General features: G+C 43.8%; 3 protein-coding genes across 7 annotated transcripts in view; all 3 read left to right on the top strand.

The window, feature by feature from the left end:
• Positions 1 to 12,131, top strand: part of sinhcaf (SIN3-HDAC complex associated factor) — a 26,074-nt gene extending 13,943 nt beyond the window's left edge. For both annotated transcript variants that reach the window (XM_078220230.1, XM_078220229.1), the window contains exons 2-6: positions 1 to 127; positions 224 to 323; positions 1,519 to 1,645; positions 3,213 to 3,363; positions 9,169 to 12,131. The exon at positions 1 to 127 is cut by the window's left edge and continues 12 nt beyond it. In XM_078220230.1, the coding sequence (XP_078076356.1) occupies positions 1 to 127; positions 224 to 323; positions 1,519 to 1,645; positions 3,213 to 3,363; positions 9,169 to 9,331 (668 nt within the window). In that variant the 3' untranslated portion in view covers positions 9,332 to 12,131. The remainder of the gene's footprint in view (positions 128 to 223; positions 324 to 1,518; positions 1,646 to 3,212; positions 3,364 to 9,168) is intronic.
• A 32,978-nt stretch (positions 12,132 to 45,109) lies between these two features.
• caprin2 (caprin family member 2) lies at positions 45,110 to 120,057 on the top strand. 2 transcript variants are annotated; one of them, XM_078221210.1, is made up of 20 exons: positions 45,110 to 45,668; positions 46,978 to 47,037; positions 48,737 to 48,823; positions 49,407 to 49,645; positions 52,216 to 52,298; positions 52,453 to 52,605; positions 57,242 to 57,288; positions 58,565 to 58,936; positions 59,008 to 59,049; positions 60,303 to 60,434; positions 61,394 to 61,472; positions 63,913 to 63,956; positions 67,583 to 67,690; positions 70,103 to 70,216; positions 82,975 to 83,055; positions 85,288 to 85,450; positions 85,748 to 85,933; positions 98,528 to 98,622; positions 102,149 to 102,212; positions 119,348 to 120,057. In XM_078221210.1, the coding sequence occupies exons 1-20, from the start codon at positions 45,423 to 45,425 to the stop codon at positions 119,386 to 119,388; spliced, it is 2,436 nt and encodes an 811-aa protein (XP_078077336.1). In that variant the 5' UTR covers positions 45,110 to 45,422; the 3' UTR covers positions 119,389 to 120,057. The 2 variants fall into 2 exon arrangements, with proteins under 2 accessions (XP_078077336.1, XP_078077335.1); XM_078221209.1 differs by lacking the exon at positions 119,348 to 120,057 and adding an exon at positions 106,023 to 106,923 and having other exon boundaries at positions 45,156 to 45,668; positions 85,745 to 85,933.
• Positions 120,058 to 125,622: 5,565 nt separating this feature from the next.
• ipo8 (importin 8) lies at positions 125,623 to 250,850 on the top strand. 3 transcript variants are annotated; one of them, XM_078220226.1, is made up of 25 exons: positions 125,623 to 125,827; positions 179,860 to 179,941; positions 181,407 to 181,563; positions 183,372 to 183,530; positions 185,660 to 185,816; positions 189,352 to 189,441; positions 190,713 to 190,807; positions 193,794 to 193,878; positions 195,614 to 195,748; positions 205,193 to 205,292; positions 205,549 to 205,625; positions 206,734 to 206,850; positions 209,009 to 209,098; positions 216,639 to 216,804; positions 218,409 to 218,569; positions 222,538 to 222,663; positions 224,216 to 224,282; positions 225,742 to 225,867; positions 234,111 to 234,208; positions 235,382 to 235,477; positions 239,388 to 239,608; positions 240,744 to 240,949; positions 245,479 to 245,694; positions 246,422 to 246,538; positions 249,831 to 250,850. In XM_078220226.1, the coding sequence occupies exons 1-25, from the start codon at positions 125,744 to 125,746 to the stop codon at positions 249,926 to 249,928; spliced, it is 3,126 nt and encodes a 1,041-aa protein (XP_078076352.1). In that variant the 5' UTR covers positions 125,623 to 125,743; the 3' UTR covers positions 249,929 to 250,850. The 3 variants fall into 3 exon arrangements, with proteins under 3 accessions (XP_078076352.1, XP_078076353.1, XP_078076354.1); XM_078220228.1 differs by having other exon boundaries at positions 125,684 to 125,827; positions 182,567 to 183,530; XM_078220227.1 differs by lacking the exon at positions 183,372 to 183,530 and having other exon boundaries at positions 125,679 to 125,827.
• The last annotated feature ends 37,508 nt before the right edge of the window (positions 250,851 to 288,358 follow it).

The raw sequence follows: 288,358 nt of genomic DNA, 5'->3' as shown, positions 1-288,358 counted from the left end.
TGTTCGGCTTCCACAAGCCCAAGATGTACCGGAGTCTGGACGGCTGCTGCATCTGCCGGGCCAAATCCTCGAGTTCGCGATTTACCGACAGCAAACGCTATGAGAAAGACTTTCAGAGCTGCTTTGGGTAAGGAGGGGAGGGGCCAACCTCTTTGTGGACAAACCCCGTTTGGGTTAGATTTTCCCGTTATTCAGTTACGTTTTTTCTTTGTACTTCTCAAAGGTTGAACGAAGCTCGGGCAGGTGAGATCTGCAATGCTTGTGTCCTATTGGTGAAACGGTGGAAAAAGCTCCCTGTTGGCTCCAAGAAGAACTGGAATCATGTAAGTACATTGTGTGAGGATGTTTGATTGCAAAAGTAGAGAGGTTACGCTTCACTTGTACAGTCCACCAGTGAGTATTGTATACAGTATTGGACCCCTTATTTAAGGAAGGATATAAATACATTGGAAGCAGTTCAGAGAAGGTTCGCCAGACTAATACCTGGAATGGGCAGGTTGTCTTATGAAGAAAGGTTAGACAGGCTAGACTTGTACCTGCTGGAGTTTAGAATAATTAAGAGGCAACTTGATTGGAACATATAAGATCCTGAGGGGTCTTGACAAGGTGGATGTGGAGGTGATATTTCCTCTTGTGGGAGAATCTAGAACTAGGGTTCGCTGTTTAAAAATAAGGGGTCACTCATTTAAAACGGAGATGAGGTGAAATTTATTCTGAGGATTGAGTCTTTGGAACTTCCTCCCAGAGAAGGTGGTAGAAGCAAAGTCTTTGAATATTTTTAAGGTAGAGTGAGAAAGCTTTTTGATCAACAAGGGAGTTGAAGAGGAGGGGGTGTGATAGACAGGAAAGATGAGTTGAGCCACAGTCAGATCAACCATGATCTTATCTAATGGAGCAAGCTTGAGGAGCCAAATGGATGACAACTTCTCATTTAGATGTTCATATGTATTTTTGTATTCAGTAATGGGGCTGAGGAGGGAATATATGCTGCAACATGTAGCTTTCACAGAAGATGCATTGCAAAGTTATATTCTGGCTGTCCAACAACAGCTGAACAGATTGTAGGTGTACGCCATAGAATGGATATCTGCATGTACATACACACACATGCACGCACACACACGAATGCGCATTCAAAAAGAATGTAATAATCTTATTCAAGCAACCTAAATAATACTGCACAGTGGAGGAGGAGGTTAAGTGCTTAAAAATTGTCAGATCATTTTAAATAAGAAACTTTGAACTAAGTGTAGGCCATAAATAAAATTTCCTTTAAAACATTTCCACCAGGAATTTACTCGGGAAGCATGTGAAGATATGAAACAACAAGAATGTCAATCATTAATCAGCTAATGAACCCTTTTCAATTCTTCAGAGTAATTTCTCCAAGGGAAGAGTGTAAAGATACAACAACCAATTTGCTCGATTGTCAGTTGAAATGGCTTTGCTCTATTGAATGGGGTTGATGTCTGGACAGTGTAAGCAGCAGTAATATGGGTGGGCTGTTGTGTCTCGCAGGTGGTTGATGTTCGAGCAGGACCAAGTTTGAAGACGGCATTGAAGCCCAAAAAGGCAAAATCTCTCACTGGGAACAGAATGAAAGCCAGTCAGATCAGCAAGATCCAGAAAGAGCTCAAACGACAGAGTAAGTATCTTTGGGTGCCTTGCGATATTGTTTCATTCTGCAGTTCATTCAGTAACGTTTTCTCCTGAAAATGCGCTTTACACACAATCTGGTCCAGATCGTGTGTAAATAATTCAGTACCTTCACATGCATCGCTCTGATGGGGGGAAAAAATATCTCCAGCCCAGCACACTGCTAGTATTCCTCCAGCCATGTCCTTCACCCAGCCATCCTCAGCTGCTGCACTGATGGTCTTCTCCACCATCTAAAGACAGAGATGGACAGTTCTGCAGTGTTTATTCTCAACTTCAGGATCTGGTAATCATCCAGATTTGGGCTGAGAACTGGCAGCTAGCATGCATGGCACATCAGCACCAGGTAATAATCATCTCCAACAAGACCAGTCCAAGCCACTTCCCCCTGACTTCCAACAGCTTCTCTCAGTCCTCTGCCGTCACTGTCCTCCAGAGGGGTGCTTGTCACCATTGGCCAAAGGCTGAACTAAATTGTTTTAACACTGACTGTACGATCAGACTGGTATTCTGCGATGAATAATTAACCTCCTGACCCCTTAAAGCAGGGTAGGGGGGAGTGGTTACGAGAGCTGTTGTGAATGGGTGGGGGAAGCTTTAATTCTTGGCCATGGGTATGGGAGAGTTGATTAAAAGGTAGTGTTTCTCCAAAGAAAAATCTCCAGCCTATTGCTGCGATGGCAAGTCAGTCATATGAGGAGAGACTAAGTCAGTTAGGATTATATTCATTGGAGTTTAGAAGAGTGAGTGGGCATCTCGTAGAAACTTATAAAATTCTAGCAATCCAGAGACTCAACATAATGGATTCCAAACCCACCCCGGCAGATGGCAACATTTGAATTAAATTAAAAACTCTGGAATTATAAGTCTAATAATGACCATGAAGCCATGGTTGGTTGTTGTAAAAACAATCTGGTTCACTAATGTCCTTTAGGGAAGGAAATCTGCCGTCCTGATGAAGGGTCATCCAGACTCGAACGCTGCCTGTATTCTCTCCCCACAGATGCTGTCAGACCTGCTGAGATTTCCAGAATTTTCTGTTTTTGTTTCTGTTTCCAGCATCTGCAGTATTTTGCTTTTATCTGCCGTCCTTTCCTGGTCTGGCCTACATGTGACTCCAGACCCACAGCAATGCAGTTGACTCTTAAATGCCCTCAGGGTTGGACAATAAATGCTGGCCCAGCCAGTGACACCCACATCCCATGAACGAATAAAAAACATATTTGGAGAGAAGCTTTTAAATTGAGGGGAGGGGATAGGTTTCTTAAAAGTACCAATGGCGGTGGGTGTGAAAGATAATAGATTTTTCTTTGTTGAGGGTCTAAAGAGAGGTTGAACCAATGGAATTAGGACTGAGACCAGCTCTGATCTAACTGAACAGTGGAACAGGCTCGATGATCTGAATGGTCAATTCTAGTCCCTATCTTTCTGTAGGTTTATACGTTAAGAAAGTAGAACAGATTGGAACTTGATGCATTGGCAGTGTTAAAATATGTTCATGATGATTTTAGCGCTGTCAGTCTACGAATGATAATGGTTTTCTTGACTATCTACAGACTCTGATGCCCACAGTACCACCTCCAGTATGTCTCCCGCACAGTCCCCTTGCTACAGCAATCACTCGGATGAGGGCTCTGATGCAGAGATGGCTTCTGGATCAAACAGGGTCCCTGTCTTCTCCTTCTTAGACCTCACTTACTGGAAAAGGTAGAGTAAGCACGTACTAGTTTCCAATCTCTGTTTTCTACACTGCTTCCATCAAACAGATGATCCGAATTTTATTGAACAAGGTGTGTTTAAGCTGGAAATTGGGGTTTTTTGACATGAAGGTAGCCTCACCTACCCTCTCAGGTGGAAAGCAGTGGAGTTCTCTGCAGTGTCCTCCCATTATTGATCTCTTAACCAACTCCCAAAACAGCTTATCCAGTCATAATACTGCAAGTTAGTGGGAGCTTGCTGTGTGCAAATTGGTTGCCATGTTTTATACATTACAACAGTGACAATGCTTCACAAAATATTTGATTGACTGTAAGTTACTTTGGGGACGTACTGAGATTATGAAATGTCACCATTATTGCAGCGTGGGAATAATGATCAGATATCAGAATTAGATATAGCTCCTGAGGCGAAAGGAATCGGGATAAGGCGGGAACAGGCTATCGAGTCGGATGATCAACCATAATGAATGGCAGAGCAGGCTTGAAGGGCCGAATAGCTTCCTCCTGCTCCTATTTTCTATGTTTCTATAATCTGTGTTTTAATAATATTGGTTGAGGGTTAAACAGTGGTCAGAACACTGAGGAGAATTTAAAATATTTATATCCACCTGAGGTAGCAGACTGGGCCTCAATTTAACATCCCATCTGAAAGCTGGCACTTCCAACCTTGTGGCACTCGGTCAGTATTGCACTGCCAGCCCAGGTTGTGTACTCAAGTCTCAGGACTGGGGATTGAACCCATAACCTACTGACATTGGAGGTGAGAGTGCTATCCACTGAGCCAGGCTAGGTTACTTTGGAACTGGTGCAGAATATTTCAAAGTTGAAAGCTGACCTCGTGTTTGAGCGAACCAGCATGCTAAGTAATGTTACTGTTACTGTTATTTGGTTAAGAAGTTCTAAACTTCCTGTAACATTTCATCCAGGATTGGTGATAAGCTAACACAAGAAACATGATATTTGACCAAAGCTTTGAATCCAGAATCCACTGACAAAGCTGTCGTTTGGCTCAATTGGAAATAGCTTTTTTTTTCATTCATTCTTATGATATGGGCATTATTAGCAAACTTTCAGTAGCCATCATAAGGGGATTGAGTACAGGAGTAAAGATGCCTTGCTGCAATTGTATAGAGCCTCTGTAAGACTGCACCTAGAGTATTGTCTCCTTGGTTTTGGTCTCCTTGCCTGAGCAAGATATACTTGCCATAGAGGGAGTGTCACGAAGATTCACTTGACTACTTTTGAGGAAGGTGGGATTGTCCTGTGACGAGAGATTGAGGGGCCTTGATTCTCTAGAGTTTAGAAGAATCAGAGGTGACCTCATTGAAACACACAAAATTCTTCCAGAGCTCAAAAGGGTAGATGCATGTCGGATGCTTTCTCCTGGCTGCTGGTGGTTAGGGGTGGGGTGTGGTTTGTTGGTGGTGGAGGGTATGGGGTTAGCCTAGAACTTGGAATCGCAGCCTTAGAATAAGGAGCAGGTATTTGAGATTGAGTTGAGGATGAATTTCTTCACTGAGAGGGGGTGAATCATTGGAATTCTCTATCCCAGATAGTTGTGGAGGTTCAATCATTGAGTATATTTAAGACACATCGATAAATTTCTAGATATTAACGATATCAAGAGAGTGTGTGGGAAAACGGCATTGAGATAGAAGCACAGCCATGATATAGTTGCTGGTGGATCAGGCTGTAGGGCTGTTCCTATTTCCAATGTTCCTTTCAGAACTTAAGCAATAGGAATAAGATTACAGCTCTTTGCCATTCGATAAGATAATGATTTTTACCTCAGACCCACTTTTCCACCCTAACCTCATTTCCTTCCAGTCCAAATATCCATCAATCCCAGTCTTGAATATATTCAATGAACAACCACAGCCATTTGGTAAAGAATTCCAAAGATTCACAACCTCGAGCTGAAGAAAGCTCTTTATCTCCGTTTGAAATTATCATCATTTTATCCTGAGACAGTGGTCCTCATTCTAGACTCTCCAACCAGAGGAAGCAGCGTCTCAGTGTCTACCCTGAGAAGCCCTCCCAGAACTTTAGATATTTTAATGAGATCAGCTCTCAATCCTCTAAACTCTAGAGTGTAGACCAATTGTACTCGGTTTGCCCCCATCAGATAGCTCTTTAATTCCAAGAATTAATCTAGTGAGTCCACCTCCTTGAGATAAGTATATCTTTCCTTACATTCATAGGCCAAAACTATATAGAAACATAGAAAATGGAAACAGGAGGAGGCCATTCGGCCTTTAGAGTCTGCTCCATCATTTATTATTCACTTTGGAGGAAATAATAGCAAATTGGAGTATTATCTAAATGGAAAAAAATTACAACATGCTACTGTGCAAAGGGACCTGGGGGTCCTTGTGCATGCAACGCCAAAACCCAGTCTGCAGGTGCAACAGGGGATCAAGAAGGCAAATGGGATGTTGGCCTATATCGCAAGGGGGATAGAATATAAAAGCAGAGATGTCTTGCTGCATCTGTACAGGGCATTGGTGAGGCCGCAGCTGGAATACTGTGTGCAGTATTGGGCCCCTTATTTGCGGAAGGATATGTTGGCCTTGGAGGGAGTGCAGAGAAGGTTCACCAGGTTGATACCAGAGATGAGGGGTGTTGATTATGAGGAGAGACTGAGCAGATTGGGTTTGTACTCGTTGGAATTTAGAAGGCTGAGGGGGGATCTTATAGAGACCTATAAGATAATGAAGGGGCTGGATAGGGTAGAGGTGGAGAGATTCTTTCCACTTAGAAAAGAAGCTAGAACTAGAGGGCACAGCCTCAAAATAAAGGGGGGTCAGTTTAGGACAGAGTTGAGGAGGAACTTCTTCTCTCAGAGGGTGGTGAATCTCTGGAATTCTCTGCCCACTGAAGTGGTGGAGGCTACCTCGTTGAATATGTTTAAATCACGGATAGATGGATTCCTGATCGGTAAGGGAATTAGGGGTTATAGGGATCAGGCGGGTAAGTGGAACTGATCCACTTCAGATCGGCCATGATCTTATTGAATGGCGGGGCAGGCTTGAGGGGCTAGATGGCCTACTCCTGCTCCTATTTCTTATGTTCTTATTATGATCAAGGCTGATCATTCAAACCAAAAGCCTGATCCTGCCTTCCCCTCATGTACTTTGATCCCTTTGCCTCAAGTGTTATATCTGACTGCTTCTTGAAAACATTCAATGTTTTGGCCTCAGTTGCTTTCTGTTAGATTGGCACAAGCACAGTGGCCCGCTCAGCGCTATGCTGCCAGCCTCCTGAGCAGGAATAGGCCCTGCCCACTGATTTCTGAAGTGAATCACGCTGGCGCTCTCTGCAGTGCAGTGTATGCAAGATTTATTTTGAAATTCCCGCTGAAAAAATCCATGCGATTTTCTCCAGCTTTCACAGGAATTCGACACTTAGAATTTGTTTGGGCAAATTCCTGCCCATTTCTTTAAATATTCGCCATCGCTTATCCGCTATCATACCTTTTTTAATCTACTTTAGCCAATTCTGCACTCATTTCTACGTAATTGGGCTTTGTTTAAATTTAAGATCCAGTTTCAGACTTCACTATATTACCCACAAACTCCATGTGACAAAACATTTTGTGATCACTCTTCCTCGGAGGCTCCCTTGCTATGAGATGAGATCCCCAAGTTACCCTAGAGACGGTGAAGTTCTGCTGAAGGGCTGCTTTCTTGAATTGCTGTAATCCTGGTTGAGCTGAAATTTCTTCCAGTTACCTATTGGAAGGATTGAAGCCATTGTCTATGGCCCTTGCCACAAACTCTATTCACTCATCACCAATTCCATCTCCCTCGCTGGCCACTGAAACAGATTGTTTGCATCTTTGGTATCCAATTTAATGTGGAGCTCCTGACACTACTTCGCTATCACCAAACCCTCTGACTTGTGCATCTGTAATTTTATCTCCATCTGCTACTGAAGCTTTCATCTGTGCTTTTGTTGATTCTTGTCTTCATAGGCTTGATTTTAACCCATTCAAACCCCCTCCACTTGCACAGTGTTAAAAGCGGGCTCATCTACACTGACACGCTCCTTGCTGCCTCCCATCCTCCATCCACTTGAGCTTGTCCAAAATTCTTTTGTATCTTCAATCACGCAAAGTTTCAACCACTGTACTCACTAGCCCACGTTGACTTTTGGTCCACCAACATCTCAATCTAACATTCTCATCCTTGTGTTCAAATTCTTCTATGACCTCGTCCCCTCCTGGTACCATAACCTACAACTCTGAAAACTCTGCATTTCTCTGGATCTGGCCCCTTGGATATCCCCATTTCTTTTGCCACACCACCGGTGACAACACTGCTGGCTAGGCTCTGAATTGTGGAATTCCCGCCTTAAAACTCCGTGTCTCCTCCTTTCAGGATGCCCCATAAAACTTCCTACTGACCAAACGTTTGGTCATTTATCCTAATATCTCCCAATGATGCATTGCGTCTTACATAGAATCTCTACAGTACAGAAGGAGGCCATTTGGTCCATCGCGTCTGTACCGACCACAATCCCACCCAGGCCCTACTCCTGTAACCCCACGCATTTACCCTGTGAATTCCCCCTTACACCAAGGGTCAATTTAACATGGCCAATCAACCTAACCCACACATCTTTGGAGTGTGGGAGGAAACTGGAGCACCCGGAGGAAACCCACACAGACACAGGGTGAACGTGCAAACTCCACACAGACAGTGACCCGAGGCCGGAATTGAACCTGGGACCCTGGCACTGTGAGGCAGCAGTGCTAACCACTGTGCTATTTTGTCTGACTACATTTGTGAAATGACTTTGGGCATATAACGTGGTAAAATGTGAACTTGTCCAGTTGGCAGGGAGAATGCAACAGGCCTAATATTATTTTAAGTGGAAAGAGATTGTGGACTGTGGGTTACAGAGGGCTCTAGGTGTTCTGTTATGTAAATCACAAAGTTAGTCTGCAGGTACAACAAGTGATTAGGAAAGTAAATGGAATGTTGGTCTTTATTGAAGAAGATTGAAGTATGAAAGTAGGGATTGAAAGTATGAAAGTACAGAGCCTGGGTGAGATCACATCTGGAGTACTTTGTAGAATTTTGGTCTCTTTAGGATAGAATTGTATTAGAAGCAGCTCAGAAGGTTCACTCGACTGATTGCTGGAATGAAGGGGTTTACCTTATGAGGAAAGGTTGAGTAGGTAGGACCTCTAGCCATTGGAATTTAGAAGAAAGAGATGATCATAGGCGATCCTAAGGGAACTTGATAGGGTGGATTCTGAGAGGGCATTTCCCCTTTGTGGGGAATCCGGAACGAGTGGGGCACAGTTTAAAATTAGGAGTTGCTTTTCTCTGCGGGTCACTGGTCTGTGACATTCTCTTCCCCAGAGAGTGATGGAGGTTGGGTCATTAAATTTATTCAAGGCTGGCTTAAATAGACAAGGGAATCAAAGGTTATGGGGAGGGAGATAGGAAAGTAGAGTTAAGACCACAGTCAGATCAGTCATGATTTTGTCGAATGGCAGAGCAGGCTCGAGGGGCCAAATGTCTACTTCCCTTAATTCTTGTCGTCTTGTTTCCAGTATTAAATATGTTTGAAGGAATTTTGCAGCTTCGTTCTGTTTTTCCTTATAGGTCCTGGATTTCTCTGCGGACTTTTGGTTTCCCTTCCCTTGGGAGTTTTAGTGTGTTTGGGGGCAAGGTTGGAAGGGTTTAGCTGCAATTGTCCAGACTTCATGAGCTTGAGGCAGGCTTGATGGCCCAGCTAGTCTTTTCTTGCCCTTCTAAACCTTTCTCCCGTTATAATTCCACAGGCAAAAGGTGTGCTGCGGAATCATCTACAAAGGACGGTTCGGAGAGGTGTTAATTGACCCTCAACTCTTCAAGCCCTGCTGTGCCAATAAGAAGAGAACGGTAGAAACCCCAGAGCAACAGGCAGTTCAGTCCCCATCCGCTTCGAAAGATGACGAATGGTGAACTGTCTCATTCAAAGAGAGAGGTAGAGAGAGAGAGAGAGACTGAGTGGGGCAAAGTACATTGAAAATATGTGTTGCCTGAAGGATGAACTGAACAGAAAAGCTGCCCATAAAGGGCAAGCTGCGATTGCTTTGCGAATGAACTGACACTCCCAAAAGACTGACGATTTTCCTTCTTTTTATCATTCCGGGGGGGGGCGGGGGGGAGTCAGTTGATTCGACATGTGTAAAATAAAAAGCTGTAAATGTTGTAATATTTCACGAGCTGCACGCATATTAAGTGAAAGTGGAGCGCACCTGTAAAGTGCTTATTTAGGGTTTATTTCATTCGTTTATCGATGGACTTTTCTTTCGTGGGGGGGGTGAGCGAAATTGGGAAAGTGAGTGAAGGTTGTGACATAAAGTGCGGCCAGCTCCCGTGTGCTTGGAACGTGTTGGCTGTCGGTGAGCTGGCAGGTTGTCCCTTTTGTGGCCTACCCGAATGCGAGATTTTCCCAGCGAGTCATTGAGTCACAAGAACGAGGTAGGGGCCCGAGTTTTGATTCTCTCTGTCCCTGTTCGAGTTGAAAGATCATGGATAAGTATCTTCTATTCCTTCCATAGATCTGGAAGGGGATGGTGGGAGTGGGGTGGGGGAGGAGGTGGATGTATCTGAGCTCCCTGCGTTTGATCGCCAACCCCACTGGAAAATGTTAGAAGAGGAAAATTTGGGGAGGGATGGTTGGATTGTGGGTTGTGTGCCCTCTATGGGGCAATATCTTGCCTGAGCCTCGTGCATGAGGTTGCGCAGTTGATGGGGTATGGAGGGCACCTGTTGAGTCCAGTCAACAGGGCAGGAGCTGAGAATATTGGGGAAAAGATAAACAGTGGCTTAAACAAACTTAGCCTGGCACTTTCTAGAGTAACAGAATGTAGCAAAACAGAACCAGGAAAGACTTGCAGCTTTTTGGCACAGTGTAGAATCGCTGAGCCCCATTTTATTTCTAATAGGCCTGTCAGCCAGAGAGGAAAAGGCTCTCTGTTTAATGCTCATTTCAGTGGCATAAGCATTGAGGCATTTCCACCTTTACTGCGATCTGATGAGCAAGTAACCTGCCGATTTCAAAGGAGATGTGAATGATAGCCACCCTACCACAGCCATGCAATCCCATACCCCTAAATCACCACCTGGTATTGAAGGCAACACCTCGCCAACACGGACCAAGAAAGGGTTTCCTCAACTGAGCTCTACCTGTTAATAAAGTGGGTATTGAGATAATTCCCGAATGTACAACAGCAGAACAGTATCTGCGGTCAACATTTTAAATGTCATCATTTTGCTCTAAAGATGCCTCTTTGCGGATTGTTTGATTTGGCCACTGGATTTGCTGTCATTCTGGCATACTGGGCAAATTTTGAAATCCATTCCCCTTCCCTCACTGCCTTCCTGCCCTCTCCTGAAGGTGCTGTGTAATTGCTGCCAGCTCTTTAACCATGTAGCTATTCCTCAAGTGTGGGGGCGGGCTGAATGGAGGAGGAAGCTCTGTCCTTTTTTCCACCTCGGGCCTCCACCGTACATACCCTGTCTAGCAGAGTTCTCCAAATGGCTTTGAGGGAGGTTGTGGAAAGGCCAGTTTCCATAGGCACTCGTCTGAACCTTGGTGAAAGAACCACAGATGTTGGGGTCTGGCGAGCGGGAGAACCCCTCGCCTGCAATTCGCCCCATTGCTTCCCCTGCCTTGCCAATTCCCCTCAGTGACACTGCGCCCAGCTGCAGATTTCCAGCCTGAGCCCAGCAAAATCATGTCTTCCTCTCGGAGATGTGTCCTGCAGCTAGACCAATGGAGTAGCCTGTTTGGTTCTATTTACTGCAGCAAATGAGTACTGATACTAGGAAAGCCAGCTGACTATGTGCTGATGAGGGGGATCCTTCTTGCAAAGGTATCACGTAAAATGTGAATGAAAGCGTGTGACTATTTTCAGGATTGGAGAAAGAGCAGGGACCAAATGGGTAGCTCTTTCAAATAAATCAGAACAGGCTGACGGGCTGAATAACCTCCTTTTGTGCTGCATGACTTTATAAAAATGCAGGGAATGCTAGTAGAGTTGATTGCCTCAGTGAAGCACAAGTCCCTAAATGGCCAACCTACTCAAGAGGCCACTTGGCCACCAGTCGCCAAGGCAACAGGTGGTAACTCATCACATTGGACAGGTTCAAGGAAGTCAAATAGTTTGAGAATTTATCTTCTGCCATTCAAATCATGCCATTCTGGAATTGGAGGAGGAGCACTAAGCTTCAGTCTCTGTGTTGATCTCCCCCCCCCCCCCCCCCCCCCCCCCAGCCCCCTGGTTACCTGTTCAGCATGCTTGCTGTAGAGTTGCCAGTGTTCATTATCAAATTCTGGATGCTACGGGGTTTTCTCTTTGTTGGATTGCGCTGCATGCATGCATTAAGCGTGTTGGGAAAGGGTGCATGAAATTGTGCCAGCCATTTCACCCGCATGCCTTGTGTCCAGGCACCATTCAGTCCCTGGTTGAATGTGATCTTGAGGTTGGGTTTGTAATTCATTCCCTGGGCTTTATGACTGAGCTTCCTCCCTGTCGTTCTATTTATTATTATTTATTTTTTTCCTCTGCAAACACAAAAGAAACATACCACTGTCTCCTTTCACTTCTTGAGCTAGTTTAGTGCAGCAAGATGTATTTTAGTGATGCACTTTGTAATGTATTAGAGATCTATGGAGCCAGTTTTGTACTTTTTTTATACTGTTGATATTCTTCTACTCCAAAATTTTTTATTAGTCTTGAAATAAAGTAGACGGCTTTATAAAGAAGTTGCCTGCATTTGTGGTTTTTCTTTCATTGGTAGGTACAGGCTGCCTGATAGAGGGTGACCTGCAGCAAGCTGGCCTAGCCAGCGATACCCCACCCTCTAAACGATTATTAAAATAAAATCTGAAGCAAGTCCAGCCTGGGTGATAGTATGCCCACTTCTGTCAGAAGGCTTGAGCTCCTGTCCAAAGACTTTGAGCACGAAATCTTGACCGACGCTCCAGTGCAGTTATGAGAGTGTGCTGCACTGTCAGAGGTGCTGTCGTTCAGATAGGGCCCTGTGTGCCATAGGTTCCAAAGTCCACTACCATCATCCTCGCTGGGGAACCTATGCGATGAGTACAAAAGTGTCAATCAAAATGGATTGAAGTATGGTGGGACCCCTTATACCTTGGGCTGCTTTTGTTACTGTGAAGGCCTGTTTAGGAATCTTAGAAACACTGGGCAGGCGGAGCCCTGGCAAAACAAGTCCTCACTGGCAGAAAAGGTGGAGGACGGTGTGCCATCTGGAATATCTCAATGGCTTTTTTTATGGGTGAAGGCTGCAACAGTATCATCTTGGTTTCCTTGCCATTGGATCAAGGATTTGTTCTGTCAAGACATGGGTGGACGCCAGTGGGCAACGATTTCTCCGTACTAGAAGATTTCACGCACCAAAGTCTTTCCGAGCACAATGACCAGCAAATTGCAACAGGAGCAGGATTGTGTCATCGACAGATTCATGGGAGGTGATTAACCTCGCTAGCGAGGGATAGCCATTTGAGATACAGGGAAATACAAAAGGATCCATGGCATTATTCAACATAGAGCAGGGAATTTCATCCTAGTTTCCTCACCAAAATCTATCCCCCAACCAACATCGATAAAACAATTTTTCTCACAGCCGCTTGTGGGACCTCTTGTGTGGCAAATTGCTGCTGTATTTCCCTGCCATATAACAGGGACGACAACACTTGAAAGTGCTTTACAGCTCATGAAGTATAGCTGAACACCTTTCATGAGTTCAGAACATCTAACAGAAAGACAAGTCTGTTCATTTCCCTGTCTGCAGCAGATGAAGTCACTGCAGTTCTGAAATTTGCTCCTTCTCATGCCACAAGGGACATCAGCCAATCAACACTCTAATTCGATATCCGACTGATGGCCACTGCATCGCAGTCAAAACCTCCGGGCTGGTCCAAGCAGCAAGCTTCTCCGCTGGGGTGACAACTGAGTCTGCTAGGTTCTGTGTGCTGACACAGCGTAGGCAAAATGGGTGCTGGGGACAGAGCTATTGTCATTCCAATAGATGCAGCATAATTTATCCTGATTGAACGCTATCGACTGCCTCACAAAGGTCCAGTGTCTGGCAGGTCACCACGCCCTGAGACAGCTGTTTTAGTGGTTCTTGGTTGAAGGATAAATATTGGCTGGGAATTCTGGATGAACACCTCTGCTCTCCTTCAAGTGGTGTCATGGGAATGTTCATGATTGTCTGAGAAGATGGGTTTAATCCAGTGGTGGGCAACCTATGGTTCTGATTGTGGCCCACGACACATTTGGACCGTTGTCCACGCACAGAGCTGCCACATTCTGCTGCTTTCCGTCCACATTTTTTTTCTTATCGGTACAACTGAAGTGATGCACACATAAAGCAAGGGCAATTGAAGTGAGATGCATGCGGATTGCTCCAAACATTGACTGTGAGAGCCATGTACTCCCTCCGTCAAAAGTGTAAATATTTCCTTTTTTTTTACTATTTGATGTTGATGAGAGTTCTATTATGCATTTTCTCATTATGAAACATTCGGTGTGTATTAAATGTATTTAATTTTATTCATGGAGTCATGGTTAGTGAACAAGCCTGATTTCAATCATGTGGCCCACTGAGGTGAAGGAGGGCCATCTTGTGGCCTACTCACTAGCCTAGCTTACATCACCGGTTTAACATCTCATCTGAAAGATAGTCTCTTAGCACTCCAACACTTAGTGATTGCTTGCAACTTCATTGCTGCTATGTTTTGAAGAGAGTGTTGCTACCTTGGGGAGAGAACTAAGAGGCAGCTATGACAGTGCAGCACTCCTTCAATTCTGCTCACTGCAGTAACAGTGCTACCAATTGAGTTAGGAGATGGTTCACTAAAATTGATAATCCAAGTGAGCTATACATTTGATGGTTATGTGTCTAAGATCCTGCTAATTTCTGTCTGGTGTACAATATTTGGAATAACCTGTGTTTTCTCCAGTAGCAGGTGGTTAAACCAGCATCTGTTAAACCACACGCTGACTACACAGACAGTTGATGCAGTGAAGTTGCTATACACCGCTGACATTAAATCATGACACTGTCTACTGTCTTGCTCCCCTGCTGAAGATGATGAAGAGCGGAAGACGGCTAATGGCTCAGAACAGTTTGTTATCGCCATGCCAACAGCATCCACTTGGCAACTTAGAGCTGCAAGTCATCACAATGTTTTTTGAAAAAGATTGTTGCTACCTTGGGGAGGGGACATAAAAATGTCATTGACACGCAACACAGCACCTCTGAAAGACCTTTAAAATCAAGGTTTCTCCAACCTCTCTTGCTAATGTCCTCTATACCAGGCAACATCCTGGTAAATCTTTTCTGTATCCTCTCCAAAGCTTCCACATCCTTCTGGTTATGTGGCGACCAGAATTGAACACAACATTCCAAGTGTGGCCTAACTAAGCTTCTATAAAACTGCAACATGACTTGCCAATTTTTAAACTCAATGCCCCGGCCGATGAAGGCAAGCATGCAGGCTGCCTTCTTGACTACCTTCTCCACCTACATTGCCACTTTCAGTGACCTGCTTCTCCACTGGGGTGGTAACTGAGTCCATTAGTTCTGTGTGCTGACTGACACACAACATAGGCAAAATGGGTGCTGGGGACAGAGCTATTGTCATTCCGATAGATGCAGCATAATTTATCCTGATTGTGAGGCAATGGATAGCATTCAAAGGCCCAACATCTGTTAGGTCACCATGCCCTGAGACAGCTGTTTTAGTGGTTGTTGGTTGAAGGATAAATATTGGCTGGGAATTCTGGATGAACACCTCTGCTCTCCTTCAAGTGATGTCATGGGAACGTTCATGATTGTCTGAGAAGATGGATTTAATCCCGTGGTGGGCAATCACTGATTGTGGCCCTTGAAACATTTTATTGGTCATGCCCACGTACAGGGCTGTCACATTCTGCTGATTTCCATCCACATAGCTTTTCTTATCGGTACGACTGAAGTAATGCACACATAAAACAAGGGCAAGTGAAGTGAGGTGCATGCTGATTGTACACAATATTGACTGTGACAGCCATGCACTCCCTGTGTCCAAAGTGTAAATATTTCTTTTGTTTTTACTATTTGAAGTTGACAACAGTTCTATTAAGCATTTTCTATAACTCATTATGAAATATTCAGCGTGCCTTCTTGACTACCTTCTCCACCTGCGTTGCTACTTTCAGTGACCTGTGTACCTGTACACCCAGATCCCTCTGCCTATCAATGCCCTTAAGGGTTCTGCCATTTACTGTATATTTCCCATCTGTATTAGACCTTACAAAATGCATTACCTCACATTTGTCCAGATTAAACTCCATCTGCCATTTCTCCGCCCAAGTCTCCAACCAATCTATATCCTGCTGTATCCTCTGATGGACCTCATCGCTATCTGCAAATCCACCAACCTTTGTGTCGTGGAATAGCTGAGCCAGTCCCACTGCCAGCGAGTGCAAACTCAGGATCCACTTATTACCCTGGCTTTGGAACCCTGAAAGCCACAGTATAATTTGGCATTTTAAGGTTAGGATCAACAGTAGGTAACACAAAAGTACAAAATTCACAAGCCTGGAATAAGGTTAGATATTTGGACAATAATGACATTCCCAAAGGATAAAGTATACATGGAACAGACACAAAGAAAACCATTGATTCTTGGTCAGTTGATCCTTTAAAAGGAATTGGATCAATACTGTGAGAAGCATGACAGAGGTTTACAGTTATTTTAACCATGCTGGGTTTTTTTCTCCACATGGAGGTAAAGATAGGAATTTATCATTCTTTACAATGAACAAATGATAAGGGAGGGAAGTTCCTAATAAAATAATCATAAGGGGCTCTGGGGTGGAGAGGGTTTGATGCCATTGGCCTTTCCATGCTGTGCTTTTTATATTTCAAATGACACGACAACCTATGGAGACACAGGCTTCACTTCCATGGCATGATGCAGTCATTCTGTTCTGGCCTATAATGTTACACCTCACTCTTGTTTCAGAACCAAGGCTGACAGCTTCATTTCAGAAGGCCTTCTGCATAAAAGATTATCCTTTGTTTGATCTATTGGGCTTCCATTCCCTTTTCAAAACTGCACTATCTACAATTCTTCAAATCACCAATCACCCTGGCAGGCCTGAATATTTAACTGGAGCGATGTCAGATAGTGCTTACAAATGCCATGACCCCCAAGCTGTCAATAATGGGATTGGTGGCAGGATGTTACAAGGCAGAAATGATTTGTATCACTGACTCGCTTGTTGGCGGGAGGCCAGTGTGGGCTGCAGATGGGAAATGACGACAGGAACCTTGGGTTCACTGGCTAAAACTGATTTGGTGAGCTGGGACAGGGGTCAGGGAGTGAGCAGGGTGTTGGGTGGGTAAGTACCTAAGGAAGCACAAAGCCGTTTGTGGAATCTTGCTTCATGCTGCATTTCCCATGTTGACTACAACTCCAGAAGTACTTCATTGGTTGTCAAGTACTTTGGGATATCATTAACTGGCTAAATAAATGTATGTTCTTTCTTTCAATACAGCATGCCTGGTTGGCACTGAGGTAGCTAGTAGATGAATTAACCCAGAGAAATTGAGGGTATCTCTGAATATTGTCAGGAAACAAAGATAGTTTCTATATTTGCATCTATGGATGTTCGAATTAAATATGTTTTCAGTAACTTTGTGTTTTTGTATAAGAAAGGGGAGTTTCATATTAGATAAAGGTGCCTGCATGTCTATATGGTTGAGATCACTTTAAACTGTGCCTACATTGTACTTAAAGGGTCCACAACATGAAAGTAAACAGCCTCCATCCCCCGCCACGCGCCTCCCTTTAGGTTAGAAAGAATTTTGTGTTTAATTTAAAGCTGCAGGGAGTAGACTTCCCAAAAGAACAAAAGAAAGTCCAGAACCAGGGAGTTGGGGCAAAAGAGTGGGTGGGATTTTACGGCCTTGCTCAAACGAGACAGGAAATTCCAACCCGAGGTTAATGGACATTTCCATTGTCCGTCCCTCACGCACTGTGATCCGTGATGGGCGAAGCGGTAAAATTCCGGCGAGTATGTCTCAGGAAGACAGTTCATAGAAATCATAGAAACCCCAGGGCCGAAGGAGACCATTCGGCCCATCAAGTCTATACCGACAACAATCCCGCCCCAGGCCCTATCCCCACAAATCTACCCCACTGATCTCTCTAATTTACACATCTTGGAACACTAAGGAACAATTTAGCATGACAAGGAAATCGGAGCAATTTAGCATGGGAGGAAATCGGAGCACACAGAGGAAACCCATGCAGACATGGGGAAAATGTACAAACTCCACACAGACGGTAACCTAATCCAGGAATCGAACCCAGGTCCCTGGCGCTGTGAGGCAGCAGTGCTAACCACTGTGCCACCCGATAAGTTAAAAGAACAAAGAACAAGAAGTTGAACAAGGTCCTGTTGGATGAAATCATCATAGAAATCATAGAAACCCTACAGTGCAGAAGGAGGCCATTTGGCCCATCGAGTCTGCACTGACCACAATCCCACCCAGGCCCTATCCCCACATATTTACCTGCTAATACCTCTAACCTACGCTTCTTAGGACTCTAAGGGGCAATTTTAGCATGGCCAATCAACCTAACCTGTACATCTTTGGACTGTGGGAGGAAACCGGAGCACCCAGAGGAAACCCACGCAGACACGAGGAGAATGTGCAAACTCCACACAGAATGAAGTTAAGTAAAAGTAGAGAAGGTGCTCTGAGTTAAAGAGACAGCTGCAGTAACCAGTTTTAATTTGAGAAGCCAGGTGCCTGCGTAAAATTAAAAGAATGGTGACCTCTTAATACAGCCTGTGAAGGAGTGGTGTTCTGTTGGCTTGGCTGGGTACCTACAGGATAGGGTGGAAGCTTCAGTGCAGGTGGCAATCCCACGCAGAGGAATGCTGAGAGGTTGAAATTCTGGATGTGGATCCTTGGTGAAGGTGTGGCATCATAGTCAATCTTTTCAGATTTTATAAAGGTTTTATTCTTTTGTTAAAAGTTGATTGGTAGTCTTGTGACTCTGCGGATCCACTTCTGTAAACAAAAAAATAAAAGTTATGACCTATTGAGCCAGGGTCCCATTCTGAGACTTGACTGTCCAGTGATTGCATCAGCTTGGGTTGTAACAATATTCTATATTTAATCAGTGCATAGTTGCTTAGTGTTTGATTTTGTGAAGTGTTCAATTTAATGCCCTCACAGTAATTAATCTTTAGGTTAGGTTCTCACAGATCAAGAAACCCCAGATAAAAAAAGAATACCTGAGGGCCAAGAGTCACCCAAGGTATGAGGAGACCACCGTGCAGATTGGGAAACATCAAACTCAGTATTTATGGCTGTTAAAAAGCATTGCCATTTTGGTAAAATTACTTGCCAGTTTTTTAACCAGAGTTTTTAAAGTGAAAGAACCAGTTATTTGATAACTTTGTTAATGTGACGCAATCAAGCATTTTGCTCCAAAGTGAAAAGTCTCACAACACCAGGTTAAAGTCCAACAGGGATCTTTGGAATCACGAGCTGCTCCTTCATCAGGTGAGTGCTCCAAAATACAACTATTTACTTTCCCCTCCTTCTGGATAAAAACATTTTTGGGGGTACACCTTCATAGTTACTGTAAGAAGTCTCACAACACCAGGTTGAAGTCCAATAGCGCTCCGAAAGTTCGTGATTCCAAATAAACCTGGTGTTGTGAGACCTGTTACTGTGCCCACCCCAGTACAACGTCGGTATCTCCACATCATGGCTCCATGGTTACTGACAGCCCACTGATACTGCCCAACAAGAGGGGTGTTACTGTGTACAGGGCCCATGTGGGTGTTGCTGTGTACAGGGCCCATGTGGGTGTTACTGTAAGTATACCAGGCAGGTGTTGCTGTGTACAGGGCCGAGGCGAGTGTTGCTGAGTGTATATCCAGGAGGGTGTTGTTGTTTAGTGGCCTGGACAGTGTTGCTGAATAAGTGACAAAGGTTCATCAATTTTAACTGGTAACTCTGGGAGTGAGAATTGAGGCGAGGCGAGATTTCTTTTTGTATAGAGTTGTTGAACCCTGAATGGATTGAATCATTAATACAGAGATGATTGCATTGTTTGACAGATAATTGAACAAAGAGTTGCAACAGAGGTCTAGGGGGAAATGATAATGTAGTAGGATTGATTTAAATTTGCTTTAGCAAAGGTCTTTGTTTGTTTGGTAAATTAGCGGCAGCGATGTAAAGTTTCTTGGATTGTTGGTTTGTTTTGGATAACACTCACAATTAGCCCTGTCACCATCAGGCCTGTTGCTGCCTCCCATCACAATGTTACTCGGAACTAGTGGAGAAGTTCCAAGGTAATATTATTCATGTGCTGGCTTGTAACCAAGAAATAAATGCATCATCTCTGTATCTGGCAGCACATTGAGGCAGTCTATGGAGGAGGAGACTTGGTGCACATATCAGATTTTGTATTTATTGCCAATGATCGTGACACAATCAGCACCCTTCGTGATCTAAAGATGTCCCAAAACACTTTACTTTAGCTTTACTTTTGACATATAGTGACTGCTACGATGTAGGAAATACCTACACAGCAAGATTCCAGTAACACAAAAAAATAATAGAAGAAAAGCACAGCACAGGAACAGGCCCTTCGGTCCTCCAAGCCCGTGACGATCATGATGCCCTAACTAAAAACACTTTCTGCCCTTACTCGGTCCATATCCCTCTATTTCCCACCCTATTCATGTACCCATCCAGATGCCTCTTAAATGTTGCTAATGTGCCTATTTCCACCATCTCCTCTGGCAGCGCGTTGAAGGCACCCACCACTCTGCGTGAAAAATTTCCCTGCAGATCTCCATTAATTTTTCCCCTCTCACCTTGGACCTGTGCCCCTTTGACACTTCCACCCTGGGAAAAAGCCTCTGACTATCCACCCTGTCTATGCCTGTCATGACCTCGTTGTGGAGAACTCCCAAAAATGGCTGCAGCTATCCACTTTCCCCTCATCCTATACTGGTTTCTGATTGGTCGGCTGCAGGTGGTGGAAGTAGACTCCTCTTACTTCCCGCACCATCCCACCCGCCTGACACCACACCATAGTCTTCCCATTCAGATATCTAACCAAGTATACCCTGGTCAGACAGTGGAGGAACACCAAGTATAGAGTGACGTTGAGGATGCACATAATTATTTTGATTTTGCATTCTTAGGCACTAGCTGAGACACTGACACCGCATATATTTTAGAGGATAGGTTATAAGGTGCACATTGTGAGACCACAACGGGTGCAGGTGTGCTGCAGCCAGGGAGCAAAGACAGCACAAGGTGACAGCTTGCCAGAGATCTCACGCTATTTCTGCTACTGACACCTCAGATGAAGACTGCAATGGGGTAGTCTAATTATCACTGATAGGAATGCAGAACAAAATGTTTGGTGCATAGGCAGATCATATCATGAAGCAGGGAGGATCCCAGCACCAACTTGGCAGGGGACTTTGTACAGAGCCTGGAGGCCTCCTTCAAGGAGCAGTCAAATGGGGAAGGGAACACACTTCGAAACTGATGAAATTCTGAAATAAACACAGAGGACAAATCACCTTGGAGGACAGGAAAGCAGAGTAGGGGGAGTGGAGCAATGGCATGGAGGCAACACGGAGAGCTCTGCAGATGGAGAAGAATGTGATCCAGGGCAAGGTTTACCGTGCAACCCACTTTGAGGTAGCCCGCCATTGGCCAGCGATGGGGATCTCCTACTCCCACCGTTGTCAAAGGGGTTTCCCATTAAATGCATCCCTCGCCACTGTGAACCCTGCAGCAGAGGTGCACCATTGGCGAGACTGGTAGATCCCGCCGGCATGAATGGCCAGAAAGTTCCGGCCCCAGAGTCCGTGAGATCTGCACAAACTGTCCACTGAAAGGACAGACCCCCATCTTTGTGACCTCCTAGAGACTCGCTACCTGGATGAACAATGGCATTTGGATCCGATCATAACCAATGTGGCAGTTTCAAGAGCAGCACAAGCAGCAGCTATCAGGTCTGAGTGCTGACAGTGTAAACTCACACTGCTGCCACCATGCCTGTGATTAGAGTCCTCAAAGGAGTGGACACAGGGTGACTGAATAGATTATTAGGATTGCTAGGGCACAGCCCTGTGGAAGTGGCAGTGACTCCATGGGACACGAAGTCACTGTCCTCTCTCAGGCTGGCACCATTCATCATCAAACCTCTGCCACTCTGCCATTGCCCGTCAACCAGCCAGCCCAGACCACTGCCATCCAAGCCAAGATGGCTGTCATGCCCAGAGCTGCTTGAGGTCATTCTCCAAGGCCATCTGCAGTTTGCCCCAGTAAAATCCAGCAGCCTCTTGCCCGCTCACCCATCATTTTACAGCGAGTGGGCTAGCACTGTATTAGGAGCAGCAGGTGAGGCAAAGGCATTAAGGAATGCACAAGGGCCATCATAGACTTTTGTCTGCAATGTGACATGATACATTTGGTTTGAAATGTTTATTTTTGTCTGGTAATGCAGCAAACACTGTGACAGGTCAGTGGCAGAGAGATGGTAGGGAACGGGACTGTTGGTGAACAGGCGATTGGGTTTGTGGTCACTGGTATTGCTCTGGGATCAGTTCTTGATGGACAACCGAGCCATTCTCAGTTGCCTACTTCTTTCCACTTCCTCCGCCCCATTTTCCTACTCCTCAGCTTTAGTTCACATACTCGGTGGTGAGGGCTGCCCCCTCATAATGGCAAGACTGTGCAACTTGCCATGCATATCTTGACATCCCCATGTGCAGAGCTCCTCCAGAATGGTCCAGACAGCAGAGGTCAGCATGCCAAAGATCCGTCCTGTCATATTTTGGGTGGTAGTATGGTTTCTACTGAATGCAAGCTATGCTTGTGTACCTCACCAGAGCCATTAACCATGTTGGCTGCCCTTGTTGCCCATAAGCCACCCTTTGGTTTGCCCTCGTCTGCCGCAAAAGAAGTTTCATGACTGCTGTCAAGATACATGGAATTGACCTGCATGATTCTCTGCGATGGTCACACACCAGCTGGACATTGAGAACCTGGAGTCTCTTTTGGATCAGTACAGGGCAGAGTTGACAAAGATATGTAGAGGGACCGGGAATATTGAGGAAGCGGGGGGGCTGCAGAAAGATGTGGACAGGCTAGGAGAGTGGGCAAAGAAGTGGCAGATGGAATACAATGTGGAAAAGTGTGAGGTTCTGCACTTTGGAAGGAGGAATGGAGGCAGGGACTATTTTCCAAATGGGAAAATGCTTAGGAAATCAGAAACACAAAGGGACTTGGGAGTCATTGTTCAAAATTCTCTTAAGGTTAATGTGCATGTTCAGTCGGCAGTTAGGAAGGCAAATGCAATGTTAACATTCATGTCGAGAGGGCTAGAATACAAGAGCAGGATGTACTTCTGAGGGTATATAAGGCTCTGGTCAGACCCCATTTGGAGTTTAATGAGCAGTTTTGGGCCCCATATCTAAGGAAGGATGTGCTGGCCTTGGAAAGGGTCCAGAGGAGGTTCACAAGAATGATCCCTGAAATGAAGAGCTTGTTGTATGAGGAACGGTTGAGGACTCTGGGTCTGTACTCATTGGAGTTTAAGAGAATGAGGGGGGATCTTATTGAAACTTATGGGATACTGTGAGGCCTGAATAGAGTGGACGTGGAGAGGATGTTTCCACTAGTAGGAAAAACTCGAACCAGAGGGCACAACCTCAGGCTAAAGGGACGATCCTTTAAAACAGAGATGAGGAGGAATTTCTTCAGCCAGAGAGAGTGGTGAATCTGTGGAACTCTTTGCCGCAGAAGGCTGTGGAGGCCAGATCATTGAGTGTCTTTAAGACAGAGATAGATAGGTTCTTGATTAATAAGGGGATCAGGGGTTTTGGGGAAAAGGCAGGAGAATGGGGATGAGAAAAATATCAGCCATGATTGAATGGTGGAGCGGACCCGATGGGCCGAGTGGCCTAATTCTGCTCCTATGTCTTACATGTAGTTTCTGCAAAGCAATGTGCATGCAGTTAATGACATCCTTCACCCTCGGAGAAGCCTGCAATTATGGTTATGTGACATACTTCTCTGCCGGCTTGTGTGTGGCAAGAGAGAATGTAATTCAGGCCGTCCTCAGTAAAACAGAGAGCAGCAGTAATATGCAATGGTGGATGGAATACTGGAAGATATTGCAAATATCTTCAGCTCCAGCCTATTCCTCACCATGCACCTTTACACTGGTACCATGCTGCTTGCCCAGCTTTGAGGCTGCAGATGTGACTGCAGCAGCTGGCAGATTTCAGTGAGGATGTCCTTACTAAAGCACAGATGTCTAACACATCGTTCCTTGCTGAGTTTAGACAGAAGGATTATTCTGTCAATACTTTGAATATGACCTCCTGCTGAGTACCCTGCATCCTGTCTCCTCCTCCCTCTTCCAGCAGCTTGGTCTGTTCTGCACAGACTCTATTCATACAGTCCTGCTGTATTTGTTAGGGGTGGGCTACAAATGCACTGATGTTGGGGAGCAACTGGTTTGTGCGGAAGACTTGAAGTCAACAAGTAGTCCTTCAGTATCTGCAACGCCAATTCCTGTAGACTGTTTTCTATTTGAGGCAATTTTAAGAGCACCAAACTCTTGTCGGAACAGCTGGAAGGAATCAACCAGCAACTAACCTGACACCAGAAACCACCATGACTACCATCCCTGGGTATACTCTGCCCCACCAGAGGGGGCACTCACTCGAAGTGGCAGCATAGTGGTGTACTGTTGAGAGGAGTAGCGCTAGGATTCCAGATCCAAAGAAGTTTATGACATCAGGTCAAGTTTGGTGTAGACACTATCTACACTTCCCGCTGTCTCGGAAAAGCAGCCAGTATAATTAAGGACCCCACGCACCCTGGACATTCTCTCTTCCACCTTCTTCCGTCGGGACACGTACCAACAGACTTAAGAACAGCTTCTTCCCTGCTGCCATCGGACTTTTGAATGGACCTACCCTGCATTAAGTTGATCTTTCTCTACACCCTAGCTATGACTGTAACACTGCATTCTGCACTCTCTCCTTTCCTTTTCTATGAACGGTATGGTTTGTCTGTATAGCGCGCAAGAAACAATACTTTTCTCTGTATGTTAATACATGTGACAATAATAAATCAAATCAAAACATGTTGAGCGTCAACCTGAAAATCCTTCCAAACACACCAATGGCTGGTGGTAACAGGGAGAGAGACTCCTGGTCAGCCACACTTGATGTGCAATGACACCCCTCAAGCCACAAGCCTCTGACAACAGACTTGCAACCTGTTCCGGGAATTACTATCTATGGAACCAGACAAGTCTGCCTTAGTACACTGGGCAGTGACATATTGATGCCTCTTTCTGACAAATATCATTCTTTATAGAGTCAACCGGATATGCACTTGAAGGAACAAAGATTTCAGGGCTATGGGGACAAAAGCAGCAGAGTATGACTCATTGGATAACTCTAGCTTTCAAATGAGTCAAATAACCCTCTGTGTTGGACCATTTCTCGATTGTTAACAAGATATCCATCTGTAGTGCAAAAAGAAGCTGTATTTATACCACCGTTATGAAGGCAGTAGCAAGGCTAAGGTACAAGGTCAGATAAACTTATGTTAGTTAAAGGATAAAGGTCATTCACGAAAAGCTGACTCTCTATTCTTCGAGAGATCTTTTACATCAACCAGAGAGGGCAGACAGGCACCTTTGACAGTACAGCTCTCCCTCAGTACTACAGGGGAATATGAGCCTAGGTTTCTGCAGTGGGACTTGAACCTATAACCTTCTAACTTAGAGGATAGTCATCAACTGAGCCAAGGCTGATAAGGGCGAACATTAATGGGCCATAGGACAAGGCTAAATAGAATCATCAAATTTTCCCTTTTTTGCGACTCCTTCTCCCTTTTTAAAAAAAAAATTGCCCTTTACTCTTCGCAAGCTGCCTGGGATTTGTAAATTTTCCTATCCCTTGATGGGTTTTGCAGTCTGCAGATTTATCAAGAAGAAACCCGTGTTTAGAGTTAATTTACATGAGGACTGCTTTGTAAATGTAAGTTTTTTGCCTCCATCATGTGTGCGCAAACAAAAATAAAACCTTTTCATTTTTTGTTCAAAACTTTTCTTTGATTTTTCAAGCAGAACTTCCTTTTCAAATGTCCTGCTGGGGATTTGCAGGAGGAATAACGGACGCTGTGCAAATGATATCCATTAGTGTGTCAGGAATTGTAAAACATAATTGAACTACATTTCTAAATTCTCAGGTTATAGCAAGTTCACATTCTTCACTGAGCAGCGTCAAGGGATCTTTTACATTCACCTACGAGGGCTGATGGGGCCTTGGTTCAATGTCTCATCACCAGTCAGGGTTTCCACAATCCTGCCGGGAACCTGCGATTTGTATTCGATAAAGTACTTTCTTGAAGTGGAGTGACGGGGGGTGGTGGGCATCTCTGGGAGTGGAATTACAAAACTCAAGCCCCATACAGGGGCATTTTGTCCCTCAGTACCGCACTGAAGTGTCTGCCTAGAGTTTTGCATTTGGCTCACTGGGACGGGACTTATAGTTTACTTGTCCCTCACTTTAGTACGGGATCAGTAAGAAGTCTCAAAACACCAGGTTAAAGTCCAACAGGTTTATTTGGTAGCACGAGTTTTTGGAGCGCTGTTCACCTGATGAAGGAGCGGTGCTCCGAAAGCTCGTGCTACCAAATAAACCTGTTGGACTTTAACCTGGTGTTGTGAGACTTCTTACTGTGCCCGCCCCACTCCAATGCCGGCATTTCCACATCATTAGTGCGGAATGGTCCGCTTCGAAACCCATGCCCAAGAATCAAGACGGCACCTCTGGCAGTACAGCATTTCCTCACTACTGCACTGGAGTGTCAGCCTAGAATGTGTCCTCGAGCCTCTAGGGCAGGATTTGAATCTTCACCTTATGACTCAGGCTGAAAGCACTACCGACTTAGCCATTTGCATTACGTTTGTGACTGATTTTCAGTCTCTGTTCTGCTGTTACTAGCCTAGTCGTCAAGGTCTTCCCAAGTGCATTTTATTAGTATACCCAGAAGACCAGAAACTCTGAGTGAACTTGTGGTGTATCCCTGAAGCTAAGCTCAGTTACAAGGGTTTATATCCAATCTCTGGGAGTGCAAGATATTGCAAATATAAAAAGGATGCTCCAGTTTTCAGGGACTAAAGGTCCAATTAACAAACAAGTCTTTGGAGCAGAGTGTGAGGCATCTATCTGCAGGTATTCCAAAAGCCTAGTTTCCCCAGTCTTGGTTTCCTATTCTATTTCCTCATAGCTCTCCCCTACACAGACCCAATATTTCCCTTATACAGGTCAGAGCTAGATAGGACTCCACAGAGAGAACTGAAAGAAAGATGTTCATTTCTATAGCACCTTTCACTACCCCAGGGCATTCCATGAGCACTTTACAGCCAATTATTTATTTTTGAAGTTTAGTCACGGCTGTAATTTAGGAAACATGGCCGCCAATTCACAAACAGCAAGGTCACAAACAACAAAAATAAAAGGAAAATATTGCGGATGCTGGAGATCTGAAATCAAAACAAAAAATGCCGAGAAACGCAACAAGTCTAGCAGCATCTGTGGAGAAAGAAACATTTCAAGTCCGTATGATTCTTCTTCAGTTCTCTAAAGAAATCATACAGACTCGAAACGTTAACTCTGTTTCTCTCTCCACAGACCTGCTGAGTTTATCCAGCATTTTCTGTTTTGATCCGAGTTCAATAATGACCAGGTAACCTGTTCTAGTGACGCAAAGTGAACTAAATCAGGGCAGCTCCCTTACTCTTCTTCAAAGTAGTGTTATGGGATCTTTTACATCCACTTCAGGCAGTGGAGAGGCCTCAGTTTATCAACTCATCCGATAAACAGTGCCTGCAACAGTGCAGCATTCCCTCAGTACTGCACTGAAGTGTCAGTCTAGTTTTTTCTGTTTAAGTCTCTGTACCCACAATCTCTGATCCAGAGACAACAGTGTGAACAACTGAGCCACAGCAGGAAGTGTCGGGGAGTTTATAAAGATCAGTGGAACACCAGGAAAGACTGAAAGTCACATTCCAACTCATTCTTTGTATTCTACACCAGAACGGTAGCACAGTGGCTAGCACTGCTGCTTCACAGCTCCAGGAACCTGGGTTCGATTCCCAGCTTGGGTCACTGTCTGTGTGGAGTTTGCACAGTAAGAAGTCTCACAACACCAGGTTAAAGTCCAACAGGTTTATTTGGTAGCAAAATCCACTAGCTTTCGGAGCGCTGCTCCTTCGTCAGGTAAGTGGGAGTTCTGTTCACAAACAAGGCATATAAAGACACAAACTCAATTTACAAAATAATGGTTGGAATGCGAATCCTTAAAGGTACAGACAATGTGAGTGAAGAGAGCGTTAAGCACAGGTTAAAGAGATGTGTATTGTCTCCAGACAGGACGGTTAGTGAGATTTTGCAAGCCTAGGCAAGTCGTGGGGGTTACAGATAATGTGACATGAACCCAAGATCCCGGTTGAGGCCGTCCTCATGTGTGCGGAACTTGGCTATCAGTCTCTGCTCAGCGACTCTGCATTATCGTGTGTTGTGATGGCCGCCTTGGAGAACGCTAACCCGAAGATCAGAGGCCGAATGCCCGTGACTGCTGAAGTGTTCCCCAACAGGAAGAGAACACTCTTGTCTGCTGATTGTCGAGTGGTGTTCATTCATCCGTTGTCGTAGCGTCTGCATGGTCTCCCCAATGTACCATGCCTCGGGACATCCTTTCCTGCAGCGTATCAGGTAGACAATGTTGGCCGAGTTGCAAGAGTATGTACCGTGCACCTGGTGGATGGTGTTCTCACGTGAGATGATGGCATCCGTGTCGATGATTCGGCACGTCTTGCAGAGGTTGCTATGGCAAGGTTGTGTGGTGTCGTGGTCAGTGTTCTCCTGAAGGCTGGGTAGTTTGCTGCGGACAATGGTCTGTTTGAGGTTGTGCGGTTGTTTGAAGACAAGAAGTGGGGGTGTGGGGATGGCCTTGGCGAGATGTTCGTCTTCATCAATGACATGTTGAAGGCTCCGGAGAAGATGTTGTAGCTTCTCCGCTCCAGGAGTTTCTCCGCTGTGGAGTTTGCACATTCTCCTCGTGTCTGCATGGGTCTCCTCCGGGTGCTCCGGTTTCCTCCCACAGTCCAAAGATATGCGGGTTAGGTTGATTGGCCATGCTAAAAATTGCCCTTAGTGTCCTGAGATGCATAGGTTAGAGGGATTAGTGGGTAAATATGTAGGGATATGGGATTGTGGTCGGTGCAGACTCGATGGGCCGAATGGCTCTTTCTGTACTGTAGGGTTTCTATGATTCTAATTGGATCTGGATTTTTACCTTCTGTTCTTTCCTACTCTCAGCTGAAATTTTGATTATGATGCACACATGTTGTTGAATATGTTCTGGTCGGTAACCTGAAATCATGTGTGTAGGTTTCAAGGCGGAATACCCCACATGAAAGTGAGGACCAGCAGAAAGTGCCACTGTTTTAGAGATTTAGGGCAGAATTTTACGAGAATGATTCTGAGTGTCCAGCTAGCATGAAAATAGGAGTTGCAGATCTGTTTATTGGGCAAGTTATTACACCCAATCTTGAGAATATAGTGCATGAAAAATGGACTAGATCATTTCTAGCTGTGACAGGCAGTGGGCAGGGCTTAATTCACCAGCCAGCAGCAGAGGGAGCTATTGCGCATGCACAGACCTCTGTGTCTGCACATGTGCAATAGCAACAGAAGGATCTGTTGTGCATGTGCTGACCTGTAATGCTGCAAATGTGCAGTAACAACAGCAGACGTCTGACAGAGAGAGAGAGCTGCCAGGCCTCGGCTTTTGGAGCCAGCCTCAACCAACTCCCACCCCCTGCAATCGTGGGGGTGCCACAGCCAAATTGTGAGCCCCACGCTGCCCGCAAATGTAGCCCCCTCCACCCATCCCACCAGCCAGACTGATTGCACCACTCCAGAGTGGCAAAGGGCCCCATCTCCCTCACCCCACTGATCACAGGCAGAGCAGCAGTGGATCCCCCTTCCCTCACCCCACTGATCACAGGCAGAGCAGCAGTGGATCCCCCTTCCCTCACCCTACCGATCACAGGCAGAGCAGCAGTGGATCCCCCTTCCTTCTCCAATAGTGCTGCTCTGGTCTGGCCCCAGCCTCCAGGCCTTGTCCCATATAGGCCCCACACTTCAGTTCCCACACTGATAGACCACACCCCATGGCATTGCCCAGTGGGCAGTGCTGAGGTGCTAGGCTGGCAGTACCAAGGTGCCAAATTGGCACTGACCAAAGGTCACCCCTCTTGTCCTCAGCTTACCTGGGGGGCCTCAGTGGCCTCCGGTTCTACCGGCGAGGCCAACACAACTGTTCCCCATTCATGGGGAGCAGGTGTTTTCCTTGCAGGAGAGAACCTCTCCTGGCGAGGCCATAAAGGCAAGTGAGCCCGGACGATTGAGCGCCAGGCTCGCTAGTCACATGCTAAAGACTTTTGATATATAATTAAATAATTTATTCAGCCCCTTGCCGGAATTCCGGCAAGATCCGAGAAGTCAGGTGCGGCAAACTGGTAAAATTCCACCCATAATTTTTTTCTTCCCCATCACCAGGTAAGTAGATGGTCCCAGGAATGACACTTCAAGAACTATAGAATCCCTACAGTGGAGAAGGAGGCCATTCAGCCTATCAAGTCTGCACCGACTGTCTAAAAGAGCATCTTACCCAGGCCCTATCCCCATAACACCCCCTATTTACCATGGCTAATCCGCCTAACTGACACACCTTGGGATATTAATGTGCAATTTAACATGGCCAATCTACCTAACCTGCATATTTTTGGACCGTGGGAGGAAGCCAGAACATCTGGAGGAAACCCATGCAGACACGGGGAGAACGTGCAAACTCCACACACCCAGGTCCCTGGCACTGTGAGGCAGCAGCTCTAACCATTGTGCCACCGAGCCACTGAATGGCTGTGAAGACCTTTGTGCTGAGGTTGTAGAGAACGCTTTACAAATGCGAAGTTTGCTATTGCTGTTCAGCGCACCCTGAGCTTTCAGGCATTGCCCAACTGGGCATTCTTCACACGGCTTCTGGCTGTTTGACTTTAGGTGCGGCATGGCCAAACCCAATCTTGTTAACTACCCAAGGTGCCGTTAACTTTTCACCTGGGATCAGCCAGCTGCCCAAGGAACCCAAATGGATTTCTCCTCTCCCTGGTCCGAGGGTGGTGTGGCCGGTTGGAACATCCCAGCAAACGCTCTGGCTGGGATCAGTTCAGTAAGGACTCACCGAAATTCTTCGCCTGACCTCAATGAGGCTGTCCTGCTGTGCCACATTCAGTTGCCAACACACGAGCATACCATTCCACTCCCCCCACCCCCCGCCCACACCCTCTGCACCCCATCCCCCAACTCTGTTAACACCTGCCGGCTAATTGGAATATTTTCCTGAATCCCTGAGTGTGTTGTGTCAGGAATATTGGGGTGGGATAATTTCCAGCACCAAACAATGTCAGAACGCTGGCCGCCCACTGAGGAAAGCAAAGTCCTGGAGAGGAAGGGAAGGGGATAGTAAGAGAGGGAAGATCAGCCAGAGAAATGTTTATTAGAGCATCTCCTCATTGTGTGACCAGAATGTAGCTTAGGTGATCCAGTTACATTGTGAAGTCCCCTCTTAATATCCTCCTATATTCCTATAATCCTCCTCCAATATCTTATGGTCTTATCAGGGAGAAGGCAGGAGAATGGGTATGAGAATCATATCAGCCATGATTGAATGGCGGAGCAAACTCAATGGGCCGAATGGTCTAATTCTGCTCCAAACCTTATGGTCTTAATGCTGTCTGCAGGCCCGTTTGATTCTTGTTCATGGGCATCCAGCACCCTTAATGTTGTTTGGCCATGTGACCCATAGGAGGCCTGGGTTCATGTCTAACACCAGAGCCTCGTGGCCATGGAAGTAGTGTGCATAATGCCATTCAGCTGCTAATCAGTTCAGGAATCCTTCCACCATTTTCCCCCTATTTCCCGAAAGATAACAGTGCGGGTGGGAAGATACATTGGAAAACTTTGACCCATAGGTTGTCTTCAAGGTCTCCCCCTTTCAGGGATTAGAAGGGTTAAACTATGAGGTCATGTTGCATAGGTTAAGATTATTCCTTGAGAATAAAGTAGAAAGGTGATTTAAGTGTATAGGTAATTAAAGAATTTGATAGGGTAGATGGAGGGAAATGTTTTTTTCTTTAGTGGGAAAGTCCAGAACTAGGGAGCATAAATTTAAAATCAGAGCAAGGCCATTCAGGGGTAATATCAGGAGAAAATGTTTTCTCATAAAGAGATACTGGAAATGTGGAACTTCTCAAAAAGCTGTTGAAACATCAAACTGAGATTGTTAGATTTTTTTGTTAAGTAAGGGAAGTTAGGGAACCAGGTGGAGTTGAGATAACTGAATGGTGGTTGGGTTTGAGAGTCTGAATAACTCTGCCTGTGGAGCAAACACAGTAAGAAGTTTAACAACACCAGGTTAAAGTCCAACAGGTTTATTTGGTAGCAAAAGCCACACAAGCTTTCGGAGCTCTTAGCCCCTTCTTCAGGTGAGTGGGAATTCTGTTCACAAACACCCAATGCCACACTATCAGGCAATAGTTTCTGCAAGAGTTGCTTTCTCTTCTTTAATTCCCTTTTGAACAACAAAACGTACTGTGTGCAATTTTGGTTTTGTAGATAGCCATTAATTGATTAACAAATATATCATTTCTATTAATCCCTGGCTTCGGCCTGGGAGCATTGTTTTTTGGGGGGTAATATATCACCACCTAGTGGCCTCAATGGATATCACCTTTGTAACTGATCCGGGGAAACTCCTGCAAATATTTTCTTCTGCAAGTCTGAGACTCCTGCTGATTGCTGCTTCTCACTGCAATATATTTTCAATATCTACACTGCAACGTAACTTTATCATGATAAACACCTTGAAAAACTCATAAAAGCACCAAGATAGAATGGGGAGATGGGGAAGCCAATGGAAAAGACTTGAACAATCATGTGCAGTGTAAAACAGGTTACTGATTCACTATGAGTCCATTATGCTCTCCTGTCCTGGCAATTTCACCCCACCATGCCTGCCTTCAGTAAATTTCCATGAGCAACAAAATAAACAGAACTACAGCCATGATTCCACCCTCTGTTCTCAAGATAATTAGAGAATAGATTTGAGATAATTAATTTAGATAATTTAGATAATAATTAATTAGAGATAATTAGATGATAGAGGCCATCTAGCTTAGCTAATCTCATCCATCCAGAATGACATACACGCACACAGAGGCATGAAAAGGCTACTTGGCCTCTCAAGCCTGTTCTGCCATTTCATAACTTTGCCTACATTATATTAACGACTGCAACTTAAAAGTACTTAATTGGTTGTAAAGTGACTTGGGACATTGTGAAAAGTGCTGTATAAATGTATCTTTAGATCTGCATACAGTACACAGCGTGACGAGCAATGGTGAAATTGGAGGCCCAATGCTGATTCTCCCAGGATAATTAATCACAGGACAATCAACTAATGTTAGGAAAGTGACTACAAATGAATCACTACATTTACAAAACAATTCAACTCTGTAGCTAGTACAATCTTACCATTCTGACTTCTCTGGTGCCTACCAAATTTGAGCATAAAGTGCATCTATCCCCTTTACTTTGATCCTGTGGATAACATAATTAATCAATCAGACATCTAGCGTTAGCTCAAGAAAAGTGTTGAATGAATTGTTGATCCGAATTTTTCACAGGATGATACATAGTACAAAAATTCACTACAGCCTTATCTCAAGAACTGTTTATTTCCTCATTTCCCCAGAAGCTTTCATGCAAATTGTGTTGCACACTGTGAGTGTACAGCCTATCCCCACAGGTTCAATATGATCTGATATTATATTTGTTCTAAGTAAACGTGCAAATTGTTTTTTTCTTAAATTCTACTGGTTGTCTGATGTGAGAGAAACAGACAAATTAAGAGAAAAAATGTAACTAATAAGTAAGAAACTCTAACAGTAAAATAGAGTGTGACAGCAATATGCTAAGAAAAATCATTTTTAGAAGCATAGGATTTTGGAAAAAATCCTTTATGCTGCTTCTCTGGGATTTCAATAATTTTTTTTGCCAAAATTGCAATGGATAATCGTGAATCCTCATCCCCAGAGAAATTTTAGTCCCACATTGTGACCACCTCTGCTGAATTTTAAATGGGGTGGTGAACCTAGAATGGAGTAGAGATTTGTAAAACCTTTCTTTGAGCAATCTCTCCATGACAAATAGGGACTTCCATCACAGACTTTGCAAGAATAATAAATTGGGCGACAGTGAATTAACGCCGTATTTTGCATCACTCCCGGTTTTTAGTTTTTTGTACTTATTCTGATGAGGCTGAGATTCTCATGCGTCTGGTACATCAATTTGTCTGGAACGGCACGGTGGCACAGTGCTCAGCACTGTTGCCTCACAGCGCCAGGGACCCAGGTTCAATTCCGGCCTCGGGTCACTGTCTGTGTGGAGTTTGCACGTTCTCCCCGTGTCTGTGCTGGTTTCCTCCGGGTGCTCTGGTTTCCTCCCACAGTCCATATATGTGTAAGTTAGGTTGATGGCTAATGCTAGATTACCCCTTAGTGTCAGGGGGGATTAGCAGGGTAAATACATAGGGTTATGGGGATAGGGCCTGGGTGGGATCGTTGTTGGTGCTGGCTTGATGGGCCGAATGGCTTCCTTCTGTAGGGATTCTATGATGATCAACACAGCATGCCATCAGAATTGTGTCTATTTAAGGGCATAATGAAAATTTAGACTGCTAAATACATGCGGATTTAAAGCCAGAAGAATTTTGAGAAGCGTAACGGTACTTAATTTTGAGGCATTAAAGTTCCACCAGCCAACCCTACCCCCCCACCCGGCCCACATCTCACATCCAATTGGTTCTAAACTGATTACAGGGATTTAATTAACCATTTGTCGACCAAACTTTCAGCTGTGAGCACTCTGTGGTGACAGTTGCTGCGATTACAAACTGCTGCTACTGGCCTTCTGGCAGTTTCATGGTTTTCTGGCAAAATTTAAAAAGAAATTGGAACCACAAAGTTGCCCGAAGGTCGAAAGCAGTAGCACAGCAACTGTCAGTAAAACTGACCTGAAAGACCAGCCACTCTTGCAGGTCTGGCTGCTCAGTCTGGATGACAAAAACTCAATTTCAAACACCGAGAGCCTGGACCCCTCTAATCCCTGAGCCCCAGCATTTTGTATCTGGCGCACCCCGTTCCCCCACGCTCTGCCTATATCTATGGACAGAGCTCCTGATGTCCAATGAGAGCACTATCTTGCTTTAAGTAATTGACACTATCAATTTGTTGCAGGGCACTAGGGAGAATTCCCTTGCTGTTCTTCAAACTAGTGGGATCCTTTACAACCACCGAGAAACAGCACCTCTGACACTGCAGAACTTCCTCAGTACCGTACTGGTCATCCAAGGCTGCTTAAGATTATAGATTGGAATCTAACTCCAGGTCCTGGCATAGTTGAAATTGGAAGGGACCAGGATAGGGTGGATCATGAATAAGACTGGGAGTTCTGATAAAAGATCGAGTCCTCCAGCTGCTCTTTGTATTCCCGGTGATCCCAAGGGATAACAACACCAAAAGCTAAGTGTTCCTGCTTACCCTGCCTCAATGGGAGCCAGTGTATTTTTGGAGGCCACACTGATCTGCAGCAGGGTTTCATGGGGGTATCTAACGTAAAGAAAATGGTATAGACTCTGTGAGATGAGCAATTCAAAAAGATTTATCTACCTCATGAGTGCAGGAACCATGTGACAGCATGCAAATGAGGTGCCCATTCTAGTCCAATGATACTATGTAGGTTTGTACTGTCAGGCACTGGTAGTCATGATTGCCTGTCTTATTTGTGGGACTGTGGGCTTAGGATATTCAGGACTAAAGTACAAATGGCATGTGTTGAGGCCAGTTCCAGACCCCCGTGTAGACACATCCGTTGGAATTCTGCCGCCTCACCCACCACAGAATCGGAGCAGGCAAGGGGTAGACAAAGGAAATGTCTGTTGATCTCTGGCGGGAATTTCCGGTCTCATTTGAGCAAGACATAAAATCCCACCCATTGACCCATTTTGAAAAGCCAATGCCTTGGATTATCAAAGACACTTGCTATCTAACCTGAAGTGGGGAAACAGACACCATAAGGCCAAAATTAGCTTTTTAAAAAAATGATTGACCCAATTTGCACAAAGTGCAAGAATTGTGTGATGGTCCATGTGCTTTTGGGGGAAAACTTACATTTTCTGTTGGCATGATGGTCCCTTTAAGAACTAGGTTCTCTGAAAAATGATGACTTGTAAACAGCCACTTGCTTCCAGTAACTGGTCATGTGACCAATGTGCCTAGGAGATAAACAACAGAAAAAGGGTCAATCAGAAATTAATTATAGGTGCGAGTAGCTTCCTGGGTGTGGTTTTGTATTCAAATAGCTCCGTTTTAATTTAGAACAAGCTGGATGCAGGGAACATCTCCTTCAAGCAGGTTTCAGTTAAAATTTTGTTGTGCTTGTCAAGAGTTCTGAAAACCTTGATAACTGAAAGATTCTGCTGATAGTGAATTGGACTTCTGGGATACAGAAGCTGAGAAGAAAGAGAGAGTCCTTGATACAAGATTAGAGTTAAAGAACATTGAAACCAGAAGATTTTTGACCTGAGATGGCTACACTTAAGCTGCTAGCAAGTCTTGTGAACTGGGAGTCTATACCTTGGGGCTGTTGTAGGAGACTTGAAGGGAAACCTTGCCAGAAGTAAACCGAAGACACAAGAACCTCAACACTTATACAAATCTTCAAAGTAGTCCTCATCCCAATTTTTTGATATGTCTCTAATTTGGGTTTTTGGGGTGAAAGTCAAATGTGTATGGAAGGAAATTTGAGTTAAGAATTTTGTACTTTTAATATCTTTACCGTAATGACTATTTAAGATAGAGTGTAGTTATTAATATTCAATTTATCTGATTTTGTGGAGCAAGCTTTTGTTTAAAACAGTGAATCTTGTGGCTTCAGTAAATACCCAGGTTTTTAGATTCTAAAAAAACTTTACATGTCTCCACCAAGATTAATCCACTTGATTAATACATGCACGTTATCCTGAAGAGTGGATAGTTTAGCATTAACCAAATAATAACAGATTATTAATCTGGCAGAATTGATTGATTATTTGGCAGAGATAGTTGCAGAACTGCAAGATTCCACATCTGTGTTCTCTCCACAAGGAAGCTTTAGAAGGAGGTATGGTAGGGTTAGGCACAATAGGGTGGGAAGAAGTTTGTGTGGAGCATAAACTATTTTGATGTTGGGAATGTTTTTAGAAATGATTATCCAACAACACCAACATATATTGTGCCTTTAACGTAGTATAATATTCCAAGAGACTTCACAGGAGTGGGAAACATTAAGGCCGTGATTCTCCCATCTTGCTGCGGCCGATTCACAGGGTTTGTGCGTGCGTTTGCACCCCGCTAGCATCTGCACCCCGCTAGCATCTCCCAGTGCTTGATTTCTGGTGAAGTCTGCTCCGCGCCAGAAATCGACGGGAAACGCACAGACCATTTAAATGGTCATTTTAATATTATTTGAATATCATTAGCAGGCCCGGGACTGAAGTCTCTGAGTCCGCTAGTGTCTCCCACCCTGCCAGAGTGTTTCACTCCAGCAGGGATTACACTAGCTCCTCACTTTTGGGGAGCTAACAGCCCGACCCCACTGGAGTGAAGAGCAGCAATCAGGGCCCCCAGGGGGTTGGGCGGTGGGGGGTGGTACCCCCTAGGCATTGGCACCCTGGCAGTGCCAGCCTGGGCCCCCGGCTCAAGGGGCAAAGTGCCAATGCCCATGGGGCACCTTGGCACTGCCCGTCAGGAATGGGGCAGTGCCAAGGGGGCAGGGTTATGGGGCAATTGGTGGGAGTGAGGGGGTCCACTGCCACTCTGCAGTTGGGATTGGTGGGGGAAGGAGGGAGGTCAGCAATCAGGGCAGGCTTGGGGGGGTCAGCTTGGTGGGGGGGGGGGAGGTGCTTGGGGTTCGGCACTGCGGATGGGAGGCGTTGGGGACTGTGGGGGTGGTGTTACTGTCAGGGGTTGGGGGTAGGGGGTCGGGGCTGGGCCCAGGAATGGTCTGGGGGGGCCAATGATTGGGCCTTGTAGGGGAGGGGCGGAGAGCCATCATTGCGGGGGTCGCGGGGCTGGCCAGCAATTGAGCTGACCAGCAATCGGGAGGCCGGCAGTGCGGGGCCACTATGTATGCACCGATCTTGGCACTGACAGATCGGCGCATGTGCAGTCACCGGCTCAGATCACTGATTTCAGCCTCTCCAGCAGGAAGAGGCTGAAATTTAATGATATTCACGCTGGTGGCCTCTGCAGTGCGCAGAGTTTGGGAGATTCTTCTCTGAACTCCCACTGAAAAAAAAGTGTGAATTACTCCAGTTTCCATGTGAATTCGACACTTAGAATCTTATTGTGAGAATTCCGCCCAAACCGTCACTTGGACTCGTGTGGATTAAGAACATAAGAACATAAGAAATAGGAGCAGGAGTAGGCCATCTGGCCCTTCGAGCCTGCCCTGCCATTCAACAAGATCATGGCTGATCTGAAGCGAATCAGTTCCACTTACCCGCCTGCTCCCCATAACCCCTAATTCCCTTATCAATCAGAAAACTATCTACCTGTGATTTAAACATATTCAACGAGGTAGCCTCCACCACTTCAATGGGCAGAGAATTCCAGAGATTTACTACCCTCTGAGAGAAGAAGTTCCCCCTCAACTCTGTTCTGAACCGGCCTCCCCTTATTTTGAGGCTGTGCCCTCTAGTTCTGGTTTCCCTTCTAAGTGGAAAGAATCTCTCCACCTCTACCCTATCCAGCCCCTTCATTATCTTATATGTCTCTATAAGATCACCCCTCATCCTTCTAAACTCCAACGAGTACAGACCCAATCTGTTTAATCTCTCCTCATAAGCTACACCCCTCATCTCTGGTATCAACCTGGTGAACCTTCTCTGCACTCCCTCCAAGGCCAATATATCCTTTCGCAAATAAGGGGACCAAAACTGCACACAGTACTCCAGTTGCGGCCTCACCAGTGCCTTGTACAGTTGCAGCAAGACCTCCCTGCTTTTATCCCCCTCGCGATAAAGGCCAACATTCCATTCGCCTTCTTGATCACCTGCTGCACCTGCAGACTGAGTTTTTGCGATTTGTGCACAAGGACCCCCAGGTCCCTCTGCACAGTCGCACGATGTAATTTTTCTCCATTTAAATAATATTCCAATTTACTATTATTTCTTCCAAAGTGGATAACCTCACATTTGCTAACGTTATATTCCATCTGCCAGATCCTCGCCCACTCGCTTAGCCTATCCAAATCTCTCTGCAGACTTTCCGCGTCCTCCACGCAATTCGCTTTCCCACTCACCTTTGTGTCATCAGCAAACTTGAATACCCTACATTCAGTCCCCTCCTCCAGATCATCTATGTAAATGGTAAACAATTGAGGCCCCAGCACCGATCCCTGCGGCACGGATTAATGAAAGAAAACTTGCACCGATCAATTAAAGGCAAATTGTGTTTAACTAACCATCTGAGATTTTTGATGAGGTAACTGAGAGTTGATGAGGGTAATGTGGTTGATGTGTATATGGACTTCCAAGTGGTGTTTGGTAATCGGACTGCTAGCAAAGTTCAAGCTCATGGAATAAAAGGGACAGCGACAGCTTGGGTATAAAATTGGCTAAGTGACAATGAACAGAGAGTAGTGATGGAACAGTTGTTTTTTGAGCTGGAGGCAGGTATACAGTGGTCTTAACTGGGGTTGACACCAGGGCCACAACTTTTCTTGCTATCTATTCATTGCTTTGACTTGGGGGTACAAGGCAAAATTTGAAAATTTGCAGATGACACAAAATTTGAAATAATTGTGAACAATGAGGAGGGTAGTGATAGACTTCAAGAGTATATAGACAGACTGGTGGAATATGCAAATGAAAACCAATGCCAAAAATAGTAAAGTGTTCATTTTGGTAGGAAGAACAAAGAGGGACAATATAAAATAAAGGATACAATTCCAAATGGGGTGAAGGAGCAGAAAGAAATAGGGAGTGTCTTGAGGAAAGGTTGAGCAGGTTGGGTCTACACTCAATGGAGATTAGAAGGATCTTATTGAAAGATATAAGATTCTGAACGGGCTTGACATGGTGGGTGACAAGAAGATGTTTCCCCTCATGGGAAAATCTAGGACTAGGAGATGCAGTTTCAAAATAAGGGATCTCCCATCTAAGTCAGAGATGAGGAGGAATTTCTTCACACAGATTATTTTGAATTCTTTACCCTCCACCCCAAGAGTGATGGAAAAATAGATGAATTTGACAGATTTCTGATCTACAAGGGAGTTGAATGTTATAGGGGACAGGCAGGAAAGTGGAAATAAAGCCACAATCAGATCAGCCACGATCTTATTGAATGGCGGAGCAGGCTAAATGGGCCAAATGGGCTTACCCTGCTCCTTTATCTTCTCATATTATGAGGTTTACAGAGAGCAGAATGTGAGAGAACAGCCAGGAATGAATTGTGCATGCTTCTGTGTGTTCAGAAGCCCATTCATTTGCCAAAATCTTTCACAACCGATGAATGCCATTGTTATTTAGAAGACAAACAATCCTGGTGAACCTTTGCTCACAAGAGAATCCCTTCAATCCAGAAATCAGCCAAATGAACTTCTCTGAATTACCTCTGATGCAAATATATTTCTCATGAAATAAGGAAACCATAACTGTACGCAGTACTCTAGGTGCAGTCTCATCAATGCCCTCCACAATTGTAGCAAGACTTTTCTACTTTTATATTCCATCCTCCATGCAATAAAGACGAATAACTCGCTACTTTCCTAATTACTTGCTGTGCCTGCATGCTGATGTTTTGTGATTCACGTCGGTGGATACCTTTGTAAAGCAGCATTCAGTTTTCTCTCCCTATTTAAGTAATATTTTACTTTTCTATTCTTCCTGCCAAAATGGGCAACCTCATATTATACTCCATCTGCTAAATTTTAACCCATTCAGTTAACCTATCAATATTGCTATGTGGATTCTTTGGGTCAGATTTTCAATTGTTAGCAGGGTCAGGATGGGGTGCGGGTGCGATTTAAAAATCAGATTCCCCAACGGCAAATTTGGATCCCGACACTTCTGTGGCAGTTCCCAGTTTTCAAAATGAGGATGCCAGGAAGGTAACAGAGAACCCGCTCGCTTACAATTAACAGCCCATTAAGCTCCTTGAAAAGCATGTTAGTGGGGTGGTGAGGTCAAAACTGCAATTTTTCAAAGTGGACTTGGTGAATCTAAACAGTCTGGTGCACTTAAAGCACAGCTGTTGGGTTTAATGTGGGGCAAAGGGAAATGATTTCTTTGATTAATTGGAATTTATTGGACCATGGGAGATCTTACATGAATCAGGCATATTATCTCTGATTTGGCCAGAAACTTTCTTAAGGTTCTATGTTGTTAGCCTTTTGGTATCCAGTCTGCCCTCCTCAGCAAGACAGTGGCAAGCCCTCACCATGGCTGCCTTCTGCCTTTGTTGTTTGCATGCTTTAGGCCGTTCCTGCCTCCTAGAGGCATTTGTGCCACTCATTGGAACCAAGTTCACCTATGGCCCAATTAAGGCACTGACATTTCAAAATAGCAACATGTGACTGACGCAGTTGATGTTTGGAGATGGCACCCTGAATTTATCCTGGCATTAGAGTTATGACACTGCTTTGCCCCTAATGTCCTTCTCACAGCTTACAATCTTATCTACCTTTGTATCATCAGCAAGTTTGGCTGCAATCTGTCCTTTCATCCAAGTCATTAATACAAATTGCAAAATGTTGAGGCCCCAGCACTGATCACTGTAGCACTCCACTAGTTACAAATTGCCATATTGAAAATTACCCATTAATCCTCAGTTGCTGCTTTCTGTTACTTAGTCAGTTCCCACCAATGCTAATTAGTTCACACACAATGAGCTCTTGTGAACTAACTAATGTGGCATCTTATTGAATGCCCTTTAGAAACCCAAATATACCACATCTTCTGGTTCCCCTTTAATCACCCTGTTTGTTACATCCTCAAATAACTCTAATACATTTGTCAAGCGCAATGCCCTTTCATAAAACCATGTTAACTCTGCTTGATTACATTATGATTCTCTAAATGCCCTGCAACCACTTTCTTGATAATGGATTCCAGTAATTTCCCAATGGCAGATGTTAGGCTAACTGGCCAACAGTTTTTTTGCTGTCTGTCTTGAATAGGAGAGTTACATGTGCAGTTTTCCAATTCACTGGGACCTTCCCAGAATGTAGGGAATTTTGGAAGATTACAACCAATACATCGACTATATCTGCAGTTACTTCATTAAAGATTCCAGGAAGCAAACCATCAGGTCCAAGGGAATTGACAATCTTTGGTCTCATTAGTTTGCCTAGTTTTTCCTAATAATAACGATTGTTTTAAGTTCCTCTTTCCGTTTCTTCTTGATTTGCTACTTCTGCCATGAATACATGTATAAAATATTTGTTCAAAAGATGTCATTTATTTGTTTCCCATTATTAACTCCCCAGTCTCATCCTCCAAGGGATCAACATTTTACTTTAGCTATTCTCTTCCTTTTTATATATTTGTGGCAGCTCTGAGTGTCTGATTTTATATTTCTCACTGGTTTACTCTCATAATTTATTTATTTTTCCTTTTGTTTAGAAATCTTATGTTTGCTTCTAAAATTTCTCAATCTTTGATACCATCTTTGACTTTTAAGTAGCTAGTTCATCCTTCTGGTAGAGTCTTTCTCAAATGGAATATAAAGAAAAAATACATGAATTTATATAACACAATCACTAGACATCTCAAAGCACTTTACAGTCAATTAATTATTTTTGAAGTTCAGTCATACCTTTTTGAGAAATTTGAAATATCTCCACAAATTTCTGCAATTACTTATTTACTCTCTTACCTTTTAATCAATTTTCAAGTCCACATTTAACCACTTTGTCATTACTTTGTAATTGCCTTCAAGTTAAAATTTAAGACCCAAGTTGATCACCCTCAATCTGAATTTGAAATTCCACCATGTTATGCTCACTCTTCACTAGAGGATGTTTTACTGTGAGATCATTAATTAATCCCGTCTCGTTACACGTTTCCAGATTGAAAATAGCCTATACTGTGGTTGGTTCTACAATGTATCGCTCTGAGAAACTGTTCCAAATACATTCTAGCAAGTCGTCTTCAAGGTTTCCTTTGCCAATTTGATCTGTCAAATCAATATGAAAATTAAATCTCTCACAATTATTGCAGTATTTCTTGCTTTATACTCTGTTTGATCAGTAGCTACTTTGAGTGCCTATAGACGATTCCCATCAGTGACCCTTGCTATTTCTTATGTTCACCCAAACTGATTCTGTATCTTGATCTTCCGAGCCATGATAATTTCTCACTACTATACTGATCTCGTCCTTTATTAGCAGAGGCATCCTACCCTCTTTTCCTTGCTGTCTATCAATCTGAAATATCAAGCGCTCTTGAATATTTGGTTTCAAACATTGATGCCCTTGCAATATGTCTTGGTAATGGCTTTCAGACTTGCTTCTATTTGTGCCTTTAATTCATGTAACTGTTATTGAATGATGGAGTTGGCTTGAATAGCCATACAGCCTGCTACTGCTCCTATTTCTTAAGCTCTACTGCTGCAGGGAAGTAACATTGCATTAGGAAAGAAGATTAGAAGAATAATTTCCCCTGCAATTATAGAATCATACAGTGCAGAAAGAGGCCCATCGAGTCTGCACCAACCACAATCCCACCCAGGCCCTATCCCCACATCCCTACATATTTACCCACTAATCCCTCTAACCTATGCATCCCGGGACACTAAGGGGCAATTTAGAATGGCCAATCAACATAGCCCTCACATCTTTGGACTGTGGGGGGAAACCGGAGCACCCAGAGGAAACCCACGCAGACACAGGGAGAATGTGCAAACTCCACACAGTGACCCAAGCCGGGATTCGAACCCAGGTCCCTGGAGCTGTGAAGCAGCAGTGCTAACCACTGTGCTACCATGCCGCCCAGTAGGGTTTGTTCTCACAATGGAGTTTGACTGGAGGGAGAGGGGTTGGAGGGGCTGGGATGAGACTTAAGTCGCATTCAGAGAGTTGTTGACATGGTGGCACAGCAGTTAGCACTGCTGCCTCACAGTGCCAGGGACCTGAGTTCAATTCCAGCCTTGGGTGACTGTCTGTGCAAAGTTTGCACATTCTCCCCGTGTCTGCGTGGGTATCCTGCGGGTGCTCCGGTTTCTTCCCACAGTCCAAAGATGTGTACGTTAGATGGATTAGCCATGGTAAATGTGCAGGGTTACAGGAATAGGGCGGGGGAGAGAGCCTGGATAAGACACTCTGTCAGAGCGTTGGTGCAGATCCGCCGAATGCCTCCTTCTGCACTGTAGGGTTTCTATGGTATTGTCTAGGGAAAAACGAGTGGGGAAAGATACCTCAGGGAGCCATTTACAGCCTAATAATTCAGAACTAGATTTCCATTAATCCTGGTTTCCACATTGTTTGGTATAGATGAAGGGATAAATCATTTTTTGGGGTGCAAATAGACTTCTGAATAAACACTGCTCTGGGAAACTCACCACCAATGATTGACAAACACCTCCCCTACGTCATCGCGTGTCAGTCAGTGACGCAATGAGCTATTTTGATATAATTGATGTCATCACGTGGTGCTTGTTTACAAATGGAAACATTTTTCTTTGCATTTTAAACTGTGTCCCTTTAAATAACAGCAGAATAGTACAGTTCCTGTATTGCTGATTGCTCAACCTCGGAAATCTGCTCCATAACCTTCAACAAAAAGGCAGTGAACTGAATATGCAACAGATTGGGCAAAATATATTTTTTAGAATAATATAATTATTTCATCTAATTTGGCACTTTGCACGGAAGGTTCGTTTAGAATCTATCATTTGTGGTTAACGACCATGCCTACCATGACCGAGTGGGGCAAACATCCACATCATGATAGAGTGGGGCAAACATAAAAATTCCAACACTAAGGAAGAGTACAAACTTCAAGACAATATATCACACTATGATGGGGCAATGCAACTTTACAAATAGAAATACAAAAATAAATAAAATCAAGGTTCATTGCAAATATTTTTTGGGGGGGGGGTGGTAAAACAAGACAGATTCCACCAGCATCCGCTTTGATATAAAGCAAGAGGGCTTCAAATACAAATGTTGCATTTTAATTTTGTACATGTTGCACTGATTTGTCTTTTGATGTTACAGATTGATGTTGCAAAGGGTTCCACATGGCGAGTTGGTTGTAATCGATCTGCCCGTTGCATTTAATTGCAAAAAGAATAAGGATGTGAAGTGCATCTTTATTTTTTAAAAAAAATGGTATTTTGCAATGCTGGGGGAGGGGGGGATTGGACGGCGGGTGCGGGGTGCGCGTGCTGTTTGATTGGAACGTTGGGGGGACGCAATGGAACGTGGTGTCGGCAGGGAGAGAAAAAAACCCCACAGGATTCGGTGACATAAAAGCGGCGGCGCGAGCCGGAGGCCGGGCTAGAGTCCGGCGGGAGGATGTAGCAGCAGCACCCCCCAACCCCCCAATATCCACTTCACAACCCAGTGGTGTAGCGGCAGCTGGACAGCCTCCCTCAGCACACTCCCCCCCTCCATTCTCCCATGGTTCAGCTTCTATGCTGCCTGTCTTCCCCTCCCTCCGGAGCAGCTTCATAGACAACAACAGCAGCAGCAGCAGCGGTAGCAACAGCCGGTGAAAGATGAAGATGAAAGCCGAGAAGAGGTCGCCTTCCAGCGGCGGCGGTGGAGGAGGCGGCGGTAGTAGCAGCAGCAACGGTGGCGTTGGTGGAGGAGGAGGAGGCAGCAGTAGCGCCGTGGTCCAGGGGCCGGCCCCCTTCATCCAGGCTCTGGCGGCGGCTAGCAGCCAATATCAGGCATACGAGACGTACTTGGAGAATGGCATGATCTGCCTCAAGCATAAAATCCGAAACATTGAGAAAAGGAAGGTAACATGAGCATCTCCGCCTCTCCTCATAACCCCCTCCTCCCTCTCTCCTCCCTCTCTCCTATGGCTCTGAATCCATTTAATGTTACCTGGATAATTTCTGCAGTGTCAGTTGCTGCAGTCCAGCTGCATTGCATTGGGTTACACACTTCTCTCCCATCCGCGAAACAAAAATCATTCAACTCCGAAACTTTGTAATTTTAAAATATATATTTTTCCAATGCATTGTTTTGCTACTCGTTACGCAAAAATGTTTTTGGTTTTTTTTTAAACAGTACAGGTAACCTTACTTTTCTACATTGAGGACACAGGTTTTGCATTTGAAGTGTTAAAAGGGGCAGCGCCCAGATTGCGCAGCTAGATTTCCACCCTTTCTCAACCCCCCAAAAAACGTGGAATGCTTAAACACTAATTTGCGGAAGATTAAAATAGCAGCATAGTGAATGCCGTATTGGCATTCTAAATAATGCCAATAGGTTTCTAAATAAAACTGGACACTAGTTCACCCTGGGCAACATTCAATAATATTGCAGTCACAAACACACAGAACATGTTTGTCTAAATTGCATTCGCTGCCCCAGTTGTCTTCAGTGATAAATCACTGCACATAACATAAACAGCCCAAATGTGTAATCCCTTTGCACACTCACCAGGGAGCTTGGTCCCTTTTGCATTGCTTACATTTTCAAATATACATTTGCTTCAGACGGACCTGTGTCCCCAGGCTGGAGTTGTTTGCATAAATCTCTCTATCGACCTTCCAAAAAAAGGTTGTAATGTGAATAAGGCAAAATATCGCGGATGCTGCAGATCTGAAATAAAAACCAAAAGGTGCTGGGAAAACTCAGCAGGTCTGGCAGTATCTGTGCAGAATCCAATATGGGAACTGCCGAGTTTCATTTTCCAGCACGTTTTTACCTTGTGTTAGTAAGCCGGTTGTGTTTTTTTTATTGCTGAAACGTGCCAGTCTAAGTAACTTGCTCGAAAGCTGCTTCATACTTCACAGAAAGGAATTGGTTCACCATGTGTCCTGTTGGAATGCATGCGGCAATTGACCTACCATTGCCCTCTTTGTGGTGAAGCTTGTAATGTTGCTTGTTTTATGCAGCATTTTGTGCACTTTACATCTTTCAGTGGATGACAGGAATGTTGCAGCTTGACATTGAGGTTACATTGTGAAACAGAAGTATTTCTGCTATTGAATATAGTTTAATGAATTTAACAATGGAAATGCAGTTGAACACTTTTTGTTTTAAAAAAGTGAGCGAATACTCAAGATGCATGACCATGTGGTCTCATTCTTTTTCCAGGCAAAACTGGATGACTATAAAGAACGCCTAAAACGAGAAGAACTTAATCAGGATCAGTTGGTATGTATGTTTGAATTGATTCATACTGGGGGCTGGTAATCTTCTAAACTGATTATTTTCCGGTTGCACAACACTTGCCATTGTTCTTATCAAATTGACAGTGTTCTCTTCCATTAAGCTTGAACAATTTTGGCATTCCCTGGGCTACCTGTACAGGCACAATTACTTTGTGCATCATCTTACCACTTAAACTAGATTTTGTATGAAGTCTTGCTTTGGAGATATTAAATTGCCAACTTAAAGGGTGAAGTGAGGCTTTCACAGCTATTGGCAGTTTTTTGCTGGATTCTGGATGCAAAATACACTCCAATGAAACTACAATGAAATACTGCAATGAAACTACATTGAGCATGCAAATGACAATACCCAAAGTCTGGAATCGTTTTGTACGCTGCTCACCAACCCTTGATTTTAGCTGATCCAAACTTCATCTGCCTGTCACTGTTTCAGTTTGTATTTTGCCTTTTATGGTGAGATGTCCTGCAAATGTTGCACTAAGAGCTTGATCAGGCAGAATCTGACACTCAGCCATTTGAGACTTGATCGGTGAACAGGCTGGTAGGTTTGGTGATCAAGAGGCCATACAGGAATTTTGAAAGTGAGGGTGATATCTGTGATCAAACAACTCTGAGCATAGGTGGCAAGTTAGTATCCAGGCAGCAGAAGTTGAATGACTTCCTCTTTTTAAAGGTGCTAACTAGGAGAGCGATGGAACAGTTAAATCTTGGTGTAACATGATCATGGGTGAGGGTTTCCCAAAAGGCAGTGTTGTATGACAGTGGAAGCAAACTATCTCTATGATGGACTTGATGTAGGGTTGTGCTTCTCTTGGGATCAATTAAGGTTACGAAGCCTGACAGTGGCTAGGGAATGGAGTTTGAGGAGGGGGCTAAAGATAATGGTTTCCAGCTTCCCAAAGTTTAATTGGAGAAAATTTTTGATCATGAATCCCGATAATCAATTGAGACATGGCATTTGGATGAGAAATGGGATGGGGTCCTTGTTGGGAACTCCAGAAGTTGGAGTAAGATGAGTAGGAGCCACAGCAGGTTCTGTGTAACATTATCCTGTGGTGCCTATGCACATTGGCACCTTGTTTGTGACATCTGGCATTTAAATCACCACCTTTGTAATTGTTGCATTTGTTACCCCTCCTCTTCTGGCCTATGCTGACCAGAGCAGCTGGTTGTGTAAAGCTAGAGAATCAGTAAACTTGACATGATCAAGAATGGGGACATCCATCACCAGAAATGGATCTTTCCTCTCCCTATAAGCACCATCATTTTGTCTGTCTCTCTCTATTGTGCAATATGTAGGGAGAGGTAAGAGGAAAAATCAAATGAGCTCCTCCCAGATGAATTGCATTGCTGCGGTATTTTTTTGGTTGTTTTGTGACCTAATGAGAAGTTACTTGTTGAGGGGGGGAAAAAGGCAGTTACAAACAAGTAAGGGACAAAAGCACTCACTTAATTATTGAAGGCTTGATTCCCTATTTTGCAGGAGAAAACAACTTTGATTAGAATTATGCTTTTTAAAAAACTGGTGCAAATATTTTAAACAGTTCCCAACTACTCAGTAAACTGGCCCCTCTTGCTAAGATGCCATAAGCAAAGCTTGACAATCCCTGAGTGACATTAGAGTCATTGAGGTCTTGGGTTTGTTAATGTCTGAAACAAAACCATAATGCCGTCTTTCACAGGATGCCGTAGACAAATATGAAGAAGTAATTCATAATCTGGAATTTGCCAAGGAGCTGCAGAAAACCTTTGTTGCACTCAACCAAGAGGTAAGATCTTTCATTTGCTGTTAAGGGTTTGAGGGTTGGATAATGAGTACTGCAGTTGAAGTTGTATCGTGCTATCTGCTGTCCCTGATTGTTGTAAATGTCAAGATATGGAATTACCGTTGCTGCAACAGCTAAGCTTTCAATTTGCTAAGCCAACATTGAATAATTGGTTACCAATCATGCTTGGATGTGATATCTTACTTTAATTGTCATGTTTTAACGATGTCAATTCCAGTTGGCAGATTGGAATTGTGCAATCTTTTAGTATTTGGGTTTAAAATTGCCTCTGGTTTAGGCAGCTTTGTGTGCGGTCTGCTGGAAATGCAAATTTACACTAACATCTTAAGGTTGATAAAGGACAGTGATCTAAAGAGCGTGAACTAATTTCTCCTTTCCTTCCCAAATCCCTGAATGAAAGCATGTGAAGGCCATTTGCTGTGCCACTTCAAACTGAGATTAGTGAATTGAACCTAGGCCTGTGTCTTAATCTGGTCTAGTTGGTTGACTAATCAGTTAATTGGACTAATTATCAAAGGGAGCATTAGATTTTGGTGTAAACTCCATTATATTTTATTTTGAACAGCTGCTAAAAGCACAAAAGAAAACGCTACGACGTGAGCAACTTATGAGGACAGAAATGGAGAAGCGCCGTCTTCGTACAGTATTGCATATTAAATATGTACTAGAGAACTTCAAACAGGAGCATGTTCAGAATGACTTCAGAGATGGCATTAATGGTGCATTTATTATTTCACGGAAGGAAATCAACTTCCTCAAGGACTTCTGCAAACTTGCTTGCCCTGAAAGGGATGAAAGAATGTCGTAAGTAATGGCTTGACATGAGGTGGTTTGCTTCATCTGTTTGGCATTTACAAAACCTCTCCTTGGCTTAATGGTTGCCACTGACTTTCGTTGGTTGCCCCTTGAGAGAGTGCAGTCCTTGTGGTGAAAATGCTGTTGGGTAGGGAGTTCCAGGCTCTAAAATGGATATTAGTCATATTTACTTGCAATTCAAACACTCTGCTTTTGAAATGTAGATAGGTGATCAGCAAATTTAGCCATCCATCTAAAGTGATGCTTCTATAGACTTGTGAAACAAGATTAACAGTTGGGAGTGCCTGGAAGAGATGTTTGAGAATCTCCATATCTTTGTTCCATTTTAGTATCAATCTCGAAGGAGCACCTTGATATAGGAAGGCAACTGTGTGTGGAGCACAGCAAGGGGTTAGAATAGATTAAAGTGGAGTATCTGTTATCACTGGTGAACAACTGTTTTTGTGGGAGTGAGTCTTTGGAAGAGATTTTTCTTTTCCACTCTGATTTGGATGGTGGCAGTGTTGCCGTGGTATCAAGTGATGTCTTGGTTGCTGCAGAGGTTGAAATTGCCATCAATTAGCATCATGGGGGCAACTATGCACTCAGCACTACTTCCTGTCTCACTTAATATTGCTAATGAGCTATATATGTTTGCTTATAGCCTTGTTTTCCTGCAGTGTTCCTTGAGAAAGTGAATGCAAGAAGAATTTTTGATAGCAGGTTTTACAGTAATGTCTTGAGTGTATTAATCCAGTATCTAAACCTATTTCTTGGGATGAAACTGCACCTCTGCCTCTGATTTTTGGTTTGGAACAGATTTAATACATTTCCATGTCATTGGGGGTGCAAGGGGATTTTCCTGGGGCTTCCCAGTGGGTGGGAGAGGGGGGGGGGGGGTGGGGAGCGGTCTTGCATTCAGCTGATCTTAGCTTAACAGACTTGTGAAGACTGTATGCTGTTAAGATGTTTTTATTTGACCAACACTTACAAAGAACAAAAAAATTACAGCACAAGAACAGGCTTTTCAGCCCTCCAAACCTGCACTGACCATGCTGCCTGACTGAACAAAATCTCTTACCCTTCTGGGGGCCTCTGCCCTTTAAAAGTCACTCTCATATCTGCTTACATGACCACCTCCAGCAGTGAGTTCCAGGCACGCACCACCCTCTGTTTTTTTTTTAAAAAACCAACTTGCCTCTCCTTTTAAACCTTGCCCCTCGCACCTTAAACTTATGCCCCCAAAATAATTGACTCTTCTGCCCTGGGAAAATGCTTCTGACTATCCACTCTGTCCATGCCCCTCATAATCTTGTAGACTTCTATCAGGTTGCCCCTCAACCTCCGTCATTCCAGTGAGACCAAACCAAGTTTCTCCAACCTCTCTCCATAGCTAATGCCCTCCATACCAGGCAACATCCTGGTAAATCTTTTCTGTACCCTCTCCAAAGCCTCCATCTTTCTGGTAGATGGCAAGCAGAATTGAACACTATATTCCAAGTACAGCCTAACTAAGGTTCTATAAAGGTGCAACATGACTTGCCAATTTTTAAACTCAATGCCATGGCTGATGAAGGCAAGCATGCTGTATGCCTTCTTGACTACCTTCTCCACTTGTGTTGTCACTTTCAGTAACCTGTGTACCTGTACACCCAGATCATTCTGTCTATCGATACTCTTAAGGGTTCTGGCATTTACTGTATATTTCCTATCTGTATTAGACCTTCCAAAATGCATTACCTCATATTTGTCCGGATTAAACTCCATCTGCCATCTCTCCGCCTAAGCCTCCAACCACTTATTGGGAGAGAGGTGGTCAGAAGATTCTAACCTCTGACGTTACATCACATGAGCACAACAGATATACATGTCTGAAGATTTGATCCTCCTGCCCAACTGTCACCCAAGCTGGACGGTCCAATTACATTAGTACACTTTATTTACTTTGGCCAATAGCATTCTACCTGTCAGCAGAATTAGGAATTCATCGGTCAACTGAACCCAGAAGTTCTTTTCCCTGTTGCCTAGTAACCTTACCTACGCAAATCTGGTAGGTTCAAGGGTGCCTCCTAACACCTGCAGTCCTGAGAACTAGAAGGGAGCTATCTTCTCTGGTCTGTTTTCTGTCCCTTTATCAGCGGAGGTTGAATTGCAGCTATTCATTACAGCTAGGAGCTGAATCCTTCCATTCATTTCGATAACCTTGGATGCCAGTAGCTGCCTGGCCTGCCCCTGATAATAGGGTATATGCTTTATGCTTCATTAGATCTGTCTAATTAAACTTATTTCCCATTATGCTAAGGGGTAAATTGTCTGTTGGCCAAAACTCTCAAGAAAATACAAAAATACAGTTTAACTCTAATGCTTGTTCAAAAGATACTTGTACAGACAATACATATATAATATATAAGGGAGGCACACTGTGGTCCCTATTTTAAACTAAACTTGTTTTAATAGTCTGAAAAGCAGGGATTTCTGTATACCCTGCTACGGGGAGGCAAGCCATTTACTGAGGTGCTGGTGTTTACATCCCCAGTGATGGGAGTGAAAAGGAATGACCTTGAGTTTTGTCTTTTCAGCCTTGAAGATCAAATAGAATTGGTGTCAAATCAAATGTGGGAGCTGTTAGAAGGAGCTGATAAAATGGTGGCTGGTAGCACCTGTAAGTTCAAATCTTTTCCTTGGTGAATTTGGACTTTTATCTTGTGTACTAATATCTGTCAGATTTGTGACAGTTATACATGCTCAAATTTCTGGACTGAATATTCTTGTTGATGCGGAATAGTGACTATCCTCTAAATTTTTTCTTCTCCTAGATAAGCACCTGAAGGAGGCAATAAGCAAATTATTGAACTGTGCCTACTTTGATAGAATTCCAGTTCCTCACAATGGGTTGCTGGATGATGACACTGAAGATAAAATCAAAGAGGTGCAAGTAACTTCCAAGGCCTTGTCTGGAAAGGAATCTGGTATGTGAAATGGCAAGATCCCACTAGCCTATATTTTTCAGTTTTTCTATGACTGATGAGGTAGCCCGGCTTTCTGTCACTCTCCTTGTTCTCATCTGATGGAGCATCCAGAATCTGGACAATTTTGAGAAAATTAAAATCAATGGGTGGAATTTTACAGCCACTTTTGTTGGTGGGATCTTCCAGTCCTGCTGAAATGGATGGACCTTTGAACAGCTTATTGCCTTTCTGACCCTGCTCGTACCATAATGTAGCTGTAACATTTCACCCAATGCATCTACTATCTGCAGCTGTATCTTTCAAGATCCTAGGCTGAAGTCCCATTAGGCCCTGGGGACTTGTCAGCTTTTGATTTCTGATTTTCTCTCCCTTTTCCCTGCTGATCACTTTACCTTCCTTGCTTTCACCTCATTCCCCAGGTTTCTTCTGGGATATTATTTGTGTCTACCGTGAAGACTGATGCAAAATATCTATTCAAATCTCCTGCAATTTCCTTATTTTCCAATATTAATTCCCCATTCTTGCGGACCAATGCTCATACCTCAGACTCTTGGTATCAGTTTTGATGTTTCTAATTTCTCTTGTATTTCAATTTCTTAATCTTTTAGTAATTATTTGCTTTATTTTACACTCTGTTCTGACCTGCAGAATTGTACATTTAACTTTAGCCATTGATGGGGCATTGACTATCTTTACTGATTATTCTGAAATATCTCCTCCGCGTCTGCCACTGCATGATCTATTGATCTCTCCTTGACCTAATTTTGCAGTTCATTTTGGCCAGATGCCCTCAAAATTGCCCTTTTTTTTAAAAAAAAATGTCTTAAATGCACTCCCATCTCAGACTGAAATTCATGGACACCTTCACTAGGCCATTCACATCCTATTTTATTGCATGTTGCCAGATCGGCATGCTGTCTGCTATGTCCATCGAAAGTGTTGCTCTAAGAAACTTGTGACAACACTGAACTCATGATCCAGGCTAACTCTTGTCGATCTGATTTGTTCAATCCATATACAGATTAAAATCGCCTATGATTAATCGCTGTACCTTTCTTACACGCTCACTGTATAGCTGGTCTGTTATGACCGTGAGGAGGGGATTGAATTAGCGCGCTCCTATTTGGTCGTCATGATTGATCACCGCAAAGGAAGTTTTTTTCTTTAGTCAAGGATGTACCCGTTCCAAATCAGAATGTCTTTAATTGTGTGCAATAAGGAACCAATCAAATAAGGGTTTCTTGCATCAAAGAGCACATTTATTAACTACTAAAACGTGCACATGCCCAAACTAAGGCCACCTCTATTGGACTGTCATTCTTCATTAACAGAGCTACCTACTCGCCTTTTCCTTGCTTTCTGTCCTTCCTAAATGTCATGCATCCTTGAACATTCATGCCTCAGTCTTTGTCGCTATGCATCCATGTCTCCAATGACTATCAGATTATTTATTTCAATTTGTGCTGTTAATTCATCTTTATGAATGCTACTTACATTTGGCTACAGAGCCTTTTAGTTCTGTCTGCTATCTTTGTAACCTCTAGTCTTGGTGCACTCTTTGGTTTGTACATTCTGATCATTAACATTCTTACCTTGCTCTTTTGCCATCTCTATATTTCTCATTTACTCCAACTTAATCCTTTGCCCCTAATTTCATTTTAAAGTCCTCTCTATTGCTCTGGTTATGACTAGACACTGTTCAGGTAAAGGCTGTATTAATGGTGCAGCTCCTACTTTCCCCAGTACTGGGGTCTATGCTCCATGAATTGAAACCCATTCCTCATACACCAGTCTTTAAGCAGTGCAGTCCTTTATCACATCTGATTTATCCTATGCCAAGTTTTTTTGTGGCTCAGATCATGATGTTGAAATCATTCCCTTTGAGTTTCTACTTGGCCTCTAGCTGGTCATACTCCATAAGCAGAATCTATTTCCTAGTTTTAACCTTTGTCATTGGTACATATGTGGACCATGACCACTGGATCCTCCCCTCCCACTGCAAATTCTTCTCCAATCCAGAGCAGATATCCTGAACCTTGACCAGATAGACAACGCAGCTGTCTGGATTCCTGCTCTTGGCTTTACTGTCCCCAATTATTTAACTCCCCTCACTTGAATGGCTTCCTGTGCTGTGGTCAGTTTGCCCAGCCACCCTGCTGCTGCTGCTTTCATCCATACAGGCTGCAAGAACATCGGACCTATTGGACAATGGCAAAGACTGAGGCTGTACCTTCTGGGTACACCTTCCTGTCCCTGCCCACTGACCAAATCAGAAGACCTTGTCCTAAGAGGTATGACTATGACTGCTGCCTGGTACATAGGCTGGGATTTTACAACCTTGTTTGGGCGAGGCTCATAAAATCCTGCCCAAGGCCAACAGAGCATTCTGTTCTCTGGCCAGAATTTTACTGGCTCAGCATTTAATGGCTCAAAGTGTCCAGTTAACTGTCCCCAGCTCTGCTGCACCAGTGTCTGCAACTTGGCCACTAGCTCGCTGGCTGCATCAAAGTTTCTCGAGCTGCAGGCACTGACTGCACAGAGACTAGGATCCGAGGGCACAGCCTCAAGAGTAAAGGGATGACCCCTTAGAACAGAGGTGAGGAGGAATCTGTGGAATCCATTGCCACAGAAGGCTGTTGAAGTCAGTTCATTGAGTGTATTAGATAGGTTCTTGATTGGTAAGGGGATCAAAGGTTACAGGGAAACGGTGGGAGAATGGGGTTGACAAAAGTCAACCATGATCAAATGGCAGAGCAAACTCAATGGGCCGAATGGCCTAATTCTGCTCCTATCTCTTATGGCCCTGGATTACACTGGCATCCAGGAGCTCCCACATTCTGCAGTTACAATTCTTTGCCAACCTGGCCATCTTTATTACATGCTAAACTTTTTTGATTCAGGTCCTGAATGCATTCTTACAAGTGTGGAGGCAGATTCTATCGAGGCACTAGTGGGGGAAAAGGCAGGAAATAGTACTAAGACATGATGGGGCTAAATGGCCTCCTGCAATGTGACGATTCTGTGCTTTATTTTATAATTAAGCACTGCTACTCCCAACCTTGCAGTAAGGTGTGTTTTGAAGATAAAATATCCACCAACCAATCACTTGTGTGTTTTCATGTGATGTCAACTTGGATTTCTCTCTGAACATGGTCGCTCAGCTCTGGAGCCACAGTGGATAATTGGAAAGCTATGGTGGTGGTTACTGCTTCAGGGCCCTGTTTTCCACCATTGACGTGACTTCCCCTCCCCTTGTTCTGTAAATATCTAAGTTATATTATTGGATTTTTACCATAATGATCTGAATGATTTGGCAGCCCATTTAGCTCAGTTGGCTGAACAGCTGGTTAGCGATGCAGAGCAACGCTGACAGTGTGGGTTGAATTTCTGTACTGGTTGAAGTTATTCATGAAGCCCCTGCCTTCTGAGCCTTGCCCGAGATGTGGTGGGTTTTAAACTGTTTTGCTGTATTATCATATAGTTTCATAATTTAAAATCCAAATTTATTTAATAATTGGCTTTAAATTCCTAGACTGCTGTGTAGTTTGACCATTAGTTCAGCTGTCTAGATTACTAGTTTAGTAACCCAATCACTGCTTCTGTACCTTGCATGGCTTCATTAAATATTAAGACCTGAATCTGCATTTAACTTAATCTTTCAGCTTGCCTCCTAATATCCACTATTGATGAACGAGGACTGATGTAATCCTTTCCTTTAGGTTGGATGTGGAGAAGTCTTGGTATTGTCACACTGCACAAACTATTCTGTAGTGCATGTTGGTAGAATTGGCTCTAATGAGGGCTTTCCCTTTAATTCTGCAAGTGTAAACATACATTTTCCCATAAGTGTTTAATTTTTTTTGTGGTTTTGGTTCTTTAGTGATTGGGTGAAGAAGCTCTATTCCTTTTTCATAGGATTGAATGCTTTGTGATGGGGCTTAGCCCTATGAGTTCACTGGCCTTGGTTTTCAATAGCATAGCCACATTTTTGGGAGCCTTGCCCAGTTTAACAGTATTGAGTTTTTTTGACTTTGGAATCCTTTTTTTTGCTTCAAACGCATAAAGGAAGGCACAACTCAAGAAACCTCTTGGGCAGAAGATGTGGTGCTTCAGTTTTGATAAAGAAACTGCCCTGAAAAGATGATCTGTCCTTTTCACATGCTTGGGAAAGATGAAATTATTCTGCAAGTGTGAAGAGGTGACTTTAACAGCAAGGAACATTGAGTACTGATGTATTCTTTCATTGTTTTGACCATTTGACTTTTAAATATATATAATTCTGAACAGGGTTTCCATATTTGTGCAGTCTTCTGTCAAGCTTTCAATCTTATTGAATGATTTAATCCCTACATGATTTGATATCTTATAAACTGTAATAGCAGTGGCAGTAATCATGCATTTGAACCCAATGCCATCATATTTGTGGATCTTGCAGCTCTTGCGAAAGGTTTTTGTGTGTAGCTGTAAGTAGGGGGCCCCATGTTTTCAAAACTGGCTTCAGGGTAAACTTGGTAGAAAACCTTAAAGAAATGACTGGATACCTCTTGGAGATTAGCAAAATGTTGAACTGTTAGACTTGGTGCAGTTGCTTACTTGTAACCTTTGAGTTTTAAACTTGCTGCTTTTTTTATTGCAGAATCTGACCGGCATTTTTTGTGCTCGAGTGAAATGCAGCCAAGAGAGGTACATCATTTTAGTTTTGCTCATAGCTATCCTCCCCAGATTTGGGTTTTGGAGGCTTTTACACTGTTGAGAGGAAATTTTGAAATGAGTACCAGTTACATGGTAACTTTGTGCTGCATTTAGTTGGGTTCTGTTTTCCTATATGCACTTCAAATCGATAATAGGCTGGGGAAGCAAAACTTGTTTAGATCATGCTTTCCACATGCTCTGACTCACAATCACTGTTTCGATGTAGGAAATGCAGCAACACGATTCCACAAAGAACCGTTGAATAACCAGGTTTATTTTTGGTGTTTTGCTAAGTATTGGACAAACCTTATGAGAGCCCCCTCCCCTATCAATAATGCCAAACTCCCTCAGTACTGCAGTGGTCTGCCTAGATTATGCAATCTTCTGAGGCATCCAAACTGAAGTTTGGATGCCTCAGAAGGTCGTATGGGTTTGAGATTACTACCACTGAACCATAAACTAATATTCACCGTGGATGGGATTTTCCAATCGCACCCAGCCAGAGACTGGAAATTCCAGCCCAAGGTCAACAGATCTTTAATGGTTTGCCAAACTCCGTCCCACCTGTGATGATTCCTTCAGTGGGCAGGACTGGAAAATTTGTCCCAAGTGTGCTGCTTTTTTACACTCAAATGCGTTTTGTTCATGCTAAAAAATTTTAGCTGGTTTGTGATGCAGAACTATGCCAACAGCACGGGTTTAATTTCCATATCTGCTGAGGCTATTCGTGAAGGATTGCCTTCTCAACCTTGCCCCTTGCCTGAGTGGTTCTCTGGTTAATCACAATGTCAGCTCTCTCCCTCAAAGAGGGGAGAGTCTATGGTCAAGTGGGACTGTGGCAACTTTACTTTTATATTAATATTTCAAAGCCAGATTTATTTTAAGAGAATTTATCTTTTGCAAGATTCACTTATAAGTAGCTGAACAGAAACTGATTTGAAGCTGACGATGAAGAAATTGGTAACCGCATTGTGAAAGCACTAATTTCTCATTGTCAACCTGACCCATTGAGGCTTTTTCAGTGAGGTGAATTTGTACTGCTGGACTGATCATCTTCGCTTTTGATCAGAGGTTGCCTCAACAATCATCTCTTGAGCAGTGATAACTTTTGTGCTGGACTTGTGCTCATCATTGGAGGATAGTGAGCAATTAGCCTTTTCCACTTCAGTAGAATGAGCAGAAATTGGGAGTTTGTCTAAGTGTTTGTTCTGATGCTTTGCTCATAGTGGTGAGTGGAGTTAAATGTAATCAAACTTGTTTCTTTTAGTTTTTGAATAGGCAATACCTGAACAAAAATGACTATGCTGTAAAACAGCCAGAGAAACCAAGGAACTGGGAAGCAGAGTATGTTAGCAGGAAGCAAGAGGATGTTCCCAAAAAATGGGACACTGGTTACGTCAGTAGAAAGCAGCATGAGGAAACGCCCCCTAAAAAGTGGGACGACGAGTACATTGATACAAAACAGGACAAGGAACCCCTCAAAAAATGGGGTACAGAGTACGTCAATCAGAAGCTGGAGGAACAGCCCAAAAAGTGGGATGTACAATATGCTGACGTGCCGGAGACACCGAGGTGGGAATCGGGATCCGTCCCGAAAGAATCAGCTGAACCAAAGAGAAATCTGCCTGAGCCCAAAGAGGTGAGAAGGTAGCAGGCTTTGGCCAGGAAATGCTTGTATTTCATGACTAATGGTCCTCTTTTTCTCTTTAGAAACGGGATCGTATATCAAAACACGAAACTGAAGCAAAGCAAGTGGGTAAAACCTAATTTGCTTTGAAGCACCTACTGGTGGTGATGAATGGCTTGTTTGTGAAAATGGCGCACACATTTTTAACTTTGCTGTTGGCAACTATGGTGGGGTGAAGCTTTGGAACACAAATAACAAAAGGAATTTCTTTTCTTCTAATGGACCTAATTTTTGGAATGAGCCTACAGCCAATCAAGTAGATCTCGAACCCCACATTTGCTCTCTAACAAACTCAATTTCAGCAAATTCTACTCTATACCTACCTTTTGGTTGTGGATAAGGAAGGAAATGTGCCATAGTGTTAAATTGGCTAGCATGCTCTGACCCAACGCATGATTTAAAATGGCTTTTCACCTGACTGGTAGTGTAGGTTATGTATTGGAGGACAGGTATCTAAAGCTTGAGGTTGGCTAAAGTGATGAAACAGTCTCCCACGCCCCTTTCAGCTGGGTCTTGTTTTCAGATTGGGCTCTTGTTGATGTCTATTGGTTTCTAGTTTCATATGTATTGTAGCAAAAGATTTTGTCTCCTTGTTTTGGGGCCCTGGGGAGGGGGGATTATTTTCATGAGTCCCAGGAACCATGGTGACAATGTACAGGATTACTTGCGTGCTGGACTCGCCTTGGGTAAGTTCACCTTGCTACCAGAAACGCACTTCTCGATTGAAAAGCAAAATTCTTCTTTGGTTTTCTAGCCTCTTTTTGCCATCTGACTTGAGCAGAATATTTTGCAGTTAGTTGTGGATCCAGGTTATATTTCTTGGATGTGCATGATGGAAATTAGTAACTGACACCAAGGAAAAGCTTGCAACCATCACCTAGCTGGGAATTTATTTTTTTGTTCACTTTTGGTAAATCTACAATAACTTCCAATTGTTTCAGTATGAGGGAAAAAATGCCACAGCCAACAATCTGGTTGACCAACTGGGACTTGAGGGGTGATCTAAAGCACTAGCATTTCTTCTAACCCTGATTAGCTAATAGGTTCCCCTTTTTTCTGCTCGGTACCACAAATCAGTGCAATATAGCACTGCTCATTCAAAGGTAGTGCAAGACTTTGCATGCACCTGCATTTTCAAAGGGTTTAAAATATCATATGGTTGTCATTGTCGAGCAAATACTGGAAAGATAGTTGCTACATAAAGTTAATTGTAGCATTTGCTGAAATAATTGGATGATCCTGTTTTAAGCAGCTGTTTCCTTGGTTTGAATTTTAATGAGGAACTCCTCTTGTGAACTGGTTTAAATCCTTTTGTTAGGTGTCAAAGGTGGTGCAGCAGGTTACTGGAGAGTTCTGCTCAAACTCGTCACTGCCAAAGGATCCAGAACTCAGGAGGCAGAAGCTTCAAGACCTGATGTCCCAAATACAAGGGACATGTCATTTCATTCAGGCATGTATTTTTTTTGCACATTGTAGGTTCCTGTCCCAGTGTTCTAATAAAATGTTTTTGTATTTTTCCTTTCACCAGTTACTCTTGATCATAAGCTTCAATTGGCATTTTTTATATAGATTTTTCAGAAGGAACTTGAAATGGCAAATAGACTTGTTAGCATTTGAAGGACAGTGGCAGTGTGGAAAGAATTAAAGGGACAATGTAGAATGGCAGTGTTTGCAGCTTGCTCCCCAGGCCTCTTGGGGATCCTAGATTTGGTACATGTATGCAGATGACTTGAATTTAAAAATAGTCGACTTCAGGAGAACATAGATGAGCTATGCAAGTACATGTTGGCAAGAAGACGCAGCCTTTTTTAAGCTAAATAAAATTTGAAATGGGGAACAAATCGTGTATACACAGATATTTGAATTTGACAAGACCAGTTGGGAAGGTTGTTAAATAAAATAAATGAATGACTTTTTGACTAATGTACCTACTCCACATGACATTCAGTGGTTCAAGGTGGCTCCAATCACTTTGGGCTGTTGGGGGTGGGCAATAAATCCCTTAGCCTGGAATGTTTTTTCCTTCAACAAATTAGAATATCTTTACAAAAGGTGGTTAGATCTTAGCTGGAATGTAATTGAAATCAGGATGCAACTAGGAAGGATGTTGATGGGGAATGAGACTGGTTGGTGTTCCATCACCTACCAAAGCTCAATGCAGAAATGTTGTGCTGAATGTTATTGGTTATTAACGGAATGGAACACTGTTTGGCTAAAGGCCAAGTGACCAGGATGACCTGTTCAAGTCACTTCACCAGTTATCAGTGTTTTCTGTTTAGTTCTGTAGTCTTATCTATGAATTAATAATTGCTTTTTTGTTATGTTGCATTAAACAATTTGAATGTTACGCTGCTCCATTTATTTGAACTACTAGTCAACTTGAACATTTTTTTGTTATTACAATCCTAGGATTCTATGTTGGATTCTGACACCCCTTCACAAAGTGCTATTGGATCACAAAAGGCTGCAATCTCTCTCAACACTGCAGGTATGGTGCTTTTCTGACTAAGATTTATTATTGGACCTCAGTTAAACTACTTCCACCTGCAGTGCAAGGTAACCAACATGCAGCCATTCTAATTTAAAGCTATACTTGTGCTTGGATATCTGAAGTTGGGTTTTGATGAGTTGTAAGAGCTTTAAAGCAAGGCACTTTGTTTAAAACTTTTAATGGGTGTTAACACTTGCTAGTAGACATCTGGCATCAAGAAATTGTTCACTTGAAGTATGTACGTGAGAAAAGCAGAAGGGCTTGTGTTTGAGCATTGGCAAGATCTGCGATTTAGTAATGGCACAATTTTTGGAGAATTAAATGTTGCTACAGTTTTCAGGTTAGTGAATGGATTTAATAAAGGCAAAATGCTGGAGACCTGAAATTACAATGCTGAAAAAACTCAGCAATCTGTCGGGAGAGAAACTGAGAGTCCATATAAGATGCTGGACCAGATGGATTTAATTGTTGAAAAATCAAATGTGGCTCGCTCTCGTCCTTTTAACTGATGAGACAGACCAAGCCTGAAACTAATCATGTATTTTTAGTGAATTGCTGCTTTCTGGGAAGTGCACAACCAGCAAGGAGAGAGATTTGCTCTGACCTTTAGCTGCTGATTCCCATGTGACTGAAGTGGAACTGTTGGATGTGGTCTTGTATTGCATTTCCTGAGCCCAAGTGCAACTGCCAGGCCCTTCACAGATCATGATGTGGAGATGCCGGCGTTGGACTGGGATAAACACAGTAAGAAGTGTCTCAGATCAGACGGATGTAATTTTGTTTAAAAAGTAGCTCTCAGTATGTTAGGTTTTTGTGGACTTTTTAAAAAAAAAAAATACTTGTGCTCCCAGTACCTCAATTAAGGTTCTTTTGTTTAAATTTCCAAAGCTTAATCCCTCCGGTCACAAACTTGCTCCACCCTTGCCAGATCTCTGTTCCCTTGACGTGACCTCGTATGTAATCCTCCAGCTGTTTTACAGCTTGGCCTCGTGCTTTAGCATTCCCTCCCCTCAGGATGTCATTTTATAAATTAACCTTTTGATTTAAGCTCTTGGTCAAGTGTTAACATTTGAGAATTCTAGTCCTTGGACAATTCTCAATGCTTTAGTGATTAAAGTGTTATGATTAAGTCTTTCAAAGAGAAACTCTGTGGGCTTATACTAAAACAGCAAATGCTGTATATTAAAAAGCAAAATCCCAGCTGGTCTGGCAGCATCTGTGGGGGAGGGGTGTTTGTAACGTTCTGTTGTGGGGAGGGGGGAGAGACGGTTGACGTTTCAAGCAGAGCTGCTGAGTTTTTCCAATATTCTGTTATAAGATTTCCAGCATCTGCAGTATTTTGCTTTTATTCTGCACAGTAGGCACTAGTTAGTGATCATCTTAGTCCCATAATACTATTATGGGACTAAGGTTAACTGAGCTATTTTTTCCTCCGATTTTTAAAATATGCATTTTGTATTGCCCGTTGAAGTTTGACAATTTGTTCTTGATTGTTAGCCCTCAGAAGGAAAAGGTACACTATTTAATTATAATGCTATTTTTGTAGTGAGTGCATGTAGAGTTCATTTCCTAATGGTCTCCATGCTTAAAACTTCAAACATGACCTACTGATGCACCTTGGACCTATTCACTGACTTGCATGAGGTTAAATTCTTCAAACAAAGTGATTGTGAATCTCTCGGATGCTCAAAATATTTGAAGCATGCTTAACTATTCCCTTGATCAGCTATGGTAATTATGTAACAATGCAGTGGATGCATTGAGAGCACTGGACACAACTGAACCACATTATGTTTTGCCTAATGTATTGTGTCTTCAGTGCTGGAGGAAGAAAATAATTGCCTCAACATGACCTTTGCATTCCCTCTGTTCCAAAGTACTTTACAACAAAAGAATTACTTTTTGAAGAACTGAAATAACAATTGTAGGAAATTTTGAGAAATGGAAAATGCTGAAAATACTGCCAGACCTGGAGAGTATGTCTCTAGAGTGAGTTAAAATGTATTACTCCACAGATGCTACCAGACCTGTTTATTTGCAGCATTTTGTTTTAAAGTGTAGACTCTAGAAAATAGCCAGTTTTTGCACAGCAAGGTCCAATATATGTGACACTTAATGTTGGCTGTGATGCCAGGCAAACTTGCCTGCTAGTGTCATGGTTTCTTTCTATAGGGACCATGAAGACAAACATTATACATGTTGTCAGATAGTACAGCAGAGATCAGCATAGATTGTGTTCCAGTCTCTGGAGTGTGCGAATTAAATCTGGCATTGCTTCTTCATTCACTTTCATCCCCACACCCCTCAATTGTCTTAAGCCTCTAGAGAAGCTGAAGTTCATGACTCATTAATAACTATAAATTGGACTTTTCATTTAAACTGGGCAGTTTTCTCCTTGTCTGCTGTGCCAGCCAGTCTAATGTGTTTTTCTTGGTAGTTCCAAAACAAAGCAAGACTGAAGCCATTCCATCCCCACCCAAGGTAAGAACTAACTTTTTACATTTGGCTGACTTTGACTGATGGAACTGTGTGGAAGCTGATGGTTGTAGTGCTCCTCTTCCCTGCATTGGGAATTAGAATGCCAGTTTCCAAATGCTGTCTGGCGACAGCGGGAGGGCATTTGTGGAGTTGAGTATTTCGTGTTAAACTTGGCAATTTAACTGCCACCATGAGTTCTTGTACGGCCTATAAGCATACAGCTAACAGTTGGGTGCACCACTCAACTGAAACTGATAGTGCCATGACTGTTTATAGTACAGATGTTCCTTTTGTACATCTTGAGAGCAGCTATTGTAATGGCTTATAATTTGAATAAAGTAGAAAAATTGCACAAACTCTTGCTGGAGATGGCTGGCTTATGAGATTTGACTTCACTAGTGCTGCTGTGCCTAATGGGGGCCTTGTCAAGAACAAAGAACAATACAGCACAGGAACAGGCCCTTCGGCCCTCCAAGCCCGCGCCGCTCCCCGGTCCAGGATTGAATCCTGAATCCAGGATCCCCGCCCAATTTTCCAGCCTATCTACATACCAATATCCTATCCACCGAGCTGTCCCTCACAGCTACGATGCTTTGTTCATTACAACCTATTAACTCACCCCCACCCCCCCATTCCAGACCATGTGATCTCCAGGGAGAGGCGAAAACCCAGAGTGAAAAACCCCAGGGCCAATATGGGGAAAAAAAATCTGGGAAATTCCTCTCCGACCCCCTGAGGCGATCGAAACGAGTCCAGGAGATCACAATGGCCCTGATCGGAAAATGCTTCCCAACCCTAGTCATTTCCACTTCCACGAACACCATATGAATTCCCTGCCCCCGAGACAGGTTCCCAACTATCCGCAGTCTCGCTCTGTACTGGCACCAGCAAGATGATCATAGAATGAAGCCTTGAAACGAGAAACAAGGAACAATTAGCCCGCGCCACTCCCTGGTCCAAACTAGACCACTCTTTTGTATCCCTCCATTCCCACTCCGTTCATATAGCTGTCTAGATAAGTCTTAAACGTTCCCAGTGTGTCCGCCTCCACCACTTTGCCCGGCAACACATTCCAGGCCCCCACGACCCTCTGTGTGAAATATGTCCTTCTGATATCTGTTAAGCCTCCCCCACTTCACCTTGAACCTATGACCCCTCGTGAACGTCACCACCGACCCGGGGAAAAGCTTCCCACCGTTCACCCTATCTATGCCTTTCATAATTTTATACACCTCTATTAAGTCTCCCCTCATCCTCCGTCTTTCCAAGGAGAACAACCCCAGTTTCCCCAATCTCTCCTCATAACCAAGCCCCTCCATACCAGGCAACATCCTGGTAAACCTCCTCTGTACTCTCTCCAAAGCCTCCACGTCCTTCTGGTAGTGTGGCGACCAGAACTGGACGCAATATTCCAAATGCGGCCGAACCAACGTTCTATACATCTGCAACATCAGAACCCAACTTTTATACTCTATGCCCCGTCCTATAAAGGCAAGCATGCCATATGCCTTCTTCACCACCTTCTCCACCTGTGACGTCACCTTCAAAGATCTGTGGACTTGCACACCCAGGTCCCTCTGCGTCTACACCCTTTATGGTTCTTCCATTTATCGTGTAGCTCCTCCCTACATTATTCCCACCAAAATGCATCACTTCGCATTTATCAGGATTGAACTCCATCTGCCATTTCCTTGCCCAAATTTCCAGCCTATCTATATCCTTCTGTAGCCTCTGACAATGTTCCTCACTATCTGCAAGTCCTGCCAGTTTTGTGTCGTCCGCAAACTTACTGATCACCCCAGTTACTCCTTCTTCCAGATCATTTATATAAATCACAAACAGCAGAGGTCCCAATACAGAGCCCTGCGGTACACCACTAGTCACAGGCCTCCAGCCGGAAAAAGACCCTTCCACTACCACCCTCTGTCTTCTATGACCAAGCCAGTTCTCCACCCATCTAGCCACCTCCCCCTTTATCCCATGGGATCCAATGGGTCAACTTGGAGCTTGTTTGCTATTGCAGACAGTTATGGCCCATCAGTGTGCAATCAATTCTAGTGCCACTTCCCTATTGGTTGTAATTATTTAAAAGACTACCTTATCCACAAAACTGACAATTTTTAAAAATACTGGGAACAACAGTATCAAAGACTCTAACCAGGCTTCTTTTGATGAACATGCAAAAATGGTTTACGAAATCTTTTATGCAACTTGAACATGCAAGTTGTAGTGCAGTGATTTTCCCCCTGGGGGTGGGTGGGGTAAATATTCAAACCCCCATACACTCGCACATTATACAAGCATGGTCCACTGCAGAGGCTAGAGTATGGGAACATTTCTTATTAAAGGATAGAATTAGAGGATCTCAGCACTGACTTGACAGAATTCTGGTCACATTAGATCTGGAAGTTCTTTTAAACAGATTTTTAGTAAAACTCCTTGATGACTCTTAATACAGCTTAGTGGACTTTAAAAAAAAACTTATTCTTTTGAGACATTTCCGATTAAAGTTGCCATATGCAGTATGAGGTGTGGCGGCAAGAGAAAAGAGCATGATCTTCCTGCTTCTAAGGCGTGCACAGTTTCAAAGAATCCGCAAGGATCTTTAGCCTGGCAACACTTGGATATGCAATGTGTCTCTTGCCTCTCCAGGTGTCCCCTGCTGGATAGCTGTCTGACTCGTGGTTTCTTGAATGATAGCATATTTGTTGCACCATTAATCTGGCAGACATTTGGAAGGAGAATGACCACCGTCCACAAATTCAGTGTCCTTTGGGATCCAAACAATGCCTTTTCCAGTTTGAGTCTCCTGTTAACTGATTCCTTCTGATCATAGATAATTGTTTCTCTTCAGTGTAATTCAAAAGAATGTTAGGCTGAAGAGCAATACTCCCAGATAAACGGTTGACAGTGCTTTCAATATGGGAAAACAACCTGGACTCTGGTTCTACTTGTAAAAGGCTGAGGTTACTGTTTATTGGCAGTGCACTGCCAATATGTGATACAATAACAGGCTTTTCAGTTGCCTAATTTTCAGTTGCCTAATTTTAGATCCATTTTGATCACATCTCCTTGTTACCTGGTTTAGTATCTTTGAAATCTTTCAATTATATCCTGTCAGATCTTTCAATTATATCCTGTCAATTTGAGCTACCCACTATCTTTCTTTCTTTTCCCATAATTCTTTTGAGAAAACATTTATGAAAATCCTTGTAGATTTTGTTACTGCCACTTCTTTAAGGGGTGTAATTTTTTTCCCTTGATTCCTGACTCTCCAACCACAGGAAATTATCCCTATTTATTTTATTTGATCAAAATGCCTAGTCGTTTCAACAATTATCCTCTAGTTTCCCATTGCTTTTTTTCCTACTTGGAGCATCATTAGCAATATCAAGGAAATGACTGCAGAACCTTCCCAATGACAAACTCCAATGGAAAGCCACCATACTTGCAACAACAGCTGACATGACTGAACTATGTAGCAAATGAACCTCCAATTCTTGCAGTATTGTCTGGGCTGTGTAAAGCTGTCACTGTGGACTAGCTCAGGAGTATCATTTTAATGGATAGTGGAGAACCTGTTGTATTTATTTTGCACTGCCACTCTAAACCCCTCTACTCTTTCACAGCCTGCTTCAGAATTGAGTGTCCTTTCCAATATTGGGGCCAGTTCCGGTTCGGATGACCAGTCTTCACTATCTGGTTCCACATCTGATCTTTCGGGGCAAACACCACAGGTGAGATTTTATAATTGACTTCCCTGCCTATCTCATTTATGAATTTGTAACTGTAGATATGGACTCTGGTTGTGACATGACTTGTTCTAAACACAATCTGAACACCGTTGTTCCTATTTGTCTATTTGCAAATGGCAAACATTAGGGACATGATACAACCACCTTGTGATCTGGACTGGCATTTTTTATCATCAACACTAAATAACTTCTCTCCAAAGATGGACCCAAGTTAACACTTAGTTCAGGCTTTATGCAATCAGTTGATAAATAGTTGTTAGATGTTGGTTTTTTTTTTGTGAAATGAAGCCGAAGTATGGTCTTATGAAATTGATTCTTTGAACCATCAACATTTCCTGAGTCAAAAGTTTAGAACTGCTTATGAAGTGCCAGAGTACCCTCCCTATTTTTATTTTGGCCAATTATTAAAGAATTCCCGACAAAAGAGATTTCACTACTTGAATAGACCAGCTGTACCCAGTGCTCTACTGAGTGGTATTATAGGGAGTAAACACATTTATCTTTTGCATTAACCATTTTATCTGTACCTGAAGGAAAAAAGCTAAGTGCTTTTTTTAAAAAAAAAAAATTCTTTGTGGAAGATTTTTTTAAAAACCTTCATCAATCTTTTGCTGTTCTGACTATGTATTGGAACCACAGCAAGTCCTGCCTCCCATCAATGAGTTCAGTGTTTGTTACCTTTATTTCGCTTTGTAGTAGGAAGGCTATGCTTCTCCATGTGGCACATCTTTTCAGTGAGCTGGGGAATGGATGAGATGGAGGGAAGATATTTGGCCAATCCAGCCCAGTAATACTTAGGCCCTTTCCCCTGCAGATTCCTAGCTGTGCTCAATTTACTATATATTGTGTTTTATAAATTGAGTCATTTCATTATGACTATCACTAATACTGCTTGTCCTGTAACATTTAATCTATTTTTACTTTAATGCATCTGAGTATTAGTGGACCTTTTTCTTATAGGAACATTTAATTTTTAATTGAGCATTACTGGGAGAGTGGGAAGCAAAGGGTTATTTAAGGAGAATTTGGTGTAAACACCACGTCCATTGAAGAAAATAAATCTTAATCACTGCTAGTTCTTCAACCTTTTTTGTTCTGTCAAGGCATTATATCTTGGAGTGGGAACAGCATTTCTAAAAATGGTTAGATTTTCCCCATTGGTACTGGATACTAAACATTGCACTTGAGTATTACAGATGTGGCTCTACTAGTAATCTGCACTGCAGTTTTGTGCAGGATACATGTTGCTCACCTCTGCTGATGCCATAGAATAATTCCTGATTGTTTTTCCTTCCTGTGAACCAAAACAGTTTTACATATTTAACTTGGTTAAAGGGAGGTAGTAGTGACACTGTGATTCTTAAAGAAGGAAGGAATGTGCACAATTTGCCTTTACGATGATAAATCCTTAAGGTTGAGATGGATGGTTGGCTTTGCATTTCCACCTCTCCAAGGTAGCAAGCTCACGGGACACAAAGTCTTAATTCAAGATTTGGTCAAGTAACTACAGCTGTTTGATATAACACAATTGTTATGGGGCAGAAGGGAGGCTGTTTGGCCCATCACATCTGCATCAACTGTTCAAATGAACATCATGACTTAGTGCCGTTGCTATTCAAATAATCATCTACCCTCTTGAATGCCTTGATTGAACCTGCCTCCACCACCTGTCAGGCAGTGCATTCCAGTCCTTAACCATTCAGTGTGGAGAAAGTACCAGACCTGAACCACTGGCTGTATGGAAAAAGTACTTTTCTTGCACCACAAATTTGCTGCTTTTGTACATCACTTGGTCTGTGTCCTCCTGTTCTCTATTTAACAAATGGGGACAGATTCTCCCTATCTACTGTTCAGCCCTCCATGAATTTGGATATCTCTATCAAATCTCCTCTTGGCCACAGTTCCAAGGAGAACAGCCCAGCTGCAACCTCTCCAATCTAGTTTCATAACTTTCTTGTAAACCACTTCTGTGCACTCCGATGCGTTCTCATCCTTCCTATAGTGTGGCACCCAGAAATGTACGCAATAGTACATGTCTGGTCTAACTGGTCTTGTTATAAACTCGGCATAATCTCCTCGCTCTTGTACTTCATGCCCTATTAATAAAATCCTGAATACTATATACTTTATTATATAAAGTACATGGGGCTGCTGCCTCCACCTGTCCTGCAAAATCTATGCACATATACACTCAGGTCCCTCTGCTCCTGCACCCCTTAAGAATTACACCTCTTATTTTTGTTCATGTTGTTCCTACTAAAAGAACTCTCATCTCCACATTGAGCTTCATCTGCCACCTACCTGTCTACTCCCACCAACCTATCTGTTCTTTGATAATGAAGGAAGACTAGTAATTTAAAAATGGCTAGGCTTGACTCTTGACTCTATCCTTAGAATTCGGCTGTACGCAACTCAGAAAGTGAAGCATACGTTCCACCACCGCAGATGTACCAAGTGAGCACACCCATCAGTGAATCTTTAACACAAAAGTCCCTGGAGACAAATCAGGTGAGTGCTTTTGTGGTTCGACTACCTGAAGCATAAAGCTTCTAATCTGAGATGTCTCCCAAACCTTGTGTTTTGTGTAAGTTCTGCAAATGCTGCACAGTACAATCCAGCATCTAGTTCTAATTTGTGTAGGGGAAGGTTTTTAATTCACTGTTAACCTATTATTTAGATGGGGGGTGGAGGTGGTTGGTGAGTGGGTGGGAAACTAGTATTTGTAGAAAACCTCCCCCTTTAACTTCTACTTATATGCAAATCACAAATTTGGAGCTGAATATTGGGGAGGAGTTGACATGGGTTTCTGCCTTTCCATTATGTAATGGGGACAGTGAATGTAGTTGTCTTGTGCACATTACACCCGACTGACAGGTTAGAATTGTGGTGTTTGCTGATTTCATTCAAGCCCTTAGTTCTTGTTTTTAATACTAAGGGATTTGTAGTTGTCAAGGGTTAGTAAGAATATGTATAAATATCTTCAGCACAAGTTGGCATCCAGTGTATTTCCACAAGCGTTGGTACAACCAGATAGAACTTCTTTCACATTGGCCATGTGTGATCCTGAATGTCATTTGGATAAGTCCATTAAGCTGGATCATCTCACTGCAATAATTAGCTTGGCTGTTGGATGCCCTCCACCAATTCTTGCAAATCTAATTTGATTTTCGTCTTCCTTTTTATATGAAGACAGTTTATACCCTTTGGCAGGAAAAGGATGGCCTTCTGAGAAGTATGGTATCATTGATGGTGCCCTTCTGGATTGAGTAAATTGCAGAGAAATGTCTTCTGGCCTGAACTTCAGAAGACTTGAGTCACAAAAATGACAGCTCCAATTAGGGAGTGTTTTGTGTTGCTGAAAAAGAGCCATGCTGTACTCGGTAGGACAGATTGCAAGATTGCCAACAGTAAAAGGAACAACAATTCATGTTGTGTAAAGAGTGCTGATTGTTTGGCGGGTGGACTCTGGCAGAAGTGTTGCCATGGCGAATGCAGCATTAACTACCAAGCTTTTTGTTCAAATTCAAACCAGTCAGGTTGACTCTGGTCTTTGCGTTGCCATGAAGAATGAACCATGAAGAATTGCCATGAAGAATGAATGGCTGTCCCCTATCCTTTGAAAGTTGAAAAAGGCACAAATTGTGGACATCCTCTTCTGTTTGCCAAGGACAGGCTGTGTGAATATATGACTTCTAGCATGCCAAATGAGCCACACTGAGCTTGACTAATTAATTGTTTTTCAGTATAATTCCAAGCGCAGTCAGGATTGTGTTAACAAATGTTATTCAATCGCAGAATCACATCTATTTTTGAACACTTGTTTCAAGTTTTTTGCAGGCACAGGCTAGTTGGGTGTAGTCAGTTTTCTGTTGCAAACAGCTGAAAGGACATGCTGTTTGATCTGATCCACCAGTCGTTGGGATGTACGCCCCACGTTCCTGGCATCAGACCAAGACTGAAAATCATGAACCATATTACTTGTGTGATATGTCTTTTTGGCTTGACGGCAGCATCTCATTACTGGAGGATACCACTTGTGTTGCTACTGCATGGGACAATTAACTTCACCTGTTAGGTTTTTGAGATACCTTGCCCTTCCACTGTATTCTTGAGGTCAACTGGGCACTTTTCAAGTGTCTAAGTGGCAGCCTTGGGGCAATTAATGTGTGCAAAACAGTGATCTGATCATGGTGGCCATTATCCTGTAGGATGGTTTTGATGCTCTCTCGTTCAGCATCAAGCTTGCCTGGTGAGCAAATGGCTCTGGTCCTATTTATGAAGTTGCTGTTGAGGCTAATCTTGTAACATGTGGAACTGCAGGAATCCCAACATGTATATTGACTGGTGAAGGCAAGCTTGCGGTATATGATACCAGAGAGCCCTAACAGACTTTTCAACAGATGCATTGAGGAAATGGCACTCCTGCTTTTCAAAGGTAAATTTGAGTGCAGGGTGGAGCCCATTAAGGTGCAGCATGCAGCTGCAAATTCAAATATAGCAAACCATTGGAAAATTGCAAAGGATTGAAGGTTAGACATTCCATTGGAGATGCATTTCTTGTGGAAACCAGCAAAGATGTTTGTGCAAGCCATTCCTTAGTTCATTTCCTATTTTGGCAATCCCTGGACTGAGTCAACCTGTCTATTTTGAATTTGAGCTTGGAGGTTAATTGTTCCATGCTGCATTCTCCATGGCAACATCTCTTGCCTATCAATCAGCACACTCTCCTCATGCAGTCTAAATTGTTACTTTTACTGTTAGTAATCTGTCCGCGTGCAAGATGAAACTTGAACCGCATGTCTCTTTCCAGAAAGAGGTTTGTGCTACCAGACTACCTGTGATTGGGGGGTTTTGTGCTCTGATTCTATGTTTGGTTATGCCCAGTAAGAAGTCTCAACACCAGGTTAAAGTCCAACAGGTTTATTTGGTAGCACAAACCACAAGTTTTCGGAGCGCTGCTCCTTCATCAGGTGAGAGGAAGTTCTGTTCACAAACAGAGCATATAAAGACACAAACTCAATTTACAAAATAATGGTTGGAATGTGAGTCTTTACAGGTAATCAAGTCTTAAAGGTGCAGACAATGTGAGTGGAGTGAGGGTTAAGCACAGGTTAAAGAGATGTATATAGTCTCCAGCCAGGACAGTTCATGAGATTTTGCAAGTCGCGGGGGTTACAGATAGTGTGACATGAACCCAAGATCCCGGTTGAGGCCATCCTTGTGTGCGGAACTTGGCTCAGTCTCTGCTCAGCGACTCTGCATTGTCGTGAAGGCCGCCTTGGAGAACGCTTACCTGAAGATCAGAGGCCGAATGCCCGTGACCGCTGAAGTGTTCCCCAACAGGAAGAAAACACTCTTACCTGGTGATTGTCGAGCAGTGTTCATTCATCCGTTGTAGTGTCTGCATGGTCTCCCCAATGTACCATGCCTCGGGACATCCTTTCCTGCAGCGTATCAGGTAGACAATGTTGGTCGAGTTGCAAGTGTATGTACTGTGTATCTGGTGGACGGTGTTCTCACGTGAGATGATGGCATCCATGTCGATGATTTGGCACGTCTTGCAGAGGTTGCTGTGGCAGGGTTGTGTGGTGTCGTGGTCACTGTTCTGAAGGCTGGGTAGTTTGCTGTGGACAATGGTCTGTTTGAAATTGTGCGGTTGTTTGAAGGCAAGAAGTGGAGTGTGGGGATCGCCTTGGCAAGATGTTCATCTTCAATGACATGTTGAAGGCTCTGGAGAAGATATTGTAGCTTCTCTGCTCTGGGGAAGTACTGGATGACGAAGGGTAGTCTGTCTGCCATGTCCCATGTTTGTCTTCTGAGGAGGTTGGTGCAGTTTTTCGTTGCGGCGCGTCGGAACCGCCGATTGAGATGAGCGCCATATCCTGTTATGAAGGCATCTTTCAGCATCTGGAGGTGCCTGTTGCGATCCTCCTCCTCTGAGTAGATCCTGTGTATACGGAGGGCTTGTCCGTAGGGGATGGCTTCTTTAACGTGTTTAGGGTGGAAGCTGGAGAAGTGGAGCATTGTGAGGTTATCCGTGGGCTTGCGGTACAGAAGTGCTGAGGTGACCGTCCTTGATGGAGATGCATGTGTCCAAGAATGCAACCGATTCCGGAGAGTAGTCCATGGTGAGTCTGATGGTGGGGTGGAACTTGTTGATGTCGTCATATAATTGTTTCAGTGATTATTCACCATGAGTCCAAAGGAAGAAAATGTCATTGATGTATCTAGTGTATAGCATCGGTTGAAGGTCCTGCGTGGTGAAGAGGTCTTGTTCGAACCTGTGCATGAAGATGTTGGCATATTGAGGTGTGAATTTGGTCCCCATGGCTGTTCCTTGTGTCTGGATGCAAACACAACCAGTCGTCCCATCGTATTGGGCAATGGGACCCTGTGCAAGAACCTCTCTGATGTCGAGGGCATTCTGAAACGCATTGTACAAAGAACCCCCAGCTTTTGTCGCGACACTACGGACTTCCTACAGAAACACAGGGTCCCATTGCCCAGTACGATGGGACGACTGGGTGTGTTTGCATCCAGACACAAGGAACAGCCACGGGGACCAAATTCGCACCTCAATATGCCAACATCTTCATGTACAGGTTCAAACAAGACCTCTTCACTGCACAGGACCTTCAACCAATGCTACACTAGATACATCGATGACATTTCATTGTTCCCAGGAGCAGGCTGAGGGTAAGAGAGTGGGTTTTCTGACTGTAATTAATAATTTATTTTTTCAGTTAATTTTGGGTTTAAAATCGGAGGTTTTTTTCAAAACCGGAAGTCAGGCCAGGAGTGGCCAGGGGAAGTTTTTGGAGGGTTTAAAAGTGCACCAAAGTATACAGCGGGCAGCATAGTGAGTGGGAAGTTGAGTGAGCTGTCAGGGCTTTGGCTCACAGGGCTTGGACGAGCAGGGGTGAGTTTTTGTTTCCTTACACTCTTATTAACTTTTCACTGTCTTACTTGACATAAAGTGTCCAGTATGAGTGTGAAACCAGTGTGTTGTTCCCAGTGTAGGATGTGGGAGGTCCTGGAGGCATCTTGCCTCCCGGACATCCACATCTGTGAGGGGTGTGTCGAGCTGCGGTTCCTGAGGGACCGTGTTAGGGAGCTGGAACTGCAGCTCAAGGATCTTAGGCTGATGAGGGAGAATGAGGAGGTGATAGACAAGAGCTATCATCAGATGGTCACACCAGGGCCACGGGAGGAGGCCAAGTGGGTGACGGCCAGGAAGGGTAAGGCTAGGGTGGTTGAGAGCACCCCGGTGGATTTGCCCCTGCACAACAAGTACTCCTGCTTGAGTACTGCTGGGGGGGACAGCCCGCCTGGGGGAAGCAGCAGTGGCCGTGTCTCCGCAGTGGAGTCCAGCCCTGTAACTCAGAGGGCTAAGGAAAAGAGGAGTAAGGCGGTATTAATCGGGGACTCGATGGTGAAGGGGACAGACGGGCGTTTCTGCGGAGGTAGGCGGGATTCTCGCATGGTGGTCTGCCTCCCTGGGGCCGGGATCCAGGATGTCGCTAGTCGCGTCCCGGAAATCCTGAGGTGGGAGGGAGAGGAGCCTGAGGTAGCGGTACATATTGGTACCGCTGATGTGGGTAGGAAGGGAGAAGGGGTCATGAAAAGGGAGTACAGGGAATTAGGGAGACAGCTGAGAAAGAGGAAAGCAAAGGTAGTAATCTCAGGATTACTGCCTGTGCCACGGGAAGGTGAGGGCAGGAATGGAGTGAGGTGGAGGATGAATGTGTGGCTGAGGGACTGGTGCAGGGGGCAGGGATTCAGGTTCCTGGACCATTGGGACCTCTTTAGGGGCAGGGGTGATCTGTATACAAAAAACGGGTGGAACTTGAATCACACGGGGACCAATATCCTGGCCGGTAGGTTGGCTAAGGCTACTGGGGAGAATTTAAACTAGATAGGTTGGGGGGAGGGGAGCTAGAAGAGTTGACTAGGATCAAGGAACTAATTGATGGGGGGGAGGATGCAGGGGTAAGGGGAATTACAAAATTAATGGTAGAGGAGAGGGTGCAAGTGAATGAAGGCGGTAATTTAGATAAGGGAGTAGAGGGAGACGGTGTTCGTGACTCATCAAAGCGGGTCCAGATAAAAGCTGGAATAAGGACACTTTGCCTGAATGCACGAAGCATTCGGAACAAGGTGAATGAGTTGATGGTGCAAATCAGCACAAGTGGGTACGATCTAGTGGCCATTACAGAAACGTGGCTGAAAGGTGACCAGGACTGGGAGATGAATATCCAGGGGTATCAGGCGTTTAGGAAGAATAGACAGGAAGGAAAAGGTGGTGGGGTCGCGCTATTAATAAGAGATAATATCAGGGTAGTACTGAGGGATGACATAGGCTCTGAGGAACAAAATGTGGAATCGTTATGGGTAGAGATGAGGAATAGTAGAGGGAGAAAGACACTAGTAGGTGTGGTATATAGGCCCCCGAATAATAATGTTGAGGTAGGGAGGGCTATAAACAAGCAGATAAGGGATGCATGTAAAAACGGAACGGCAATAATCATGGGGGACTTCAACATGCACATTGACTGGCAGACTCAAGTCGGTAAGGGTGGAATGGAGGAAGAGTTCTTAGAATGCTGTCGGGATAGTTTCCTTGAACAGCATGTTACGGAACCGACGAGGGAACGAGCTATTTTGGATCTGGTATTGTGTAACGAGGTAGGTAGAATTAAGGATCTTATTGTGAAGGACCCTCTTGGGTCTAGTGACCACAATATGGTCGAATTTCTGATTCAGATGGAAGAGGAGAAAGTTTGGTCTCAAACCAGTGTCCTCTGTTTGAACAGAGGGAAATATGATAGGATGAGGGATGAATTGGCTAAGGTAGACTGGGAGAGCAGGCTGGCAGGTAGGATAGCTGAGGAACAGTGGAGGATTTTTAAGGAGATCCTTTTCAGTTCTCAGCAAAAATATATTCCAGCAAAAAACAAGGATTGTAAGAAAAGGGAGAACCAGCCGTGGATAACGAAGGAAATAGAGAGTATTAAAATAAAAACAGCTGCGTACAGAGTGGCCAAAAATAGTGGAGAAACAAGTGATTGGGAAAAATTTAAGAAACAACAAAGAGAGACTAAGAAAGCGATAAAGAAAGAAAGGATAGACTATGAAGCTAGGCTAGCAATTAATATAAAAAATGATAGTAAAAGTTTTTATAAATATATAAAAAGGAATAGAGTGGCTAGAGTGAATGTTGGACCCTTGGAGGACGAGAGGGGGGAGTTAATAGTGGGAAATGAGGATATGGCTGAGTCTTTAAATAAGTTTTTTGTGTCGGTCTTCACGGTGGAGGACACAAATAGTTTGCCAAATATTAACGATAGAGGGTTGGCAGCAGGAGAAATACTTAATACGATTAATGTTACCAGAGAGGCAGTGCTGGGTCGACTAATGGGACTGAAGGTGGACAAGTCCCCGGGTCCGGATGGAATGCATCCCAGGGTATTGAAAGAAATGTCAGAGGTAATAGTGGATGCGTTAGTGATTATTTATCAAAACTCGTTGCATTCTGGGGTAGTGCCGGTTGATTGGAAAACGGCTAATGTTACGCCGCTGTTTAAAAAAGGAAGGAGACAAAAGGCGGGTAACTATAGGCCGGTCAGCTTAACGTCTGTAGTAGGGAAAATGCTGGAATCCATTATTAAGGAGGAGATAGCAGGGCATCTGGATAGAAATGGTTCGATCAATCAGACGCAGCATGGATTCATGAGGGGAAAGTCGTGCTTGACGAACATGTTGGATTTTTATGAAGATGTGACTAGGGCGGTTGATGGAGGAGAACCGGTGGATGCGGTGTTTTTGGATTTCCAAAAGGCGTTTGATAAGGTGCCCCATAAAAGGCTGCTGAAGAAGATTAGGGCACACGGAGTTGGGGGTAGTGTGTTAAAGTGGATTGGGGACTGGCTATCCGACAGGAAGCAAAGAGTCGGAATAAATGGGTGTTTTTCCGGTTGGAGGAAGGTAACTAGTGGCGTGCCGCAGGGATCGGTACTCGGGCCGCAACTGTTTACCATTTATATAGATGATCTGGAGGAGGGGACGGAGTGTAGGGTAACGAAGTTTGCAGACGACACAAAGATAAGTGGAAAAGTGAATCGTGTGAAGGACGGAGAAGATCTGCAGAGAGATTTGGACAGGCTGAGTGAGTGGGCGAGGATATGGCAAATGGAGTATAACGTTGATAAATGCGAGGTTATACACTTTGGAGGAAATAATAACAAATGGGATTACTATCTCAATGGAAACTAATTAAAACATGCTACCGTGCAAAGGGACCTGGGGGTCCTTGTGCATGAGACGCAAAAGCCCAGTCTGCAGGTACAACAGGTGATCAAGAAGGCAAATGGGATGTTGGCCTATATTGCGAGGGGGATAGAATATAAAAGCAGGGATGTCTTGATGCACCTGTACAGGGCATTGGTGAGGCCGCAGCTGGAATACTGTGTGCAGTATTGGTCCCCTTATATGAGGAGGGATATATTGGCATTGGAGGGAGTGCAGAGAAGGTTCACCAGGTTGATACCGGAGATGAGGGGTTTGGATTATGAGGAGAGGCTGAGGAGATTGGGTTTGTACTCGTTGGAGTTTAGAAGGATGAGGGGGGATCTTATGGAGACTTATAAGATAATGCGGGGGCTGGATAGGGTGGAGGCGGAGAGATTCTTTCCACTTAGTAAGGAAGTTAAAACGAGAGGACACAGCCTCAAAATAAAGGGGGGTCGGTTTAAGACAGAGTTGAGGAGGAACTTCTTCTCCCAGAGGGTGGTGAATCTCTGGAATTCTCTGCCCACTGAGGTGGTGGAGGCTACCTCGCTGAATATGTTTAAAGCGCAGATGGATGGATTCCTGATCGGTAAGGGAATTAAGGGTTATGGGGATCAGGCGGGTAAGTGGTACTGATCCACGTCAGATCAGCCATGATCTTATTGAATGGCGGGGCAGGCTCGAGGGGCTAGATGGCCTACTCCTGCTCCTATTTCTTATGTTCTTATTTCCTTCATTTGGACTCGCAGTGAACAATCACTGAAACAACTATATGATGACATCAACAAGTTCCATCCCATCATGGACTACTCTCCAGAATTGGTTGTATTTTTGGACACTCATCTCCAAGGACAGTCACCTCAGCACTTCACTGTACCGCAAGCCCATGGATAACCTCACGATGCTCCACTTCTCCAGCTTCCACCCTAAACACGTTAAAGAAACCATCCCCTATGGACAAGCCCTCCGTATACACAGGATCTGCTCAGATGAGGAGGATCGCAACAGACACCTCCAGACGCTGAAAGATGCCCTCATAAGAACAGGATATGGCGCTCGGCTCATCGACCGACAGTTCTGACGCACCACAACAAAAAACTGCACCAACCACCTCGGGACAAACATGGGACATGGCGGACAGAGTACCCTTCGTTGTCCAGTACTTCCCCGGAGCGGAGAAGCTATGACATCTTCTCCGGAGCCTTCAACATGGCAAGATGTTCGTCTGCATCAATGACAAGGCCACCCCCACTTCTTGCCTTCAAACAGCCTCAAACAGACCATTGTCTGCAGAAAACTACCCAGCCTTCAGGAGAACAGTGACCACGACACCACACAACCCTGCCACAGCAACCTCTGCACGACATGCCAAATCATCGACACGGATGCTACCATCTCATGTGAGAACACCATCCACCAGGTACATGGTACATACACTTGCAACTTGGCCAACGTTGTCGACCTGATATGCTGCAGGAAAGGATGTCCTGAGGCATGGTACATTGGGGAGACCATGCAGACGCTACGACAACGGATGAATGAACACAGCTCAACAATCACCAGGCAGGAGTGTTCTCTTCCTGTTGGGGAACATTTCAGTAGTCACGGGCATTCGGCCTCTGATCTTCGGGTAAGCGTTCTCCAAGGTGGCCTTCACAACACACGACAACGCAGAGTCGCTGAGCAGAGACTGATAGCCAAGTTCCACACACGAGGATGGCCTCAACCGGGATCTTGGGTTCATGTCACACTATCTATAACCCCCACGACTTGCCTGGGCTTGCAAAATCTCACTAACTGTCCTGGCTGGAGACAATACACATCTCTTTAACCTGTGCTTAACCCTCTCTCCACTCACATTGTCTGTACCTTTTAAGACTTGATTATCTGTAAAGGCTCGCATTCCAACCATTATTTTGTAAATTGAGTGCGTCTTTATATGCCCTGTTTGTGAACTGAAATCCCACTCATCTGATGGAGTGGTGCTCCGAAAGCTAGTGGCTTGTGCTACCAAATAACCTGTTGGACTTTAACCTGGTGTTGAGACTTCTTACTGTGTTTACTCCAGTCCAATGTCGGCATCTCCACATGGTTATGCTCAAAGCAGACTTGGATTGTTCAGTTTCTGTAGCATCAGTATCATTGGCAAGACCATGTATTGCTCATCCCTAATTGTCCTTGAAGGTGGTGATTGTCTTGAATGGCATTACTAAAGGTGTAGGTACATCCTTGTTGCTGATGTGGAAGCATTTTTGATCCGAGTGATGTAATTGAAAAATCAGAATGGTATTGCGGGGGTACTTGGTCCCAAGCACCTTTTACCGTTCCTCTTCTAGGTGGTAGAGGGTATGGGTTTGGAAGGTCCTGTCTAAGGAGCTTGGCGAGTTGCTGCAGTGCATCTTACAGATGGTGTATGCTGCAGTTACACTCTCTCCACCTCAAACACACAGTAACTGTTCAAGGTGGTGGATGTGGTGTTGATCAAGTGTGCTGCTTTGTCCTGGATAGTGTTGAGCTTTTGTGTTGTCTGATTGTAGCTCCAACTAGAGTATTCCATCATTCTTGTCTTGTTAATGGTGGACAGGCTTTGAAAAGTTAGCTGGTGATAATCTCTGAAAATTCCCAGCCACTGCTGCACCAGTTCAGTTGCTCATCAATGGTGAATGCCAAGATATTGGTGGGAAATTTTGAGATGGTAAAGCAGTTGTTAGATTCTCGCTTGTTGGAGATGGTCATTATCTGGTGCTTGTACAGGGTGACTGTTAATTCACTGGGAGCCTTGCAACTTCGAAAGAAACTTTAGTTGCATAGGTATTGAACTTTTACTCAGGTGGTGATCCTGAGGATGGATCAGTCTCCCTTGCTTGGCTGATTCGCACTGCAGCTGCTGATTGGGTTTGGTTACGGCAGTGGGATTCTGTTGGACACAGATGCCTGAACAGGAGGCACCTCTTCACCTGGCAGCTTTGACACTTGGTCCTGGCACCTGCCAATGTGGTGGCATTCCCAGTGGCAGGAATTGGCCTCTTGGGGCCTCAGTTGACCCAGGGGTGAGCAGCCCACCCATTCCTTACCACTACAGATAAACAATTCCTGGTGGTGGGTAGGCAATGACTATAATGCCATGGCTCCAAATTTTGTGCTTCTAAATGCCCTTGAGGGCATAAAATTCCAGCCTTGAATTCCTGTTGAGGTGTGGTTAGTTTAACTGTCATCCCTTGCATTGCACTGGGATACAGTAGCAGTTCAAGTTCTGAATCTAGCCTCGCCATTTGAGGTGTCTTGTGCTCTTAGCTCTGAATCCAAGAGTACTTGTTCTGTGTGGGGTACCAAATGCTCCTGAGAATTAACTGGTTATTGTGCTGAAGTATTTGGTTTCATGTAGCAGGATAGTTTTTTCTGTGTTGGCGTCATGATATGTTTTCTTTTAGTGTTGGTAAACATTGCTCCACATGGTGCAGTTCATATAAAGTTGAGTTGTTTGTGGTGAGGGGCAGGTGTGAATCCCTGCACCAGGTGTAACAATGAGTGATCACTTCCATGAACCTTTCTGTTTGCTGCAAATTTGTGTTTCAGTTCTGACAATCTGTACACAATAGAAGTAGGATCAGGCCAGTATGATTATGGCTGATCTATGCTGGCCTTCACTCCTTTTCTGTGCCATCTCTCCTATCCACCTCCACTTTAAATACTACTAATGATCCAACCTCCAGTATCCTTTGGGGCAGAGAATTTCAGAGATTCACCACCCTCTGCGAGAACAAAATTCTAAGCACCTCAGTTTTAAATGACTGGCCTTGTGTATTGTAGCTATGTCCCCTTGTTTGAGACTCTCCCATTAGTGAAAACACCTCACCATCTACCTTGTCAAGTCTCCCTCGGTTTTGTATAAGATCACCCCTTGTTCTTCAAGGAATACAGACCCAAACAATTTAGTCTCTCCTGATGGGACAATCCTCTCATTCCAGGAAATAGCCTGGCGAATCTCCTTTGGACTGCCTCCAATGTTACTATATACTTTTTAAGGTAAGGGGTCCAAAGCTGTACAGATGAGGTCTCACCCACACCTTGTACAATTTAAACTCCAACCCCTTTGCAATTAGGCCAAAATGATGTTTGCTGCCTTAACTACTTGTTTAAACTGCTTGCTAGCTTTGCGATTCATGCACTAGAACACTTGGATCCCTCTGCACTTCACCTGCAGTCTCTCTCCATTAAGATAATCTGCCTTTTGATTCCTCCTACCTAAGTCCATGACCTCGCAAAACAATTAATGTATATAGTATCTAAAGTAGTCATCCTGCAATGCTTCACTGAATCCAATATCATTTTGTTTTCTTTACTTGTAACAAATACACTATTACTTCTGTTTAAGCATTGTTTTTTTTCCCTCTAAGCAATGATCCAGATAGCTCCAGGAATTTTGAACTAGTGAGTCGTGACTGAACTTTCTGCTCCTGTTGAATACTTGTCTGCTCCTTGGGAGATTAAAGTGTCAGAAGCTTCAGAATGTTCACTTTCTTCCAAGCCGCTGACCATCCTGACTTGCAAGTATATTGCCATCCCTTCGCTGTTGCTGTGTCAAAATCCTGGAACTCCCTGCCTAACAGTACTGGCTGTACGTACATCTCATGGACTGCAGCAGTCCAAGAAGGCAGCTCATCAGCATCTTTAGAGCAGTTGGGGTGGTCAATAATTGCTGGCCTAGTGGGTGATGCCCACGTACCATGGATGAATAAATACAAATTGCTTCATGTTAACAGTACTGAGTCTGAAAAACTCATCCCTCAAATTTGGCTTTTTTTTAGAACCTGATTTGCTTGTAGTCAGCATGCACTTGCTTCTGGCACTGGTGACTAATGAGTTTGTGCTGTTTGAAAATGCTGACTTCTGGCAGCCAGGCTTAAGTGTGGATTTGAAACTATTTTTATTGTGACAGCTGTTTGTCAAGTGCTGATTCCTTGTGTCAATTCCACCAGGTGACTGCTCTGCCTAATAACCAGACTGCCTCGAGCACAGCAATAACCCCAGCATCCCAAGGACGGGTACTCCAGACTCGAGTAAGCAATTCTCCAGTTAGCATGAAGACCACACCCTTTCAGGCTATGCAGACTGTGAGTGGCTAAGACTGGTTTTAACTTGGACAAATTGCTGTCCTTTTTCTTGCTGTCTTGGCGTAAGCATTTGCAATTATTATCTTGGAAGGAATAGTGGTTTTCCATCTGTTGAACCCAATTCTACAAATGGAATTTGTAGGTGTTTAAGAGGCAATTGTATGGATCCAATAGGATGTGCTTTAATGGTTAAGTATTTTTTTTTGATGGGTCATGCCAACTCAGCCAGTGTCTAACTTCGCAGTATAGGAATACATCTGTCTCAACACTTGGATCAGTTCACTTGTTGATTTTGTTCATTGTTTTGTTTCTTTTTTGGAATAAGCACAAGCAGGTTTCTGGGTCAGCTTGCCGACAGTGGGCAATCTCCTGATGGCCATTGACAATTCATAGAATACCCTGTGTGTAATTTGTCAGCCCTCCGAGGGAGAGGATGCTGCATGACGTGAGGAAAGTGGGCTTTAATCTGCTCTTTTTGGGAGGCATTTAGGGGTATTCATGTGGTTGGGCCACATTTGGAGTACTGCATCCAGTTCTGGTCGCCGCACTACCAGAAGGACGTGGAGGTGTTAGAGTGCAGAGAAGGTTTACCAGGATGTTGCCTGATATGGAGGGTCTTGGCTGTGAGGAGAGATTGGGTAAACTGGGCTTGTTCTCCCTGGAAAGACAGAGAATGAGGGGAGACCTAATAGAGGTGTACAAAATTATGAAGGGTATAGATAGGGTGAACAGTGGGAAGCTTTTTCCCAGGTCGGAGGTGATGATCACGAGGGGTCACGGGCTCAAGGTGAGAAGGGCAAGGTATAACTCTGATATCAGAGGGATGTTTTTTAGAGTGGTGGGGGCCTAGAATGCGCTGCCAAGTAGGGTGGTGGAGGCAGGCACGCTAGCATCGTTTAAGACTAACCTGGATAGTCACATGAGCAGTCTGGGAATGGAGGGATACAAACGAATGGTCTAGTTGGACTAATGAGCGGCACAGGCTTGGAGAGCCGAAGGGCCTATTTCCTGTGCTGTACTGTTCTTTGTAATGAAACAAGTAGTTTTGGGACTGGGCTAAAAGTGAAGGTTGGTATTGATCTGCACTTTCTGTGGCCTCTGGAATGGAGCAAGTGTTGTTCAGTATTTCTTGGGGGTATTTACAAACATGGTCACATCAGGAGCTGGGGGAAATGTTTCACACATTTCAGATTGCAGTTGATCAGTTTGTAATCTGCATTTCATCCGTGACCCAGCTCAGAATTAACTTAAATCTCACATCAATGTAATTTTTCAAGTTGATGGTCTAGTAGCATCCAATATTGAGGTGTGGTCATTTGAGCTGGAAACCTTTTGAAATGCATGTCCATTCTGCAAGCTTGAATGTCCAACTTCATCCATTTGATGGATCATCTATTCTTAAGGTACCAAATTCTTGATTACCCACTTTATTGTATTGATTCTCTTTGATTTGACATTCCTATGTTTTTGAAGCTTGTCAGCGGCTTGAAACTAATTTCTGCTTAACTCTGCTTAATTAAAGGTTCTAGAAAGGCCCAGAAGTTGGGAAGTATGTACCATTTGTTTAATGCCGTGTACTAATTGGATTTGTCAGATTACACAAACTCCAGAGGTGCAGGATGTGGCGGACATGTTGCACTCTTGCAGCCTTTCACTTGAATCACCACAGATCCAGCATGATTCTGGAAAAACTCGTAGTACTTCGTATAAGATAATTTTGGGAGTAGAATTGGTTTATTGTGCCAGCATTATTTTTCTAATGTTGTGGCCCCAGATTGCTGTTCATCAGGCATATGGGTTATTTAGCTTTCCTGAAGCTAATTTGTTTTCCAAGATTGGTCTAGTACAGATTGAAATTTCCTGATTTGGCAGTCAAAAACCCAAGGTTGTATCTATTCATGTTAGTGATTTCTTTGACAAGTGCATTCTTAGACTTGAATTTTTCACTTGCCTATTTCAAATTAATGGCAGTCCCATTGGAGTTCCTATTAACACAATGATACTTAATCTTTCACCAGATGAGGATGTTGCTAGCTGGGCCAGCATTTGTTGCCCATTCCTAATTGCCTTTCAGTGGTTGAAATGGTGGCCCAGTCACAATCGACCTCTTGGAGACTAAAAGTGCAATAGTACATAAAGAAATGAATGAAAATGTAACTTTCATCTTTTGTCTTGCAGGTGTTCAATGTGAATGCACCTCTGCCTCCAAGAAGTGAGCAGGAAGTGAAATCTGATGCTCCATATTCCCCTGTCTTTAATCAAAGTTTGATAACGGCTAGCACTCAAACTCCACCTCAGCCCGTGTCTCTGCAAAATGCACTGACGCAAGATGCTTTAACAGGTATTAAAATTATACACGGTTTGGGAATGGTACTGCTATCTGAAATGTATATTAACCCCTTTTGGGTCTGGCTTGTAGTCTGATACATGGAATAGAATCATAGAATCCCTACAATGCAGAGGGAGGGCACTCAGCCCATGTCTGCACTGACTCTCTGAAAGAACATCTTGCCCAAACTGTAGATCAAAGATGGTGCATATTCCGAGAGATGCCTGGTGATATTCTAATTTTGGGCTACAGTGGTTTTATACTTGAGTGCTGTTTAAATTAAATCTTGGCTTTGTTTCTAATCAGAAGAAACGACACCTGTTGCCAATGGGGCTCCAGTTTTTCTATCCCACAGTCAGCAAAATAATTCTTTGCCAAGACCAAACCAAGCATACTTTGGGAACAGAGGTGCTGTACGTGGAGCTGCACGAGGTGGCAGAGGAATTGCTAATGCATACCGTGGTTCTAGCAATGGATATAAAGGTGTACAAATAGGTACAGTATTTAATCTTTTTACATGTGACACAGTGATGTCATTGACAGTTATTCCAGGTTTCATGAAAGTATGATTTGATTACAATTCTCATCTGATTCAAATTGTGATTCAAGCCCCATCAGGCGATGATTTATAGGGTGCGTTCTCCCCATTATTTGTCTATCCAGACACAACAGATTCTCCTCTTTCTTTCTCAAATGCCTGTTCTTGTCCTGTATTGCAAAGATTTTTTACTTTTGAGAATATAGATCTTGGTCAATCCTGAACAATTTTTGTACTGCTATTTGGCTTGCAATATGTTTGTCAAATGCTTGCTGTCTCAGCGCACGTTGTCTGCAGTGAAGTGTAGTGCAAAGGAATTCTGATACACTAGTTCAGTCAAATGCAATTTAGGGTGAGGCATAAAACTAACTGGCAGCACCTAGCTACCTGATTCATGACACTACCTGTGTGGCAAAAAGTGAAGGAAAGATTGCATTGCGTGCTGTGTACGTAACTTTGTAACACTAGAGAAGGCTGAGATCTTTCAAATTGAAAGATTTGCCAGGGTTGATGAGATTTTCCACTTGTGGGAAGGTCAGAACTAAGGGCCATAAATAAGATCAATAAATCCAATTGAATTGAGGAGAAAATTCATTATCCAAAAAGTGATGAAGAATTGGCAACCCCCTACCTCTAGCAATAGTTAGATGTACTTGGTCGTTGAAAGACCAGCATGAGGGACAGGAGGATATACTTATGGGTTAGATGAGAAGAGATTCCTTTTGAAGCACAAACAGTGGCCTGGACTAGTAAAGCTTGAATGGCCTGTCTGTATGCAAGCAAAATTTTACCTGAGTCCCAACTTTGCACCTTTTGTTTTTCCTTGAATCTTCCATTCTCGTATGGAATGAGCTCAGTTGACTAATTCATATGTTACAAAAAACCTTGATTCCATAGTGTTTGCTGGCTTATGCTTGGTTCACACTGGCATATGCAAACAGGACATTGTGTTTTGAGCAGCCTGAGGGGAATGGGATGTGATCCCAAATAGGTTCTGGATTTGCATGCTCAAATGATGAGCCTATTCATATCTGATTGCTGAAGCAACAAGGAAATCAAATTTCCAGTAATCCTACAGATGGAAAGACTAAGTACATGACTCAATGGGTCTCCATGTGTCATATCACAATCTCTAAATAGGGTTTCATATACACCCAAGTGTCAGTTGTGAGTAATGCATTGCTGGAACACCAACTGCATTGGGACAAAAGACAACAGCATGGACTACTGCTGCTTTGTGCTTCTATGCCCCCCTGTAATTTGGAACTTATCTGTCTAAAATTTCTTAACTTCTCTGGTTATCAAGCTGAGATTGTAGGGCATGTTAGTTACAGAGCTCACAAATGCAACAGTACTTTTAAGGTAATGTAGATCAATCTGCTGTTTTTAAAGCAACACTCCACTGCAACTTCGGTTTGAACATTGGAATTGTAAATTTCCATCTAGTTTCTGTCTTGATTGAAGTTTGTGAAAAATACAAACGTGAATCAGAGTCAGTAAGGAGTACCTAGCTAAGTAGAATGAAATGCTATGTATTAGATACTTGAGGGAGAAGGGGATGTCAGGAATCAAGGTTTTAAATTCACATTTCTATTTGTGGCAGCTTGCTATTCCTACATTACTGTGACTGCAATTCAAGTGTGCCTCTCTGGCTATGCAAAGTGCTTTGGGCTATCACAGAATTGTTAGTTGCAGAAGGAGGCCATTTGGCCCATGGCTGCACCAGCTCTCCAAATGAGTGTCATCTCTTTTATTGCCATTCCCTGTACTCCTGCGTATCAAGTGGTTGTGAAAAGTGAGTTAAATGCAAGTACTTTCTGCCTTGGGAAGAAGGAGTCCTGACTTTCTCTCAATGGGTGAGACAGAATTTTAATGGATAAAAGTACAGCTGAAGAGTGGGAGGTGTTTGAAGATCTGCATATATCCATGAAGGGTCCAGGCTCACTAAAGCAGCTTTGGTCAACAAGAAGTTAAGTATTAGCTAAAATGACTTGCAAATATTAACCAAAATGACCTGTAAAAATACAAAATAGTAGAGCCCCTGTAGAGAGTGTGAAGCAAAAAGTAGTTGGAACTAAAAAATGAGGCAAAATTTAGAGGCTATCAAGGATAACACTGGAGGCTTTTTCAAATTTTAAGAGGCTTGAAATTGATATGGGGCCTTAATGCAGGCAATGTGATTAACAATCAAGACATGCAGACTTGCTAAATAGTTGCATTGAACATAAGAACATAAGAAATAGGAGCAGGAGTAGGCCATCGAGCCCCTCGAGCCTGCCCCACCATTCAATAAGATCATGGTTGATCTGAAGTGTATCAGTTCCACTTACCCGCCTGATCCCTATAACCCCTAATTCCCATACCGATCAGGAATCCATCTATCCGTGATTTAAACATATTCAACGAGGTAGCCTCCACCACTTCAGTGGGCAGAGAATTCCAGAGATTCACCACCCTCGGAGAAGAAGTTCCTCCTAAACTGACCCCCCTTTATTTTGAGGCTGTGCCCTCTAGTTCTAGCTTCCTTTCTAAGTGGAAAGAATCTCTCCACCTCTACCCTATCCAGCCCCTTCATTATCTTATAGGTCTCTACAGGATCCCCCCTCAGCCTTCTAAATTCCAATAAGTACAAACCCAATTTGCTCAGTCTCTCCTCATAATCAACACCCCCCATCTCTGGTATCAACCTGGTGAACCTTCTCTGCACTCCCTCCAAGGCCAATATATCCTTCCGCAAATAAGGGGACCAATACTGCAACAGTATTCCAGCTGCGGCCTCACCAATGCCCTGTACAGATGCAGCAAGGCATCTCTGCTTTTATATTCTATCCCCCTTGCGATATAGGCCAACATCCCATTTGCCTTCTTGATCACCTGTTGCACCTGCAGACTGGGTTTTTGTGTCTCATGCACAAGGACCCCCAGGTCCCTTTGCACAATAGCATGTTATAATTTTTTTCCATTTAGATAGTCCAATTTGCTATTATTTCCTCAAGTGAATAACCTCGCATTTGTCAACGTTATATTCCATCTGCCAGATCCTCGCCCACTCACTCAGCCTGTCCAAATCTCTCTGCAGACCTTCTACGCCCTCCACACGATTCACTTTTCCACTTATCTTTGTGTCATCTGCAAACTTTGTTACCCTACACTCAGTCCCCTCCAGATCGTCTATATAAATGGTAAATAGTTGAGGCCCCAGTACCGATCCCTGTGGCACGCCTCTAGTTACCATCCGCCAACCAGAAAAGCACCCATTTATTCTGACTCTCTGCTTCCTGTCGGATAGCCAATCCACGCTAATGCCCTACCCCCAACTCCATGTGACCCAATCTTCTTCAGCAACCTTTTGTGAGGTTCTTTCCAATCTTTGCAGGTAAATACAAGGACAAGTTTAAAGTAAACACTGGACTAGTAATTTAAAGTGGAGAAACATTGAGACCAATCTCCAAGACCTGATGGTTTCTACACTAGTGTATTGAAAGTAGGTGAGGAAATTGTTGCATTAGATAAGGGGTGAATGTCACTGCCTTTATTTGAGGTAGGAGTGACACAAGGACTATAAGCCTATAGGTCCAATGCTAATTGTGAGGACATTGCTGCAATTTGTTGGGCATAATGAACATTTAGACATTCAAATCATGTTAGCTCTCCGAATAACCTTTTTAGGATCCTGTCTAATTTACCTAGTTTTTTTGAACGGTGGTATCAAAGAGTGAGGGAGAGTCTATTGATATAAAGTGGACTGCCAGAAGGCCTTCAGTCAGGTTCTCCACACACTTTCCAAATACAGACTTGTGAATCTGTTGGCTTGGAGAATTGGTTGGGGGATGGGAATGATGGATATGTACTCAAATGGGTAAGGTGAGGCTAGTATACCTAGCTTTTCATTACATGCATTGGGAGAAAAATGGAACCATACTTGTTTGCTGACGGCACTTGAATTGGAGTAACAGAAGCAGACATCAAAACTGGCAGATAGCATTCCAATTAAGTCATTGACTTTGGACCAGAAGCTGGGAGGTGTGGACTACCAGAGAGACGCTCCAGTAGAAGTTGGTAAATCTCTGGACAGGTACAGAAATAAAGGCTAATGGAATTTGGACCTTCGAGAGGTGAAAGTGGTGTTGCACTTCTAGCTCTGCATTCGGTCCTGTTTTCTATTGCTGTATTCAGTCATGGGCAGCAGACTCTCCTGAAATAATTGACCTTGGCAGGAATGAAAAGCAGATTCACCAGACTACCATAGCTAATGAGTTAGTCATACAGATTGTATAGAGGAAGCTTGAATGCACTCCAGTATAGTGGGTAAAGGAATGATCTGGCTGAGGTGTAAAGGAGCGATGGGCAGAGAGATAATATTTCCTCTGGTAGGAATGTCTAGAAATAGGAGCGGAGCCTTAAATTAGAGCTCAGTTGTTCAGGAGTAATGGCAGAAAATTATTTTAAGGTGGTGGGAAATTGCCATGCTTTTCACTGAAAACCTATTGAGGCTAGGGCTCAGTTGAGATTTTTAAAAGTTGAGGCTTGTGGAACATTATTCGGGCTAATTGAACCAAGGTGGATAGACAGAGTTGTGATCAGCCATGCTCTAATTGAAATGACCTTTTGAGGGCCTGAATGGGCTGCCCTGTTCCAAGGACAGAATAGTTTGTTTTTGTGTAGAAACTAATATATGCTATACTTTATGCTATGTTCCACTCTGAGTAATTGTTTTCCCTCTTTTAATGTGACTGTTTGTGTCTTGCTCACAACTGTTCCAAATTATTGCAATCTTAATGCACATGCTGCCTAATTCCAAATCTTAAGTTATGTGGGCCCAGTGCTTTGGTTCTTGACGACTCCCTTCTGACTGCCAATGCTAGGATTGAACCCCCCTTAATACAAACCTGTTGACATTCATGATGGCAGACTGGAGCTTTCAGTTCTATAAATTTAATGAACTTCAGACCTGCTGATAAGTGTCCCTATCTCCCTGGTCTATGTATTCAACCATACCGCAATGTGCAGGGAAAAAACATCTTGGAAACCCTACAGCACAGAGAAAGGCCATTCGGCCCATTGAGTCTGCACTGACCACAATCCCACCCAGACCCTACCCCCATATCCCTACATATTTACCCACTATTCCCTCTAACCTATGCATCCCGGGACACTAGGGGCAATTTTAGCATGGCCAATCAACCTAACCCGCACATCTTTGGACTGTGGGAGGAAACCGGAGCACCCGGAGGAAACCCACGCAGACACGAAGAGAATGTGCAAACTCCGCACAGACAGTGACCCAAGCCAGGAATCGAACCCAGGTCCCTGGAGCTGTGAAGCAGCAGTGCTAACCACTGTGCTACCGTGCCGCCCCAAGGTTTATTCTTACAACTGAATATGGTGTACATTTGAATCAGTAGATGACTGAATCAAGCTATTTCCTAGGTTGCTATCATAGCTTTCCTGTAAACAGAGCCATATCTGATTTTTGCAACCAGTGCCTGGACTTTTTTGCTCTTTCAGGAGATGTGGGCGTTGCTGGCTAGACCAGCATTTGTTGTCTATCCTGAATTGCCATTGAAGGTGGTGGTGCTAAGTCACCGCTTTGAGTTGCTGCAGTCCCTGTTGTGCAGGTACATAATGCTATTACGAAGGGACTTCCACTATTTTGACCCAGTGACAGTGACGGAACGGCAATAGAATTCCAGGTCTGGATGGTGAGTGATTTGGAGGATAACTTGATATAGGTGTTTCCCATCTAGTCTTCCAGATGGTAGAGATCACTGGTTTGGAAGATGCTGTTGGAGGAGGCTTGGCAAGTTGTGGTGCATCTTGTAGATGGTACATGCTGCTGCTATTGTGCATTGTTGGTGGATGGGGTGCCAAACAACAGGCTGCTTTGTCCTGGATAGTGTTGAGCTGCGTGAATGTAATTAGAGCTGGGTGGAGATTTTTCCATTACACTCCTGATTTGTACCTTGTAGATGTGCAGGTTTTGTGGATGGTATGCCAGTTGGTGAGTTATACTCCCAGAACTCCCAATCTTCCTGCTCTTGTAGCCAGTTTTTATGCCTGGTCATTGGTAAGCTTCAGGATGTGGATTGTGGGGATAGGTGATGGCAATGTTCCTGACTGTCAAGATGAGATGGTTAGATCCTTGATTGTTAGGGGCAATCATTGCCTGGCATTTGTGGCAAATTGCCATGTTTCAGCCCAAGTCTGAATGTTGTCCATCTCCTGTTGAATATTGACACAAAACTGCTTCAGTATCTGAGTCGTGAATGCTGCTGAACATGGTGCAATATCCTCATTTCTGGTCTTCAAGTGGAGAGAAGGTCATTGATGAAGCAGCTGAAGATGGTTGGGCCTAGAACCCTACACTGAGGAACTCCTGCAGGGTTTGAAACATCCCTAATAGTTGTTCAAGTTTCAAAATTGTGGTGAATACTTTCTCCACCTGTTACAACAGTCACATTAGAACACACATTACTTGGCACACAGACAACCATCTTTAATAATGAAGGGAAATCAATGGCAATAAATCCAGGCATCAAACTCCAATTTATTCGGGTGTTTAGAAAGGAGCCCAGCTATCCCGAAACTACAGGCCTAAATGCTGAAAAGCTATTGGGGAAGGTATGGCATAGCATGCTTGGTTGTTGGAACCACATTTTACAAGATGAGACCTGGGTAGAAAAGAACATTCCCACAAAGTTGTATTAAACAAGTACCTAATTTGACAAGATTGGGGGTACGTTGATTAACTTGCTAAAATTCAATTTAAATGAGTAAGAATTTGTATTTGGTACCACTTGGCATATGGAGCAAAAAATGTTTTCCTGCAGTTAAGGTCAGCCCTTTAAAATAAATGTGATGAGTGGTATAAAGCTTGTAGGCAAGCTGTTTTTTATTAGAACCATCAGACCTCTTCCTATATGGGTTGGGAGGGAACAGTAAATTTCATTACTGGTTTTGAATGAGAAATTGTTCAACAGATTGCAGAGTTTTCATAGCGGCAGCATTACCAAACAAGACTCACCCAGATCTCAAAGTACCAGCACAATTTAGGCAGATATTCTTGTGCCTACTTGGGGAGCTAAATTCAACTAGCCCAAAATAGAGGTAAAAAGGGAGGTGGTGGGCCCACTGGAAACAAAGATGCAAGTAGTTATTTGATACAGCTACTTGCCCCCTTGTAAATGAGAACTGGTAAGCGTGTATCTCCAAGATGCTGTCTCAATTTATCTGATGCTATCAAGACTGGAACTCGCCTTGCCTGCCTATGTAGGCCACAGTCAGTCACAGCCCAGGTGGAGATGTCTGCAATTGTAGATCTACTGGGCTTTACAGTGTGGACAAAGATCAGTTTTTCACTTTGGGGCTGCCTGTATTCTTTGAAGTAGTGATCTCACTACTTGAGATGACACCCCAGGTATCTGGTGTAAGTGCCATATTTTCCTGAGGCCTGCCTGAATCTTTTTATCTTTGTCTACTTTGGAGTTCTGTATGAATACGTTAGCTTCTGGAGATTTTATTAGTCTCACAGTACATATCCACTCCATCTGAGCTGAGTTCTTCAGGTGCTTAAATATCTAGAATTGAAGCACTTCAGTGTTGGGCTCTTTGTCCGGATGCCTATGATGTTCCAAATGCATATTGTGTGGAACCTGTCTAACTGCTTTGTCTGGAGTAGGTAGTTATATCTCTCGGGCAGAGGGTAAGTATGACCACAGCTATTATAACACATTGATGCCAACCCTAAAGGATGCACATGACTTTAGCCACCTCAATCTCCAGAAATATCTGCATTTGATAAGTGAAGTGGCAAATAGAAGTATCACAGCTTTTGTACACACCAAGTTTTGTAATTCATTAATCTCTTGCATAAATGGGCAAATGCTGAGCTTGCTTTCGCAATTCTGTTTGCCGCTTCACTGTCAATGCAGACGTTTCTGGAGAGGTGGTTCATGCTATCTACAGTCTTCAGTGTTATTAATAGTTATAGTAGCTGGAATATAGTCCAGAGTTGTGGAGAATGTTCGTCCTTAAGCTGATGGTTAGTGCCCATAGTCATCCATTTTTTTTCAAAAACAGTCTCATGATCTATGAATACCATGTTTGGTATACATGAGGCCACCAATAATTAGTAAACAATTCCTGTCATTTTTTAAAATTGAGGATTTAATTGAGCCACAGGTTGGAGATTGGCATCTGTTCTGAATTGGATGTTTGTTCATTCCATCAGATGTCCCATAAATTGACTGCAAAGAATGTTGAGTACAGATCATGACCCGTCCTTGCTTCATACTGCTTGTGTCAAAGGGGTCATTGTATTTACCACAGTCACCAATCATTGTAAGCTGTTACATTGGAGTTCCAGCAGAACATCAAATTTAGCTGAAGACTTTCTATGATTTCTGTTTAATGTGTCAAAGGCCTTTGTCAGGTTATCAAAGGCACAGTAGGTTCTCCTCTGTTTGTGCCATATTTGTCACCAGTGCCCCTGCTTTTTCTGAACTACTTTAACATAGCAGAATGTGTTCTGCTATGTAGCTTAACAGTTTTGAGGAGGACATGATAAAATGATGTAGTAAAATTCCCCTCCGGTTGTAACAATCATGGTAACTATGAACTCCTGGGGAATGGTTGGGTGATGCCGCATTGAGAGTTTGGCTAGCTGGACTGTCCCAGATTAGTAGGTCTCTCCTAAGATCCTGTCTGCACCTGTAGAAGGTAGGGATCTAATGGCCTGGAAAACCAACCAGGTTTCCTGTCCAGGCTTCAGCAATTGGGCCAGTCTGGAAGCTCATCAGTACTGTGCCATGTAAGGTGGATGGGTGGTCAAGTACATACAAATGCTCAGCCCAATGCTGTTGTGTTTCCCCAACAGGGCTAAAAATAGGTGAGCAGCCAAGGGAAAGAGGAACATGTGTTGTCCAGGACTTTATGGAAATTTTGATGTTGTGCTGATTTAGCATAGTCTTGAAGTTCTCTGGCTTGTTTGGCCCACTGTCTTGCAGCCTCTGCAGGTTCCTTTTTACTCTGCTGGCATTTCTTAACAGTGGGTGTATCTTTGGTTTTCAGCCAGGCTGAAATTCTCCTATAACAGTAGTTTCTTGATGATTTTTCCACAAACCAATCTTGGTGTCTTTTCTGACCATGCCATTCAACATAACTTGGATTTGTTTTCAAAGACCATTGTTCTCCTCATGAACCTGAAGGACCCCAATTTTTGCAAGTCTAGCTTTTGGTGGAATGTTGGTCTTTTAGGTGAGGTGTTAAATTTTCGTGGAATGTAGCATCCTGTGGTCTGAGGAGCATTCCCTGTTCATCATATCTCTTGCTCTGGCAGGTGATGATTACATTGGTCTCCCAGTGTTTACATAGAGTGCATCTCTGTAACTTTGCCTTCAGTTATTGACTTTCCAGCAGGTGTAAAGACCCTGAAGCATATCATTGCTGTTGCATTTCTCCATGCCTTAATATCCCCCAGGGCACTACCCCAAGTCTGATGGTCTGCTTCTACCCTTCCAACAAAGTCCTCAATCACTGAGCTTGGCCTCCTGTGGAGTATTTGCTTTGTCAAGGCCCTCGTAGAGTTTGACCAACCCTGTCAGTGTCAAGGACCATTGTTTGGGTGTATTTATTACGGGGTATATTTATTGTCATGTATTTATCCATCTCGATTATGACAGTTCTTTGTGGCCCCATGGAAAGTTTCCATACTCTTAAGCAAGACTTGATGGAAAAGCTGACCCCTTCTTATGCTCTGGTTGACATTCCTATCCAGAAGAATATGCAGCCTGTAGAGAGCTGACCCTCCTACGTGAGTTTTGTTCAAGACAAGTGGACTTCTTTTAGTGCAGTGGTTGTGTACCTATCTCTGGGCCCGACATTAAAACTTGTTAGCCACAGAAGGCGCATTTGTGATCTGATTCAACAGGCTGATAATCAGCTCAGGAAATCTTCCTCCACCTTATTGCGTACCTGCCCCTTTCTCCAAAGAGGGGAGAAAAGATCTTGGAAGATGGACTTGTATAAATACAATATTGACTGGCAGTTCTTGTTTTATTACAACTTCATGTCAACCAAAGCAGTTCTGCACTGGAGTAAGGAGCTCTGGTTTATCAGAGTTCCTGTTTCTTCTTGGCTCACTTTATCTACTATAGCGGCTGGTTGAACCCTGAACATGAGTTTTTCAAGATAGAACTGAAAGAGTTGGTAAGGTGTGCACACAGGCACCTGCATTGGAGTTGTTAAAAGTGGTGATGGATTGTGTTCAACCAACCTCATGGTCTTGCACATCTTTTTGGTGGCTTCCTAAGCTGAGATGACTGGAGATGTGATTGACTGCAGCATCTTCTGTGCCTGTGTTGATGGGCCTTTATAGCTGTCCACATCAGTGCTGCAGTATTTTCAGTACCATGAAGGTACTGTGACACTTCCTCTGCCTTATCTGGCAAGGCAGCAATTTTTGCCCTGAGGGTTTTGGAGGCATTCTCCCTCATGCACCAGCCAAGATGCCACCATCCCCTCGGTTGCCTGTGAAGAGACCCAGTCACTACCATGCTATGCACGAATGGCTTATGTAGAGACAGATGAGAAGTGAGTTTGTCTCTGACTGGGAACAGTTTATCTAGCTCTGAAGTAGGATGTAGCTGACTCCTGCAGTAGGGACTACCTCTGTGCACCATGTGCATGTATTTAGACTTTTTAGTAATACCTATCCTATTGGGCAGACTTTTTTAACATTGAAAATAGCAGTCTGAGTGTAGCAATTTGGAGTCATTGAAATTTCGGTCATGGCTTCAATTTGATCCAGGGACAAGACTAACTTTGGACAACTGTTTTAATAGCCAAGGTACTCGTATCTTGCTTCAAGTCATTTGATTTAAACTCTCTGCCACCTCTAACCAGCCTGCTATTGTGTATTGTTTTACACTTTTGGTATTAAATTTGTAAAGATTTTTTATCCATCATATGCAATCATCTCTGCTCTCCAACTCCTGGACAATAGGTTTGATTTATTATTGTCACATGTATTAGTATACAGTGAAAAGTATTGTTTGTGCACTATACAGACAAAGCATACGGTACATAGAGAAGGAGAGAGTGCAGAATGAAGTATTAGTCAAAGCTAGGGTGTACAGAAAGATCAATTTAATACGAGGTCGGTCCATTGAAAAGTTTGGTAGCAGGGAAGAAGCTGTTGAGTCAATTGATATGTGCCCTCAGACTTCTATCTCTTTCCTGACACAGGAAGGTGGAAGAGAGTATGTCTGGAGTGTGTGGGATCCTTAATCATGCTGGCTGCTTTTCCAAGGCAGCGTTAAGTGTAGGCGGTGTCAATGGATGGGAGGCTGGTTTGAGTGATGGACTGGACTTCATTCACGACCCTTTGTAGTTTCTTGCAGTCTTGGACTGAGTAGGAGCCACACCAAGCTGTGATGCAACCAAAGAATGCTTTCTATGGTGCATCTGTAAAAGTAGTTGAGGGTCATAGCGGCGTGCCAAATTTTCTTGGTGTCCTGAGAAAGTAGAGGTGTTGGTGGGCCACCTTGTAGCATTGGCATGGAGAGACCAGGACAGATTGACAGTGTCCGGGACAGATCTGGACACCCAAAAATTTAGAAACTTTCAACCATTTCTACTTCGCCCCCATTGACGTAGACGGGCATGTCCTCTACTACACTTCCTGAAGTCGAAGACTATTGAGATACCTATTGAATGCATTGTACCATTAAACTGAATCGGGGCTTTTCCAGTTCATGCCTGCTGCCTGGGAAGATGTAAATTTTTATAAAACCTTGAGGCACAAGTGGGAAAAACATAGGAAATGGTCTGTCTTGAATTTGGGTTTGACTGCAGTGTGCAGTGGAGAACATTTTCAATCTTTTAACTGTTCTGTTGGTTGCAGAAGTGTGGATATAATGTGCTAGAGTGTAGGTTTTCTCTAACTAATAGAATTTTAAAAACTGTTCCTCTAACAATTTTCAACACCTTTTGTCTTTGCAAATTGATATCACCTTTTGGACAGCTTTTAGTTCTGTTTTAATGTTTTTGAAACGCAAGACTCTTCCAGGTTGGGTCACTCTCGTGGATATAGTTTTCAATGCTTGTTCTTGAGTGCGCTGTGTTATGAAAAACGAAACCCAGAAGCAACTACCAACTGATCAGAGATAGAGACCTGAATCTGCTTTTATAGTGTGATTGCTCAACAAACCGGTCAAACTCTGTTCTGATGGAATGATTCAATAGTTGGTCTGTCTTTTCTGCTCAACTGTGGGCAAGTTAATCAGGTTATTATGGGAGGATAGGTTTAATGGCTTAAACAATTCTATAGCCTTTGGTCATTGGGTATTTGGTGAACTGACCCATAGGCTGCTGGTGGATAAATGAACATCTGTTCAGTAAATCTGAAAAATGCTTGGAGTTCATTACTGGGAGCCTGTCAGAAATAACGCTGGTATCTTGGTGTTGCTTTTGCACACTTGCATCAAGTCTGTTACATTCTGCTTAATGAAGGTCTAATGCTAATGAGCTTGTGATGTTCTTTCATCACCCAGGATTTGATGGCTACAGAGGAATTCCCATTGCTGGAAATGGAACATATGGACCTTTTCCAAATAGAGAGTACCCTGGGATGCCATATACTCCGAGGGTAAGGATATAGTATGTCATCTTGAAAATTTCCATCAAATTTAGTTCACAATTCTCTGCCACCTTGATTCCTGAGCGCACTGGCTTCATTTTCTTGTTTAGCTAGTTTTAAGAGGAAGTTTCATAAAAAGAGAAACTTGAATCTTGTGGCAATTTGTTTGGATTGACTAGTAGCTGTTTAATTTTAAATCAGTATTGTAAAAGTAACTTATTGACAAGGTAGATTCTGAGAGCCCCTACCTGGGGGAGGGGGTATCTAGATCTCTGGGGTACAGTTTCAGATTAAGTGGTCTTGCATGAAGACAGGTGAAGGAATTTCTTGGGGTGTTAATCTTTGGTGTTCTATTACAGCATGTGGAAGCTGGGAACACATTGTCAGGCAGGCTTTGGGCTGACAAGTGAGTTGAGGATTATTGATGGCAGGCAGGAGTGGAGTTGAGGGACAATCAAACCAACCATCTTATTTAATGGTGGAGCAGGCTTGAGTGGTCAAATAGCCTATGACTTTTCCTTGGATCTTCCTTTTATTCCTCATTCTTGAGACTGAGGACAGGCTTCATTTTGGTTTTCATAGTAATCTTATGAAACTTTGGGCTTTTTTCTCATTGGCTTTTGAAACTTAAAGCATAAATTGCATTGCAAATAAAGACTGGTTGATCTAGCTCACCATGGAGTCTGTTCTGCCCTTTCATAAGATTATGGCTGAACTGTGACCCAACACTAATGCATCCTGCCTTTTCCTTGTATCCCTTAATACCTTTGGATGACAAAACTACCAATCGTTGATTTATTTAACAATTGATCCACCATTAACTTCCTAGAAGTGTCCTTTTGAAAGGTCTGACTTTAATTTTTAGATTCTATTTCACTTTGTTGAAAAGTTGAGGATTTGGGGTAGAGAGATCTACTCCCATCTGTTCCCAATATCTTAGATCAAATTACAGCTTAACTATTTAAATTCCAGGGAATACAGCCATATTTTGTTTAATCTCGTGTGAATCCTTGGAAGTCCAATTTCTCACTGGTAACCCTATTCCCTCCAAGATCAAAATTTCGTCCATCTAAGGTTTGCTGACTAGAAAGGCTCACACTTGCATCTCATGATGCAGTTTGTTGACTAATTGTTGCAACCAGTCCCTAGTTAACAATAAACCCAAGCAGGCACCATTGGCTGGGAAGAGCAAGAAAGATTACTGCTCAGCAAAGTGGCACTCCTCGGCTATAAGCCTCTGGCGACAGACTAGTAACCTGTTCCAGGAAAAAACCCCACTATGGGAACAGATGAAAGTGATGCACAAGACAGTCTAGGTACAGAAAGAGAAACAACATCAAGTAATGAGGTAAACTGGACCCAGGGGATTGCCATATGATGCAAATCAAACTGAATTCCAGTGATATCGGACTGGTGTGGTCTGAGCAAGTGTAGACAACCTGGTATTTCATGCAAATGAGGTATTTAATGGAGACCAAAATATTTGGCTTTAAGGGGAGAAGAACTTGTTTCTAGGAAGTAATGCTTTTTAAAGATTGAGTCTTGAGCAGTATTGCAGCTGCAGTGTACATCACCAAATCTGTGCCCTCCTGACCTCCTTTCATGATGGTCTGGAAATTATCCTAGTTCTATCCATATGGTTACGTGTAACTTCTACTTTGCCGACCAATGGCTACTTTGATTTGATTTATTATTGTCACATGTATTAACATAGTGAAAAGTATTGTTTCTTGCGTGCTATACACAAAGCATACCGTTCATAGAGAAGGAAACGCGAGTGCAGAATGTAGTGTTACAGTCATAGCTAGGATGTAGAGAAAGATCAACTTAATGCAAGGTAAGTCGATTCAAAAGTCTGACAGCAGCAGGGAAAGAAGCTGTTCTTGAGTCAGTTGGTATGTGACCTCAGACTTTTGTATCTTTTTCCTGAAGGTGGAAGAGAGAATGTCCGGGGTGCGTGGGGTCCTTAATTATGCTGGCTGATTTGCTGAGGCAGCAGGAAGTGTAGACGGTCAATGGATGGGAGGCTGATTTGTGTGATGGATTGGGCTACATTCACGATCTTTGTAGTTCCTTGCGACCTTGGGCAGAGCAGGAGCCATACCAAGCTGTGATACAACCAGAAAGAATGCTTTCTATGGTGCATCTGTAAAAGTTGGTGAGAGTTGTAGCTGACATGCCAAATTTTCTTAATCTTCTGAGAAAGTAGAGGCATTGATGGGCTTTCTTAACTATAGTGTTGGCATGGGGGGGGGAGACCAGGACAGGTTGTTGTTGATCTGGACACCTAAAAACTTAACTCTCAACCCTTTCTACTTTGTCCCTGTTGATGTAGACAGGGGCATGTTCTCCTTTAAGCTTCCTGAAGTCGATGGCAATCTTCATTTTGTTGACATTGAGGGAGAGATTATTGCTGCCGCACCAGTTCACCAGATTCTGTATCTCATTCCTGTATTCTGTTCCGTCATTGTTTGAGATCTGACCCACTACGGTGGTGTCGTCAACAAACTTGAAAATCGAAATGGAGGGGAATTTGGCTGCACAGTCATAGCTGTATAGGTGTTTAGCTGCTTGGCCACCAAGTTCTGGACTTGTGTCCCTCTGTCACTACTTTTTAAAAGCCTACTACTTTGACCAAGCTTTGGTCACATCCCATGTGCTTCAGTGTCAAATTTGTATACTGTTATTACAGAAAACAACATTCTATAAGGGTGAGCTGAGATTCCATCGAATAGAATGATTTTTTAGGTGCTGATGAATGTAGGATGTGGTGCAGAGAGATTAGCTGGATATACCTTGAAGTGGGGAAAAACATAAAGATGGGTACATAACACACAAAATGGCTGCCTGGCTCATAAACAGTCACCTGGGAAAGAGACATTAAACAGGCACTGACTTTTAGTGCAGACAGCTACATGAAATTAAAACATGAAGGACAGACAGTTATTTAAAGTTAAACATGCCGGAATCAGATCCTGCAGGAAGCCAGCCAGGGCTTGAGGCACTTTTAAGATAAAGACAGATCTACGACAATAAGGACTGATGGAGGTTAGCCGGGAACGGGAATACATAAATGCAGGAAAACCAATTCCTGTATGTATAGACTGAAACTAAGTCATTGATGGGGAAAATGTACCCATTCTATGAAACAATGCAATGTTAAAAGCCAGTGTCTGTATATGTCTGACTGTAACGATGTGTTAACTATCGATCCTACTCGGCTATAATGTGTTAAATGACATGTTCAGACTATCCATTGTCTGAAAAGTATAAAAATGAACCACTCCTATTGTATCATGGAGAGAAGGTAGCTGTCTAATGTACTGCGGAGTGCCAGTGCCTTTCTCCACGAAGCTTCGTTAAATAAAACTGTGTTGTTGAAACCTCCCAAGTCTGACTCTGAAGTGGCAATTTTCCTGCAACATACCTGATGGGATATCCTCTGGTTCTTCAAATTGTAACTCTGATCTGTCAGTGTTTGGATGCCTTGATCCTCGTGTTTGTATTTAGTTGGACTGATGTCTGTACTTTGCAGGAGTCTGGTTACCAGCAGAACTACAAGCGTGGTGGAATTGGACCTCGTGGGACCATGAGAGGAGGTAATTATCTAAAATCATATTTATACTTGGGACCACTAAGGTTTAGGAACCACTTTCTTGAGTAGCTTATTGATGTCCAAACCCTGAAAGATTAATATTTTAAACACTAACCAAATGGTGTAATACTAAAAGCCTTCCAAGTTGTTCACTAGCCTTTTCTGGACTCTGCATTCTTTTTCTCCTTGCTACCACCCCACACTCTTTTGGCCAAATCCTCACCAGGCATTGCACCAAAGTGCATTGTGCAATGCAAGTCACCCATGGACATTACAGTATGAGCTACATTGCGAGGTCATGCATGAGATGCAAGTGCCTTTTAGAAATCGGCAAAGTAAGATGCTCATTGCAAAAAAAAACTATCATTCGTAGCGATCTCTTTGCATTGTTTTCTTAATCCTAGCTTGAGGTCAGTCTGGTTTGGATCTGATTTGCATGTGCCCACAGTCCTATTCTGCACAGCAGCAATGAAACATGTTGACACTGGCTGAATTGGAGGCATAGCTGCATTTTATAGCTTCTGAAGTTTTATTTTCTGGTCAATCAACATGGAATTTATTTATTTCCAGACTCTAATTTGACCAAATATTTAAAGCTTCCTGAAATGTTTTAAAATAAATACCTGTAGTCCTAGTTGTTGTATTAGGCCAATCTGATTTACCCCCTCCCCCTGGAATTGGGAAAATAAATGCTGGATCAAGTAGTAGCATAATCTCTCCATGTGCACTGTTAGTTTGGGAACAATTGGACCATATTGTAATTTTCCAGACAGATTTTGAGTCTGTTAACACAAGTCCTTATTGGCTTCCATTTGCTTGCATCCCATAAAGGGTATTTCTGCTCAATAGAAAATGGTTTGGAATGTTTGTACAGAGGTTTGTCTTGGTGTCATCTACTCTTGGGTGTCCAAGATTTCTGCTTGGCTAGCAACATGCTGGTCGGTTAAGTCTAGCCTGAATAACTAGTCAGATAGAGTTGTACTTCCAATATTTACTATCTTCATTCTAGGAACCAACTCCAGTTGAGTTGTGGCTCATCTCCTGTAATCCTTGGGCTGATTTGGGAGGATTGCTTTAATTTTGACACTTGATATTTGACATCTTGCTGCTGTTCCCATACTTCAAAAAACTGGCCTGTTGATGCCAGCTCTTTGCTTTAAAAACTGTGCATTAAGTGGCACAGATGCTCTGCAGCAGTTTGCTCTCTTGCTTTTTATAGCAACTTCTACAATGCTTCCTGCTTCAGGAGCATGTTATTCCTAGAATTTAAGATTTTCTGCCTCCATGTTGAAGCATCTTTGAGCAAATAAATACAGGAATAACAATGGCTGCATTTAATCTTCAGGGCTCTTGGATGGCCAGCTTTAGATTTGCCCACTAGCAATCTATTTACTGACCAGTGTTCAGTTTTCCAGTTCTCTTGGTGTTTCTCTGCTGCCCATGAATTTGAAGCAGTCTTTGAAGCATTGAGCTCAGATCAGTGGCAGTCTACTGGCACCAATGTTTAAGGATGAAGTGTCCAAATTTCACTGGAGCTGGTCTAATTGTTCTAATGTGACTTAATAGTCAATCCTGCTACTCGTGCAGATGCCCAATGTTCGACCTTTCTATCAGCATACATATCATCTGTTTGGTCTAATTTTGAGGCCAGTGGTTACCCCTCAAAACAAGATGTAGAGATATTCTCGCTGCTGCTGATTAGCATGCCCCTGAAATGGGGGAAGGTCTTTGGCAACAAGTGCAGTACCACAGGAGGATTCTGACTAATTAAAAGCTTTGGCATTTTATGTTACTGCTCTGAAGATGGATGTTCATTCATGTGTTGCAACTGGGCTGCTGGCTGGCTGATTTGTATGATTGTGCATTAACTGAACTTGTTAGCAGCACAAGTTTTTCCTAATCTCTGGTATTTGAGGTGATGAAGTTTGGACATCTTCATACCTGTATGGATGTGTCCACAGAAGAAAACCTAACGCACTTGTAGAGAGGACTTCAAATCCATCCTGCAAGTGCCAGACAGAAGGGGTCTTCCCTAAGTCCCCATAAATAGCACATAGATTTCTTTCATTTGTAGCATTTTAACTGATGGCCATGGTTACATGTTTCTGTAGGTGTGCATCAAAATGTCCTTACTGAAATAGCTTTTGGTGTTGGACTGGCAGCTCATTTACCTGGTTTAACATTTAGACTCTGACCCAGAACTCTGTCATATTAAGTAGTGTGTAGTTATTTTCTTTGCTCCACTTTTGTGAGCATTTCCTTTTTGGAGGGTCAAACTCCAAAGAGAACTAGATGCGGGGAGTTTGAAATCACCTCTAGCACAAGAAAAGTAATATTTTGGTAGTATAGGATGGTGGATCTGTACCAAGGAAAGGAATTTGATTTAATATGAATGAGACCCTCGCCTTCTACTTCTCCACCTTTTTAATCCTTAATGGTGGCATTACTTTTGCATTTGTTCTAAACCTGTAGCTGATGGTCTGATGAAGACTGAATACCCCTAAAGGAATTTTGGGCTTTGTTTCCAGTAGGTGATATGAAATTGGGATCTGCTACATTCCTGAATGAGGCTCAGGATGATGCATGTTTATTTTAGACTCTTGACAGAGCATAAGTCATACCATTAAGACTAAATAGACTCCTTCCACAAACATTTCAATTTGACCAAGAAGATAAATTAACTAATTTCTTGAAGGCAAAGTAAAAGCTTAATCTTCCGACTTGATTAGCTGGTCAATTTGGGTCACTGAGGATTGTCTAACTTAGATGAAGGGTGCCTGAACTGATGACTTTTGAAAAGGAGGCAAATGGCACTACTACTCTGATCTGAATTGAACCTTTATCAAGTGGATTGCTCACTTATATTGTGACCCTTGCTTGAACTCAATACAATGCTGGTTTCTGGAAACCTGTGCCTTGTTTGAACAAAGAATTTGAGTTGATTGCTGTCCAAGGTCACATTAGGGTTTTCTCCAGTTCCTGGAGAGAATTAGAATTTCTTCTGACTTAAAAGTTGCATCCCCTTGTTTGCCTTTCAAAAGTTAATTGTACATTCGCCATTTATCTGGACGTTTAAAAACTCCCTCCAGTTGAAGAAATGACATACTCGAGTAAGAAGAGTATTTCATCAATCCAAGTAGCTGATTCCTTTTGGAAATTGACATCTCATCAACAGGGGAGTTGGCTGTTCAGGGCATTGTCCAACAGTGTGTTCTTAATTGTCTAGCAAAAAGTACTTTGCTTTCCTGCTTTGTGTAGGGTTTGGCCCCATACTAATTGGGCACCATTTTTGTGTTAACTACCCCTAGATGAAAGTTTTACTTAATAGTGACCTTGAAAGAAATAATTGTTCCTCATGTCCTACTTTTTTTATTGCCTGTTCAATGTTTGTATAAAACCTCATTCTGCAGATTCACCACATCTTTTTTTTGCATGTTCTTTCAACCCTTTGATGTAAATATGAATGTGTCCAATAATGTGGTTGTTCTAAAATTATCCAATATAAAACCATTAAGTAACTTGACTTTGAATTTGTAGAATGATGCAGGGAGCAAACCATAAACAAGGGGTTCTTAAAATTGTACTTCTATTTCTAGTTTTAAAAATAAATTATGTGGGGGAGTTGCTTTTGTTTCTGGAAGTTGTGCTAGAAATAGCTTCTAAAGTCTGTAGTTAGCAATCATGTTTTGTGGGGGAGGTGGGTGAGGGTGAAAATTCTTGGGGTTGCACTTTTTAGATTGGAATGTGATATTGCCTTGTCGAGCAGAATGGGAAATTTTTCAACCTTTAGCAGGTCCTAATTACTCAACTGCAGGGTGGAGCGATTCATCTCAGATGAACAGTCCAGAGCAAGACAGTGAGCACTTCAACAGTGGGGATTCTGGACAAGGAGACTCGCGAAGCATTACTCCAGTGGATATGCCAGTGTCCAGCCAAGCTGCCACCATCTTGCCAGTACATGTCTACCCTCTCCCTCAGCAGATGAGAGTGGCCTTCTCCACGGCAAGGACCTCTAACTTTACCCCTGGATCTCTGGACCAGCCCATTATCTTTGACCTTCTGCTCAATAACCTTGGAGAAACGTTTGACTTTCAGTTGGGGCGTTTTACCTGCCCTGTGAATGGCACCTATGTCTTCATCTTTCACATGCTGAAGCTGGCTGTGAATGTGCCGCTCTATGTAAACCTGATGAAGAACGATGAAGTCTTATGCTCAGCTTATGCCAATGATGGGGCCCCAGATCATGAGACTGCCAGCAACCATGCTGTTCTTCAGCTGTTCCAGGGTGATCAGATCTGGCTGCGATTGCACAGAGGTGCCATCTATGGTAGCAGCTGGAAGTACTCTACCTTTTCTGGCTACCTCTTGTATCAGGACTGAAAAATAAATGTGCTTTAATAGCTAAAATGCTTTGCACTCTGATCACTGTATCAAGGGTCACTGAAGTGAGTTGCCAGCAATGACATGTTAAACTGTTGTAGTGGTTTTTCTGGAGTTTGGATTTGCACTGAGTTTGGAATTGCACTGACTGGGCACTTTAACCTGTGATGCCTTGCTGGTAGAGCTGTGAATATATTCTGTTACAGAATGTTACGACTTGCACTTGTCAGTCAAAAACAACTTGTGTGACTGTTCAAATGGATAGACTCCCTTAGCAAGATATCCTGCTATTTACAATGCCTCATGGTGCCTCAATAAAGATATTCTGCACTTTGGTTGGTTGGTGTTTTGAATGAAGTGAAGCTACCAAATCTTGTGCATTTTAAGAATTCTGGAGTTGACAAATGTTAGGTGAAATATTTGCTTTCTGCAAAATGTCAGCACTTTTAGTCAAGTTATAAACTTCCCACTTTACATCTTTTCACATGTCTCCTGACTTTCCACCTCCCTCCATGTATTTTTTTCCCCTCCTTTTCCTGAGACTCAACCTCACTTTCTTTACCAATTGAGTATTAAAGTTTAGCATGATTCCTAACCACTGAGGTGCTCAATTTGCCACACTGGGTCAAGATTTGCACTCAAAGGCTCCTAAAGCAGTTTACAAAATGGGTTCACAATTGAAATTTGAGATTATTTTCTCTTCTCACCACCTTGCCCATGACTCAAATTTGTAGAAGCTCTGAACCAGAACCAAAGATTCCTACTTTAAGTTTTCATTCACTGAATGGGCATTTTTGCTAAAGAATACTTTGCACACATTACTTAAATCTAAACAGTTGCCCTGCCACAGCCTTTTGCTAAAGATGTACTTGGTGCTTTGTGTATTCACTGTTCGAAAGGACAGCAATCCAGATCAGGTCACCTGTACAAACAACTGAATGCCAAATCTAATTTGCCTGAAAGATGTTCAATGGAAAGTTTGTTCAAGTGCTCATTTTGTTTGAAGACGCTATATTCTCATAATTGGAATGGCAAATGTTACTTCCCCAAGAGTTAGTTGAGGGGAAGTGGAAATTCAGTCCTTGCCAAAGAGCAACAGTTGAGGTTGGTTTGAGTGGCTTTCTGTCTACAGTCATTAACCTATTTCAGCCAAGTCTCTGCAACTTTAATTTTGACACATTTCAAGCTTGTTTTGGTATAGGGCATTTTATCAATTCTACACAAGGTTTGGAATGTCATTTACCGTGCTCTGGAAAAAATTCCCCACCTTGTTGATTCATATTCTTAGTTCCTCTGTTTGCTTTTCTATCTTGCTCTAGCATTTTCCTGTTGACCTTTTATAGTCAGCACTAGCAGGGATAGACTTTTTTTCTGTGAAAGAATGAGACTCAATGTAGATCATGCTATTGAAGCATTTTATAGATGCTTAATTTTCCTGTCTTCTATTTGGGCAGTGCATCCCTGGGCATTAGGCTTGTCATCTTTCAATAATCCTCGTCCTAATGACATTTCTTTAATTAAACGGTTCCATGGAGTAGGAACTTCCAAGTATGTTTTGCACATGAATAGCAAATGGATTCTCAAATGATCGTTAATTTTTCAGTACAAGTCCATCCCAAACCTTTCTAAACCGGTTTTTGTAGAAAATCCCAAGGGATTCTCCCGTCTTCAAGTTTGTAACCTGTTCTTTAACTATTGATGTCTAATTGCACCTTTTTGAAGGATTCTTTGACCATAGGGTGGTTGAGCTCTTCTGCAGGAAAGCATTGGGATCCATCTCTTGAACAAACCTCTCATTAAGTTGGGGGCCAAAATGAGTGAAATAAGAGCAGTCACTAGTTGTTGTTGCTCCCTTTTTTAAACTTTATCCATACAAGCACTTACATTATTTGTCACTGCATCCTATCTTGTTCATTTTGCAGGTTACCTCACCACCTTCACATTTAGGAGAAATGAGACTCTTATCCCTCTTTAGGTCTTCAGCACAGCCCTGAATGATAGATTTGTTTTTGCACCAGCTGATAGCAAATCTGTCACTAATTCATCAGCTACTGAAGGCACAATTAGGATTATGACTGGAACTAACTGAGGAATCTTCATGGCCATAACATCTGTCCAAATGGATTGTTGCCTATATGGCCTGGTGCAACCTTGGCATTGGGTGATGGAAATAAACAGGCCGGTAACTAGAAAAACCTGTCACAGACTAATCTAGTGTGAGCATTAAGTTGGCACACATCTGTTACATAGGTTTGTCTTGATTGCGTCATTCATTGCAGTCCTCCAACATTTGAGGTTTTTTTGCATAAGATTTAAATATCTAGTTCCAGCTCAACAGTTAAGAACTCGTCCAGAATGACACATCCAGCTCAAAATTAGTGAACATCTATTTGGCTGGTTTTTTTTTCTGCTCCTCCACCCTCATTTTTAGGATTTGTACCTGAAGTTCCAATGTTGGAACATGCCCTTTCCCTAAAAACACATCAGGGATTAGTGATGGATTATGCTGAAGTGCTCCAGCCAATGCAACACTACTGCCCCCCCTGCCCAACTTTTTCAGCAATTCTATTGTTTAGCCAGTTATCCAGATTCAATAAAAAGGTCCCCCTCCTGCAAGAAACATGTCTGCCAAGGATACTCAGTTGAAAACCCTCAGGTTTTCACTGAAGTTCTGCTTGTGAACTGCTCTGATCTAGTTATGAAAGGCTGTGTCTCAGTTCTGTGAAGTAGGCTTGCAGCTACAGTGTAATGATGTATTGTAGGGTGTTCACCTTTAGGATAGCCTGCAAATCCAAAACTCTGAACTATTGTTCAGCTTTACAATGCTTGGACCTAAGCTAATTTGAGTGACCTGGTAGAATCCATTTTCTCCCACTGAGATACCAATGCTCCATCTCCACTGTAGTTTTTTTAGTTGTGGATTTGATATCAATTTGTACTTGCATCTAGTGCTAACAACTTGCTTCCTAGTTGAGATGTCTGGAATCTACTGATTTTTGTTGGTTATTACTGGATGAGCTTGGAGAATTTTAGGTAGATCTAGTAGACCAAGTAGCTTCAGCTATTCGACTGCCAACATAATGGGAGGACTCACTTTGTAGAAACATATGGTGACATTGTCTTGATGCAGCCGCGCTACTGCTGTAAACTAAAGAGCCTGGAACTCTGGATTTGTTATCTTGTGTTCTGATGTGCAAGCCTTAAGCAACCCACCCCACACTGGTACATGTACAATTTTAAGTTGCAGCTAAATACTGACAAGCCATTGTTTCTGTTCCCTGAGCTATAGATTCATCTCTGCCTGACAACAGTGAGATTGTTGGTTTGTTCACAACTGTGGTATTGCATTTGACCTGGCGATGTGCTTACAACCAAATTCATGCCATATTTCTACCTCTGTGACATTACCTGACTTCATTCCTGTCTAAGCTCATCTGCTGAAACTCTCTACCCCTTCATGACTGTTCCAATATGCTCCTGACCTTCCATAAGCATGAGATCATCTGAAATGCTGCTGCCTGTGTTTTCACCCACTAAATCTCATTCTCCTAAACCCTGTGCTCAATGATCTGCAATTGGCTCTTGATCAAGCAACACCTTGACTTTAAATTTTTCTTCATTTTTGATTTCAAATTCTTCCAGGGCCTTGGCCTTTCCCATCCTGTCTCTATAAATCTCCAAGTCCACAACTTTCAGAACTGTGCTCCTCAATCTGGTCTCTTGAATATTCCCAATTATATTTGCTCCACCATTGGGTCCGAGGTAACTTATCCCCCCTGTAGTTTCCTACCCCACTTTGGCATCCCTTAAAAACCTAGTTCTTGGTCAAGCTTTTGATTATCTGACCTAATATCTTGTATGGCTTGGTGTCGAACTGTTTTAAAATGCTCCTGTGAAGCACCTTAGAATGTTTTATCACATTAAAGGCTCTAAAACAAGTTGTTGCTTGGCCTAGCTAATGTTTTTTCGTCTTTAACATGAGCCAATGAACAAAGCTGCCACTTAACCTTTTCTATTGATTCAGCATTTGAGCCTATTTCTTGGTCTGATTGTTCTGTTTTTGATCATTCTCTCAATTTTGAACCTGTTGCAGTATAGTGGACTTGCACAATCACTAAGGATGTGACTTTTTTTTTCTTGTGCCATTCAATACACACATCCTCATTCAGCTGCCTGGACTTGAATTCCCTCCCTAAACCAGCCACCTCCACTGCCAAACCATGCTTTTTTCCCCTCACCTTTTTTGAAGACTCTTAACTATTTCTGACCAAGCTCGTATAGTAGTGTCAAATTCTGTTTAACACGCTTTATGAAGCACCCAGTTTTACAATGCTTAAGGTGTGAATATATAAATGTCACTTGTATTCCTAGTTTTGCTTGGAGTTGTAATCCTGGTGATTGAGTGCGAGCTTATTGGTTTAAGAACAGTGGCATCTCTTGCCAAAAAAAAGCTTAATGTTTTGGTGGTTAAAATATTGTCCACAACACTCGATGAAAATTTGGTTGTGTTCGTGTACATACATCCATCTGAAATGAAGTTCAAATTATTTGAAATTCACTTTGGGGTGCAGTGTTGTGATTAATTCCAATGAACTGGCAGCAAGACTAGGCTTGTCATCTTTTTAAAAAGACTCAACTCTAATCAAGATTACATTTCTAGGAAATGCAGTGAATGGAGGAAAATTATATAATAAAGATTGATTATTTCTCCAGGAACAAGTATAAGGTGTGTGTATTGCTTTATGGCAAAGGTTCCCACCTCAACCTTATGGAATCCATATATACTTGGGAGTAAAGTGCTTAAATGTACATTCCTATTTGTTTGTCTCCAGCTGCTAGGCCTAGACCTTGATTGCTTAATCTAGAGTACATCTTCTGCTGTAGCAATAACTCTAAAATTGGGTCACTATGCAACCTTCCTGACTCCCCACAATGCAAATGAGACAAAGCAGCCACTGTGGACAGACTGTCTGTGGCTTAGAGTCCAGCTTGGATTTTCCTATGGTACATAGCTAAATTGTTGGACGAAAGAGGTGGAATATTCCTTGGCAGGAGAGAAGGAATACAAAATGCTGATTGGTGATTATCCTATGAGAAGAGGTTGAGGACCCATCTACTCAGTTTTTAAAAAAAAATTAGAATGAGATGATCACATCAAAACATGCAAAGCCCTGTGAGAAGTTTGTAATGTTGATGTTGGGGATAGCCTCTGAATAAGAGGTAGGCCATTTAGGACTGATTGAAAAGCAGTGTGGTGAATCTTTGGAAGTCTCCTACCCCAGAGGGCTATGGAAACTCAGCCATTGAGTATGTTCAAGACTGATATGTTAAAGAAATATGGAGATAGTGAGAGAAAATGGTATTGTGGAACATGGGAAGGGTGTTGAGGTAGGCAATCAGCCAGGATCTATTTGAATAGCAGGTCAGGCTCAAGAGGCTAAATGGCCTAGTCCTATTTCCTGTTTATATTTCACCTTGAAGGAAAATACAGCTGAATCAATATTCTCTACCGAAAGGACATTGGTGTGGAACAAATCTACTTTATGTAGATTTAATTTTTATTCATATAGTTGTGCCAGATGCCTGAATACATCAATTCTTGATCATATTTGATCACTACCTACTACTCGTGAAGGAATTGAAGAATTTAAAATATGGTAACTTAAACGAGGGCAAGAGTGCATCTAAGCCATGCTGTGTTGCTATCACTACAGTTGTACAGCACTTCCTTGAAGCTGTTCCCTGCCTGGTTGATGCTTTGTAACTGCAAAAAAGAAATCTATTACGAGCTTTAATAATATCAAGCACATCCACAGTCAATAATCTGCTCTGAAAACTCTGCTCACAGGTTGACAGCTGTGAAAAATTCCACCACAGCAGCTGAGACAATCCAGAACATTCTAACATTCTAGCAATAGTGTTCTAAATGAAACAATCTATAACGTTTTTTTAAGTCAATTTGCCCCATCACCCACTATTTTATTTTTCCTCAGGATCTTGGCCCTTATCCTCATTTTCACTAAAAAAAAAACAAGTTTTTTGTTGAAATTTGCCCATTAGCTTTTAAGCCCTAGTGTTTAGGCAAACTGGGGAAAATATTACCTCTGAAGGTGGATGGGGCATAAGACATGGGAGCAGAATTAGTCCACTCAGCCCATCGAGTCTGCTCGCCATTCAATCATGGCTGATATTTTTCTCGTCTCCATTCTCCTGCCTTTTCCCCATAACCCCATACCCCCTTATTAATCAAGAACCTATCTATCTCTGTCTTAAAGACACAATGACCTGGCCTCCACAACCTTCTGCAGCAAAGAGTACCACAGATTCACCACCCCCTGGCTGAAGAAATTCTTCCTCATCTCTGTTTTAAAGGATCCTCCCTTTAGCCTGAGGTTGTGCCCTCTGGTCCTAGTTTTTCCTACTAGTGGAAACATCCTCTCCATGTCCGCTCAGGGACAATAAACAAAGCAAAAGGGAAATAAAATAAATTTCTTCAAAGCAGCAACACGTGTGACAGGTGAACTGGTGCTGATGCACAATGGTTGCCTTGAAACGTTAACCCATTCTCTGCGGTCGTTGCCTGATCTAAGTTTTTACAGAATTTTCTGTTTTTATTTTGTTTCCATCAGCTGGTGTGTTTTGCTTTTTCACGAAGCAGGTGGAATTTGGGATATGGTACTGCTATTGATTTGACCTAGGCCAGAATTCTCTGGCCGTTCATGCGAGTGGGATTCTCTGGTTCTGCCAGCAGTGGGTTTCACAGTGACATGGGGTGACATCAGTGGCAAATCGTATTGACAATGGCAGGACCTGAGAATCCCGCCACCAGTGAACAGCACTCCACTTCCCACTGCTGAGAATCTCGCCCCTAGTGTCCAGATTGACCTCAGCCATGTACTGTTGAAAATTTCATATTCCATTTTGCTAAAATAGGCACATGAATCCCTTTTAACTGAATAAAAGAACTTTAAATTACAATGAGATATGTTTAACATTGCCACAAGTATTTAAAATTTCAAAGCAAAATCAGTTTCAACATCTTTGAATTCCTGCTTCTTGATTGTAGTCATGACAAATATTCTGGCATCCCTTTCTAGGTCCAATTAGTTTGTGATAAATGGAAGTCTTTATTATAATGCCCTTCATGGCCCACCCCCAAAGTGTTTTACAGCTAATGATGTACTTTTGAAATGGAGTCATGGTGGTAATATAGGAACTGTGGCAGTCAGTCTTCACGCAGCAAGTTCCCACCAATGGCACACTGTGCTGTTGGAATCATTCTTCTTCACACTCCAGCCATCCCTTATAGTTCAAGTCGTGTCTATCTCCTTTGAATATATTCAATGTATCAGCTTCCACCACTCTCTTGACTGGTGATTCATGACTCTTGGTGAAAAGAAATTCCTCCTCATCTCAGTCTTAAATGGGTGACTCCTTATTCTGAAATATTCTCCCTAGTGCTAGGTTCCTCCTAAAAGGGGAAACATCCTCTCTGCATCTACCCTGCTAAGCCTCGTCTGAATCTTGTATGTTCCAATAAGATCACCCCTCATTTGATGTATATCAGCCTGACGTGCTCAACCTTTTCTCCTTAGACACATTCTTCATCCCAGCAACCTACCTTCTGAACCTCTGCTGAAATGCCTGCAATGCAAGTATATTCCTTAAATATGGCAACCAATATTGTAGGTAGGACTCTAGGTGCGGTCTCACTAATGCCTTGTACAGTTGGAGCAAGACTTCCTTACTTTTGTACTCTGCCTTGCAGTAAAGTCTGATATTGATTCAAACTCAAAATACTAAAGCTTGGCTGTTGACTGTTCCCTGGTGCATTCTCCATGACACTGCCTCTACCAATCAGTCCACTTGCCAACCACTCAGCACACTCTTCTCCTGCAGTATAAGTTGTTGTTCCCTTCACTATTGATATTCTTATGAACTGTCCTGCTGAGTTAAGACAAAAAGCTTTGATGACATGTTCTGTTTTCCCAACAGTAATCAAGTTCTGTACTGCCAACCTCCCCATTAAAGTTTGTGATTGTGTCTGGTTTTTTGAGGGGGTGCAAGAGGAAAATGTCAGGATCCCATTTCTCTCTTCCTTTGGCATTAGCAGTTTCTCAGTACTTGTGATGCTGCTGCATAATGCTCTCATAAATGTTCCAATGTCTTTACATGCCCACGGTATTGGCTTGGGTGTCAGCCTGCTTATTTTAAGCACCTCCATCAAAACATCATGTTGAAAAATTTGATAAGAAACCATTACATTCTGTAAGATTCTTTCACCAAGTTCTGTAAGATAATGGACAAGGGTTCATTTCCAAATTAATTTGTTTAACCCAGAAATGAACTTCAGTATTAAATTAGTTCCCTAAAGTAACCCAGCGCTTACTCGAACAGTTACCGGTAGGTGCTGTTTGTCAGGGATCGTTTCAAAGGTCGTGATTTTCTAACCAGTGCAATCAAACTCACTTGCCCTTATGTCTATATATTAAAACTTAAACTGCTGACTGGAGGCATGTTAAAGGAAGCTGGCAGTGTGGATATTTACAGGCAGTATTTGTATCAATGTGAAGGTCGCCACTGATTGCATCATACCAGAATTAAACTCATTCTGCTTTAGGAATGGATAGTAGGAAGAGAGGAGAATACAAACACTCCAATACTGGTGCTCCCCTCTTCTACTCTCCAGAGTTAAAACAAACTGCAGACACAGGTTGGACGCAGCAGTTACAACAGAAGGCAAGGAAATAGGGGAAAAAACTGCAAGCGTTCCCTGACTAGTAGCGAGGAGGGCCATTAACCCAGCCATCCAGAAACAGGCTGTGATCTTCCATCCAACTGATCCTTAAATAATTCCAAAAACAGCAACCCACACCGACCAAATTTGTGCATCAGTAAAAACACACAAAGAATTGGACAATAAGCTACACTATGGGCCTGATGTACAGCAATCCCTTTGTTCTGTCATCGGTTCTACATATGTTCTTCTTATGAATGAAACTTCTTCTTGCCATGTGTCGTCTGTACAATTATATCACTCACTTGCTCTGTCGTGCAAAAGAACTTGGGGAGTTTGGGGGGGGAACGGGGGGGGGGGGGAGAATTATTTTAAATACAATGAGTACAGTGGTCTGGAATATGGTGGCCGAAAGGGCAGTGGAAGCAGATTTGCTTCTGAAAGAAAACTGGACACACATTTGAGAAGGAGAAATTTGCAGTGTAGTGGGGAAATAGAAGTGGGACAAATTGGATCACACTTTCAGGGAGCCTGCACAGTATGATGGTCTGAATGGTCACCTTTGGAAAGGAAGCTGGTAGTGTGGATCTTTAAAGGCAACATTTATATCAATGTAGAGGTCACCACTGATTGCATCCTGCCAGAATTAAACTCATTCTGCTTTAGGAATGGAGGATAGGAGAAGAGAGGATAAAAATACTCCAATAGTAGTGCTCTTCCCTTGCTGCTCCAATAAAAACAAACTCTGCTGACACAAAGGTTGTATGCAGCAGTACAACAGAAGGCAAGGAAACAGGGGAAAAAAACCAAACCTTTTTCCTGCTAGGTGTAGTTTGTACAATTATATCATTTGCTAGCTCTGTTGTGCAAAGTAACTAGGCGGGGGCGGTGGTGAGAATTCCTTTTAAACACAACAATTCTATGCAATGGAGAAAACTGCTCAATTCAAACTGATGATCCAAGTAACTTGCTCAGTTGGAATGCTGACTACTGTGAAACGCGAGCAAAAAATCCACAAGGCAGAGGTTTCCTCATGCAGATATGTTTTCAGTTGATTACTTTTGATGTTAGTCTGCCAGCAATATTATCTCCACTGTATTACCTTCCCCTTATTTCACCCTCTTCAACAAATACAGCTTCATATTTGGTACATTGATGGAAAGAATGTAAATTTGGATGTGGCTTCCCAGCTATTTTCATTTTAGCAGTAGGCGAGAGCATAAATGCTGTTTTGCAGCATAGATTTGATTATGAGGTTTAATGAAAATCAGTGGTTTTGATTCTAAATCTACTAAGTTTTATGTAGTATTTCTACCACAGAAACAGGCTTTTCAACCCAACAGGGCTATGTCAGTGTTCACGCTCCACACCAGCTTACTCCCATTCTAATTATTTAATCGCAGCCTTGTTTAGACTGTGTGAACTGCGGCTCATGGGTGGTACTCTCTCTCGCCTCTCGGTCACACATTTCTGGGTTAATTCCCACTCCAGGACTTGAGCACAAGAATCAAGGCTGACATTCCAGTGCAGCACTGAAGGAGTGCAGCACTGAAGGAGTGCTGAACTGTCGGAGGTGCCACCTTTCGAATGAGATGCTAAACTGAACCTCCATCTGCCTTCTTCCCTCAAGCAACACTGTCAAAAAAATGATCTGATGATTATCCCAATATTGTGAGAGTTCACTGCAAATTGTCTTTTGTGTTTCCTACATTACAGCAATGATTATACTTCAAAGACACTTCATTGACTATAAAGTGCCTCAAGATGTCTGGTGGTTGCGAAAGGCAAAATAATTTGTTCTTGGGACATGGGCATCACTGCCAAGGTCAACATTTGTTGCCCATCCCTAATTTCTCTAGTATTGTGTGACTAGCTAGGCTGTTTCAGAGGGATTTAAGAATCAACCAGATTGCTGTGGGCCAGATCAGGTAAAATTGGGAGATTTCTTTCCCTAAAGGAAATTGGTTGAACCCGATGGGTTTTTACAACAATCAATTATAGTTTCATGGTCACCATGACTGAAGTTAACTTTCAATTCCAGATTTTATTCATTGAATTTAAATTTCACCAGCTGCTGTGCTGGGGTTTGAAACCGTGTCTCTCTCTGCATTACTAGTCCAGTGACATTATCGCTGATTTGTTTTAGTTTTAACAGCATATCCTCTATTCATTTCTCCCGCATATGCTTACTTTGCTTCCCCTTCAATACGATTTGCAATGCACTGTGCTTCAACCACTCCATGTGCTAGCGAGTTCCAGCTATTGAGAATCTGAAATGTGCACCATGCAGTCAGAGGCTCATTACAGCTGACAATAAGACTGTGGGACGAACAGCGGTACTCCTTCGATTTTAGATGTCAAAATGTCAATAATATACCTGATGCACATTACTGCATTAAAAATCCTTGCTTTCCTTGCTAAGCTAACGTGCTGGGAAAGAAGCATTGGGTGGGATTTTCTGGCTGCACGCACTACCGGGATTATCCAATCAATGACAAAAAGTCAATGGAATTTTGGCTGGGCTGCTGAATTTCCCGCGGTGGGTCCTGCCCCAGCTGGGTCGGAAAATCCATGCCATTGGTGTGGAATTTCGAAGTAAAACTTTTTTGTAATGTTTACGTGTACTTTACATTGACCTAAACAGACCGATAGCCTGGATTTTGCAGTCAGGAGCAAAGTAATGTCCCTTGCAGTTGACATAGAATAAATCTCTGCAGCAACTCACTGCAATTTCAGTTGCCTTGAGTGAAGAATCTATCCTGGCACAGGTAGCAGTGAAGCCTCCGTGCTATTGTCTAGTGCAGTCGTTGAAGACAGGCCGGTTGTGAGAGCGACTTACGGTGACTGCACCCCAAAAATTGTATAAAGCAGGCTGCTGCAATAGGACTTTGGAAAATTGGGTTTAGTGGACATGATAAAAAGTAAAAATGTAAACATTTTTAAAGTACAGCCATTTTGATCAGAAAAATAATTTTTAAAAGTGATATTTAAAAAGCAATCAGAGATTTTACTTTTAGAATGAGATTGATCAGACTTTTGAAAAAAGGTTTCATCTTAAAATATCAATCCATTTTAACTTTTAAAAGCCTCCTCTTGTGAGCCTCCTCGGGTATTCACGAATTGAGAGGATGCCACTAATGGCTGGAAGTACAGATGCAAAATTCTAAATCATAATTAATTTGTAATTTGTGGACATCAGCCCAAAATTGCACTTGTTCCACACTTGCTGTTTGAAGGCGTAAGCCCTTGGGTAGTGGCGTGTGTTGGCCCTGCAACTTTTGGATTTGCGCTACAATGCGCTTGTCACACTGGAAGTCGCAGGGCCTCTCCAACATCCAGTAATGGGGAACACTGCAAGCAACAAATCACAAAAAGGAACTTGGTTATTTCAACCAGTCAATGTCCCATGAAGAAAATGTGCATCTCTCGTGAAGATGATGCAGAGACACATAGTTACTGATGCATCTGAATCACAGAATGAAGCAGCTGCAAACTGCGTCAAGGACATACCAAAGCATTTTACAACCAATGAAGCACTTTTGAAGGGTGGTCACTGGTGTAATGTAGGATATGAGTTGTCAAACTTGTGCACAGCAAGGTCCCTGTTGGCTGAGGGATAAAAATTGAGCAGGACCTGAGAAAGGACACCCCTGCACTTCTTCGAAATTGTGCCATGATATATTTCACATCCACCTGAAAAGGCAGACTAAGCTTGCTTTAGTATCACTTCTGAAAGACTTATATCTCCGACAGAGCAACACTCCATCAGTACTACACTGGAGTGTCAGGCAGGATTGCGGGCCCAAATCTCTGGAGTGGGACTGGAACCCATGACCTTCTATTGTCAGGTTAATTGCCATGATATGGTCCATCACTGGCTTGGCAGGACAGCGGCCAGTCAGCCAGAATATTGCAGTAGGACTGTTGCACACAGTGCTTCAACACTTCAGTTCGATGAATTGTACAAGGTACCCTGAACAGAAAAGCTGAACTTACTGACACTGGCTCATTTCTCTTCACAGGCCATGGCATCTTACCACAAATGAGGCAGACGCATGAATAAATTACCACCACAATCAAGTTTGCACAGTTTTGCAGTTTACAATACATAACTTCCCACAGTCTGATACAATATACAAACAAAAAGCGTCGTGGTGGTATTACGCGCACCCATTCTCGTATCATTGCAGACTGTATAGAGACATGTCCTTATCCAAGTTCCCATTACATCTCAGACTTCAGGGAAATTGAACTTCAACTGCTGAAACAGTTTGGGAGCTTGAGGAGAAACAGTGTCTTAAAGGGTGCATGGAACATCATGCCAGTTCTATTGGGTACAACCATTGCTAAATTGCTCAAGATATTTATTGTGGAAATGTTCTTGTGTATGAACTGTAAAGACAGCTACGCTGTCGATGCCTAGCTTATATTCAAACACGTACGGTATTTTTACTTGAACTATGACATGAAGAGGGCGGAGATGTTATTACTTATACTGTAGCTCGTGCTGTCTTTCTTACCCATGGGGAATGCATTTTATGCTGTTACCTGTTTAATCTGCATTGAATGTGAGTTGTGTAAATTTGCAATATGTAGGGGGCGCAGTATTCCTCAACAGTTGAGACATTTCAGATTTTACATGAAATGCTGGAGCACGGTTTTCTGGATGTACATTGACTTTGTTTACAGCCATTAAATGTATGTTTAAAAATAAATAATAAAATATTCTCGCAAAATGTGGGGTGCTGTAGCAAAATGAAGCTAACCCAATCCCTCTTTTTCCCCTCTATTTTGTCACTTTATCTTCTGTCTCACTGAAAAATGAATTGCCTCTTATAATCCAGGATATTGTCTAATGATGATGTTTAGTTCTATAGCCTCCTGTGTGTAACTACTAGCATATCATTTTGGGGGATTCCTTTCCTTATGAAGTCAAATTAGGAAGGGGGAAGTTGAGACTTGTAGTTGCTCAGGATGTGATATTATTCAGGAAAGATGTTAATGAGCTTTCTTACAACTGTTGGAAATCAAGCAGACATCCAAAATAGAAAGGCACTATCTGTTTTTAGGAACACTCTTCACAGGAGAAGGCCATTCAGCCCCTCGAACCTGTTCTGCCACGCAAAAAAGATCATGGCTAATCTTCGTTTGCACTCTCATTTACTCATCATGCTCCCCGAAAATCTGTAGACGCATCTAAATAAAATGATTTTTCACCTCTTTTGCTTACTGCAGATAGCTGCACTAGTGGTTGTTTCTTCCTCTGTCAGAATCAGGTCCATTATATAATCCTCCAAGCAGCTTTAGCCTGCATTGTGCTTTCAGCTGGTTTACCTGCAGCTTTATTTTGTTTCATTAAATCTCACATGAATTGATTCTTTTCCCTTAGCGGTGTTTTTGTCCTCCCCGCCCCCCAACACAAAAAGCTCTGAGCACTTCCCAGAAAGGCAAAAACAAAAAAGAAGTCAAATTTCAAACAAAATGTATTGCAGCAAGTCTCTACCACAAAACCATCAGCATAGGCTGATGAGGCAGGTCAAAAGTTCAGCTCTCTCCCTCTCACTTTGCCAGCGAAACAAGAGAACTATCTGGCAGTTCCATCAGAAAAATGGAGGCAAGAGGGCAAATTCCTTCCAGAATATGGGGCCTGCTGTAAGTTCACCTTAAACACCAGATTGAGTGAAAAACTGTCTTGAACCTGGCACACAATCATGTTGGAACTGCCTGCCTCCACCAACAACTCCCAACTCTACTAGTCTGCAAGCTGATACATAAACAAGTCACTGGGCACTCGATCCAGAAATGGAACAAGGCACTAGTATATGAAACTTGACACTGATATAACATCACATCACTGGCAGGCACAGGGTACTCAAGACCTACTCAAAAGCAGTATAATCAGATATCTGGATTGCACTCTCCACATTCAGGGAGGTGCCCTTGTCCCAAACATCTTCAGCTGCTTCGTCAATGTCCTATCCATAGCATCATAGAATTCCTACAATGCAGAAAGAGGCCATTCAGCCCATCAAGTCTGCACTGACTCCAAAGGAGCATCCTCCCCATGCTTTCCCCTCCGCCCTACTCCCATAACCCCTTAGCTAATCCATCTAACCTACCACTGTGGTGGAATTTAGCATAGCCAATCCATCTAACCTGCACATCTATGGACTGTAGGAGGAAACTGGAGCACCCGGACAAAACCCACACAGACATGTGGAGAACATATGAACTTCACAGGTCAGAATTGAACCCAGGTCCCTAGCGCTGTGAGGCAGCAGTGCTAACTATTGTGCCACCCTATCCTGCCTTATCTTGCATCATTAGGTCAGAAGTGAGTATGTTCATTGCTTGTGTAGTGTCCAGTTCAATTTGCATTTCTTTAGGTAATGGAACCGCCCATGGCTAAATGCATCAAATCCTGATTAACATTTAGGTGCCTGCAAAACAGAAATAAGGAGTGTGATGGAATACACTCCACAGACCTGGATGAGTGTAGCTCCAAAAATACTGAAGAAGTTTGACACCATCCAGGACAAAGTAGCCCATTTGACAACCGTTTGATCACCTTAACCATTCCCTCCCACTGAGGCACCATGGCTGCCATTCGTGTGTACCATTTACAAGATGCACTGCAGCTACTCACCAAAACTTCATTAACAGCACCTTCCAAACCCTTGATCTTTAAAGTTTAAAGTTTTTTTCTACCTGATAATGGCTGAGTAAGAGCAGATTTTCATTTTTGGAAGGGGTGATGTTATTTCTTTACCAAGTCATGAGAGGATTATGATACACTGATCTTCCTCTTACTCTGTAAGCTTCACTTTGGCCCCAAATCCGTTCTTTCATAAATTCATCATTACCCTTCCAGCTCATTTTGATCATTGCTCTGGGTATTTTTGAAACATTTGATAATTGATCCAGATGCTTTGATTGGCCAGTCCTTTTGAATCAACCCACGTTGTCAACGAAAGTAATGTGAGAATTCTTTTGGCTGAATAGTTCACCGTTCTTTTATTCTGTCTTTTAGACTTCATTAGCCTGGACCTAGTACCTTCACAAATAACAGCCCTATCCTATTTCACTGTCTGAGAAAATGAGGTAGCAGCTGATACTGTTGTTCGATGCAGCTTAACCACTTGGCTTCACACAACGTTGAGTGCACTGATGGATAGACTCTTGCCTTGTGCCGTCAACTCACAGGAGATTTGATACAAATTGCACTGTAGGATATCTGCAAAACAGAAATAAGGAGAAACAACAACCTTTCTGCTGCACAGTGACTATATTCTAATCATAGAAATCATAGAAACCCTACAGTGCAGAAAGAGGCCATTGGGCCCATCGAGTCTGCACCGACCACAATCCACCCAGGCCCTACCCCCCATATCCCTACATATTTACCCACTGATCCCTCTAACCTACGCATCTCAGGACACTAAGGGGCAATTTTAGCATGGCCAATCAACCTAACCCACACATCAGTCACACTGTACTTATCTACTAATCCACTTACTTGCAAATTCAATTACTGAAAGGGGGGTAAACAATATTCATGCAATATCAGACAGCTCAATAGAAAACTTGCATTTGTACAGTACAGTGGCGGGCAGATTGCGGCCCGGGGTGGGGGGGGGAGGTCACATTGTGGCCCATCTGGTTTCTGAGTGCGGCCCACGAGACATTTTGTTGACAGTTGCTCATGCACAAGGCTGTCACATTGCCATCCACGTAGATTTGTAGAAACAAATCCTATCCCACAAGTCGCTGTGCAAATCTTGATACAAAATCTCTCTTGTTCCTCAGTATGCAGAGTATATACAGCCTGGAGGAATTGCACTAGTTTAAGGAGTTTGGTGAAGCCCAAGTACCATAGCAAATCCACCCTAGCACAAATAAATCCTGGACTTCTATGCTAATTATAATTCCTCTGTTAAACAGGTACTCATCAAGTCATTGATTGTCAATCAAACGTAATGGACTAAACATCACCATTAAAATGAAAGCAAAATACTGGATGCTGGAATCTAAAACAACGAACGATGGGAAAAACTCAGCAGGTCTGGGAGCATCTGTAGAGAGAGAAACAGAGCTAGTGATTCAAGTCAATTTGATTCTTCTTCAAAGTTAAAGAGAGGAAAAAATGAGTTGGGTTATATACTGTATAAGAGGGGGTGGAACAGCTGGAACAGTAGAGCGAGGAGAGAGTGCAACAAAGATATAGCAAATGTTAAGAAAAGTGGCAGATGGCCGGGGGGGGGGGGGTGGATGGGCGGGGTAGAAGGACATTGCATAGGAACAAAAAATGTTTAGGAGATAAATAGAAAAGGTTAAGATGGCGGAGAAAGGCTACAATCTAAAGTTGTTGAACTCAATGTTGAGTCCTGAGGGCTGTAATATAACTAAACAGAAGGGCGGCACGGTAGCACAGTGGTTAGCACTGTTGCTTCACAGCTCCAGGGACCTGGGTTCGATTCCCGGCTTGGTTCACTGTGTGGAGTTTGCACATTCTGCTCGTGTCTGCGTGGGTTTCCTCCGGGTGCTCCGGTTTTCTCCCACAGTCCAAAGATGTGCGGGTTAGGTTGATTGGCCATGCTAAAATTGCCCTTAGTGTCCTGAGATGCGTAGGTCAGTGGGTAAATATGTCGGAATATGGGGGTAGGGCCTGGGTGGGATTGTGGTCGGTGCAGACTTGATGGGCCGAATGGCCTCTTTCTGTAATGTAGGGTTTCTATGATTCTACTTCTATGATTCTATGAGATGCTGCTCCTCCAACTTATGTTGGGCTTCACTTGAGCATTGCAGCAAGCCAAGGATGGACATGTGGGCATGAAAGCAATGTGCGGAGATAAAATGGTAAGTGACAGGAAGATTGGGGTCATGTTTGTAGACTGAGTGAAGGTGTTAGGCAAAGTGGTCACCCAGTCTGTGTTTACTCTCCCCAATGTAGAGGAGACCACATTGGGAGCAGTGATATAGTAGACCAAATTGAAGGAGGTGCAAGTGAAATGTTGTTTCACCTGAAAGGAGTATTTGGGGCCTTGAATGGTGAGGGGGAGGGAAGTAATGGGGCAGGTGTTGCACCTTCTAAGATTGCATGGGAAGGTGCCATAGGAAGATGAGTTGGTGGTGATGAGGAGATGCCACAGAGGGAGCAGTACTTGTCATGTTGATGACGGAGTGGGGATGGGGGTGAGGGGAAAATGTGTTTGTTGGTGGCATTATGCTGGGGTTGGCAGAAATGGCTGAGGATGACTCTTTGAATGTAGAGGCTGGTGGGGTGAAAAATGAAGTCTAGGTGACCCTCTCATGGTTCTGGGAGGGAGGGGAAGGGGTAAGGGCAGAGGTGCGGGAAATGGGTCCAAATCGATTGAGTGCACTGTGAACCAAAAGGGGAAAAGCTAGTTAAAGAAAAAGGCAGACATGTTAGAAGCACCATTTTCAAAGGTGGCATCTTCCAAACAGATGTGATGGAGGTGGAGAAACTGGGAGAATGTGATAGGGTCCTTACATTGAGTGGGGTGTAAGGAGCTGTGAGAGTTGTGGGCTTGTAATGAAAATTGGTGGTCAGTCTACCATCAGAAATAGAGTCAGAGAGGTCAAGGAAGGGAAATATCGGAGAAGTGACCATGTCAATATGAGAGAGACTAGGAAATTGGAAGCAGAATCGATAAGATTTTTCCAGGTCCAGACAAGAGTCTGATTTGGTGCCAATACAGTCACCAATGTCATAGAAAAAGAATTGTGGGAGCAGGCCTGAGTAGGACTGGAACAGGATTTTTCTCCAGGATTGTGCAGAGCAACCAGAGTAAGGAGATTGATCATCAGTTGCTGGAGACTCCAGGCCAATCCTGAAGGGTTGACAACCTGGCTGCTCAGTGCCCACACCCACAGCATTGGGTGGAATATGAAGCCTACGTGGCCAGTGGTGGGCCATCAGACATTTTTAAGTTCTTGAACAACCAGATATTTCCCTTCCTCAAGGAAACATTGTGAAAAGCAGTCTGAGCAGCAAAGATCACATGTTCCGTACAGCGACGTCATGCATGTTATGCCGTACGATGACGTAGCACAGGTTGTACATTGACGTCACTTCTTGCCGTACAATGACGGCACCAAGGTTCTCCGTACGGTGACGTCACGCAGGTTGGCTGTCCGGAGCCTGGAATGGCAGCGGCAGGCTGCGTTACCATGGTGACCAAGGCTGGCGTCGGCAGGCGGCGAGGCGCGAGAGCCGGTTAAATTTAGTGTTTGGCGCCACCTTTGAGTGACGCGCGTTACGCACGGGTGCGGAGGGAAGAAAAAAGAAAAAAAGAAACACAATCGCTGAGTGGCGTTGTCGCCCGCTCGGCCCGATTACATCAAGGGCCAAAGAGAGGGAGGGAGTTGCGGGGGGGGTGGGGGAGAGGCTTAGCAAAATGGATCCCAACCGGATCATACAGGCCCTCAAAGGCACCATTGACCCCAACCAAAGGATCGCGGCCGAGAGCGAACTCAATCAGGTGAGGAGTCGGCTCTCGCTCGCCGCTTTTCGGGCTGCGTGGGGTTTTATTCTGCTCGGGTTCCGTGGTCGCGGCCTGGCCTGTGGGTCGTACGAGAGAGGGGAAGAGGAGGGAGAAGAGATTGGGGGGGGAGGGAGGGTAGCGTAGGGGCAGAAGAGGGTAAATAGTGCGAAAGGCAGCAGGAGGGGATTCGGGGGCGAGGTGGAGAGATGGAGGAGGGGAAAAGGGTGCAAGTTGGAGAGAAATGAGGGAGTGGAGGGTGATGGAGGGGGTAAGGGGGAACAGTGTACGAGAGACTGGGAAGGGGGGTGTGTGGGGGGGCAGGAGGGGTGTGTGGGGGGGCAGGAGGGGTGTGTGGGGGGGCAGGAGGGGTGTGTGGGGGGGCAGGAGGAGGGTGTGGGGGGCAGGAGGGGGGTGTGGGGGGGCAGGAGGGGGGTGTGGGGGGGCAGGAGGGGGGTGTGGAGGGGGCAGGGGGGGCTGGAGGAGGGGGCAGTGGGGACTGGAGGGAGGCGGCGGCGGGGGGGCTGGAGGGAGGCGCGGAGGGGGCAGGGGCGCGGAGGGGGCAGGGGCGTGGAGGGGGCAGGAGGTGGAGTGGGGGCAGTAGGGGAGCGCGAGGGGGGCAGTAGGGGGGAGCGCGGGGGGGCAGTAGGGGGGAGCGCGGGGGGGCAGTAGGGGGGAGCGCGGGGGGGCAGTAGGGGGGAGCGCGGGGGGGGGGGAGTAGGGGGGAGCGCGGGGGGGCAGTAGGGGGGAGCGCGGGGGGGCAGTAGGGGGGAGCGCGGGGGGGCAGTAGGGGGAGCGCGAGGGGGGCAGTAGGGGGAGCGCGGGGGGGCAGTAGGGGGAGCGCGAGGGGGGCAGTAGGGGGGAGCGCGGGGGGGCAGTAGGGGGGAGCGCGGGGGGGCAGTAGGGGGGAGCGCGGGGGGCAGTAGGGGGGAGCGCGGGGGGGGGGGAGTAGGGGGGAGCGCGGGGGGGGGCAGTAGGGGGGAGCGCGGGGGGGCAGTAGGGGGGAGCGCGGGGGGGCAGTAGGGGGGAGCGCGGGGGGGGCAGTAGGGGGGAGCGCGGGGGGGGCAGTAGGGGGGAGCGCGGGGGGGGCAGTAGGGGGGAGCGCGTGGGGGGCAGTAGGGGGGGGCAGTAGGGGGGAGCGCGGGGGGGCAGTAGGGGGGAGCGCGGGGGGGGCAGTAGGGGGGAGCGCGGGGGGGGCAGTAGGGGGGAGCGCGGGGGGGCAGTAGGGGGGAGCGCGGGGGGGGCAGTAGGGGGGAGCGCGGGGGGGCAGTAGGGGGGAGCGCGGGGGGGGGCAGTAGAGGGGAGCGCGGGGGGGGCAGTAGGGGGGAGCGCGGGGGGGGCAGTAAGGGGGAGCGCGGGGGGCAGTAAGGGGGAGCGCGGGGGGGCAGTAAGGGGGAGCGCGGGGGGCAGTAGGGGGGAGCGCGGGGGGGCAGTAGGGGGGAGCGCAAGGGGGGCAGTAGGGGGAGCGCGGGGGGGGCAGTAGGGGGGAGCGCGGGGGGGCAGTAGGGGGGAGCGCGGGGGGGCAGTAGGGGGGAGCGCGGGGGGGGGCAGTAGGGGGGAGCGCGGGGGGGGGCAGTAGGGGGGAGCGCGGGGGAGCGCGGGGGGGGCAGTAGGGGGGAGCGCGGGGGGGCAGTAGGGGGGGCAGTAGGGGGGAGCGCGGGGGGGCAGTAGGGGGGAGCGCGGGGGGGGCAGTAGGGGGGAGCGCGGGGGGGGCAGTAGGGGGGAGCGCGGGGGGGGCAGTAGGGGGGAGCGCGGGGGGGGCAGTAGGGGGGAGCGCGGGGGGGGCAGTAGGGGGGAGCGCGGGGGGGGCAGGCAGTAGGGGGGGGCAGTAGGGGGGAGCGCGGGGGGGGCAGTAGGGGGGAGCGCGGGGGGGGCAGTAGGGGCGAACGCGGGGGGCAGTAGGGGTGAACGCGGGGGGGCCGTAGGGGTGAACGCGGGGGGGCAGTAGGGGGGAGCGCGGGGGGGCAGTAGGGGGGAGCGCGGGGGGGGAGCGCGGGGGGGCAGTAGGGGGAGCGCGAGGGGGGCAGTAGGGGGAGCGCGAGGGGGGCAGTAGGGGGAGCGCGGGGGGCAGTAGGGGTGAACGCGGGGGGGCAGTAGGGGTGAACGCGGGGGGGCAGAAGGGGGGAGCGCGGGGGGGGCAGTAGGGGGGAGCGCGGGGGGGCAGTAGGGGGAGCGCGGGGGGGCAGTAGGGGGAGCGCGAGGGGGGCAGTGGGGGGAGCGCGAGGGGGGCAGTAGGGGGAGCGCGGGGGGCAGTAGGGGGGAGCGCGGGGGGGCAGTAGGGGGGAGCGCGGGGGGGCAGTAGGGGGGAGCGCGGGGGGGCAGTAGGGGGGAGCGCGGGGGGGCAGTAGGGGGGAGCGCGGGGGGGCAGTAGGGGGGAGCGCGGGGGGGCAGTAGGGGGGAGCGCGGGGGGGCAGTAGGGGGGAGCGCGGGGGGGCAGTAGGGGGGAGCGCGGGGGGGCAGTAGGGGGAGCGCGAGGGGGGCAGTAGGGGGAGCGCGAGGGGGGCAGTAGGGGGAGCGCGGGGGAGCAGTAGGGGGGAGTGCGGGGGTGCAGTAGGGGGGAGCGCGGGGGGGGCAGTATGAAAAGCGTGGGGGGGGCAGTAGGGGGGAGCGCGGGGGGGCGCGGAGGGGGCAGGAGCGGGGGCGCGGAGGGGGCTGCAGGGGAAAGGAGGGGGGGCGCGGGGGGAGAAAGGAGGGGGGGCGCGGGGGGAGAAAGGAGGGGGGGCGCGGGGGGAGAAAGGAGGGGGGGCGCGGGGGGAGAAAGGAGGGGGGGCGCGGGGGGAGAAAGGAGGGGGGGCGCGGGGGGAGAAAGGAGGGGGGGCGCGGGGGGAGAAAGGAGGGGGGGCGCGGGGGGAGAAAGGAGGGGGGGCGCGGGGGGAGAAAGGAGGGGGGGCGCGGGGGGAGAAAGGAGGGGGGGCGCGGGGGGAGAAAGGAGGGGGGCGCGGGGGGGGAGAAAGGAGGGGGGGCGCGGGGGGGAGAAAGGAGGGGGGGCGCGGGGGGGAGAAAGGAGGGGGGGCGCGGGGGAGAAAGGAGGGGGGGCGCGGGGGGAGAAAGGAGGGGGGGCGCGGGGGGAGAAAGGAGGGGGGGCGCGGGGGGAGAAAGGAGGGGGGGCGCGGGGGGAGAAAGGAGGGGGGGCGCGGGGGGGAGAAAGGAGGGGGGGCGCGGGGGGGAGAAAGGAGGGGGGGCGCGGGGGGGAGAAAGGAGGGCGGGCGCGGGGGGGAGAAAGGGGGGGGGGCGCGGGGGGGAGAAAGGGGGGGGGCGCGGGGGGGAGAAAGGAGGGCGGGCGCGGGGGGGAGAAAGGAGGGGGGGAGAAAGGAGGGGGGGCGCGGGGGGGAGAAAGGAGGGGGGGCGCGGGGGGGAGAAAGGAGGGGGGGAGAAAGGAGGGGGGGCGCGGGGGGGAGAAAGGAGGGGGGGCGCGGGGGGGAGAAAGGAGGGGGGGCGCGGGGGGGAGAAAGGAGGGGGGGCGCGGGGGGGAGAAAGGAGGGGGGGCGCGGGGGGGAGAAAGGAGGGGGGGCGCGGGGGGGAGAAAGGAGGGGGGCGCGGGGGGAGAAAGGAGGGGGGGCGCGGGGGGAGAAAGGAGGGGGGGCGCGGGGGGAGAAAGGAGGGGGGGCGCGGGGGGAGAAAGGAGGGGGGGCGCGGGGGGAGAAAGGAGGGGGGGCGCGGGGGGAGAAAGGAGGGGGGGCGCGGGGGGAGAAAGGAGGGGGGGCGCGGGGGGAGAAAGGAGGGGGGGCGCGGGGGGAGAAAGGAGGGGGGGCGCGGGGGGAGAAAGGAGGGGGGGCGCGGGGGGAGAAAGGAGGGGGGGCGCGGGGGGAGAAAGGAGGGGGGGCGCGGGGGGGGAAAGGAGGGGGGGCGCGGGGGGGGAAAGGAGGGGGGCGCTGGGGGGGAAAGGAGGGGGGCGCTGGGGGAAAGGAGGGGGGCGCTGGGGGAAAGGAGGGGGGCGCTGGGGGAAAGGAGGGGGGCGGGGGGGAAAGGAGGGGGGCGGGGGAGGAAAGGAGGGGGGCGGGGGGAAAGGAGGGGGGGCGCTGGGGGGAAAGGAGAGGGGAAAGGAGGGGGGTGCTGGGGGCAAAGGAGAGGGGAAAGGAGGGGGGGCGCTGGGGGCAAAGGAGAGGGGAAAGGAGAGGGGAAAGGAGAGGGGGCGCTGGGGGCAAAGGAGAGGGGAAAGGAGGGGGGGCGCTGGGGGCAAAGGAGAGGGGAAAGGAGGGGGGTGGGGGAGGAAAGGAGGGGGACGGGGGGAGGAAAGGAGGGGGACGGGGGGAGGAAAGGAGGGGGTGGGGGGAAAGGAGGGGGACGGGGGGAGGAAAGGAGGGGGGCGGGGGGAAGGGGGGGGCGGGGGGGAAGGGGGGGGGCAGGGGGGAGCAGGGAGGGGGCAGGAGGGAGCAGGAAGGTGGGCGCGGGGAGGAGCAGGAAGGGGGGCGCGGAGGGGGCAGGAAGGGGGTGCGGGGGAAAGGAGAGGGGTGCGGGGGTAAAGGAGGGGGGGCGCGGGGGGAAAGGAGGTGGGGCGCGGGGGGGAAGGAGGGGGGAAGGAGGGGGGCCGCGGGGGGGAAAGGAGGGGGGCCGCGGGGGGGAAAGAATGGGGGCGGGGGGAGGAAAGGAGGGGGGGCGGGGGGAGGAAGGGTGGGGGGCAGGTGGGGTGCGGAGGGGGCAGGAGGGAGGGGGCAGGGGGGAGCAGGAAGGGGGCGGGAAAGGAGAGGGGCGCGGGGGGAAAGGAGGGGGGGGCGCGGGGGGAGGAAAGGAGGGGGGCGGGGGGGAAAGGGTGGGGGGCGGGTGGGGTGCGGAGGGGGCAGGAGGGAGGGGGCAGGGGGGAGCAGGAAGGGGGGCGGGAAAGGAGAGGGGCGCGGGGGGAAAGGAGGGGGGACGCGGGGGGAAAGGAGGGGGGGCGCGGGGGGAAAGGAGGGGGGGGCGCGGGGGGAAAGGAGGGGGGGCGCGGGGGGAAAGGAGGGGGGGCGCGGGGGGGCAGGAGGGGGGCGCGGGGGGGCAGGAGGGGGGCGCGGGGGGAAAGGATGGGGGCGCGGGGGGAAAGGAGGGGGGCCGGGGGTGCAGGAGCGGGGGAAAGGCGAGGGTGGCGGGGGGGGGGGGCAGGAGGGGGGCGCCGGGAGGGGGGCGCGGAGGGAGCAGGAAGGGGGGCGCGGAGGGGCAGGAGGGGGGCGCGGGGGGAAAGGATGGGGTGCGGGGGGGAAAGGGGGGAAAGAAGGGGGCGCGGGGGGGCAGGATGGGGTGCGGGGGGGGAAAGAAGGGGGTGCGGGGGGGCAGGAGGAGGGCACGGTGCGGGGGGATGCGGAGGGAGGCAGGGAGGGGGGCGGGGAGGGGGGCAGTAGGGGGGTGCGGAGGGGGCAGGAGGGGGGGCATGGAGGGAGCAGGAGGGGGGGCGTGGAGGAGGCAGGAGGGGGGGCCTGGAGTGGGTGCGTGGAGGGGGCAGGAGGGGGTGCGTGGAGGGGGCAGGAGGGTGTGCGTGGAGGGGGCAGGAGGGGGTGCGCGGAGGAGGCAGGAGGGGGGGCGTGGAGGGGGCAGGAGGGGGTGCGTGGAGGGGGGGCGTGGAGGGTGCTGGAGGGGGCGTGGCGGGGGCAGGAGGGGGGGGCGTGGAGGGGGCAGGGGGGCGTGGAGGGGGCAGAAAGGAGTGGATGATGATGAGGAGGGGGAAAGAGAGAGGGCAAGAGGGGAAGGTTGTGGGGAGAGAGTGAGAGAGGGGCAAAGGACATGGGGAGAGAGAGAGAGAGAGAGGGGAAGGTCGTGGGGAGAGAGAGAGGGGAAGGTCGTGGGGAGGGAGAGAGAGGGGAAGGACGTGGGGAGAGGGAGAGAGGAGGGAAGGACGTGGGGAGAGAGAGAGGGGAAGGACGTGGGGAGAGGGAGAGAGGGGGGAAGGACGTGGGGAGAGGGAGAGAGGGGGGGAAGGACGTGGGGAGAGGGGGGAAGGACGTGGGGAGAGGGAGAGAGGGGGGAAGGACGTGGGGAGAGGGAGAGAGGGGGGAAGGACGTGGGGAGAGGGAGAGAGGGGGGAAGGACGTGGGGAGAGGGAGAGAGGGGGGAAGGACGTGGGGAGGGGGAGAGGGGGGGAAGGACGTGGGGAGAGGGGGAGAGGGGGGAAGGACGTGGGGAGAGAGAGAGGGGGGAAGGACGTAGGGAGAGGGGGGGGAAGGACGTGGGGAGAGGGAGAGGGGGGGGAAGGACGTGGGGAGAGAGAGAGGGGGGGGAAGGACGTGGGGAGAGAGAGAGAGGGGGGAGGACGTGAGGGGGAGAGAGAGAGAGAGAGGGGAAGGCCGTAGGGAGAGAGAGAGAGGGGAAGGACGTGGGGGGGAGAGAGAGAGAGGGGAAGGTCGTGGGGAGAGAGAGAGAGAGAGAGAGGGGAAGGTCGTGGGGAGAGAGAGAGAGAGAGGGGAAGGACGTGGGGAGAGGGGGGGAAGGACGTGGGGAGAGGGGGGGAAGGACGTGGGGAGAGGGGGGGAAGGACGTGGGGAGAGAGAGGGATAGGACGTGGGGAGAGAGAGGGGGGAAGGACATGGGGAGAGAGAGAGGGGGAAGGACGTGGGGAGAGAGAGAGGGGGGAAGGACGTGAGGGAGAGAGAGAGAGGGAAGGACGTGGGGAGAGAGAGGGGAAGGATGTGGGGAGAGAGAGGGGAGGGACATGGGGAGAGAGAGAGGGGGGGAAGGATGTGGGGGGAGAGAGAGGGGAAGGATGGAGGAGAGCGAGGGGGAAGGACGTGGGGAGAGAGAGAGGGGCGGGACGTGGGGAGAGAGAGAGGGGAGGGACATGGGGAGAGAGAGAGGGGGGGAAGGATGTGAGGGGAGAGAGAGGGGAAGGATGGGGGAGAGCGAGGGGGAAGGACGTGGGGAGAGAGAGAGGGGAGGGACGTGGGGAGAGAGAGGGGGGGAAGGATGTGGGGGGAGAGCGAGGGGGCAGGAAATGTGCGATGGAGGGGTGGGAGAGTGGATTGTGTGGGCGGGGAGAGGAGTGCAAAAAGAAATGGGAACCGGGGAGTGAGGTGAGGGCTAGATTTTATTATTGTCACATATATTAATATACAATGAAAAGTATTGTATCTTGTGCGCTATAGAGACCGTACATAGGGGAGGAAAGGTGTAGTGTTATAGTCATAGCTAGCATGTGAGAAAGATCAATTTAATATAAGGTAGGCTCCTTCAAAAGTCTGATGGCAGCAGGGAAGAAGCTGTTTTTGAGTCGGTTGGTACATGATCTCAGACTTTTGTATCTTTTGCTCAATGGAAGAATGTGGAAGAGAGTATTTCCGGGGTGCGTGGGGTCCTTGATTATGCTGGTTGTTTTTCCGAGGCAGCGGGAAGTGTAGACAGTTTCAATGGATGGCAGGTTTGAGTGATGGACTGAGCTTCATTCACGACTCTTCTTAGTTTCTTGTGGTCTTGGACAGAGCAGGAGCCATACCAAGCTGTGATACAACTGAAAAGAATGTTTTCTATGGTGCATCTAAAGAAGTTGGTGAGAGTTGTAGCTGACATGCCAAATTTCCTTAGTCTCCTGAGAAAGTAGAGGCATTGGTGGGATTTCTTAACTATAGCGTTCGCATTGGAGGGACCAGGACAGCTTGTTGGTGATCTGGCCATCTGAAAACTTGAAGCTCTCGACCATTTCTCCTTCGTCCCCATTGATGTAGACAGGGGCATGCCCTCCACTATGCTTCCTGAAGTCGATGATTATCTCCTTCGTTTTGTTAACATTGAGGGAGAGATTAATGTCGTCGTACCAGTTCACCAGATTCTCTATCTCTTTCCTGTAGTGTATCTCGTCATTATTTGAGGTCTGATCCACAGTGGTGGTGTCATCAGCAAACTTGAAAATCGAGTAGGAGGGGAATTTGACCATACAGTTGAAGATGAATAAGGCGTATAGTAAAGGGCTGAGGACACAGCCTTGCAGAGACCAGTGTTGATGATGATTGTGGAGATGTTGTTGCCTACCTTACTGACTGCGGTCTGTGGGTTAGGAAGTCTAGGATCCAATTGCAGAGGGAGGAGCTGAGCCCCACGCTATGAAGTTTGGAGATGAGTCTCGTAGGAATAATGATGTAAAAGGTTGAGCTGTAGTCTATGAATAGGAGCCTGACATTCGTGTCTTTGTATCTAAGTGTTCCAGGGTTGAGTGTAGGACCTGGGAATTGGTGTCTGCTGTGGACCTGTTGCGGTGATAGGCAAGCTGTAGTGAATCCAGGCAGTAGGCAGGAATTGATTCGTGCCATGACTAACCTTTCGAAGTACTTCATAATGATGGATGTCAGAGCCACCAGACGATAGTCATTAAGGCACACTGCCTGGCTTTTCTTTGGTACCGAGGTGACGAAGCAGGTAGGGTCCTCAGATTGGTGTAAAGAGAGGTTGAAGATGTCTGCGAATATCCCTGCCAGCTGATCTGCGCAGGACCTGAGTGCTCATCTGGGTACTCCATCTGGGCCAGTTGCTTTCCGTGGGTTGACTTTTGAGAAGGCTGCTCTGACGTTGGCAATGGTGACCTCGGATACAGGTTCGTCCGAGGTTTCCGGGATGGAGGGCGTGGTCTTGTCGGCTTCTTGCTCAAAACGGGCATAGAATGCGTTGAGTTCATCGGGAGGGGTGCATTGGAGCCGGCGATTTTACCTGCCTTCATCTTGTCGCCTCTTATGTCTTGCAGACCTTGCCATAGTCGGCGGGAGTCCATGTGGCTAGCCTAGGATTCTCGCTTGGTGCGGTACTATCTTTTGGCATCTTTGATGGATCTCCGTAGTCAAAAGTCAACCCACGGCACGGTAGCACAGTGGTTAGCACTGCTGCTTCACAGCTCCAGGGTCCCGGGTTCGATTCCCGGCTCGGGTCACTGTCTGTGTGGAGTTTGCACATTCTCCTCGTGTCTGCGTGGGTTTCCTCCGGGTGCTCCAGTTTCCTCCCACAGTCCAAAGATGTGCGGGTTAGGTTGATTGGCCAGGTTAAAAATTGCCCCTTAGAGTCCTGGGATGTGTAGGTTAGAGGGATTAGCGGGTAAATATGTGGGGGTAGGGCCTGGGTGGGATTGTGGTCGGTGCAGGCTCGATGGGCCGAATGGCCTCCTTCTGCACTGTAGGGTTTCTATGATTTCTATGATATCTTACTTTCTTGTATAGGTTAGGATTGCCTGACTTGAATGCCTCAGAGCTGGACTTCAGTAGGCAGTGGGTATCCCTGTTCATCCATGGTTTCTGGTTGGGAAACACATGGATTTACTTCTTTGGCACACAGTCTTCTATGCACTTTCTAATGAAGTCAGTTACTGTAGTGGCATACTCATTCAGGCTGGTCGCAGAGTTTTTAAATACTGACCAGTCTACTGACTCCAAGCAGCCCCGTAGGCGATCATCCGATTCCTCAGACCAACATTGCACGACTTTCTTTAACGGATTCTCCCATTTGCGTTTTTGCTGGTAAGCTGGGAGCAGGAGCACAGCCTTGTGGTCTTATTTGCCAAAGTGTGGGCTGGTGATAGAGCAGTAAGCAGTTTTGATATTTGTGTAGCAGTGGTCTAGGATGTTTGAACCTCTGGTGGAACAGGAGATGTGGTGGTATCTTGGTAGAACGCTTGCCTGATTAAAGTCCCTGGCCACGATGAACAAGGCCTCGGGATGTTTTGTCTCAAGGCTATTTGTGGTGGTGTATATTTCGTCCAGCGCAATCTTTACATCTGCATGGGGTGGGATGTAAACTGTTATCAAGATAAGAGAGGTGAACTCCTGCGGAAGATAGTAAGGGTGGCATTTTAGCATCTAATGTAAGTTAACAGCTAAACGCTGTTTGTGTTGAATAAATTTGTGCTGGCTTTCCTTATTTGATCCACATTTGTCCAAGTAACTATTGTTTCTGAAAACTTTACTGTCACCATTTATTTATTCTTATAAATTATGGATGTATTGAACAGATATTCTCTTGTAGAGGAAAATAATTTCAGATGATAAAATTCAATGTAAATGATTTAATTTAACTTTAATCTACATTGCATCCCAAATGTTATACCTCCTTGCAAATAAATTCTTAAATAAAGAACTTAGATCATAGAATCCTACAGTGCAGAAGGAGGCCATTCGACCTATCGAGTCTGCATCGACCATTAAGTATTTAAGAAGTGTTATGTCTGCTGTAGCGAAGGGAGATGTGCCAGCTATCTTGGGTGCAGCATAATGCCACACGCATGTGTGATGAATGACCATTCTACAATCCTCCAAGAATTCGGCCTTTCTCCAACTCTGGCCCCTTGTGCATCCCCATCTTCTTTCACCCCCCCCATTAGTGACTGTACATCTATCTGACCCTAAACCCTGGAATTATCCTTATCTTTTCATGCCCTCTTTAAAACCTCATACCAAACTTTCAGCTTTCCTCCTGACATCTGCTTCATTCAGTGCCATTAATTTACCTGATTATGTTTCTGAAATACCTTGGGAATTGTTCCCACTGTAAAGGTGTGATGCAAGTTATTGTCTCATCCAAAAGTTGGCAGCTCCTGACAATGCAGCATTCCTTCTGTATTGCCTACCTAGATTGATGTCTGTGGTTCAGACCCACACCCTTCTGACTCGGAGGCAAGATTGCCACTACAGAACAAAGTTGGCACTTGTGCTTGTCTGTTGTCCTGGCTCGATACAGCCTAGAGAGGAATATTTTCCTTGTATAGAATGTGAAAAGCCACTACAGGTCATCCTTTCACCTCTGCAAATGCTCTTTTACAGACCATTAATGTAGGTGTGCAAAACGTGCAAGTACTTGTACACCATAATTGAGGGTGAGTGAAATGTTTGTATTATGCCACTTGAAGGAAAGTGCCTGATAGTCCAATTAATGGTTTTGTTACTACGATCTTTGGTTGTGGCTAGAGAGAGCATTTTGAGCTGTATAATGTTGGACCATAAGAAGTCTCACAACACCAGGTTAAAGTCCAACAGGTTTATTTGGCAGCACAAGCTTTCCGAGTCTCGTTCCTCCTTCTCTGAAAGCTAGTGCTGCCAAATAAACAAACCTGTTGGACTTTAACCTGGTGTTGTGAGACTTCTTACTGTGCGTACCCCAGTCCAACGCCGACATCTCCACTTAATGTTGGACCAAATTACTACATAAGTTACAACATTTATGTAGTAATCTTCAGTGCTTTTGTGGAAAGAAGAAAATGAATGTTGAATGGAGATAAGGGACAAGGTCAAACAAATGGGTTGAAGAAAAAATTCTCAATTTAGCTTTTGGAATTTAGAATGGAATAAGATAGAAGGAATAAATTACACAGGGCACTACAAATTAGCTGACAGGATATGAGCTGAAGGAGGTCACTGTGGTGGAGGCATTTGGAAGTTGGTTCAAGAATTTGAAGTTTATTCTGAAGAGGATGAGAGGTCAATGTAACTTGGTGAAATTCAGCGCGATGGTAATCTGGGGATTTATGTGGACATTCTGAATAAAGCAGGGATGCTACCTAGGAGAGGCTTAGAGAAGTAGTCCTCTGGCATTACAAAAGGTACAGAGGAAATGATCAAGAACAATGTGGTGGTGGCAGCTGATATTGTAAAGGTGAAAGAAGCTGATCCTAGCAATGGAATAGATTTTGCTCAGGCAACTTAAATCAAGTAACACGCCAAGCTTTTTGCATCCACTGGGATAGCAATAGCTGTTAACGATGCCACCAGCCTTAGCTGCCAGGTACGAAAGGAGATATTTATCATTCATCACTGGCGTTGGCTGAAATTTTCTGGTTGTGTTCCCCCCACATTAGCAATTATATAGAACTTGACCTTGTTTCAAGATGATGTCTAGTGCATGCAAAGTATTTACACCACCGAATCAGACCTTTGTTCCAGCCAGCAGCTCCATGCTGATGTTTATGCTCCACACAAGGCTCCTCCACCATTCTTCCAATCCTGCAAGCTGTTCTCCTCCTTTCTTTGTCATATATTTAGCTTCCCCTGAAATATATCTATTCTAATAATTTTATCCACTCCTATAGCAGTAAATTCCACATTCTAACCACATCCCAGATAAATAATTTTTTCCTGAAATCTCTATCAGACTCTTTAGTGACTGACTTATATTTATGACTCTTTACTCTGACCTTGCCTGAAAATGGAAGCATATTTTCTCCACCCTACACTTTCATAATCTTAACCTCTGCAAGGGCACTCCCAGATTTCTCTTTTCTAGAGAAAATAATTTCAGCCGCCTCAATCTTTCCAGATAAGTATAACCTCTCAGCTTTGGTATTATTTTTGCATAATGAAGAATAAATTCTTAGAGTACAGTAAGAAATTCACGCTCAAACTTGACAAAGGAGTTAACAGCGAGACTGGTCAACTTGTAACACATCAGAAAGATTTATTAAATCTAACACTTAAAATAAAGGCAGTAATTTACAAGCTCAGGCTTAACTGTGGATGGTGGAACTTGCTCGGACTAATCAAATGGTAGTCGTCTCATGCATGAGGTTCTCGTCACATGGTCCTGTCTTGGTTATACGTTTTGACTGCTGCTTCACAGCTCCAGGGTCCCGGGTTCGGTTCCCGGCTCGGGTCACTGTCTGTGTGGAGTTTGCACATTCTCCTCGTGTCTGCGTGGGTTTCCTCCGGGTGCTCCGGTTTCCTCCCACAGTCCAAAGATGTGGGGGTTAGGTTGATTGGCCAGGTTAAAAATTGCCCCTTAGAGTCCTGAGATGCGTAGGTTAGAGGGATTAGTGGGTAAATATGTGGGGGCAGGGCGTGGGTGGGATTGTGGTCGGTGCAGACTCGATGGGCCGAATGGCCTCCTTCTGCACTGTAGGGTTTCTATGATTTTGTTTTTCATGTCAGTGTGAAGCTGTCCTTTGTGATAGCCACCTTCTCTGTTGTGATGAGGATTTTTGGCTCACTCCTTTTACATGGTGCCTGTGTCTGCTTGGTGTGATGTGATTTGTACTTGAAGTGATTAAGTTTGGCCTGATCCCTTCCAAGGGTGATGTGATTTATATTTACTATCAGTTACAGATCTGTTTAAACTAGTTCAACTTGTCCTTACAGTTACATAAGCAGTTCATTTAGGCCAACATGAACAATGCCAGATAAATTCAGTTTTCAGTTTAAAAAGTTCATCTTGATCTTAAAATCCAACACTTAAAATCAAATATTTATACAATTTTCCCACAATACTGGTGTTGACAATGCAGACGAAAGTAGAGATTTTGCAGGGGAGCCTGTAGTGTCCTCACAAGATCAGGTATAGAACCAGAAGAGAAGAGCATCATAAAGATGGATTGTTAAGGGTAGTTGTTCACAGAATTGTTGGAGAATTGAATGACCAGTAGAGTCAAAGACCGTGAAGTAGCTGAAAGGGAAGTGAGGTGTGCCCATAGTTACAGAAGATGTGATTTATAATTTTGACCAGATAAATATATCTGTGCAAGGGGGCAGGGGAGGAGACAGAAACCACTTGTGAGACAACAATAACATCTAGAACTTGCAATGGTAACACTAAAGTTTGGATGGAAATTAGTGAATGTTGATTGATTGAAGTTGTTTTATTTTTGAAGGGGTGGTTTGATGGGCATTATTTCAAGGTGGGCACAGTACTGGAGGATTGCAATATGTAGATTGGGGACAGACGCTTGAGGGCAAATCAACATCTGGCATGTGGAAGGCTTTCAAGTGTAAATTGATAGGGATTCAGGACCGGCACATTCCTGTAAGGATGAAAGATAAGTATGGCAAGTTTTGCGAATCTTGGATAACGAGAGATATTGTGAGCCTAGTCAAAAAGAAAAAGGAAGCATTTATCAAGGCTAGGAGGCTGGGAACACATGAAGCAAGTGTGGGATACAAGGAAAGTAGAAAGAAACTTAAGCAAGCAGTAAGGAGGGCTAAAAGGGGTCACGAAAAATCATTGGCCAGCAGGATTAATGAACATCTCGAGGCTTTTTATACATATATAAAGAGCGAGAGGGTTGGCCCACTCAAGGATAGGGGAGGGAATCTATGCATGGAGCCAGAGGAAATGGGTGAGGTATTAAATGAGTACTTTGCATCAGTATTCACCAAAGAGAAGGACTTGGTGGATGATGAGTCTGGGCAAGGGTGTGTAGATAGTTTGGATCATGGTGAGATCAAAAAGGAGGAGGTATTGGAGTTCTTGAGAAACATTAAGGTAGACAAGGCCCCAGGGCGTGATGGGATATACCCCAGAATACTGAGAGAGGCAAGGGAGGAAATTGCTGGGGCCTTAAGAGAAATCTTTGTATCCTCAGTGGCTGCAGGAGAGGTCTCGGGGGGGGGGGGGGGATTGGAGAATAGCCAATATTGTTCCTTTTGTTTAAGAAGGGTAGCAAGAATAATCCAGGTAATTACAGGGCGGTGAACCTTACGTCAGTGGTAGGGAAATTATTGGAGAGGATTCTTCGAGACAGGATTTACTCCCACTTGGAAATAGGTGGACGTATTAGCGAGCGGCAACATATTTTGTGAAGGGGAGGCCGTGTCTCACTAACTTGATCGAGTTTTTCGAGGAAGTGACGAAGATGATTGATGACGGTAGGGCAGTGGGTGTTGTCTAATGTAATGCATTTTGGAGGGTCTAATACAGATAGAAAATATACAGTAAATGGCAGAACCCTTAAGAGTATTGATAGGCAAAGGGATCTGGGTGTACAGGTACACAGGTCACTGAAAGTGGCAATGCAGGTGGAGAAGGTAGTCAAGAAGGCATACCGCATGCTTGCCTTCATCGGCCAGGGCATTGAGTTTAAAAATTGGCAAGTCATGTTGCAGTTTTATAGAACCTTAGTTATGCTGCACTTGGAATATAGTGTTCAATTCTGCCCACCACACTACCAGAAGGATGTGGAGGCTTTGGAGAGGGTACAGAAAAGATATACCAGGATGTTGCCTGGCATGCATGGCGGGCATTAGCTATGAGGAGAGGTTGAAGAAACTTGGTTTGTTTTCACTAGAATGATGGAGGTTGAGGGGCGACCTGATAGAAGTCTACAAAATTATGAGGGGCATGGACAGAGTGGATAGTCAGAAGCTTTTTCCCAGAGCAGAAGAGTCAATTACTTGGGGGCATAGGTTTAAGGTGCGAGGAGCAAGGTTTAAAGGAGATGTACGAGGCAAGTGTTTTACACAGAGGGTGGTGGGTGCCTGGAACTCGCTGCTGGGGGAGGTAATGGAAGCAGATATGATAGTGACTTTTAAGGGGCGTCTTGACAAATACATGAATAGGATGGGAATAGAGGGATATGGTCCCCGGAAGGGTACGGGGCTTTAGTTCAGTCGGGCAGCATGGTCAGTACAGGCTTGGAGGGCCGAAGGGCCTGTTCCTGTGCTGTAATTTTCTTTGTTCTTTGTTTACGTGGTGATGTATCCCACCTGTCCTGTTCACACATTGGAAGCTGTGTTAGAAAATCTTAGGCAAGATTTGAGAAATGTTTGTGTTTTCTGAATCAGCTAGTTCTCTGTGAAACTACAGAAATCACATTTTTATTGTTTTGGGATTGCCAAGGTGCGGTGAATCTGCAAGGGGAAGCTATGATATTTTTGTTACTTAATGCTACTTTGTTGTATTGTGTCAGCAATAACTAATCTTTCTAAACACTAGAGTGGAGGGTGGCAAATTGTGTCTGCTTGGTGAAGTAACAAATGCACCTAAAGACAAGAGAACAGCTAACGTTTCACTTGCCCATTTAGATTTACTGTTTGCCTCTGATCACCCTCTTGAAGATAAGGAATGAATAATGGGGCAGTGGAGCTGCTTCTCCTGCCACTCTGGGAGCACTGACATTGAGTCCAATTTCAGTACCATGCTGCCATGGAGACATTGTTGAAAGCAGTGATGCCCAGAAAATGTCTGCTCTACCTAGCTGAACAGTTTTAAGAGCTACTCTTACCAGAGGAGGGAGTACATTTCTTTTTTGCTGGTGACTTGTATGGATCTTCCCGAGCTACTGGAGAACGCACTGTCTTTTACAAAGTGGTTGCATATAGACTTCATGGTGAGAGCGTTTGCTGTTCAAAAGTAAATCTGCTGTAGAAACTGTCTTGTAATCAACAATGGAGTGACATTTATCACAAAGTATATTTCCCCATACATTATTGTCTGCATTCCTTTCCATTGAATACCCAGTATGGAAAGTATCAGATTTTTTAAGACTTCAGAAATCAACCAGTTACATCCATTTGTCTCTTTCACAAATGAAATGTAAACATTTTTGCATTGAAACACCATTGATGGTGATTGTGTCTTGACCAATATACATTAGGAAGGTTATCCAGTAGAGAATAGCAAAACTAGGTGGATATGTGTATTTCGATTGTTAGGATCCCAGACCAGACCAGACCACCAGGTATATTATGAAGCCAGACTCGACCCCAACAATTTTTCTATTTTGGCATAAATGTGAGGAAAGGATACTTCCCTCCAGGAATTATTCCACTGACAAAGTAGGGATCTTTTACAGTAAAACAAATTTTATTCAATAACACAATTTAAATATAACTCTAAAAAAAGAAGCAACTTAACTATTAGCCATTGAACAATATTTAAAAATTAAAAGGAAACAACTTTAATTTCTAACTTATCACTGTTTCAGTTCCAAATAAGCAACATTTCTCTGAGAACTTAAATGCCACTTTAAATATAGTTAGCAACCATAAATATACTTGCAATTATGAATGTAGATATTCTTGAAGCTTTCAGAGAGAGATCGAGTTCCAGAAGCCTGCAATGGCTTCAGCTGCAAACTAAACTGCTTTCTGCAAAAGCCTTTTCTCTCTGCTACAGACCCAAGATGGCACAAAATCCATATCGCACTCACCAACTCACCAATTTTTTACAGATGCACCATAGAAAGCATTCTTTCTGGTTATATCACAGCTTGGTATGGCTCCTGCTCTGCCCAAGACCGCAAGGAACTACAAAAGGTTGTGAATGTAGCCCAATCCATCACGCAAACCAGCCTCCCATCCATTGACTCTGTCTCCACTTCCTGCTGCCTCGGCAAAGCAGCCAGCATAATTAAGGAACACCCCGGACATTCTCTCTTCCACCTTCTTCCATCGGGAAAAAGATACAAAAGACTGAGGTCACGTACCAACCGACTCAAGAACAGCTTCTTCCCTGCTGCTGTCAGATTTTTGAATGGACTTGCCTTGCATTAAATTGATCTTTCTCTACACCCTAGCTATGACTGTAACACTACATTCTGCACTCGCTTGTTTCCTTCTCAATGAATGGTATGCTTTGTCTCTATAGCACGCAAGAAACAATACTTTTCACTGTATGTTAATACATGTGACAATAAATCAAATCAAAACATGACTCTGTCAAACACTCCAATCAGAAATCCCTGGGGAACTAAAGGAAACAAAAATCCATTAACTCTACTTAACATAACCATTTGCAAGGCTAAAATGAGTAATTATCCTGCTCTCCCAGCATCTGAGATAAATATATATATTACACTACTATCATCACACAGTGGACAGATCAGCTATTTCAAATTCTCATCCATCTTGGAGGTTTAACTGCTACTCCATCCCCAACAGACTATTATTAGGCAAAAGGTTGTTAATCATATTGCTTCTGAGACTCCGCTCTCATGTTGCAGAATTTTCATGGACCTCTTGTAAGAAAATACAAGTTTTTTTGTATCAATTCCATGATGCACTCATTGTCCTTTTTCTGATGTCAATGATTCTATAAAAAAGGTGATATAGTCTGAGCACAATTGGTATTGTTTTTCAAACCGTTCACCTGGAAGAAAGACTTCCTCAGTACTTCATGTAAAAATGTGCAGTCTATTTATAAGGAGTAGGTGTATGATCTTGATATAAATGCACAGAAACCTGACCATGGCCCACACAAGTACCTCAATACATCAGGAATGTGTGACTCAGGAACACCACCGGAATATTGGCATTATATAGTGAAAATTCTGGAACATTCCCCATGCTAGGCACCAAAATCTCGAGTGATGTTAGACCTAAACAACTGACTTTATTTTAAGATTTAGATGTTTAACTAATGCAATGATTTGATGAATTCAGACATGTTAAGGTCAGTATGTACATTGGGGAGGATTCATCGATATCTGGAACAGTTATCTAATTACCTTTATCATTGGTATGGTTTCAAGTTCCTAAAGCTGATGGCGGTTCACTTAAAAATCTGTTAGAAGGAAAGGTTCTCCTAATCTGTTTGGTAAAATTCTAAATCATTGTATCCATTTACTGAAAGCACAAAACTAATGCCATCAATAAATTCAATGTTTTTGTAAACTTGACTGCACCAGTGTTAATACACTGGGTGTGTAGATGGGGGTAGTGCAGTTGATGTAGTTTATATGGATTTTAACAGAGCCTTTGACAAGGTCCCACATGGGAGACTTGTAAATTAGGTAAATGCACATGAGCTGCAGGGTAATTTGATAAAGTGGATTCCAAATTGGCTCAGTTGTAGGAGACAAGCGGGTGATGACAAGGCTGCTTTAGTGACTGGAAGCCAGTATCCAGTGGCTAACCACTGGGATCTGTGTTGGTCCCCTATTCGTCATTTATATAAACAACATAGATGACTATGTGGGGGGTAGGATTAGTAAGTTTGCAGATGACACAAAGCATGGTCGGGTGGTTAACAGTGAGGGCTGAGTGTCTTGGGCTATAAAAATATATAGACAGAGTGGTCAAATGGGCAGATAAGTGGCAGATGGAATTTAACCCTGAAAAGTGTGAGATGATGCACTTTGGAAGGAGTAATTTGACAAGGCAAGACACTAGGAACTTCTGTGGAGCAAAGGGACCTTGGCATGTTTGTCACAGATCTCTGAAGGTGGAAGGGCATGTTAGTCGGGTGGTGAAAAAGGCATATTAGATACTTGCCTTTGTCAATTGAACCATAGATTATAAAAGCATGGAAGTTAAGTTGGAGTTGTATAGAACTTTGGTGAGGCCACAGCTAGAGTACTGTGTGCAATTCTGATCTCCATATCATAGGAAGGATGTGATTGCACTGGAGGGGGTGCAGGGGAGATTCACCAAGATGCTGCCTGGGATGGAACAGTTAAGTTATCAAAAGAGGTTGGATAGGCTTGGATTGTTTTTGTTGGAGAGAAGACTGAGGGGCGACCTGATCGAGGTGTACAAGATTATGAGGGACATGGACAGACTGTTCCGCTTAGTTGAAGGGTCAGTCACAAGGTGACCCGGAGGGTGGTGAGGGTCTGGAATGCGCTGTCTGGGAGTGTGGTAGAGGCGGGTTGCCTCACATCCTTTAAAAAGTACCTGGATGAGCATTTGTCATGTCATAACATTCAAGACTATGGGCCAAGTGCTGGTAGATGTGATTAGGTGGGAGTTTAGATGTTTTTTGTGTGTTGGTGCAGACTCAATGGGCCGAAGGGCCTCTTCTGCTCTGTGTGACTCTATGAATGAGGTAAGCGGGCACGTTATCTTTATAAGGAATCTGCAACTTTTAAAATGGTCGATAACTATCATGTGATTGTCAAATAATCTTTCCCAACTGGGTATATTTAAATCGCTATGCTTTGTAGTAATCTCAATGTTAAAATTGGATTCCAGTTCTCAGTTCTGAAAGCTTGCTGAAATACCAAATTGGACAAACTTGAGGTCATACCTCAATGTTCAGTGTTAAGATTTGGGGACAAAATGGGACATTGCAAAAGTAGGATTGGCCATTTGGGAAGTAGCTTTTCAGTTCTAAAGCAGAAAATTGTAGTTTAAACTTTTCAGTCTGTTGTTTATTTATGCAGCAATCAATGTTCATAATAGCAAGAATGCCGTTATTTCAGATTGAACATATTTTTACATTGGCTGCAACACCAGGGAGAGATCAAACATGATCTCTCACCCACATCCCATGATCGAATAACCAAACAGACTAATATGCAACACCAGGGAGATTGCACCCTTGACGTTGCAATCCTATTTAAAGTAAAGGAACCCACAACCTGATTATGCAGGTTGACTGGTAAATAATTTCATGGGCATTAGGGGAGGTGGTGACGTAGTGGTATTGTCACTGGACCAGTAATCCAAATACCCAAGGGCCTGGGTTCGAATCCTACCATGGCAGAAGGTGAAATTTGAATTCACTAAAATTGTGGAATTTAAAAAAAAAGTCAAATGATGACCATTAAGCCATTGTCGATTTCCAGGGGGGAAAAAACAATCTGGTTCACTAACGTCTTTCAAGGAAGGAAATCTGCCGTCCTTACCTGGTCTGCCCTACATGCAACCATGTAAATGCCCACTGAAATGGCAATTAGGGATGGGCAATAAATGCTAGTCCAACCAGTGACACCCACATCCCATGATCGAATAACCAAACAGACTAATATGCAGACAGTAAATTAAAAAGTTTGCCAAAACTCACCAAATCACAGCCACTGTGGCATGTGTCAGAGTAAGATGCCTGGTGATTCCTTTTGATGTGTTCAGGAATGCATCATCTTATTTAATAGAACAATTATGAATGATATTTGCAGTTTCCTCAGCATCATCTGATAGAAAGGCAAAGGCACGGTTGAACCAGCAACATTGTGTCCTTCACCCACCCCAGGCATAAATATGCACATACGCTTAAAAACTGCTCGAGACCTTCATCCTTGACACGGGTTGTCAATCTTTCTAACCTTGTGTCCATGGAAAACTAATCAGTTCATGGATAATCGAAAATAAATAAAGAATTTGAAGATTTTGCAGACATCATGAAATTTTCTTGCCAGTCTCTGGAGGGCCAAGGATCCTGGTTGAGAACCTATGAGCACTAAATTCCACCATCATCTGTCTGAAAAGAAGTTAGCCAATGGATGAAATATTACAGTGATCTATTAATACCTCTAACCAGCATTTAATACACTCCTTGAAACCTGCTGCTTTGGCCAAGCTTTGGTCATCTACCTTAATATCTCCTTCTGTAGGTTTGTGAGATATTTTGTTTAATGTTCCTGTGAAGCACCTTGGGATGTTTTATAATGTTAAAGGGGTTATATGAATATAAATTTTGTTATATCTGGGCAGACTAAGTACCACAGCGAGACACCAGAAACAAAAACAGAAAATGCTGGAAAATCTCAGCTGGTCTGACAGCATCTCAGCAAAAATATATTCCAGCAAAAAACAAGGATTGTAAGAAAAGGGAGAACCGGCCGTGGATAACGAAGGAAATAAAGGAGAGTATTAAAATAAAAACAGCTGCGTACAGAGTGGCCAAAAATAGTGGAGAAACAAGTGATTGGGAAAAATTTAAGAAACAACAAAGAGAGACTAAGAAAGCGATAAAGAAAGGAAGGATAGACTATGAAGCTAGGCTAGCAATTAATATAAAAAATGATAGTAAAAGTTTTTATAAATATATAAAAAGGAATAAAGTGGCTAGAGTGAATGTTGGACCCTTGGAGGACGAGAGGGGGGAGTTAATAGTGGGAAATGAGGATATGGCTGAGTCTTTAAATAAGTTTTTTGTGTCGGTCTTCACGGTGGAGGACACAAATAGTTTGCCAAATATTAACGATAGAGGGTTGGCAGCAGGAGAAATAATACAATTAATGTTACCAGAGAGGCAGTGCTGGGTAGACTAATGGGACTGAAGGTGGACAAGTCCCCGGGTCCGGATGGAATGCATCCCAGGGTATTGAAAGAAATGTCAGAGGTAATAGTGGATGCGTTAGTGATTATTTATCAAAACTCGTTGCATTCTGGGGTAGTGCCGGTTGATTGGAAAACGGCTAATGTTACGCTGCTGTTTAAAAAAGGAAGGAGACAAAAGGCGGGTAACTATAGGCCGGTCAGCTTAACGTCTGTAGTAGGGAAAATGCTGGAATCCATTATTAAAGAGGAGATAGCAGGGCATCTGGATAGAAATGGTTCGATCAATCAGACGCAGCATGGATTCATGAGGGGAAAGTCGTGCTTGACGAACATGTTGGATTTTTATGAAGATGTGACTAGGGCGGTTGATGGAGGAGAACCGGTGGATGCGGTGTTTTTGGATTTCCAAAAGGCGTTTGATAAGGTGCCCCATAAAAGGCTGCTGAAGAAGATTAGGGCACACGGAGTTGGGGGTAGTGTGTTAAAGTGGATTGGGGACTGGCTATCCGACAGGAAGCAAAGAGTCGGAATAAATGGGTGTTTTTCCGGTTGGAGGAAGGTAACTAGTGGCGTGCCGCAGGGATCGGTACTCGGGCCGCAACTATTTACCATTTATATAGATGATCTGGAGGAGGGGACGGAGTGTAGGGTAACGAAGTTTGCAGACGACACAAAGATAAGTGGAAAAGTGAATCGTGTGGAGGACGGAGAAGATCTGCAGAGAGATTTGAACAGGCTGAGTGAGTGGGCGAGGATATGGCAAATGGAGTATAACGTTGATAAATGCGAGGTTATACACTTTGGAGGAAATAATAACAAATGGGATTACTATCTCAATGGAAACTAATTAAAACATGCTACCGTGCAAAGGGACCTGGGGGTCCTTGTGCATGAGACGCAAAAGCCCAGTCTGCAGGTACAACAGGTGATCAAGAAGGCAAATGGGATGTTGGCCTATATTGCGAGGGGGATAGAATATAAAAGCAGGGATGTCTTGATGCACCTGTACAGGGCATTGGTGAGGCCGCAGCTGGAATACTGTGTGCAGTATTGGTCCCCTTATATGAGGAAGGATATATTGGCATTGGAGGGAGTGCAGAGAAGGTTCACCAGGTTGATACCGGAGATGAGGGGTTTGGATTATGAGGAGAGGCTGAGGAGATTGGGTTTGTACTCGTTGGAGTTTAGAAGGATGAGGGGGGATCTTATGGAGACTTATAAGATAATGCGGGGGCTGGATAGGGTGGAGGCGGAGAGATTCTTTCCACTTAGTAAGGAAGTTAAAACGAGAGGACACAGCCTCAAAATAAAGGGGGGTCGGTTTAAGACAGAGTTGAGGGGGAACTTCTTCTCCCAGAGGGTGGTGAATCTCTGGAATTCTCTGCCCACTGAGGTGGTGGAGGCTACCTCGCTGAATATGTTTAAAGCGCGGATGGATGGATTCCTGATCGGTAAGGGAATTAAGGGTTATGGGGATCAGGCGGGTAAGTGGTACTGATCCACGTCAGATCAGCCATGATCTTATTGAATGGCGGGGCAGGCTCGAGGGGCTAGATGGCCTACTCCTGCTCCTATTTCTTATGTTCTTATCTGTGGAGAGAGAGAATAGAGCTAATGTTTCAGGCCTGGATGACTCTTCGTCAGAGCTGAAGATAGCAGAAAATAGGGTGACATTTACGCTGTTGTGGGGGAGGGGGATGGGGGAGAGTGGGTGGAAGCAGTTGGTGGAGATGGGAGAGATAGACAAATGGAGAAAGGGACTGTAAATGATGGTGATCATGGCTAAGAATGATGCTGATAGCGACACATTAAGAGATCAGAATTAGAGTTAATGACAGAATAAAGGTCAGTGTGTCAGCACAATCTGAAATATTTACTAGATGGCCTTAGTAGGATGGGGCAAAGGGAGACAGTGGTAGGGGAAAACAGATAGAAAGCAAGATTAAAAAATTGAAAAAAGAAATGAAAATAAATTTAAAAAATAAATAAATTGATGGAAATGGAATGAAGGTGGAGAAGAAAGTTCACAGTTTCAAGTTGTTGGACTCAATGTTAAGTCCAGAAGACTGCAAAGTGCCTAATCGGAGGATCAGGTGCTGTTTCTCCTGTTTGCCTTGACTTCACTGGAACATTGCAACAGACCAAGGGTAGACATGAGAGCAGGATGGTGTTTTAAAATGGCAAGCAACAGGAAGGTGTGGATCACGCTTGTGGGTGACTGAAGATGTTCTGCAAAGCGGTCAGCCAGTCTGTTTTTGGTCTCTCCAACATGGAGTAGATTGCATTGGGAGCAGCAAATGCAGTAGATCAGATTAAAGCAGGTACATGTAAAGCACTGCTTCACCTGAAAAGAGTGTTAGGATGGTGAGCAGGGAGGAGGTAAAGGGACAGGTGTTGCTGTTGGAAGAGGGTGAAGTGTTGGGGGTGATGGAGAAGTGGACCAGGGTATCCAGGAGGGAACGGTCCCTGTGGAATGCTGACAGGGTAAGGGGAAGATATGTTTGGTGGTGACATCATGCTGGAGTTGGCGATAATGACAGAGGATGATCCTTTAAATGCAGAGACTGGTGGGGTGAAGACTGAGGACTTGGGGGACCCTTTCCTGGTTCTTGGAGGGAGGGGAGGAGGTGAGAGCAGTGGCATGGGAGATGGGTCGTACATGGTTGAGAGCCTTGTCAACTACAGTGGATGGGAAGCCACGATTAGGGAAGAAGTAAGACATATCAGCATCGCCATTTTGAGAAGTGGCATAATCAGAACAGGTGTGACGGAGACAAAGGAACTAAGAAAATTGGATGGAGTCGTTACAGGACGTTGGATGCCAGGAGCTGTAATGAAGGTAGCTGTGGAAGTGGGTGGACTGTAATGGTCTATTGCCAGAAATGGAGACACAGAAGTCAGGGAAGGGAAGTGTCAGAGATGGACCATGTGAAGGTGATGGAGGGGTGGAAGTTGGAAGCGAAAATGATCAATTTTTCCAGGTCCAGATGACAGCCTTGGGCAGCACCGAAATTGTCGTCAGTGTACTGATAAAAGAGTTCTGGGAGGAGACTGGGGTAGGACTGGAACAAGGAATGTTCCACATATCCCAGAAAGAGACGGGCATAACTAAGACTCATACAGGTACCCATAGTCACACCTTTTATTTGGAGGAAGTGAGGCAAGTTAAAGGAGAAATTGTTCAGTGAGAGAACAAGTTCAGCCAGATGGAAAAAGTGGCAGTGGATGGGTATTGTTCAGGCCTCTGAAGCAGAGAACTTTCAGACCATCCTGGTGGGGAATGGAGATACAGTGCGATTGAACATCCATGGGAAAGAGGAGGTGGTTTGGGGCAAGGAACTTGAAGTTGTTGATCTGATGTAGGGCATCAGAGGAATTGCGGATGTTGGTGGAAAGGGACTAGACAAAAAGAGAGAGGATAGAGTCAAGATAGGAAGAAATTAGTTCTTGGACAGGAACATGCTGTCACAATGACACCAGAGAGTTAAATCTTGTATTGTGTTTTGCAAGTACTACTTTTGAGGCTAGTACCTGTGGCAAACTGATCTATAATATTTTCTGCTTGTTTTCTCCAATAGTACCAAAGCGCAAATGCTTAGTTTTCAACAGAAACCTATGGCCTTCTGGTTATGCATCACTGCTGGTAAATTAACAACTAATGCTGGCCCACAAAAGTAAAGGCTTAATTTGATTCCATTACAGATGTTTTCTTTCTGTATTGCAGTGGTAAATAATGTGTGACTATGCAAATGACTGGTGTCAGTGGGGTTTCTTAACATCCTGTCAGAAGTTGAGTACAATGGCAGTAAATTGCTATTTGAGTTATACATTTGGACTCGAAGAATTGATCTCGTCAGTTTCTCTTACCTGTCATTGGATCGAAAAAATATTAACTTGTGTTGTTTCACAGGCGATTGCTGACCCTCGAAATAAAAAACACAAAGCATTAACTTGTGCTTATAGGACTGAATTTAATGGCTATGGCAGTGGCCCCATCTACCAGATGAAAAGCTGAGGGCCCCCTCCACAAGCCAACTGGTTATCCTTGACCTTTGCTGCCCTAATCGGGTGGGAGTAGGAGGATATCATTGGTTAGACTCTGTACCCTATGCCTTTCTGCTTGATTAAGTGGCACTCCCTGCACCCACAAGCCCATCTCGGGGTTGGGGCGGGGGGTCATTAAATTGTGCCCATTGGGTGCCTTTCCTAATTCCAAGCCATAATGTGTATAAAACTTGTATGTGCACTGACACGTTTTTCACAGGCGGCATTAAGAATTTATATTTGTTCCAGTTTAGAGAATGGGACTGAAAATTAGCAGCATTAAGAACTAGCACTTACGTAGTATTTAATATAGAAAGATTTCTCATGGCACTTCACAGGTGTATGATCAGCTAAAAATTGACACTATGCAAGCAAAAGAAACAGTAGGGTCAGTGAACAAAAGCTTTGTCAAAGTGGTATATTTTAAGAAGTATCTTAAAGGATTAGAGAGAGCTGAAGCGACATGCAGAAAACCCATTTTCCCAATGGAAAATAGACCAGAGCTGCAGGAATGCAGAGTTTTCAGAGGATTGTAAGGCTGAAGGAAGTAACAAGGATAGAATGGGATGAACCCATTCTTGAGGGATTTAAATACAACAATGAGAACTTTTAATTTGAAGTCTTGGACCTGTTAGTAAATGAGGCTGGTATAATGACTACTGGGGATGGCATGGTGGCACAGTGGTTAGCACTGCTGCCTCACAGAGCTAGGGACCTGGGTTCAATTCCTGGCTTGGGTCACAGTCTGTGCGGAGTCTGCACGTTCTCCATATGTCTGCATGGGTTTCCTCCCGGTGCTCCGGTTTCCTCCCACAGTCTAAAAGACGTGCTGGTTAGGTGCTTATTGGCCATGCTAAATTCTCCCTCAGCGTACCCGAATAGCCGCCGGAGTGTGGCGACGAGGGGATTTTCACAGTAACTTCATTGCAGTGTTAATGTAAGCCTACTTGTGATACTAATAAATAAACTTAAACTTTGGCCAATAAATCACAGTTCTGAGAGCACACCTAGAATACAATGTAGATTTTTGTTCTTACAGAAAGGACATAATTGCATTTGAAGCAGAAAAGAAAGCAGTGAAAGGTTGAAGAAAGGTTGGGCCTGTATCCTTTGGAATTTAGAAGAATTGGGAGATGATTTTATTGAAACAGATAGGATCCTGAGGATATTTCCCTTGTGGGAAAGACTAGAACTTGGGGGTCTCCCCCTTATGAACGAGATAAGGAGAATTTTTTTGTGCATTGAGTCTGTTGAACTCTCTTCCCCAGAGAGTGGTGGAGGCTGGTTAATTGAATATTTTTAAGGCCGAGTTAGGTTGATTCTTGATTGACAAGGGAGGCAAAGGGTCTAGGCGGTAGGAAGGAAAGTGGAGTGTAGCCACAACCAGGTCAGCCATGATACTGAATTGCAAAGCAGGTTTGAGGGGCTGAATAGCCTACTCCCAATTCACATGTATCCCAAAGTACTTTACAAGCAATAAAGTATCTCAGAGGTGTTGTCAATACTGTATTAAAGGAAGCAATGGAATGTGTGATTTATTGGCTAATTTCTGTTTTGGCTGAAAAAAATTGCAACTGAATAGCAAAGGGACTTCCTTGTAATCCTTCTGATTAATAGTGTCTTGCTGCTGAGTATTCAGGTACCATAATTTTTTTTTAAGTGTCCAATTGCTGAGATTGTTACCAGCCTTAATTGGTTCCTCAGCCATCTTCTGGGTTGCTGAAAGACATGCTGGTTGCACCTCAGTACACACACTCACAGGTCCTCATAGTTGAGTTTACTCTGCACTTCAAATGAAATTAAAGAGCTTGAATAAAATACTGATGACTACTTGTCTTTTGCTGAGTATCCTCAGTCCCTAATGGGTGATGGAAATGTCCAGTTATAGGCCTAAACCACTCAGATTGAATCCTGATTTTATGCAAAACTAACAGACTGCAGCTAGGTCCACAGTGTGTGGTGATTTACGGTTTTTCTTTCAACCTTTAGTCTAACACCCAGTAGAATTCTCAGCCCTGATTGATGTCCACTGACTTTGTTGGACAGTACGTGTGCGTGGATATCTGGGGAGGACAGCATTTAACTTGGTGGAGTAACTTACTAACATTTACTTTCTAATGCTGTATAGAATGGATGGTTACTTGGATGAGATACTCTGAAGGGTTCTTGGTGTAACTGGAGCCAACATCTCATGAAGATTCTTGGGGAAAAGCTAAGAATGAAATTCTATGTAACAATGTCTTGCACTTTAGTACTACACATATGGTTCAGGCAGGGATTAAGATTTAGATCTTCATGGCTGAAAATTTGACACTGCAGATTGTTTGCAGTGCTATATATGGCACGGATTAATGATTTCTGTAGTTGATTGCCAGATTGCATGTCAAAATGCTGACACTCCACAAATCATGATAAAATGTACTGTTGGCTGAACTACTAGCCACTTTGTCTAGAGCGAGTGACAAATGTGCCTGAGCTTGCACACAGCCAGTTGATCAGATATTGTATGAGAATGAGAGCTGGTCTTATTGAAGCATATAAGATCTTGGAAGGATTTGATAGCTGGAGGATGTTTCCACTTGTGGGAGAGATTAGAACCAGAAGACAATTTAAGAATAAGAAGTCTATCTTTTAAGACAAAGATTAGGAGAAATTTTCTCACTCAAATGGTTGTTAGCATGTGGAATTCTGTTCCCCAGAAAGCAGTGGAGGCTGGGTCATTGAATTTATTCAAGGCAGGGTTAGACAGATTTTTGATAGACAAAGCAGTCGAGCTTTCTGGGGAGCAGACGGCAGAGTGGAGTTGAGACTTAATCAGATCAGCCATTATCTTATTGAATGGTGGACCAGGTTCAAAGGGTTAAATGATCTGCTCCTGCTGCTAAGTCTGATGTTCCTAATTGTGGGATGTAGGCTGTGCTATTACTTCAAACTAACTGCTGATTAGTGCACACTACATTTCTTTTATAATTTGACATTCGCTCACTGGTATGAATTTAGAGAAAGACGGAAGAACATTGGGGGGAAAATTGAAGCTGGTTTACTCGATATTAAGTAAAACCATACCTTATTTGGGACACTGCTTGATCTCAAATAGCTTATTTAGGGGAGAAAATTCCACTCTCCAGAAAATTCTGAATAATATTGGGGGGAAATTAAATTTGGGGTGGGGGAAAATCTTGTTAAAGGATTAAAATTCTCACATACATCAAACCCAGGTCCAGATCTTACTGAAGGACCAATTTTAAGAAGGAGTTTCCTGACGGTAGGAATTGATAATGACAAGGGCAATGGGGCATCTGGACCTTTGAACATTGAAAGCAAGGTAAATTTGAGTCAGATCAGTCACAGAAATAGAGGGAAAAATAAAGTTTGAATCAATAGGGAAGGAAAAACAAGGTGAAATACTACAGCAAAAAAATTTTTTTAAAATCTCTTGAGAAACAGGTTGCACTTGCTGAGTCATGGGACAAAAGCAAATTACTGTGGATGCTGGAATCTGAAACCAAAAGAGAAAATGCTGGAAAATCTCAGCAGGTCTGGCAGCATCTGTAAGGAGAGAAAAGAGCTGACGTTTCGAGTCCAGACGACCCTTTGTCAAAGCTAAAAGGCAGAGGAAGTGGGAGATATTTATACTGCAGGGTGAGGGAATGAAAGATGAGTCTTAGCCACAGAAACCAGAGAAGCCAGCTAATTGCTGTCCACAGAGAGAATAAAGGGTGTGAACGGCCAAATGGCAGAGAAGCTAAAATGAAGATGTTGGGGGGGGGGGGGGGGGGAATGGATGGGACAGAGGTAACATTGAGAAAAGGAGAAGCAAAAGGGGAGAAAAGGCAAAGTAGGGGAAAAGAGTGGGAAGAAAAATGAAGAAAGGCAATAAAGAAATAAAAGGTGGAGAACAGTAAAAAATAAAATAGAATAAACCCCAAAGGGGTTGAGGTGGGATAGAGCAAATCATGTGAAGTTGTTGAATTCGATGTTGAGACCGGAAGGCTGTAAAGTCCTAGCCAGAAGATGAGTTGCTATTCCTGCAGTTTGTGTTGAACTTTACTGAAACATTGCAGCAAGCCAAGGACAGACATGGGAGCAGGATCGTGTGTTCAAATGGCAAGCCACCGGAAGGTCAGGGTGCTGATTGCACACAGACCGAAGGTGCTCAGCAAAGCGATCACCCAGTCTTCGCTTGGTCTCTCCGAGTCATGGGATAGTCCATTTCCTCCCCCAGCATTACAGCTGATAAAATCTCAGGGGTCACGATGAAGCGGTCTGGAGTGGAGACCTAAATCAAAATCCGAGGACTAAATGTTATGTACGCCAGCACTTCCCTGGCTAAAATAAGCTTTGTCTTTTTTAAAAACAAATCTTGCTAGTTATGCAGCAGAGACGTAACATGCCCCAAAGGGGTAGTGGAGGCTGAATTATTAAACGTATTTAAAGTGGAGTTGGATAAATATTGGATGGATCAGGGAATAGAGGGTTATGGGCAAATGGCACAGAAAAGGAGATGAGGCCAGCACAGATCAGCCATGATTGGTGGGGCAGGCTTGAAAGGCCTGGTGCCTCCTCCTGTTTCTATTTCTTGTGATGTGGAGATGCCGGCGTTGGACTGGGGTAAACACAGTAAGAAGTTTAACAACACCAGGTTAAAGGCTGATCTGTGCTGGCCTCATCTCCTTTTCTGTGCCATTTGCCCATAACCCTCTATTCCCTGATCCATCCAATATTTATCCAACTCCACTTTAAATACGTTTAATAATTCAGCCTCCACTACCCCTTTGGGGCATGTTACGTCTCTGCTGCATAACTAGCAAGATTTGTTTTTAAAAAAGACAATACACATCTTTTTAGCCTGTCTTGATGCTCTCCCCACTCCCATTGTTTTGTTTCTTAAAGACTGGATTAGTTGTAAGTATTCGCATTCCAACCATTATTCATGTAAATTGAGTCTGTGTCTTATAAGTTCTGTTTGTGAACAGAATTCCCACTCACCTGAAGAAGGGGCTCAGAGCCTCGAAAGCTTGTGTGGCTTTTGCTACCAAATAAACCTGTTGGACTTTAACCTGGTGTTGTTAAACTTCTTACTCTATTTCTTGTACCAAAGGAGCATGATCATGAGTGATCATGCTCCTTTGTCAGCTTTCTCTTATTACTTGAACAGCCAAGCCATGATGAGATTCTGTCAACGTTTGTTTGTTCCTGAGCTACTGAAATACATTCTGGCGTTGTTTCCACTGTAAGAAGTCTAACAACACCAGGTTAAAGTCCAACAGGTTTATTTGGTAGCAAAAGCCACGAGCTTTCGGAACAGTCTGTTCCTTCGTCAGGTGGGTGTGAGTTCTGATCACAAACAGGGCACAAAGACACAAACTCAATTTACATGAATAATGATTGGAATGTGAGTCTTTACAGCTAATCAAGTCTTAAAGGTACAGACAGTGTGGGTGGAGGGAGCATTAAGCACAGGTTAAAGAAATGTGTATTGTTTCCAGACAGGACATAGAACATAGAACAGTACAGCACAGAACAGGCCCTTCGGCCCACGATGTTGTGCCGAGCTTTATCTGAAACCAAGATCAAGCTATCCCACTCCCTATCATCCTGGTGTGCTCCATGTGCCTATCCAATAACCGCTTAAATGTTTCTAAAGTGTCTGACTCCACTATCACTGCAGGCAGTCCATTCCACACCCCAACCACTCTCTGCGTAAAGAACCTACCTCTGATATCCGTCCTGTATCTCCCACCACGAACCCTATAGTTATGCCCCCTTGTAATAGCTCCATCCACCCGAGGAAATAGTCTTTGAACGTTCACTCTATCTATCCCCTTCATCATTTTATACACCTCTATTAAGTCTCCCCTCAGCCTCGTCCGCTCCAGAGAGAACAGCCCTAGCTCCCTCAACCTTTCCTCATATGACCTACCCTCCAAACCAGGCAGCATCCTGGTAAATCTCCTCTGCACTCTTTCCAGCGCTTCCACATCCTTCTTATAGTGAGGTGACCAGAACTGCACACAATATTCCAAATGTGGTCTCACCAAGGTCCTGTACAGTTGCAGCATAACCCCACGGCTCTTAAACTCCAACCCCCTGTTAATAAAAGCTAACACACTATAGGCCTTCTTCACAGCTCTATCCACTTGACTGGCAACCTTTAGAGATCTGTGGATATGGACCCCAAGATCTCTCTGTTCCTCCACAGTCTTCAGAACCCTACCTTTGACCCTGTAATCCACATTTAAATTTGTCCTACCAAAATGAATCACCTCACATTTATCAGGGTTAAACTCCATTTGCCATTTTTCAGCCCAGCTTTGCATCCTATCTATGTCTCTTTGCAGCCTACAGCAGCCCTCCACCTCATCCACTACTCCACCAATCTTGGTGTCATCAGCAAATTTACTGATCCACCCTTCAGCCCCCTCCTCTAAGTCATTAATAAAAATCACAAAGAGCAGAGGACCAAGCACTGATCCCTGCGGCACACCGCTAGCAACCTGCCTCCAATCCGAAAATTTTCCATCGACCACCACCCTCTGTCTTCGGTCAGACAGCCAGTTACCTATCCAATCGGCCAACTTTCCCTCTATCCCACACCTCCTCACTTTCATCATAAGCCGACCATGGGGGACCTTATCAAACGCCTTACTAAAATCCATGTATATGACATCAACTGCCCTACCTTCATCAACACACTTAGTTACCTCCTCAAAAAATTCTATCAAATTTGTGAGGCACGACTTGCCCTTCACGAATCCGTGCTGACTATCTCGGATTAATCCGCATCTTTCTAAATGGTCGTAAATCCCATCCCTAAGGACCCTTTCCATCAATTTACCAACCACCGAAGTAAGACTAACCGGTCTATAATTACCAGGGTCATTTCTATTCCCTTTCTTAAACAGAGGAACAACATTCGCCATTCTCCAGTCCTCTGGCACCATCCCCGTGGACAGCGAGGACCCAAAGATCAACGCCAAAGGCTCTGCAATCTCATCCCTTGCCTCCCACAGAATCCTAGGATACATTTCATCAGGCCCAGGGGACTTATCGACCTTCAGTTTATTCAAAACTGCCAAGACATCCTCCCTCCGAACATCTATTTCCTCCAGCCTATTAGCCTGTAACACCTTCTCTTCCTCAAAAACATGGCCCCTCTCCTTGGTGAACACTGAAGAAAAGTATTCATTCATCACCTCGCCTATCTCTACTGACTCCATACACAAGTTCCCACCACTGTCCTTGACCGGCCCTAACCTCACCCTGGTCATTCTTTTATTCCTCACATAAGAGTAAAAAGCCTTGGGGTTTTCCTTGATCCGACCCGCCAAGGACTTCTCATGTCCCCTCCTAGCTCTCCTAAGCCCCTTTTTCAGCTCATTCCTTGCTAACTTGTAACCCTCAATCGAGCCATCTGAACCTTGTTTCCTCATCCCTACATAAGCTTCCCTCTTCCTTTTCACAAGACATTCCACCTCTTTTGTGAACCATGGTTCCCTCACTCGGCCATTTCCTCCCTGCCTGACAGGAACATACCTATCAAGGACATCCAGTGTTTGTTCCTTGAAAAAGTTCCACTTTTCATTAGTTCCTTTCTCTGACAGTTTCTGTTCCTAACTTATGCCCCCTAATTCTTGCCTAATCGCATCATAATTACCCCTCCCCCAATTGTAAACCTTGCCCTGCCGTACGGCCCTATCCCTCTCCATTGCAATAACAAAAGACACCGAATTGTGGTCACTATCTCCAAATTGCTCTCCCACAACCAAATCTAACACTTGGCCCGGTTCATTTCCCAGTACCAAATCCAATGTGGCCTCACCTCTAGTCGGCCCATCCACATATTGTGTCAGGAAACCCTCCCGCACACGCTGCACAAAAACTGCCCCATCCAAACTATTTGACCTACAAAGGTTCCAATCAATATTTGGAAAGTTAAAGTCCCCCATGACAACTACCCTGTGACCCCCACACATATCCATAATCTGCTTAGCAATTTCTTCCTCCACATCTCTATTACTATTTGGGGGCCTATAGTAAACTCCTAGCAACGTGACCGCTCCTTTCCTATTTCTAACTTCAGCCCATATTACCTCAGTGTGCAGATCCCCCACGAAGTGCCTTTCCGCAGCCGATAAACTATCCTTGATTAACAATGCCACTCCTCCACCTCTTTTACCAGCTTCCCTACACTTAGTGAAACATCTATACCCCGGAACGTCCAACAACCATTCCTGTCCTTGTTCTACCCACGTCTCCGTAATGGCCACAACATCGTAGTCCCAAGTACCAATCCACGCCCCAAGTTCATCTACCTTGTTCCGGATGCTCCTTGCATTGAAGTAGACACACTTCAACCCACCTTCCTGTCTACCAGTACCCACCCTTGACCCTGATACCTTCCCCAATACCTCACCACCCTCACTGACTTCTGGACTACAACTCCCTTTCCCACTCCCCTGACAAATTAGTTTAAACCCCCCTGAAGAGCCGTAACAAATTTCCCTCCGAGGATATTGGTGCCCCTCTGGTTCAGGTGCACCCCGTCCTGTTTGTACAGGTCCCACCTTCCCCAGAACGTGTTCCAATTATCCACGTATCTGAAACCCTCCCTCCTACACCATCTCTGCAACCACATATTTAACTGCACTCTCTCCCTGTTCCTCAACTCGCTATCACGTGGTACCGGCAACGTACCAGAGATGACCACATGTTTCGTCTTGGCTCTCAGCTTCCAGCCCAGCTCCAGAAATTCCTGCTTTAAATCCCCGTCCCTTCTCTTACCTATGTCATTGGTACCAATGTGCACCACGACTTGTGACTGTTTCCCCTCCCCCTTCAGAATCTGGAAAACACGGTCTGAGACATCACGGACCTTGGCATCCGGTAGGCAACATACCATCCGTGAGTCTCTTTTGCTGCCACAGAACCTCCTATCTATCCCTCTAACTAACGAGTCCCCAATAACTATCGCCCTCCCGCTCTCCCCCTTTCCCTCCCGAGCCACAGAGACGGACACAGTGCTGGAGATCCTCTCACTGCGGCTCCCCACTGGTATGTCATCCCCCTCAACCGTATCCAAAGCGGAATACTTGTTGCTAAGGGGAACGACCACCGGGGATCCCTGCACGGACTGCTTCCTCCCAGCCCCTCTCACCGTCACCCATCTGTTTTCAATCCTCGGAGTAACTGTATTCCTAAAGCTTGTGTCTATGGCCATCTCTGCGTCCCTGATGATCCTAAGTTCATCCAACTCCAGCTCCAGTTCCCTAACACGGTTTTGGAGGAGCTGCAGATGGGTGCACTTCCCACAGGTGTAATCAGTAGGGACATTGTCGTCGTCCCTCACCTCAAACATAGTGCAAGAGGAACATTGCACTGCCTGCACACCCATCCCCTCTAGATACCTTGCCAGTACCAGGTAGAAAGTGCAAAAATGAATTCAACTCACCCCTGCTCGCCCTTTCAGCCTAAGCCCTGTGAGCCAAAGTCTTATAGCTCACACTCTGCTTCCCACACACTCCACTGCCCGCTCCCGACGCTGCCCGTTGTATACTGCAGCCTACCTTTTATACTTCACGCGCTTAAAAAACCCTTCCCAGACTCCTTTGCTGCCCACTTCTAGTTTTCACTTTAAACTTGAAAAACTGCTGTTAAAGTAAAGGCCAAAAAAATACACACACTAGCTGACTAATTAAATAAATAAACAATTCAATTAATCTCTCACCAGCACTGCTGCCTTCAATCACCCCTCTCAGCTTGCTCCAGTGGATCAATGAGGGGGAACCTCCCAGGTAACTGACTTTTAAAGTTAAAATAAAAACCCTTCCCAGACTCCTTTGCTGCCCACTTCTAGTTTTCACTTTAAACTTGAAAAACTGCTGTTAAAGTAAAGGCCAAAAAAATACACACACTGGCTGACTAATTAAATAAATAAACAATTCAATTAATCTCTCACCAGCACTGCTGCCTTCAATCACCCCTCTCAGCTTGCTCCAGTGGATCAATGAGACAGCTAGTGAGATTTTGCACATCCTGGCAAGTTGTGGGAGTTACAGATAGTGTGACATGAACCCAATATCCCGGTTGAGGCCGTCCTCATGTGTGCGGAACCTGGCTATCAGTCTCTGCTCAGCGACTCTGCGCTGTCGTGTGTCATGTGTCACTGGGCCTGCAGGTCTGGAGTGCTTATACTTCAATGTAAGGAGCGTAGCAGGTAAGACAGATGAACTTAGGGCCTTAATGCTCACGAGGAATTTGGATGTGGTTGCAGTGACAGAGACTTGGTTGAAAGAGGGACAGGACTGGCAGCTGAATATTCCGGGGTACAAGTGTTTTAGGTGAGACAGAGGAGGGGCCAAAAGAGGTGGGGGAGTAGCAGTATTAGTTGGAGAGCATATTACAGCGGTGCAGAGGGAGGACAATTCAGAGGGGTCGTGTAACGAGTCACTCTGGGTGGAGCTTAGAAACAGGAAGGGCGCAGTCACTATGTTGGGGGTGTACTACAGGCCCCCCAACAGCCCAAGGGAAGTGGAAGAATGGATATGTCAGGAGATACTGGATAGGTGCAGGAAAAATAGGGTTGTTGTAGTGGGAGACTTCAATTTCCCTGGTATAGACTGGAAATCGCTGAGAGCAGGGACTCTGAATGGGGAGGAATTTGTAAAATGCGTACAGGAGGGTTCTTTGGAACAATATGTAGATAGCCCGACTAGAGAGGGGGCTATACTGGACCTCGTACTGGGGAATGAGCCCGGTCAGGTCTTCAAAGTTTCGGTAGGGGAACATGTGGCAAATAGTGACCACAATTCTGTTAGCTTTAGGATAGTGATGGAAAAGGATGAGTGGTGTCCCAAGGGTAAGGTGTTGGATTGGGGGAAGGCTAACTTTAGTGGGATTAGGCAGAAATTGGCAGCTCTTGATTGGGAGAGGCTGTTTGAGGGTAAATCCACATCTGGCATGTGGGAGTCTTTTAAGGAACAGTTGTTAGGACTGCAGGACAGGCATGTGCCTGTTAAAAAGAAGGATAGGAAGGGTAGGATTCGAGAACCGTGGATAACCAGGGAAATTGAGGGACTGGTCAAAAAGAAAAGAGAGGCGTATGGTAGGTCCAGGCAGCTAAAAACGGAGGGAGCTCTGGAGGAGTACAAAGAAAGTAGGAAAGAACTCAAACGGGGAATTAGAAGAGCAAAAAGGGGTCACGAAATGTTCTTGGCAGACAGGATTAAGGAGAATCCCAAGGCATTTTATTCATACGTTAGGAACAAAAGGGTTGTCAGGGAAAAAATCGGACCTCAGGGACAAAAGTGGGGAATTATGCTTGGAGCCCAAAGAAGTAGGGGAGATCCTAAATGAATACTTTGCGTCGGTATTCACTAAGGAGAGGGATGTGTTGACTGGGAGTGTCTCGGAGGGGAGTGTTGAACCGTTGGAGAAAATCTCCATTACAAAGGAGGAAGTGTTAGGTTTGTTAGAGAAGTTAAAGACTGACAAATCCCCAGGGCCTGATGGAATCTATCCAAGGCTGCTCAGGGAGACGAGAGATGAAATCGCTGGGCCTCTGACGCAAATCTTTGTCTCGTCACTGGACGCAGGTGAGGTCCCAGAGGATTGGAGGATAGCTAATGTGGTCCCGTTATTTAAGAAGGGTAGGAAGGATAACCCGGGTAATTATAGGCCGGTGAGCTTGACGTCCGTGGTGGGGAGGTTGTTGGAGAAGATTCTTAGAGATAGGATGTATGCGCATTTAGAAAGAAATAAACTCATTAACGATAGTCAGCATGGTTTTGTGAGAGGGAGGTCATGCCTCACTAACCTGGTGGAGCTTTTTGAAGAAGTGACCAAAATGGTTGACGAGGGAAGGGCCGTGGATGTCGTCTATATGGACTTTAGTAAAGCGTTTGACAAAGTCCCTCATGGTAGGCTGGTGAAAAAGGTTGGATCTCATGGGACAAAGGGGGAGGTGGCTAGATGGGTGGAGAACTGGCTTGGTCACAGAAGACAGAGGGTGGTAGTGGAAGGGTCTTTTTCCGGCTGGAGGCCTGTGACTAGTGGTGTTCCGCAGGGCTCTGTACTGGGACCTCTGCTGTTTGTGATTTACATAAATGATCTGGAAGAAGGTGTAACTGGGGTGATCAGTAAGTTTGCAGACGACACAAAATTGGCAGGACTTGCAGATAGTGAGGAGCATTGTCAGAAGCTACAGAAGGATATAGATAGGCTGGAAATTTGGGCAAAGAAATGGCAGATGGAGTTCAATCCTGATAAATGCGAAGTGATGCATTTTGGTAGAAATAATGTAGGGAGGAGCTATATGATAAATGGCAGAACCATAAAGGGTGTAGATACGCAGAGGGACCTGGGTGTGCAAGTCCACAGATCCTTGAAAGTGACGTCACAGGTGGAGAAGGCGGTGAAGAAGGCATATGGCATGCTTGCCTTTATAGGACGGGGCATAGAGTATAAAAGTTGGGGTCTGATGTTGCAGATGTATAGAACGTTGGTTTGGCCGCATCTGGAATACTGCGTCCAGTTCTGGTCGCCACACTACCAGAAGGATGTGGAGGCTTTGGAGAGAGTACAGAGGAGGTTTACCAGGATGTTACCTGGTATGGAGGGGCTTAGTTATGAGGAGAGATTGGGTAAACTGGGGTTGTTCTCCCTGGAAAGACGGAGGATGAGGGGAGACTTAATAGAGGTGTATAAAATTATGGAAGGCATAGATAGAGTGAACGGTGGGAAGCTTTTCCCCAGGTCGGTGGTGACGTTCACGAGGGGTCATAGGTTCAAGGTGAAGTGGGGGAGGTTTAACACAGATATCAGACGGACATATTTTACACAGAGGGTGGTGGGGGCCTGGAATGCGCTGCCAGGCAAGGTGGTGGAGGCGGACACACTGGGAACGTTTAAGACTTATCTAGACAGCTATATGAACGGAGTGGGAATGGAGGGATACAAAAGAATGGTCTAGTTTGGACCAGGGAGCGGCGCGGGCTTGGAGGGCCGAAGGGCCTGTTCCTGTGCTGTTTTGTTCTTTGTTCTTTGTGAAGGCCGCCTTGGAGAACGCTTACCTGGAGATCAGAGGCTGAATGCCCATGACCACTCCCAGTTGTTTCCACTCCCATGGAAATACCATTCTGTATATTTATTCATAGCAAGATTGTGGGACAGTAAGAGTGATAACAAGTACATCATCTGAAGGGGCACATTGTTTAATTACCCTGTCATCTCAAGCAGTTCAACCACACGATTTGTTCATAAATCCGCATTGGGTCATGGCATATGCTGAATTGCAGGATATTTTGTCACATGAGCCAAAAAATCATTTCTGCACTGCTTAAAGCACCAGCTCTTTCCTAATTAGCATCCAGATGGAGCAGGATGCCAAGTCCTGTTATTTTCAGGGATCTTGCTAACTGCTCCCATGTAGAGCTGACATCCAAAGTCACCCCGGAAGGAGTGTCGAGACTGAACTTTTGTTTCGAGTGTCCCTGCCTCTTGAATGTAAAAATGTGGGGTCACGTGATGCAAGCATGGGAATAACTGTGTTTCGGGGAGCTCTGGTGCTACTCAGCTTATAATCCTTCCATTTATCGTGCTTACACAGTTCGTACTTAACTTAATCAGGGAGTGGCAACTTCACATTGTGTCCCTGGAAAATTTCTGGTTTTAAGTTGGTGATAAAATGCCAAAAAAATTAAGAAAATCATTGAGGAAGGAGAGCAGTCAGAAGTAACTGGGGTGGAGCTGACTCCTCAACGTAGTGACTCAGTGAATGAACAGGTTCTCGATCTGGAATTCTTGATGACTGGTAATATTATTAAGGTCATTGATGAAAAACTCGGTCTATTAGCGCAAAATATCAGAGCTCGAACTATAGAACTGTGGAATACTGGCAAAAGCCTTGATGTAACGGAGAAGAGAATTGTTACAGTCAAATTACAACTTCTTTGCTCGAGGCCTGGAAAGCAGCTGCGTGGTGTGTCACAATTCCTTGACTAGTTGGAGAACCGAGGCCAGAGGAAAGATGTCCCTTTTGCCAGAAGGAGCTGAGGATAAGCTCCCAGTTAAATTTGCTGGCTACCTAATTTCTATAATTTAGAAACGAAAGCTGGGCACATTAGGTTAGCACAGTAAGAAGTCTCACAACACCAGGTTAAAGTCCAACAGGTTTATTTGGTAGCAAATACCATAAGCTTTCGGAGCAGAGCTCCTTCGTCAGATGGAGTGGATATCTGTTCTCAAACAGGACACAGACACAGAAATCAAATTACAGAATACTGATTAGAATGCAAATCTCTACAGCCAGCCAGGTCTTAAATGTACAGACAATGTGGGTGGAGAGAGCATTTAACACAGGTTAAAGAGATGTGTATTGTCTCCAGACAGAACAGCTTGTGGAATTCTGCAAGTCCAGGAGGCAAGCTGTGGGGGTTACTGATAATGTGACATAAATCCAACATCCCGGTTTAGGCCGTCCTCATGTGTGCGGAACTTGGCTCTCAGTTTCTGCTCAGCGACTCTGCGCTGTCGTGTGTCGTGAAGGCCGCCTTGGAGAACGCTTACCTGAAGATCCAAGGCTGAATGCCCGTGACTGCTGAAGTGCTCCCCCACAGGAAGAGAACAGTCTTGCCTGGTGATTGTCGAGCGGTGTTCATTCATCCGTTGTCGTAGCGTCTGCATGGTTTCCCCAATGTACCATGCCTCGGGACATCCTTTCTTGCAGCGTATCAGGTAGACAACGTTGGCCAAGTTGCAAGAGTAGGTACCGTGTACCTGGTAGATGGTGTTCTCACGTGAGATGATGGCATCCGTGTCGATGATCCGGCACGTCTTGCAGAGGTTGCTGTGGCAGGGTTGTGTGGTGTCGTGGTCACTGTTCTCCTGAAGGCTGGGTAGTTTGCTGCGGACAATGGTCTGTTTGAGGTTGCGTGGTTGTTTGAAGGCAAGAAGTGGGGGTGTGGGGATGGCCTTGGCGAGATGTTCGTCTTCATCAATGACATGTTGAAGGCTCCGGAGGAGATGCCGTAGCTTCTCCGCTCCGGGGAAGTACTGGACGACGAAGGGTACTCTGTCCACCGTGTCCCGTGTTTGTCTTCTGAGGAGGTCGGTGTGGTTTTTCGCTGTGGCGCGTCGGAACTGTTGATCGATGAGTCAAGCGCCATATCCTGTTCTTATGAGGGCATCTTTCAGCGTCTGGAGGTGTCTGTTGCGATCCTCCTCATCCGAGCAGATCCTGTGTACTCGGAGGGCATGTCCGTAGGGGATGGCTTCTTTTACGTGTTTAGGGTGGAAGCTGGAGAAGTGGAGCATCATGAGGTTATCCGTGGGCTTGCGGTACAGTGAGGTGCTGAGGTGACCGTCCTTAATGGAGATGCGTGTGTCCAAGAATGCAACCGATTCCGGAGAGTAGTCCATGGTGAGTCTGATGGTGGGATGGAACTTGTTGATGTCATCATATAGTTGTTTCAGTGATTGCTCACCATGATTCCAAAGGAAGAAAATGTCATCGATGTATCTAGTGTATAGCATCGGTTGAAGGTCCTGTGTGGTGAAGAAGTCTTGTTCGAACCTGTGCATGAAGATGTTGGCATATTGAGGTGCGAATTTGGTCCCCATGGCTGTTCCGTGTGTCTGGATGAAGAACTGGTTGTTGAAGGTGAAGATATTGTGGTCCAGGATGAAGCGGATGAGTTGTAAAATTGCATGTGGAAACTGGCAGTTGACGGCATTGAGTACTGAGGCCGTTGCAGCAATGCCATCATCGTGGGGGATGCTGGTGTAGAGTGCCGAGACATCCATTGTGACGAGGAGTGCTCCTGGTTCAACTGCTCCATGTGTGTTGAGTTTCTGTAGGAAGTCCGTAGTGTCGCGACAAAAGCTGGGGGTTCTTTGTACAATGGGTTTCAAGATGCCCTCGACATCACCGGAGAGGTTCTCGCACAGGGTTCCGTTTCCTGAAACGATGGGACAGCCGGGTGTGTTCGCCTTGTGTATTTTTGGGAGGCAGTAGAGATCTCCAACGCGTGGAGTATGTGGGATGAGAGCACGGAGGGTAGAAAACAGTACCACTGCAGGAAAGTCCATTGTCAACCTATCGGACTACACACTTCAGCCAGATGAAATCGAAGTTCTCAGCCGAGGGCTCAACTTTTGCCCCACTACCAAAATAGACCCCATCAGTCTCGCAGCGGACACAGGAATTCATCAGGCGAATGAGGCTGCGGGAGTTCTTCCACAAACCCCAAGAGGCCACCAGCGAACACAATGAGACAGCTAATGAACCGGAACAGCAGACAGAGAGACCCGCAGTGCAACCGAAAAGGAAAGAGTCGAATTGGACTCCTCCGGAAGGCCGCTGCCCTCGACTTGACATGTATGCCCAAGCCATCAGGAGGTGCGTCAACACCAAATTCATCAGCCGCACTCACAAGACAGCACCGAACAACACCCAAGCACAACGCAACACCATCCACGCTCTCAAGTCCAACCGCAACATTGTCATCAAACCAGCAGACAAAGGAGGGGCCATCGTCATACTGAACAGAATGGATTACTGCAAAGAAGTGTACCGACAACTGAACAACGAGGAACACTACAGACAGTTACCCACAGATCCGACCAAAGAACACACCCGTCAACTCAACACTCTGATCAAAACCTTTGATCCGGACCTTCAGAGCACCCTCCGTGCTCTCATCCCACATACTCCACGCGTTGGAGATCTCTACTGCCTCCCAAAAATACACAAGGCGAACACACCCGGCTGTCCCATCGTTTCAGGAAACGGAACCCTGTGCGAGAACCTCTCCGGCGATGTCGAGGGCATCTTGAAACCCATTGTACAAAGAACCCCCAGCTTTTGTCGCGGCACTACGGACTTCCTACAGAAACTCAACACACATGGAGCAGTTGAACCAGGAGCACTCCTCGTCACAATGGATGTCTCGGCACTCTACACCAGCATCCCCCACGATGATGGCATTGCTGCAACGGCCTCAGTACTCAATGCCGTCAACTGCCAGTTTCCAGATGCAATTTTACAACTCATCCGCTTCATCCTGGACCACAATATCTTCACCTTCAACAACCAGTTCTTCATCCAGACACACGGAACAGCCATGGGGACCAAATTCGCACCTCAATATGCCAACATCTTCATGCACAGGTTCGAACAAGACTTCTTCACCGCACAGGACCTTCAACCGATGCTATACACTAGATACATCGATGACATTTTCTTCCTTTGGAATCATGGTGAGCAATCACTGAAACAACTATATGATGACATCAACAAGTTCCATCCCACCATCAGACTCACCATGGACTACTCTCCGGAATCGGTTGCATTCTTGGACACACGCATCTCCATTAAGGACGGTCACCTCAGCACCTCACTGTACTGCAAGCCCACGGATAACCTCATGATGCTCCACTTCTCCAGCTTCCACCCTAAACACGTAAAAGAAGCCATCCCCTACAGACAAGCCCTCCGAATACACAGGATCTGCTCGGATGAGGAGGATCGCAACAGACACCTCCAGACGCTGAAAGATGCCCTCATAAGAACAGGATATGGCGCTTGACTCATCGATCAACAGTTCCGACGCGCCACAGCGAAAAACCACACCGACCTCCTCAGAAGACAAACACGGGACACGGTGGACAGAGTACCCTTCGTCGTCCAGTACTTCCCCGGAGCGGAGAAGCTACGGCATCTCCTTCGGAGCCTTCAACATGTCATTGATGAAGACGAACATCTCGCCAAGGCCCCCACTTCTTGCCTTCAAACAACCACGCAACCTCAAACAGACCATTGTCCACAGCAAACTACCCAGCCTTCAGGAGAACAGTGACCACGACACCACACAACCCTGCCACAGCAACCTCTGCAAGACGTGCCGGATCATCGACACGGATGCCATCATCTCACGTGAGAACACCATCTACCAGGTACACGGTACCTACTCTTGCAACTCGGCCAACGTTGTCTACCTGATACGCTGCAAGAAAGGATGTCCCGAGGCATGGTACATTGGGGAAACCATGCAGACGCTACGACAACGGATGAATGAACACCGCTCGACAATCACCAGGCAAGACTGTTCTCTTCCTGTGGGGGAGCACTTCAGCAGTCACGGGCATTCAGCCTTGGATCTTCAGGTAAGCGTTCTCCAAGGCGGCCTTCACGACACACGACAGCGCAGAGTCGCTGAGCAGAAACTGAGAGCCAAGTTCCGCACACATGAGGACGGCCTAAACCGGGATGTTGGATTTATGTCACATTATCAGTAACCCCCACAGCTTGCCTCCTGGACTTGCAGAATTCCACAAGCTGTTCTGTCTGGAGACAATACACATCTCTTTAACCTGTGTTAAATGCTCCCTCCACCCACATTGTCTGTACATTTAAGACCTGGCTGGCTGTAGAGATTTGCATTCTAATCAGTATTCTGTAATTTGATTTCTGTGTCTGTGCCCTGTTTGAGAACAGATATCCACTCCATCTGACGAAGGAGCTCTGCTCCGAAAGCTTATGGTATTTGCTACCAAATAAACCTGTTGGACTTTAACCTGGTGTTGTGAGACTTCTTACTGTGCTTACCCCAGTCCAACGCCGGCATCTCCACATCATCACATTAGGTTAGACAGGACCCATCGTATCATGTCTCTGAGACCAAGACACAATCGATGACCCAGGCCCTAATCATGAGTTTTCGTAACTTCAAGGATTGCCAAAGAGTACTGGAGGCAGCTAGCTATAATGGGGCCTTGTTCTATGATAAAGCGAAGGTCTCTTTCTTCCAAGATTTCTCAGCAGCAATTCAACAGAGGCACAAGGGTTTCAATGAAATTAGAAGACAACTGAAGGCCATTGGAGTGCAATTTACCCTACTGTATCCTGCCACACTGAGGGTGACATTCGACAACTCTATAAAGACATTTAACAATCCAGCTAAAGCCATGACTTTTGTGAACTCCACGGAAGGCAACAGTTTGCAGTAGCAGACTGCACTTCATTGTAAAATCCAGACTCTATCCCTTGTCATTATAATTAATTCCTCATTGATTTTGTGTTGGTATTTATCATTCTGACAGGATGACCTAATAATTGAGCAGTACAGTGAGTTTCATCCTTGGGATTGGCAGGGACTTCCATTTGTCGTTAATGGAAAATATTCCTCAGCGTGCTCCATCTCGTTAAGGAATCTGCTGTGCAGATTGTACAACACTAGGACAGTGTAAAGAAAATCCTCTTTTCGTCCATACACTTATAATAGTGATCTGTGTTTTATGGTCTCCTTTGCACTGATCATGATAAACGTGAGTAGCACCGTTGCTGGGTGGGGGGTGAGTGGCTTAAGTCTTAATAGGATGGGTAAGAATAAAGAAAGGGCGTTCTGTACTTGTCGTTTTTGTGGCATATCTTGTCTCTTTTTTGATGAGAATGACTCCTTGGAATTATGGAAAGTTTGTAGGTGTAGCCCTATAGATCCTCACATTTGGTGAGGGAGAATCCCTTAAAACTAATGGTTTCGCATTTTAAAAAAATATTTTGGAGGTTAAAGAATCGTAAATTGGTTCCTGCAAGGTTACAGACATGTTTCATGTCCTAGAAAAAAACTTTACAATATATCACTGGCGCTTCTGGAATAGCTGGAGATGGGGGAAGTATGTTTTGGTACACGCCCAAGTGGGGTGGGAAAATCTTTGGTGTGTAAGCCATTTGCTTTGTGTCAAGATCCTACATTGGCTGAATAAGCAATGGCAGTAACTACTTTGAAACATTGCTCCCGGAATGTACATCATCCTATTTTAAAAAACGAGAGCTTTTGTCTTTCCTTAAAAAGGAGAAAGTTAACCTGGCTTTTTTGCAAGAAACTCACCGAGATGACAAGGAGCACATGAAATTAAAGCAGGACTGGCTGGGGCAGCTGATTTTTGCCTCATTCGTGACTAGTTGCCAAGGGGTTGTGGTTTTACTTAAGAATGTGCCTTTTTTGACTGGAGAACTGTGTGAAGAATAAGGGGGGAAACTTAGTGATTGTTATGGGGCTGCTAGACAGGGAAAGCATTTCGATAATGAATGTTTAATGCCCCCCCCCTTTTGTAATTAAAGTCTTTATGGGTTTTACTGAATCAGCATCAACGAATAGAATCCCGACGGTGCAGAAGGAAGCCATTCAGCCCATCAGGTCTGCTTCAACCACAATCCCACCCAGGCCCTATCTCCATAATCCCATTCATTTACCCTAGCTAATCCCCCTGACATTAAGGAACAATTTAGCATGGCCAATCTACCTAACCAGCAAATCTTTGGACTGTGGGAGGAAACCTACGCAGACATGGGGAGAATGTGCAAACTCCACACAGACAGTGACTCAAGCCAAGAATCGAACAGGTCCCTGGCATTGTGAGGCAGCAGTGCTAACCACTGTGCCACCATAAAATCCTTACAGTGCAGAAGGAGGCCATTTAGTCTGTTGAATCTGCACCGACTCTCCGACAGAGCATCTTTCCCAGGCCAACCCCCCCACCCTATCTCTGTAATCCCATAACCTACACATCTTGGGACACTGAGGGGAAATTTAGCATGGCCAATCTACCTAACCTGCTCATCTTTGGACTGTGGGAGGAAACCAAAGCACGCGGAGGAAACCCACACAGACACGGGAAGAATGTGCAAACTCCACAAAGTCGGTCACCCAAGGCCGGGATCAAACCGGGTCCCTGCGGCTGTGAGGCAGCTGTGCTAACCACTGTGCTCCCCTGCTGTCCACAAGTGGGGACTTCAATTGTTATCTTTATCCCCTTTTCCCCCATCCTGTTACTAGTCATCTCTTTTTGTATATATGGAAGCACTGGGTCTGCTGAACCTACTGTTCGTTTCCTCCTATCTTTTTCTATATTTATATATGCAGAAATGCTCAAGCTGTACATACCAGTTTTGAGGGTGTGTTGCATTATTTATAAAAATAGAAAAACGAATAAAAATATATATTTTTTAAAAATGTAAAAATGTACACAACTATTATTTTCTTACATGACAATTGGGGGGAAGAAAGTATTTAGGGTTGCGAGCTTAGAAATCTTAGAAACCCTACAGCACAGAAAGAGGCCATTCGGCCCATCGAGTCTGCACCGACCACAATCCCACCCAGGCCCTACCCCCATATCCCTACATATTTACCCACTAATCCCTCTAACCTACGCATCCCAAGACACTAAGGGCAATTTTAGCATGGCCAATCAACCTAACCCGCACATCTTTGGACTGTGGGAGGAAACCGGAGCACCCAGAGGAAACCCACGCAGACACGAGGAGAATGTGTAAACTCCACACAGGCAGTGACCCAAGCTGGGAATCGAACCCAGGTCCCTGGAGCTGTGAAGCAGCAGTGCTAACCACTGTGCCACCGTGCCTCCCACGGTATTCAGATTTAAATATTAGTTTTGATTTGATTTATTGTTATCACATGTATTAGTATGCAGTGAAAAGTATTGTTTCTTGCGTGCTGTACAGACAAAGCATACTGTACATAGAGAAGGAAAGGAGAGAGTGCAGAATGTAGTGTTACAGTCATAGCTACGGTGTAGAGAAAGATCAACTTAGTGCGAAGTAGGTCTGTTCAAAAGTCCGATGGCAGCAGGGAAGAAGCTGTTCTTGAGTCAGTTGGTACATGACCTCAGACTTTTGTATCTTTTTCCTGACGGAAGAAGGTGGAAGAGAGTATGTCCCGGGTGCGTGGGGTCCTTAATTATGCTGGCCGCTTTTCTGAGGCTGTGGAAAATGTAGACGGAGTCAATGGATGGGAGGCTGATTTGCGTGATGGATTGGGCTACATTCACGACCTTTTGTAGTTTCTTGCGGTCCTGGGCAGAGCAGGAGCCATACCAAGCTGTGATACAACCAGAAAGAATGCTTTCTATGGTACATCTGTAAAAGAGAGAGTGAGAGTCGTATCTGACGTGCCAAATTTGCTTAGTCTTCTGAGAAAGTAGAGGCGTTGGTGGGCTTTTGTAACTATACCGTCGGCATGGGGGGACCAGGACAGGTTGTTGGTGATCTGAACACCTAAAACTTGAAGCTCTTGACCGCTTCTACTTCATCCCCACTGATGTAGACAGGGGCATGTTCTCCACTACACTTCCTGAAGTCGATGACAATCTCCTTCGTTTTGTTGACATTGAGGAAGAGATTATTGTTGTCGCACCAGTTTGCCAGATTCTCTATCTGTACTCTGTCTTGTCATTGTTTGAGCTCCGACCCACTACGATGATGTCATCAGCAAACTTGAAAATCGAGTTGGAGGGGAATTTGGCGCCACAGTCATAGGTGTATAAGGAGTACAGTTGGCTTACTGAAAGGAATGAGATAACTACTCAGAAGCTAGTTTGGACCTGAGGACATAAATTGGTTAAAAGTAAAACTAGGACGAATAATTGAAAAAAACTTTTATTTACTCAGTGTGAAATGTTTGGCACCGTCTGCAAAACAAAGTAACAATAAGTTAGCTCAGCAAAGATAGTTATGGGGCATTACAAATGCTTTCAACACCTATTGGTTGGGAACAGGCTAAGTAAAACCAAGAAACATTTGTGTTTATACAGCATCTTCCATAACCTCAGCCAGTTCCAGCTACAGTCAATGAAATAATTTTGAACTTTACTCACTATTGTAATGAAGGGAATATGAAAGTCAGTTTGCACATAGCAAGTTGAAACAAACAGCAATGTGATGATGACCAAATAATCTTTTTTGATTTTGGTTGAAAGATAAATAATTGGCCTGGACGCTGGGGAAAGCGCTCGTGCTCTTTTTTTTGAAATAGTGCCATGGGATCTTGTATGTTCACTTGTGAGGGCAGACAGAGCTTCAGATTAAGGTCATTTCCAAAAAAAAAGGACCTTTGACAGTGCAGCACAGTCTCAGTACTGCACTAGAGTGTAAGCCTAGATTTTGTAACTCACATTTGCCACTCTTGATTGGGATTCAGCAACCACCGAAGAAAACAAGATCTAGTTCCATTACGACCATCCACCCCATCACCTTAAACAGCCAGTCAACACTGTATTAATGTTTTTGACATGAGTGATGGCCTGAGGGACAGAAATGGGATCATCAACCATGGAATAATAACGTACTGAACACATCAATATAGTACCTTCAAGAGGGCAGGAAAGAGGATAACATTCCAGAAAAAATTGGAAAAGCTTGTTGAAAAGTTATATATAATGTAGACAAATATGTCACACACATTTCTAAAATCACTCATGGTTTTTAGAAACGACTTTGCCAATCATTTGGGAAAAAACTATTTGTTGGTGAGCGCTACATTTAAAATGCTCTTTTCTCCATGTCTTTTGATCCTGTTTCCAATCCCCATTTCCTCCACATTTTGCTGTTTAGTCTCTAATAAGGAAACTTATTTATATCCGGGAACACCCATCCCCTGATATATAAAGACAAAATAATTCCTTTCAGAACACAGTTGGTATTTCATTTTCAACTCATTAAACATTGATCAAGAAAGAGCTATTAGATATGTATCTGTTTCTGGAACAACTGTCATAGAAAGCCTACAGTGCAGAAGGAGGCCATTCGGCCCATCGAGTCTGCACCGACCACAATCCCACCCAGGGCCTACCCCCACATATTTTACCCGCTAATCCACGCATCTCAGGACTCTAAGGGGCAATTTTTTTAACCTGGCCAATCAACCTAACCCGCACATCTTTGGACTGTGGGAGGAAACTGGAGCACCCGGAGGAAACCCACGCAGACATGAGGAGAATGTGCAAACTTCACACAGACAGTGACCCGAGCCGGGAATCGAACCCGGGACCCTGGAGCTGTGAAGCAGCAGTGCTAACCACTGTGCTACCATGCCGCCCTGTGTAACTGAAATTTCATTAGTTTGTTCACTCAAGCTGCATTTTGCTTTGTCATGATATATTTCCATAACCTCTTTTTCTCACCCCTATTCTTTGCTCAGAAATGTTTGTATTTTCTCACTATCTTAATTTGCACTCCATATGTCTTGGTAGGCAACTGCACCCAGGCTTAACTGAATTTTACGTTTCAGTTGAAGCTCTGAGTGTAGCCAGGGTTGGCTTTCCAATAGATGTCGTGTATTTATTTGGATTGTCACACGTGAAACTATTTATGCTCTTCCTTCTGAAATACCTTCAATCAAGTGACTCAACTGGGTTCATGATTAGCTGTTTTGCTGGCATTCTATCGCATGGTCTTTTGTGAGAGGGGGGTGGGGTGTCTTCATGGTTCAAGCAGCACTTGTAGCTAGAAAGATGTGACTCCCTTTCTACTCCATGGGTTTTGCTTTTCCTTTCTTTGCTAATTGTGCACCGTTTTATTGTTGTAATTGGATGAAATTGGCCAAACAAGTTTGTGGAAACTTGAATGAGTTATGACGTGTAAATCGAATTTCCACAATATTTAACGCTGGCTTGAGACTGGGCCCATCTCGAAGTAATGAGAGCAGTGCATAAATGCAGACTAAGGCTCATCACATTAAACATATTTTCTTAGGTGAGCAGGGCAAAATAGCATGTTTTACAAACTTTTATATTCAAAACAGGTTTAATTTATTAATAAACAGAGTTCTTCATACCAAATAAAACTAACAAATGGTAGTATGTACTTTAAGTCAGCTTCAGTAATTTTAAAACCAGGTTACTCAAAAATGCAGGACTAGACAGAACTTAATTTTTCATAATAAATGCATTTTCAGCTCCATTAATATAATTGCACCAGGTTATCACTCTTAAATGTAGCATTTAATCTTTTAAAATACAAAGAAAATACTTAGTTTTCTATTAGGCTAACTGGTTGTGCTGTTGCATGAAGCTTTTATATTTGTGATTCTGTAAATGAATATTAACAGAAACTTGAACTGTAACCTAACCTGTGCAATTTCCCAATTATGGCCAAAGTGGAAATTCTACCCTGTGAGTGCATTCTCACAGACAATTTTTATTTGTGCTAGTTGGGGAGAAGATTATACCAAGGTATTTTACAGAGTTGTAATGAAAACCGGCACTAAGCCAGAGAAAGACTGCAAAGATCAAAGCATAGTCCAGGATTTTAGGGAAGATGGGTACTTGAACTAAGTATGCAGAATCTAAGGGAAAGAATTTCAGAGTGGTTCCTAGGTATTGACGGCATGCCTCCTGAGATATGTTGAAGGGGAAAGGATGCACAAGAAGTACCAGAGAAATAGTGTGTTGGGGGAGATTGCAGGGCAGGGGCAAGGCTATGGAGGAACTTAAAGATAATTACAGGAATTTTATATCGAAAGTCTTATCAGGCAGGACCTTATCAACCACTCTCTGAAGTCCAGCTTTCAAATCATTGAACCAAAAATATTTTTCTGTCTGCTTGAAATACACCTCAGTGAAAAAGTCTCTCAGAAATGTTCCAGTGTTATGCAGGCAAATTCAACAATTTGCATGTAATGAGATGCCATATGTTGAATACTTTTGATAATGGCGTGAGTAATATTGGGATAATGCCTGCTCTTCTTTTGAACATATTTCATTTTTCCCAAAACATTCTTTATTTGTAAAATTTGTAAAGGTACATCAAGAGTTAAAATTTGACTTGTATACTATATAATACTGTTCGCTTTCTTTGAATGGCGTATGTGGCCCTCTGAGATGCCTGGTTCACCTACAATTACATTACGTTTAATATATGTTTCTGTTTCATCAAAACCTTTCTGCTGTGGGTTTTACCCTGGTTCAGTCCCTTGGCCTATCACGGAAGGGTATTAGTCAGTGACCTTTCCTCATTACGTCTTTATGCTAGCTGCCCCAAGCTTTAATACATCCCTCAACATGTAATCCTGGACCTTGACGTGTGCCAGTGTGCAACATGTGGTCAAGGGCAGTTCTTTGCTCCATAAGACCAGCAGGGAAGACCAAATAACTTCTTTCATTGTGTTAATGTATTACAACTTGGATACAACTGAAAGACAGCACCTCCAACAATGAACAGCATCTTTTACTGAACTGGAGCAATAGCCTGATTAATGTGCTCAAGTATTGTAGTGGGACGTGAGCACATGATGATAGTCAGAGGCAAGAATTCTGTCAGCTGAGCTAAGCAATCTATCTGCTTTGTCACTGAGGCAAGAAGATATTGGTAATTTTGTTGAGTAAGTGGTAGAGAAGCTTTAACTTTCTATTCTTCTGCAGATATGTAATAACTGTGAAACGAGAAAACTTTGCAATGGCAAATAGACCCAAATAATTAATGCCTTGAAAATGTTTATTCATAAGGCCAAAACGTGGCTGATATTGTTGGTTGCTTTACTAACCTTTTTCCATACTTATTTCTCTCACTACTTTGCCTGCATTCTTTTTTTGCCATTCCTCCATTGAATTTCTTTTTCAGGCCCCCTTCCTATCTCCCCTACCCTCCCACAATGACATAGGTTTGAAGCAGGATAAATTTAGACAAGAATTATTTCCCAACCTGCAAAGGTAAGTGTCAGCAAAGGTGCATTTGAATGCAAATGTAATGAGAGGCCCCAGGAAAGGCTGAAATTGTGGTTAGGACATACAAGGGACCAGAACTGGCCTGTTGTCAAAATTGTGATCAGAAAAAAAGTAATGCAAGGATTTGCATTTATACAGTGTCTCTAACAACCACAGAACATCTCAAAGCTGTTAAGCCAAGGCCCTGACATGGAAGTTGCAGGGATTTGCAAAGACTAAACATCACTGACTAAAGTGAGGGCAACAAAATATTTTTTTCTTGCTTTTCAATAGAGTTTATTTAATGCAGGATGAGTTTCCTTTATCTGAAACTCTTGGGGCTGATTGTGTTTTGGATTTTAGCTCATTTCAGATTTTGATACTGCATTTAGGCCTCGGCCTAGACAAAGCCTAGTCCAGCTATAGTCAATAAAATGGCTAGAAAAGTAAAATGTACCACTGAATAACAAATGCAGGGTACCTATAATTTCCACTCCATGGCGCCATTTGCAATTCTGTTTTAGGAGAGGGTTTGCAAGGTAAACAATCTAGCGCAGGAAGTCTAGTTGTTTGGCTGAAGGGCAGGTTCGGTTGGCGAGGTTTATATTGGCTCACATTGTGGCAGCTCAGGTCAGAAACTTCACGCGCTAAAGGTCCATGAGATTCAAAAAAAGTGCAGTTTTTGGATGTGTTTGATTTTCGGATTTATGGGTAAAGGATACTTGACCTGCATATGTGGTATTTGGAGCAGCTAAGATTACATTTAGATGTACTCTAGTCAGAGTTTTGTATGTCGGAAGTAAGCAAACAGTAAAATAATTCCTCATTTGGCTCTGTTGGTCTGGTCTGTTGGAACAGGAAGGAAATGAACTATGCTGGGCTTGGGCCCATAGATTTGAACAAAGAACAATACAGCACAGGAACAGGCCCTTCAGCTCTCCAAGCCTGCACCGATCATGTGTTCCTAACTAGACCATCTGTTTGTATCCTTCTATTCCCAGTCTGTTCATGTGGCTATCTAGATAAGTCTTAAATGATCCTAGCGTGTCTGCCTCAACCACCTTGCTTGGTAGTGCATTCCAGGCCCCCACCACCCTCTGTGTAAAATACGTCCCCCACATATCTGTATTGAACCTTGCCCCCCCCCCCTTACCTTGAACTTGTGACCCCTTGTGTTTGTCATTTCTGACCTGGGAAAAAGCTTCCAACTGTTCACCCTGTCTATGCCCTTTTAAACTTCTATTAGGTCGCCCCTCAACCTCTGTCTTTCCAGGGAGAACAACCCTAGTTTACTCAATCTCACCTCATAGCTAATACCATCCATACCAGGCAACATCCTGGTAAACCTTTTCTGCACTATCTCCAAAGCCTCCACGTCCTTCTGGAAGTGTGGCAACCAGAACTGGACGCAGTATTCCAAATGTGGCCTAACCAACGTTCTATATAATTGCAACATCATATGCCAACTTTTATACTCTATGCCCCGTCCAATAAAAGCAAGCATGCCATATGCCTTCTTCACCACCTTTAAGGATCTGTGGACCTGCACACCCAGATCCCTCTGTGTGTCTATACTCCTGATGGTTCTGCCATTTATTGTATAGCTCCCCTCTGCATTAGATTAACCAAAATGCATCACTTCACATTTATCTGGATTAAATTCCATCTGCCATTTCTCCGCCCAATTTTCCAGCCTATCTATATCCTGCTGTATTCTCTAACAATGTTCATCACTATCCGCAACTCCTGCAATCTTTGTGTCATCGCAAACTTACTAATCAGACCAGCTACATCTTCTTCCAAATCATTTATATATATATATATATATATATATCACAAACAGCAAATGGTTTGCAAATAGTACGTGTATTAAATTTGGTTTTGCATTTGCTCTTCTTGTCTTTTTTTTTGCAGTCTTACAAGATCATAAACTTTGCTCCAACATTGCTTCAGATCATTGTGTCTGATCAGGTCGAATTTCCAGTCAGACAAGCCGGTGAGTTTAGGTTATCCTCTTCCAAGATATTTGAGTTTATTTTGTCATCAAATTGAGGAAAGTGCAATGCTGACAATGTGATTTATTTCCTTCTGGTACTCAGTATCAACACTGAGCGCTCTTGGGGTGAGGAATAGCACAGCAACACTTAAAATAAAGTTTCCTATGCTCTTGTATTGATTAGCACTATCTCTAACTGACGAAGATCATTCATTACTGGTTCAATTTCTCACACCAATTGCCATTAGTTTCTTTCCATGTGACATTATCAATTTTCCACCATTTTATAGCTGGTTACATTATTTAGACTTCAGCATCTAATCACCATAGTCCTGAACATCAAACCTCATTTTGATAGGACCTATATGGTCGACAATGAGAGGAAACTGATCCCCACAGTCAAAGTTGGATTTGACCTCAATTCCTGAAGGTGACACAGCTGTGCTTGCCTCACAGAACTGCGGCGCATTTAACAATGATTGGAGTTGTATTAAATCTGCTGGCCTTGGATCACTGCCGAGATAGCTTGATTATGAAACTGAATAGAAACCATATGTTGTTTGGTTAGTTTTTTTCACCCTTCCATCTTTTTGGAAGTCTCCTGTTTTTCCCTAACTCTGAGTATGGGCAATATGGTCTTTACACTATTAGGGGGGGCAGGCAGGGACCCCTGGAACCATGAAAATGGAGAGGAGATGAAGGTTATTGGTCCTCTTTTTTTTGCCCCTGTCATCACTTTACTATGCGGCACAGTCCAGCCTGTGCTGCGCACCTGCCTACACTACAGCTGAGATCAGAAACTCTGCGTGGGAAGGGAATCCAGGAAATGGCAACCTAGAAGAACGCTACCATTTGTTAATCATCGTGCCTGCATGATGATGTTGAGCTGGAGCTATCTTCTGTAATACCATTTCTTTATATCATTTCATATTTTTCCTTTTCAAATCCTTGTCAAATAATGTTAATGTCTCTGACTCAGTAGCCAATTGTGGTAAACAGCCCTTGTATGAAATGATCATGAACACAAATCCTAATTATTAGCTGGCTGTGTCACTTGCTCAGAGGCACTATGACCCAGTTCAGATTCGTTAACTTGGAAGAAACCAAGGATTAAACCTTTATTTTAAGCTGTATCTTTAGTATTGCACCATAAGTGAGATACTGAAAGCCTGCTGTTGACCTTGGAACTGTAAACTCTTCTACATGAGTCAGTGTGTTCAGCAGAGAAAAATGATGAGAAAATTTGTGAAATACTGGTCAAAGAAAATTCTTTTAGTTATTTCTTCAGCGTAAGTGGGCAAGATGTAAAACTGCTTGGAAGCACATGAAATGACACAGAATTGTATTTTAAAAATTCTGGATTATCTGTTATTAATCTCCAATTACTTGAAGTATAAAGTGCTGAAGAAAATGTTGTAGCTGCATCAAATTGAACTTCCTATTTTTCTATCTAATTAACATGTAGCGGCTATCTACATGAAGAACATGGTGACTCAGTATTGGCCGGATCGTGAAGCACCTCCTGGGGAAGCTATGTTGCCTTTTAATATACATGAAAATGATCGTCAACAAATCCGAGACAACATTGTGGAGGGGATCATTCAATCTCCTGACTTAATCAGGTAAAATTTAGTCAAAGACAGCACTCTCTAAATTCAAAGTAGATGACCCCTCCGTTTGCCTACATTGAAATCCACAGTTTTTCCCGTTCACTTAATCCATTAAAAACTCATTGTAGATGCAAGCGTGAAACATTACATGGTTTACAATGCTGCCTATCTTTGTATAATTAGCAAGCTTAGATATGCAGCTTTTTATTCCATCATCTAACTTGTTAATAAATGCAGTGAATAGTTGGGGCCCCAACACAGACTCTTTTGGAACACCACTAATCGCTTTACTCTCTGCCTCTTGCAGGTCAGCCAATTTCCAAACCAGTTACTTAATTATTTTATACACCTCAATCAAATCTTGTCCCATGTCTGAATTTATGCAAATTATGCAGAATTATACTCTCTAAACTTTCTGAGATGGAGAGAGTGCAAAATATATTTGTGATGATGTTACCTGGTATGAGAAAATATGAAGAATCATTTCGAAAAACTGGGACTGGTTTTTATTAGAACAGGATATTGTGAAGTGATTTAATAGTTTAAACTTAATGGTCTCCTCCAATGTAAGATTGAGTATTATCTCGTTGTCTGTACAAAAGAGCAAGCAAATGCCTGTTTTACCTGTTGAGCATCTTCTCAAATATAATTAGCATCACCAGAAAAAACTTGAAACTCATTATTTTTATACTTGTGAGCCATGGATGATGGGGGTTCTTGTTCAAATGTTCTATTGGGCTCTCTGGTGTTAAGAAATTTTAAAAAAGACACAGCATTTCCCAGCAATTGAATCTTCAAAAGAAATATCAAAAGTTTAATTATTCATGACTTGAAAACAACGAGCGCTCTTACCCAATCTACCACAACTACCAAAGGGTGTGTGGAAGTCATATAGAAACATACAAAATTATGAAAGGGTATGTGTGCCGTGAAGACTCCTCAAGTATGCTATGAATAAAGATTCAAAATGATTCAAAATTCATGTAATTAAACTAAAACTAACCTTCGTCTTCAGCTCTGTGGTCAGCATCTCCAAAATCTGACAAATCTTGGACCTTGGACGAAACTTGGACAGAGAAGTTTCAAAACAAAGTTCCCAGTGAGGGAAGAAGATAAAGTATCTCAATTTTTTTATCATATAGGGGTGTGCCATTACATATAAAAGGTTGGGAACCACTGGTCTAGGGCATTACATAGAGAACGTTTCTGACAAACTAGTGAAAGGAACGATAGCGGGTGATCTTGGGAAAAATCACTCTATGAAAACCCAGTCCCTGCCTGCTGTAGATATCTGGTTTGGGTATGCAGGTGAAGACCTCTCATTCGTGAGCGTTAAATGTTTTGAAGGAACGGAACTGTGTTTTTTCCAACTAAACTATTGAGCAGAGGGCTGCCTACATTTGTATTTGCAATTTGTGTTGCCTGTCTTTGAACAGCAATGAAATGCCACCATGCAGAACAGCAGCTGATAATGTGAGGTGTCACTGAGGTACCTCCAGTGCCACTCTGCACTAAGAGTGGCTGTTGTGAACCTCTCCTGATAATTTCCGAATCTTCCCACTGTCCCCGTTTTCCATGAGGAAGCACAATGAATAGTTGTTTTCTTAAACAGCTCTGACATCCTTCTCTGAGTGAACACAAAATCAGAATTAAGCATTTTCACAAGGGGTTGAGATTTCCTGTCTTTTGTTATGTTGGTTCATTTCTCATTTGGTTGTTGTACAGTGCTTCCTTGGGCACTCCAAGTCTCCAGTGGAACAGTTATAAAGTTTCTATCTCATGGACACATGACTATTTACATGCTAATGTCATGTTTGAAGGTCTCAGCTGGCTGTATGTCTTCGTGCTATCATTAAGTACGATTTCCCAGGACGATGGACAGCGGTGGTGGACAAAATTGGATTTTTCCTGCAATCACTAAATAATGCAAGCTGGCTCGGCAGTCTAATGTGTCTGTACCAGCTGGTCAGGACTTATGAGTAAGTATCTACAATGTGTATACTTTTGTCAGTGTGTTGACTAATCAATATTTAAATTGATTAAAATATGACGAAGATGAGCTTAGTTGAGCAATCATTGTAACTGTTGCTCAAGTTTATAGTAGGATCTTATTTAAGATGCACAATCAGAAAGAACTACCTTGATATCAAGACTGCAGATAATTTGATTTCTTGCATAAGAAAGGCTCATTTATAGCAGAATATTATATTAAATATCATAGTTTTTAAAAGCCAAATAATAATGTGCAGTGAGGAAAGCTGATTTTAAAATACTGACAGTGATTTTTAAAATAAAATCTTGAAGTACATGTATAAAAGTACAAAACTACCGATGCTGGTAACCCAAAATAAAAACACAATGCCCGACTCCACTGGTCTGGCAGCATTTGTTGGGAGATAGAATCCATGTTTCTGGCCTGTAACCTTTCATCAGAATGATCTACATTCAGTCCTTAATACCTTCATTCCCTACCAGGACAGTCAGAGAGCTCTCTATGTCTACTTTTGAATAGAGGCTCAGCCAGTCCTCTACCTGGTTGAACTTGTTCTCACATTGAACGATCTTCCCATTTCCAACTCCAGTCATTTCCTCAAAATAAAGGTGTTGCTCTGATACCAGTATGAGTCCTAGCTATGCTCGCCTTTTCATGGGATATATGCAACGTTCTTTGTTCTCGTGCTACTCAGGACCTTCCCACACTTCTTTTCTCTGGTACATTGATTGCTGTTGTACTCACCCCGAATGGAAAACGCCATTGACTTTGCTTCCAATTTTCACCTTCTCTGGTCTTCTTTAACTCCGACTCTTCCTTTCCTTGACTTTCCTATCTCTGTTTTTGGGATAGGCTGTCAACCAATATTCGCTATAAACCTACTAACTCCCACAGTGTGACGACACTTCCCCACTTCTTGTAAGGACTGTTCCTCATTGTTTCTCCATCGCATCTGTACTGGCAATGCAACGCTCTATATAGTAATGTTTCTGATATGTGAGCTCTGATGAAAGGCCACAGACCTGAAACTTTAACTCTGTATTTGCAGCATTTTCTGTTTTTATTTCGATGAAGTCCTTTTTTTTTTGAACCATGATTTTATCTCAGAAGCGAGTCTCATAGAGACAGGATTGTTGTATTTTCCCAGAAATAATTGAGAATGGCAACCAGACCTCCCATGAGATGGCTCACAGAGAGACATAGGAGACACAAAACCATTGAAACAAGCAATGATATAGGGTGCCAACAGAGATCGTGGTTGTAAGGTCAATTCAAAGAGGCAGCTGTATGGGAACTCTGGATGATGGAGGTTGCACAGCTGTAGAATATTGAGTTTTCAGACTGACAATGGTCACCTTGGTCTCGTGGGATGCTCATTTTTTTTTCTAAATTGATTATTTTGCCTATTTTGTTTATTACATGCTTTTGAATTGGGATTTGTTAATATTTTGCAAAAATAAAAATAAGCAAATAAAGCAAAAGTTTTGAGACTGGATGGGCATTTGGAAGGGTGACAGCACAGTGCATTCACCAATTTTATAATATTACTCAGCAATCTCCTTTGCCACTGCTGACAAGTTAGATTCGCTAACTTTTTGAATAACAAGGGATTTAGTACCATTGGATGCACAACGTTTTATTCTGCTATGAATTTGGAGCTACATTAGCCCAGGCAAGTGTCGTTTAAGACCACAAAATCTAATTGCCGTAAAGAAGCACAAGTCTCAAGTTTAATTGCAGTTTAACTGCTGTTAGCGGGGGAAGTTTGAAGATTATTAGGTGCGTGTAAATCTCTGACTGGGATCAATCTGCCAACATTCGTTGTGGCCCACCTGCATTTGACCTTGGCACAAACAGACAGCTTCTCATTTTCTCTCTTTAACTTTTGATACCTCTAAATGTGATAAGCAAAGTGTATCTGCAGAACTCAAAAGCTAAGTTAAGTTTCACTGTTTTGAGAAAAGAAGTCAATATTGCCTCTAACTGTTGAGTTGCTTTCTCTTTCACATTCTTTTGCTGAGATTGTGTGATAAAGCTAATTTCTTTCTAATTCTGGTGCACATCAGCTGGTGCAGTCTCAAATACATTGCTAAATCTTGATGTGTTTTTCTTCAGATTCAAGAAGGCGGAGGAACGAGATCCTCTGATAGCAGCGATGCAGATATTTTTACCACGGATTCAGCAGCAAATCTTGCAACTTCTACCTGATGCAACCCATTGGTCAGTGCTGATTCAGAAGCAGATCCTAAAAATCTTCTTTGCACTTGTTCAGGTATGAACAATAGCCAGGATGGAAAAAATGCATTTCTCAATTACTGGAGTTGCCTTCTGTTTTTCATTTGATCGACTAGTTTATAAATCTGGATGATAAACACTTACAATTTTGCAAGTAAGTCTAATTGAGAGGGTGGAACATAAATGGATTTCTAACTCTAGTAGCAGATCCATCGGGCATGACAATATAGTGGCTATGCTACTGGACTAATAATCCGGAGAATAAATCCTACAAAGGCAGTTTAAAATTTGAATTTGGTTTATCTGCAAATAAAAAGCTGGCATCAGTGAAGTAAACCATGAAGCTGTCAGTGTGTCCTCAAAGCCCTCTTGGTTTGCTACTATCCTTCAGAGAAGTAAACCTGCCCTCAGCTAGTCCAGCCTTTTTATGAGACTGTGACAGGGTATGTTGACTCTCACTGTGACCAGGTAGGCTACTCGGCTGGGTTAAGTCACTATTAATGGTTTGAGAAGGTTCATCACTGCCAGCCTTGCCAATAACACCCACATCCTGCAAATGAATTTTTAAAAAAGTGACTTGTTTATTCGAACAGTCTGATTATCCACCACATTCAAGTAACTTGTGCATAATAAAGTAGAGGAAACTTATGTTTTTGTTGTATTTGATTTTATGTATTGGACATGCACATTATTCTTTGTTATATAGCAGCTAAATAATGATCTGGTCGTATGAGGAACAGTTGAGGACTCTGGGTCTGTACTCGTTGGAGTTTAGAAGGATGAGGGGGGATCTTACTGAAACTTACAGGATACTGCGAGGTTTGGATAGAGTGGACGTGGAGAGGATGTTTCCACTAGTAGGAAAAACTAGAACCAGAGGGCACAGCTTCAGGCTAAAGGGACAATCCTTTAAAACAGATGAGAAGTAATTTCTTCAGCCAGAGAGTGGTGAATCTGTGGAACTCTTTGCCGCAGAAGGCTGTGGAGGCCAGGTCATTGAGCATTTCTAGTTTGTGATGATTTAGCAACATTATGATGCTTATTGTAATGTGGGATACAGTGATGGGGCCAGTTGCTCCACTTGAACAAATAAAACTCTGCATTATGGATGAACAGTTCCTTCTGAGTCTCTGACAACATGAAACATCATGTAGTTGCTATCTAACCAGATTCATGTATAACGTGCCAGTCGAACACACAAAACCAAGTACAATTAAAAACTTGACTTTTTAGCCAGTCTGACAACTTTAGCTGCAAGTCAGTAAGGGAGTGAGTCATGCCTTGGAAATAATTTTCAATCGTTCCAAAACAGGTACCAAATGTCCTTCCCATTTCCATATCACCTCTTCAGATTTTTAATTCTCTTACTTTTCTTTTACAAAGATCTGGAAAATAGTTACTTTCCAATGCTAATGGTTTTAAAACAAGATGACTTCACACTTTGTAAACAAAAATCACATTGAGACCAGAATAGTTAAATTGCAATTTGCATTGAATTTGTAACTCAGAAATCAGCTGTTTTGTTTTGTTAGTTATACTTCACATGAATGAAATGCTAACCCCATATACCTGCCCTATTCCCACATCTCTCTATTCTCTTTTCCTTCTAACCTATCTAACCTGATCTTAAAAGTTGGCATGACTTCCAGGCTAATCACTAACTTCAGTAGCATACTCTGCATCTCATAGGAGCAAGGTTTCTTCTCTTCTTTCCTAAATTTATTGTATGTGATATTGTATTGTTTATCTCTTCATAATGTTGTTAAATCATCTCTTCTAGATCTTTCAACCATTTGAAGAGGTTTGATTCTATCTGTTCTGTATCATCCCATTTTAAGTAACTAATGGCAAGCAGAATTTTAGCGAATTTGCTCCATACCCTCTTTTGTCTCACCTTCTGTCGTATTGGTTGTATTGCATACAGTACTCCAACTGTGGTTTTATTAATGCTTTGTGTAACACAAAGTACTTACACGGAAATACTTAGCCGGTTATGCAGCATCTGTGGAGAGAGGAAATGTTTCAGGCCAATAACCTTTCATCGGAACCATTTTGACAGGCTATTCAGCTGAAATGTTCACTCCTGTTTCTCTCTCCACAGATTTTCCTGACCTGCTGGGCATTTTCTGTTTTTATTTCATCTTTCCATAGTTTGCAGTGTTTTACTTTTGTGAGGTTTTATGTAGTTGGTTTTACATACACTGACAATTACTTCACGTGTACATGCAACTAACCATGTCTTAACCAGTCAGTCAGTGCAAAGCTTTGCAGACTTGCTCTTTCAGCAAAATTTGGGATCGGGTTTAGTGCTGTTTCTAGGTTTTTGTCCAGCAGTTTTGAGTGATCTATTGAGGTTACTGAGAATGTTGATGCATCAGGCCTGGCCCTGCATTCCATCCAGAGTATAATTGAATATTCTTCCCTTATGCCGTGATGAGCCCTCGTTATTGTTTGGGCTGGCTTTCGTCTGCTGCCTGGAGTGATGATTTCAATGGGTCGAGCTGACCAGGATTATGGCTCACCTCTCCCCACAATGTTGATGGCATTTTCAGTGCTGAAGTCTTTTTCAATGCTGAAGTCACCCCATTGCACACCATTTTTGCAGATAACCAATAAATGATAATCATGGAAGTAAAGCACACACAACTATCTAAAGGACACTCATGCTCTGCTTTTTACCAGCAGATGCACAAAGGTTAAAGTTCACATGCATTGGCTAAGCAAATATGAGAAAGACTTGCATTTATAAAGTGTCTTTCATAACCTTCTTTGTGCCAAAGTGTCTAACAGCTAATCAAGTACTTTTGAATTGCAGTCACTGTTGCAGTGTAAGAAGTATTGGGATCACACTGCCAACAACTGTCTATTAATCAAATTTTATTTACTAATCAAAAATGTAATCAACAATATCTGACTTTCACTGAATAACACTTCGGCGAGATGTGTTGGGAGGTCCAGTACATTGTGCCAATAGTTGTTAGAAAGAAGACTCCTGCCCACTGCTGGCTCATGATTAGTGTTATTAAAAAATTGTATTTCTATGACACCTTGCCATCTTTTCAAAAAGATTTGCGCAACTGATTACTTTTTGGAGTACACTGACTGAAGTAACCAATTGGCATGATGCAGTCTCATTATGATCATAATGAGAAGGCCAATGGAAATAAATGAAAGAGAGAAAATAGAAGAGCTATCTGCTTACCCATCTTCCAGTAGCTACTCATTGTGATGTTGGTCATGTACTTATCCTCTATTTGGGGTTTTACACAGGATAAGATAATTAAGAAGGGCCAAAACCTTATCAATAATTTTTCTAAGGATATTTTCCCCCTCTATTATCATTAAATTGCACGATGCTACAGTTCATTGACTCTGCTTAGTGCCAAAATTAAAGTAATTTTGAATATTTAGTGTTGTGTGTGACTGAAAATAGAAACTCACTGAATGTCTACAAATTAAATAAGAACTAATTTAATGTAAATGACGACATTTATAACCAGAACTTTTTGACTTTTTAAAACTTTTTTTGTGATTTGTTCAACTAAGCTGCCTCTCTTGCTTCCCTTTGCTAGTACGCACTACCACTGCAACTGGTAAATAAACAAACCATGACTCAATGGATGGAAATATTTAGGACAATCATTGACCGCGATGTTCCTCCTGTAAGTGTTCTTTTTAATGCGTTGACTTTGTTACAATGTACATGTATGTCTGTTTTGTTTTGTCAGATTAATTTGCCATGAATAATACGGTACAAGAATGTTTGCAAATATCACAGACATTTTAGTCATACAGGAACTTCCTGTATCAGTGAGATTAACTGAGATTGTTTTGAACTTCAGTCTCTTTAAGTAATGCATTGTAATTCCTGTCATTGTAGACTGCCAGTAAAGCTGTTCATTCATTATAGGCTACTCTTGCCTTTGCTGATCTAAATCAGTGTGGACATCCTTTTAAACTAAAGAATCAGAAAAGAAAATGATACGCTCGCAATGAACCTCACATAAAATAGTAAACTCACTGATTTTTTTTTTAGTAATTTCCCAAACTTTCAAAATTTTGCTCAGCTTAATTTTAAATCTGGGGTTGATAGATTCTTGTTAACCAGAGGGATTAGGACCTTGTCTCCCCCCCCACCCCCTACCCCTTGTCCCCCCCTCCACCCCCCCCCCCCTACCCCTTGTCCCCCCCTCCACCCCCCCCCCCCCCCACTTGTCCCTCCCCGCTGGCCCCCCTTGTTCCCCCCCACTCCACCGGCCCCCCTTGTTCTCTTTCCCCCCCGCCGGCCCCCCTTGTCCCCGCCCCCCCTCCCTCTCGCACCGGCCCCCCTTGTCCAGCCCACCCGGCCCTCCTTGTGTGTGTCGTCGTCTTTCCCCCCCCCCTCCTGATTATAGGAGTTGCTAGGCAACTGGTTCTGGGGTCATTGCAGGCCACTATGAGCCATACGTTGGACCTGCCTGAGTTAGATCCTGGGTGACTTCAATTACATTTAACCTCCTTGGTTCTAAGCACGAGCATGAAGTATTGGTGGAAATGGGTTGGTCACTGTGTTCTGTTTTGCATCTAGTGAAAACAGATTGAGGTGATCAATTATGAGCATTGTATTATTGTTAAGCATGTTGGCTTAGATGTTTACTCCTTGGAGCACCATGGCAAGACGCAGAAGAACCCTTCTAACAATACAGCATTGTACCATAATCGTGAAAATTTGTTGATGGTATAACACTTCTTTGTATCTCAAAAACATTAAGAAATGTCTTAACTTCTTGAACCAGCTTCTTAATTTAAGTGAGTGTGAAAATTGAGTCCTCTGCTCCTGCCTCTGTTGTGTTTTGGTTTGATAGGTTGCAATTGTTGGTGCAATATGCTACTGTGTGCCATTTCGTAGAAGAGGCTGAATGCTTACATTTTAATCTGTTCCTTAAATTTACAGGAAACATTACAGGTGGATGAAGATGACAGGCCTGAGCTGGTATGGTGGAAGTGTAAAAAATGGGCTTTGCACTTGGTTACCAGACTGTTTGAAAGGTATTGCATAGATCACATAACAGATTGTTTGGCCCATCTAAACTCATGCATCCAAGGAAGTTACAACATCCAGCTCGATCTTTACCTCCATGACCCTAAGCAATGTTCTGTTCCAGGAATCAATTATTTTATTGTGTCAAAGGCTTTCAGATATCAGCCCTTAACGTTGCCTGTTTTGAACCTGTGTCCCATTTCCTGCTGTCATGGTTTAATTTGAGATGGAACCAGAACATCTGTAATTTTGTTTCACATAAATGTATGATAAAGAGCTGGCATCTCAGTATGGTGCAACTGAAACAAGCCATTTTCCATCCCTGCTGTCCCACAATCCCCGTCAAAATAACTTGGGTTAATTTAGGAAAAGAACTCTGAAATTTCTCTTTAATCCCTCCCCCAAGGCAATCCAGCAACTTCCAAGAGATAGAATGATTGATGAAACTGGCCTCCATTGAGCCACTTGGTACTTATGTGCAGATATTCTCTACTCACAGAAGGTACTTTATGGAGAACTGGCAGAAGAAAGTAACGCAGACCACACAGGAAAAAGGACAAAGATTTACTTGAAGCAAGACAACATGTTGTTGACACTTGAGGAAAATCTGGGTGCTGCCAGCTGACAATTATGTGCAGAAGTTTGAGAGCAAGTGAAGGTCTCCAAACCACATTGCTATGTCACTGCAGAGGCAAGATGTGAGAGGGAGATGAATCAATATTATTGGAGCGATCAGTAGGAGAATTCCTTAGGAAGTTGGTTATGTGAGGCTTGTATTTGGCAATGTCTAATTGCATCATCTACGATCAAATGATGTTCCCTTTATTGTTGGCATCATCATCTTGCATCCAGCACCCTTTTCAATGCTTGCAGCAAATCCACACTGGCCATGTGCCAGCAGTTTATTCCAGAGGTTGGTAACTCTGAAAAGAAGCACTTCCTGGCATCAATTCTGGTTTTTCTTTTGTCCTGTTGTCCACCCGGACCTACCTATCTCAAATAACCCATCCACATGTACAGAGTCCAATTCTTCCATTGTCCCCTTCAAGGTCTACACTTTTTCAAAATACATTTTGCCACATTCTCAGCCTGACGTTAATTGTCCCTACAATATTTCGCTCTCCCCGTGTCTGCGTGGGTTTCCTCCCGGGTGCTCCGGTTTTTCCCCCACAGTCTGAAAGATGTGCTGCTTAGGTGCATTGACCTGAACAGGCGCCGAATTGTGGCAACTAGGGGAATTTCACACTAACTTCATTGCAGTGTTAATGTAAGCCTTACTTAAGCCTTACTCAGACTAATAAATAAACTTTAAACACTCTGTTTATGACTCAGATCATGAATCTTCAATTACCCGCGCACAGTAATTCTCAGGTCCTTTTCGTCAGCCTTGAACATGCAACTTAGCATGGCATATGCATGTTTGGAGTTGCCTCTACTCAATCATGCTTCAGTTTTCTATATTAATCTGTCTCTGCTGGACTTTTCCCTGTAACACATTCCAGGTCATTGATAAAGATGAAAGACCAAGGACTGTTAACATCGATACCAACGAAACACTGTTGGTAATTGGCTTCAAAGCAGAATCATAGAATCATAGAACCCTACAGTGCAGAAAGAGGCCATTTGGCCCATCGAGTCTGCACCGACCACAATCCCACCCAAGCCCTACCCCCATATCCCTACATATTTTACCTGCTAATCCCTCTAACCTACGCATCTCAGGACACTAAGGGGCAATTTTAGCATGGCCAATCGACCTAACCCGCACATCTTTGGACTGGCACCCTTGTATGCAACCAATTATTTTTCCAATTCAGTAGTTGCTTGCGAATCCCATAACCTTATCCTTGCACTATAGCCTTTTTTGTGGCACTTTATCAGAAGCTTTTGAAATTATAGGTACACACTCTCGATTGGGCTTCCGACATCCATCAACTTTGTATTTTTATCAAGGATTTCAATCAAGTTGTGAGACAGAATCTTTTTTGAAAGCCATGTTGAGATTCCTCTTAAAAGATGATCGTACAGTAAATCTCTAATTATCCTTCCTAGCAATCTGTCTATCAGGTTGATATGTTAACCTGAAGTTAAAGCATACTTTGTTGCTCCTGACATATTTATCAATCACTTCAATTTAAATAATAAAATAGGTTCATTGCTGCATCTTGCTGACAGAGAGCCTTTGTTAATAACTACCATTACAGAGACTAAGTGCTGAATTTCATTAATGAATTCTATTTGGGAAGAGTGATACTGTGGCATTGTGAATTAGAGCACCAGTAGCATTTGCCAGAGAGTGGTGATGAAATGGGGGAATTCCTCATGTAATAAGTTCCCAATCTCAGAAGTGTTGCTTTGGAAAGCTGCTGAGCAGAGGTCAAGTGATCGAGAGAAGGCCAGTCTGCCAACCTTCATCTAGTATTTGTCTGTAGAGTAAATTGAGCGAAGGCCTGACAGCCTCTGAAGCAGGAAAGGTGTTTGTTGGAGGAATGTTTCATGGAGGGAAAGAGCGGGTTATGGAATTCATCAATCAGTGAAGCACACTGCAACTCACCCTCCCAAATAGCTCTTTAGGAACAGGACACAGAACAGAAAATGTTGGTCAATAATGGTTCTGATATGGAATTAATAAAGAGGATTATGTGAAGAACTTAATAAAGCGGAGAGATTGTCTTGAAGCCTAGCATGTGCTCTGTTAGCCTTAGGATAAAAGGTTTAGGTTCTGTTGAATGACTGACTGTGTAGTAGTTCCTCTTAGTTAATTCCACATCAGCTTATTGAAAAACTCATTTTGGATTCTAAAGTCCTGATTAATTTTCATCTTCTATCTCCATTATGAATGTAACCCACTAAATTGAATAGATTTACAGAGTAAATCCATTTTTGTCCAGGATTTTTACATTTAGAATACGACCTATTTAAATTCAATTCTATTTAGTTATAATTTGATCATTGGACTTCATTACAATTTTTCCAATATCATTTTCTTTGCAGGTATGGAAGTCCTGGAAATGTAACAAAAGAGTACAATGAGTTTGCAGAATTCTTTTTTAAAACATACGCTGTGGGTATTCAGCAGGTAAGAGTGCAGTGATTGCCTTGAAGTGGACGCCTGAGATGCTTATTATAGTCGTGTAAAATTAGTGCTGTGCCCGAGTAATTGAGCTATTAAACTACAAAATAATATTTTGTCTTTATATAGCACCTCATCATGGCTCAAAGTGCTTCAACCAGTGAACTACCTTTAGCTGTTATGTAGGCAAACAGAAAAATGTGTTTTAGTGACTCTATTTTTGAGGGTCATTGTTGGCTAGGACACAGAGAACTCCTTGCTTTTCAATAGCACAAAAGGGTCTTATTTTGTTTCCCACTGAAGCAAGCAGGTGAGGTCTTGGTTTAACATTAGCACTCCCTCAGTACTGCACAGGAGTGTCAGTTTACATTGCGTTCGGCTCCTAACGTGGTGCTTGAAGTCGCAGCCTTCTGATTCAGACACGAATCGTAGTACGACATATTGATTGAGCCAGGTATTACACTGAGTGTTACATTCACTCACACCACCATTGACGTGGGTTGTCTTTCGCTGAGTGATTGACAGCTAAATATAATGAGGATGAGCTAAAGGAAAGACAAAAGATCAAACTTCACGGCCTAGAAGGAGAACAGTTTAGAGAAAACTTCATCGAGACAAAATCATAAATGATATACAGATGAAATTAAAAGCAAAATATTGTTGATGCTGGAGAGTGGAAATAAAAACAAAGTGCAGGATAAACTCAGCACATCTGGCAGCATCTGTGGAGGGACAGAAGCAAAGTTAGTGTTTCCAGTCACATATGTCTCTTCAGAACTCAAATGAAATGAAACAGATTAAATTAATTGCACTAAGAAAATGACATCAGAGAATATGTGTCAGGAAAACTGATCCATTTATACTAGATGTTTAGAGTAAACAACAAATTGGGCAATCACTATTGGAAACATAATGCAAGTAAAATATTCAAAGAAATGGCCTCAATTGCAATCAAAACTTAGCAGTTGAATGCGGCTAGTTATCCAATGGAAATCCAGTGGAATCAAAAAGAAAGGGATTTCAGCCACAGTGATTGCCTCTGGTTTTGAATTATTTGTGGGCAGTTTGTATGTTCTTTAATTTGCAGTGTGTCCTTTTTCCAAGGGCATTGAGCTGCACCCTGTGGAAAACAGGCAAAAGAGATGCAAAGGCATCCAACACATCTATGATTGTTGGATGAATGTTCTTTAAGAAGTGCATTAATTTCATTTTATTTTCCTTAACCCTTCTGAGGCCATCAATGTAAATCTTTCTAGCTGGGATGCTGAGTTGAACATTTATGCAATTTCTGTATTTGAGCTTTATAACTGGTTGTTGTAAGTGTCATCCAGGTGCAGTTTGGTGGAGCATAAACAGTGACATTTATTGGACAAATGACCCATTTGTGTGTCCTGAATTCTGTATAGGAGCATCAGCATTAACTGCAATTGACTGAATCCAATTTCTTATAAGATTGACTTTGTTTTCCAGTGAGAGAGACAGTTCATATAATTCTTTGACACTGCAAAATTGCAGGTGGAGGACTTTCAAAGAAAAAATTGTGACAAAAATAAACTCTCAGATTTCAAATGTTGCAAAGGGAGGGTACATTTAGTGAGGTTAAAACTCGCAACAGCCAAGTCTGAGTTTCTACTGAAAGTGAAAACAGACATTTGTACTTTAGCTTGCCCCATGTCCAGTTGAGTGGTGTATCAACAATGCCATTGATTATATGTTTCATTGGTTATGTTCCTTGGCTTAGGTGCTGCTAAAGTTGGTAGATCAGCACCGACAGAAACAATATGTTGCACCTCGTGTGCTACAGCAAGTCCTTAACTACCTGAATCAAGGTGTCAACCACTCTCTCACATGGAAGCAAATGAAGCCACACATTCAGGTAAGCACCGCTTGAGCTTTGCACATCTATGCTTGCTCTTCATGCTGCACACTGCTATCTTGCTGATGAAGGGTGAGATTCATTATGGGAAGCTGGTTCTTCGCCATTAGGAAGTTTACATAAAACTCAGGTTTCCTTTTCCTTCACTGGCCTAGGAGCATTCCAGCTGGTTATAGTTTCGCAGGTTCTACCTCCAGATTTCAAATGTTGCAAAGGGAGGGTACATTTAGTGAGGTTAAAACTCGCAACAGCCAAGTCTGAGTTTCTACTGAAAGTGAAAACAGACATTTGTACTTTAGCTTGCCCCATGTCCAGTTGAGTGGTGTATCAACAATGCCATTGATTATATGTTTCATTGGTTATGTTCCTTGGCTTAGGTGCTGCTAAAGTTGGTAGATCAGCACCGACAGAAACAATATGGAGAATTTATATAAGGCCTTTAATGCAGTGAAGCACCCCAAGGCTTTAACAGGCATGTTATCAGACAAAATTTGATACTGAATGATATGGGATTTGTTTACCTAAGAATGGCAACACAGGTGGCCAAGGTGATTAAGAAAGCATATGGCATACTTGTCTTCATTGGCCAGGGCATTGAGTACAAGAGTTGTGAAATCATGTTGCAGCTTAAAAAAACCTTGGTTGGGCCACATTTGGAGTATTGCATGCAGTTCTGGTCACCACACTACCAGAAGGACATGGAAGCTTTGGAGAGAGTGCAAAGAAGGTTCACCAGGATGTTGCCTGGTCTTGAGGATGTTGACTATGAGGAGAGGTTAAATAAACTAGGAATGTTTTCACTGGAAAGACAGAGGCTGAGGGGAGAACTGTTTGAGACTTACAAAATTGAGAGGCATAGACAGGGTGGATAGACAGAGGCTTTTTCCTAGGCTGGAAGTGTCAATTACGAGGAGGCACAGGTTCAAGGTGAGAGAGGGAAAAATTAAGGGAGTTGTGCAGGGGAAGTTTATCACACAGAGTGGTGGGTGACTGGAACATGCTGCCAGAGGTGGTGGTGGAAGCAGACACATTAGCAACATTTAAGAGGCATTTGGATGGGTGCATGAATAGGGAGGGAGTAGAGGGACATGGACCGAGTAAGGGCAGATGGTTTTTTTTGGTTTAGCTAGGGCATCATGATCGGCATGGGCTTGGAAGGTTGAAGGGCCTGTTCCTGTGCTGTACGTTTCTTTGTTCTTTGAGATATTCAGGCAGAGAACCAAATATTTGGTTAGAGGAGGAGGGAGTGAGACAGATGGAAAAATTTAATGGAGGGTATTCCAGAGATTGGAGTCCAGACAACTGAAGGCTGTGCCCACCATCGGAGAAACGTGAACTTAATATCAACTAACTCAAATCAGACTGGGAATTGAATTTGGCGTATTCTGGGGAAATGGAATGGTTTTACACTTCTAACACAACAGGACTAAAGGCAAGCCACTAATACCATTTGATTTTTCAATAATCCTCTGAGTAACCATAGTCTCAGCGATATATTTATATGCTGTAACATAAATTAGGATGACTCTTTTGGTAATAGTGTGGACATATTGCTTAAATTGAATTTGCCAAACGCCAGCTATATGAATTAACTCTGGATTTTCCATGGATTGTACTGATCAATTTTGTGCCAGTTATCCCTGGTATCTTGAGCAGGCTACGATTGATTGGTAGTTTAAACACCAGGCAATAAACTGCTGGTATCAGGAGTTGCTCAGAATATTGGCACTCTTTTTTGTTGTTCACTCTTATTCTGAAGCTGGAAGTCTGAGTAGCTCAGCTGTTTGCTTGAGAGTGCTAATTTTGGGTTGAAAATTAATGAATATTGAATATTCAATATTCAAGCTGATTATGACAAGTGATAAATAATCCAGACAATTATTACAGAGGGGGATTTGGCAAGCATCGTTGGGTGGCGAGCAACTGATCAATCTTCTATTCAAATCACCAATCAGGATCATGCAGTACAGCAATCATTGCGAATCTTCACCAGTAATCAGTGTGTTATGCTAACCATTTTGGCTACCAACCGAGTCGATCACTATAACCAGACTCACTGTGTTTGAAATTCTTCCCTTCAGGTTTGAGTTCAGGAAATTGTGATGCACAAAAGAATTGGAAGTTGCCATGGAAATAGAATACATGCTACTGAAAATAGTATAGAATCATACAATCCCTACAGTGCAGAAGGAGGCCATTCAGCCCATTGAGTCTGCACTGACCACAATCCCACCCAGGCTGTATCCCATAACCCACATATTTACCCTGCTAATCCCCTGACACTAGGGTCAATTTAGCATGGCCAATCAACCTAACCCGCACATCTTTGGACTGTGGGAGGAAATCAGAACACCCGGAGGAATCCCAGGCAGACACGGGGAGAATGTGCAAACTCCACACAGACAGTGACCCAAGGCCGGAATTGAACCCGGCTCCCGGGCGCTGTGAGGCATCAGTGCTAGGCACTGTGGCACCATGCTGCCCTGCAGTATGTTGCACATTAATTCCTATCTCTCAACTGTATAATTTGATATCAGTAAAATATATCTTTTAAAGTTTTGGATTGTGTTCGCTATCTGGCACAGTCTTTGAGCTCACCACCTACATACTGAATTTGTATCTTGTCTCCATGTATGAGTCTTAGTTCTGCAGTGCAGACGTTAAAGTCAATATTAGCCCACAAGCTATGTGGTATGAGCTCAATAACAGAAGCTGTCAAAAATTCCATTTATAGCTGTTGTATGAGCTGCCATTATAAATCTTCAGTACACACAACTGATTTCTTGTGGAAACTTAGTAACTTCTTGAGAAATAAGAGAATGAAAAGCCACCAGGAAAATCTGTGTAACTTGATCCCATGACCAAACCGATCTCTTCTAACTCCTTCTATTCACTCATCACCGCAAATGTGGAAAAACTTCATTCATATCATATGTGCGCATATAAGGAAATGTACTTGGGAGAACCACTGAGAGTAGCAAGGATACAGAATGAACTCTGGATTGGAGACTTCCCATGCCTATCAGCAAGAGTGGCTGGATAGTGCTGATAGTGTCTGAGCTGGCCAAAGCCTGAAGACATAGTTGACGGACTGGGCCTGCAGCAGGTTGTGAGGGAACCAACAAGAGGGCCAAAACTTACATGACCTCGATCTACCCTTACCAATCTATCTTTCGTAGATGCATCTGTCCGTGACAGTATTGGTAGGAGAGATCACTGCACAGACCTTGTGGAGACAAAGTTTCTCTTCCCACTCAGATACTATCCATCGTGTTGTGTCACACTACTGTTGTGTTAAATAGGATAGTTTAAGCAGACCTAACGGCTCAAATTTGGGCATCTATGAGGCCCTGTGGCTCGTCATCAGCGGCAGAATTGTATTAAAGTGCAATCTAATCACATGGCTCAGCATATCCCTCCTCTACCATTACCATCAAACTAGGGGATTGACTCTTTCAATTAGAGGTGTAGGGGGGTGTGCCTAGAGCAGCACCAGGCATACCTAAAACTAAGGTGTTAACCTGGTGAAACTACAACACAGAACTGTACGCAAGCCAAACAGCAGAAGCTGCAAGCAATAGACAGAACTAAGCAATCCCATAACCAATAGATCAGATCTAATCTGTGCAGACCTCCCGCCTCTAGTTATGAAAGGTTCTGGACATGTAAACAACAACAGGAGGAGGCTTCACAAACATCATCTTCAATGATGGGGGAACTCAGTAAAATGTAAAAGACAAGGCTGAAGCATCTGCAATCCTCTTCAGCCAGAATTGCAGAGTCTGGATGGCCCATTTCAGCCTCCTCCTGAGGTCTGCAGCATCATGGCAGTTTTCAGCCAATTCAGTTCACTTCACATGATGTCAAGAAATGGCTGAAGGCATTGCATAAAGCAAAGGCTGTGGGCCCTGACAACATTCAGCAGTTCGACTGAAAACATGTACTCCAGAATTAGCCACACCCTTTACCAACCTATTCTCATGTAGCTGCAGCATTGATATCAATGAAAAGGTGGAAATTTTCCCAGGTATGCCCTGTTCACGAAGAGCAGGAAAAATTGAATCCAACCAATTATCACTCCATCGGTCTACTCTCATCATCAGCAAAGTGATGGAAGGTGTCATTGGTATTGCTATCAAGTAGCATATACCCAGCAATAATCTGCTCACTGATGCTCAGTTTGGGTTCTGCTGGGTGTACTCTGATCCAGACTTCATTACAGACTTGGTCCAAAGAGCTGCATTCCAGAGATGAGTGAGACTACCCTTGACATCAAGGCAGCCTTTGACCAAATGTCAAAGAGTACTAAAAGAGATGGAGGGAGAAATAGCAAATGCACTAGTGGTAATTTATCAAAATTCGCTGGACTCTGGGGTGGTTCCCGCAGATTGGAAAACAGAAAATGTGACGCCACTGTTTAAAAAAGGAGGTAGACAAAAGGCAGGTAACTATAAGCCAGTCTGTAGTAGGGAAAATGCTTGAATCTATCATCGAGGAAGAAATAGTGAGACATCTCGATATAAATTGTCCCATTGGTTAGACACAGCATGGGTTCATGAAGGGCAGGTCATGTTTGACTAATTTGGTGGAATTCTTTGAGAACATTACATGTGCAGTGGACAATGGGGAACCTGTGGATGTGGTGTATCTGGATTTCCAGAAGGCATTTGACAAAGTACCGCACCAAAGACTGCTACATAAGATAAAGGCGCACAGTGTTACGGGTAATGTATTAGCATGAATAGAGAATTGGTTAACTAACAGAAAGCAAAGAGTGGTGGTAAATGGGTGTTTTTCTGGTTGGCGATCAGTGACTAGTGGTGTGCCTCAGGGATCGGTGTTGGGACCGCAGTTGTTTACGATTTACATAGATGATTTGGAGTTGGGGACCAAGTGTAGTGTGTCAAAAGTCGCAGATGACACTAAGATGGGTGGCAGAGCAAAGTGTGCAGAGGATGCTGAAAGTCTGCAAAGGGATATAGATAGTCTAAGTGAGTGGGTGAGGGTCTGGCAGATGGAATACAATGTTGGTAAATGTGAGGTCATCCATTTTGGTAGGAATAACAGCAAAATGGACTATTGTTTAAATGGTAAAAAATTGCAGCATGCTGCTGTGCAGAGGGACCTGGGTGTCCTTGTGCAGGAATCTCAAGGAGTTGGTTTGCAAGTGCAGCAGGTAATTAAGAAGGCAAATGGAATTTTGTCCTTCATTGCTAGAGGGATGGAGTTTAAAAAAAGCGAGATAATGTTGCGGCTGTATAAAGTGCTGGTGAGGTCACACCTGGATTCTGTGTGCAGTTTTGGTCTCCTTACTTGAGAAAGGATATACTGGCACTGGAGGGGGTGTAGAGGAGATTCACTCGGTTGATTCCGGAGTTGAGAGGGTTGGCTTATGAGGAGAGACTGAGTAGACTGGGGCTATACTCATTGGAATTCAGAAGAATGAGGGGAGATCTTATAGAAACATATAAGATTATGAAGGGAATAGATAAGATAGAAGCAGGGAAGTTGTTTCCACTGGCGGGTGAAACTAGAACCAGGGAGCATAGCCTCAAAATAAGGAGAAGCAGATTTAGGACTGAGTTGAGGAGGAACTTCTTCACACAAAGGGTTGTGAATCTGTGGAATTCCCTGCCCAGTGAAGCAGTTGAGGCTACCTCATTGAATGTTTTTAAGGCAAGGATAGATAAATTTTTGAACAGTAAAGGAATTAAGGGTTATGGTGAGCGGGTGGGTAAGTGGAGCTGAATGCACAAAAAGATCAGTCATGATCTTATTGAATGGTGGAGCAGGCTCGAGGGCCAGATGGCCTACTCCTGCTCCTAGTTCTTATGTGATATCAAGGACCCATAACAAAATTGAAGTCAATGGGAATCATGGGGAAATCTCTCCACTGATAGGAGTCATACCTTGCACAAAGGTAGATGGTTGTGGTTTTTGGAGGTCAATCATCTCAATGCCAGGTCATCACTGCAGCAGTTCCTCAAGTCCCTAGGTAGTGTCCTAGGCTTAACAATCTTCTGCTGCTTTATTAATGACCTTCCTTCCATCATAAGGTCAGAAGTGGGGATGTTCACTGATGATTTTTAAATGCTCATTACCATTTGTGGCTCCTCACGCAATGAAGCAGTCTGTACCCATATGCAGCTAGACCTGAACAACATGGTAAGTGGCAAGTGAAGTTTGTGACAGGCAATGATGATTTCCATCAAGAGAGAATCTAACCATCTCCTTTTGACTTTCCATGGTATTACCAACCCTGAATGCCCCACTATCAACATCCTGGGGAGTTGCCATTGACTGGAATCTGAACCAGATTTCTAAACACTGGCTAGTAATGCAAGTTCAGTGACTGGTAGCTCTGTGACAAGTAACCTCTTGACTCATCAAAGCCGTTCGACATCTTCATGGCACAAGTCAGGAATATAGCACTGTAGAAGTTCTTCTCTGTTCAGGACAGAGCAACTCACTTGATTGACACCCCATTCATCAAAGTAAACATTCATTTCCTTCATCACCAGCACATAAAGTGTCAGGAACCCAGGTTCGATTCCCGGCTTGGGTCGTTGTCTGTGTGTTGTCTGCATGTTCTCCCCTTGTCTGCATGGATTTCCTCCGGTGCTCCGGTTTTCTCCCACAGTCTGAAACACGTGTTGGTTAGGTGCATTGGCCATGTTAAATTTTCCCTCAGTGTATCTGAAATGGCACCAGGGTGTGGTGACTAGGGGATTTTCACAGTAACTTCATTGCAGTGTTAATGTAAGCCTCCTTGTGACACTAATAAATAAACTTTCAGTGGCAGCTATAAGCACCATATATAAGATTCACTGTGGCAATTCTTCAAGCATCCTTTGATAGCACTTTCCTAACTCTAGCAGATCGTATAGAAGGACAAGGGCAGCAGATGTTTGGGAAAACCATCACCTACAAGTTCCCCTCCAAGCCACATGCCATCCCAACAAGGAGCTGTATTGGCGTTTCTTCACTGTTGCTGAGTCAAAAATCTGAATCTCCCTTCCTAACACATGTGCGAGTGTATCTACACCAGATGGACTGCAATGGGTCAAGAAGGCACCTCGCAACCACCTTCTCTGGGGCACTTGCAGATGGGCAATAAATGCTTGCATTGTCAGTGATACTTGCATCCTGTGAAAGCAAGAAAAAACTTCTTTGTTCTGGTTTATCCCATGTGAAATGGAGCATTTCTATCAATTGCTGCTAACTCCTTCAAAACTGTAATACTTACCATGCATTGAAAAAACTAATCAATGTTAAATGTGTAAAACTGAGGAAAGCCATTCACTTCTTATAGATGGCTACTTATGCACTCTTCCTGTGTATTTTAGCTTTCTGTTTGTGGCCAAGTATAGAGAGTTGGGTGATATAGAAATGAGTCAAACCTCCTCACATTTCCAGCTTTAGCAAAACAACCTCCTCAAATATGCACTGCCATCATCTGCTGCTCCATTCTGCATCCCCATTGTTGTGATAACTAAATAAAGTTTAAGTTTATATATTAGTGTCACAAGTAGGCTAACATTAACACTGCAATAAGTTTCTGTGAAAATCCCCTTTAAGCTTTCATTCTTCATGTCTGCCATAGCTCCCATTGCAGAGTGCAGAGTTGCTGCACTCCTCCGAAGTTGTAATATTTAAATGCATCGTTCCCTCCTGATTTCTGTTGAGGCTGTTACTGCTGATGTGAAATCTCCTTTACTGGGTGATTTCTAATTTCATATTGGGAGCGGGAACAGTGCACATGCTCATTTTAACACTGAACCAGACTTGTGCTGTACTTTCCTGGAGCATTGTTTGTGATCTGGTAACTGGGTGAGAGCAAACATGCAAAGTCACAAAGTTTCATTTTTGTTGTTGATGTACTTGGAAAGAAATTTGCACCAATGCACTTGTGGAGAATGGATGATGAAAAATCACCATGTTTGCAAGATTATATTTGATCCATTTGTTTGTGTCTTTGCAAAACGTCAACCCCACTGTCCTTCAGTTGCAACATCTGAATGTTCCTTGAATGAGTCCAAATTCTTGCCTCAACCAGAAAACGGGTGAACTGTTCTGATTGTGCTCAGCAGTAGAAGGGCAACAGTCTTAAAATCACCACTTTATTGTTATATAGCAGCTATCCTGAACCAGTTTCTGTTCGGAGCTGATGCTGCAAAATCCTCCCGTGGACTGGATGGATCACGTAGTATCCAGCAGTAGAGGGATTTGTATAAGTGGCCATCACAAAATAGAATGGAAATTATTTCAAAGAAGTTGGCAATTCTCAAGGTTTTGAACAGCGTTCTCCTGTTCCTGTATTTTTTTTACAAGAAATGGGCAGTGGAGTACATTGCAAAATGGACTGAAGGGTCTCCACACACACATTTAAAATTTTAGCTCGCTGCAGTGGTATGGCTGATTTCTTTTTCATAGGGAGGGGAACGCCAGTCATTTTTATTTATCCCAATTTTCTTCCTGTTGCTATCTACAGGAGCCTGTAGACAAGAGCTGAAAAGCAATTCTGCTCTTTTCTTGGCTCAGACAGGCTGTAGCAAGAGAAAAGAACATCAAAATTCAGTTAACTTGGCACTATTAGATTAAACTGTAAATCCCCACCTGATACTTGTATTGCCCCTTTTCAGATCCATAACAACAATAAAATGAAGGAGATACCATTTACTCTGATACTAACATTGTGAAATCTAACTTGTAACTTGTTGTTAATTAGGAATTTTGCGGCTGTACTAAATCAGAGGAAGGGTGAGTGACAGCGATGTGTTCAAGATCTTTGAGCAGAAAGGACAGCCAAGAGATGGAGCTTTCAGGAAAGAGGATGATGAGTTGATTTTGGAAAGAATGTGTATGATACCAGAATGTAAAGAGAGGCTAAGGTGGCAATGTCAGTTGCATAGTACGTAATGTAGTACGCAACTCCTTCAAATGCATAGGAATGGTAGACAAGGAAAACTGTTTTGGAGCGCAAACAATTGGAATGGGGCTAGAAAGGAAAACAGCTGCAGTATTTTCAGAGGTTCCTTGCAAACTAGTAATGGATTTGACAGGGACAGTACTGAGCTGGAGTGGACCCAGAGGAGCAGATGAAATGTTTGAGGTGAAGAATTAATAAGGGAACTATTGGAATAATCTGATTAATCCATAGTGCCACAAGCATAGCATTGATCCATTTGCTTGGATTTTGATGTCATTTGACTATTCCCTAATTTAAAAGAAAATTGACTTCATATTAGTAGTAGTAAAACACAATCTGAAGGATAATTTTGGGTTAGTGCCTGTGGTAAACTGAATTGAAATCCCTGAAACTGTTTCTGTTTCTCCCCCTTTATCACTCTCTCGCTCCCCCATCCCCCACTTTCATTTGCCCTCTTCCCTACACATTGCCCCCTTCTCCCCCCACCCACCCCCACAAACCCATTATTGATACAGAGCATTTCTGAAGAGGTAGTCTTCCCACTGATGTGTTACAAAGATGAAGATGAGGAGCTGTGGCAGGAGGATCCATACGAATACATTCGGATGAAATTTGGTGAGGTCCACAAAATGTCCCTGGATTTGATTGTGCTATAGATTTTCTTCTGTGTTGCTAAAAGCTGAGAGAACCTGACAGTGATTTCTATCCCCTCTCCATTGTCCCAGCAAAAAGGTAATTTTATTTAATTGTGAAGCCAAGATAATTAAAATCAGTTCTCGCTGTATATATCACTTTGGGCACTGCAGTGTTAGCTGGTGTATGTGAAAACGGTGGCTGCATTAATTAGGAGCATTGTTGGAATGTTTTTTAGATGTATTCGAGGACCATGTCTCTCCAACCATTGCAGCCCAGAATTTCCTGTACACTGCAGCAAAGAAGAGAAAGGAGGTGAGGCATCAACTTCTCCTGTGTCATTCAGTTCTGCAACTGTTGAACTATAATATCAATAAATGAAAACTTGAAGTTTTGAGCACCTCTCTGACTCTGGGTTACAACACTGTTTGACTTTTGGGGCCTGGAAAGTTTTACATGACTTGAACCTATACAGTGAGAGTAAGACACTCTGGAGCTATTGGGCCATAAAAATCTGCAGTGGCAGATTTCTTTCTTGATCTCCAAGGTTGAGTGTCATATTAGGGCCAAAAGTCATGTCATTAATAGGGCCTCCACACCATTGAATACCAGCTCTAAATGTCTGCAGTGGGAATAACTTGTATTACATCAAACCAGCGATTTTATAATCGGCATTATGTTGAAAGGGGAGCCTCATAGCAAGAAGGGGCTTTCATCGGTTTTGGCATTGCTGACTGGTGCAAATCAGCTCTCAAATTGGGAGGAACCCCAATTCATGGGTTTTTCTCCAAGTTAATGATGGTGAGCACTTCCAATGATGATGAGAATTCCAAGCAATAACTGGCCCACGTTTTGTCAGAAAATCCACAATATCAGCCAAGTAGTCAGAGATGTGGCAGGAAAAAGTACAGCAAACAAAATCTATATACCCACCAAACGAGTCTATTTAAACAATGCACCATAGAAAACAGTCTATTCCCTCAGGAAAGAGAATCTTTTAAATTGAGCTTTGATGAGCTACAACAAACATACAACAAACAAACTCATAACCAAAACTGCAGCAAAGACTCTTGATTTAAATGTGATGATTTCTCCTGCAAAGTGCAGTGAGTGGAGGATCATTGTATAAAAATGTACGAAAAATCTATCCTGGTCAATCACAGCAGTGTGATCGACAGAGACCATCCCATCATCTCCTTGTGTAATGCTTACAGATCAACTATATCTTGCCCTAAGGCCTAATCTAAAATTAAAGTTCAATTCCCATTCCCACCCCCATTCCATAGACAAATAAAGATTCCTGTACAAGTTAGTTGAAGTCAGTTGAAATTGACTTGAAATATTTTAAATTATTTATGTTGCATTTGTAGAAGCAATGATATTAATTCCACTGTTTTCTTTTAAACTAATTTGATTTCTATAGGTTTTGCCAAAGATGATGAGCTTTTGTTACCAGATTTTGACAGACCCAAGCGGCGATCCTCGAAAGAAGGATGGAGCACTGCATGTAATTGGTTCCTTGGCGGATATTCTGCTGAAAGTAAGTTGATGAATAGGTTTGGAGAGAAACGTTTATTTCAAGCTCACCTTAATGGTTTAGGCAAGATAAAGCTGAGCTGTAGGAATAAGATTGTAGGTTTGAGGTGCAGTTTGTCCTGTGTTAGTCGATTTCTGTTGGGGCAATATGTGGCTCATGGAGTTAGGGAGAAGAAGAAAAGTCCAACAATTTGCAAGGATTATTGGGGAGCCAGGAAGCGGGGCTTAAGAATAGCTTTTTCAATGACCTGGCAAAAGCACAATGAACCAAATGGCCCCCTTAAGCGATTCAAGATTTTGTGAATTTAATAATATCTGCAGCGGGGCATGTTTACCTTTTGGACAGAGATGTGACTTGCTTTGGCTGCTGATGTCTCTGAAAGTAGCTTATTGGCACTCATTGTCTAGCTTCATGCATCTAGACTGGTCACTTAGCTGAGGGTTGCCTCAAAAAAGTAAGCTTTTCCAACAAGAAGGGGAGAATATTAATTAGCCAGCAAAGAAACGGATAGAGCATTTGTTCTCATAGGTTGATCATAATATCTCTGTGTAGGACCTAGATGTGGAGTATCAAGAAATGCTCAACACATCCCGAATAATGTTTCAAAGACTGGAAGTATTTGGCTCAGAGTTAGATAGTGTTTTCTTCGTTCCAGGGATGTGGACATCACTGATAAGGCCAGCAATTTTTGACCATCCTTATCCCCTTATGAATGTTGTGCTTAACTGCCTTTTTCAGCCATGTTTAGTATACTTAACCTTCAGTAATTTTATAAATCCTCTTGATCTAACGTAGAAAAAAATTGTCATCTACTGTATCTAGTTTCACATTTATAACAGAGCAGGATGATTTTGGGCAAGCATATGAATAAATAATATCCTGTCTCTAAAGGTCACTAATGCACCTTGACAATGCAATAAACTCATATCGAGTTTGGAAAGGATATTGCATCCCTTAGCATGAATCCTACTTTCAAACCCCCTCCGTTTTCTGTATTTCGAATATTAAATTTGAACACTCACATCAAGCAACACAGACCGAGTGGAAGACCATTCGTATAATGCTAAGCTTCCTACACTCTGCCCAGCAATGTTTGAGTCAACCTCTAATTTAGACAAGCATATGCTCTTGCACCCATTTCCCACAACAGACATGCTTTGTTCTCCTGATGGCCCGATCACTATTGTCAAGTTAGTAGAGTTAATTTTGTGGTTTGGCTTCATGCCCACAATGTCGTCAACTGAAAAATCTCAAACTCATCAATGGTAGGACCTTTCTAGCCAATAGAGGTGACTTTCAAATTCTTAACTGAGTTGGTTTCAAGCCCAATGTGAGGTCAAAGAGCCTTAATATAATTGAAACCAGTGGGAATCTTGGAAAAGGTCTCCACTGGTCAGAGTCAAACCTAGTGCAAAGGAAAGATGGTTATTAGGCCAATTTATCAGCCCCAGGACATTGCTTTGGGAGTCCCTCCGGTAGTGTCCTCAGCCCAGCCATTCTCGGCGGTTTCATCCTAATGTCAGAAGTGGGAATGTTTGCTGATGATTGCATAGTATTTAGTGCCATTCGCAAATCCACTACCGAAGAGTGCATGCCCACCTGCAGTAAGGTTTGGACAACAGTCAAGCATGGGCTAATAAGTTACAAGTAATAATTGCATCTCACAAGTATCAGGGTTTCATCATCTCCAAGAGAAAGTCTAATCACCTCTCTTTGATATTTAATGGCATGGGGTTACTTTGACATTGATTAGAAACTGAACTGGACTAACCATACAAATACGGTGACTACAAGACTAAGTCAGAGGCTGAGAATTATGCATTGAGTGATTAGCCTCCTGACTCTCCAAAGCTCAAGTCAGGAGTTTGATGGAATACTCTCCACTTGCCTGGATGAGTGCAGCTCAACAAAACTAAGCTTAAACCCATCCAGGAAAAAGCAACTCGCAACACCCCATCCACTATCTTAAACATTCATTCCCTTCCTAAGGGCACAAGGGTTTATCAATGATGCTGACATCCCAGGAATGAAGAAAACACTAACTCAAACATTCCCAGTCTTTTAAACATAATGCTCACAATTACCTCAAGTATTGTGAATTTTGTTTTGTTCTTGTTTCATCTTCTCTGAACTAATACTAAATATATATTTATATCAACAGAAAAACATATACAAAGGCCAAATGGAGCTGGTGCTTCAGAATTATGTATTTACACTCTTCAACTCTGATCTAGGCTATCTCCGAGCTAGGGTAAGGCCAAGTACCATGTGCATGATTTTATGATGCGTAAATCCCGCAGAATGTTAATTATTTATAGTTCCTGTGTTTTTTTTTCTATTCATATCCAACAATGTTTATAGAATCAGACACCCAACAGCAAAACATTTTCCACTCTCTTGAATCCATACTAAACCTATCCCCCCAACCCACCCACCCACCCATTTTTGGTATGTGGTTGTTACTGGCTATGCCAGCACTTATTGCTGGCCTACAAACATATATGTTCACAAAACATTGAAGATGAAAGGGCAGGCTGAGAAAGCAGTTCAAGTATACGGGATCTTGGTTCTATTTTTATTTCTTTGTTTTTTATGAAATGCGTGTGTCACTGGAAAGGCCAGTATTTGTTGCCAAAAAGATAGAGGCATTGAATACTAAAGCAAAGATGAATCTCTGTAAAATATTGGTCTGACATCACCTGGAATATTATATCTAATTCTGGACACCAGGCATTAGGAAGATGTGGAAGCAGGAGAGAGGGTGCAGGAAGGATTTATGAGCATGAGGGACTGTAGTTACGTGGATAGATTGGAGAAGCTTAAGGTTACTCTCCTTCGAGAAGAGAAGACCAAGACAAGAGGATTTCAAAATGATGAGTGGTCAGGACATAGCAGATGGCAAGAAACTGTTCCTGTTGGTGGAAAGGTCAAGAACCAAAAGACATTAATTTAAGGTGAATGGTAAAAGAACCAAAGGCAACATGAGGAAAGATTTTCTTGTGCAAAAAGTGGTTATGTTCTGGTGGAGGCAGATTCGGTTATGGCTTTCAAAAGGGAATTCTCTGAAGAGTGAATATTTTCAGGGCTATGGGGAAAAGCCAGGGGAATGGAACTAGGTAAATTGCTCTTGCAGAGCCAGCATGGACACAAAGGGCTTCAATAATTTCCTCCTGTGCTATAACCAATCAATGATTCTCTAAAAAAAATATGGTGCTGGACTTTTCTTGAACTAGTGTTGGTTGTTTGATACCACTAAATTACTTGCTAATTCACTTCAGAGGGCATGTAAGAATCATCCACATTGATGTTGATGTACAACTGAAGTCACATATAAGCTAGACTGGGATAGAATGGTAGGCATCCTTCCTTAAATGATATTTTGACTTACTTGGGTTAGGGTACAATTTAATAGTTTCATCATAATTTTTACTAATACCGGCTTTTAATTCTAGAATATATCAAAAACTACAGTGGCATTTGTAGTAATTTTCTCTGGATTATTACTTTTTAAAATTATTTTATTCAGGATGTTGTGTGACTTGAAGGGTTACTTGCAGGTGGTGGCGTTCCCATGAAGTTACTAGGTGGTCCAAGGTGGTAGAGGAATGGGTTTGGAGCCTTGGTGAGTTGCTGCAGTGCATCTTGTAGATGGTATACACTGCTGCTACTGTGTTTTGGTGATGGAGGGAGTAAATATTTAAGCTGGTGAATGAGGTGCTTTGTCAAGCTGGGTGCTGAGCTTTCTGTGTGTTGTTGGAGCCACACTTATCAAGGCAACTGGAGAATATTCCAGCACACTCCTGACTTCTGCCTTGTAGTTAGCGGACAATCAGTAGGTGAGTTGCTTGCTGCGGAATTCCAAGCCTCTGACCTGTTTTTGTAGCCACAGTATTTATATGGCTGGTCTAGTTCAGTTTCTGATCAATGCTAACTCTCATGATGCTGATAGTGGGAGATTCACTGTGAGTAATGCCATTGAATATCACGGGGAGATGATTAGATACTCTCTTGTTGGAGATGATCCATCGCCTGGCACTTTTGTGATGCAAATGTTACTTGCCACTTATCAGTCCAAACCGAATGTTGTCCAGGTCTTGATGCAAATGGATGCAGGCTGTTTCAGTATCTGAGACGTCAGGAATTGTACTGCACATTGTGCAATCATCAGCAAACATCACCACTTCTGATTTTGATGGAGGGAAGATGAAACAGTTGAAGATGATTTGGCCTAAGATCCTGAGGAACTTCTGCAGCGACATCACTTGGAACTGAGAGATGTGTTAAAATGTAGGTTGGGTTGTTTTTTGGTGAGCTACCTGAGCAGTTTAGATTCCTATACATCAGTAGAGGCCCAATATTTGGTGGCTGTGGTCAGATAGTTTGGCTCTATCTGCCCACTGAATGAGAGACCTAGTTCAGCATGTTTGATGTCAACAGCATCGCTATATCTGTCGCACCTTGATGTTCTCGGTGGCACCCATTTTAGAATGTGTTAGTTGGAATGATGTCAAAGATGCAGAAAATAGATGAGATCTATTAATGGAATTGCCTTATATCTTAATGCAGGAGGCAGGAGTAATAAAGTACTGTGGAAGAATGGAAGAACTCCTGTAAGAGGAAGCTCTCATTGGATGCTAAGTTCAGTAATGTGACGGGGTAGACCGTTGTCTTGGAGAGCTAGGATTATGGGCTGTTACATCACAAAATATGCTTTTGAGCAAGTGTTCATCGAAAAGCCTCCTTAATGCAAAACACCAAAAAAAAATTTGAAATCCCTACGTAACAGTCAGTTTAACATTCAGCTCTTGGATTCTTGGGAAGTCTCACATTTAAAAGCTTGTCTTCCAAATACAGGATGGAGATTCATCAAAAATTCTAAAACCTTTTTTTAAGATATACCTCATTTACTTTTTGGGTCATGAAATTGGAAACTTGTATTGAAAGCATTGGAATAGATTGTAAGTGCACAAGAATGTTATCTAGGCTCCACAATTACCAGCAATCTGACACTTGATGCTGAAACCAACATGTACATCATAGCTGTTATGTCCAAGCTGAGTAAGAGTGTGGGAACATTAACAACCTAATTCAAACTGTAGGCCTACCAAGCCTGCAGCCTCAGTGCACTGCTCTACAATGGTGAGGCCTGGCCTACGGATGTTAAGCTCCAGCCTCCGAGTGAGCAATTCACCATTCCCCTGTAATCCTGAACATTTGTCCATTTCAGATAACAGTCTGATTTTCTTTTGAATGCTTCAATTGAACCTACCTCCACTACACCCTCAGGCAGTGCCTTCCAGACTTTAACCAATCATTGCATGTTGAATGTTTTCCTGGTGTCATTTTACCTTCCTTAACCAATTGCTTTAAGTCTTTGCCCTCTCATTTTCAATCCTTTCACAAGTGGGAACAGTTTCTCCCTATCTTATTCTTTACAGACCCCTCATGATTGTGAATATCTCCATCAACTCTCCACTCAGTGTTCCTTCCACAGTTTATCTTCATAATTGAGGTTCCTCATCCCTGGAACCATTCTCATGACTTTTTCTGGACACTCCAATCCTTCCTGAAGTGTAGCACCCAGAACTACTTGCAATACTCCAGCTGAGGCTGAACTAGTGTTTTTTACAAGTTCAACACAACTTCCTCTACACCTCTATTAATAAAGCCTGGGGTCCTGTATGCTTTGTTAATTGCCAACCTGTCCTGCCACCTTCAATGACTTACACATATGTACATACTGGCCCTTCTGCTCCTGCACCCTCTTTGGAAATATGCCCTTTATTTTATATTGTTCTCCATTTCTTTCCTACCAAAATGAATCACTTCGCATATCTCCATGTTGAACTTCATCTGCCACTTGTCTGTCCACTCCACCAACTTCTCGATGTCTTTCTTGAAGTTTTACACTCTTTTCCTCACTGTTCGCAATGCTTTCAAGTTTTGTATCATCTGCAAACTTTGAAATTATGTCCTGCACACCAAGTTTCAAGTTGTTAATACACATCAGGAAAAGCAAGGATCCCAATTCCAGTTCCGACAGAACTCCACTACAAAGCTTCCTCCAACTCAGTTGGATAATTGAACTCCCCCGTTCTAACTTATATTTTTTGCATTCCTCTGTAATTTCCTGCAAATTTGTACCTCTACATTCTTGCCACCAGTTGGTGACCTATAGACAACGCCAAGCAATTAATTTTTGTTCCTTGGCTCTTAATAAACTCTGTCCTTTACCCCTTTTGAACACCCTCTTTCTCCAGTGTTGTAATGCTCTCCCTAACCAAAGCTGCCATCCATCCTGTTTCTCCACACCCAGTCCTGCCCAACTTTGAACCAGGTCTCTGTTATAACCTCAACATGGTATTTCCACATAGCAATCTGCACCTGTTCCTCATCAATTTTATCTACCAAACTCTGTTCTGTAGAGTAAACTGAGCACTGGGTCACAACCTCCTGAGCATCCATACCTCTGCAAGCTAGATGGATAGATAGTGGACATTAACAGCAGGAGACGGTCACTGACTGCTATGACCTTTGGAGGCTGACTGGAATGGCATTGAAAAAGACAGTAAGAGTTTTAACAACACCAGGTTAAAGTCCAACAGGTTTATTTGGTAGTAGCAAATGCCATTAGCTCATGGCATTTGCTACCAAATAAACCCGTTGGACTTTAACCTGGTGTTGTTAAAACTCTTACTGTGTTTACCCCAGTCCAAGGCCGGCATCTCCACATCATTGAAAAAGGCAACAGAACTGAAAACCTCAGCTGGCTGGGAAGAGGGCCAAGAGAAAATGGAAGCCAGTGATCTATGCATCTTCGAAGCCCATTGTCTTCCTCTGCGGCAAATGCAGCAGAGACTGCCATGCTAGAGTAGGGCTCCTGAGCCACAACAGGCAATGCTTAAGACAAAGTTGACCACCACTATCACATTGTCTTACAAGAATGAAGGCTGCCACACACAGATTATAAGCATTATATTTTGTTCTGTTTTCTTTTTTTCTGTAATGGTTCTTTGCTGAAATAAAATCCTACTCAATGATGTGCAGAGTGAATAACTAGATGTCCTTCAAGATTTACTCCCTGGCTCAAGTGACTGTTATTGTATGCATAAATTGAGCCATTGAGGCCAAGCCTAGCTGTCAGTCCATCTGAGACCAGTGATCTCAGCACAGGCCAAGGATCAAATCTGACTCCTTTCTCATCTGTCACAATTCAGTGCCACATCAGGTGGTGTTTTAGTTGTCTAGGGAGCATACCAGGTTAGCTCCAAAGTACTGGACAGTATTGTGGCTGTTTAAACATATTTATGCTGGAGGAATTGGGCCAGTTTTCATGCATACAATAACAAATACATCCGTAATATACCATCTGCTTCACCTAGTTGCCTCGGAGAACAGTGAACTGATAGAGAGCTGAATAGGAGTTCAAAAGTAAATAAACTTTTAACTTCAATTTTACTTGAACTTGGATATTTCTATTTATATTTTCAATTCGGTTTCTTTTCTGAAAGGAGCAAATGACGTAGCTCCAACAACAGCTTCAGAAAGCTTACTGTACTACAGACTCAGTTCTATAATTGTAACATTGTACAAGAATGATGCAGTGCTCACATTTGCTAATATTTCTATGTAAATGCCTTTATTTATGAACAATATTTTAATTTTATTGTCATCTGTAAGGCAGAAGATATATTTGAATTTCTAGTTTTGAGCTGGTTTGTAACTTTTCATATTTCGTTCAATGCTGGAAATTCTGCTCTTGATAAAGATGTTAATGTTGTTCGAGGTTTTCAGGTGAATCTTGGTCTAGAATTCGTTTTTACTCCAAGTTTCTCTGTTCCTCAGCTTAATGTGCTGATTCCTGTTAGAAGATTTGGGCTGTGAGCATCAATATTATCCAGTAACTTGCTCAAGTGGCCTTTCACCTGTATTTCAGTTGTTAGCAGGCATTTTGACCATAGAAGGCATGATAGCATATCCTGATTTTGTCCTTGGATGCACCTTTTCGTGCAGAAGCTGCCAGGTAGAGATCAGGAAGCATTAAATCACTGTCCATTGACTGCTGCTGTGAGAGATGTATATGAGGGCAAGGTCAGCTTGCCTTTTCATCCCACAGTCCTCCCATTCTCTAGTTCAGAGACACAAAATAAATATTGCAGCACTGCAGCAGTCATCCTGTCTGAAATCACCACACTCTGGGAATCAAACCTGAGTGTTTTGCCCTGTGCAGCTTGGATCTATAGATCTTTTTTAAACAAAATGTTGTCATTGAGTGGAGTAACCTGAGGGTGCTGTTTTGTAACTGTATGCATTCATTTGTAATCATCTGAAAATTGTTAATTAGTTCCGTTCTTTACTATAAGATTTCATTTTCTGTAAGCTTTCTCTTTGAACTTTAACTTCCATCAATTCGTTTATATATTTATCCTTAGCACACTAAAATAGCTATCAGGCTGCCATATTTTCCTCAATCAATGCCAGACCTTTGGTTAAGTGGTCAAGTAAAGTATCAATGTATTTTTCAGGAAATAACTTTTGTTTTTCAATATTATCCTTTTCTGGCTGGCAACCATATAACCTTATTTAAAATTGGCACAGTGGTTAGCACTGCCTCACAGCGCTAGGGACCCGGGTTCGATTCCTGGCTTGGGTCACTGTCTGTGTGGACTTTCTCCCTGTTGTCTGCGTGGGTTTCCCCCAGATGCTCCAGTTTCCTCCCACAGTCCGAAAGACATGCTGGTTAGGTGCATGGGCCAAACAGGTGGGGGAGTGTGGCGGCTAGGGGATTTTCACAGTAACTTCATTGCAGTGTAAGCCTACTTGTGACACTAATAAATAAACTTCAAAACATTAATTGGCCATTGTGTGCTAATCTTGGTATAACTCCATGACCATGACTGTGTTTTCATTTGTTTGTGCATGGACTTTTCATTTGTTAGAATAACCCACATGTATAAGCACTTTTTTTGTCTCTTGTTGCTGAGACAGATGATGGTGAAAATTGTCAGTTAACAGAGACAGTTTAATGTATCATGCTTTTGAACTGTCCTCTTTGAGAAGGAGCACCCCAACAATAAACAGCACCTTTGTAAAAAGGTGGTATACTAGACTAGATCATCTGATTTAACCGTTCATCTCCCATCCTTGTACTCTTAAACAGCATTGAAAATTCTTCCGCACATTGCAAATTGTTTGATATACTCTATTTTGCAGTGCGCCTTTGAAGCATTAAGGGTCTTTAAGAGATATGCAACTGAACTCTCTCATCCATGTTAATTGAGTTGGATCAGTCTGGTCGAAGATGTCAATTTGAATACTTAATAAAAGTTCAAATTTTCCGGGAGAATTCCATTATCCACATAGTCTCCATGGTTTGGAAACTCTGTTTAAAAAAAAACCGGAAGAATATTTGAAACTACTGAAGACTCACTTTCTCTTAAGTACAGCAATTCATCTCTGTTAAGGTGAAGATGCATCACCACCTGATCAACTTTGAAAAGCTTTTTTATGAAAAAGCATTTAGCCTTTTTCATCCTTAAGATTGATGAACTGTGGTTGAGTCAATTGAAGTAACCATATGAAATTTTCTCGGACTGTTTTGGAAAGGTGCAGCCACTATTGTAAAGAAACACTCGTAATTGTTAGGTTCTTCTTCAGCCACTTGAAGTGACATGCATGTAGCCCAAAAATGGACAAAATCTATTTATTCTAACATTTTTTCTTTTAAAATGCACAATCACCCATTTCAAATAAGACTGATTATTTTCCTGCTTCTGACTTCATGTTTTTAGGCTTGTTGGGTTCTTCATTCATTTTGCAATCTGAAGTTCACAAATGATCTCAACTTGAGAAATGCAGTTGAGTTGACAAAGAAGAGCTTAATTGAAGATAAAGAGATGCCAGTCAAAGTAGAAGCTGCCATAGCTCTGCAGACACTTATAAGTAACCAAGATCAAGGTGAGTCAAAGAGAGATCTTGTGCTCAAGAAATGCTACCTTTAGTTCTTGCAGTTGTTTGGGCTGGTTACCATTGTGTGTTGTTTGACACAGGGATAAGCCTCTCAGATCCTCGACCCAAGTATTTAGATTTGAGCAAACCAGGATACATTAAAATGTTTTAGTAGCTAAATAAAAATTGATATTAGAACTTTTTTTAAATGAGACAATCACCAGTTAACTCTATAAAATAAATGTTGGTACCTTGTGGGCGGCACGGTAGCACAGTGGTTAGCACTGCTGCTTCACAGCTCCAGGGACCTGGGTTCGATTCCCGGCTTGGGTCACTGTCTGTGTGGAGTTTGCACATTCTCCTCGTGTCTGCGTGGGTTTCCTCCAGGAGCTCCGGTTTCCTCCCACAATCCAAAGATGTGCGGGTTAGGTTGATTGGCTATGCTAAATTGCCTCTTAGTGTCCTGGGATGCATGGATTAGTGGGTAAAATATATGGGGGTAGGGCCTGGGTGGGATTGTGGTCGGTGCAGACTCGATGGGCCGAATGGCCTCTTTCTGTACTGTAGGGTTTCTATGATTTCTTGAATGGGTGTTATAACAGTTTTGTTATACTATTGCACCAGAAACACTGATGGAAATGGCTCTGGGTCAGAGTGATGATATTGATTGCTGTTACTGAAACCTAAATGAACACAGTTTCTTTTAGTCCATTTACATGCCTGGTGCAGAGTATTTTATGATTAGACAGAGGAAGACAGTCGCTATTATTACTCTATTTAGCTGGCAGATAATAAAAGATGGTTATGCAAAGGCCTCTGCTCTCTTGCTGTCCCCTCTCACTATCACCAGCACTGAGACTTAATATTTCCTATGCTACTTGGCATGCCAAATTAGAACTGAATGGCATAAAAGAGGAACAGTGCTGATTTTCTTGACTCCTGGTCTCGTGCTGGCCATTGCATGTGCTGATGGGGGGTTGGAGAGCAGGCAAGTATTGGGCAGTAATCTGGCTGCTTAAACACATTATACTGGTGGAAATTGGGTCAGTTTTCACCTTGTAGGTACATCAGTAATAGCAGCCTAGGAGAACAGTTAACCAGATAGAGAGCTGAGCAGAAGTCTCAATATTTCTGGTCCTTTTGGATGTTTAATTTCAGAGGTGTTATACCTCTTATCAGAAAGGAGCTAATGATGTAGATCCAACAGCAGCCTCCTTAAACCTACTGTCCTGCAGGCTCTAAATTGGATACACCCCTGTTAGATCGTATAACTTGGTACCTTCAACTGGCTGCTGTTCATATGAATAAGTATTGAAATGTCTCTGCTCTTAAACCACACAACTATTCCAAAAGTCAATAATGCTTTCAGTTGAGTTTGCTTTACTGTGGGGGAAGAAAATAAATCATTAACAAGGGAAAGCATAGCTTATCTCACAAGTTGTTGTTCCCAGTTGTGGAGTGTAATGACAGCTGAGGCAATGGAGGATTACAGCAACTAGGTTGGCCCAATAGGAGAGAGATACAGTAGATCTAAATATTTGGGGCAAGGGAAGTGAAGAGATAAGAAACTAAGAAAACACTTTGCAGCTAATACATTGATATTTTCTCTCCAGCTAAGGAATACATAAAGCCATCGGTTAGGCCAGTAATGCAAGAGCTGCTCCATGTCGTCCGCGAAACCGAGAATGACGACCTCACCAATGTCATCCAGAAGATGATATGTGAATACAGTGAGGAGATGACCACTATTGCTGTTGACATGACACAGCATTTAGTAAGTACATATCAGGGATCTGGATCTATTAACAATGTTGGCAGTTCAGCAACTTGACCCTTTAATTGAACAATTTGAAGTGCACAGTAATGTTCTATCTTGGCTCATTGATAGCACACCTGACCTCTGAGTTTGGAGGCCATGGGTTCACGTCTCAATCCAGAGATAATCTAGCCTGACACTCTCAGTTCAGTACTACCATTAGAAGTACCATGTTTTAGATGAAGCAATAAAGTGAAAAACCCATTTCCCCCCTCAAGTAGATGCAAATGATTGGCAGTATTCCAAAGAAAAGTAAGGGAGTTTAGATCAATGCCCTGGCCAATATTTATCCTTCAAGAAAATGGCCATTATCTTATTGCTGTGTACCAAATGGTTACTGTTTCCTACATTACAACAATGATGACACTTCAAAAGTATTTAATTGGCTGTAAAGACTTAGAGATGTCCAGAGGTTGTGAAAGGTGCAATATAAATATTAAGTTTTGTTTAAGATTATTTTGAATTCCATTGCCTCCATCATGCATGCAGTTTGCAAGTGTCCCCTGTTTCATGAGTGAAGTGCATGTCGGGCAAGTAACTGAGATGTTCCCCCATTGTTACCATTTTTCTTTTTATTATCTCTGATTCTCTAACTTTTCTCTGAATTTCTCCTTACAAAATTAGTAAGCACCCTATATCTACCTTGTTTTCTTGGGGTTTGATTTAAGCGAACGCTACCTTGTTTCGTTAGAAATTTATTTAAGTGCACTCTACCTTGTTTCCTTGGCATGATGTGGAGATGCCAGCATTGGACTGGGGTGGGCACAGTAAGAAGTCCCACAACACCAGGTTAAAGTCCAAAAGGTGAGTTGACTCACCTGATGAAGGAGCAGCGCTCTGAAAGCTCGTGATTCCAAATAAACCTATTGGACTTTAACCTGGTGTTGTGAAACTTCTTGTTTGCTTGGGATTTGATTTAAATAGTGTTAGTCTATCTGTTGCTCATTAAAGTGTGAGATTGACCACTTTTAAGCTGTGCTCTTATTATACTGCCGCTCGAGTGTTGTGGATCAAAGCGGTAGTGTACGTGATTTGCAGCATTCGCACATTATAAAATCATGTACCTCTGAATGATGGAAAATGTGAACTTTTGCCAATAAGAGAAAGGCTTACCTTCCATGTAAATAGTTTGAGTTAAAGCATTGATATCAGCTGTGATGAGGCCAACAATCAAGATCATTTCAGCCTCCCAACTAAAAGTTTCTATAGCATAACATTTAACACAGTAATTGTTTTTAATTTTCTGGCAATACAGCCATGTTATGAACAGTTATAATTACTGTGTTAAATTAAAAGTAACCTATAAAGATTATTTAATTTCTAGTCATCTGATGGCAATTATTGCACAGAATTGTACAAAGAAGAACTCACATTTGTAAAGCACCTACCACATTCTCAAGATGTCTCAAAGCAATTTTCTAAGAGTCATTAATGATATAGGCCAATTTTTGCATATCAAGGTTCCACAAACAAAATAAGCAAATAATCAGATAATTCCTTGGTGGTGTTGGTTAGAGGGGAAATGTTGGATTGGACATACTGCTCTCTTCTTCCCAATACTACCATTAGAATCTCTTGTGTTGTGACATTCAGGAGGTAATTGGATTGTTACCTGAAAAGGAAGGATGTGCTGGGTTATGGGGAGAAGGTAGGGGAATGACACTGGGAAAATGTGCTCGTTCGGCAGGCTGGCACAGAATGGTCTCCTGATTCTAGATTTTGTGCTCTTGTCTACCTAAACAGGCAGACGGGGCTGCAGTGCAGAGCCTCATCCAAAGGAAGGCATCTTGACAATACAGCACTCCATCAGTATGGCACTAATGTGTCAGCTGTGATTAGGTCCTCTGATGAAGGGTCATCCTGACTCGAAACGTTGGCTCTATTCTCCCTCCACAGATGCTGTCAGACCTACTGAGATTTTCCAGTATTTTGCATTTTTGTTTCAGATTCCAGCATCCGCAGTATTCTGCCTTTATCTTAGGTGCTCATGTCTCTGGAGTGGGCTTTGAATCCACAAAGTTTAAAATCCAAGGTGTGAGCTCAAATTAAGTGCTTTAAACAGTTCTTGCTGTACAAAGTAATTTTGAGTTTAATGTTTTGAGTAATGAACTTTGCAATCGTGAAAAGCTGCTTGTAACTTTAAAAACAGCATGCATTTATAGTATCTTTCAAGAAATAAAATGTCCCAAGATGCTTCACAGAAATAATTATCAAATTTTTTTTTGCTAACCACGGTGGCACAGTGGTTAGCACTGCTGCCTCACAGCACCAGGGACCGGGGTTCAATTCCTGGCTTGGGTCACTTCCTATGTGGAGTCTGCATATTCTCCCCGTGTCTGCGTGGGTTTCCTCTGGATGCTCTGGTTTCCTCCCGCAGTCCAAAAAACGTGCGGTTAGGTGAATTGACCATGCTAAATTCTCCCTCAGTGTATCTGGGCAGGCGCCGGAGTGTGACAACTAGGGGATTTTCACAATGACTCCATTGCAGTGTTAATGTAAGCCTACTTGTGACACTAATAAATAAACTTAAACTTTAACTTATTTATCTCTCTAGTCTAGAGCAGATGTAACCATGAGCTCCCTGATGACCTGCTGGCAGCAAGCAGCACAGGAGCTACATGTGGTTCTTGGAGCTTTCAACTTAATTTGTGGTTTTGTGGCCCCCTGGATGGCTGTGGCAGTTGCACAGAGTGGAGTACAGTTTACTGTGGAATTGGACTTGGAAGTGCATGCTGCTGAGTTTAAATAATCTGACCTAAGCACTAAATTATAGCTGGGATGTCCGTTCGAACCTTGCATTGGCCGGCCAGATGTTTGTCATTTCTTAGGATGCCAATCTCCAGGAAGGTGTCGAGTTAGCTTTATATGGTACTTAGAGGGATTCCTTGATCACTTTTTAAACCTTACTTAAATGTATTGCCATTGTAACATTTCCACCCATACTTCCGTTGCACTTGGAAAACAGCAGTTTGCTTTTATAATGGCATCTTTAACAGTCTAAGATGTCCTAAGGCAGAACCTAATTAGACAGAAGTTGACACCGGCCAAAGCAGAAGATATTAGAACTGGTGATCAAAAGCGTGCTTTAAAAAAGGGTTAAGTTTTAATTAGTGTCTTAAAGGAGGAGAGAGAGGGTAGAGAGGTAGGGAATTCCAGATGGGTCGAGATGGCTGAAGACGTGAGTCATAGAGGTTTACAGCATGGGAACAGGCCCTTCGACCCAACTTGTCCACGCCGCCCTTTTTTTAAAACCCCTGAGCTAATCCCAATTGCCCGCATTTGGCCCATATCCCTCTATACCCATCTTACCCATGTAACTTTCTAAATGCTTTTTAAAGGACAAAATTGTACCCGCCTCTACTACCACCTCTGGCAGCTTGTTCCAGACACTCACCATAATGGTTGGATAAAAGAAATGAGGTTGCACAAGAGGCCAGAGATTGGGGAGAGCAGTTCTCGCAGGGCTGTGGGATTGGAGAAGGTTATAGAGACCAGAAGGAGAGAGGCTGGGGAAGGATTTGAAATTAGTAAGAGACACAAAACTCTCCCAGCCAAGAGGAATTGAACATCACACAATATTATGTATGGCTGGAACCTATACTGCATCTACTATTCTCTTGCAATCTCATATTGGTATCAGTGCTCATGATTTTTGTTATATTGTAACTAGTGAATGGCTGGAATGATAATTTAGGGCAGCAACCTTGTTCAGACCAGGTGCCATTCTAAAATGAGAGCATAGTCTCCTGTGTTTACACTGATTTCCTAATGCTTTGGATATTTCTGCCATTAGCATTCCCTCTTATCTGTCGTCAATATATTTTGTGCATTGTGTGTGCAGGATGAAGCTTTTGTGAAATAATTTTCATGCTTGCAAGCTTCCAGACAAAAGTGTATAAATATAAGGTTTTTGTTTTCCTTCTCAGGCCATGACTTTCAGCAAAGTCCTCCAAAGTGACGCATATGAAGAAATTGAGGACAAGACGGTGATGGCTATGGGTATCCTGAATACTATAGACACCATTTTGACTGTGGTGGAAGCTCACAAGGAGGTCAGTAACCGTTTTATTTGGCTGAAAACATTACTCTCGAGACGATGCAATTCATTATGTTGTGAAAGTTACACAAATGTAATTTGAGTGATGTATGCACTGGAAGAAAGATGCGGCCATTGGCATTGTTAATTTGGTATGTTTCTTGTGTGTAGTGAAAATGGTGGACAGTGTTCTTGCTTGGAGCAGGTGGAACACAATGAGTGACCTTTTTTGGTGGGGAAGGGAAATGATTGAACCCTGAGTGGCAGCATGAGAGCAATCTGATAGCATAGTAATTCTGAGTGGCTGAAGAGAATACAGAAGAAGAGAGGGAAATATGGAAAAATAGAGAAATCGGTAAAGAATGTTGAAGATGAAAGGGTGAAGTGGACAAGGAAAGATGAGTGGAGCAGTGGGATCAAGCTTAATGTGGAAATTAAAATGTGTGTACAATTAGACAAGCAGATAGACTTGAAGTTATAGGTACAAACCTAACGGAAAGCTATGCTTTATTGAATGAGATTCTATTTGGAAGAATCTCCAGCAGCCAGCTTTATTCCCAGAAGGGCAAAGGTTTGGGTGTTTTTCACTGCCTGGTGATCAAGCATCCACAGGCAAAGGTTGTCATTTCAAAGCTGGTCCTGTTTTCTTCACACAACAAACTGCTCAATAGCCAAATAAAAGCAGTTTTAAACACATTACTCGTCTTCCAGCTTGTCTTTGAGACAAAAATGCGATTGGGTTCACTACATGATATTATCACATTCTGCAGCAGATATCTTTCTGGTGTTAATTATTTTTATTTGCCTTGCGTGCCACACTATGTTCAGTCACTTGCTCAACTTTGTTCCCACTGCATCCCAGCCCTTTCACCTCGATTCACTTACTTGGCACATTACATTGCTTCTGCAGGGTGGTATTGACCATCCCAAGACACTTGTGTGGCATTACAAACCTGCTGGTGGTCCAGGTCAGCCCATTTACTCAGCTTTGTGTGACAGAAGCACGTCGCCCAGAAAGGACTTCTCAAAATGGAGAAATAAATCTAAAGTTAAAAGGAAAAGCTTTTCTGTGTTTTATTGAGTGAGGAGGTTTGCTAGGTCAAACGGTCCTTTTCCTCAAGCCTAACCTTTCCTTTGACTTAATGACATTGAACAATTGGTTTATTTCATTGTTTTCATGAATTTCTTTTAGCTCCAGTTATTTTGCTCAGCCCTTGTTGCTCAATGTGATATTAAATTGCTTGCTTGGTAACTTTTAAAAAGGTGTGCTGTAATTATGATATTCCAGCAAGTTTCATCAGATAGCTAGTGCTGGGTGGTACAGCAGACTTAAAGAGCCCATCCAAGGCCTGATGCTGCAACCAGCTGCTTCATTATACCCTTAATGCTGAGAAATGTGGACCCTATCTTTGAAGAGTTGTGGGTTCTTCAAATAGACATAAAAGAAGGGCAAACCTCTGGCAGCTATATTGGTAAATGGATCTTTCTGCTCATCCAGATTGTTACCTGTTTCTCCCAGAGTAACGGTACGCATCTTTTTCCTCCTCCATTTCCACCCCATCCTCCAGATTACACTACAGCTCGAGGGCATCTGTTTGCAGGTCATTGGACTAGTACTTCAGAAACACGTAATAGGTACAGTCAAAACACTGTTGTTTGAACTTTTATTATTTAAAGAGCAATTGGGCCCTGATAAGATTATACAAATGTTAACATTTTTTAACTGTCAGCACGAGAAAACCTAACTGAATATTTAACAAAGAGCTTGCACCGTAAATCCTTTCCTAAAGTACAATTGTATTCCTGAAAAGTGCAAGTGAAACAACTTCAAATGAATCAGATTTTCCGTTAAAACCAACGGAAGAACTGATTTGGGTTCTGTGGACTTTTCTCATCAGAAAAAGAAATTTTAAAATTGTACCCTATAAGTTGAAATACTTTACTTTGCTAAATTCCTACATTGGTAAATTCAATAACATTTAAAATAATATAACTTTTTTAAAAAATAAAATTGAGATGCTAACTTTTACTTAACTCCGGCTCACTGACTCTCCTTGCTTGCCAAACCTTCCACTCACCACACATATGGCCACTGATCCTCTTGGTTGCATTGGGCCCTTCCTTTTGTTGAACCTTCTGCTCCCGCGCTTTGCCACTTCCCTCTCCTGAAACCTTGCTGTGCGTGAGGGTTCTGGGGATGAGTGGGGAAAGGCAGGAAGAACACCTACGGCTTGCAGAGGATGAGCCACAAACTGAATGGTTGGCAGTGAAAGGGAGGTTTGGAGGATTGCTGATGAGAGGGAGTGACAGAGGCCACTCCAAAATTGCACCAATTGAGTCACACGCTCAGACCTGACGTGGAACGATTTTACAACAAAACCCCCAACATTCCAGTGTGAATAGGGGCCTCATGAAGTGACTATGTTAAACTGGAATGACTTGAAACAGAGTCTTGCGGCTTTTGTGTAGAACCTCATTGTGCCAAAGTATTTTACGGCTAATGAACCAGTAATTGAAGTATTTCCACTGTAATAAGGTAGAAAAACACAACAAATCATTTGTCCATGGCACAATCCCATAGGCAGCAACGAGATAAATAATCAGAGGATCTGTCTTTCGTGGATGTTGTTTGAAGAATAAATAATGGCCAAGAAGTTGAGAAAACTTCCTTGCTCTTTGAAATAATATCATGTGATCTTTTGCATCCACCTGCGAGAGCAGATGGAGTCTTAGTTTAGCAGCTTATCTGAAAGACGGCACCTCAGATAATGCAGCACTCCATCTGTGCCGGTCTAAATTATGTGATCAGGTCTGAAACAAAAGGACTGTCACCGAGCTGTGGCTCGCAATATTAATTTGACTACATAGTATATTCTGTCATACCTCAATATTTTGCGCTTGTCTGACACAGTGTTAAGTAATCGTTGGGCTGCTTATGAAATTCCTTTTGTAGTACTTCAATAAAATGGTCTATAATCTTGCTGTGTTTTTATTCTGATATTGAATTAATTTATCGACACTTAAAGTAACATGTAATAATTCTTCCTTTGCATGAGGTTTCATAGCAATAATTCCTGCTTTCTTCCTGCTCCAGAATTCTATGAAGAGGTTCTGTCCCTAGCGTATAGCTTAACGTGCCAAGTAATATCTCCTAATATGTGGCAACTTCTTGGTGTTCTGTATGAAGTCCTTCAGCAAGACTGCTTTGAATATTTCACAGGTATTCAGTTATTCTTTTGGATATACTTTATACTTCTTAAAAAAAAATCTTGTATGTTGCGATGAAAGGTTTAGCTTCATATAGATAATTTATCTTTGATAAAAGTACCCAACAAAACAAAATCCAATGGAGGATTCAGATTCCTGGTAACCCCACCCAGCTAAACTTGACCAAATCCATTTGGTTGTCCTGTGTTTTTAAACAGATTGGATACCCCATGTGTGATGGTGCCAACCGACTTTCCTTTAAGTGCTTATTTGAATCAGAAAGCAGACATAACACAGACATGGCGGTCGGCAGCCTCCTGTGCTGTTACCATATTTGATTCTAGGTAAACAAGACTTAGTAACTGCTCTTATCGCTGCTCTAAAAATCTTGTCCACAGACTAAATTGGGTGTCAGAAATGTAATGTTGCTTGTTTAGGCTGTACTGAGTTTCATACAGGGTTTGATAAAGACCATGAGAAAATCATCTGAACTTGTGGCATGAACATAGGATCATAGAATCCTATCGTGCAGAAGGAGGCCATTCAGCCCATCGAGTCTGCACCAACCACAATCCCACCTGGCCCAATCCCCATAACCCCATGCATTTACCCTAGCTAGTCCCCCTGACACTAAGGGGCAATCCACCTAACCCACACATCTTTGGACTGTGGGAGGAAACGGGAACACCCGGTGGAAACCCATGCAGAGACGGGAGACTGTAAAAAAAACTCCACGCAGACAGTGACCCAAGCTGGGAATCGAACCCTGGCGCTGTGAGGCAGCAGTGCTAACCACTGTATCACCGTGCCGTCCCATGTCAATGAAAGGTGATTCTCCAACTGAATGGAAGTAAGTATAAGAAGGATATCCTAGAAGAGGGTTTAATGGACTCTTCAATAGAAGCCATTAGTAATGTTGGAATGTTTTAATAATTCCACAATGTTACCAGTAACAACAGCTAATCAAATAATACATTGTGACTTACATATGCAGCTCAGCCCTTCCCATTTGCCCAAACTTGAAGTTGTTGCTAAAATATTATTCAACCCTAACAGAACAAAAAAGATCAATGTGAGATATATTTCAGCTTAAGCGGAAATTTTTATCCCACGAATATGAAAAGGTTCAGACAATTAAATATGTAGGGTATTCCTTTAGCCTATGTTTAAAAAAAATAAGCCTTGAATAGAGCAGAGAACACGGGCATTCTGTGCAGCACTCATTCTGTCCACAGCAAAAGAAATGTCAAAGTTTAACAGAAATAAGCACCTTTAACCATACTGGTTAGCTGAACAAAACTATATTCACTGGTCAATCATAACAAGCACACTAGTTGGCTGAACTCCAGGAATATACAGCTTTTTCAGCAATATGTCTGTACCAATCGGCTGAAAAACCTGCCCCAGAGAAAACAGCCCATATGCTGGAAAGGCATCTACTCAATCCAGGCTTTCCGAGCACCAGTCCATATCTATCAATGTTAACTGCACATCACCTTGTTAATGTATTTAAATAACAGCTGCCTCTGAAGAATGGGTTGTTTGAACCAGGTTGGGGTCAGGTTTCAGACTTTTGAAATTTTAATGACTCCCCTCCCATTCCCCTCTCCTGCCCATTGTGAGGACGAAAACCCTTCCTGCTGTGGCCTCGCCCACTGCTTCCTAATGCTGCTGTGCTCTATCAAACAGCGTTATTTCAAACATTCCATCTTGTTATAGAATCCCTACAATGCAGAAGGAGGCCATTCGGCCCATCGAGTCTGCACCGACCACAATCCCACCCAGTCCCTATCCCAGTAGCGCCATGTATTTACCCTGCTAATTCCCCTGACACTAAGGGGCAATTTGGTATAGCCAATCAACCGAACATCTTTGGACTGTTGGAGGAAACCCGAGCACCTGGAGGAAGCCCACATAGAAGCGAGGAGAATGTGCAAACTCCACACAGACAGTGACCAAGTCTGATGCAGAGATGAAATTGTTTTGAGCCATTTGGTACGTGTCCTCAGACTTTTGTATCTTTTGCCCAATGAAGAAGGTGGAAGAGAGTATTTCCGGAGTGCATGGGGTTCTTGATTATGCTGGCTGCTTTTCCGAGGCAGCGGGAAGTGTATTTGGTGTCAATGGTTGGGAGGCTGGGCTTCATTCACGACCCTTTGTAGTTTATTGTGGTCTTGGACAGGGCAGGTTACTGAGCTGTGAAACAACCAAAAAGAATGCTTTCTATGGTGCATCAGTAGGAGTTGGTGAGAGTTGTAACAGGTATGCCAAATTTCCTTAGTCTCCTGAGAAAGTAGAGGTGTTGGTGGGCTTTCTTAACTATGGTGTCCGCATGGAGGGACCAGGACAGGTTGTTGGTGACCTGGACACCTAAAAATTTGAAGCTCTTGACCATTTCTACTTCGTCCCAATTGATGTAGACAGGGGCATGTCCTCCACTGCGCTGTCGATGATTATCTCCTTCATTTTGTTGACGTTGAGGGAGAGATTATTGTTGTCGCACCAGTTCACCAGATTCTCTATCTCTTTTCTGTACTCTGTCTCATCATTGTTTGAGATTCGACCCACTACGGTGGTGTCATCAACAAACTTAAAAATGGAGGGGAATTTGGCCATAAAGTCAGAGGTATATAAGGAATATAGTAAGGGGCTGAGGTCGCAGCCTTGCAGAGCACCGGTGTTGAGGATGATCGTGGAGGAGGTGTTGTTGCCTATCCTTACTGACTGCGATCTGTGGATTAGGAGGTCTAGGATCCAGTTGCAGAGGGAGGAGCCGAGCCCCTGGCCACGAAGTTTGGAGATGAGTCTTGTAGGAATAATGGTGTTAAAGGCTGAGCTGTAGTCTATGAGTAGGAGTCTGACATACATGCCTTTGTTACCTAGGTGTTCCAGGGTTGAATGTAAGGCCAGGGAGATGGTGTCTGCTGTGGACCTGTTACGGCGATAGGCAAACTGTAGTGGATCCAGGCAGTCTGGCAGGCAGGAATCGATTTGTGCCATGACTAACCTTTCGAAGCACTTCCAGCCCTTCCCTTCCATGACTTCTCCATCTCCTTCTCTGGGGCTAGGCTGACAACCAGTAACTAATATAACCCACTTACACCCACAGCTACCATGACTATACTCCTGTAAGGACCTTGTTCATTGTCCCAATTTCTCAATTTTTGTCGTATCTGTTCTGATGGTGTCACCTTCAATACCAATACCGCTGCTATTTCGTCCTTTTCCCTCAATTGAACATTTCGCTCCACAGGACCCTCAAATGCGTCTGTCTCCTTTTCTGTACTGTCTCGCTCCTTTCCACCATGAACCCCTTGTCCTTACCTTCCACACCACCAGTCTCCACATTCAACAGATCCTCCTCTGTCATTTCTGCCTCTTCTGATGTGATGCTAAAGTATTATCTTCTCTCCACCTCTTTCAGCATTCCAAATGAATTGTTCTCTCTTTGTCACCCTGGTCCTCTCTTCAATCACTCCCAACACCCTTCCACTTGCAATGGCATCTTACTGTGCAAGCTCAGGAGTTGCAATACCTCTACATTTCCCTCCTTTCCCTGACCACTGTCCAGGGTACCAAACACTACTTTCGGATGAAACAGCGATTTACTTGTCTTTCTTTCGATTAGGTTTACTGCATTTGCTGCTGGGCAATGGAAGACCAAACGCAGATTAAGGGAGCATTTATGGAATACCTTCCATTTAATCTGCAAGAGTGACCCAGAGCTCCTAGTCGCTTGACATTTTAATTCCCTACCTCATCCTGATTCTGGCTTCACTGTCTTCAGCCTCCTAAATCTTATAATGAAGCAGTATAATCGTGAAGATGAGCATTTCATCTTTCCATGAGACACTTCAGAGCCCTTTGAACTCCACTCTGTGTTCAACAATTTCAGATCATAGCCACTGCCCCATTTTCTTTGTAAGCACCCGTTGGTTATGATTCTGTTATTCCTGTTTACATCTCCCCTAGACCCAACTTTTTTTTTACTTATCCCATAACCACCTTGAGCCATCATCCTTTTTTCATTAATCTCTCCTACCTTCGACGCTATTACAGATTTTTTGCCTGAATCTGTGCATTTGGTTAAAACCTGCTGTATCTCATTTTTTCCTGTTTTGACAAAAGGTCATCAACTTGAAATCCTAGCTCTGTTTCTCTTGCCAACGATGCTGCCCGACCTGCTGGGTGTTTCCAGCATTTTCTGTTATTTCAATAAAGTGCCTCATTTTTATAAATATTGGCCAGATAGACCAATCTATCCACATGAAGAAATACACTTCCACATGAAAGCAGACATAGCACAGACATGGCGGTCGGCAGCCTCCTGTGCTGTTACCATATTTGATTCTAGGTAAACAAGACTTAGTGACTGCTCTTATCGCTGCTCTAAAAATCTTGTCCACAGACTAAATTGGGTGTCAGAAATGTAATGTTGCTTGTTTAGGCTGTACTGAGTTTCATACAGGGTTTGATAAAGACCATGAGAAAATCAACTGAACTTGTGGCATGAACATAGAATCATAGAATCGTATAGTGCAGAAGGAGGCCATTCAGCCGATATGGGGCTATGAGTGTTTAGAGGATGATTTTGTTGTTCAACTGGGCACTTGTTAACCTGGGCACTTTTTAGCCCGCTGCTTGGATTCTTCTACTAGGGAAGTGCCTCAGGTGTGTTACGTGGCTATGCCCTTTTGTTTTTGAAAATATTACTTTTCGACTTTCAACTGACTTGGAAATACACAATGGGCAAAATATTTCAAAGCAAGGCTGCCCAACCATTACAGCGAGATTGCAAGTGATACAGGTGTTCAGAAAGTCTTCACCGGAGAAAACAAGCTAAGGACTACTTGCTCTCTCCTTCTCTCTTGGAATAAGCGCATTGCCAACGAGAAGTTCGAGAAGCCAACTTTGCCAGACACCAAACAGCGATCTGAGAGCTTGAAATAATTGCAACATTTTTTGCATCTGATGCATCCAGTAAACCAGCTCAGCTAAATCAGCTGAGAAGTTTAAATTCTCCTCTTCCAACTTTGGTGACAGTGACCACAATTCGATTACGTTTACTTTAGCAATGGAAAAGGATAGGTATATACCAAAGGGCAAGAGTTATAGCTAGGGGAAAGGAAATTATGATGCGATTAGGCGAGATTTAGCTGGCATAGGTTGGGGAAAGAAACTGCAGGAGATGGGCACAATTGTCATGTGGAACTTGTTCAAGGAACAGCTACTACGCGTCCTTGATAAATATGTACCTGTCAGGCAGGGAGGAAGCAGACATGTGAGGGAACCGTGGTTTACTAAGGAGGTTGAATCTCTTTTGAAGAGGAAGAAGGAGACTTATGTTAAGATGAGACGTGAAGGCTCACTTAGGGCGCTTGAGAGTTACAAGTTAGCCAGGAAGGACCTAAAGAAAGAGTTAAGAAGAGCCAGGAGGGGACATGAGAAGTCTTTGGCAGGTAGGATCAAGGAAAATCCTAAAGCTTTCTATAGGTATGTCAGGAGTAAAAGAATGACTAGGGTAAGATTAAGGCCAGTCAAGGACAGGAGTGGGAAGTTGTGCGTGGAATCTGAAGAGATAGGAGAGGCACTAAATGAATATTTTTCGTCGGTATTCACACTGGAGAGGGACAGTGTTGTTGAGGGGAGTACTGAGATGCAGGCTGTTGGACTGGATGGTATTGATGTTCATAAGGAGGAGGTGTTAGCAATTCTGGAAAGGGTAAAAATAGATAAGTCCCCTGGGCCGGATGGGATTTATCCTAGGAATCTCTGGGAGGCTAGAGAGGAGATTGCAGAGCCTTTGGCTTTGATCTTTGTGTCGTCATTGTCTACAGGAACAGTGCCAGAAGACTGGAGGATAGCAAATGTTGTCCCCTTGTTCAAGAAGGGGAGTAGAGACAACCCTGGTAATTATAGACCAGTGAGCCTTACTTCTGTTGTGGGCAAAGTATTGGAAAGGATTATCAGAGATAGGATTTATAATCACCTAGAAAGGAATAATTTGATTAGGGATAGTCAGCACGGTTTTGTGAAGGGTAGGTCGTGCCTCACAAACCTTATTGAGTTCTTTGAGAAGGTGACCAAAGAGGTGGATGAGGGTAAAGCGGTTGATGTGGTGTATATGGATTTCAGCAAAGCGTTTGATAAGGTTCCCCATTGTAAGCTTTTGCAGAAAATATGGACACATGGGATTGAGGGTGATTTAGTGGTTTGGATCAGGAATTGGCTAGCTGTAAGAAAACAAAGGGTAGTGGTTGATGGGAAATATTCATCCTGGAGTTCAGTTACTAGTGGTGTACCGCAAGGATCTGTTTTGGGGCCACTGCTGTTTGTCATTTTTATTAATGACTTGGATGAGGGCGTGGAAGGATGGATTAGTAAATTTGCGGATGACACTAAAGTCGGTGGAGTTGTAGACAGTGCGGAGGGAAGTGGCAGGTTACAGAGGGACATTGATAAGCTGCAGAGCTGGGTTGAGAGGTGGCAAATGGAGTTTAATGCGGAAAAGTGTGAGGTGATTCACTTTGGAAGGAGTAACAGGAATACAGAGGACTGGGCTAATGGTAAGATACTTGGTAGTGTGGATGAACAGAGGGATCTGGGTGTCCATGTGCATCGATCCCTGAAAGTTGGCACCCAGGTTGATAAGGTTGTTAAGAAGGCGTACGGTGTGTTAGCTTTTATTGGTAGAGGGATTGAGTTTCGGAGCCAGGAGGTCATGCTGCAACTGTACAAAACTCTGGTGTGGCCGCATTTGGAGTATTGCGTACAGTTCTGGTCGCCGTATTATAGGAAAGATGTGGAAGTGTTGGAAAGGGTGCAGAGGAGATTTACCAGGATGTTGCCTGGTATGGTGGCAAAATCGTATGAGGAAAGGCTGAGGGGCTTGAGGTTGTTTTCGTTAGAAGAAGAAGGTTAAGAGGTGACTTAATAGAGGCATACAAGATGATGAGAGGATTAGATAGGGTGGATAGTGAGAGCCTTTTTCCTCGGATGGTGTTGGCTAGCACGAGGGGACATAGCTTTAAATTGAGGGGTGAGAGATATAGGACAGATGTTAGAGGTAGGTTCTTTACTCAGAGAGTGGTAAGGGCGTGGAATGCCCTGCCTGCAGCAGTGGTGGACTCGTCAACGTTGAGAGCGTTCAAGTGGTTATTGGATAAACATATGGATGATATTGGAATAGTGTAGATTAGAGGGGCTTTAGATTGGTACCACTGGTCGGCGCAACATCGAGGGCCGAAGGGCCTGTACTGCGCTGTAATGTTCTATGTTCTTCAAGAACAATCAAAGGACACTTAACCATGTATTTTACCTTTTTTACATTGGATTCTAACTATCCTTATTTCTATTACGTGTGTGTGTGGGTCCTAATGACTGCATGAGGGCCAAATGTTTGATATTGTGTTTTTATTATTTTTCTCTGGTTTAGTGTTTAATAAGTTTGCTCTTCCTTTCACTCAAGAAAATATTGTTTAATTTGGCTCCTTAAAGCACACACCTTAAATTGTTAAATAAATTCTGACGTGGAAAAGATAAATCTGCAAATGAAAGTTGGAACTTTGTTGTCATCAACCACTGAGGTTGGATAGAGGGGAACCAGTTCACCCCTTTCTTGGTCATAACAGGTGAAATGGCGTTTAATTGCTCTTTGGTGAGAGAAACCTGCAGTTCATCAGATGCTTGAACATATCCAGAAAAGAACACAGGAGAACAGAAAACAATGGTAACACTACAGTGCATGGAGGACATTGACACTGGCATCATGTGTATGCCACCTTCCCTCAGCCCACCAGTGATGGCAAGACTTCAGAGTTTTCAGAAAATCTCATTCCTATCTTTTTGAGTCCTTCCCTAACAGGTTCCCTCTGATCTTTAAAAATTCACTTCTTTGATCAAGCTGTTGGTGAGCCTTCTCAACATCTTTCTTCATCATTCTTCCTTGCTGCTACCTCTGAAACATCCTGTAATGTTCTTTTTAAAAGGACAAAGAAAGTCTTGCTTTTATACAGCACCTGTCGTGATTTCGGGACATCCCACAGAAATAGGAAGAATTGTTGCAGGAGGGCAACTCAGAAATGACAGGGCAGTGGCATTAACTGAATTGTTCCTCAAGTGAGCCAGCATAAACGCAATAGCTGAATGGCCTCCTTCTGCATTGAAACCATTGTCTAATTATTGAGAGGGGGAGTGTATAGAATGGTCGATAATGTAAAATGCTTAAACCATAGAAATCCTATTTTTTTCTTTCAGATATGATGCCTCTTTTGCACAATTATGTGACTGTCGACACAGATGCATTTCTGTCTAATCCTAAAAATGTCGAGATTATTTACAACTTGTGTAAAAAGGTAAATTCTTAATTTATTAGTTGGTAGCTAAAGAAAGATCATCTCTGTACTTACATAACCCCATTGACATCCTCAAACCATCCTGCCAGTGAATTACTCTAGAAGTTTAGTCACTACTGTCATGCAGCAATAGATAATGGACAGTTTGTTACATCAAGGTCACGTGAACAGCAGTGAGGTGAATGATCAGTAAATCTGCTTTAGCGACGTTGTCTAAGTAATAGATATTGCTTAATACACCGGGTGAGCTTCTCGGCAAAGTGCCATGGAACTTTTAAACTTATCACAACAGGTGTGCTTGGCTCAATGTCTCGTTTGAAAGACAGCAGCTGCAGTAACATACTTTCTAATTCCAATTAGTGATTCACAAGAGGCCAGAATTAGAGGAATATGGTGGGTGTGGGTGAGGATCATTGGGAATTAAAGAAGTATGGCGGGTTTGGGCAAGGGTCAGTGGGGATTTAAAGGAGTATGGTGGGGTGTGGGCAAGGTTCATTGGGGGTTAAAGGAGTATGTGGGGTGTGGGCAAGGTTCATTGGGGGTTAGAGGAGTATGATGGGGTGTAGGTGATGGTCAGTGGGGGTTAAAGGAGTATGTGGGGTATGGGCAAGGTTCATTGGGGGTTAGAGGAGTATGATGGGGTGTAGGTGAGGATCAGTGGGGGTTAAAGGAGTATGGTGGGGTGTGGGTGAGGGTCAGTGGGGGTTAAAGGAGTATGATGGGGTGTGGGCAAGGGTCAGTGGGGGGTTAAAGGAGTATGTGGGGTATGGGCAAGGGTCAGTGGGGGGTTAAAGGAGTATGTGGGGTATGGGCAAGGTTCATTGAGGGTTAGAGGAGTATGGTGGGGTGTGGGTGAGTGTCATTGAGGTTAGAGGAGTATGGCGGGAGTTGGCACAAACATGATGGGTCGAGTGGGATATTCTATGAATGACCTTAATAAAGAGTGTTGCGGTTTTCAATCTAAGTGCTAAGGGATTTCAAAGGTTGTCTGTTTTACAAAAGGTGTCTCAGTCTTCATCTTGTATCGTCACTACCTACGCAGTTACTTGGCTTATATTTTTCAATGGGTTTCAAATGAAACTAGTGTGTTTATTTGGTCTTTTATGTAGCTGTTACCAAATGAGTCTCTGGCCTGCATTCAGCAAACTAGTAACTTGTGTGATGTGTTCTCAGGTCCTGACAGGGGATGCAGGGGAAGATGCAGAGTGCCATGCTGCAAAACTGCTTGAGGTGATCATTCTTCAATGTCAGGGGAAGGGCATTGACCAGGTAATGGATGGATCCACCTGTATGTACCGCAGGGTAAAATCTGTAACTTCAATTTCCACAGCAAAGGCAGGAGGTCACAGGAGGCCAGCTAGAGCATTGTATTGCATAGGCTTGATCAACTGTTTCTGGCTGTAATCGATCCTCCCATAAATTATGGAGGTGATCAATTAATCCATGGGTTTGTTCAGCACGAGATCAGTGTATTTTATGTGCAACGTGCTGAATGGGCAGTTCACTCGGAAGTGTTGGATTAGTTTGCTCAGCAGAATTTTGTGGCTGATATGTACAATCTCCAGCTCCCACCAACTGAGTGACCAACGAACCATTTTGGTTTTTGTTTTAGTTATTGTAATATTAGCAGTTCATTTGTATCCTCCCCAAGCTAATCCTCTTCTCCACACACTCACAGCATTCAGTATTGCAAAAGAGTATCGAGGACCTCAGTTTTGTACAGTGTTGGATCCGGCTGTCGTAATGTATTCACAAATGTCCTGACTCATGCATTATGTGCTTAGATTGATGTTAGGACAATAGGTCCTGCTTGCTGGCTTGAATTAAGCTTAACCTGTTTGCTCTTGTAAGCAGGATGTTTCTCTTGTAAATGTGGAGTCCAGTGCTGTCTGAAAGTATCATGAGCTTGTTAACTCCGCCAGATTCAAGGCTAAATTTAAATTTGCTGTGAGTTAACAAGCTACTTGTGGCTTTCAGTGTGACATTCTGTGTTCTACATAACTTATGCTATTATCGAATTCTGAATGCTTTCTGCAAAATTACTTTGAATAGGCTCTTTCAGTCACTCAAGAAGATTGGGTGATGGAAGCGCACAAGGTTTGACAGGGAAACTTGGATATTCTTGCTGTTGGTATTAAAAGTTAAAATGGACTAGAATGGTTTGTGCCTAGTCCTATTAACCAAATTATAGGGAGGCGGTGGCATAGTGGTAATGTCACTGGACTGGTAATCCAGAGACAAAAGCCGGGGACACAGGTTCAAATCCAAGCATAATGGAATTTAAATTCATTTCATCAATCTGGAATTCAAAGCTCGTCTAACAGTAACCATGAAAGCATTGTCAAATGTCATTAAAAACCTATTTGGTTCACTAATGCAATTTGTGGAAAGAAATCTACCATCCTTGCCTGGTCTGGCCTGCATGTAACTCCTGAACCACGGCAATGTGATTTACCTTTAATTGCGCATTGAAATGGGCCTGCAAGGTTCTCCCTACTAACGTCTGGTGGCTTGTGCTAAAATCGGGAGAGCTGTCCCACACAGGAGTCAAGCAACAGCCTGACGTAATCATACTCTCAGAATAATACCTTACAGAAATGTCCAAGACACCATCATCACCATTATTGAGTATGTCCTGTCCCTGTGGCAGAACAAACCCACCAAAGGTGAATCAGAAGAGACTTTGCCCTCACCAATATACCTGTCAGAGATCATCTGGTCATGACAGTATTGGTAGGAATGGCCACCACACAGTACTTGTGGAAATGAAGTCCTGTTTTCATGTTGACGTTACCCTCCATTGTATTGCACTTCCATTGTGCTAAACGGGACAGATTTTGTTACAGCTCTAGCAACTCAAGACTAGGCATCCATGAGGATTTGTGGGCCACCAACAGCAAACTTGTGTGCAACTACAATCTGTAATCTCTTGGGCCTGGCATATCTTCCACTCTACCATTACCATGAAGCTTGGCAATCAACCCTAGTTCAATGAAGAATGCAGGAGGATTTGCTAGGAGCAACACCAGGCATACCTAAAAAGGAGGCGTCAACCTGGTAAAGCTACAACATAGGACTACTTGCATACCAATTCGTGGAAGCAACATGCGATATTCAGAGCGAAGAGATCCCTAATACCAATGGACCAGATCTAAGCTCTGCAGTCCTATCACATCCATTCGTGAATGGTGAAGGACAGTTAAACAACTAACAGGAGGAGGAGGCTCTACAAATATCCCTATTCAAAATGATGAGGGAGCCCAGGACATTGCTGCAAAAGGCAAGGCTGAAGTATTTACGATCATCTTGAGGCAGAAGTGCCAAATGGATGATCCATTTCAGCCTCCTCCAAGGTTTCCACCGTCACAGATTCCAGTCTTCAACCAATTTGATTCAATCCACATGATAACAAGAAATGTTGAAGGCACTGGATACTGTAAAGACACTGGTTCTAGACAAGTTTCTGGCAATAGTATTAAAGAATTGTGCTCTAGAACTGGCTGCATCTAGCTGGGCAAGCTGTTTCAGTACACCTTCCAGTTCAACGCCATACCCGGCAATGTGGAAAATTGCCCAAGTGTGTCCTGTACACACAATGTAGGAGAAATCCAACCCAGAAAATTGCCATCCATCAGTCTACTTTCAATCATCAGCAAAGTGATGGAAGGGGTCGTCAGCAGTGCTATCAGGTGGCATTACTCGGCAATAACCTGCTCACTCAGTTTGGGTTCTGCAGAGCCACTCAGCTCCTGACCTCATTGCAACCTTAGTCCAAACTTGGACAAAAGAGAAGCATTCAAGTGGTGAGGTGAGAGTTAGTGCTTTTGACATCAAGGCTGCATATGACAGGGGTGTGGCATGATAATAACCCTAGCAAAACTGAAACTAAGGAGAATCAGGAGGTTACTCTCCACTGTTTGGAATAATACCGAGCACAAAGGAAGAAGATTGTAGTTGTTGGAAGTCAATCCCCTCAGTCCCAGCACATCACTGCAGGAGTTCCTCAGAGTAGTGTCCTAGGCCCAGCCATCTTCAGCTATTTCATCAATAACCTTCCCTCCATCATAAGGTCAGAAGTGGTGATGTTTGCTGAAGGTTGTCGAGTGTTCAGTTGCATTCACTTAGACAGTGAAGCAGTCCATGTCCATGTGCGCAAAGACCTGGACAGCATTCAGGTTTGGGCTGATAAGTGGCAAGTCACATTTGTTCCATACAAATGCCAGGCAATAACCATCTCCAACTAGAGAGAACCTAACCATCTTTCCTTGGCATTCAATTGCATTGCCATCACTGAATCCCCAACTGTCAATACCCTGGAGGTTACTATTGACCAGAAACTGAACTCGGCACGCCATATAATTCTGTGGCTACAAGAGCAGGTCAGAGGCTGGAAATGCTATGGGGAGTAACTCATCTCCTGACTTCCCAAAGCCTGTGCACCATCTACAAGGAAGAAGTATTATTGAATACTCTCTACTTGCCTGGGTGAGTGCAGCTCAATATCACCCAGAACAAAGCAGCATACTTGATTGGCACCCCATCTACCACCTTAAAAGTTAATTTCCTCCACTGCTAATGCACAGAGACAACAGTGTGTACCATCTACAAGATGTACTGCAGCAACTCACCAAGGCTCCTTAGAATAGCACTTTCCAAACCCATGACCACTATTATCTAGAAGGACAAGGACAGTGGTTTTATAGGAACACTACCACCTACAAGTTCCCATCCCAGCCATACACCAATCCGACTTGAAGCTTTATCACCATTCATTCCTTCACTGTCACCGGGTCAAAATCCTAGAACTGTTTTCCTAGCAAACGTGTGGGTATCCCTAAACCTCATGGTCTGCAGCAGTTCAAGAAAGTGACATATAACCTATTCAATCAGCATTGGCAGGCTGTTCAGCTATGGTGGCATCATAACCAAGTCCTGATCACCATTCTGTGATTACATATTATAAAGTATGTGCACATATTGGCTGAGGACATGCTTAGCTGGGGGGAGGCAGTTAAACAGCTTGCCAGCACTCACTGTCAAGGCTTACAGATAAAGGATACAAGTTACTGGACAGTCAGTGCACGATCGAAGGGATGAAATTTGTTGAAAATCTAGAAAAGCAGCAGCTCACGTACAGCCTAAAAATTCTAAAAATAAAATGTTTTCTCTGTCTCATTAGTGTATTCCATTGTTTGTTGAAGCAGTCCTGGAACGATTAACTCGTGGAGTTAAAACAAGTGAACTGCGGACCATGTGCCTTCAGGTGGCCATTGCTGCCCTTTACTACAGCCCCATGCTACTTGTGAATACCTTGGAAAACATTTGCTTTTCACACAGTGCAGAGCCTATCACAGCGCAGTTTATTAATCAGTGGATGAATGACACAGATTGTTTTCTCGGGTAAGCAAATCCTTTGATTAGGCAAATAATCAGTGTGTTCCTTTGCTGTATTACAGGACCTGCTGCAAATCCTGACCTAAGGTGCTCACACGAGGTTGAGCACTGGTAGATAAAACCATGAGAAAATACAGCAATAATTTGGGTTTCATTATTTAATAGTTGCATAGAATACAAAAGTATTTATACAAAAACATTGGTTAGTCCACAGTTAAGAGTACAAACTTACTGCAGTTTTCAACACACCATCGAAAGAACTTCCAAGCCATTTATACACTGTGTACAGTGTAGATTCGCCAGAATTATTGTTGAGGTTGCAAAATGGTTTCTATTAGAAAATACTAGGGATAATGAGAGACTGAAGGGGGAGAAAGCTGAGATGGTTTAATACAGGTTTTAAATCATAAGTTTTGCTCAAGTGCAAAGGGAAGGATTATATCCTGTCCTCAGGGAGTAAATGGAAATCTGGGCTGCTGGTCTGGGGCTCCCGCCTTTCGCCAGGGCTATGCATGTTGGATGCTGACAGATGACCTGCACTGCAGGTTTGTGGTCAGGAGACGATTGGTAGTCAGGACTGCTGACCTGTTCTTTTGAGTGCCCCATCCCTGTAATAGGTTAATGTGAATGTGCACATGCTGGGAATTTGATTTTGTAGTTTAAAAATGCCCATCAGAAGTTAAAAGCAAGACCACATGCAGTGCCTCCATTTTCCACTAGTTTTCCTTATCCGTTAGATAAGGGATCTGTTCCACTTAATAACTGTTCTTAAATGGAAGGATGTGGAAAGATTAAATATTGCAAGAGGGGGAGTATCTGAATTGTTCTTTGGCACAGAGCAGGTAAATTATTTCGCTTTTAATTTACAATATTTTATCATTTGTTTTGTGTCTGTTGTGTGACAGTAGTGAACCTTGGTAGTTGTAGTAGGAGTGATACATCAGCACGAAAGATGATCAGAAGGTTTTACAATGCTTATACCAATAGTGAATCTGTCATTGCTTGCTTCATTTATTTTCATTATTTTTAAGTATTTTAGAAGAAAATTATTCAATTGCGTACGTAATTATTCGCTTGCACTGGATTTAGTAATTTGTTCTGACTGCAATTTAGTGCCTGTTATAATTACTTCTATTGCCAGGCTTCATGATCGGAAGGTCTGTATCATTGGTCTGAGCACGCTAATGGAAATGCAAAACAGACCAGAAGCTGTGGATGCTGTGGCCACTCAAATTCTACCTTCATTGCTGCTTCTCTTCCTTGGCCTAAAGCGAGCGTACGCAAGCAGAGCTCCCAATGACCTGAACGAGAATGGAGAAGAGGAAAATGAGGATACTGAAGAAAATGGTTCTTTGTTTTTTTTATGTGTTTACTTTTATAATGAATACAAGCTTTTCTCCGTCTTCATGCGTGTGCGCGCGTGTGTGTTTTGTTAAATTTCCTCGCCAATTTCCATTGCTCCTCTCCTCGAGTTAACTCTCTGGGTTATGATTCCATGTGAGTTGAATGGCATCTGCCGCCTTCTCCAGCTGGCCATAGTTGTGGGAGTCAGCATTGCTGCAGTGCTGGGGAATACAACCAGACTGAATAATGTAGCTACCTGACATCCACATGTACTTTTTCCATCACAATGTGCTAGATAGTTATTGGGAGGGGGCCTCCTGGCGGATTTCTTCCCCTTATTAACTCCCAAGGGATGCTGAGACCATTTGTGATAGCCCCATTCCTAGTTAAAGTGATTATCAACCCTTGTACTCCTGTTTTGAGAAAGGTTATGTAACCAAATGCTAGAATTAACACATTTAGCACCAACATTGAAGTAACAGTTAATAATGAGTTTGTGATCTTACCTTGCACTGGTTGTTGTAGAGAAATTAAAAGAGTGAAAGTCTAGACAGGAGCACATTTTTGCTCCATGTTGTCCCACTTTATTTTTATTGAATACAATGACAGACTGAGCAAAGTTTTGTTGAGTAGTTTAATAAGTGTGGAGGTAAGTTATGGTAACAATTCCCCATGCAAGTGTGGACAATCTGTTAAGTCACATGGAATCAGAGTCAAGTCTGAGAATTCTCAGCTAATATCCAAAAGCACAATCTTCCAGGCAGGGTCACTGGATAGTAACGGTACAGGAACACTGACTATTACCAGATGTATAGTGACTCACTGAAACAAACCAATTGCTGAATTCTGGCTGAGAGGTTTGAGCAAAATAATTTTAAAATAACATTTGAGGTAATATTTGTTAAATATAGGCAGCACAGTGGTTAGCACTGCTGCCTCACAGCACAAGGGACCCAGCTTCAATTCCAGCCTTAGGTGACTGTGTGGAGTTTGCACGATCTCGCAGTGTCTGAGTGGGTTTCCTCCGGGTGCTCCCATTTCCTCCCACAGTTCAAAGATGTGTAGGTTAGGTGAATTGGCCATGGTAAACTTGCAGGTTTACAAGGGTAGGGTGGGGGGTTTGGCCTGGGTAAGATGCTCTTCTGGGTAGTTGCTGCAGATTCAATGGGCTGAATGGCCTCTTTCTGCACTGTAGGGATTCTATGATTCTATGTTTAATTTAATAGACTTATATTTGATCATTTCTGCAGAATCTGATTCAATTTATCTCAGAGTGTAGAGGAACTAGAGATTATACATCAGCTAATAATTGATATTTTTCGATCATTGTACCATGTAGTATTTGCTGAAGATAGACACTTCATCTGGAAGTGGCTCCATTGGCTGTAGGGCAAAGAATCAAGGCTTGGGAACAGAAGGCTGTTAAATTTTACTCAATAGTCAGAATGCCAAAGTAATTGAGCAGAACTTGTTATAGAGGCACTGAAGATTCACAGCAAATGTGAAGTAGCAGTGGGGAAACCAATATTCTAGAAAGTGTCGCTGGAAAAAAGGTGCATTATTTTGTTATGAGTTCTCCACATTCAGAACATTCTGTTCAGTTTTCTATCCCAAATCTAGTGATGGGTGTTGCTACTCAACAGTAAATTAGATGATGACTAAAATCAGATTTCTTGATTAGAAGCGCACGTTTAGAATATTAAAATTTTATTTTTGTTTTGTACTGACCAAGGCTTGGGAAATAGACTTGAGATTTTTACAGTTCTGATTCAATTGAATGTGGTGAGTTTGAATCACAGGTTTTAAAATGGATAATCATAGGCTTAAGAAATCTTAACAAACATAACTATCAGATTGGATACCGGAAAATAATTATTTCCTGTTAAGATTGCTACACTGAAATAGGTTGCTAATGTGGTAAATATGGATTGGCTACAGTCATTTTGGGAGAATTGGTACAAGTGAGCCAAATGGCTTTCTTCTGTTGCGTAAAAGTCCATGATTTTAAGCCACTTGAAATTCTTGAGGAATGAGGACATTGTGACATTTTGGCAGGGTGGTGGATTGTGTATTAGTTAAGTATGCCTTGAATTATGTCTTGGGCATCTATGATTTCTTGAAACTTTCTTCATTGTTTTATGGCGTTGAGGAATTTCCTGGAGATTATCATGAAACTGGCTGGTGTTTTCTCTCTCTCCATCTCTTTTATATTACCAATGGTTCATAGAATCATAGAACCCTACAGTGCAGAGAGAGGCCATTCGGCCCATCAAGTCTGCACCGACCACAATCCCACCCAGGCCCTACCCCCATATCCCTACATATTTTACCCGCTAATCCCTCTAACCTTTGCATCTCAGGACACTAAGGGCAATTTTAGCATGGCCAATCAACCTAACCCGCACATCTTTGGACTGTGGGAGGAAACTGGAGCACCCGGAGGAAACCCAGGCAGACACGAGGCGAATGTGCAAACTCCACACAGACAGTGACCCGAGCCGGGAATTGAACCCAGGTCCCTGGAGCTGTGACGCAGCAGTGCTAACCACTATGCTACCGTGCCGCCCCTTGGAAATTGTACATCTAGTGGATAGAGTGAATATTATAAGAACATAAGAACATAAGAAATAGGAGCAGGAGTAGGCCATCTGGCCCTTCGAGCCTGCCCCGCCATTCAACAAGATCATGGCTGATCTGAAGCGAATCAGTTCCACTTACCCGCCTGCTCCCCATATCCCCTAATTCCCTTATCGATCAGAAAACTATCTACCCGTGATTTAAACATATTCAACGAGGAAGCCTCCACCTCTTCAATGGGCAGAGAATTCCAGAGATTCACTACACTCAGAGAAGAAGTTCCCCCTCAACTCTGTTCTGAACCGGCCCCCCCTTATTTTGAGGCTGTGCCCTCTAGTTCTGGTTTCCCTTCTAAGTGGAAAGAATCTCTCCACCTCTACCCTATCCAGCCCCTTCATTATCTTATATGTCTCTATAAGATCACCCCTCATCCTTCTAAACTCCAACGAGTACAGACCCAATCTGTTTAATCTCTCCTCATAAGCTACACCCCTCATCTCCGGTATCAACCTGGTGAACCTTCTCTGCACTCCCTCCAAGGCCAATATATCCTTTCGCAAATAAGGGGACCAAAACTGCACACAGTACTCTAGTTGCGGCCTCACCAGTGCCTTGTACAGTTGCAGCAAGACCTCCCTGCTTTTATATTCTATCCCCCTCGCGATAAAGGCCAACATTCCATTCGCCTTCTTGATCACCTGCTGCACCTGCAGACTGAGTTTTTGCGATTTGTGCACAAGGACCCCCAGGTCCCTCTGCACAGTCGCACGATGTAATTTTTCTCCATTTAAATTTATGCACTTAATGGTGATATCAGTTAAATCAACCTACACCAGGAATCAAATCTGGAAGTTTCTAGTGATTGTGGCTTACTTGGTTCATTTTTTTTTTAACCATGTTTTGCGGTCTTTCCATTCTCTCCTGCAGGTGACAATTCATTTGCTATGATTCTGCAGATCAGAATTGAGTTTCCAATGTACTACTCAAGTGGCCATCGTTCATGTTTGATCCTTTATGATGAATCTCACAGAATCATAGAATCCCTACAGTACAGAAGGAGGCCATTTGGCCCAATGAGTCTGCACTGACTCAGGCGGAACAGTGGCACAGTGGTTAGCACTGCTGCCTCTCAGTGCCAGGGACCCAGGTTCAATTCTGGCCTCGGGTGACTGTGTGGAGTTTGCACATTCTCCCTGTGTCTGCGTGGGTTTCCTCCAGGCATTCCGGTTTCCCCCCTCAGTCCAGAGGGATTAGCAGGGTAAATACTTGGGGTTATGGGGCTAGGGCCTAGGTGGTGCAAGCTCGATAGGCCAAATGGCCTCCTTCTGCACTGTAGGGATTCTATGACTCGCTAACAGAGCATTCTACCCAGGTCCTATCCTAGTAACCCAACGTATTTACCCCACTAACCCCTCTAACTCACATATCCTGGGACGTTGCGTGGCAATTTAACATGGCCAATCAACCTAAATCTTTGGACTGTGGGAGGAAACTGGAGCATCTGGAGGAAACCCACGCAAAATGGGGAGAATGCGCAAACTCCACATAGACAATCACCCAAGACCAGAATTGAACCCGGGTCCCTGTGAGGCAGTGGTGCTAACCACTGTGCCACCATGCCGTCCATTAGAACATTTGTGTGGATTTAGAGGATCATAGCCAAGTCTAGTCTTGCATGGTCACTATTCATGTATGTTTCCATCATGGATTCCTGTAAAAGCAATCAGGCATAGAAATTCAAGGGTACTTGCACTAACTAGTATTCCTCCAACACCGAGCTCAGCACAGACAGGGGATTGAAATTCCAATATCCTGATTTCTACAGAATAACTTCTGGTTAAACGAATATATCAGTTAAAAAGCAGAGCCCTTTTCTTTGCCCTTACTTATCCTTAAGCTGCTAATGTTTTTATTGAGTAAAGGTTTTCTTTCTAAGATGTAGTTCTCACTTTCAGAAGAGATTCCAAGTGATGAAGATGACATTCGTGAAGCGGGACAGCAGTATCTGGAGATGCTGGACCAACATCAGGTGCAGGAAGATGATGAGGATGATGATGATGATGATTGGGATGAAGATGGGTTAGAAGAAACTGCCCTGGAAGGGTTCTCTACACCTCTGGATGAAGACAACAGTGTTGATGAATACCAGATTTTTACATCAGCGCTGTTAAGTATGTGTTCTCAGACAATTTGCATGCCCAAATGTCAATATTGAAATTTAACCATTTAACTAAATGTGGTTTGACGGGGGAGTGATGATTTCTATTAAAATTAGCGATGATTTCCATGGGTCATAATTTCAATCAGTGCAATGCAACACTGCGGTTTTTTGCTGCACTTAAACCATGAGCATTGCACAGATTGTCTTCTGGTGCAATAATTGATGTGTTTCAAGCACAAAAGTGAGTTGAAACCTGTTCCAAGCACTTGCTTGTGTATCAGCACATTATGAACTGTTAGCAGCAATGTTGATATATTCTTGTGCAACTGCAGACAAAAATGGAGCCAGAGGGAAGGGAGTTCTTTTGTACATCGTAAACGCATCTCTCAACTGTGCATTTTTGATCAGGAAATCCTGCCACTGAGCAAAACTATTGAGAAATTAGGAGGCAAAAGCTTCAAGTTGCAAAATTAAACGATGCGCAGATTTTCTATAAAATCACACATCTGCCACAACCACTAACTTGAATTCCATTCTGTCAGAATTTTAGCGGTGGGTGAAGGACGAGAGTAACTTAAACTAACTTTGTGAGTTCTCTTTTTGAAACTTGGAGATTATATCTGTATTGATACAGTTAATCACGCATCATTATGATGCGCATTGCAGACTGAGCGGTATGCAGTTATTGACATGAGAAATTTGTGTGCACTACAATCTGGAGTTATTTTTTGTTACAGGGGTACAAAGTAGGGATGCTGCCTGGTACCAGACTCTCACTGCCCCTTTGAGCGAGGACCAGAGGAAACAGTTACAGGAAATCTTTACACTGACAGAACAGCGAAAAAACGCAGCAGGTTAGTCCCGACACAGGGCTGTGTATTTTTGTGTAAATGGCAACAGTGCGAATGTTTCGATATTGAGCATATTCCACATTCCCTTTCACCACCCCCACAAACTTTGCACTATGCACTTTTAGTTAATACCAAGTAAGTTTTTGCAGTACTGCTGATGACCTACTGATGTCACCAGTGGACTTTTTGATTCTCAGAATGCAAATCGAATTTGTGTCAAAACAAAGTTTGAAAAACGTTGCCTCTCGGCATTGGAAGACCTGGAATCGGGCAGAATTATCAGAAATGCTATTTTCTTTATAAATGCCTCTTATGATTTTACACTAGGGAAATTTTTGAAGTTACAGCACTGAAACAGGTCATTTGACCCAACCGATGTATGATGGTGTTTAACCTCAACCAAAGTCTCCTCCAACCCTACTTCATCTCACACCATTAACATACCCTTCTTTTCATTTATCCCTTATATTTATCCAACTTGCACTTAAATGCACCTGTACCATTCATCTCAACTGCTACTTATGGTCATGAGTGTCACAAAAAATCTTAATGCATTGTCTACAAAATCTGAAGTTGTGTGACTTCAGTTCAGGAATGTTGTACGAATGAGTGCAAAGGGACCATGGATGATTACGGAAAATGTGTGAAATGCAAGATGTGTGTTTGAAAAGTTGAACAAGCTCCTCAATGCTGTAAGGGTACAACAAGAAGTCTCACAACACCAGGTTAAAGTCCAACAGGTTTATTTGGTAGCACAAGCCACTAGCTTTCGGAGCGTCGCTCCTTCATCAGGTGAGTGGGATTTCAGTTCACAAACAGGGCATATAAAGGCACAAAATCAATTTACAAAATAATGGTTGGAATGTGAGTCTTTACAGGTAATCAAGTCTTAAAGGTACAGACAATGTGAGTGGAGAGAGGGTTAAGCACACTGGGAACAAGTGAAATTGTGTGCAAGATCAACATTTCTGTACAATGCGATTGAATCATCCGTTCAAATAGTTGAGGTTCAAAGTTTAAAATAATCAGTCAGTTTTCTGTGGCTGCTTTGGGAATTCCGACGTGCCATAGCGAAAAACCGCACCGACCTCCTCAAAAGACAAACACGGGACACGGTGGACAGAGTACCCTTCGTCGTCCAGTACTTCCCCGGAGCGGAGAAGTTACGACATCTTCTCCGGAGTCTTCAACATGTCATTGATGAAGACGAACATCTCGCCAAGGCCATCCCCACACCCCCACTTGCCTTCAAACAACCACACAACCTCAAACGGACCATTGTCCGCAGCAAACTACCCAGCCTTCAGGAGAACAGTGACCACGACACCACACAACCCTGCCACAGCAACCTCTGCAAGACATGCCGGATCATCGACACAGATGCCATCATCTCACGTGAAAACATCATCCACCAGGTACACGGTACATGCACTTGCAACTCGGCCAACGTTGTCTACCTGATACGCTGCAGGAAAGGATGTCCCGAGGCATGGTACATTGGGGAGACCATGCAGACGCTACGACAACGGATGAATGAACACCGCTCGACAATCACCAGGCAAGAGTGTTCTCTTCCTGTTGGGGAACACTTCAGCAGTCACGGGCATTCGGCCTCTGATCTTCGGGTAAGCGTTCTCCAAGGCGGCCTTCACAACAACGTAGAGTCGCTGAGCAGAGACTGATAGCCAAGGTCCGCATACATGAGGACGGCCTCAACTGGGATCTTGGATTCATGTCACACTATCTGTAACCCTCACAACTTGCCTGGGCTTGCAAAATCTCATTAACTGTCCTGGCTGGAGACAATACACATCTCTTTAACCTGTGTTTAACCCTCTCTCCACTCACATCGTCTGTACCTTTAAGACTTGATTACCTGTAAAGACTCGCATTCCAACCATTATTTTGTAAATTGAGTTTGTGTCTTTATATGCCCTGTTTGTGAACAGAACTCCCACTGACCTGATGAAGGAGCGGCGCTCCGAAAGCTAATGGCTTGTGCTACCAAATAAATCTGTTGGACTTTAACTTGGTGTTGCGAGACTTCTTACTGTGTTTACCCCAGTCCAACGCCGGCATCTCCACATCAAGGGTACAACAAAGCAGAAACTGGTGTAAAACTAACGATATACCTATTCATTATATAGCGGAATTTCGGTAATGCTGAACCAGTTTTCCTGTAAATGCTCTGTTTGGACTAATTTTCTGAATGGAATACTGATCAGAATAGTACAAAGCCCTGACATTCTTGTGCTTTCCAATAGAATTGCTGATATTTTTGCAACCAGGCCCACATGTCTAAGCAAGGCATCACCATATTGAGCATGATTCCTCACTGCAAAGGGGGCAAGAAAGTTTTGATGTGAAAGATTTGCCCAATGTCAGTTTCATATCAAGGAAACAAACTCCTTATGGGTGTGTTCTACAGGAACACTGGAACAAAAATGGCTAATCTACTACCACAGCCCTTCCTCTGCCTTCTAAGTGACCTCCAGGTTTATGCAAATTCCTTTCAGTGAATCTTCTGCGAGCCTCTTAAATTGTACATCAAAGTCAGGGTGTAATCTAGTCTCCGGCAGGTCAAGTCCTGTTTTTATTGCCTCGGATTTTTGCTGGCATTTTGGGGATGCCATTCCATGATTCTGCCTTTTCCTGTAAGTCCAAAGCCAGTAGTATTGGAAATCATAGAAAATCGATTATTTTCAAATTAAAATAAAACTAGTTTAAAGATATGATGATCTTTTAATTTTCAAGAATGAAGGTTTAAGAGTACAAACTCTTAAATCAAATTAGAATGTATTTATCAGTGTTGAGAGCCTGAAATCCCCTATTGGAAATGGTGGCAAAGCTTTTAATTTCCCAATTCTTAAACAATTAATTACACTGGTATTTTTAATGACGTATTATTTGCATTAAACTGCATGAATACCGGGGGCAATTGCTATATTGGCATTCAATGTAGGAGAGACATTTACAGACTGAGTGGAGTAAAATTTATTTGACATTCATGAAGCAGTGGGAATAGTGATGAAAAAGATCACAGACATGTTTTAGAATTCCATTAACAGCACAATGAATCAAACTGAAATCTGGGCCATATGTGACTCCATTATCCATGGCTAGTGCCCCTTTAAATCTAAGAATAAGACTTGAGCTGACATAGAAATTAGATTTTCCAGACTGGATTTTTGGAAGGTGAACAGTGTTCTCAATCTGCTGTCATTTTTATTATCCAATCATTTCCTGTTTCACATTTCGGTTCTGTTTCATTTTTAATTTTCTTTTATTTCCTCAGAATCCAAGAAAATCGAAGGACAGGGTGGCTATAACTTTGACATGACCACACCAGTTCCCACAGCGTTTAATTTTGGAGCAACTCCAGGGGGCAACTGATCTACAGATGGCATTTTTAATTAAACTTCAGGGCATCATGAAAAAAATCTTCCATCCATCAGCATTACTGAAGCTGTCGGTAGACCTTTGGAACTGGTGTTGAACACTTCCAGTGCTGGATCGGAACTCGATTGTCATTTGAGGGTTCTGTCGGTATTTCCTTTGTTTCCCTCAAGCAAATGGAGTGAAAATCATCTCTCCTCTCCCACTCTTCTCCCCCCCCCCACCCCCAGCCCCCCGACCCCCTCCGCAGGCACTACGGGGAAAGGTTTGGTTAACCACCACCTCTCAGGTTCCCAATATACAGGCATTTGACGGGTTAATACTAGATACATAGTGCCTTCTGTCGCATGTGGATTGCCTCAGATTTTAGTTTGGAAAGAAATGGCATGATTTAAAGAAAAGTACTTTAACCATGTTTTTTTAATATTTACCAGAGATTTAAAAAAAATCTGCTTATTGCAGCTCTGCTATTTTTAAATTTCAGTGTGGTAACTGTTTTAACATTTAAAATATTATCCTTGGTGAAAAGCTGTCGGTTTCTGTGATTTGTGATAGCAGTGGTAGCCTAGGAATAAATAAATTGCAACTGTTTAAAATTATGTGGAAATTCACAAGTCCGTCTTGGCGGACAGTCGCGATTCCTTTTTTCTGAAAGGGGGACAAATTTTAATAAACGTGCACAGTTGAAAAATATCAATATTCTGGCAGTATGTTTAGCTGTTGAATTGCAGTCGAGAGTTTTAGACTTTGAGACATGAATTATTTTCTTGTTTATGTTCCATAAGGTATCAAATGCCCATCTGGGTAAAGCAAGAATTGTCACAGCCAATTACAGTACTTTTCATTGGTTCTTTGAGAGAGCTTGTGAGTTTTCATTCTCAGCTATTGGGTGCCTCAATAAAGCCTTTGGTTGAGCACATTTTTGTCTGAATGCATTCTAATTTGTTGAAATCTAACAACAGGATTGCAAGCTTTGATCAATTTAGGTTAAATTGAGAAACCTGGTTGAAGCATGCGAACAAGGAGCAGGAGTAGGCCATTTACCCCTCTAACCTGCTCCGCCATTTAATAAGATCATGGCTAATATGATAGTAACCTCAAATCTGCATCCTGCCTCTCCCTGATACCCTATCACCCCCTTACCAAGAATCTATCCACTTCTGCCAAAAATATTCAAAGACTCTGCTTCCACCACCTTTCCAGAAAAAGAGTTCCAAGCACTCATGACCCTCTGAGTGAAAACATTTCGCCTCATGTCAGTTTTAAATGGGTGACTCCTTATTTTTTAAACAGTGGCCCCTAGTTCTAGATTCTCCTACAAGAGGAAGTATCCCCTCCACATCTACCCTATCAAGGCATCTCGGGATCGTGTATGTTTCAATTCCGTCGCCTCTTATTCTTCAAAATTCCAACAGATACAAGCCTAGCCTGTCCAACCTTTTCCCATAAGACATCCTGCTTGTTCCAGCTCTTTGTCTAGTGGACCTTCACAGAACTGCTTCCAATGCATTTCTCAAATAAGGGAACTGATACTGTACACAGTACTCCAGATGTGGTCTCACTATTGCTCTGTACAGCTGAAGCATAACCTCCTTACTTTTGTATTCAATTCCTCTTGCAATAAATGATATATTAGCATTCCTAATTACTTGCTGTACCTGCATAATACCCTTTTGTGATTCATTCGCCAAGACACCCAGACCCCTTTGCATGTCAAAGCTCTGCAATCTCTTGCCATTTAGATAATATGCTTCTCTTATTCTTCCTGTTAAAATGGGCAATTTCACATTTTCCCACATTATATTCCATTTGCCAGATCTTTGTCCACTCACTTAATCTATCAATGTCCCTTTGTAGGCTCCTTCTGTCCGCTTCACAACTTACTTTCCTATTTATCTTTGTGTCATGAGCAAATTTGGCATCCATCCATTCACCCAGACCATTTATATAAATTGTAAACAGTTGAAGTCCCAGCACTGATCCCTGTAACACACAACTCGTTACATCTTGCCAACCTGAAAAAAGACCCATCTGTGCCTATTCTCAGCTTCTGCTAGCCAGCCAATCTTCTATCCATGCCAATATCTTACTCCATATACCATGAGCTTTTATTTTCCGCAAAATACCACTTTGATGTGGTATTTTATTGAAAGTCTTCTGAAAATCTAAGTACAATACATCCACTGGTTCCTCTTTATCAACAGTACATGTTACTTCCTCAAAGAAGGGGGTCAAGGTCTATAATGCTGGACATCATGAAGGTTCAACAGAGCAAGGAGGAAGATGAGTGCAGGACTCCCAAGATGCACAAGAAAATCACCACTGGAACAGTTGTGCAAGTAACCATTGATGATGGTTTAGACCAAAATTTTGGAGGTGATGGAATATTTTGAAAGTAAGCATTAACTTCCACCATTTTCAAAAGTAATTAGCAAGTGATACCTGAGAAACTCCAGAAAATCCAGGTTGTGAAGATAACAGAACAAAATTAATGCATGATATTGCTGATCAAGGAAATTCTGGGGAAAAGAAATCAGATTACTCCATTGTATCTTTTCTTTATACGGTGGGGCAAAATTATGCTGGTCCTGGAAGAAGCCACTTGAGAGTATTGATAACAACATCAGGACTGAAGCCAACCATTTTAAAAACAGCTTGTGACAAACTGTTGGGGTTCAGTTTTGATAAATATAATTGCCACCCCACCTGAGATAATCCAACTGCATACATTGGGAATGGAGACTGGAACCTTCCGGCCTGAATAGCTGACCTGCATGTTAACTTTATCAACCGCATAATCGCGGGGGGACAATTTTAATATCTGTCTGATTCAGCAGCCAATTAGCATACACCCTGTTCTCCTACTTCACTGCTTCTGTCCACATGGCTTAGGGATTGTTTGTCGAGAAGCAATTAATTATAGAGGATTTCTCTGGAAACACTAGTATTGAATTAATCCTGCCAGCATTGCATTGTTACCTGATGTTATTTTGAGACTCCGTTGACTTATTTTTCTTTTCGAAACAGCTGATTAATATTAGCCCTGTGTAAGGACTGATGCTGTGATTGAGCTAGTCAACTGGTTCTGTTGTGAGGTTATTAAAGTGCGGAAGAAAGATTGTTTTGAAAAATCCATGTTTTTAGATTACTTGATATTGAATGAATAAAATTATTTTGAACATTAGGTGAATTTGCCATGCAAAATTGCCCCTTGATGTCCAAAGATGTGTGGGTTAGGTGGTTTAGCCATGGTAAATGCGCAGGGTTGCGGGGATAGGATGGGGGATGGACCTGGGTGAGGTGCTCTTTAGGAGAGTTGATGCACACTCGATGGGCTGATTGATCTCCTGCACAGTAGGGGTTCTATGGTAAGGTGATTAAGGCATTTCATTTTTAAAATCATTCTTTAAACAAGAATCAGAATTCCAATATGTTTTGGATATTGATGATATTCTTGGTGCCATGACAACCATAAAGTTTGGGCATTGCCACTGATTATAGTGCTGTGGTGAAGAACTGGGCTAGCATCCACTCCATACCAAAATGTCGTCGTCATTTAGAGAAGGAACCCCTTTAGCTCATGGTACCAAATCTTTCAGCCTCTCCATCCTCCCCCCTCTGCCTGTGATGATGTGCAGTGGATGATAACTTTCACTTACACTCAAGCTCACTATAAAAAGACGTTGATCAGTGCAGGTAATTTAAAAGTGCCTCAATGTATATTGGCTTACCTGTGCGCTGCATTGCATTCTTTGTGCTTTATTTTTTATTCTTTTATGGGATACGTCGTGAGCAAGGCCAGCATTTATTGTCCATCCCTAATTGTCCTTGAGCAGAGTCCCTGCTAGACTGCTTAAGAACAGTTGAGAGTCAACCACATTATTGTGGGTCTGGAGTACATATGTAAGCCAGATCAGGTAAGGACGGCAGATTTCCTTCCCTAAAGGCCAATGAACCAGATGGGTTTTATGACAATTGGTGGTCACAATTACTGAGACTAGTTTTTCAATTCCAGGTTTTATTTCAATCCAGATTTTATTAATTGACCTTGAATTCCACCTGCTGCCATAGTGGGATCTGAACACGTGTCCTCAGGGCATTAGCCTGCGCCTCTGGATTACAATTCTAGTGACATTACCGCTACGTCAACATCTCCCTGGCAGAGGCTTTGGAGAGCATAGGACAAATGGAGTAGGCCATTCAACCTTTTACGCTCCGCCATTTGGTAGCATCATGGCTCTTCTGGTTGTAGCCTCAAGTCCAATTTTCTTTCTGCCCCCTGGCTATCAAAAATCGAACTCCACCTTGAATACATTCAATGATCCAACTACCACTGCTTTCTGGGGGAAATAATTCCATATCCTAATGACCCTTTAAGAGAAAACATTTCTCCTCACCTCTGCCTTAAAATAGAGACCTCGTATTTTTAAATCATGTTCCCTGGTTCTAGTCTCCCCCACAAGAGGAATCTTCCAATATCCATCCTTTCAAGTCCCCTCAGGATCTTGTATGTTTTAATTCATCGCTCATCTATCTAAACATCCAGTGGATTTAGGCCTGACCTAGGCTAACATCATCTGTCTCTTGGCAGACAGCTCCTGAGCCATTGGTGCCCAAAGTAGAGGCAAGCTAATGGAAATTTCTACAAATTACCATAAGGTTGCTGAGGGAATCACCTGATGCTGATGGGTTGTACAGAATTAAACTTAGCGATGAAATGTTACCTCAGCCATGGACTGATTGAGACCTGCAAAAGAGTCCACTGCACCAAGACATTGAAAGATGCAAAGAGAATTCAGAGCTCACTCTAATGACCATGAGGTGGCAAAAGGCAGGCATGATTCTGGAAAACCTCAACAGTTGACACATTGATCCTTCATGTTCTCCAGGGAAAGCATTTTTTGAATTCGTTTACGGGATGTGGGCACCACTTGTTAGACCAGCATTTATTGCCCATCCTTAATTGCCCTGGAGAAGGTGGTGGTGAGCCGCCACCTTAGAATCATAGAAACCCTACAGTGCAGAAAGAGGCCATTCGGCCCATCGAGTCTGCACCGACCACGATCCCACCCAGGCCCTATCCCCATATATTTACCCACTAATCCCTCTAACCTACACATCCCAGGACACTAAGGAACAATTTAGCATAGCCAATTAACCTAACCCGCACATCTTTGGACTGTGGGAGGAAACCGGAGCACCCGGAGGAAACCCATGCAGACACAGGAAGAATGTGCAAACTCCACACAGACAGTGACCCAAGCTGGGAATCGAACCCAGGTCCCTGGAGCTGTGAAGCAGCAGTGCTAACCACTGTGCTACCGTGCCACCCTTGAACCACTGCAGTCCCAGTGGGTACACTCTCAGTGCTATTAGAGTGAACTTGCGGGGGAGACTAGAGCTAGGGAACTGAGCTACACAGGGGGCGGCATGGTGGCACAGTGGTTAGCCCTTCAGCCTCTTAGCTTCAGGGACCCGGGTTCAATTCCTGGCTTGGGTCACTGTCTGTGCAGAGTCTGCACATTCTCCCCATGTTTCCTCCGGGTGCTCCGGTTTCCTCCCACAGTCCGAAGGATGTGCTGATTAGGTGCATTGGCCATACTAAATTCTCCCTCAATGTCCCCAAACAGGTGCCGGAGTGTGGTGACTAGGGGATTTTCACAGTAACTTCATTGCAGTGTTAATGTAAGCCTACTTGTGACAAATAAATAAACTTTAAAACATTTTAAACTTTAAAACTTCAATATCTGAGGGGTTGTAAATGGTACTGAACATTGTATAGTCATCTGCGAACATCCCCACTTCTGACTTTATGATGGAAGGAAGGTCATTGATGAAGCAGCTGAAGATGGTTGAGCTGAGGACTTTACCCTGAGGAACCCTTGCAGTGATGTCTTGGAACTGAGATGTTTGATCTCCAAACACCTCAACCATCTTCCTTTGTGCCAGGTATGACTCCAACCAGCAGAGAGTTTTCCCCCAATTCCTGTTGACTCCAGTTTTGCTCAGATTCCTTGATGCCAACTCAGTCAAATGCAGCCTTGATGTCAAGGGCACCTCACCACTGCAGTTCATCTTTGTCCATGTTTGACCGGGTGTGTTATGAGATCAGGAGCTGAGTGACTGTGACGGAACCCAGACTGAGCATCTGTGAGCAGGTTATTGCTAAGCAAGTGCCGCTTGATAGTGCTGTTGATGACTCCTTCCATCGTTTTACTGATGATGGAAAGTAGGCTGATGGCCGGGTTGGATTTGTCCTGCATTTTGTGTACAGGACCTACCTGGGCAATTTGCCACATTGCTGGGTAAATGCCAGTATTGCAGCTATACTTGAACAGATTGCCTAGGGGTGCTGTAATGTACAGTCCGGGTTGTGGGTCCACAACAGAGACGGTGTTTCAGGGTAACCTTCCCTTTATCACCAATGTTGATGCTGCAGAAGTAACATAAATTCATTTTCAACAAACAAGTAATGCTCATTGATTCAAATAATAAATGTATGTTGGCCATTTTGAAAGCATCACAACGACCTATTTCCAAATAATCAGCAATGTTATGAACAATCTAAAGCAGTGTTTGAAAGAGCTGGCACCGATGGTCTGGCAATTTCTAGTAACCCTGTTTTTTGCAAGCTTTGCCTCCACTGTCGGTGGCTAGTGGGAGTCTGGAATTCGCTGCCTGAGTTAGTGGTGGAGGCAGAGACCCTAAACCCTTTTAAAAAGTACCTGAACCTGCACCTTAAGTGCAGTAAGCTATGGGGCTATGAGCCAGGTGCCAGAAGGTGGGATTAGCAAGGACACCTGGGTGTCCTCGTGCTGGCATAGACAAGATGGGCTAAATGGCCTCCTTCTGTGCTGTAGCTTTTCTATAGTTCTATGCCAGTGCTATCAGTTACAGAAATCGGGTCCATAGGTTTATAATATGAACAAAAAAAATGCAGCTAGTACTGAGCAGGTCAGGCAGCACTCATGGCATTAACCGTTTCAGATCTGTGACCTTGTGTCGGAACTGCAAACTGTTCGAGATATAAGTTTTTAAGAACATGTTGAGGCAGGAGAAAGTTGTAGGGCGGGAGGGAGAGCAAAAGGGTGAGTCCATGAAAGGGTGGAAGACAGGAGAGATTAAATGACAAAGGGGTGATAGTGCAATTAAGGCAAAAAGTGGGTGATAATGAAACAAGTCAAGAAGCAAAAGAGGAGGTGTAAAAGATAACAGCTAAATCATTACCACATCTGTTTCCAAATAATTGAGAGCAATGATTGTGATCTAAGATTGCTAAACTCAGTTTTGAGTTGCGAGAGCTGTAAAATGCCTCATGGGTTTCACTGGAACAGTTTAGGAGAAGGAGGTCAGAGTAGGAGTGAGAGAGTGAAATAAAACAAAAGGCAGCGAGAAGCTCAAGATCACAATTGTGGACTGAACAGAGGTGTTCAGTAAAGCAACCACCCTCAATCTAGATTTAGTCTCCCCGGTGTAGAGGAGACTGCAGCCTGAGCAGCAAATACAGTAGATTAAATTGAAAGAGGTACATTGCTGTGTTTAGTGTTTGGGGCCCCAAATACTGCGGAGGAAGTGAAAGAGCAGATGTTGCATCTCCTACACTTGCATAGGATGGGCAGGAGGGGGTACTGTGGGCGATAGAAGAGGGGACTAAGAAGCTGCAGAGGTAACAGTCCCTTCAGAATACTGATGTAAGGTAAAGTCACCTTAGTCCCATATGACCATTGCCCGCTCTATCATTTGAAGGGGGAGAGTGAGGGGAAGCGCGAACTGACTGGTGGTGATTTAGCCTAAGGATCATCACACCTCAGGAGGGGCAAGGTTAAGAAAGTGAGGCTTTCATAATGACCTTGGCCGGTACGAGAACTGAACCCGCATCACTCAGCAGAACGGCTGGTTTGCTAACTGAGCTAAACCCAGAATGCTGATATAGGAGGGGAGGGAAAGATATGTTTGAAGTTGAAGTTGAGCGCATCAAAAAGATGTGCAGTTACAGGTGGGAAAAAATTGGACAAGGAGAGAAAAACTAGTTAAGATTGGAAAAAAATAAGTTCCTTGAAGCAAGAACAGGGCCACCAGAGCAGTCCTTTTGAGATTGATCATCTATTTCCTCTCCCCACCTAAAAGTTTTGATTTTCTTCCAATATCCCCTCATCCTTTGCCCCGCAAAGAGCAATGGCCAAACTACCTTGTTCAAAGTCAGTAATTAGCTGCTGGGAGGGTACATGAGCTGCTTAGCTTGATTTCTACTCCTTCCACTTATATTGTCTCTGAGTTGTGAGCATTAGGGTGGAGTGCCTGAATTTAACAGTGATGGGTACAGAAAAGAAGGCAATTTCTCTGTACAGAACGTGATGTGACATGATCCAAAATACAGATTACACACAGTTCTGTTTCTCTTGATGGGTTTATTGTCTTTTTTCATTCTCTGTTTGTAATAATAGTGGTGGGATATGTTGATATCTGATTTTTCAATCTGTTTTTCCAATGCCAGCAAAGCAACTTGTAGCCCATGGTTGTATCTCATTGAATTGGAGAATAAAGAGAGCAACTGTCTAGCTTTGTATCTGTTACAGAAATTGGATGTTTTCAGACAGTTGCAATACCTTAAATGTTCTATTGCGCTGTTCAAAAATAAATTTAACCTTGATTGTGCGGTTTTAGCTTGAAGGAAATGCCCAGCCAAGTGTTACAGATAAATTGAAAGGTCACTTTTTGAGTATAATTGCCAGTATTGGAAATTATAAATGGCTCACTATGGAACCTGGAGGGGAATGCCAAGGCCTTCCCTTTACGTCAGTTGCTGTACATTTTTGACACTGAGTTTTTTAAAAATCATCCATTCAACAATGAACTGAAACAGAATGTCACAATTTTATGGGGAAAGTGTTCTCACCAGACCTAACAGTGCGATAAATACCTGTAGCATTGATCTGCGTATTCATTATCCTTGGCTTATGCTCCATCTGTGTGAAGGCATTGAACTGAAAAAACTTCCTGAGGTTACATCTTAGTGTCAGTGAACCCTGAGGCTCTTCAGCTACTTCATTCTACAATGATGTTTGCTCATTCTGACATAGAACAAAATTGGCAGGGTTATAAATATATTCATTCTCATTCAGGTAAGTGGAATTTTACTTACCAAAAAAAAGCTGATTGCTTAGGACAACCACAATGTAATTTGTAAACTTTGAATCATTGCATTTCAATGTAAAACTCCTGTAGATCATGAGTCATGTCCTTAAATTTACAAACCGTGTTGGTAGATTTCTTTTGCGTTTCTTCTCGCTGTATTATATAAGCTCTGAGATTTTTGGTCTCCTTTTGTAGTTGGTGTGGCTGAAGTTACTGTTAGAATCGTGGCGGCTCGGTGGCATAGTGGTTAGCACTACTGCCTCACAGTGCCAGGGACCCGGGTTCAAATCTGGCTTTGGATCACTATCTGTGCGGAATTTGCACATTCTCCCTGGGTCTGCATGGGTTTCCTCCGGGTGCTCCAGCTTCCTTTCTCAGTCCAAAGATGTGCGGGTTAGGTTGATTGGCCATGCTAAATTGATCCTAGTGTTAGGGGATTAGCAGGGTAAATATGTGCGGTTATGGGAATGTGGCTTGGGTGGGGTCGGTATAGACTGGTTGGGCCAAATGGCCTCCTTCTGCACTGTAGGGATTCTATGAATCGCATCTTCATTATCAGTACCCAGAATAGTCTTAAGTTTGTATATCACCTTCTTGCCTTCGAGCTGTTGGCTGCAAAACATTTCTCTCCATTGTTTAATTTTTGATATGCAATTGGGTTAGATAAGATGTCATTTTTATTTATATGTATATGCATTCGTATATTGAGAATATATATGTTTAAAATGTGTTTGTTTAATATGTGTCATATGCATGCATCATGTTAAAAATATGTATCATATATGAATTTTCTATTAATATTCTCAAAATCCTTATTGCATGTTGAAAATATATTTGACTTATTCCAAAAGAGTCACAGTACCTCCTCAAATAACTTCTGCTCCCAAACCTACTTGGTCATCTTCAGTGTGTCACATTATTTTAACCTTGGGAGTTCTTTTCCTCACCAACATGGAGATTCTTTGAAGTCCAACACCTTGCCTACATGCTGCCCCAATGCTGACATCAGGCACAGGATCAAGCTGCACATGTATTCCAAAGGCATCCAACTCTACATCTCCAGCATCACCTTTGATTCCCGGACTTGTTTGTGTATGGTCCAACCAGCTGCCTGAAATAAAGCTCTCGATGATTGAAAATTAAGATTGAAAGCAACATACTCCAGTCTCAAAGAAGAATCTTGAACTTCAACAAAGCCAGTTACTTAGGAATGGGGGGTGAGTTGGCTACGATTGCTTAGGTAAATAAATTGGAATATAAAGTAGTAAATAAACAGTGAGTTAAATAAACATTTAAAGAAACAATCTGGAATGTTCAACAAAAATATATTGCATTAAAAGCACAAAACCTCAGATCCTTCCATGTTTGCTGAGGAAATTAGAGATCGTGTGGGATTTAAAAAAGAGGCTTATAATGTTGCAAAAAATAGGAGGAAACCTGAAGATTGGGAATGCTCCAGAGACCAACAAAGGACTTCTGAAAAATTAATAAGGGAAAAAAATAGAATACCAGCCAGGAATATAAAAAACACATTGTAAGAGAGACCTTACAAGGATATAAAAGGGAGAGTAGCTGAAATAAACATTGGTCCCTTAGAGGCAGAGATGGGAGAAATCATCATGGGGAATGAGGAAATGGCAAAGACATCAAACAAATATTTTGTGCCTGTCTTTACAGCAGAAGATACAAATTACATACCAGAAAGAGAGTTAACAGGCACTTAAGATAACCACTGTCAGCAGTGGAAAAGGTGTTGGAGAAAGTTAAAGGACTAAAAGCTGGCAAATCCCCAGGACTGGATGTCCTACATCCTAAGTTTGTAAAAGAAGTAACTGCAGTGATGGTGGATACACATGTTGTTATTTTCCAAAATTCCCAATATTCTGGAACAATCCCAAAGGATTGGAAATTAGCAGATGTAATGCCACTATTCAAAGACAGAAGGAGAGAGAAACCAGGTCCGTTAGCCTGACAACAGTAGTTAGGAAAATGCTGGAATCTATTATTCAGGAAGTCCGAACAATGTACTTAGAAAATCATAATATAATCAGGCAAACTCAACATGGGCAGAGGAAAGGGAAATCGTTGCTTAGCATGTTTTTGAGAATGTAAACTTGTAGGGTAAGGGGGAAACCTCACCCTACAAGTAAGAACCTTACCCTACATGAAGAATAGTACTTCTCAAACAGTTTCTCAGTGTGACCCAATTTTAATGCCTTGAACTTTTGTGGTCCCAGAATGAACATTTGGGAGGGGGGGGGGGGGGGGGGGGGTACAAAAGTTGTTGGGTGGGAAGGGTATCGGCTTCAGTTGTTGACCAGGGTGAGGCTTCACTGTTGGGAGAGTGTGGATGAATTGATAAAAAAGCAGGCTGTCTACAAAAAAATGGTAGACAGCTACCCTCTATAGGCTTTTCTTTTGCAGTGGTTGGATCTCAGAAGTCCATTAGCCATGTCTGCGAACAAAAACTGAGGATTCAAAGGGACCGAGCAGCTGTTAACATTCAATCCAAGCTGCACGGCAGCCATTGCTGCCTCAGAGTTTGTGACCCCAAAATCTCATCTTGTAAACCCCACTTGGGGTTGTGACCCACAGTTTGGGCCACCTTGCTGTAGAATTAGTAAATTTGGATTCTAAAAGGCATTCAATAAGGTACTTCACAAAAGGCTAAAATGTGAAATAAGGGCAAATGGAGCTGGAGTTCATATATTAGGGTGGATAGAAGATTGGTTAATGGACAGCAAGCAGAGAATCAGGACAAAGGGGGCATTTTCAAGTTGGCAGATATAACTGGTGAAGTGCCATAAGGATCAGTGGTGATGCCTCAGTCTGTTACAATCTATATTAATAATTTAGACAAAGAAACTTTGCTGATGAAAAAGCTGGGTGAGAATATAAGAGGTATGGAGTGTACTAAGAGGCTGCAAAATGATTTGACAGATTAAGGCAGTGGGCAACAAGGTGGTAGTTGGAGTATGATGTGGAGAAGTGTGAGGTTATATACTTTGATAATAGCAGGAAGTAGGATGACTATTTTAAAAGGACTTCTACAGAACTTCTAAATATTATTGTTCAGTGGGACTTCCACGTACTTGTACAAGGAAGACCAAGTTAGCATGGAGGTTCAGCGAGCAATTAGCAAGGCTAATGACATGTTGGCCTTCATTGCAAAGGGATTGGATAATAAAGTCTTACTTCAACTGTACAGGGTTTTGCTGATACCTGGAATGCTTTATGTAATTTTGCTCCCCATATTTAAGGAAGGATATATACTTGTGTTACGGACAGGAGGGGGATTAATTTTAACAGCCCTAATTTCTCCTCTTTCTACCTTTCCATAAACAGAAAGGTGTTTTTGATTTCCCCTGTTATAAGTGGTGGCATGTTTTCCCCAACCCCTCAGTTTGGAGTGTTCCAATTCTCTCTTAATAACCCCCCAAGCAAACTTGAGATTAAATAAAGCAAGAGGGCTTGTTTATTTTACACGTACATAACATGGGAAAGCTGTTTCACAATGTCCTCCCCTTTTGCACTCCTAAAATAAAGATGAGGGAAAGAAAGGAGTAGAGAGTAGGACCACAGTGAAAATAAACTTGTGCTTTTATGAACCCAGAATCAAAAATCCAATGGCATATTCCTTCAGAAGGTAGCAGGCCGCCTGTTGCAGGGTGATTTGTCTTTCCTATAGTGAGGACTTCCACAATTGGAAAAGGTGCATAGAGTTGAATTAGTCTTAAAGGCACAAATACAAATACCAAAGTTCCAAGGTTCCTGTCATTCACAAATGTAGATTAGGACCAGGCAACTTACCTGGATAGAGTTCTTTTTGCTGCTACCCTGGCAGGCTGCTTGACTGGAGTCCAGCTTCGCTTCTGAGGTCAAACAGTGATTGCCTGAGTTCCATGTGGCAATAAAGGGCACAGCCTTAGTCCATTTGAAAAAAAAATGCAATAATAATTTCATAGAATAGCCAGGTTGATGTAGATTTATATATTTTTCCATCCTGTCCTCTGGCCAGGAAACTTGCATTGGAAGCAATACAGTAATGATTCACTAGATTGGTTCCTGGGGTGAGGGGGTTGGCCTATGATGAGAGGCTGAGTAAATTGGGCCCATATTTTGCAGAACTTAGAAAAATAAGTGGTGGCACAGTGGTTAGCACTGCTGCCTCACAGCGTCAGGGACCCTGGTTCGATTCCAGCCTTGAGTCACTGTCTCTGTGGTGTCCGCGTGGGTTTCCTCCCACAGTCTGAAAGACGTGCTGGTTAGGTGCATTGGCCATGCTAAATTCTCCGTCAGTGTACCCGAACAGGTGGCGACTAGGGGATTTTCACAGTAGCTTCATTGCAGTGTTAATGTAAGCCTACTTGTGACACTAATAAAACATTTTAAAAATTGATTGAAACAATATTCTGAAGGGGCTTGATAGGATAGACACTGAGAGATTGTTTCCCTTGGCTGGGAAATCTACAACGCGGCGGCACAGTCTGAGGTTAAGAGGTTGATCATTTAGGACTAAGATGAGGAGAAATTCCTTCATTCTAAGGATTGTAAATCTTTGGAGTTCTCTTTTCCAGAGGGAGACAGATGCTCATTTGTTGGGAATCAAGGCAGGCAGGAAAGTGGAGCTGAGGCAGAAGATCAGCCATGATCATATTGAAAAGCAGAGGAGGTTAGAGATACCTGTGCCAGTGTCATACTTTCTGCTGTGCAGAAGTTTGCATGTGTGCACTCAATGCGAGAGTGCTACCACTTGACACAACGTCAACCCAGTTTGAAACAGAGACCAAATAAATGGTTATGCAACTCAAAGCGTGTCACTGCCTTTCTGCTGACTTCCATTTTCTGTGACTCACTTTGCGATTTGTTGGAAGTGTTAGATTTTACAATTTTGAACAGTTACTTTGAATGCTTGACAGTTTCACAAAGTCCGGTTTAGCTCTCCTTTACACTTTGGATTCATTTTTCTGTCTAATTTTGTTTTCACCGTTTACTTAAACCCTGGAGATCTACTGTTCCTTAAAGTGTGACTGCATTATTATGTTTCAAGAGAGTCTGAGCTGGTGAATGAAGTTTAGAAAGGTAGTCTGCGGGATGACACTGTGGGAAGTTCTTGCTGACAATTAACCCATAATAACAAATACTTTTAGTTCATGAATTAGATAGAACCATGAATCATAGGTTGGTTACAGAAGGTGGCCCTTCAACCCATGGTGTTCATACTGGATCTCTGGAAGAGCAATTCACTTAGTCCCACTCACCCACTATTTTCCCTGTTGACCTACAAATTTTGTGAATAGAAGTTTAGTGAACAAAACAAAATAAGGCAGTTTTTAAAAAATACTTGAATGTGTGTAGGTGACCAACTTGATATTCATGGCCATCATACATTACTCTTGATAAAGTGATGGTAAGCCAACTTCTTGAGCAGCTGTAGTCCATGCGGTGATGGTACTCCTAGCGTGGTGTCAGGTAGTGGGTTCCAAAATTTTGGTCCAGTGACAATGAAGGAACACATGTGTAAATCAGGATGATGGAGCATTGTACGTTGCTGCGTGATTACTTAACAGAGACAAGACTCCAATCATTTTAAATGGGTTAAAATGACAGATGGTTAAACGTAATGGGAACTCACAAAGTGTGAATCCAAGAAACATCCTAACACGGATTTATGAGGCTGGAAAAATTTACTTCCAAGATTAATGGTTGAGGCACTAACTAATGTCACCATTCAGGTTTATATTGGATTGGGGAAAAGAGGTTGAAGAGATATGGGAGCAGGATGGGTAAATGTCAAATGATCATGGCCGCCAATAACAAATTGGATTATTATCTAAATGGAAAAAAATTACAACATGCTACTGTGCAAAGGGACCTGGGGGTCCTTGTGCATGAGACACAAAAACCCAGTCTGCAGGTGCAACAGGTGATCAAGAAGGCAAATGGGATGTTGGCCTATATCGCAAGGGGGATAGAATATAAAAGCAGAGATGCTTTTGCACTTTGAATTTGGCTAGGATAAGCATGATATGGTTCACCTCAGGTATGATTCAAATGACCCACTTGGGAGCTTTTATCAAACAAAGTTTATTTAACAATATAGTTAACATGTATAGTAAGAATATTAGCAAGAACCAGTTTCATTATGTCAGCTTCCTTACTGAACACTGAAAATAGTATTTGCTGGCTATTCCGGACCCAGTCATCATGAGGTAAAAGCATCTGTACAGGGCATTGGTGAGGCCGCAGCTGGAATACTGTGTGCAATATTGGTCCCCTTATTTGCTGAAGGATATATTGGCCTTGGAGGGAGTGCAGAGAAGGTTCACCAGGTTGATACCAGAGATGAGGGGTGTTGATTATGAGGAGAGACTGAGCAGATTGGGTTTGTAATCGTTGGAATTTAGAAGGCTGAGGGGGGATCTTATAGAGACCTATAAGATAATGAAGGGGCTGGATAGGGTAGAGGTGGAGAGATTCTTTCCACTTAGAAAGGAAGCTAGAACTAGAGGGCGCAGCCTCAAAATAAAGGGGGGTCAGTTTAGGACAGAGTTGAGGAGGAACTTCTTCTCTCAGAGGGTGGTGAATCTCTGGAATTCTCTGCCCACTGAAGTGGAGGAGGCTACCTCGTTGAATATGTTTAAATCACGGATGGATGGATTCCTGATCGGTAAGGGAATTAGGGGTTATGGGGATCAGGCGGGTAAGTGGAACTGATCCACTTCAGATCAGCCATGATCTTATTGATTGGCGGGGCAGGCTCGAGGGGCTAGATGGCCTACTCCTGCTCCTATTTCTTATGTTCTTATGTTCTTATGATCAGTTTCTGAGTTGTAGCTTCTATATATGTCAGGCATGGCCAAACCACAGCTCACAGGCCGCATGCAGCTCTTTGACACTTAAGTATGACTAATAAAGTATTGGCTGAACAACCATTTGCATCTCAATTTAATATAAACTGTTATGAAATCCAAACTTACCTGCTTGTTGAGAACCGAGGTCAGGAACTCTGGTCCTGACAGTCTTGGGACTTACCACACATTCACAGGCTGGGAACAGGCTGCACATACACAGTTGAGCAACGTTTTGTTCTTCAGTCCCTGTGCACCTGTACATAGGGAAAAATGCCCTACCTATGTTAAGGATTGTTGCTTTTAACAAAATGAAGGAGCTGTGGTTTGCACACGTAGATTCAAACTGACATAGAACAGATTTAATGAAAGAGATTTTCTCTGCACTGCACAGAATGCAAACTGAGAGTAAAACAGGAGCCTGTGCAAACACCTTAATGATATCACCAACAAATCATGTGATCAGCTCCCAAAGCAACCTGCAACCCTTTTAAATATATAACAGGTGCAATAACCCGGGAATGATGACTGGGTCCGGAATAGCCAGCAAATACTATTTTCAGTGTTCAGTAAGGAAGCTGACATAATGAAATTGGTTCTTGCTAATATTCTTACTATACATGTTAACTATATTGTTAAATAAACTTTGTTTGATAAAAGCTCCCAAGTGGGTCATTCGAATCATACCTGAGGTGAACCATATCATGCTTATCCTAGCCAAATTCAAAGTGCAAAACTTATGATCCAGGCGGGCTTCATAAAACACTGTGGACTTTCTGACCTGGACCATAACACAAGCACGATACAAAAGAATCTGACAAAATTCTCTTGCATTCAACTTGGCTTTTGATGAATTCCCAGGCAGACAAGACAACCCACAACCGTTGTGAATTGCTGTATTCTGTACTGAAATTTGGAAAGAAGAAACATTGTGCAGTCCTTACAAACCAACATCAGATGGAGTTCGTTTGTTTAACCTTGACAACGTGGCAACCAGCTTTCCAAAGGCTTACGACCAGGATGGAGAGCAACAAGACCGAATGGCCTGTTCCTGTGCTGTATTGTTCTTTGTTCTTTGGTGGTGACGTTCAGGAGGGGTCATAGGTTCAAGTAAGGGGGGGGGTTAGTTTAACACGGATATCAGAAGGATGTATTTTACACAGAGAGTGGTGGGGGCCTGGAATGCGCTGCCGGGCAAGGTGGTGGAGGCAGACACACTGGGAACGTTTAAGACTTATCTAGATAGCCACATGAATGGAGTGGGAATGGAGGGATACAAAAGAATGGTCTAGTTTGGACCAGGGAGCGGCGCGGGCTTGGAGGGCCGAAGGGCCTGTTCCTGTGCTGTATTGTTCTTTGTTGTTCTTTGTAAGACCTCTACTAGCAGTAATTAGTCTCTGTAAAGTTTGCTCATGTCTTGCACCTCTTTATATTGCACAGGGTCATTTTTAGGCTCCCTTGCTCACCGCAGATCAGGCAGCCTGCTTCGTATTGCAATTGTTTTCTCTCTATACTGGAAGGTGAGCACTATGACAATTTATACCATCCCAATGGACAGAATATCAGTCATAGGTTTGTGTTGGACTCATGCTAAATGCAGCACTGTTGTGCAACTACTTGCAACAGTCAGGCTCTACCACAGCTCCTGATTGTTGGAGTGATCTCTCTCTCAGTGGATGAGGAGACAGATTTAAATTACTGCTCATAATTCCTCCCAGAACAATGTAATCTAAATTAACTAACACCCATTCCTTACTTACTAGAAATATTTTCTTTAATTATTTTTTTTCTTCCATGACACCCCTGTCACCCTAACCCCCTTTCATCTTAAAGTGCCACTTTCACTCAGTTGGTAGCACTCTCTCCTCCAATCCAGCAGGTGTTGAATGTGGGTCTCTCTGCATGATTTGAACACATTATCCAGATAGACAGTATTGCTGTATTATTGGAAGTGCTTTCCTCTGGATGGGAGGTGAAATTGAGAGGCTGTATTCCTGTTCCTGTGGTTGTAAAGATCCCATGGCAATATTCACAGAAGAGCAGGGTAATCTCCTGGTGTCCAGATCAACATTCTCCCTTCATTACTCTTAAACCAACACCACTAAAAACACTGGACCATGAATCTTCCTTTGTAAAAATGCCTGCTTAAATTGCAACACTTCATAGCAGCTCAGTATATGAAAGATTGATGTGGAGATGCCGGCATTGGACTGGGGTAAACACAGTAAGAGTTTTAACAACACCAGGTTAAAGTCCAACAGGTTTATTTGGTAGCAAATGCCATTAGCTTTTGGAGCGCTGCTCCTTCATCAGATGGAGTGGATATCTGCTCTCAAACAGGGCACAGAGACACAAAATCAAGTTACAGAATACTGATTAGAATGTGAATCTCTACAGCCAACCAGGTCTTCAAGATACAGACAATGTGAGTGGAGGGAGCATTAAACACAGGTTAAAGAGATGTGTATTGTCTCGAGACAGGACAGCCAGTGAGATTCTGCAAGTCCAGGAGGCAAGCTGTGGGGGTTACTGATAGTGTGACATAAACCCAAGATCCCGGTTTAGGCCGTCCTCATGTGTGCGGAACTTGGCTATCAGTTTCTGCTCAGCGACTCTGCGCTGTCGTGTGTCGTGAAGTCCGCCTTGGAGAACGCTTATCCGAAGATCAGAGGCTGAATGCCCGTGACCGCTGAAGTGTTCCCCAACAGGAAGAGAACAGTCTTGCCTGGTGATTGTTGAGCGGTGTTCATTCATCCGTTGTCGTAGCATCTGCATGGTTTCCCCAATGTACCATGCCTCGGGACATCCTTTCCTGCAGCGTATCAGATAGACAAGTTGGCCGAGTTGCAAGAGTAGGTACCGTGTACCTGGTTGATGATGTTCTCACGTGAGATGATGGCATCCGTGTCGATGATCCGGCACGTCTTGCAGAGGTTGCTGTGGCAGGGGTGTGTGGTGTCGTGGTCACTGTTCTCCTGAAGGCTGGGTAGTTTGCTGCGGACAATGGTCTGTTTGAGGTTGTGCGGTTGTTTGAAGGCAAGAAGTGTGGGTGTGGGGATGGCCTTGGCAAGATGTTCATCTTCATCAAAGACATGTTGAAGGCTCCGGAGGAGATGCCGTAGCTTCTCCGCTCCGGCATCTCCTCCAGCATCTCCTCCGGAGCTACGGCATCTCTTCCGGAGCCTTCAACATGTCATTGATGAAGACGAACATCTCGCCAAGGCCATCCCCACACCCCCACTTCTTGCCTTCAAACAACCGCACAACCTCAAACAGACCATTGTCCGCAGCAAACTACCCAGTATTCAGGAGAACAATGACCACGACACCACACACCCCTGCCACAGCAACCTCTGCAAGACGTGCCGGATCATCGACACGGATGCCATCATCTCACGTGAGAACACCATCTACCAGGTACACGGTACCTACTCTTGCAACTCGGCCAACTTGTCTACCTGATACGCTGCAGGAAAGGATGTCCCGAGGCATGGTACATTGGGGAAACCATGCAGACGCTACGACAACGGATGAATGAACACCGCTCAACAATCACCAGGCAAGACTGTTCTCTTCCTGTTGGGGAACACTTCAGCGGTCACGGGCATTCAGCCTCTGATCTTCGGGTAAGCGTTCTCCAAGGCAGACTTCACGACACACGACAGCGCAGAGTCGCTGAGCAGAGACTGATAGCCAAGTTCCGCACACATGAGGACGGCCTAAACCGGGATCTTGGGTTTATGTCACACTATCAGTAACCCCCACAGCTTGCCTCCTGGACTTGCAGAATCTCACTGGCAGTCCTGTCTCGAGACAATACACATTTCTTTAACCTGTGCTTAATGCTCCCTCCACTCACATTGTCTGTATCTTGAAGACCTGGTTGGCTGTAGAGATTCACATTCTAATCAGTATTCTGTAACTTGATTTTGTGTCTCTGTGCCCTGTTTGAGAGCAGATTTCCACGCCATCTGATGAAGGAGCAGCGCTCCAAAAGCTAATGGCATTTGCTACCAAATAAACCTGTTGGACTTTAACCTGGTGTTGTTAAAACTCTTACTGTATGAAAGATTGAGACATTCCAGAGTGTCATTATCGATACCAGCCTCTACTTTCTGCTTCATCCCTTGCTCTGTCACCCATAACCATTTTGTCATACTTTATTGTTGTGTGAGAACTTGGTTGACACATTTATTTTGATTTGATTTGATTTATTATTGTCATGTGTTGTTATACAGTGAAAAGTATTATTTCTTTCGTGCTATACAAACAAAGCTATACATTCATTGAGTACAAAGGGGAGAAGAAAAGGAGAGGGAGCAAAATGTAAAGTCACAGTTATAGCTAGGGTAGAGAGAAAGATTAACTTAATATAAGATAGGTCCGTTCAAAGGTCTGATGACAGCAGGAAAAAGGTTGCTCTTGAGTCGGTTGGTACGTGATCTCAGACTTTAGTATCTTTTTCCCGACAGAAGGTGAAAAAGAATATGACAATCAAAGGTGATTACACGTCAAAAAGTACTTCATTGGCTGTAAGGCACTTTGAAACATATCGTGGCCGTGAAGGATGCTACATAAATTCAAGTCCTTTTTATTATGACATTCTTTTTCACCTTTTACTTCCCAACATTAATCCCAAACATCTCTGGCTCCTCCTTTCTATCTGTCCTTTCCTCTCTGGTACTTTGTACAATGTACTGACTGTGGTGCAACAAGGTTTTAGAGATGTTCAGCTTTCATTGTGAAATCCCGAGAGCAAGGTGAAGAGGAACACAATCAAAAATAGCAGCTTTGTGATACCTCACCTACATTCTAAAAGTGTACTTTGTCGGGTCATAAGAATTCGGTGGAAAGAAAAATATTGCACCGTTTGAGTTCTGCGGAAAGAAGGGTTTAGTGTGGGATACAGGGCAATAAGGTCCTAAATGCAATGCATTGGAGCAGAGAGCATTGAGGGTGTGTAATATCAAACACTCGGACTGCCAGAGTGAGAGAGGTAAGCATTCAGAGTTCTGTGTCCAAGAAGGGATAAACGTTTTAAATTAGATAAAAGGTGGGAGAGCTGTAAGGAGTTACTGATCTCACTCAGCTGCTTTTAATCAGAAATGACTTCCAGCCTGTAAAAATAAAGGGCAGAGAAATAGTTTATTTATGAGAGAGGATTTCAGATCGAGGCTAGACGTCTTAAGTAATAAACACAGCATGGGTGAATAACCCTCATTTGTTCTGAGATCTAACGATCACCAGGTCCTTATGACCGGACAGGAATGTTTCAAAGATTATGGTAATCTGTCAGTTCGGGTGAGAAAACTGGCATGGAACTTTCCAGCTCCTCTGGCCTGTTTTCTTTCTGCATTTTGTCACTTTAACTGCCAAAAAAAAAGAATAGGTGTGGTTTGCGCTGTCGTTCTGGTGAGGCGGGGACTGTGAGAGCCAGGAACCTGCTCCATTGAGATCGGGGTTCTGTTTTCAAAGGGTTGCCCCGATCAATCATCAGTGAAAAAGAAATCTCCTCCCCCTCCACCACGGAGGTGCCAACCTCCTTGACCCTCTCCTCGGGGGCTATACTGAACTTTGCATTCCCAGAGGGAATCCCCCTCAGGTTGAATTCTGGGTGAACCTGTTGTAAACCTCACTGACATACCATCATGCCAGCAAGGTGCGAAAATCTGGGAGGGGGGCTTTAATTACATTTTAAGTTATTTAAATATATTTAAATCAGGTTCTTGCCAATTTTGGGTACGAACTTGATCACGTCGCCGGCAAGGGGCAGCGAAAATCGGAAATTGCAATCTCACCGGCGAGATTCGTGATTTCTGCGTTTTGCCAGATCTTAAGCACCCGCTGGTGATCTCATGGATGGAGAGTGCGGGCTCAAGGTGGCACAGTGGTTAGCACTGCTGCCTCACAGTGCCAGAGACACCAGTGCGATGCTGGCCTCGGGTCATTGTCTGTGTGGAGTTTGCACGTTCTTCCCATGTCAGCGTGGGATTGCCCTGGGTGCTCTGGTTTCCTCCCACAATCCAAAGATATGCGGGTTAGGTGGATTGGCCATGCTAAATTGACCTTTAATATCAGGGGATTAGCAGGGTAAATGTGTAGGGTTACGGGAATAGGGCCTGGGTGGGATTGCGGTCGGTACAGACTCGATGGGCCGAATTACCTCCTTCTGTACTGTAGAGATTCTATTCCACCCCATGATTAAATAAAACTGAGGGGATTTTATACAACATGGACCATCATTTTTACTGAGTCTGACTTCTCCTTAACTGGCCCGTTCTGTTTCATGATCCAGTCAGTGGAAGTCATGCTGTTAGCTGAATGAGATGGACAATCTTACCCCACTTCCCAGTTACTATTTTCCACCTCACAAAGGAGACTCGGAGACTAGTAGCCACTGTTAGCAGCAAATCGTCCCTGATTGGGAAGTTGCTTCTTTCGCTGCTCGGTGGCCAGGTTGTGTTCTGTAGATGTCGATAACTTCACAGCTTCATATGGTCTTGGCTGCTGAAGTGTCTGTTGTTAAATCTCGTAGCGCACTGCTTAATTATGCAAAATGTGTTTATGTGACATTGCACTAAATTATGTCAGGTAAATGAAGATTTATTGGAAATAGAGGATCTACAGCAGTCCACATCAGCTGCTTGATTTTGTGATGCACTTTGTGTACATCTCCAGTAACTGAGAATAAAAGCCTCATCTCGCTGATGGATAATTAGAAATGTCAACCTGCTCAGTTGCTCAGGGTGACCATCTAGCAGCTTGAATAGTTTGCAGTCGATGCCAAATTGACATTGCAAGAGTTTTTTTGCAGATCAGAAATGAGAGCTAGTGTTCCAGTTCTAATCAAGAGTGGGGTGTGCTTTATTCAAACTGCATTTTAGCTTTAACCTGGTACATTACTTTGAGGAAGAGAGGGGTGGATATTTTTACATATCCAAGTTGTAAAATGACATGCAACTGTCAACGTGTGGGATAATTGGAAAGCTCCTAGAAAATGCTGCGGTGGCAGTCCCAGGATAAAAGCAAAATACTGCAGATGCTGGAATCCAAAACAAAAACAGAAAAATGCTGGAAAATCTCAGCGGGTCTGACAGCATCTATGGAGAGAGAATAGAGCCAATGTTTCGAGTCAGGATCACCCTTCAGAGCTGGGCTCTGATTCAGAGTCATTCATACTCGAAACATTGGCTCTATTCTCTTTCCACAGATGCTGTCAGACCTGCTGAGATTTTCCAGCATTTTCTGTTTTAGTCCCAGGAATGTTGGGATTCAAGGAGTTGAAACCTGTTTCCATCTTGCAAGTGATTTGTCCGAACTGGGACATTTGCTCTTCTCAACTGTATTTATGGTGAGATGTGTGCCCAAGAATGAATGCTGCTGCGGTGACAGATTTCCAGACAACTGCCCATATGAGCAGGAGAGAATTGGTAAAGAGCGCTGTCAAGGCAATAACTGTCAGATCAGCCAAGGCATGTTAAATAACTTTACCTAAAACAACTCTGGAGACAGATGAACTCTGGTGCACCTGAAAACAGACCCTAAAAGAAAGACTATTACAAATTACATTTAATTATACATTACCTATAAATTACAGCACAGAAACAGGCTATTCAGCATTATAGATCAATGCTGATATGAATGTAAAAAAATGCTAAAAATACTCAGCTGATCTGGCAGTGATGTGGAGACAGAAACAGACAAAATGGCCAAAGTTTAAGCACCCCCGCCGACTATGGCAAGGTCTGCAAGACATAACAGGCTACAAGATGAAGGCATATAAAAACGCACCCCTCCCTGATGAGCTCATTGCATTCTATGCCCGTTTTGAGCAAGAGGTCAGCGAGAGCATGCCCTCCACCCTGGAAGCCTTGGATGAACCTGTATCTGGGGTCACCATCGCAGATGTCAGAGCAGCTTTCTCGAAGGTCAACCCACAGGAAAGCGACTGGCCTTGATGGGGTACCCGGATGAGCACTCAGATCCTGCGCAGATCAGCTGGCCGGGGGGGGGGGTGGTATTCGCAGACATCTTCAACCTCTCTTTACAACAATCTGAGGTCCCTATCTGCTTCAAGAAGACGACCATCATCCCTGTACCAAAGAAAAGCCTGGCAGCGTGCCTTAATGACTATCATCCGGTGGTTCTGACATCCATCATTATGAAGTGCTTTGAAGGGTTAGTCATGGCATGAATCAATACTGGCCGCCCAGGTTACCTGGATCCACTATAGTTCATCTATTGCTGCAACAGGTCCACAGCAGATGCCATCTCCCTGGCCCTGCACTAAACCCTGGAACACTTAGATAACAAAGAACCCATGTCAGACTCCTATTTATTAACTACAGCTCAGCCTTCAACACCATTATTCCTACAAAACTCATCTCCAAACTCTGTGGCCTGGGGCTTGTCTCCTCCCACTGCGACTGGATTCTGCACTTCCTAACCCGCAGACCGCAATCAGTAAGGAGAGGCAACAACACCTCCTCCATGATCCTCCTCAACACCGGTGCTCCACAAGGCTGCGTCCTCAGCCCCTTACTATACTCCTTATTCACCTATGACTGTGTGGCCAAATTCCCCTCCAACTCGATTTTGCTGATGACACCACCGGAGTGGGTCGGATCTCAAACAATGACAAGACCGAGTACAGGAAAGAGATAGAGAATCTGGTGAACTAGTGCAGCAACAATAATCTCTCCCTCAATGTCAACAAATGAGGGAGATAGTCATCGACTTCAGAAAGCGTAGCCCTTCATCAAAGGGGATGAAGTAGAAATGATCAGAGCTTCATGTTTTTAGATGTCCAGATCACCAGCAACCCGCCCTGGTCCCTCCATGCCGAAGCTATAGTTAAGAAAGCCCACCAACGCCTCTACTTTCTCAGAAGACAAAGGAAATTTGACATGTTTGCCATGACCCTCACCAACTTTTATAGATGCACCATAGAAAGCATTCTTTCTGGTTGTTTCACAGCTCGGTGTGGCTCCAGCTGTGACCAAGACCACAAGAAACTACAAAGGGGGGAGAACGAAGCCCAGTCCATCACTCAAACCAGCCTTCCATCCATTGACTCTGTCTACACTTGCCACTGCCTCGGAAAAGTAGCCAGCATAATTAAGGACCCCACGCACCCCGGACATGCTCTCTCCCACCTTCTTCCATCAGGAAAAAGTTACAAAAGTCTGAGGGCACATACCAACCGACTCAAGAACAGCTTTTTCCCTGTTGCCATCAGACTTTGAATGGACCTACCTCACATTAAGTTGATCTTTCTCTGCACCCTAGCTATGACTATAACACTACATTCTGCACTCTCTCCTTTCCTTCTCTATGAACTGTATGCTTTGTCTGTATAGCGCGCAAGAAACAGTACTTTTCACTGTATACTGATACATGTGACAATAATAAATCAAATCAAATCATCCCCTCTCCCCCCCTCCCGTGGTTTGGGCTTAATTATAAACTCTAAAAAGACCACGAGGTAGGTCAGTATAACTTCAACAAGGAACAGTTAATTTTACATCTTTACAGTTGCACAGTCAACCCTGGGTGGAGCTTCTTCCCCGGGTCACCTGACCCACTCTCGTAAAGAGGCAGAACACACCCCCCAAAGTACATATATAATAGGGGGAGTGTGAAATTGCATGGACAGGATTCCCTCTGGGATCCCACCCGCATCGACCTGGCTGCGATTGTAAGCCAGGGTGGGCAGGGCTTCAGAAGGGAAGCCAGACTGTGTCTCAATTAAGGCCCTTAAGTGGACACTTGATGGTCATTTGAACAATGTTAATCTCAGGAGGGAAGGGTGGGGGAGTCTCCATTAGAAGCCCCCTTTTGACTAGCGGCGTCATTCCCTTTGACAAATCACCTGCAAGGCAGAAACAGATTTCAGGTTAGTCTATTCACATGAAGGATAACTGGCCTCAAACATTAACTCTGAATCTCTCTCACGGACCTGCTGAGTATTTCCAGCATTCTCCGTTTTTGTTTCTGTTTTTAAACAGTATATTTTGAAGTTTAAAATCCAAGCTGAAAGTGGCAACACAGGTGGATGAGGTAGTCAAGAAGTCATACAGCATGCTTGCCTTCATTGGCTGGGTCATCAAGTATAAAAGTTGGCAAGTTATGTTACAGCTATATAAAATTTTAGTTAGACCGCATTTAGGATATTGCGTGCAGTTCTTGTTGCCACACTACCAGAAGGATGTGGATGCTTTCGAGAGGGTACAGAAAAGGTTTACCAGGATGTGCCTGGTCTGGAGGGTTTTGGGTGTGAGGAGAGATGAACTCGGATTGTTTTCATTGGAAAGACGGAGGCTGAGGGGCAACCTGATACAGGTCTACAAAATTATGAGGGGCATAGATAGGGTGGATAGTCAGAGGCTTTTTCCCAGGGTGGAAGGGTTGACTACAAGAGGGCACAGGTTTATGGTGAGAGGGGGTTAGCTTAGGGGAAAAGTTTTTCACACAGAGGGTGGTGGGTGCCTGGAACGCACTGCAGTGGAGGTGGGGGAAGCAGGCATGTTAGCAACGTCCACAGTGTATCTTGATAGACACATGAATGGGAGGTGAACAGAGAGACAGAAAGCACGTATCAGCTCAGGCTTGCTGGGCTGAAGGGCCTATTCCTGTGCTGTATTGTTCTTTGTTCTTTATGCTTCTCACATCTCCACCCAAATTACTTAATCTCACTCTATCACCATATCCTTTTATTCCTTTCTCCCTCATGCACTTATCTGTTTTCCCTTTGAATACATTCACCCATCGTCCCTGTGTCTGTGCCAGGTTTTTGAAAGAACTATCCAGTTAGTCTCTTTGCCCGTTGGCCCTGCAAACTTTTCCTTTTCAACTATTTATCCAGAGTAGTCCAGATTATAAAAACTCAAGAGTAATGTTTTTAATCTTCACACCTGGGTCAGCGCTGGCTCACTGTTTAAAATTCAGGGTGCTCCACTTGTTATTTTCTTTTAAAGTTTAAAGTTTATTTATTAGTATCGCAATTTATTAGGCTTACCTCAACACTGCAATGAAGTTACTGTGAAAATCGCCACACTCACCGCGGTGCTTGTTCGGGTACACTGAGGGAGAACTTAGCTTGGCCAATGCACCTAACCAGCACGTTTTTTGGACTGTGGGAGGAAACCAGAGCAGCCAGAGGAAACCCATGGAGACACGAGGAAAATGTGCAGAATCCGCACAGACAGTGACCCAAACCAGGAATCAAATCTGGCTCCCTGGTGCTGTGAGGGAGCAGTGCTAACCACTATGCCACGGTGCCACCCCTATCCTGTTAAATCAGCTTATTATAATTTCCTTTACTATAAGGAAACAGCACGCTAGTCGTCACAACACCCAGGAGCACAGACAGTTCAAGTGGACTGATTTATACAGTTGTAGAGGTAGGGAGAGAGGGGCAGAGCATCATCCCAGTTTATCAGCCAGCACTCTGTTAGCAACACTCTCAGTTTAGAAGGTCATGAGATCAAGTCCCACTCCAGATACTTGAGCACGTAATCTAGGCTCATATTGAGGGAGTGCGGCACCGACAAAGATGCTGCTTTTCAAACAAAATGTTAAACTGAGGACCCAACTGTCTCCTGGTGGATGCAGAATATCCTATCACACAGGTCCGAAGAAGAGCAGACGAGTTTTCCCAGTCAATTTTTATCCTCCTACCAACACCAAAAACAAATGATTTGGTCATTAACATATGGAAGTTTGTGGGATTCGTGCTGTGTTCTAATTGACTACGGTGTACCCTTGCATTACAGGAGTAGCTGCATATTAATCAGCCATAAAGCTCTAGCGGCCATTGTGAAAGGCGCTGCATAAATGCAAATCCTTTCCTTTTATTTCTAATATCAGCCGACAGAGTGAAGGATGTTACGGTGGAAGGAATAATTGCTCAGCTAGGTGCGAATGGAGGTCGGTGTGTTTCTTTCTCCCAAGTGTATTGTAGCAATACGTTAAATATGTCCCATCATAATATGGAGCACACGACTCTCAACTGCTACAGGCTGAGAAATAAACAATGTGAGCGGAAGGTATCGTGTGTCTGTGTGTGTGTCTGCCGTATTCTCTCAAATGTGGAGATGCCGGCGTTGGACTGGGGTAAACACAGTAAGAAGTTTAACAACACCAGGTTAAAGTCCAACAGGTTTATTTGGTAGCAAATTTGGTAGCAAATTTGTGTGGCTTTTGCTACCAAATATACCTGTTGGACTTTAACCTGGTGTTGTTAAACCTCTTACTGTATTCTCTCAAAGCCAGATCTTTGAGTTCAGTAACTACAACGAGAAGAATAGAAGGCCATCAAAATAATGGGCAAATAAAGGTCTTATCTACCTGACGCGTTAAACAAGCTTTTGCATCATAAATAGTGGTGGTTCCTATTGTGCAACTCCAGCATGTTTTGTTTTTATCAGTTTCAGTATTCCCCACAATCCTTATTAAATGACTTTTTTTAGGGGCTTTTTTCTTTAATCCTTGGCAGAACCCGCTGGGAAACAGAAGGTTGTTCCTGAACTACAAGGACACCTAACTGGGAGAGTTTCTGCTTCCCTCGCTCAGTGGGGATCAGCATGGCAAAGGGGGCCAGTTTGCTGAATCAAGATAGGGAGTGCCCGCTCCAGGAAGGTTGCCAATTCACTTGGGCATATTAGTGGAGGTTTCATCACATGACTTCCTGCTGCCAAGCACCCCACCACCACATTCCTGACACCGCATTGGCAATCTTGAGAACCTACATCTTGAGAGGGAAAAATAAGATAGCGGATATCTCAAAGTGTTTTACAGCAAATAAAGCACTTTTAATTGTCGTCACTGTTGTAATGTGGCAACTAATGTGTGTATGGCAAACTCAGACAGGCAGCAGTGAGACAATGGTCAGAGACCTGTTTTTGTGATGTAGATTCACGGATAAGTATTGACCAAAGGCACCCTTTTTCTTTTTTGAAATAGAGCCATTGTGTTCTTTAATGTCCACTTGAGAGGTCTGTTGTCTTGTATGAAAGAAGGTGCCTCTGACAATGCAGCATTCCCTCAGGACAGAATTGGAGTGTCAGCCTCAATTTTTGTGCTCAAATTCTGGAGTGGGACTTGAATCCTAAATCCATACACTGCAGAAGGAGGCCATGTGGCCCATTGAGTCTGCACTGACTCTCTGAAAAAGCCTCCTACCTAGGCCCAATAGCCAATCCACCTAACCTGCACATCTTTGGATTCTGGGAGGAAACCCACACCAACACGGAGAGAACACACATGGTCAGCCAAGGCCAGGATTGAACCTGGCGCTGTGAGACAGCAGTGCTAACAACTGTGCCACCGTGCTGCAACTATTGGAGTCAGAGGCAAGAGTGTTACCAACAGAGCCACAACTGACACCCACTTGTAACTCCTTTCAATCCCAGGAAATAGTTTTGATATTGTAAAGAAGATTTGGTTAAACCCTGAATAATGTGATCCGGTTAATGTTACTCAAGATTCCGAGTGGCTGCTTCTACCTGTCACAAGCCTTTCATTTATCCTGTTGATCAGAAGCGTCCAAGAAATGAGACAACTGTGCACATACTTAAAAAAGGTAATTGCTCAGAGATAATATAGTGTCCCTTGTAATGAAAGTGGATAGGAAGTCCTGCCTTAATTACTCTTCCCTGTTCTCTCTCAGAGGCTATTTTTAGTTCATGTATGTTGTTGAACACAAGGCATAATCAAAATTAATTATTTGCTTCTCATTCCTACTCGCTTCCTTTTTGGACAAATTCCTTTTACCCATCTAAACACCATAGATTTCATCATGTTTTATCAATACAAAACAGAAGTTTCTTTGTTCTGTCATCTGAAATGAAGTTGTAAAAATGAAACAGTTTCTCCCTCATTGAATGTTGATGTTAATACAACCATTGATTGTGGTTTGTGCCCCTGGGTTAGATGGTGGGTATAGATGAAAGCCAGTGGCCACTAACCACATGTTCGTTAGCTTTTATAATACCTCCTTTATCCTGAAAGTGCCCCAAGAACTGTCAAACTTGGCCATCTGAAATCCTTTCAAATTATCACTGAAACCTGGTGTACCTGTGAAAAACATAATAATTGAGATAATAACACTGATGACTTATTATTACAAATTCAATCTGTCCTTCTTGAAACATTAAAAAGAGCTCCTGTCTGCCTGTTGTGCTGGGTCAACTGAATTCTCTCTTACTTCCAGGTTCAAATATTCTTTGCCAATCTTCTTGGGTCCTCCTGGTTCCCATCCTCTACTTTGTCCTGTTAGTGAATCAACTCTGTGCACAGTGACCTCCATTACTGATCCCCCATTACATTGTGATTGCAAACACCCAATCCACTCCACAAATTCTTACATAACTTCACCTCTCCTTCCCACTTTGGGACAGTTTGGGACATGTTACTATGTCAAAAGGAGAGAGTTATTGGCTGGATTTTCCACCACCATTCGTTGCAGGCGGGAAAGCTGAGAGGGGCGGAGATTCCAATGGGAGTCACCAAACGACTTTCACGCTGGCAAGATTTCCCATTTCCATTGTCCCTGTCCCCGCCAATGACGTCATGGATGTTCTACCCAGAAAGGATGGGAAACCCATTACCATACATGTTAATATCATTAACAGGTGATACACTGCATCTCCCCATATTTGGATTCCCCCACTCCGCTGGCACGGTGTCACAGGAGCAGGGCCAATGGGCACCTCGCAACAGGTCTGGCCAATGGGGATCTGGCAAAAAGAACCCACCGGGATGCACAGGTGAGCACAGCCCCCAGGCTACACCCTGGAACTGCCCTGAGGGCAGTGCCGGAAGGGGGCTTACATTGGGGAGGTTCATGGGTGGAGTTCACCATGTCCGTGGGGGGGGGGGGAGGGGGGGAGGGTCTCTGTGTCTGTGGGGAGGGGGCGGGGGGAGTCTCCATGTCTATTGGGGGGAGGGGTGGGCGGATGCTTGTTTTTATTTTTAAAGGGTGCCCCAATCTGTTGGAGGGCCAAGGATGCTGGCGGGGGGTAGGCTTCGTGTGGGACCTGCTTTCAGCATTCTTTTCAGCTAAGTTTCAAAACATATTGTGGGAAATCCTCTAGTGGAGCTGGTGAGCTACTCGCTTCTTTTTCCACCCAAAATGACAATTAAAAAAGCAGAAAATTCCACCCATTGTTACCGATGAGTTGAAGCCATGTTGAAGAAGGTCATAGTCCAGCCTTGGTGCCTTAGTTCTTCCTCCTCCATCAATGACAATTCATTTAGCTGCTTGTTAGCAGATAGGAAGCAAAGAGTTGGCATAAATGGGTCTTTTTCGGGTTGGCCGTCAGTGACTAGTGGGGTTCCGCAGGGATCTGTGCCAGGACCCCAACTGTTCACATTATATGTTAATGATTTGGAAGAGGGAACTGAATGTATTATCTCCAGATTTACAGATGATACAAAGTTTGGTGGGAGGGTGAGCTGTGAGGAAGATGCAGAGATGCTTCAGCGTGATTTGAACAGGCTGAGTGTGTGGGCTTCTGCATGGCAGATGCAGTATTATGTGGATAAATGTGAGGTTATCCACTTTGGTAGCAATAATAGGAAGGCAGATTATTACTTGAATGGGTGTAAACTGAGAGAGGTGGATATTTAGCGAGACTTTGGAGTCCTCCTACATCGGTCGCTGAAAGTAACTGTGCAGGTAGAGCAGGCAGAAAAGAAAGCAAATGGTGTGTTGGCCTTCATAGCAAGAGGATTTGAGGGATAGGAATGTTTTGCTGCGATTGTATAGGTGAGGCCACACCTGGAGTATTGTGTACAGTTTTGGTGTCCTTATCTGAGGAAGGATGTCCTTGCTATAGAGGGAACACAGTGAAGGTTTACCAGGTTGATTCCTGGGATGACAGGTCTGTCATATAAGGAGAGACTAAGTCGGTTAGGATTATATTCACTGGAGTTTAGAAGAGTGAGAGGGGATCTCATAGAAACTTGTAAAATTCTAACAGGATTAGACAGGGTAGATTCAGAAAGAATGTTCCCAAAGGTGGGGGAAATCCAGAACTTGGGGTCATAGTTTGAGAATAAGCAATAAACCTTTTAGAACTGAGGCGAGGAGAAATTTCTTCACCCAGAGGGTGGTGAATGTGTGGAATTCACTATCCCAGAAAGCAGTTGAGGCCAAAACGTTGTCTGATTTCAAGAAGAAATTAGATATAGCTCTTGGGGCTAAAGAGATTAAGGGATGTGGGAGGAAGAGAGGATCAGGACATTGAATTCGATGATCAGCCATGAATGGGGGAGCAGGCTCGAAGGGCCGAATGGCCTACTCCTGCTTCTAGTTTCCATGTTTCTATATTTCTATCTCATGGGATGCTGCTGACACAAGATTTCTACTGTCTTTCCACACATTAATAATGGCCATTACACTCCCAGATTGATGGACTGGGAGTCCATGCAGGCAGGATAGAGAGCACAGGCTAACACATGAGTGGAATTTCATATGAGTTAGGGTGTAGGCATTACAGCTTCACATTTTCATCAGTGAATTATTTGCCAAATTCCAAGTATTGCAGAATTTTCAGCTTTTCCTGGCATTCGGGAACACTGTTGACGAGCGCTGTGCTCCATTGAGCCGTGCTGATATTACTAAAAAGTGTACATTGTTGTTATCATTATGACATAGGTACAATTTGAATATTCTTTAATGACCACTTTCCAGTCCATGTAACTGGGTCAGATTCCTGGTGGGCTGCAAGTTGAGTCACTAGCTCAGTACAACACCACCTTTGCAATGGGGAATTGCTAGTGACTCCATGCCATGGACATTTGACCAAGACTATGGTGGCAAAATAGGATAGAAAATGTGAAGTTAAGGAGCTTGAGGGCATTGTTTACTGATCTAACAGAGGGCAGCTGTCCAGTTTGTTTTCATCAGAAGATGTGAGTCTTCTGTATGTTAAATGTTTCCTCATGTGAGGAAAGTAGGAATCCTTATGGAATACTATTGCATAATGTTCAACCATTGTGGCACAGTGTTTCGCACTAGTGCCTCACAGCTCCAGGGACCCTGGTTCGATTCCAGCCTTGGGTGACTGTGTGGAGTTTGCACATTCTTCCTATGTCTGTGTGGGTTTCCTCCATATGCTCCGGTTTCCTCCCACAGTCCAAAGATGTGCTGGTTAGATGGATTAGCCATGGTAAATTGCCCCTTCATGTCCCAATATGTGTAGGTTAGATAGATTAGCCATGGGAAATATGGTGGTTGCAGAGATAGGGCGGGATAAAGGGCCTGGGAGGTGCTCTGTCAGAGAGATTGTAGACTCAATGGGCCGAATGGCCTCTTCTGTACTATAGGGATTCTATGACAGTCCAACCTCTGAGGCAAGTTTAAACCCTTTATTCTTTCCTCCTTTATTGCCGTGTAACCTTCTTTTCATGCTGGACTGCTTTCTCTGTACCCACAGTGATAAGGAAGGACTGTAGAAAAAGAGATAATCAGCCATGGATATCTAAGGAAATAAAGGACGGTATCAAATTGAAAGAAAATGCACACAAAGTGGCAAAGATTAGTGGGAACCTAGAGGATTGGGAAATCTTTAAAGGTCAACAGAAAGCCACAAAAAAAGCTATAAAGAAAAGTAAGATGGATTATGAGAGTAAACGAGCTCAGAATATAAAAACAGAAAGCAAAAGCTTCTACAAATATATAAAATGAAAAAGAGTGGCAAAAGTAAACATTGGTCCTTTAGAGGACGAGAAGGGGGATGTAATAACTGGAAATGAGAAAATGGCTGAGACATTGAACAGGTATTTTGTGTCGGTCTTCACAGTGGAAGACACAAATAACATGCCAAAAATTGATGACAGGAAGGTTATGGCAGGTGAGAACCTAGAAACTATCATTATCACGAAAGAGGTAGTGTTGGGCTAGTTAATGGGGCTAAAGGTAGACAAGTCTCCTGGTCCTGATGGAATGCATCCCAGGGTACTAAAAAAGATGGCGGGAGAAATAGCAAATGCACTAGTGGTAATTTACCAAAATTCGCTGGACTCTGGGGTGGTTCCCGCAGATTGGAAAACAGCAAATGTGACGCCACTGTTTAAAAAAGGAGGTAGACAAAAGGCAGGTAACTATAAGCCAGTTAGCTTAACTTCTGTAGTAGGGAAAATGTTTGAATCTATCATCAAGGAAGAAATCGCGAGACATCTGGATATAAATTGTCCCATTGGTAAGACACAGCATGGGTTCATGAAGGGAAAGTTATGTTTGACTAATTTGGTGGAATTCTTTGAGAACATTACATGTGCAGTGGACAATGGGGAACCTGGTGGATGTGGTGTATCTGGAGTTCCAGAAGGCATTTGACAAGGTGCCGCACCAAAAACTGCTACATAAGATAAAGGTGCACGGTGTTATGGGTAAATGTATTAGCATGGATAGAGGATTGGTTAATGAACAGAAAGCAAAGAGTGGGGGTAAATGGGTGTTTTTCTGGTTGGCGATCAGTGACTAGTGGTGTGCCTCAGGGATCGGTGTTGGGACTGCAATTGTTTACGATTTACATAGATGATTTGGAGTTGGGGACCAAGTGTAGCAGATGACACTAAGATGGGTGGCAGAGCAAAGTGTGCAGAGGATGCTGAAAGTCTGCAAAGGGATATAGTCTAAATGAGTGGGTGAGGGTCTGGGAGATGGAGTACAATGTTGGTAAATGTGAGCTCATCCACTTTGGTAGGAAGTGGACTATTATTTAAATGGTAAAAAATTGCAGCATGCTGCTGTGCAGAGGGACCTGGTGTCCTTGTGCAGGAATCTCAAGGAGTTGGATTGCAGGTGCAGCAGGTAATTAAGAAGGCAAATGGAATTTTGTCCTTCATTGCTGGAGGGATGGAGTTTAAAAATAGCGAGGTTATGTTGCAGCTGTATAAGGTGCTGGGTGAGGCCACACCTGGAGTACTGTGTACAGTTTTTGGTCTCCTTACTTGAGAAAGGATATACTGGCACTGGAGGGGGTGCAGAGGAGATTCACTAGGTTGATTCCGGAGTTGAAAGGGTTGGCTTATGAGGAGAGACTGAGTAGACTGGGGCTATACTCATTGGAATTCAGAAGAGTGAGGGGAGATCTTATAGAAACATATAAGATTATGAAGGGAAGAGATAAGATAGAAGCAGGGAAGTTGTTTCCACTGGCGGGTGAACCAGAACTAGGGGGCATAGCCTCAAAATAAGGGGAAGCAGATTTAGGACTGAGTTGAGGAGGAACTTCTTCACACAAAGGGTTGTGAATTTGTGGTATTCCTGCCCAGTGAAGCAGTTGAGGCTTCACTTGCCTTAACAACATTGAATGTTTTTAAGGCAAGGATAGATACATTTTTGAACAGTAAAGGAATTTTAAAGCGGGTGGGTAAGTGGAGCTGAGTCCACAAAAAGATCAGCCATGATCTTATTGAATAGCAGAGCAGGCTCAAGGGGCCAGATGGCTACTCCTAGTTCTTATGTCCTTATTACCTCTTGAATGAAGAAAACATCCAGTCTTTTTCATTTTTCACCCAAACATGCTGACTTACCTTGAGCTGCAGTCTCTTGGAGCTACTTGCCTACCACACCCATTGACCGCTCTTCATGCGCAGCCCTAGGTGGTGGCCATCTATTCATTGATGAGAGCACAAAGCCAGGTTCAATCCAAAATGCTGAACAGCAAGGTTTACCGAATAGCCAGATAATGGGTACGATTTTTACCATCAAGTTGCACTCGTTTACGGGTGCGAAAACCTGGTAAAGTCGGGCGTGAGGCGAGTAGTGCGATCCACGACCACCTCCGTGCCTTTCCCCCTTTACCAAAGGCCTAAAATGGCCGCTGTCGACACCGCGCCCAAAATGGGCGCGATGTCAATTTAAATGCAGTTAAATTGTCTTAATGTGCTGCACGCCCAAACTTACCGGCACTTCCCCCTTTACCACCACATTCGCCCATCCAGATTCAGCGCAAAACAGACATGGTCCACAAAGGTCCGATTCAGGTGCTCCAACTTCTGAGGAGGTAAGTCCAGAGCTTCCAGCAGCTCTCTGACTCAGATCGGGGGTGGGGGGGAGGCGTCATGTCAGATGGCTCTCTGCTGGCGGGCGGAGGGAGGTGGGTCAGATGGCTCTCTGGTGAGAGGAGGGAGGTGGGTCAAATGGCTCACTGGTGGGGGGGGAGGGAGTTGGGTCAGATCGCTCTCTGGTGGGGGAGGCTGGGGGGGGGGGGCGTCCACTGCCACTCTGCATGCGATCGGCGGGGGGCAAGGGGGCAGGGGGCCGCAATTGGTCTGGGTAGTGGGGGTGGGGGGATAAGGGTTCAATTATGCTGTGGAGGTGGGGCAATGTCTGTGGGGTCCGGGGAGAGGCATTATTCAGCCCAGGAGCGATGTGGCAGGCGAATGTTTTTCAATTTTTTTCTGTGCATGTGCAGTTGGAGGCTGTGGTCGGAGCAGCAGGGTTTCTGGTGCGTTAATCCCCGCTCACAGGCTTCTGCAGCATGATTCAGAATCGCTGATTTTTTTTCAGGCAGAGTGCGTATGGAGGCGTCGGAGAACGGGTCTAAAAGTCGGATCTGAAACACTCCCAGTTTCAAGTCTGCCCAGCACTTAGAATCAAAATGGTAAAATCAGGCCCAATGTTCCTTTCTCTCATCCAGCTGCGTTGAACTCAGTTGCTTGCCTATTATAATCTTACCTGAGACTGTGAATAGGCCACAGAATCTTCTTCAAAAAGTGAAGATAAATCATGCTCCAGTTCACATTTAGAGCACATTTCCTTCACACATTGACAATGTAGCACATATCAACCATTGTATTATGTGAAAGAACTGAAGATTCCCATTTAGATAGTGCCTTCCACAACCTAAGGGTGTTCCGAAGCACTTTACTGCTAATGGTTTACTTTTGAGATGTGATCATTGTTGTAACGTAAGAAGCGCAGCTGCCAATTTGTGCACAAACAGCAGCGAAATAAATTATAGACATTTCGCTAGTATTATACAAAATTTACGGCACTTACAACCAACTGGTTGACGCCTGTGTTTACGCTGCACACAAATCTCCTTCCACCCTTCTTTGAACTTTATCAGCAGAACTTTCCATAATATAAACAGCACATGCTGGAAAATGTCAGGCCTGCCAGCACAGCTACTTCCATGTGTTTTTATCAACTTCCTTTTAATGAGCAGAGCATCTGTTTTCGGAGTTGATTAAGGGATAGGTTTTGGCCAAAGCGCTGTGAGGAACTACCCTGCTCTTTCTCAAAGAGCACGATGGAACCTTTCCCGTCTGCCCGGGAGGACAGACTGGACCTCGGTGTAACATCGCATCCAAAAGGCAGCACCTCTGACAGTGCAGTACAACCTCAGTGGGATGAGTGACTGCCAGCATTATCCTTTGATCATTGTATTTGTCTACCCTCATCATCACTGATGATGTAAGAGAAAGCCCATTCCCTTCAGTGGAAGACTTTGGTACTATAAAAACGACTAAGCATTTTACTCGGCAGACTTGCTCCTGCAGGAGTGATAGTCAGTCTCAGTCGTGGCAGGAATCAGTGGCCTTATTGCAACACTACATTTTCCATCATTAGCGATTAGTTTGCAAGGTGACATGAACAAAACATCAAGTTATCAGTGGGTCGTGGAAAACAAACAGCCTCGTAATCCAGTGTCCATTACGCATTCTCTTCTGCGCTGCCTGTAATTGATGCAGCCTAGATTGTTTCTTTGTATCCCAATTGTTTATCCTCTGTCACAGGCAACACACTGTTGTTGTGGCTGAAGGAACATGTATCTGGTTTGGCTGCAGTGCCGGTGTTTTTAGTACCATGCAGTGGCAGCTGTTGTCCACCAGTGGGCTCTGCCCCAATTCTCTGATTACACTGGCAAAGTTTAATAACTTCCTTCTTTGGCTCGAGAGCTGGACTCTTGCTCTGCCAGTCTCAGTCCATTGACGCCTGCTGTAAAGTATGTGGGTGAACACACAAGGATTAGTGCCTTTGTGGTCAGCAACTGATTAATATGAGCTATTTTAACTCCTATAAAAAGTACAGTGGTGTAGTGGTTTTATTAATAGACTACAGTGGCACAGTGGTTAGCACCGCTGCCTCACAGTGCCAGGGACCCGGGTTCGATTCCCACCTTGGGTGACTGTGCGGAGTCTGCACATTCTCCCCACGTCTGGGTGGGTTTCCTCCGGGTGCTCCAGATTCCTCCCACAGTCCGAAATACATGCTGATTAGAAATCATAGAAACCCTACAGTACAGAAAGAGGCCATTCGGCCCATCGAGTCTGCACCGACCACAAATCCCACTCGGGCCCTACCCCCATGTCCCTACATATTTACCCACTAATCCCTCTAACCTACACATCTCAGGACACTAAGGGCAATTTTTAGCATGGCCAATCAACCTAACCTGCACATCTTTGGACTGTGGGAGGA

This window comes from Mustelus asterias, chromosome 9, assembly GCF_964213995.1.
Source record: "Mustelus asterias chromosome 9, sMusAst1.hap1.1, whole genome shotgun sequence".
Lineage (NCBI taxonomy): Eukaryota > Metazoa > Chordata > Chondrichthyes > Carcharhiniformes > Triakidae > Mustelus > Mustelus asterias.
This window is presented reverse-complemented; position numbering and strand designations above follow the sequence as displayed.

What these genes read in the sequence shown, in the direction of transcription:
- caprin2 (XM_078221209.1), top strand. Translation starts at nt 45,423, where the DNA reads ATGAAGATGAAAGCCGAGAAGAGGTCGCCTTCCAGCGGCGGCGGTGGA. An exon ending in AACTTAATCAGGATCAGTTG is followed by an intron (nt 47,038 to 48,736) that starts GTATGTATGTTT and finishes CGTCTTTCACAG; the next exon opens with GATGCCGTAGACAAATATGA. An exon ending in ATATAAAGGTGTACAAATAG is followed by an intron (nt 85,934 to 98,527) that starts GTACAGTATTTA and finishes TTCATCACCCAG; the next exon opens with GATTTGATGGCTACAGAGGA.
- ipo8 (XM_078220226.1), top strand. Translation starts at nt 125,744, where the DNA reads ATGGATCCCAACCGGATCATACAGGCCCTCAAAGGCACCATTGACCCC. An exon ending in ATACATTCGGATGAAATTTG is followed by an intron (nt 205,293 to 205,548) that starts GTGAGGTCCACA and finishes AATGTTTTTTAG; the next exon opens with ATGTATTCGAGGACCATGTC. An exon ending in TGGTGGAAGCTCACAAGGAG is followed by an intron (nt 222,664 to 224,215) that starts GTCAGTAACCGT and finishes CCCATCCTCCAG; the next exon opens with ATTACACTACAGCTCGAGGG.